The sequence below is a fragment of the Myodes glareolus genome, chromosome 3, assembly GCF_982192425.1.
Source record: "Myodes glareolus chromosome 3, mMyoGla1.1, whole genome shotgun sequence".
NCBI lineage: Eukaryota > Metazoa > Chordata > Mammalia > Rodentia > Cricetidae > Myodes > Myodes glareolus.
This window is the reverse complement of record NC_142028.1, coordinates 99,891,675-100,180,032: the sequence shown is the minus strand read 5'-3', so window position 1 is coordinate 100,180,032 and position 288,358 is coordinate 99,891,675. Positions and strand designations below refer to the sequence as shown.

The 288,358-nt window shown below is 41.1% G+C and overlaps 1 protein-coding gene across 8 annotated transcripts; it reads right to left on the bottom strand.

The window, feature by feature from the left end:
- Nucleotides 1-87,798: 87,798 nt before the first annotated feature.
- On the bottom strand, nt 87,799-220,401 carry Elavl2 (ELAV like RNA binding protein 2). 8 transcript variants are annotated; one of them, XM_048453064.3, is made up of 8 exons: nt 219,866-220,401; nt 154,795-154,885; nt 151,831-152,074; nt 124,956-125,059; nt 101,964-102,117; nt 97,922-98,147; nt 91,168-91,206; nt 87,799-90,601 (listed from the first exon to the last, which is right to left on the bottom strand). In XM_048453064.3, exons 2-8 carry the CDS (start codon nt 154,864-154,866, stop codon nt 90,271-90,273), a joined length of 1,170 nt encoding a protein of 389 aa, XP_048309021.1. In that variant the 5' UTR covers nt 154,867-154,885; nt 219,866-220,401; the 3' UTR covers nt 87,799-90,270. The 8 variants fall into 8 exon arrangements, with proteins under 8 accessions (XP_048309021.1, XP_085542374.1, XP_085542375.1 ...); XM_085686248.2 differs by having other exon boundaries at nt 151,831-152,071; XM_085686249.2 differs by having other exon boundaries at nt 87,799-90,598; nt 151,831-152,071.
- Nucleotides 220,402-288,358: the final 67,957 nt, after the last annotated feature.

The window sequence follows — 288,358 nt, the reverse complement described above, 5'->3', positions numbered from 1 at the left end:
GTCCGCTTATCAAGAATGCACCCATATCTTGGAGGGGGTGTTATGCATAAATTATGCAAACATAGAAAACACTTGTGGGGACTGCAAGACACTTGTGTGTGTATGTGCATATATGTTCATACATGTGAAGGCCAAAGGTTGATGTTGGGTTATTTTTTGAGATAAGGTCTCTCATTAAACCTGGAGCCAGCTGGAATTTTGTTTTTGCTGTTGTATTCTTTTGGTTTTTGAGATATGGTCTTTCAATGAACCTGGGGTTGGTTTATCTGCTGTTTCAGCTTGAACTACTTGCCAGCAAGCAAACCCCAGGAACCTTTGGTCTCCTCTTCCCCAGGACTTCCCATTCTCAGTTTTAGTATCCTGGGGATCTGAACTTAGATCTTCATGCTTGTACATAAAACATTTTGCCTACTGAGCCATCTCTATGCCCCAATCTTTAAATTTATAATAATAAATATAAATGTGACAAAGTTGTAATATTCTTGACTACCCAATCAGAGAAATTTTTCCCATTTGCAGATGGTTATAACAATACAAATACAGACCAGCAGGTATCAGGTGAGTCTAAAAGTAAAATTAGAGTCTTATTGGATGGTATCACCCTTACCAAAACAATTTAATGTGCCTGTATTCCAAAGAGACCAGAGCCACTTGCTGGCCAACACTCCCTGCCTGGGTGTGGAACCACAAGACACTACCAATGAACATCCAATGAACTAACTTCTCAGTTCCTCCAGGTCTAATGACTTTCTAACTACACCCGTTGCTTTTTCATATTCAACATATTAACTCCTGTTTTGTAAGTCTAGCATGTATCCAACTGTCTTAGAGATATAAAGTATTATAAAACCTTGCTATTCCAAACAGTTTTTCTAGTTGGGTTTACTATTTTATTCACACAGTAGTCCTTCAGGATCCATGAAGAATCTCTCTTTAGACCACAGTAGGTGCCTAAAACCATGGGTACTACCAAACTCTGCATAGATATTTATGTACATCTATAATAAATAAAGCATATTATAAAATAAACGCAGAGATATTTCTGTTCTGATCAGTTTCATAACAAACTTATAGTTATACTCCCTAGGAAAAAAATTCTTTCTCTTATACATAAATTCTTAGGATGAACTCTAGCATAATATAGTACTGTTAAAGTCTAGTAAAAATAGGTGAGTAAGGTTTGAGCTAGAGAAACTACAGCAATGCATAACATTACTTTATAGAAAAATTCATCCGAGTTCTAAGTAACTAACTTTACAAGCATAATTGACATTTGTGGTCACATGCCCATCTTTATTAGTAAATTAACATAGTAATTTCATCTTTAAGCTAAAATATTCTTAACTCTGACATCTTTCTTTGCAATGATCAGTGTAATTAAATGTGATCATTTTGGCACAAATGTGATTCCCCTTCCCCCCTCACAGACAAAATGATATTTACGCTACCCACATAATATGCAAACATAAGTTAGAAGGTGTTAATACAACAAGAGAAAGTCTTCAAAATTAGGGTAGAAATCAAGGTGATTAAAAGAATATTACTAACATAATTCTAACATAACTAACATAACTAACATAAACTAACAGCATTGCACAGTGTCACGCTCTGTTCTGGAAGCAACTCTCTGAGCCAGATGCTCTGCTCTGTTCTATCTGATAAAGTATGAATGGGACTGTTCTCTTCCCTTAGTTTCTTCCTTGTTGACATGGGAAGAATCCACCCAGTTTGTGTAGCAGTAAGAATTAAATAAAGGGCTGTCAAAATAGCTGAGTAGGTAAAAATATTTGCTGAATCTAGGATTTGGAATCTGGCGGCATCTCTGGCATGAGCTAGAAGCCTAGAGTAATGGAAACTCCCAGAAATCCATAAAGGCATTTCTAGTTAAGATTCCTAGTAATAGGAGATCTGGAGCCTGAACAAGCCATCTCCTGTAGCCAGGCAAGGCTTCCAGGGAAGACATTTGAACACCAACCCAATCACAAACCCTTCAACCTACAATCTGTCCTGCCTACAAGATGTTCTGTACCCTATAAAAGAGCTCACCTGAGGGTCAGGACCCAGAGGTAGAATACCCCCAGAGACCTAGGATAGAACCAATTATGAATTGCAAAATAAAAAGTCAATTAAATAATTCCTACTGCTATTCTGCCATATTCATATACTGATGGACTAGAGTCCAACTGTCATCAGAGATGCTTCACCCAGCAACTGACTGAAACAGATGCAGGGACCCACAGTCAAATGATGTGGGATGTCCTCTTGTATATGTGTTGCTTTTATTGGCAGATGAATAAAGCTGTTTCAGTCAATGGCTTAGCAGAGTAAAACTAAACGGGAAATACCAACAGGGATATGCAAGAGAGTAGGCAGAGTAAAGGAGATGTTGAAGTAGGTGTTGAAGGAGGCAGATGCCTTGTCACAGCCCAAGAAGCAAGAGGTAACAAACCACAAGTGTCATGGTAAAATAAAATAAGAGAAATGAGTAATTTAAGATGTAAGAGCTAGAAGGATGCCTGAAACATCGTCCAAACACTGCTGTAATTAATGTTGTTTCTGTGTGATTATTTGGGACTGGGAAGCCGGGAAGCAAACAAGCAGTCTCCATTTACAGCCAAACATTAGGTGGACCTCAGGGAATTCTGCAGAAGGGGGAGGAGGGATTGTAGGAGTCAGTGGGATCAAGGACAAGAAATCTCACAGAACCAACCAACCTAGACTCATAGGGGCTCACAGAGACTGAAGCAACAACCAGGAAGCCTGCATGGGACTGACCTAGGGCTCTGCACACACATGACAGGGGCTGTCTCTGACTCTGTTACCTGCTTCTGGGACTCGTTCCTCTTACTGAATTGCCTCACCCAGTCTTAATAAAAGAGAAGGTTCCTAGTCTCACTGAAACTTGATATACCATGGCCAGCTGATATCTGAGAGATATGTGAGACCAAGGCCTGCATTTATCTGAACAGAAACAGTAGAGAAGGAGTGGATGGGGGAGGTGGGCAGGACAGGGAAAATGAGGGGAGAGAAAACTTTGATGGGGATATAAAAACAAAAAATAAGTAAATAAATAAATACATAAATAAATAAATGAAAACTTTTCTATCACACACAAAAGGAAGTATTAATAATATAGGCAATAGCTTCATTAAGCTATTAAGCTATTAATAATGTCATAATCCATGCTCAGCTTTTATGTAGATTTCTCATTTAATTTAATTTATAGTTAATTTATATATGTGCATATAGTTATTATTGTTAAAATTTTCTCTGTGAAGAAACAAGAAGAATTAAGTAAGGAAATTGTAAGGTAGTTTATTAGGTAAAAATCTTTGCTGACTAAGTCTGATGACTGAAGTTCAAATTCCTGAAATCCATCACAAAAGGAAAGATGAACAAACCTCCCAATACACACACACACAGACACACACACACTGCAATTCTTTAATTCTCTTAAGAACAAATGGAGGAACTGGGAATGGGGCTCAGTTGTTCAAGTGCTTGGTGTGCAAGCAAGGGGTGATGAGTTCAGATACCACAGCAATGTATACCCAGTGAGGCAATGTATAACCAGTGAGTCAACATGTACCCAGTGTTGAGGAGGTGGTAAAGCAAGATCACCAGAGCTTGTGGTCCACTGGCCTTGCAAAATCAGTGAGCTCTGGCTTCAGTGAGAGAATCTGCCTCAAAAAATAAGGTTTGTAATGATTGAGGAAGATACCTAATACACATGTATGTGAGCTGGAACATCTGCACACAAACATTCTCATACATACATGAACATCTAAATACACACAAACACATACTATTTAAATTAGTAAAGTTATTAGAACAGCATCTAAAACCCTAAAGGTACGCAGTAACTTTTAGCACATTTTAAAAATATAAATTAAAAACTCAGGGAGAGTACATTCAAATAATGTTATCTGATTCTTTTCTTGTTAGTATTCAAGGTATCTAAGGCTTATTCCAAATTTTATGTAATTGTGATATGTAAATGTAGACTACACTTATGTGTCCTGGCCCAGACCTGAATAATAACTAGAAATTGTATTAATTACAACCTGTTTGACCAAGGTCTCAGGCATATTTCTAGCTAGCTCTTATATCTTAAATTAACCCATCTCTATTAATCTGTATATCACCACGAGGCTGTGGCTTACCAATAAGGTTCGGCATCTTTTTTCCTTTGGCAGCTACATGAAATCAGCCTGACTCTGCCTTTTTTCCTCCTCTATCTCTTCTTGGATTTTCCACCTTGCTATATTCTGCCCTGCCATAGGCCAAAACAGCTTCTTTCTTAAACAATTGTAATAAAACATATTCACAGTATACAGAGGGGAATCTCACCTAAGTTATATACTACTTAGATAATCAGATAAAGAAAATACTTAAATAAAAAAATGTGAGACCAGTTGCTAAGTTTTAGCCTGAAATAATGTTCATATAATATCTCACTGAAAAGAGGCCTTTTGAGTTGACAAGTGCATTACTTTCAGTAGTTTCCATAACAAACCACCACAAACTTAAGGACTTAAAACATAATAATGCCACTGTTCTGCACATCATCTGATCCAGGTCTTGGTGTACTGGAATCCAGATGTGGGTGAGACACATCTTTCTGAAGGTAGGAGACCAGAGATGATCTATATACACCAAGTCCAAAATGGCAGCTATTAGCCATACGTGGTGATTTAAATTAAAATTAAATAATGTTATGAAGTCTGATTCTCTCAAATATGCAGTAGCCACATGTGGATAGGGGCTTCTATGTTGGGCAATACAAACATAAAGCCATGCAGAGCCGTCCTCAGAGAGTATTCAGTCAGCCATGCTGAGCTGGGAGCAGGCCTCAGCTGGCCTTCACACTGGTGCCCTTGTCTCTTAGAGGCCAGCATTATCTTTTCAATACAGACTGGCTCACAGAGATCTTTTATTTTAATATTTTCTTTGGTCTCTGTGGCATCTCACAGATTTTTAAAGATCCTTTTAAAGGTAGAAACCCCTTTATTCAAATTAAACATTATATATAAACCTCAGCTGTCATTGCTCCAGTTTCGCTTCTGGTAGGGGATTTGAGACCTGCAGGAGCCCCTTCCCAAGCTGGTTAGCTCCTGGAGAGATGGCTTTGAAAAACACCTATGAAGCCAGATGGGAACTGTTTTTTATGGAAAATAAAACACACATCTAGCCCCAATCTTTTTGACATCCACCCTGAATCCCTTTCATCCTTTCACTATCTGTCTATGAGATCCCCTCTACTGCTGTGTTTCCCCTTTTTGTCTACCTCAGAAGTTCCCAGTCAGCTCTACAGTCAACCATGAAAGAAAGTCTCCTGCTGGGAAAGCAGTGCCAGGGGCCCCCAAGTCAGGCACTCTCCACCTACGTTGAGTCCATAAGGGGGAACTCTGGGGGGTGGTGACAGGAGGAAGGAGCAAGGCCAGAACCTGTAATACACAGCAGCCATTATAGGTCCAGGGAAGAAAGTCTAATATCTCCATGGCCCGATGGAGCTGGTAGTCAATTCCTAAGAGTATCAAGGTTTTGTAATAATCTGTACCTAACTGGTGAGCTCAGAAACTGAAATCAACTCATCAAGATGTTAACTGAATACCAGGCTTTCTGTTTGTTTGTGCTTTGTTTTTCACGTCCTGGTTATTCCTTCAGTTGGAACTGTTGGGGGTTCCCTTTCATCCCTATCCCAGCTCTAGCCCAAACCCCAACCTCACCCTTAAACCCAGGCTTTCTGGTTCCTGCATACTTTCACAAACCCACCCACCAATTAGTATTTCCACTTAGGTTCAAACTAGCCAATCAAGTTCATTGCAAGTCAATGCCTATTTTCCAGAACCTAAGCCCATAGGCTCATTTCCAGCACAACACAGCCATGCCAAGGGCTGAAGCAGCAACTGTTTATGGAGTCTCTTCCCACTGCTTGCTGGTTCTTTGATTATCTTCACACATCATGGTGTGTAAAATGGAGAATAAAATAGAAATGATTATTAATTTTAGTATTGTCTTGTCAGGACTAAGGAATGCCTAGATAACCAGACAAACACTCTATCTAGGATGTCTGAGGAAGTATTCTGAGAAGAGATTGGCATTTTAAATGGTAAAATGAGTAAAGGGAGATTATCATGCTAATTTGGATATGCAACACTGAGGGCTAAAAGATCCATAATGTGATCCAATTTCTATAATGTTTCCTCTTAGACAGACGGATGCATAGATAGGCAGAGGAAGACAGCCTGTTGAATTCATTTCTTCGAAAACCACAAACACCAAAGATAAATCTCTGAGATCCTCAGTACTTAGACCAGTGACTAAGTATATATTAGTATTTTTTGTTATGCTTTTTGGGGATGAAATCAGAGACATAAGAACTGGATGACTTCTTAAAGCCTCTTTAAGGGAACAAAGGTAGTGTATTGAGATAGACCACCTGCCCCTCTGCTTTTGTTCAAGGAGAAAATGAATCAAAGATAGGACTCTCCTTCACATGGAGGGATTGTATAGAAGAATGAGAAATGTGTTCTTTCCTAACTCTCTGGAGTTTCTGACATGCAATCAGATAGGATTATAAAAAGTTTATAAAATGGGGCTCAGTGGCTAGCTTTCCAGCCACTGCATCAGAATGATAACCAGTCTTGTTCCTGTAGCTGTCTCCAAGACGGAACCCACAGGATGCTATGAAAGATGAACTCTTATCCACTAGGAAATACTAACATTGTGTCTGATATAACCATATCTATCTTCCCCAAATCCTTCTTGACCCATAAAACTCTCCATTCTGGAACCAGGAATGGCAAGGTACAGTGACCAAGTGACAAATTAATTTCTGCCTTGTGGTTTGGGCTTCTTTTTAGTCTGTTTGTCTGTGATAACAGGAAATCGATGGGAATAGATATCAGCTCCTCACTGTGCTAAGGATTGGAAGTCTTAGATGAGGATATCACCATGGCTGGGTTCTTAACGAGGATCTTCTTCCTGATGTTCTAGCCATCTCCCCTTTCACAGTATCCTTCACAGTGGAGGTGGGGGGGTGAGAGCAAAAAAGGAGATGTAAAACAGAAACCATGTACCCTGTAGCAAGAGATGAAGAGAGCTTTCATCCCTCATCGAAGGCACTAGCCCTTCATGAACTCATTACCCCCAAGTTTCCACAAGCAAATACCGTTCCATTCATGACTTAGACTTCAGCATATGATTGAGGTGTGGGTGTGCAGACATCCGGGGCACGAGGCTAATAAGTGTTCTTATATTTTAATATGCAAAGAATTAAAGAGAACTTAATAAAGATGAACCACACAGGGTAACAGAAATATCAGTGCTTGCTTTGATGTATAAAATTAGCCCACAAAAGGTACTTCACAGCTGCCTTTGAGGTAACAGAGTCATTCTGAAACACTCGATGAAGAAATTTTCATTAGTCTACTTATGATTGAGAGTCTAAAACCACAAAACACATATTCCATCCTTCCACAATCTCATGTCTACTTATTTCTCAAGTAACATGATAAACAAATTCCTGCCTCCTAGTTAGCCCAGGCTGTGTTCTGTTTTCCACTCAAGATTCTTCTTGGGCTGGGCTGTGGTGGTGCATGCCTTTAATCCCAGCATTCAGGAGGCAGAGCCAGGTGGATCTCTCTGAGTTCAAGGCCAGCCTGGACTACAAGAGATAGTTCCAGGACAGGCTCCAAAGCTACAGAGAAGCCCTGTCTTGAAAAACAAAGCAAAAACAATAACAACAACAACAAAAGACTCTTCTCTTATCCAATCTTCATGTTTTCCCTAAGTTGTAGTATGTCCATGTGATTGTATAGGATGGATTATCTGAACAGACAGACGCTGATCCCACCAGCTGTCTGAGGATATGGGGTGACAAAGAACTTGGCCAGACTATAACATGAGCTATCCTTGGAAACAGACAAGGCTTCAAACCAAGAAGCCCCACTACCCAGTTGTGGTGATTTGAATGAGAAAGACCCAATAGGCTCATATATTTGAATGTCTGGTTAGCAGTTGGTGGATTATATAGTAAGGATTAGAAGGTGTCACTCTGTTGGAGGCGGTGTGGCCTTGTTGGAGAAGATGGATCACTGCAATGGGCTTTGAGATTTCATTAGCCCATGCTAGCTCCAGTCTCTGACTCTATCTCTCTCTCCTGCTTCCAACTTGCAGATCAGATACTGCTCTGGCACCACCTGCCTGCATATTAACATGCCTTCCTGACACCAGGCTTCCCACCATAATGTTCGTGGACAAGCCCTCTGAAATTGTAAGCAAGCCCCCTATTAAATGTTTTATTTTTTGAAGTTGCCTTGGTCATGGCATCTCTTTACAGCAAAAGAACACTAGCTAAGATAATAGTTAGGTCAGAAAGAAATGAGCTGGAGGTATATACACACTCTGGGTTACTGGGAAGTCAGCAGCTCATGAGAAGCCTGTCTTAACCTCTTTGGACCTAGCCAAACTGCTAATGATATACATGATCTGCCTTCTTCACAAAATGAACAAATCTTTTAATGTCCTTGTAGCTAGAGCTCTTTCAATATGTCACATCAATAGTATCTTTCTTCAAGTAGCATAAAGTGAGTCTTGAAGTGCTTTATTCTGATGATGTCCTTTGAGAGATATCCATTTGTTAAGTATCTCTCATGTAATTTTCAGTCTAAAGTCCATCATTTGTAGACAGAAATGAGGACAGCACAGTGGGAAAGAAGTCCAAAGCTGTGATTTTCAACAAACAGCCAGTCACAAGTGCTGGTGAGGGAGAGATTTGCCATTTGTCTTTTCATATACACACTAGTCTGTCACTGTAGCATTCGTGTCTCTAATCTGATTAGCTGGAGGGGTGTCCAGAAATCCCCTAGCTACAATAGCCACTTGCAAAATCCAAATACATCAAAACAATTATTAATAAAATATATCTATAAACGTGTTTACAGCCACAGGGGGTTAAGCGAAGAATGAAACAGCAGCTATTGCAGGCTCTTTCCCCCTGGAATTCATAATTTATTTACCTTGTCTGTCCCGCTCCCAGTGTGGCTACAATCAATTGCATTCAATGTCAGCTGCTAGTACAATGGGCTGCTGTGCCTGCATTTTAGCTCTACGGGCGAAAACATTCTACAAACGCTTTTAAGAAAACATCAGCATGGACGTATTAGCCATTCAGATGAACTATAATTGCTACTAAAAAGTATTTAGGGCCTTAGTCTCCCCCTACAGAGCATCATTACACACAGATACACTAGTCAGAGTAAGCCACCAACTGGAACAACCCTGAACATCAATGATTTAACATAATAAACATTCTTATTAATGCCATATTCAACCGTGGGATTACTAATCTAGGCAGGTCTCCTAGATCTTTCTCCCACACACAGACTCGACAATCTAACAAACTTCTAACCACACTGTTTATCTTGGCAACATGATCCACTATTCTTTTTCTGTACAAGGATCTGCGAGGATATGAGCATGGGCTACCAGAAATATAGCTACTTTTTCCATGTCTTGCGTGCTTGTATCCCACTAGTTGGAAACAGTTCCAAGGCTTAACCTAGAGACACGAGCAATGTGGACTATAAATCCCATTGAGTGGAATGTTAAACTCTACATTATGGAAGATGAGTGTCAACCTGGTGACCATTTGAAAAGTGCCGGATCCCTACCAAATCTCAGCCTCTAAGAATATGACAGCAGATATGATGCTATAGGTCCTACGGGCTCAGAGTTAGACAACATGAAATAGTAATTTGAAAGATAATTGTAGATGGGCACAGTAGTATTTACCTGTAATCCTTGTACCTGGCATGGTGAGGCATAAGGATAGGTAATCCAGGGCTAACCTGGACTACATAAAAAGATACAGGCCAATATAGGCTTTTTAATGAGACCTTGTATCAAAAAATAATAAAAATCAATTTGTTAAAAATAAAAACCAAGCTTCTTTTAGACAGTCTAGGGATAAAAGGCAAAGGTTTCTACACACTTGGGCAGTACTCTGCTGATGAGCTATGTCTCTAGCCCAAGAGAGTTGAAGCAAACAAATCTAGATTCACATTCTGACTCAACTCTTTGCAATGGGACAACCTGTACAGATGTACAAATGGAGCTAAACGGTGATATTCTATTGTTAAACGGTGATGTTCTATTCACATTGTGCTATGGATTGGACGGAATTATGAGATATGCACATAAAATGAAGACTCAGATTTTCCATACTTAGAGCTTTCTGTAAGTAGGAACTGGCCTCTGTCATTTGCACTTGGTAGAGACTCAAAGGGAATATATATATATATATATATATATATATATATATATATATATATATGTATATATATATATATATATATATACATATGGAAGCTGGAGGCAGTACTACCTTAAGTGAGTATCTTAACTGAGTACAGTTGACTCTATTTTACTTTCTCTGCTTGGTCCTGAATTACAACTGGGGGTCAAAAGTTAGGGTAGTAGTAGTCACGGACCAAGTCTTCTAGAAAGGGACTGATACCATTGAGGTTATGGCTTGGTTTTTTGTATTGATGGTTGAGGAAGACAGACATATGAGTTCTTTTGTCATACATGGTGTGGCATTTGTCACTTTGTAAGGTCAATCTCTCGTGAACTGCAATTATTTTAAATTGGATGGGTCTCTTCTTCTTTCACATCTACATACATGACTGTTCTAGGCTTATTTGCCTCTGATTAAAAAACAATTATTCAGAAGTTTCATTGTCTTAAGCCCTGAGCAATACTAGATGATGGTAACACAGCAGCTTCAAATTCTGTGCCAGTGGCAAAGCCAGATAGACCACAAAAGTACACTGCACCCAGAAACTCTTTGCAGCCATGGCCTAAAGAGTAATAATGTGCTCTACAATCCTGTGCATGATGGGGCTTCCCAGGATGCTAGACATGCTAGATGCTGGACGGCTAAGACAGAGGGAGGGGTTTGCCAATGCCTACACACCTCCTGTCTTGTTTCCTAGTTCAGAAGATATGCTGTGATATGAGTTTGGTTCAACAACCAGCAGAGGCTAAAGTTTGCAAACATTCTTTGAAAGGGAGGGATTGTTCATATAAGCAGGACTCTTAGGAACTCACAGAGACTGAAGCAGCAACCACAGAGCCCACATGTGTCTGCACCAGACCCTCTGCATTCATGCTGTGGTTCTTTAGCTTGGGTTTTTACTGGACAACTAAGAACGGGAGAGAATTGTGTCTCTGACTCTTTAGCCTGCCCTTGGGACCCTATTTCCTCCTACTGGGTTGCCTAGCCCAGCTTTGTGCCTAATCATTGCATCTTGTTGTGTCCAAGGAGGTAAGCAGCGGTTGGAAGGAGAGGAGGGAGGGAGGGGGAGGTTAGGATGTATTGTATGAGAGAGGAATTAACTAATTAATTAATCAGTAAAATAAAGAACTTGAAAATTTTGGTCATGTTTAAAATGTTTCTTCATTTACAAAATTTCAGACAAGAAAATATAGTGATTATTTTAGAAAAATATTGATGTGGTATAAATTGAAACTATAAAGAACATTTAGCTCCAGGTTTATTGTCTAGTGCTAGATTTATTATTTTCAAGTGAAGTAAAAAATAAAATGATTTAACACCTGAAAAAAAAACTTCAACTGAATATGTGGACTCTTGAAAGATTCAATATAAAGTGAATCTGGTTTAGCACAAATTTCAGCTTCTGGGAGCCTTTACTGTAGACAATATGACTGTGAGCCGCTAGCCCCTTTCTCACTCATTAGAGACAGGGCCATGAAAAACTTGCGGAAGGCATTCCGGGTCTGCCTCTGTCCTTTGCAATAAGACTGTTTCTGCCCCATTCCGAAATCCTTAATTAAAGAAATCTGACGCTGACGTGTGTGTGTGTGTGTGTGTGTGTGTGTGTGTGTGTGTGTTTTCATACATGTACAAATACAACCTCCAGGGTTCCAGAGTTTAGTTGAGTCGTTGTTGGTGTTGTTATCACTAAAAAATAGAACACTTGAAGTTTTCTGCAGGTGACACCCGGGTCAGACAACAGGTGGTGACCAGCAAAGTGATAAACCTTTGAAGAGACACAGAACATTCTAAGTAAGAGCCAGGACAGAAGAAAGACTTGAATGAACACAGCATGGGAATGAGCCGTTGATTTATAAAGGAGGGCACTGAGTTCATGAAAAGAGCATCATCCAATAACAGATGAATGATGAATGATAAAGGGTGGTACATCACCACCCTCCAGGGCAGGCCCCTCACCCAGGGGTAGTTGGACAGAAGAAAATAAACTCTATGTATATTTTGTGTGAGTTTTGTTTCATTTGTTGGTTGTTGTTTTGCCATTTTTTTTATCTTTTGGGGGTTTTTGTTGTTTTCACGTTTTAGGAGATAAGAGAGAGAACATAATGCTGCGTGGTGCTGGATAGGGTGATGGGAGGGATCTGTGAGAGGCTGGGGAAGGTGAAAACATGATCAAAATATATTGCCTGGAAACTGTAAAAGGAAAAACATATAATTAGTAAATAAGAAAGAAAATCCCCTTGCTTACACCTATACACAAGTAATTATTTTGTGGGCTTCTAAATTTTGTTTGAACCTGTATGATTGATATTCCTGTAAATATGTTATAAACTGAGTTTGTAGTGCTAGGCTAGAATTAATTCAAATAGTTTCATTAGAACTAATTTCTAAACACCCAGGAATTCTGAGAGGAGATGATGTGATGATGATGATGATGATGATGATGATGATTAAAATTTTAATTCTATAAAATCATTACATATTTTTAAAAGGTAATGAATACTCCAAATAGAATATTTACTGGCTATCTTTATGGCGTTTTATTATTATCTATGTTCCTAAGACGTGCCTGCTATATGTCTGTAGAGAAAATGCTACAAACCAAAGCAATGCTAAGTCTCTTTTTCAAAAAGGACTTTTTAAAATTCCATGGATATGTGTGTGTCTATGGGGTGTATGCGTGTGTGAGTGCAGGTACCCATGGAGCCCAGAGGTGGCACTGAATGTCCTGGCGCTAATGTTATAGGTGTCTGGAAGTCACCAGCGTTGGGTACTGGGAACTGAACTCACGTCCTCAGCGAGAGCAGCAAGTACTCTTTGCCAGCACGTCATCTCTTCAGCCCCAGCAACTCTTTGCAAATCCTTATTTGGTATTACATTGTCAGTTTGAAATAAGTTATGGTAGAAGAATGTGCCACAGAATCATCAAAATTTGAAAGTGATGACTCCCCAACAGGAACCAGCTTTTAAGCATTTAATAGAATACTACTGATGGTAACTTCCTCTGGTTTCAAACTGTTCCAATAGGTTCAATATCTCATTGGTTCTAAAAATGCTTTCTGTTTTTATTGTCTCTTGTATCTCCTGTGTTGTTCAATATGACATCACATATGCAACTGTATTAAACCCGTTGCCATTTGATAGAATTCTAGAGAGCGGCAACCAAGTCATAACTATGACTATGTTGAAACTATATACATGGGACTTGATGGATCTAAAAATACCCTCCTCCAAAAGAACCACATCCCTTGCTGCTTTGGTTGTAAACAAGGGGGGGGGAACAATAACCATGAAAACAGAATAAAACATTCTAGCAACGTGAATGCAGACTCACAGAACTATACTCTACAAAAGGGTTCAGATTCGTCAAGCCAGTGTCTGAGGAAAGGGAACTGGGAGAAAAGAAACACTGAGTGTGATTTGTCTTTAAGTTGTTGGAAAGTATTCACATGAAACAAAGACTGGATACCTTCTGTTCTGCAGCAAATGGAATCTTAAGGTTTTCCTTTTGCAAATGCTGTATACCAGAAAAAAAATGTCCATACCCTGTGCATATAGTTATATAACATAGGCATAGAATCAAACAGTTATTGATAATCACAAAGAAACTTATTTTAAAAACAATTATTTGATATACACATAACAGTAGCATTTAACTGTATTGTGTGTGTGTGATTTATGTAAGTGTGTACATTTTGGACATATGCACAGGTACATGCAAATACAGACTCCAGAGGAGGATGCCCTCCTCAATTACTTTCCACTTTATGTTTTGGGGTCACTGAACCTGGAGCCAGGCTGACAGCCTGCAAGCCCCAGGAATTCCACTGCCTTCATCCCCACTATATCCACACCCAGCACTGGGTTTTCAAGCACAGAGGGACACACATGCTTTTTTCATGGGAGCTAGGGGGCAATTTCACATCTCGTGTCTGCATACCAATATCTTTTATCCACTGAGTCACCTCTCCCAGTTTTATTTTCTTTTAATGGAATTTGTAATTTTCCGTGTTTTGCTGTGTAACAATTTCATACATATATGCATCTATACAATGGATTTTAGTCATTTCACCCTCCACTACCCTCTTGAATCCCCTTCCCTTTCTGTTAAAATCCCTCTTCTCCCTAACCCCAACTCCAATTTTAACATTCATTACAGAGTAAACGTCCTTGCTGATGAGGCCATCATGCCATTTATTTTTTCATGAAAAATTAAATCTGGGATTGATAATTGGATTTTGACTGCGAATACTGAAAACATGGCTTCATATAAATACATAGAACAAATGGAAGGAAGATGTTTAGTCATTTCAGGGTTGCTGGAAACTCTGTCCCAATCCCAAGCCAAAATTCAACTGATGATTTTTAATAAACTCATCAGCAACTCAAACAGCAATTTTTAAAATCAAACATTCTAAGATAATGGGATCCAAATATGTACTATTTTGATGCTGAGAAATGGTAAGAGGGGAAATATTAAAAGTTCTGTTTTCTGTAATTAAACCATTTTGCTTCTATTAGAGGAGAAAACTCTGTTTGTACAGTAAAAACACTAAAATTCAAAGCAAAAAGGAGTCTCAAGTCTGATCTGAGGTGTGTCGGGCGCCATTTGTTTGTGGCTCATGCTGGTGTGTGCAAAGCACACACGTTACATGTTCATTTGTGGCTCATGCTGGTGTATGCGAAGTACACATGTTACATGTTCAGAAGCAAGGCTATTGCAAAGTCAAGCGGTGAAATATGAGTTAGCACTACCAGAAACACTAGGAATTCATTATGCATTTGTTTTTATTTTTTTCCTTGAATGTTCAGAAATCCAGTACTATTTCTACAATTTTCTTCAACCTCCACATGTACTTCCTTGACTTGAACCTTAGACAATAGCTGAAGGATCATTATTTAGGTGTTGTAGAGAGATACATTTTTTTATTTATAATGAAGAAGTGACCGTTGCGTTAAAGATGATTTAAGACACATGGCCAACCCTGAGAAGGAGTGAATTCCTGTCCCAGTGTTTCTCAAATGTAGACCCACCACAAGACTGGCACATGGCAGCAATTCAAAAGTATTGGCACGAATAAATGAATTAATGTGCCAGTGGCGGTTCTCAATGGGAGCCTCCTAGGGGGTGTTTGGAAATGTCCCCATACAGTGTAGAACTCCACCACCCTAAATGACAATAAAATGAAGTTCCCTCTTCCAAGGGGCTCAAGGCTGATGGCAGCAGACAGTGAAGGAAGTGGGGAATTTCAGGATCGGTGAATAACTAATGTGGAGATTTAAACATTTGCTGGAGGAGCAAAGTGTTCCTCCAAATGTTGGCGTATGGAGCTATTTACAGGAAAAGGTAAGCGTCTCGGAGGCTCTGCAGAAAACACAGCATGTTCAGGAAAGTGTTATGAGAATGCTTGATGCTAGCATTCTGGGAAATCAAGTAGAGAAAACAAACCTCCAAGTAGAAAAAAAAAATGGGCAAAAGAAGCACATTTGGTCAACTGAATATAAAAAAAAATTCTACTTGGATGTTTTATAATCTAAGCACAGTCTGAATATCGGTATTATTAGTTGAATTATATAATATAATATATTATACTAATATAATATATGCTATACTAATATAATAATAATATACTAATATAATATATATTATATTAGTTGAATATCGGTAGTCTTTTCTTTTAAGGCTGGGAAGATAAATTTTCATTGTTATTACAAATACCTGACAAAGGGAACTTAAGGAAGAGTTTATTTTGACCCAAGGCGCATTTCTCATCACGACGGGGAAGCCACACTGGCAGGAACCGCTCCAGCTGAGATGACATGAACATCAAGAAGCTGGTTGCATTGTGACCACAGTCAGGAAGCAGAGAAAAATGAACACCAGTGCTCGACCCAATTTCTTCTTCTTCATTGAGACCCAGGCCCACACCCCATGGTCTGTGCTTTTGCCAACCACACTCAGGGTGGGTCTCCTCAGCTGAACACTGCCGAAATCATCCTCACAGACGCTCACAGACGCTTGCAGACTTCTGGGGGATTCCAAACCTAAAGGGCAATGAGATTGGATTAAACATCATAACCAAGAGATGTCCTCTACAAGTTGGAGCACCTTTGATTTTTGATCTTGGATTGCTTTCCAAGAGGCAGGAAGAGGGGGCTCAGATCTACCACACGATTAAGAAACCAACGTCCCCATCTTAATGCAGTCTCCTCGGAGTTTCCTTCGCTCTCCTCCCTGGCCTTTCCTGCCTGCTCCCTGGCATCAGCACAGCTAAGCAGGCTTCCACTTTAGCGTTTGAGCCCACGTTCTCGTCTCCAGCTCAGAGCTTTCTTTCCTAATACACACACAGCTGGTTCCCTCTCAGCCTCAAACCGCCTTCTCAGTGTCGCACCAGAGATTCCTCCGCTGTCCGCGCAACCCAGGAGATTGTTATCCGATATCGTCATATTCCTCAGCCTGATTCATCTTTAGCGCCAGAACGCACGTTCTCCGGGCAGCCCGTTTTCTGTCCTGTTACTTCTCCATTCCAGCTAGAGTGTCCAGCATGCCATCTAGTCCATCTGAGCCTTCCAACCTATCATAATGAACAAAAAGAAGTCCCAGCAGTGGAGGGCACCCAGGATAGCCCGGAGACTCGAAACTACATAATAGAAATGAGGAACTGGTAGGTGGTCCTAATAGGCTGGAGAGTATGAGAGTCGCATGGGAAACTGTCCTATGAGAGAAAATTGTAGATTTTGAGATATAAAAAAGTATCATTAGATGATGCATCTTCATGCGTGTCTGTGGGCCACCCTCTAGAAGAAGGACTGAAATTGCTCTGTATTTGTCCCCGAGGAGGAAACCTATAGAGTAGAGATCTCGTGAGTAAGGTATCTGCTGCCACACTAAAAGATTGTATAGAGAAAGCAATAGCCAAAGTTCAAGGGATCCTTTGGGGCAGCTGAAGTTCCCATACAAAGAATGATTTCAGCGGAAGCTAGCCAACAGATTCAACAGCAATGAAACACTCGGCTTAGCCAGGGCATCAGAGCAAATAACAGTATCTTTATGGCACCCACTATATGTCAGAAAGACTTTACCAGGTACACAACAAATATTAACTCGTCTCATCCTTAGGAAGACCTGAGGGGGCAAACACCACGGCCATCGTTGTACAGGACACCGCATCATGAAGCCAGACATCTGCGCACTGGACCAAGTTCACACCTTGCCGGTAAGAGGCAGAGCCAGCTTTGAAAATGACCTTTAATGTCTGCTCTGTATTTCACAGTAATTCTTTTTATGCCTCAACTGGAAATGAGTTGCCATCCTATTTTTATCATCTTCAGGGGGAAAAAAAAAAGCATTCCAAAATGTCCAAGTGAGATGAACCAGCTCCACAGGCTCGGATTGTGGGTGGTGCAAAACTCGGAGTTTAATGAACAGACACCCTGAAATCTGGCGCTGGATGAGGGGGCTCTGCCTCCTTCTGAGCATGCATTTCTTTCCTTTTCTGGTCTATTCCTCACTTCCTCAAATCCACGAGGGAGAGCACTTCCTTTTATTAACTGCTGTATTTTCCGTGCCAAGCTAATATTTATCTAAAACAGGAGAAAAAGAATAGAAGAAAAGAAGACAAGTATTGGAATCTTTGAGGCTTCTTTGTCCAGGACTCCATACAATGGGGCCTTCCCTGCTGGCTTTACTAAGAACCTAGCAAGAGAAGGAAGCCACTCAGTGCCCAGATCTCAAACTAAATACACTATCCCTGCGGCTTTCAGAAAGAATCCCTTGCAAACAGTTAGGTTCCTAGGTTAAAAGAAAAACAAAAACACAAATTTTGTTTTCCAGCAAGCTTGCTGTAGCATGAATAAAAGTTTAGAGTGTATCTCTGGATTGCTATGAAAAATCTCATTCTGATTAAATGTAATAAAATAGAGTCAATACTAAAATATTAATAAAATGTTGTTTTCCCTAGTCACTGGCATCTAATAAAGGTGTTTCGATTCTATTTATGAAATAAATTATATTACTTAGTACCCAAAGGTGCTATTTTGTCCGTGGGAGGTAATCATATTCTAATTTAATGACAGACGAAAAGAATCATGCCTGACTAAAGTAGCTGTAACCCAGGCTCTTCGCCTTCTAGAGGACGGCAGCCGCGTCAGGGCTGGTTAAAGGGTCCGGATTATCATTTACTATAGATCAGTTCGCCTTCTTCCAGATTCCACATGCCCACACTAGCTTTTCATGAATATTTAATCCCCCTCCTGTCCTCCACCCCTGCCAGAAGCCAACTCCGAAGGCACTCTTCCAGAACATCCCAAAGTCACCACCAAAGGAAACTGGAGGAACACTTATAAACCAGGAAGGGATGGATCCATTCTGGAGGCATTCAGAGGTCTAACACATTCTGCAAGTGGAGAGGTGGGTTCTATGCTGAGGCCGAGGGGGAAGCTTATGAATACTTTATAATGTTCGCATTAGACAGCTCCGTTGCAGCGGGAATAGGTTGTGTCCTTCGAGTGAGAAAGCCACTCCCTGGTCAGTGGTTAGAGATTTTCTGTCTTTCTTGACGCAGACTTCCTGGAGGCAGTTGAGTCACCAAACACCATGATTTATAGGCAGGCTGGAAATCTTCGGTGGAGGAATAATAAACTACTTCATTAGCATCCATTAGACCCAGGAGTATCGCTGGCCTCCTAGAACAGTCGAGCCGGAAACCATTAGTGCAGCCACCTTTTGGGTTGCTGGTAGATAATGGGAGAACAGCCTTGAGAGCAAATCCCCTCTTCCATCTTCATTAGTGTCTTCCTTAAGTTGGGAGTGGTGTACCTGGGGGGTTGGTGGATTTCAGTAGACGAGTTAGGGGTCAGCATGATTTCCTCAAATTCTAAAGGTTGAGTCCAAACTTCTGGGAAGCATGCTCTTGTCTAATACCCAGGAGACGATTACTCAGGTCACTTCACTGTCGACGAACATTTTCCTTTAAGAGAGTGTGGGAAGTACAGGGCCCAAGTCCTAGAGTCAGTAGAGTTACAGGAAGCCCTTGTTTTCCCTTAAGAAGAATAAAGGCTAACTAAATTTTACGCCTGATTAATTTCATTTAAATGGCATTTGGTCCAAAAAATATTTTATAGTTCAGCTTTCTATCAAAAACAGACCTAGAGCTGGATAGTGAAATGAAAACAAGAGGTGTTTAGGCGAGAGAGAGAGAGAGAGAGAGAGAGAGAGAGAGAGAGAGAGAGAGAATGAACTGTCAAGACAGTAATCCACACTGGGGGATATTGGGAAGCAACATAGAAAACATACTCAAAATGAACCCTTCTGAGAAGAGGGGCTAGTATAGTATATCAGACTCTAACTGTGGGCCGATGGGGTTAAGGGTAAGGTCTTGACTGTCCAGTCTGAAAATCTGCTTGTGCCTCTGTGGGACTGAGTGGGGGAATGGATGGGCTCCAGCAGCCAGAGACCACTCTCAAGAAAGAGGAAAGCAGTGTTTGCTGCGGAAACCAGTCCAGTGTGTGGTAACATTGCAGGGTCTAAGGCACATGGGCAGGACAGCATGGTGCTGCAGGTAAGAAAGGACAGGGACCACACAGGTGCCAGCATCCACAGGTAGACGAGAGTGAACCAGAAAGCATGGGCTTTAATTGTTCCACACATAGGTACTGACATTTACTGCTGGGCTCAATCAAAACCAAAAAAGAAGTTTGTTCTATGTCCTCTGCACCCCCACACAGTGTCTAGAATGCTTCAGTGTGACGTCAGACTGGGTTTTTCTGGTTAATGAAAAGGAGAAGGCCATAAAGGACCCTAGGAGAATCACAGGAAGTCTGGCAGGCACCTAGGAGCGTGAGTGTTCTGTCTGGGAGCTGGGAGCCACTGGATAGAGCAGATGGCTCACCAGTACCACTTCCCGTCATACTTCCTCCCCAGGTAGAGGGCTGTGACACAGATGCCAACATCTGCAGGTAGACGTTAAGTGAACTAGAAAGCATGGGCTTTTAGTTGTTGGACACAAAGGTACTGACTAAGGAATAGGTGATAGGAAATTGTATTATTTATATGCAATATAATATTTTTATTTTATTTATAGATAATCCTTTTATATCTTATATTCTTTTCAATGGACCATAAACATATGTACATATAACAAAATTTTCCTTTAAAATTGTTGTTGAACACTACATTATGCTCTAAAGGTTCGGTATGATTCAGAAAGCTGCTAAATTCTACATCTCTTTGAGGTGGAATTTAAGTGACACCCAAGCACATTACCATGGAGAGCACTTTTGCTTAAATATCAAAGTACTAAAACAAGTGACCTAGAGGTTAGTTCAATCTCTGACACAGATTTGTCATACATTCCAACTTCAATTTTTAATAAATATACCAAAAATTTTTATTATGTGTCTATGTGTATGGTGTGCATGTTAGTGCATGTTTGTATGTGCATGTGTATACATATATATGCATGGACATGTATGTGTGCATATATATGCATGTACGTGTATGTGTTCGTATGTGTGCATGGACGTGTGTGTGTGTGTGTATACATGTTTGTGTGTGTTTATGTGTAGCAACAGGTCAAGATAAAGATGGGCATTCGTAAGTATGATTTGTTTGTTAGCTGGGTGGTAGTCTCCCTGAAAGCCCAAAGAGTAAAACGTAAAAACAACCAACAATACCCAACCCTCTATGCCTGCAATCTGCAGCATATTCTTCCTTAGGCTTGTTCCTTTCCATTCCTGAAACCTTCTTTAGTGGACATTTCATTGTAGCAGGCTTTCTTGGACCACCAGCCCCAAATCATAACACAGAGACTTAATATTAGTTACAAATGCCCATCCTTAGTTTAACCTTGTTTCTAGCTAGCTTTTTAAATCTTGTTTCTTTTTATCTACGTTTTGCCTTGAGGCTTTTTTCCTCCCTCCCTCCCTCCCTCCCTCTCTTTCTCCCTCCCTCCCTCCCTCCCTTCCTTCCTTCCTTTTTTTCCTTCCTTCCATATGTCCTACTTCCTTGCTTCCTCTGTGTCTGGCTAGCTGGCTGGCCCCATGAGTCTCCTTCTCTTTCTCCTTTGTTCTCTTCTCTCTCAAGCCTAGATTTCTCCTCCTACTTATTCTCTGTGCCTGCCAGACCTTCCTATCCCTCTATTACCTAGCTATTGGCCATTTAACTTCTAATTAGACCAATCTTAGGCAGGCAAGGTAAAATAAATTCAACACATCTTTACATAGTTAAAGTAATCTTCCACAACATCCCATAATAGCATCTCCGCTGTCCTGAGCTGCCCATTTCAACTTATGCATCACCTTTGATAGCTTCACACAATGGTCTTTCAGCTTTCCTCTGAAGGGACTCTAACCACTCCACGCATTTCTAGAGCCACACACAGTGAATGGCATCATAGCCTTTCCACCCAAATCTTGCATCTTTCATACTTGTGAAATCAGTACCATATAGACAATGCTACCAAATTTTACTGCCAGCTAGAGATGGAACTTGGCCTTCTTTAAGACAGTTGCACCAGCTTCTGAATGCTAATCCTGGGGAAACAATTGCTTAGGTTGTTGTTTTTGAACAGCGAATTGTTAAGTTAGGGTTTCTTCTTTCAAAAGAGTTTGAATCTCTGCGAGATGAGACCTCTGGCTTGTCCTGTTGACATCTTTCCAATGGTCCCCATTCCGTTCAAGAAGTTTCTCTTCGGTGATGTTGATTGCTTTAACAATTACTGTTTAAGCACTAAGCAGAATGCTCTCCTGCCTTGAGATTTTACTTTTCAAAGAAAATTAGTTCATTATCTTTAAATTAAAGTTCACTCAGCTCTTAGGACACAAGCAGAATAAATTGAAATCCCTGAAAATAGTGCATAAAAGGCCCCCATTCCAGTTCTTGAGAGTCCTTATTTCCCTCCAGAACTGTGTGCACTAGACCTCCACGGTCCATGATTCTCTCAGTAGTCTTCTCTTTCAACACCCACCAGAATGGTCTATTTAGCTCTGCTCCAGATGCTAGAACTTTTTCGGCCCAAAGCACCAAACTCTTCTACATTTTGGCCACAAAACTGTTCCAGATTCCCCAGAACCACATGCTTCTCCAGAATCACAGCAACTTCTCCATTTCTCAGTACCAGTTCTCTGTCTTGCTTTCTTGCTTCTGTAATAAATACACTGAAAGGAGCAACTTAATGGAGAAAGGGCTTGTTTTGGCCCCAAGTTCCCAGTGGCAGTCCGTCATAGTTGGGATGCTACTGTGCCAGGAGCTTGAGGAAGGGAGGTCTCACTGAGTTTTCAGTGGAGGAAAAAACCAGTGACAAAGGCTTATGCTAAGCTCTGTTTCCCCTTTTATAGGACAGAATCCAAGCCTGGGAATAGTGCCACCCATTTCTGGTTTGCATCTTAATATCTCATTAACTTAATCAATACAACACCTCACAGGTGTGCTTGGAAGCTTGTCTACTAGGTGGTTCCAGAACCTTTCAAGTAGGCAACACAAATGATCACAAATAGTATTATTACTTAAACTATCCAGATTCCTATCACTACCCATTGTTTGCCAAACGCCACATTTGTACTGATTTTTTCCCTTTTTTTTTTCTTTACAAAAATAGAAAAACAAAACACAACAAAACCATATGGGCATGTTGACACATGCTTTTAGTTCTAGCCCTGAATCTTGAGTTCCAGGCTAGCATAGGATGCAAGGCAAAAGTCTGTCTCACACACAAACCAGAGGGGAAGGAAGGAAGGACAGATGGAAATAAGAAAGGAAGGAAGGAGGGGGAGAGGGAGGGAGGGAGGGAGGGAGGGAGGGAGGGAGGGAAAGGTGGAGGGAGGGAGGGAAGGAGGGAAGGAGGGAGGAAGGAAGGAAGGAGGATGGATTGAGATTATGATGACAGCAAAGAAGAGGTCAAGTTTCATCCAGTTTGCTGAATAATGAGAATAGTGAAGAATAAACATAAAGAGAGAGTAAATTCTTCTCCGCAGAAGGGAAGAACGATTTTACACGGAAGACAGCATGTGCTGTGCTTCGGGTTCTACAGTCCCTAAAGAGAACCTTTGTGCTCAGAAAAGATCAGGGTAATGGTAAATCTTTTAAATATTTTTTTCCATGGTACAAATTTGAAAACCTGGCTTTTCTTTAAGCTTCTCATTTCAGTTTACAAATTTAATTCTGTTTATGATGTAGGAATTTCCAGAAATTGCTTTTAAGGGTACTTAGAAAAATATCTAGTTCATTTACAAACAGTTAATTAAGCCTCTTCAAACAATTTAAAATTCACTTATAAATTTAATATATCTAATTTTCTTGAAGTGCCTCAATTGTCTGGCTTAAAACCTTCCCGAGTAATTAAATAAACCTTTTAAATCAAATGAATTAATTTATAAATACAGTGAATCAAAGACTTTTACATATTCCAACACTGTAGATAAATTTATTATTATTTCAACCTGAAACTACAATGCTAAATCAATTAGTCAATTATGCATTTTATATTGGAATTATGAGACTGATCTGTTCAATCTCAACCACTACAAAACTTTTAAATAACACACAAATAGATTCCTTTTAACACAAAAGCACTCAATGCTCTAAAATGCTGCCATATTTAATTTAAAACCATATTTGTTGGGAAAAAAAAGGTTTGTACTGTGTGAACAGCTGTGGCCTTTGACCATCTTACTGGATTCTTATTGACAAAACCAGCTGAAGATTGCAAGCCATATTCGTAGACTGCTTGGGAACCAAAGAGGATGCTCACACAGCAGGCTCTGGAAGCAGGGCCCATTATTAGAAACTTCAGAAGAGGATGGTGCATTGCTACTAAGGTGGGCTTATAGTTATAACCTTGGTTATAAGGTTTCCATGTGGGCAGTGTGTGTGTGTGTGTGTGTGTGTGTGTCCCTCTCTGTCTCTCTCTGTGTGTATCTCTGTCTAGCTGTCTCTCTTTCTCCATCTCTGTCTCTCCCTTTCTCTGTCTTTCGTTAAATCTAAAGACCTGGCATATAATAGAAGAACACTCATGCTTACGACACTCGTGGATTTTTGCTAGTCCAAGTACCTTGTGTCTATTGTGTTATGGAATTCAAAGTCCTTCTACTGACATTGTCTTGTGAAAAGGCCTCATTTGGGCCCTCCCTATTCATCTGCTCCTGGTAGGAACATACTGTAGCCACCTGCAGGACACATAATAAGAGATGGCAACATCAAAGGCTGCTAACGCTTGGGTTTCAAGTAAACTATACAAGCCTTTCTACGAGAGTAGAGACATGGCTTTCAGTAATTTTTAATGTGTTGTGGTTTCCAACATTTCAGAGACTCTGCAACAAACTTTCTCTACACATAAATTCTGTGAAAACATCGCAATTGGTGAGGTTCAATATTTTCTGTTTCCCTGACATTCACTGATAGATATCAAACTGAAAATAAAACAAAGCAGAATTTTGATCTAGATGGACATTTTATGAAAATTAAGGCAGAAAAAGATTCAGTGGAGGTTAGATTAAATAAAGCACTTTTCTTTCTAAAAAACAAAAGCAAAACAAAAAAAACTGCCCTCTGCCCTTTTCCGTGGAACATGTATCTGAGAAGTAGGCTACAGTGAAAAAGTAGTTCTCATGGCTCAATATTAATTTTATCCAACCTTGATAAGAAGCAGTGAAGAAAACATTTTATAATTAGACTTCCAAATATGTAAAGGACTCCTCTGTATTGGAAGTGTAAGCATATTCTCCATTGTTTTTGAAGGTAAAGTATGTGTTTGTGCTTGGGAGGCTGAGGCAGAAAGATCGCGAGATCAAACCAGCCTGGGCTATGTGTCTCAGGAGAGCTGTCTCAAAGCAAAACAACAACATAAAATATATTTTCAAAACATGGCCAGTTTCCTTTAGTTTGTTTGGTATTTTGGATGTGTTACTGTTGATAATGGAGACACATCTTTTCTGGATGTCGTGGCCTGGACTGAGCCTCATCTCTCTGTGGTAACTAAGGACCATTAAAAGCAAGAGAATCACAGTTATGAATAAACAGAAAGACATATGCATGACCTTTTAGCCCTCCTTAAAACCGCATGCAGCTGCATCTCATAGCGGACCCTGGTTTTCCATTAGCTGTCACACATTTTATATCACAATATTTACTAACCAGGAAGAAATCTCCACTGTATTTTTGAGCAGATCCCCTTTATCTAGTAATGTCAATTCTGTTGAGTTTGGATTCCCTACTGACAACACAGATTTAAAGGAAACGCTAGCCCAACTTTAGATTCATTCTGTCTTATTTGCGCTTAAAGCTAAAGGCAAACTTGTAATGTGATTTACCTCTGGAGTATTTTTGGATGTGTGGTGGGCTTTGAAATGATTTCATCTGCAGAGACCCTAGAGCCAGGTTCTGGCACTGAACACATTTAAGGCTTGGGCTGCAGTTGCCTGGCTCTTAGAGCAACAAACAGACAAACACAAGGAATCACAAAGCTCTTATACAAGAGGCTGTGCACAACGGCAACATGCTTCCTTAAAAGCCACAGTTCAGTGGCTGTTTCCCCTCCAGTAAAGGCCTCTTTGCTTTGTGAGGCTTTCACACAAAATCTCCCCTTTGCAATTATATGGGAGCTTTTCGGTTTTGGTTTTTTTTTTGTTTGTTTGTTTGTCTTTTTGCCTTTCTTCTTGGTGTTGCTAAGGACAAGAATCCCAAAGGTGCTCACAACAGAAACAAGAGTCTTGATTTTTGTGACTTTGGGGACTTCCCTAAACCTCTGTGGCGGAGGCATTTGGAGTGACATGTAAAATGGACAGAAGAGACGGGAAGTGCAGGTATCTTCAAGCACTGGGCAGCGTGCCTCCAAGTTGACATCATAAAAGGTATGTCTTGGGAGAGTGCGGGACTCCTTCACAAGCAATCAAACAATTTAAGTAATGCAGAAACAAAGACATTCATGCGGACGAATTAAGTTCAAAGATTAGACCGTAGCACTTCCTGTCCTCTCCCACAGTGGCAAGCCTGATCTGTACAGAAGTTTGCTAATCACATCGCCAATTATTTATTTAATTATTGAAAAAAACATTTTCATACAATATATTCTGATAATGTTTTCCCCTCCCCCAACTCCTCCCAGATCCTCCACAGCTCCCCATGCATTCAATTCCCAAGTCCTCTCTCTCTCTTTAAAAAAAAATGAACAGCAAAAATAAGAAGCGTACAAACAAAAAGCTAGCAATGCCAAAGTTCCCCAGCAAAGCAGTATGAGACAAAACGTCTACAAAAGTGCTATTGAGTTCTTGAGTTCCCTTTGTGCTGGCTAACCACTTGTGGATATGGAGCCTACCCTGAAGTGTGGTTAATAGACCCAGCGAGACTCCCCTGGAGATGACTAATTTTTCCTTTTCAGGTGAGAATCAACTGCAATGGGCCTGCACAGGTTCGTCCATCTTCTTACTGAAGTGGCAGAGAGGTAAATTTAAGTTCTACAAACTTCCTCCATGCTGTGGCAGTCAGACATGTCTTAGTCAGTGTTCCCATGTATCCCCTGACTTTCCTTAGGACCAGATCTCTTCTTTCAATACTTCATATTTTTCATAGGAGATTCCAATTAGCAATTTGAAAACTCACTTCATATTTATGTTAGGTTACAACACAATATGTAATGCAAGTCACTATGAACAAATTGATGAAAAGAAACTGACAAATAACAACACCAGATATGCTTAGTTCAATATTATAAAAAATCTAGGTATGAGGATAACCCAGTAACCACTGGAAACAAAGCAATTCAGTTCTTCAATCAGTTGTTCATGCATTCCTTCTGCGTTGAGCTCTTAGCACAGGCTAGGCACTGAGGATGGAAAGATGACGGAAATGCTACATTTAAGGAGACATTGGCTGGAATCTGACAGAATGAATGCTTATCACAAGAGGATGGAGAACATTGGTCCTCAGCTGGTGAGTCACGACCCCTACACGGGTGTCACAAATCAAATATCCTGTGAATCAGATACTTGTGTTATGATTTATAATAGTAGCAAAATTACAGATGTGAAATAACAATGAAAGTTAATTTGATGGTGTGGGGATGACCACAACACGAGGAAGTATATTGAAAGTGTATTGGGAATTGTAGCATTAGGAAGGTGAGAACCACTGATGTGGAGTATTTTATGTGATGTTCTGGCTGCAAAGAGAAAGATATCTTGTTCAGATAAGGAAGGTGATCAGAATGCTAAAACTTGTTTGAGAATAGGATAAACAAGAAATAACTGGATAAAAAAGAGAATTTCATTTTCAGGTTTGTAGGTTTCATTTTTTGCACAACAACAAAGCATATTTATAGCATGTGAGAGTTTTCCAAGTCTTTTATATCTGTAGAATACTATGATCTGATCAGAACATAGCCAACAGAATTATCTCTCCAAAGCTCATGGGATATTGGCATGACTTTTCCTCATACAGGCTCTACGAATTCCTCTGATAGCACAATAGATGTACAGTGCCACCTCTGTGAAATCTCAAACAAGTGTAGTTAATACACAAGACAGCAATTAAGTTACTTCTGCTTTCCTTTTAAAGACCTATCCTGATAAAGAGACATTCATGTCCATTTCCACTCATGAACTAATTTATAATGGGTAAGCGATCTTATGAAAATAGTTATAAATGCACTTAACAAATAATATGAATTTGTGAGATTTTGTGGCTGTTCTGAGTGAGCCAAAGGAGTTGTACCTTCATTCTCCTTCGCTGCTGAAATCCCTCGTTTTTGCTAACTGTACTTTTATCAGTATCAGACCATGCTTCCTGCCAGGGTTTCGCATTTGCAATTTTTTTTTATAGATACTGATTTAATGGCACTGACATTAAGGTTTCTATCCACTGGGTCACATAAAAGGCAACTGAAATGGGCTGCAAAAGAAAAGGACTGCTGAATACAAGGAGTGGGAGGGCAGAGAGAGACCTCACAATGAGCTCCCTCACCCTGTACTGACAGGACAGCTTGTGCTGGCTCCAATTATTAGCTCAGCATGCTGGAGGTCTGCTGAGGATTTCCACTCGGCCTCCTCCTGATGGGAAAAGCTTAGGGAGAAGGAGACGCCAACAGTCCATATCCTTTGATCTCAGACTCTGAACCGAGTATTACCGTTTTAGTAGACACAGGAGAGAAACAAGCTAGCCCCTACCTTGGTTCATTGAGCTTTTCCAATGAGCGTCACATCAATTTGGTTACCCTGATGGTAGTTGGGAGATTTTATATAAAATATATATAAAATCAAAGGAAGGCAACACTTTGAGGGGAGAGAAGAAAGGTGTGAGTTGATGATCAAGTACCTTGTCTTTCTGTGTCTACTCTGAACCATGCACCATCACAGTCTGAAGAGAGTCAGACAAGCATTTTAGGGGAAGCAAGGTGGCTATCACTAAAAAAGAGTGAGACAGACTCTCCAGAACCCATAAAGGGAAACGCAACTCTAGCCCAGAGTCTTATCATAATGACATGCAAGTAGAGAGTGGCCAATTATGTCAAGTGAAACAGAAATATAAAATTCAATGTGGCCGGGCCATGGTGGTGCATGCCTTTAATCCCAGCACTAGGGAAACAAAGGCAGGCAGATCTCTGTGAGTTTGAGGCCAGCCTGGTCTACAAGAGCTAGTTCCAGGACAGGCACCAAAACCTACAGAGAAATCCTGTCTTGAAAATAAATAAATAAAAATTTCAATGTGAATGGAGCTGGAGCTCAGCAGTTAGGTAAAAGTGCTTGCTATTCTTGCAGAGAAGCTGAGTTCAGTTCCCAGTAGTCATATCAGATGACTCACTGCTGCCTCTAACTCTAACTCCAGAAAATTCAACAGCCTCCTTGACCTCCGCCATACCTGCTTTCATGCATGCATGCGCACACACACAATTAAAAATAAAGTGAATCTGCAAACATGCTAATGTGAGGGCTGGGGGTATAGCACATTATGTAGAGTATTTGTTCAACCATGCCAAAGCCCTTGGTTTGATTCCTAGTACTTTATAAGCTGAATGTAGTGACAGATGAATGAAAAATAAAATTTCTTTTTCATTTCACCTTATAAACAGAATGCAGGGATAGGTACATGACTGCATTCCTAGCACTCAGAAGGTGGATGCAGAAGGATCAGAAGTTCAGGGTCATCATCTACTGCATAGCAAGACTGATGCCAACCTAAGCTACAACACCCTCTGTCTGTCTGTCTGTCCGTCTGCTGTCTCTCTGTCTCTCATACACACACACACACACACACACACACACACACACACGCACACTCATCCACTTCTCCAAATCTGAGATATTTACTATGATATAATACTCAGCCAAGTCTCGCAGAAATACATCTGATAACAAACAGCCTACACTCCAGCGGTTTGCACCATCCACTCAGAACATTAAAGCAAGAGCTTAGAGATCATGTCAGTATTGGAAGCATAAAATAGAAGTCCTTCTAAAGTTACTATGTGAACTGTGATGCTTTTTAGCCTGAGGGGATTTTATGCGCATACTCCTGCCAGCTTTGGGTATAAGTATTTCATGTTTCCTACCCTTTCTCTCAAAGAAATCATAACTATGTTCAAGATTTCAGCCATCCTAAGAGAAGAAAGAGCAATGAGCCAATAATTAACATGATAGAATAACAAGGCTGCTTTTCAAAAGTTTGCCTTTGGCTACAGAGAGCATTTCTTGGACAAAGGAAGAAGGCATGTCCATGGTTACGGTAATGCATTCATATCATATTTCACCATAGAGGAAAAATACACAGTATTTTGCAGTCCAACCACCGTGGGTGAAGCAATGTTCTCAAGACACTTAGACTTCCTGTATCTGAGACCGCTTGCCTGTGCAGCGAGGACACATGGGGCATCCAGTGCAAAGGGTTACAATGGGCTGAGCAGCGCAGAGAGCTTGGGGTTGACTCAGCATCCTTGCTGCTGCCAGCACCGCTCCAACTCCAGTCATGTGGCTCCTTCTTCCTGTCATCCTCAGCGTGATGGTGCAGTGTCTACCAACGAATTTGTTATTCAGAAGTCACTTGGCACAGCATACGATACTGAGCTAGGGCTCAAGGGAGCCAGGAACTCGTTCAGCACCAAGGAGAACTCAGTTGATGCTTCTTTCTACCCCACATTTATGGTGAGACTTTATACACAAAAAAGGAATTAGCGACTCTCTAAGTCATTGATAAACTATATAAATTTTAGCAATGATCATATGTATTATTTTTAAATTAGTGTTTATTAATTGTACAAAATACAGAGCTTCATAGTGGCATTTTCATATATGCATATAATGTATTTTGAGCATGGTCTTCCCCATTTGCCGTCTTTAGCACTTCCTACTCAAACCTCTTTCTGGTCCACTTATTATCTCAATGTGACTGGTGGACTGTATATTTCTTTCAAGCACTTTTTCATGATCGAAGTCAATACTTCCTGCTTCAATTAAAAATATGAAAAAACAACCCTACATTGTTAAATGGTGGTGTTTTTTTCCTTCTTTGAAGTGTTTTTGCTAGAATGGAACTTGACTTTGATTTATATAGGCTGATGACTGCCAAAAAGTTGAATACATTTTCCAATGCAAAAATAATAACTCTTGTGAAATGATAAAAATGTTCCAGATATACATTTGATGAATAAATTTGAACACTAGTGGCAGAATTACTGCCAATTTTTTTCAAAGGTTGTTGAAAATGAGTCCCTTTGGCAATGCAGGTGAGAGAAAAGAAACCAAATTGGTTTCAAATAAAATTCACAAACTTAGTCCCTGCTTTCTATAGTTGACCAAATATGGATTTAATAATTTTTTCTACTCACCCTTAAAAAGAGAGTGCGCACCATGTCTCTAAAAAAATGCTGCTAGGCGACCTATTTGAGAAGCAATAAATAGTAAACAACCATTAATTTATGAAGAACAATGTGTAGATGTCCTCACGCACAGCCTACAGTTTATTATCATATTTATTCCAGTCCTTTCAGATTAATGTATTGAATCAGAGGCTGAATAAATCACAATACATTATAAAAATTAACGCTTATTTCTAGACTTAACTATCGGTAGAGAAACCCTACCAGTTAATTTCCATGTAGTATCAGAGGCAGATGGAAACAAGACGGCAATGTCTTTGACTTCAGTAATGAACCTGCATTAACAAATCAGTTTTCACTCTTCAGCATAGAAATGGCATGTCAGCAGTGCTCTCAAGGAGTGAGTCCTGCCCTTAAATACATTCAGGAGTTCTATTCAAATGTTTAGAAATGTTCAGTTCAGGTCCGTGTAAACCTAATCCCAACCATCACTATATTTGATGAGAAAATGTACTCCTTATTCCAATTCTTGTTGCCCCATCCCTTAGACTCTTTTTACGCCCACAGCTCTTCTCTTCTGTGCACATATGTATAGATACGCAACCATACACTGCCAATGACGAAGTATAAGTAATAATTGTTCAAGACAATGACAGAGCTAAAGAATTCCTATCACTGTGTAATATCATTGTCTCCTTTACATTATAGCCCAAGGAATTTTATGCCAATTTGTGGCAATGTTAAAGCCAATGCACTTACTGTACTACCAGTTACAGATGTGGGTCACTAGGGGCAGATAGGCAGAGTGCTTGCCTGCTTTCAGTCTGTAATACCATACGGAAATACATGTGTAATTGGGTAAGGTATGATACACTAGATAACAGTAATAAATCTATTTCATTACTGGCTACATGGTAACCACATACCTTCTTTTATTTTAGTATGTGCATCCACTTATTTTAAAAAGTTAGGGGAAGGGCAATGGAGGATAGCTCAGTAGTTCAGAGTGCACACTGCACTTACAGAGTACCCAAGTGGGGTTCTCAGTAGTCACATGGGCAACTCACAGCTAGTTCTTAGAGCAGCTCCGGGGCATCTGACACCTTCTTCTGGTTTCTGTAAACACACACACACACACACACACACACACACACACATACATACACACACACACACACACACACACACGTCCAAATAACTTTTAAAAATAAAAATAAAATATTTCTTTCTGTGTGTGTGTGGTCTTTCAAGAAAGAGTTTCCCTGTGTATCTCTGGCTGTCCTGAAACACTGTAGACCAGGCTGGCCAAGAACTCAGAGATCTGCTTGCTTCTCCCTTGCTGGGACTAAAGACAGGCATACCACCACCTGGCAAAGAAAACCTTTTTCAAAGTGCACAGCAGAACAGTATGCTGTGCTTCCACAGCAGCTGTCTCATGTAACTTCCAATCACTGTGTCTCTTGAATACATTATTGTGATTGGTTTAATCTCATCTTGTTTCACTTATGATGGACCCTAAAGCAGACACAAGCCACTAGCAGTGTTGCCTGTAAGAACCACCGATGTGGGGACCAAATTTGCAATGATTAGGACTACAGAGGTGGAGTTAATGACGGTATCACTCAGCGGTCACGCATATTCCACTTCACTCGAGCTATGATCCTGAAGGGCAACGTGGTAGGAGCTGTTAAATGCCATAAGACTAATGAAGCCGTGAGAAGAGCTGTGTCTGATGGGGGAGATCTCTAACAATGAGGTTTAAAGACTATGCAGAGGAATGCCCCTTCTCAGCACCAGGATCATGACTAACAGAGAAGTGTATTTGAGAGGAATGTTGAGGGAAAGGGCTGGACTTGACTGTGATGTTGAACTCACCATGAGTTCTGATGGTTTTCAGCAGTTAAAGCATCATTAGTTACTCCATAGTGTGTGAGTAAATGCTTAACCTGTAAGGGCTGGCCTGAAGGCAGTTGGAGGGAGTTTGGTTGTTGGTTGGTTGGTTGCTTTTTGCCTTGTTTTAGAAACTTGAGACAATCTGAACGTGGAGAAAAACTGTTTATCAGAGCAAATCTTCCATCTTGATAATACTACACTGTTTGGTGGATGATGCTTGAAGGGAACTTTATCTGTAAGAACACAACATCAATGCCAAGTTTTGGAGCTTTTAAGGGTAGAATAACTCTAGCTTGAGACGGGGGAATATGGAGACTATATGCTGAACCAGGTTGCAAAGACATGGCATAGTGAGTGCCCCAGAACCCCAAACAAATCAGTAAACACACACTGCCCATGTCCTGAAGTAAGAAGAAGTCGTGGTCACCCAGCTCTTCTTCCAAGACACCTTCCTGAACTGCTAAGCTCGCAAAACTGAGAAGCAGTTTGGAGGAAAACATACCTTTCAAGATTGTATTTCTCTATATTTGTCTATGTACACTATCATATTAACACAATGATCACATTGCTTCATAATGCATTTCTCAAAACTTGGTTTGGTGATGTTCTTGCAATATCAAAACAATACCGAGAATAATTAGGCTTACCTCCTTCCTTCATTTCTTCCTTCCTTCCTTCCTTCCTTCCTTCCTTCCTTCCTTCCTTCCTTCCTCCTCCCATCTTTCTTCCTTCCTTCCTTCCTTTTTCTTCTTTCTTCCCTCCTCCTTCCTTCCTTCCTTCTTTTATTTCTTCTTTCTTGTTTGTTTGTTTTTTGAGTCAGGGTTTCTCTGTGTAGTTCTGCCTGTTTTGTGGAACTCTCTCTATATATAGATCAGACTAGCTTCGAACTCTCAGAGATCTGCCCGCCTTTGACTCCTAAAAGCTGGGATTAAAGGTATATGCCACCACGCCCTACTCACAGTAAGATTTTAATAAACACTAGTCTGAATAAATTTATATGCAAAAGAATGATATGGTTTGAACTTTTTTCTTTTGTTATTTTGGTAAATAAGTTTTTCCTCATATATATATTAATTTTTTGTAATTTATAAGGTCATATCTTCTCTACCAGGTGTTTTTAAAACAAGGAAGATGGAAAATAAAAGGTAGTATAATCATAAGGTTTGTGGATAGAGGAGGAAAGGTTCCCGGAAATGCCTCTCACAGCCCATCACCAGTGATCTCAGCAACAAAGCCGTGCCATCACAATAGCAGAACAAGTAACTGGCTTGTTATGCATTACAGCCTTTCACCTCAGAGAATTCACTTGGCCAGTCACAATGTCATCTTTCTTTACGGTCACCTCATTTTTTCTCCTTAAAAGCAAAATACTACAGCACTTAACTGAACACTTCCAAGTTTGAATATAAGTCCGCTGTACAATGCTCTCCTCCAGGCGAATACCCAAGTATTTCTTCTCTCTCGTTTGAAATCAATCAACCTATCAACCATTTTCCTAGTTTTTCCTAAAAAGTAAAAATCATACATAACAAACACGGCCCTCTGATCCGAGCCTTGGAATTTACCAGCTGCATGTCTTGGGCATGTTTGTTTTAGGACCTCAATTTGTTTATCTTTCAAACAGATTTAATGACATGCACAAGTGCAAGGTGTAGGGTTACTGGATGCAAAGTCTCAATCTGGGGTCCTAATTCACCTACTAAGGCAAAGATTTAAGCCTTATTCCCAGTTGTAAGGAACAAAATCCTGAGTAACAGTGTTCTGTTACAGCCCTGATTTTGTGCACAGCACTCTGGGGCCTTATTGGGCACTAACTGGGACAACAGGCAGTGAGGGGAGAAAGTAGGCTTAATGCCCTCTTACTCCCATTTGGTTTTGGAATGCAAGAGGAGAGATGACTTTGTTTAGGGGTTGGAAGGGTCAGCCTTCCTTCAGTGAGAATTTCTCAGGTTAGACTTCATGGTACCTGCACAGGGTGATGCAAGCTTACAGCCTTGACAAGTGTTTTCTGTGATCAACTTGCCTTTAAATGGACCATGCTGATTTAAACAATAACTTGTCAATCACAGCCAATGCTACCATGAACAAAAGACAAATCCCAGAACGTCCAAACTGTGCAAGGTCTCTGGGGCTCATGTAAATCTCCAGAAAGCACTATGGTCTGAATGTGAAATGTTCCCATAGGCTTGTGTATTTGAGCACGTGGTGATGCTGTTTTGGAAGGTTGTAGAAACTTTAGGATGCTGAATGAAGCATCACTGAGGGTGGGGCTTAGGTTTTTATGGCCATGCTCCACTTCTTTCCCGGTTTCTCATTCCTTCAGAAAGATAGGAGAGGAACAAGTTCCCCATTCATGTCACCCATGAATTACCTGTCACCATGTCTTCTTTCTCCTCCATGATGTACTGCATGCCTTCAAACTAAGTCAAAAGGCATCTTTCTCCCTTAAATTACTTCTTGTCAACCAGAAAAGTCCACTAATACAGGAAAGCACAGTGTATCTCTCTGCTGTGTCAAGCAGGGACTTTGTATCAGGTTTGAGCTTTGAATAGTGAGAGAGGATAACACTGCACCAAACCCTTATAAACTTATGTTCATCATCCCAATGGAGGATCGGCACTGATTTACTGGAGGGCTTTTCCCTTTGGGTGTGGGAGACTAATGTGTCCCCCTGTTGAGAAATCGTGGTGTCTTCTGCTTTCTGTCTCACCTCTGGGCCATTGCAAATCAACGTTGTGCCATTCTAAGTCATTGTAGATAGCTCTGCTTTGAGATTAAAACTAACTTCTGAAAGGTAAGTCTCTCATTTTCAGTCAACAATTTTCCCGCAGGTAGAAATGGAGGGAATAGTTTTGTATGCTTCAATACTGGAAGTATGGGCCATAAACCATGTTTCAGTGTCTTTCCCAATACAAGGCTTCCAGTAATGGCAGCTGCAGATGTTAAAAGGCAGTGACTACAGAAGGGGAAGCTTCATCCCCATCATTTTCACCATCACCATCTTCCCATCATTGTAGAAATAGAAAAGCCTAGGCTGATCGGGTACCTCGGTGGATGAAAGTGCTGTTTCTGCAAGCAAGAAGATCAGTCTTTCCCCACCCCATCCTAGAAGCCATATAACAAAGCAAGGCATGATGGTGCACACTTGTAACCCCAGCACTGGGGAAGTGGGGACAAACAGATCCCAGGAATTGCAGGCCAATAAGAGTCCTGTTTCAACAACAGAAAAATAGTAGATGGTCCCCGACGTCAACCAGTATAATTTTTAAGTGCAATCCAAATTCTTATCCTTATATCCACCAATAAGTGTAGGCATCAATCCTCACCTAAGAAGCTTCCTTTTGCATTAGAAGGAAAGCACGTAAGAAAGCCACAACTACTCAGAATGCAGAGAACAACTGACTATGAGATGCCCCACCCCTATGGATACAGCTATAGCACAGTTCCTGCCCCTAAGGCTCAGGGAACTTTGTGGAAAAGGGGTAGGAAAACTTTAAGAGGGAGAGGACCAGGATGTCAGCTGTGAGATTGTACTTTCTAGCTATGCTAGGGAAGTTAGACCCATGAAATCTCAATAACACGATTGCCCAAAAAGGACCTGAACACCTCCAACAAGGGTTGATAGACCAACATAAATGGGAGAAATCTCACAGGGCCCCACTCCAGATGAATAGCTATAAGCAATTAACAGCAGCTGAGAGAGGGAGAATTGGGTTTTCCCAGGAAGGAGTCTCCTTATTGGTTATTCAGTACCTAGAGGTCAGCCCTAGAAGCAAACACATGAGGGCAACACTGAACAGACTCGGCAGGTTATGTTTATATATTTATTCATTCATACACATATGTAATAAGAATGATTAAAGCAGAGGAGGCCCCATGAATTTAGGAGGAAGTGCAGAGGGATAGAAGGAGACAGAGAGGAGAATGAAAATTATATTTTAACTAAATGAAAAAATGGCAAAAAAGGTAGATTCTCCCTGCGATGTTGACCTCTTACTACACAGACAAGAATATAATGTGCATACATATGCACAAGGGGGGGAAATGTGAAAACCTTTATTACCGCTAAGTGTTTGTAAGCATGATCTCATTGAGTGAAAACCCACAAACCACTGGTGTGTGCTACTTTTCCAGATAAAGAAACTCAATTTTATAGAAGTTGAATAAACGGTTAAAAAAACACTTAATGAGTAGCTGAGTGGAGACTCCAGAACCCAAGTTCTCTGCTGTAGGCATCCTTCCCCAGCATCCTTGCTATGACATCTCTGGGCTCCTACTGCTATCAGGCCTATTACATCTGAACCTTTTGTGAGCTCATCCTGCCCTCTGATCTCAAACATCTTGCTAATTATGCTATGATTACTATCCTATACCAGTCCTGATCTTGGGAGGAAATAAAAAAATAAATCACACCAACTTCTTACAGGAGAGAATTTGATATATGAAATTAGATAGGTATTGTTGAATGGAGAGGTTATCAGAAAACACAGACCACACACACACAAAGAAATAATAATAGCCTTTAGTGGATATAAAAAGAGATATAGTAATTAGAATACACCAATCTGGAGAAGGAACCAGTGTTCCCGAGAGGAGACGCTGTCTAGGTGATAGCGAATGTCCTGTAACAAGAAAAACAGAGAACAAAAGCAACCAATAGACGGAGTGGGAATGGGAACAGAAAACATAGGAAGGGACAAACACTTTTGCATTCTTCCAGTCCTGCTCCAGTGCCTACAGAGGTGTAATCTAAACTATGAAGCCAGCTCAGGTATTCCCAGCTCCAACCCAGAGTCTGGCAGAGAGCTTGTCAGAAAGTGGACGACAAATGTACACACTACCTGGCACACACTGTTTGTGGGCACAGCGGAAAATGGAGTGACCGAGCCAGTTCAGGAGCTCTCCATTGATCACTGGTCCCTGTGTCCAGTGGGAAGTATGAGTCTTTATAAGACAAACAGAAAAACAAAACAAAACAAAAACAAAAACAAACAAAACCATTACCTCTAATCTGGTCCCCTACTGAGTGGCTGTGTTGATACCTAGAGTGTGTGACTCCTGACCAAAGAATTTGATCACACTTATCCTAACATTTAATCTTTAAATAACAGCTTTGTTATGCAGGACAACGGTCCTAAACATTACTATACTCCGCAAAAGCCCTAGGAAGCGTGGGAAAGTTTGGGGTAGCAGAATGGCACTCACAGTGCAGAGGAATGTAGGAGGAACGGCAGCACAATCTCACACGTATGACTTGATTAAGAAATACATAACAGGGGCTGGAGAGATGATGGCTCAGTGGTTAAGAGCACTAGCTGTTCTTCTGGAGGACCCGAGTTCAATTCCCAGCACCCACATGACAGTTCACAGATGTCTGTAACTTGAGTTCCAGGGTATCTGACACTTTCATACTAATGCACATAAAATAACATGAAATAAACTAAAAAAAAAAAAAAGAAATAGATAATGACTGCTGTTAACATCCGTGGAAATCACCTTGAAGAACACCAGATCTTGCTCACTAGGCAGGAGAGAGCTGGGCTGAAACCTTTGAGTAATTTATTAAAGAACACAGGGAAGATGGTTGGTTATTTGAAAACGGAGGACAGTTGTAATACTATGTCCCCTCATAGATTAATCAGACTGGAACTGGTTAATGATTTCAAAATATGGTTGAAAAGCTCATTATAGCCTCTTGCCAGGAAACATCACTACTTTTACACACAAGAAAACTAACTCAGAAAGACAAAGCGTCTTGTTCTAACTTGCCTAACAATAAAAAAAGAGGCTCACTCCCTTTGTTGGGCCAGCAGTGTATTTTCTCGTTTAAGGTACCTCATTTGACAGTGTGAGGTCAAAGCAGAACCTGAGGGCAGTTTTCTGCTTTACCAGTGACCTTTTCCAGGGGAGTGTAAGTGCCCTAGCATGAGATGACTGGTGATCTCGATCTTCTTCAGGTCAGTATTTAGGGCTGAGAGGCTGAGCAAAGGAATTCATGACCGTTTTGTACTTTCCATGAATGAACTCATAGGCCTGAGTCCCATTAATGCTCAAACGATGTTTGATAACACTTGAAAGCCTTAGAAATAAATGTCTCCACCTCTCCAGTCCAGAATAAAATATACCATAAAACCCTGGGTTCATTTGGGCAGTGACCTGCTACAGTGATCTTTCTACAATGCAGGAGTCAGGAATTTCATTCCTTTTTACCCATCAATGGCTTCCCAGTTTCTAAAAGAGAATATCAGACTCCTCAGAATAAAGGAGGGGTCCTGCTCACACATCTTGTGGCACCCACAGCTGAGCCCCCATCAGCTGACCTATTAGTTTCTCACACACAGGAAATGGGAACCGTGTAGATTTGTTTACACTTATTCTTTACCCGAAATGTGTGTGGCCTCAGAAGTTCATCATTGTTTCAAAAAGCTCTTCAAGGAGTAAGTTCCTCTTGATTCTTTCTGACGGCGGAATGAATCACTGCTTTGGGGTCCATTGAATGAATAGCCTTATTGGAGCTGTGGTCTTGTTGGAGGAAGTGCGTTGCTAGGGGCGGGCTTTGATATTTTAAATGCTAAACCTAGGCCCAGTGTTGCTCCCTCTTCCTGTTGCCTGCTGATACAGATGTAGAACTCCCAGGTCCTTCTTCAGCACCATTTCTACCTGCACGCTGCCATGCTTTCTAACACAGTGATAATGGACTAAATCTCTGAACTGTAAGTCAGTCCCAATTAAATGTTTTCCTTATTAAGAGTTGCCGTAACCATGGGGTCCCTTCACAGCGATAGAAACTTTAACTAAGATATCTGTGCTAACCCCTACCACATCATGTAGCACGGTTGCTTGAATGTAAACTCCTCCCCTGATTTTTTGCCTAAGCTACAAACAACTTGAGGGTACTGGACACATTGCCCAAATCTACTCATCCTTGGCACTTAGCTCATGGCACAGTAAAGTAAATGTGACATGAATATGTAAGAAATAAATGACTAGAATATTAATTGCAATAAACAGAGACTACGGTAATATGGTTCATTCTGGACGACTTCTTTCTCCTATGTGAAATCTAAAGAAAACCTTGATTTCCACAAAGTACATTCTAGATAGAGCAAGACCTACTGCTTGGTAAAGGCTACTCGACTAAAACACACATCAAAGGATTCGTTAAGATAAAGATGGTCTAGTTTCACAAAGATGGAAGGTTCTTGAAGACCAAAAATTCACAAATGCTGTGCCCCAAAGGCAATACTCGCTTCAATATATGCAGCTAGGAAGCAAACATTAGACTAGAAGGCGTGCTCCCCATGGTTGGATTATTAAGTGAGGCATCTGCATGCAAAACTATAAAGGAAGGCTGCTGTGGATAATAAACACTTCCTTACATAACTAGGGGGCTGAAGGAATCTCTCCCATAAAGCGTGAGGTTGATGAAGTCTCTTAAAGAAATAACAGTCAGTTATCCTGCTCCACATGAGGCCAATTTAAACAGAATATAAAAAGTGGGTAGCCACCAGATCTATAATGCTACATGTACCGCTCATTGCCTTGCTTGCCTTGCAAGCTTTCTGGATCCTTGTTCTTCCGGAGGTGGCTCAACTCTCCCCAGGCAGCGGTACCACAAGTGATCAGTAGGAGATGGTTTAAGTAGCAAGGGTCCCTAGGCATGCCTTTCTTGAAAAATGTACCTGCCAAAACTCCATCTGACAGACGCCCTTCCTGTGCACTCCAAGGCTGAGCATTTAGCAAGATGAAATGAAGAAAAGGCAAATCCCAAATGCACATACCAAAACTCCATCTGAAAGGAGCCCATTCCTGAGCCACTCCAAGGTTGAGTATTTATCAAGATGAAATGAAGAAAAGGCAAATCCCAAGATTCATCTTCTGCAGTTCAATGCCTAAATCAGAGACAGGAAAATTGAACCACGGGGTAGCCTGTCCTCCCTGGGGAAGATGGCCTTGCTGACTCTCTAAATTTGTTTCTTCAGGTGTCAGAGAAAGATTTCTCTGGTGTATTTCAGAGTGGTTCAAGGTGCTGAAGTCCAGAATCCCTTTCAATGAGCTGTTTCCCTGCAGCATCATTTCCTACAAGTTTATGATGGCTCACCTAGGTTCACTGGCTAAAAACTCTCAAATCGTTGGGCGGTGGTGACACATGCCTTTAATTCCTGCACTTAAGAGGCAGAGGCAGGCAGATCTTCATGAGTTCAAGGCCAGTCTTTCTACAAAGTGAGTTCCAGGACAGCCAGAGCTACACAGAGAGGCTCTTCTGTCTTGAAAAAAAAATCAAACAAACAAACAAAAAGTCTCAAATAATCACTCTCTATTCCTCTTTGCCTCTCATCAATCAAATCATATCTCCTCTTAAAATATTAGCAACAGAAACAAACCTTCACATTTTTCTTGCTCTGGAGTCAGAGTATTAGAGATTTGGCCAGTCACTCTCTAGAACTCATACCCCATTTCTAGAGCATAGACATGTTCCCAGGAAGCAATGGGCAAGCGACAGTTCTGGTCCACAGAACATGAGGAGCAGGGATGTGTGCTCCAGCTAGGACCAGCCCATGGAAATCTCCCTGACAAAACCCTCTTCTGTTTTTCCTTCTCTACTGTAGTCATAAAATTTGGGCAGTTAAATGATAGCGCTATAAGATGGAAGGATCCTGGATCCTGCAATACAGTGAGAAGCTGGAGTTCTCAACCTTGAATGGAACATCTGTATCACCCACTGCAAGGCTCAGGGAATACTGCAGAAAGCATGGTCAAAGGACTGTAAGTGCTATGGGTTGGGGAGGGGTGAAATAAAACAGTCACTGGGCACGACAAGATTACTGCACACATGGACTCGCTGGAGATGCGGTTACATGAACAAAAAGTGCACAAGACTCTCCAGACTTTTTATCATGTTTCGGTGAGGGGGTTTAGAAGTTCTACCCTTCACTGAGAGATTATGGGCAGTTAATAGATGCTGAAGGGGGTGGTACCATTTTCTTCCACATTGTAGCCACGGATAAGTTGTGCATGTTCCTCTAAATAACCTCCAACTGATGCTCATATAAGCAAAGCAAATTACACTTAGTAGGTCAAACAAAACAAAACAGAACAAACAAAAGAAGACATTTAAGTAGGAGGGAGCTGACTGAGAAGGACTGCAGCAGAAAGTGGCAGAAGAGATGGTAATGGAGAATCTTAAAAAGTACAAAAGTTAAGAAAACCAAACATTAAAATAAAAATAAGGAAAATCCTTTACCATACTACAGTATTTAAATATAGGAAATTTTTTATAATGCAAAAAGCAAGATGTCTAGAAACATTTGGGGTCATAATTAGATCAGTCTCTATGTGTATGGCAGTAAGATCTGTGGGCTCCCCCTTGGATATCTAAGCCAAACATTGTAGTCTTTGCCTTGGAAACTAATAGGTGTGTAATATATGTATGATAACTATTTTTTGACAGGGATTCCTATGTTTCCTGTGACTTTTCTCCTGTAAAAGTTCTGCAAGGCAGGTATTATAATTATGCTTCCTTTTAGGAATAAGAAAACTTATGGTTTACTAACATAGAGGCTGCACAGCTAGGAAACAACACTGAGTTTCCTCTCTCTATAGCTCTATCCTAGCCGTGTGCCACTGTTGCGGAGCACTTTCCTCCTAGACTGAAACTTCAGTCCTGTAGGAAGTCTCTAATAAGAAGGTAAACAACTCTAAACAGCTTCAGGAAGTTCCTGAAACTGACCAGATTGACTGGGTTTCTCCATCAGAGTAAGCAACAGATACTCAGAGGAGGAAGTTGAGAGACAAAGATGACAGACAAGATGTGCCACAAATAAGATTCTGGGAAGAAAAGCTGCAAAGACGACTCAGACCCAGACCGGCTGCCTTGAAGTAGAAACCTGGAAGACATTTAGCCCAACTGAGGCACCTGGAAAAGACACACTCCAAACTGTTGAGCTGCCTGTAGGCTGTTGCATGTGCTTCAGGTTCACAGTTTTGTGAGCTGTCAACCACGCTGGGGTGGACTTCGGTTATGCAACGGTCTTTGAGTCATTCCTGCTCTTGTAAGTAACCTCTCACCCCTATTTCTGTAAGTAACTCCAATAAAACTTATTAGTTTACCAAATTGGACTTTGGTGGTATTCGTGCTTTGGTCTGTCATGGATTCCCTATCTGGCATGAGTAGACGTGTGTGTTGCTGCTCGTCTCCCAGAGATAGTTTTGGCATACTGGAGCCATCCTGCCTTCCTTAAGAGAACTGAGCAGGCAGGTGAAGAGCGCTCTCACAATGGCTCTTACTCTCATGACTACGTGAAACTGTGTGCGTTATAACAAGGCAACTTCTTTTAGTTACCACTCTGAGCATCCAATATCTAGCTCCAGCGTCTCTGGCTGGGCAGCTGTACAACCAACGAGCTTTCCTTCTGCTCCTTTCTACCTTCTCCATGCTCCAAATTCTTTGCCCCAAAAGTCCCCCCAGAGGTGTCACCATTGCTGACGTCCTACCCCTGTGCCCGTCCTTTAATCATACCTTAATTAATTATCAGCTTCCAGATCAGTGTCCAGCTTAATTTTCTCAGGAGGAACCTTCCCCAAGAACATGACCCAAAGAGGAAAGTGTTAAAATGAACATTCTTTAAACCTTAATCTTCTTCATTTCTTCAAGAAAATTGGGTGACAGTTGTCCTACACTATGTCTTCTATCTTAAGAGACATATTAGAGCCTCCCATAAATCTATCATAAGTTTTAAGTTACTAATCTCTACATGACTGTCCTTATATGGAGGGCAGCTTTCCAGCAACCCATCAACTGTTCTTCCTATTCAGTGTCATGCCTTTCAGCAATGGTGCCTGACAAGGCATGTCCCAGAAGACACCTGGAGAGCCGATTTGTAAAATTTTCCAGAGAGGTTCTGCACATGTTTGTGTGTGTGTGTGTGTGTGTGTGTGTGTGCTAACCTTGGCATAAAACATAACCTGCGGAGTTAAAATGAAGACAAAGACAAATTAGGCACTTCCAAGAAAGCACTGATATTTTTCTATTGCTATGACAACAGTACTCCATTTTAGGGGGGTACATCTTAGAAATAAGCTATAAAGTTTGTCAGTGATGATTCCAAAAGGACTTTAAAGGTACTCCTTTTAATGTTGTCATGGGTAGCAACCTATCCAACAAAACTGCCAAGTGAGTAAGTATGTATGAGTTGCTTCTTCATGAGGGTCAAACAGAAAACATCTAAAGACTTGACACTGACTAAGTTTTGGCATAGTCACACGGGACTATGAGAATCTGGGATTCTCAGAGCATGAGAGAAACTGTTTACTCATCTCGCTGTTCATGCGCTATGTTCACCAGGTAACACTAAGTCAGCACCAGACTACAAGACAGAACAGCTTCCTTATAAAAATCTTCGGAGAAAACTATCTGAGAGCCATCAAAATGTTAGTATCAGCAACTATTTCTAGCGGGAGAAATGTTGAAGTAACTGGCAATGTTGCCATGTGTTTTTTTTAAAGTATTTTCTGTTTCTTTTCAGTATTTGTATAATGAAAAGAGAAAAATGCAAATGTGGCTGATTGTATTATTTATTCTAAAATTGTCTGCTGTCTATTCCTGGGAGTCTCCTTTTATGGGAAGGATATTATTCTTGTCCTGATAGATACCAGGGTTGATCAAGAAACATGCTTTGATTGATAAAAAAACAAAATGTGGACAGAAGGGACATATGTGACTCTCAACAAGAAGACTGAGAGCAACCCTGTGCTTTCACAAGTTCATTTCTCTTCCCGGAGAGGCATGTGCTGGAAGGAGCTGCCTCTCTTCCCTAGACAGCACCATGGAGATGACACAAAGCAGATTTTGTCCCTTCGGCCCCACCACCCTCCTTCTCTGTGCTCCAGGCTAGTTCTCGGCATGCCTGTCTTTGGTAACAATGGACAATGACACTGCATTCAATCTTCATTCTAAATTTAAGTTGACAAAAATTGCACATATATGTCTAGGATGTGTATAATGACATGGAGTGTCATGTGATGTTTCAATGTGCTAAATGTACACTGTAGACATGAAGCAATCCATTTGTCACTTCACATATGTTTTTGTCTGTGAAAACATTTAAAACCTACTCTGGGAACAAGAAAGATGGTTCATTGGCTAAGAGTGCATACTGCTCTTCCAGGGGTCCAGAGTTCAGTTCCCAGCACTCATGCTTACTGGCTTACAGCCACTTGCAATGTTAGTTCCAGGGGAATCTAATGCCTCTGGTCTCCTTGGGCAATGCACTCACATACACATACTCTCATAAAGGCACACACATACACAAAATTAAAAATAATCTTTAGGAAAACCTACTCCGGTACTTTATTTTGTTATTAGGAACTTTATTTAAAATAACAACAACAAAAATACCTAGAAATAATACAGAATAGGTGAATGGCTACACAAATTATAGTATATCCACACTGTGGAATACTACTTAGCAGAAAAAGAAAGACATTTGAATCTATAAAAATCTTGAGACAAAATACAAAGCAAAAATCCCACATTTTGGCTATGAATTATGTGATTCCATTTTACTTTATTAACATATTATGACATCTGCATACATGAACATATTTTGATCCTACACCCTCCATTACTCTCTTTCAGTAAACGTTAAGTATGGAATGAGTTCTTGTTCCCTGTGGTCATCAGTCAATTCTCTCTGTGCCCCATTGTAAGTTCCATCGTGATTAAACACAACTCCCATTCATCACCACTGGTTCAAGGCTGCCTGGCCCTTTAGTTTAGAATTCAGAGCGTTGCTTAATTCTTCCGTCATTCTTCTCCAGCCAGACTGCTTCACTCGTGGTATCTTCTGCACACCTCCCATCTTCCCAAAGGAAGGTCAAACTAGTCATGAGATGAAGGCGAATCAAGTATGGACTCTGATAGACTGCAGGTAACACAGCTTTAAAACACAGGTGATAGGGCAGAACTTAGGTAGGTGGAGAAAACAGAACTGAATTCGGGGAGGAAGAAAGGAGGGGAGGAGGGACAGAGAGAGAGAGAGAGAGAGAGAGAGAGAGAGAGAGAGAGAGAGAGAGAGAGCGAGAGCCAGAGAGCCGCCAGGTCAGACATGCTAAATCGTTCCCGGTAAGCCACGACCTCATGGTGATATTATTATCACCATATATTATTAGAAGTGGGTTAAATCAAGATGTGATAGTTAGCCAATAAGAGGCTAGAGATAATGGGCCAGGCAGTGATTTAATTAACACAATTTTTGTGTGATTATTTTGGGTGTAAGCTAGCCGGGCGGCCAAAACAAGGGGCCCCCGCTCCCTGTAACAATTAGCCCCCAACAAACAAAGACTGAGAAGAGCAAACTGCATTTTTATGGACTAATTCATTCCATAGCAAAGGTAAGAGACCACAGTGTTCTTACTACTCAAAGCAGCTAGCTCCATAGGGGAACCTGAGGGATGGATTCCTGGCACAGCAGGGGCACTGGCGTACTCTTGGGTGACCAAGCAGGCAGTGAATTTAATTCTTGGGGAAAGAGGTGTACATGAGAGCGAGGCCAACGATGACAGACACTATCTGGTGAGCTGGTTATCCTCTGGGATGTAAGGACTAGAAAACTGAGAGAAAAATTCCTGTTGAAGATGTCAAGAGCCAGGAAAACTATTTCTGTGACTCTGTTCCCACGAGCTAATAAGAATCACCAGTCAGATGACATCAACTACTACAGAATCTATTTCCACCCCTTAACTCTCACCATGCTTTGCACCAGACAGTGAGTACAATCACAGGCAGAAGCACAAACTGGCATTTGAGCCCCAGGTGGAATAGGGCACTAGATGATCACCAAACTCAGATCTTGTTCCTGGGCAGTGACAGCGCAGCATCCTTTCCACTCAGGTGTGCTGATGTGACTGACATTCAGGCCAGGCTACTGCAAACCTCCATGGGCTGCCCCTCTCACAGAAGCCATGGCAGTCATAGACCAGCAATGGGAAATCCTCCAGTTCAGATCCTGGGTCTCTCATGTCCTGCACCACTCAAAGCAGAACATCTGCTGTGGTGACTAAAACACTCATGTGCTTTGGAGTCTCGGGCATTAGCTTGTCTCTGAGATAGAGCCAGTCTGTGGTTTGGCTACATCGTACGTACTAACTTAGCTGGCATCGTTAAGCATCTGTCTATGGAAATGTCCTTTGGAGCAAAGATATCCAACAAGAGGTCTCCAAGATGCTTTGAAAAACCATAATAAATAATGAAAGACTTTAATTATATTCAATATTCAAAGTTTCAATAGTCAAAAAGGGGCCTGTCTGTTTTTATAGGTTAATTAAAACATCAGCTATCTCTCTACTTTTGACTTCCGATGTGTCACCTCAGCACAGAAGTACTGACAAGGGCAGAGCTCGGAGCTACAGTTACGGTAAAATAAATATTAATCTTATATTAGTCAATGTGATTTCTTCTTCGATAAAATAATAGAAGATATGACGCTAGTGCCAAGATTTGGAACCACATACAAACACATAATATAATTGTTTCAGGGATTTATTTTTTTGCTTAAGAAATTGGCATAATCAGTTCAAAAGTCACCAAGACACTACAGAATATTATTTCATTTATTTGAAAGCAACAAGAACGAGTCTAGACCACATTATTAATCAGCTGGCAAAAACTGTGTCTCCTTAGCTTCAAATGGGGCCTCTCCAACTCACTTGCAGTAGCTCTGGAGCTTTATTCAACATGAGGAGGTAGGGGTTTGTTCAAGCAGAGCTCCGGCATCATCTGGAGACCTGTATGCATGCTTTCATTAGGTCTGAGGTGGAGCCCCAGCTCTGTTTTTCTAGCAGATGCTCACAGTAAAAGGATTCTACTGAAAACAGAACTAAGTAGGCAAAGAGCGCGGAACAGAGAGCAAACATGAGGTTGAACTTCATGAATTTTAAGGCGCTCGCTTCCAGAAGACTGGGCCTGCCAAGTCTCAAGTGTGGAGGGCAGGCCGACAAGCTGGGAATTTCAGAGCGGTCAGTGTTGCAGACTTCAGTCTGAGGGAAGCCCAACACAGAACCATCCACCTCCTCTGAGGGTAGCCCAAGACAGAAACATCCTTCCCTCCTCCTCTGAGGGTAGCCCAAGACAGAACCCTCCTCCCCTGGAAAGCTTAGTCTGTCAGCTGAAGGAATGAGACCTCAGATTATGGACAAGGGTCTACTTCAGTCTTTCACCACAGTGACATCAAATCAGCTTTTACATAACTATCTGAGCACCACAGCCCAGCAAAACTGTCACCAAATGATCATGTAGAACGTTCTCAGTCCTGAGAGACACTGTCTTAACAGAGAGTGAAAACAAGTTAGCGAAGAGAAACAAAATCACCTAGTAACAAAGGGGCCTTCAGGTGTAAGTGGCTCTCCCCACCCCCCACACACAGGAAAGAGAGAGATGGGGGAAGAGAAAGAGAGAGAGGTCCTGAGGCAGCAACTCCCTACTATATAGTCCAAACTGGCTTTGAATTGGCAATCCTTTTGTCTCAGTCTTAGTGCTGGGATTACAGGCCTGGGTTACTAGACCCAGCTGACTTTGAAGTTTCAATCAATCATCTAAAACATTTACGGGGGACATCTTAGTATTTCAGGGCCAAAAACCATGTGCAGAGAATATATGTTCTCATGCCGTCCGTTAAGCATAAGTATCAAGTGTTTATGGCCCTAGATATGGCCCCAAAAGCACCATTCTCAAAAGCATTAGATACTGAAGCACATTAGCATGGTTTGCTATCCACCCCTAAGATGGATATAAATTTAGAATACGAAATTTCAAAGTTAATGTGTATATTCTAGCCTGGCATTTAATAATCACCTTACACAAACATGATGAATACTTTTGTATGTTGAAATGAAAGATGCTGGTATAAATGAGATGTTAATTATTCTCTTTTATAAAGAGAGCCTTTTCCTACAAGGATTACATTCTTGCCTTTTTGACACATCTTAAAAATCTGCATTTCACAGCCGTTAGGAAATAGCAGAATTGGGTTCTGATTTAATCGGATGAGAACTAATTCAGCTTCAGGCCAAAATGACACTCGGTGGGAGAGGTTGGGAGGATTTCACACTACATTTTAAAAACCACAAATCTTTTTCACTCTTCTCTTGAACTTTCACTCTGCTTGATACTATTATTTGATTTCAATTCCCCGTCCCCTCAAGGGAGAGGAAAGCCACTGAACGTATGAGAATGTGAGACATCTGGAACGAGGCCTTTTCTGACACCAGCATCAGCTGAACTCCTTTTCGGCTGCAGACCTGGGCACTGAAGTGCAGATGCGGATGCACGCGTGTCTTCCCGACCCAAGAAAGCCCTAAAATACTCCCAACCTTTGGAAGTTCCTGACCCATATTTATTAATACTGTCTTCCCATGAATTATGTTTCACAGAGTTTCTTGTAATAGGCGCGAAGGGGGGTTTCACAAACTCCTTGGTAGAAAGTCTGACACTCTGATAATACGCACGCACTGTGCCGTTTGAAACACATGCATGGGGGCAGTGAAGTGCCCAGAGGGTAAAAGTGCTTGCCTTGTAAGTCAGATGACCTGAATTCAAAGCCACAAAGATGTGATTCCTGGATGCTGGGGTCTGGCAATGTGGCATCTGTGGTATGCATGCATAGATACACGCACACACACACACACACACACACACACACAGACTATAACAAAAAATGCAGAGAGGAGGAGCATTAAGGAGTCATTAAGTCCCAAACTTTATTGTTCATGAATGACTTTAATGTCACTGGGAAATATCCCAGGTTCTGTGTTTTACCAAACATGTTAGAAAGTGCCCGACAGACGGACTCAGAAGGAGTGGATGCTCACAACTGATGGAACTCCCTTTAGGTCAGTGCTCATATGTACCAGGCTCTGTTTATACCTAACCAAATCCAGTCCAGTCAGGTCAGAGCTTAACTGAGGAAGAAAGCAGACGCCTCGCCTCAGTGATGGCTCTAATTCTTTGCTGTTTACTCGGTAATAGCAACGATGCTCCAATTCCACTGGACAAATGGTGGAAAAAGCGGCTCCACACTCTAGGGAGGAAGCTAATGCCACAAGATTAAAGAGCCAATCAGCAACAGTGGCCACTTCTATATGGTTAAGCACGACAGGGGTTTTTTCAGACTGTTCCCTGTTTTTATGCCTTTAAAAGAGACATAAATATATTTGCATTATATATATATATATATTATTGAAAATAGCTTTATTTTATTTTATTTTGTTTTTACATCCTAACCAAAGCTTTCCTTCCCTCCCCTCTTCCCAGGCTCCTTCCCCATCCAGTCCTCTATTGTTTCTCTTCAGATACAGACAGTCATCCCATGGAAATCAGTCAGTAAACAAGCCATAATTTTTCTAATCACAAAAGTAAATGGAAATTATTTTTAAAAGGTAGTCTGATGTACTTTTTCCCCCCAAGGAGAACTTTTTACCATGTACGAATACAAGGTTATCTTTATTTTCATTACAGGTCAGAATACAGAAACAGAAAGTCTATGTCAGAAAGCCAAGCCAACACATAAAGCTGACCAAGGGCTAAAATTGCCTTTGTTTTCTCTTTTCTTGTTATTTGAGCTACTGTTCACTAGCAAAGGAGCATGGGCAAGGGAGGCCTCACAAGGCTGCACCCCTCGCTGAGGAGGTATCAGGAGCTGATGGCTGCTAGGAAGGAGAGCTCCCTTTCTTTGTGGGTGTTGCCCCAGGTATGCTTGGGCGTGCGCCAGGGCCCACACTCATTTCTGTGAGTACACAGGAAACACGAAGTGGACTCAGTGGGTTTTTTTTTTAAAAAAAAGAGGACATGACACTGAGAGGGGGCTTGGTGTGCAGTGGGAGACAGAGGTGGGAAGCAGCATGAAATTCTCAAAGAATTTTTAAAAATTTGCCAATAATAATAATAGGTCAACTGGGGCTGGAGAGATGACTCAGTGGGTAAAAGCTCATTAAGCATATGGACCTAAGATGGGCTTTCCAGCACTCACTTTTGGCCAGGCATGGAGTGTACCTATAATCTCAGTGTAGGGGAGGTAGGTACGGGAGAATCCCCAGTGCTTGTCAACATCAATCAGCGAGCTCTAGGTTCAGCGAGAGATGTGGTGCTGTTCCCAGAAATAAGATGCTGCTGGGTGCGGTGGTGCGCACCTCTGATCACAGGATCTGGTCTACACACACACACACACACACACACACTGAATGAGCAAGAGACAGAGAGAGAAGAGACAGACAGACTGACAGAGACCTTAAGCTCTGGAGTCTATGAATGTTCTTTGCTTGGTACAAAGAGATTTTGCAGATGCGATTTATTTAAAGATCTTGAAGTGGAAAGATTATTTATGGCTATGCAGGGAGACCCTAAATCTAATTCTACGTAATTGTAGCTAAGAGACAATGAGAGATGTGTGATTACAGGTAGCAGGGAAGATGACTTTTGGCCACAGAGTAAGAAACTATCGATGTGGTCACACTCCAAGGACAGATGAGACCCTTGAGATATGAAAAAGACAGGAAGTGAATTCTCCCTTAGGAATTCCAGAAGGGAGGACAGCTCTGGGGATGCTTTGATTTCAGCACAATGACACTAATTTTGAACTCTGTCTTTCAGAATTGAGACAGCATTGAGAAAGCAAATTTCATTTGCTTTTCAGTCACAAAGGTGGTAGTGATTTGTGCAGGCACGGAAAATTAACCCAACTTCTAAGTTATGAGAGTGGGTCTCATGTGCCAGGTCACCGGTACAGCCTCTAAATACAACACCTCCAAGCTGCAATGTTGAAAAGTTAGCTCTACATGGGCACCATGAGCATATGAAAATGATCCAGAATAATGCCCCTTCACTGTTAGTGGCTAATTTTCTCAGATCGTTAGTTCATATAAAAAAAAACAGGTAATTATTTTAACATGCACCTGACATAATTATGGCAGATCTGGGCATCAGAGGGCATTATAAGTAGGGCAGATGGGAGGAGGAGACAGATCACTTACCTTAGGTATTGATTACACTCTTAAAGAACAGAACATACACTGTGGAAAACATCAGCAATGAGGAAGGAGTTGCAGTACTTGTAAATCAAATCCATTCCACTTAACAGCTCCATTATCTCCTGGTAATACCAGAATTGAAAAGAGGTCATTGCTTTTAAAGGTTTAATTTAAATGCAGGCCTTTCAGAGGCATGTTTGGTGATTTATCACTCCGACTTGAATTCTAATTCTCTTACTATGTGAAATCCCACAAATCCATTCCCTTTAAACATTAGTAACCCTGAGACACATGCTACACATGTATGGATGTCTTAACTCTCTAAGAAAGCATGCAGTGTACACATCATGTAATTGTATAAGGTGAGGGCATGCGGCTCTCACATGGCAGTACAAGAATGGGTAGCATCAGGCATAGCATTGGGGGAGGTAGCCTTCTGCAAAATCTGCCTTTGTAAAAATGATAAAGCACAGATAGATTAGCATGCGAAAAGACGGAAAGAATCATGTGTAAGTGCCAGAATATAGATTCGAAACAACTCACTTTCCACCAGGGATTTACCCTTCCAATCACTCCTTCCAACAGCATCCTCTGCATGAAAGCAGTTCGACATCCCAAGGGAAAGCAATGCAAACTCAAGTCTGAATATAAATTAGCGCCACAGAAAGGCAAGAGCAGAAAACTTAATAGATGGCGCATAAACTAATGTATTGTCCTCACAGACGCAGAGCTGGACTAGAGATTTCTGAGCCTCATCTACGGTTAGAGTTGAACATACAGCTAGGGTCACACATGTGCAAGTATATTGGTGTACATGCTTCCCATAAGGCCTACCAAGGAAATAGTCTTCCACATTTCTACCCGTGCGGTACCAGTCTTAGAATCCTCATTCTACAGAAGGCTGGTAAAGCTGCAGAATGGAAGGAGCCTGAAGGAATAGAAAGAAATTATTGACATTTATTTATTTATCGCAGCAGAAAACATGAGCTTTACTAACTCAGTGGTTCTGCGTGACTCGTTTACTTGCGTTCAGTTAAGGCAATGATGCATAGGGTACTCAACGTGAACCAGAAAAACGGAAGTAAAAGAAATCCTAGAAAGCTTTCCAAATCCAAGAAGCAAATCAAGTGACAAAGATTAAACAATATACAATCCCAAGTGCTGCAGGTAAAATGTATGCAGAGTTCTAGAAGTCTCTACGGAAGTAAGAATTCAAAGTGTCACTACAGACCCCTAAGTTGCTTACTGAGGCACAGGGACAGTAGAACAGGTTCCAAACACACACTCCCCAAATGTGTGCAAAAGCCGTTAGATTCCAGGGACTGTAGGTTTGAAGTGGGGCTTTGGGTCCAGGCAGCAGCGGGGGCACCACAGGCTCTGCATGATCAGCAATGACCATCACATTGGATTCATTGTGTGACGCCATTGAGATTGCTGCAAAGGAGGCTGTGCTGCATCTGAAAGGTAATGGTAGGTCACTGACAGTTTTGAAGTCACACACAGAGCTGAACTCTGAACTGGCAAAGTATTCCCACAAGAGAGGACAGGCTTCTGCTTTCAGACTTTGGAGGAGGCAAGGAAGCCAAGGACGGAGCAATAGGTAGACTTATAAGCAACTCAACTCCTCGCATCACAAATCAGAGGGTTAAATACCTTACTTTTAATCTACGTCCTAAAAACATATCCCTCTGAAAGGCGCATCTACTGAGGCAACTCACTCCTTTATAAAGCTAGCAGCAGTTTTACATTTTATTTATTTGCATTATATATTTATAAGGGAGTTCCCCAGTCTTTCTAGTACTACATTTACAGAGAGGAGGGAGGGAGAGTGGAGGAAACAGAGGAGGGGGAGGGTGAAGATGGAGAGGGGAGAGAGCCGAGGAGAGAGAGAGGATGGAGAATAAATACATAGTAACATAACATCTCTTCAGAGCTCAGCTGTCAAGCAATCATACCCATGAGAGCCATCAAAAAGTAAAAAGGCCTCTGAGAAGCAGAGAGAGATGTCACACTGATGACAGTGAGACATGGTACATTTCCCATAGGGAAGAATCTCAAAATATTATTTCTGCAGCTCAAGTTGTATGGAAGCAAAATTACACAGAAAAGGTAGCAAAGGAAAACTTTTTCAAAATTAGTAGACTTTTTCTTTTAGAGGATCTAAAGCTAAAGTCAGAATTTTAGGACTGTACAGCGCGTGTAGACTGTCCAAGCAGCTGCCTGCATATACTACATACATCAATGTGATGTATTCATTAGATTAATGGGCACTATGCATACATTGTTGCTAATACTGACAAAGTTCATGGTTTGCATTAGGGCTCAATCTGCGTTGTGCACGCTGTGGCTTTTGGCAAATACCCAATGCCATGTGTTTGCCTTCGTACCATCGCACGAAGAGTTGCAGCCCCAATCACCTGTCTCTCAGTTCCTCTATTGTGTTGAACAGCCGGCAGCCACTGACTGCTCGTTCTCTGTCTTCATAGTTGGCCTTTTCCAGAATGTCACATCAATTGTGCAGCCTTTCAGACACGCTTCCTTCACTTAGAAATATGTATTTAAGGTTCCCTGTGTCTTTTCATGGGTAAATAGCTCATTTCTCCTTATCACTGAACAATATCCCATTGGACGTATTTACCGGGTTGTTTACCCATTCAACTATTGAAAAGCATCTTGATTACTCCTAATCTTTTTTTTTTGCCAGTTATGAATAAAGTTGTTATAAACATACACAGTCTTCCTGGGTAGATGTTTAAGTTTTCAACTCATTTGAGCAAATAAGTAGAACAGTAATTGCTGGGCTTCATGGTTTGATTGTGCTTAGCATTGTAAAATCCACTGATCTGTCTCCAAAGTGGCTACACCACAGGTATTCCCATCAGTGAGACCTATGTTTTTTGCTCTATGTTCTCACCTGTATGATGTGACGAGGCCTTTGGCTTTTAGCCAGTCTAACAGGCGTGAACCAGTATCTCTTTGCTTTGCTTTTCAATTTCTGAATGACAATGAATGTTGAGCGTCGTCTCATATGCCCAGTTTTCATTTGTACCTGTTTTTTGTGAAGTTACTGTTTTACCTTTCTTGTCTACTTTTTAATCAATTTTTCTTTAAACTGTTAAGTATAAAGTTTGTATTGTGCTACACTCTCAGGACTGTAAAATGAGCATTCATATTCGTTATCCACATTTGGAGACATCAGACACACAGTAGTAAACAACTGAGTAGACCTCACCCTAGGGTGCGCTGCCCAGTTCCAGCCGCTGTGGTAAACATGCTCCGTGGAGCACAGCTAGGCCATTGCTCGCTCATGTGCTCCCTTGCCTAAGTCACTAGGGCAGAGAAGAAGGGTTGCAGTGGAGACCACAGCGTTTACAAAGGCTGAAGCATTGATCTGGCTCTTCACACAAGGGAATATTTGCTGACTCTGCCGTAGAGCATGGAGCCAGTCATCCAACAAGTGCTTCAGTGGTAAGGAGAGCCAAGTTTTCAAAAACACTTCTACTGTCTCTTTTCAAGACTCTATTCCATCTATTGACTAAGGTCCCTCCTATATAGGAACAGTGGAACATGAAGAGCTACCAACACTTGTTCTAAAGAGAGGTCCCTGGAGGTGTGACGAAGAGCATGTGTTCATTCCATTCTGTCTACACTGACTATTTTATTCAGAGTGAATGCTAAACTCAATTTTCCTCTGTGTCAGGATTCATGTAGATCCAGTTTTGAACTTGTTAATTAAAAGATGGTTGGTTCTAGGAACCAAATATATGTAAATTATAAGTTTATATGGGTTCATTTTCATTTGATTCAGCAACTATAATGGTAAAGAATCATAAGATGATTAAGTATTGAAAGGGTGCTTATCAGAAAAAAATAGAAACCACCTAAATATCGAGTTTCTCAATAAAAGAGAATGACTTATACAGACAGCAAATGTCATGTTGTTATTAATATACCAAATTAGGTGTGTGTATTTATGTATACACATACACATATTTACAGGGAAATGTTAATAATATACACATGTCTTCACAGAGAAACATGGTAAGAAAAGCTAGACACAGAACTATACATTTACAAATTCTGTTTCAGTTTTAAGAATATAATTTATGTGCACATAGAGGCATTGAGAACACTGAAAGAAGGTAAAATGTTAAAACACATGCATTATAAAAAGGAGTATGTTTTTCCCTTTTGCTTTTCTCTACTTTTAAATTTTTTAACAGCGAACATGGGCTCCTTTTCATTATTGAAAAGAAGGAAAAATTTAAAGGATTATAAAGTAGAAGTGGGACAGAGGGGAAGCTTTGGGGATGCTGGCCATGCTGTGTTCTTGATGTCAGCCTGAATACGGGACTGTCCAAAGTGTGAAACATAGTCGATGCACTTTTCTGGGACTATATATATTATGCCTCAACAAAACTTAAAAAAAGAATCCTATGCTCCAAAGTGAAAAGAAAGCATTTAACCATTTAACCACATTTCTTGTCGAACTTCATTCATTTATCAACTACCTCCCACAGATGAGACGACCTGCTAAGTATTAAAACACAGCATTAGCACGGAGACACTCAGAAGGCACTTGTACGGAGCTTGCCAGAGTACAAAGACAGCACCTACAAAAGCATACATATAAAGAAATACATGAATGTAAGCCACAGATTTAATTACAAGGCGTAAACATGCTACTAAAATAGCTTAGGCAAAACTCAGAAATACCAAAAGGCTAAAGAGGACGCTAAGGGCCGTGGACGGAGATGAGTTTACAGGTGACGTCTGAAGACAGGTGCAGCTGCCTCACTTCCAGAGTGCTAGGGGCATCTGAGAGTAAGCGCCAAGGATTCCCAAAGTCAATACATCTAAGGTTTACATTCTGGTCCTGCCTGTGTTGTTAATGGGAGGTCTGATGACTGACAGCTTTTGGTAGCTCCTAAAGGTAAGCCAGAGGTTTAGAATGTCAACCCACTCTAGTATTTAAATCAGAGCCGCGTAAGATCCCAGGCACCTCTAACACACACAAGAGTATTGCCAACAACCACATTCAGGCAGTGTCTCTGCCAGGGATGTTTCTCCTTCATGCCATCACTCCGTGTACTGAGGACTAGCTTCTGCCTTATGCAGGCAACCCAGGTGCTGGGGCTTCCTGAGTCTCACATGTGTGCCCCTTGTCCTTGCCTAGGAGAGACAATGACTCTCCCACCTTGGATGTTGAGCTTACTAATAATAGAAGGCCTTAGAGCCGCAAAGCAAATAGTAGTACCTTAAGAAACTTACAGGGATTTGGGAATCGTGGAAGTCCTCGATGAAAATTTAGGCTGATGTCTGAAAACACTTAGCAAGACAAATTAAAACATCTGCCAAATACTGTGTTCTACATAACTACCATGAGCTGGGGATGTGTTGAAGGATAGCGGAGTCCTCCTTTGGCCCTACAGGAGCTTGTTTTCTATAGAGCAGATGCAGATACACACACACACACACACACACACACACACACGCAGACAACTCCAATATAGGATGCTCACAGGGGAGGGAAGGGAGAAGAGGTTGGAAAAGAAAGAATGATGTGTTAGAACACCCAGGGCATAGGGAACAGGTATTTTGGGAAAGGATTCTCCAAATGAAGTGCACTTTGGACTTAGATCTAAAGGATAAGCAGTCACGGAAGCAAGCAGGAAGAATCAGCATCGTGCCGAGAGAACACTGAAAAGACCCGAAGGATGACCAGAGGGCTTCCTGGGTTCCAGTCTAGGAACGGGCTGTGGGGGAAGAAGAGATGCAGAGAGGGATCACAGTGTCACAGTGAAAGGAAGGGAGGGGGCTGAGATAGGTGACTGCTTACAAACTTAAGACTGACCTTCAGGCAGGAGACTGGAGTCACATGACCTAGGGTTGGCAGTGTTAGTGGGCTCAGGGCTCTGGCCACCTCAGTTTGGAGCTGGGATCCTCAGTCATGCATTAGATGAGTGACTTGTGGCTCTGTGGGAATCTCTGCAAGAGCTCTCCTGATTCATAGTTACAAACCTGGCTCGAAACTTCTTGGGAGTATACAATTGAACCAGTTCTGCAACCGAAACCAAGGACTCCATGCCTCCTAAGCCCAAGCTCTTCCACTCTACTGTGCAAAATGCACACAAGTACAACCTCTTATTGACGTGTTCTCCAAGCCCTGCAGACCTGACATGGAGATAGGAGATGGAACTAAATTAAATGGATCTGAATAATATTGCTTATTCTATGAACCAAAAGGCAGGAGGGGGAGGGCGAAGAGAAGGAGAGGTTTTATAAGGGTGGTGCTTAAACCAATGGAGTGCTCCTCTTTTCCCTTCTCATTTTCTAGTCTTCTACAACGAATATGTTATTTTCTTCCAAACACGGAAAACACTTATTTTGTAAAAAGAAAGCAAGCAGAAATAATCAGCCTCGCCCAGAGTGTCTATGCACTTTTTAAAGCTGGTACTATTTTGACAGCCAAAAAAAGACGCTTTGGAATACAGCATTACAAATTCAAGATCATGTCTATGAACTTGGCTTGAAAAAAAAAAGCCCTCCATAAAAATACAACCTACCATCTGTACAATGTATTCAAAAATGATTAGCATAGTATGAAAAAATAATGCTGGAGCAGCAGATTTTCTTTATGGTTAAAGAATACTTCCTGCTCAGGATTCTTTTCAGATTTTTCCAGGAGGCAAAAACCAATTGTGAAAGGAGACATTAGGTCAGAGAGATGGAAATAGTAAGTAAACAAAGATGGGAAAGGAACACTGAATGTTCTTCGCTGAAGACACGCTGCTGCTCTACAAAGCCACTAAGCCTAAGAGCGCTGTCCTGGACTGCTCCATTGTGGCTAGACATGTAAAGCATGGGTCCACCTTACTCCAGCTCAGCCATCCAACCTACCACACCATCCTTGGGGCACCGGACTCTTGCTTTCCCGTCACACAAGGTGAACCAACAGAGGTGGAGGTGCATGAGGTTACAGAGTCCCTCAGACACAAGTGAAAGCTAGGGACAGTGGAGCGCCCAGCAGCAGTCCGGAGCCTCGGGGAGGAGCCTTCTGGTCGGACTCTACTCTTTACAAAGAAGGACTCAGTCTTCTGGAAGGTCCTCAGTCTGCCTGGATCCCGGAGTAAACTCCTAAGTCAAAAGTTGTTCTACATTTTTACTCTTTACATCATGAAGTCTTGGACACATTTGTATAAACATAACCTAGCCACATAGGTTCCAAGAAAATGGAAGTTTTAGAAAATTATGACCCAATCAAAACCATTCAGGTGTTTTCCCCAATGGAAAAATGTTCCAGGTCTCAAATGCTTACTGGAGAATATTTACTATACCCACTTGCACAGTGTCTCAGGAGACTCTGAAATGCTCCTTTGCTTCTATGAAACAGGCTGGGCTTGCTTTGTTTTTGCACCATGGCTACTGGGCTTCTATCTGTGCAAAAATATGCCTGCGCCAAGAAATGACCTCCAGACCTGCATGGAGACCGAAGGCTAGATGCCTAACACAGAATATCACCTGTGAGACATTCCAGGGCCAGAAGAGGTGACCCAAATCAGCAGACAACCTCTGTAGAACACAGGTTTAAACAAGTTAGGTCCAAGCGGTAGTCAGTCGTTAGCTATTCTGTCCTTTCCTCTGCCATTGTGCTATCCCTCTTGCTTGGAGCGAAGGCCACCAACCCAGTCTGTTTCCCCTTCAGTGCTGCCCAACTGGCCCCTTCGATGTCAGAGAAAACATGCAAAAAAGCAAGCAGAACAAATGACTTTGCTCATCTTTGATGTCACCTCCCAGATCTCACTGGGTTCAGAAAGTGCTGACCTGGCTGTGGGAACAGGCTGAGGTTCCGATGCTGGCGAATAGTGTTCCCCTAAAGCTAGCTAACTTTAGTCCACAAACAGAGAGGAGAAATTTACAGTCCAAAGTGCGGCTGCCAATAGAGACTGAGATTTAGGTGACCTGGGCATTTCAGTACCAACATGCTTTTCCAAGGACAGAAGCCGGGGGGGTCTTTTCTGTAAAGGGCTAGATAATTAACATTTTAGGTTTAGTGGGTCATGAGGCATTCTTTTAAAAATGTTCTTTTAACTGTCAAAAAAAAAGGTCTTTTTTTTTTTTTGAAAGAGTCTCATTCAGCTAGAGCCCTGTACACAACATGAAAGGTCACCCTCTCCTGAGTAGGAACAGTCTTCCCTCCTAACTCCTCTGAAACAGGATCTTGAACTCCTGTTTTTGGTCTCAAATGGCAACATCAGTTTCTCCAGGGTCTTATGTCTGCCAGCCACTGGCCAGGAACTACATGCGGGTCTCTTGTACTTCTCAAGCATTTGAGTTCAGTTGGCACTACATGGTTGGCCCTCAAGACTGCTGACACATCTTCAGCCTTGGGATGTGCACATTTTCCTATATGTTGCAGGGATCCTTTCAAGAGATCTTTATGCACACACTCATAAACCAACACTCCCCTGACCAGTTCCACTTCTCAACCCGATTTGCACAGCTGTGAACTGTCACACTTGTGTAACTTAGGATACTCTCTCCACACTACAACTTCACAGTCTCCTTTCCATGACTTTATCTTCTCAACAACTATCAGCTTGAATTTCTACTACCCTTCTTTTAAAACTAGCTTCTTCTCACTCTCTGCCAGCCATTCTTTACCCTAGCCTTTTGTTTCTGTCCCTTTTAAAGCACTGGTTGGATGTAGAATTATTTTGAGTATTTACTTATTTGTGCCTATTTCCCTCAACTAGGAGAGCTTCGGGTAGGCTACACGCCAAATGTGTACAATGCCTGGGCTCAAGCCCTAAAGCGGTGTCTTTTATGATAGTCTGCCCATCAGTGATGTGGGGTAGGATGGCCCTGCTTCCTTCCTACCTTCTCCCTTCCATTCACTCTTTTGCAGAAGGTTTCTGTGGAAATAAGACGGTACCTGGGAGGTCCTGGCCTCTTTGTGCAGTTCTTGTTCTCTCTGCTCATCACCAAAGCAGGGACTTACTCTTTTCAAGCCATATCTACTTACTTGTGTTCACACTGGCAGGTTTGGGGCTGCTCCCCAGCAAGGCTAACATACAGTTTGGAGTAACTCTAGTTCCTAGGGGGCATGCTGGGTGCTTAAGGGTTGGCCAGATAAAGCTGTCAACTCCAATGCTTCGTTTATTCTCTGGTTCATCCTAGGTCAAAGATGCCAGGTAACAATGGTGGCTCAATGTTGGGGACTCAGGAATCAACTTAGAAAGGGCCCAGGTTACCATGGCGGCACAGTGTTGGGGACACAGGAATCAACTTTAACAAGTGTCTTTACTTAGATGAGCAGAATCTAATGGGAGCGTACCAGCTTAATGTCCATTTCCCACACAAAAATTAGCTTTTCTTTATAGTTAAGTCAGTCTTTCAAAGAGTACAAAGAGTGATTACTCCTTTCTGTGCCATTAAGGAGAGAGAGAGAGGCTCAGACTTTTACACGGTACAGGAAGCAAAGTGAAAATAGGGCAGGATTAACTCACTTGGCTGGGTGGCTCAGTGTGTGTTGGGAGGCTGCCTGGCTCCTTACCGTGCAGCCCTACTCCTGCTGAGCCTCTCCCCTGCTTCACAGACTGCAACGAGAGGAAGAACATCTTTAATCTAGGTAGAACAATCTGATCTTGGTGCACCTTGCTACAGCTTAATTGAAGATAAAATAACCTGTCAGCACTAGTTACAAGAGTTGGCCTCCCTATACCTCAGAGTCCCCAAATGAGGCCAGGCACAGTTATCCGAAACCCGCCAGCAAATTGAGAAACCAGTCCTGGGAACTCATCTGTGCCTAGAATGGCTCCATCTCCAGGAAAATCTGCTTCTAAAAGACCTCTGGGCTACACGCGGCTAGGTCAGGATTCTACTCACTTAGTTCTTAATGCATAGGCTGTCTGTGACAGGTTATGAAATATGCTTTTCATAGAACCATTTCTTCTAAGCATGTGAGAACAGTGCTTACACCTGTCTACTGTGAATTTCCTGCTGTAAGGGGCTAACCCTGGGAGAAACATGGTGTTCATTTTTATTCCTCCTGAGCTTTCTGTTCACACAGGTAAGCAGCATAATCGGTGCTGATGTCTCATGAAGATGCTATGAAGATGGTCCTTGATTTAACCTGTGCTGACATCTGTGCACACTCCCTTTCAATTCTTCCCAAAGTGGTACCTTGAGGCGTGGCCTTTAAACAGCAGCCTGAGTCAAACTGCAGCCACTGGTCTTTGGAACAGCACACAGCACTCGACAGGCTGTTTACTCTTTCAGCAATCACACAGAAAGTTGGGGTGGTGTGTCTGTCATATGCCAGTTAGAAAACCAAAACACCAACCACAGGGGCTATATTCTAACGTGATCAAATGTTGGCTGGTGAAGCCAACTCTTTTCTTGATTTATTATAGATACATTTTCTGGCCGTGAATTTCAGAAGACAATGAAGCTGAGTATGTATCAGTTTTTTTTTTAAATAAATACTTCATTATTGGACTCGAAGTCCCTACTTGTGAGTTACTGCTAACAGTCACAACGGGAGGACAGTAGGCATCCACCAGGCAGTTCCTAAGGCTTTGTTTCCATAATACACGGTGAGTGCGAGAACCCAAGAAACATCTTAGTGAGCCTGTCAGCCTCAGATACAACTTTCTTAATATGGCAGAAGGGGTAAAAGCTCCCTCAGCATTAAGTGACGACTTTCAAGGCTGCTAATATTAGGTTTCTAGCAGGAATTTCTGTTCCATCCTCTACCACGTGTGAAAAAACCATAAGGTCCAGCTTGACTCCTTCATTTGTTTTCTTTAGGACAAAGCCATGAAAAGTCAACCTCAGCAGTAAACGTGAGGATAACCCATGGACATTCTGCGGAAACTCCCTGCACTCTACCTAGACGGCTGGCCTCTTAAAGAATCGATGACCACGAATTCTGATATAGAATCAGTCTATCACTCAGACCAGCAAAGCATCATGCGAAGTGAAATTCACTGAGTGGAGGAGCTTTCTAGAAACAAATGAGGAAGGAAGCTGAGCATCAAAGAAATAAGATCAGTGGGTTGATCTTATTTTACTTTATTTTATTTTATTTTCCAGAACTTCTCGGAGTCTTCAACATTCTGATACATAGTGTGCATCTTTTAAAGCCTTTTCATTGAATTCTTTTTATAAAAATAGTGTTTAACATTTGATAAGGCAGGCATTCCACAGCATGAACTTTTAGAACCGCAGGAGTAGGCTTCCAAACTCTACCTTCCAAACACAAAGCTATGTTTGCATAATGCAGTGTATAGCACATCTTTATGTCACAGGGAAGAAGCAGGGCAGTTAGCATGCTCCCAGATGCTCTCTGGCATCATCACCCGTGTTTCCTATCTGGCTGGTATTTTGAGCAGTTCTGCTAAGGGTCTCTCCTCCAAAGGGCAGAGAGACGTTTGTTGAAAGCATGAATGAATAAGAACCGAGGGGCTGAGGGGAAGTGTGATTGCCACATCTGTTAGCGGTGCAATTGGTAAGTCTTCCCCTGTCACTATATATATATATTCAGAAATAATGACAAAGAAATGTACTTCCTCCAGGCAAATGAAATGGAGGTGCAAATTAGAATCACACCTCCGGTCTCATTTTGGTATCACTTCTTGTCTGGATAAACAACACTTACTCTCACTCCCCTCGTGGCAAGTAGCCGCTGTTAACACTTGCATTAGGGATCAGTCACAACAAATTACAGTTAAGTTTGGCACCGCACTGCAGGAGGCAGCCAGCCCCAGGGGAGCAGCGAGTTAAGTGGGGGCTGCACTACCAATTTTGAAATAACTAGCATCGGGCTGAAAAGGCCCCTGTGCCTCAGCCACATGAAGTGGTTAAAACTCTAATTCTCTAAGTGGTATCTTAATATTTCTGTGGATGGTAGTTTATTATTCTCTGCGGAGAGCAGCCGTGGGTAGCTGCTTGCAAAAGGGGTGATTTTAATCACCAATCATTTTCGAGAACACAAGAGATCAGTGGTACTCAACTGTGAAAGCTTTATATAATGGGAAACTGCCTGTGTGGATTAAAAACAAACAGACCTCACTTTGGAATAACTGGATTTGATTGATGCTAACCTTCCAGGATGTGGAATGTGTCTATAGACCACATCTATAGACCCTCCCCCAAAACAGAAGTCCACAGGAAAAATGAGAAAAAAAGACTAAGGTCACCATGAATCAGCCCCATCTAATAGGTGGGTTCTGTAGCCTAGATCTTAGGAAAGTCCCTTTTCTGGCTGCCTGGGCCAGAATCCACCTCTTTCAGGAAAATATATAGGAGAAATTTAGAGAGAAAAGGGTGGGAATGCATACAAGTAATCTCTTTGTAAAGAAACAAACCCGCCACAAATATAAGAAACCAAGTCAGTACAGACAAGTGTGAGTGTAAGACGTGGTAATGAGAAGCTGTATCTACACGAAACAATCACAGATGAACCCCATTGCCATCAGAATTACTGCTTTGCACATGCATTCCTTGGGTATGCCCTCCCCCGCAGTTCCCCAAGCTCCCTAGGTGAGCCTGGCATGTCAAGATGGGGAGGGAAGGCGTGAAGCACGCTGCGGTACAGAACCAGGTGATTCCCTGAGAGCTGCAAACAAGATGCAGTCTACAGTCGGGTAAGAAAGAGGCAAGCATTTCTGATATCCCTGGATATTAAGTCAAACATAGGTGAGTCTATAGTTCTCTTTTCCCACAAGGTGTCCTGTTAAGCTTTCACCAGTAGAGAAAATGTGTAAGAATCCACCATTTGAACATCTCTTCATTTTATGGTACATGTCATCCACTAGTGGAGTCGTCCTTAACAACTTACAAGCAATCACTCCGTGAAGCTCATGGTCTAGTATTTGTATGGCTCTTACAATACTCTCTTCTCCAGATGTGAAGCGCATGCATGTGAAAGGTGACCTGGTCAACCGTATGCGAGAACTATGCTGGAAATGACGTCTTCCACAGCACTGCTAAGTTCCAGCACTGTTGAGTCAGGCATCTTCTTGTACACACTTCCATCCCATTTCCATCGGGAGTTTCTCCTCTTTGCGCTTGGTGCACTGTAGTCACCCAGTACTCTTCTACCCCCCTTGAGTTCAAGCCCAGGTCACACTGTCAGCATTCCTCATCTGTAAACTCCATTGACCTCCACCATTTGACCCAAGCCTCAGTTCTTGTTCTAGGCATATTATACCCTAAATAAGCTCAATTTGGCCCCGGTAGAAAATAGCTGGAGGGGCATTGATAAGAAACTACTGCTGTCTTTCAAGGCACCACAGTTCAACAACTGAGTAGCCTGTGTGGCAAAGCTAAATCAGAAACCCTCTCCTCTCACTCCACCCGCAGCTTTGAGAAGATTGCTAACACGACAGAGTTTTAAAAATGGATCCCATCATTTCCCACTTACCTATGGCAACCACCCAACTGGTTCTCTGGACACCAACCTTAACGTTCTTACAGCCCATCCCCCATGATTTGCCCAGTTGATCAACTTTCATTATATCCTTACTCCATATTCAACTCTTCAAAGGATCCTACTGCTGGGGGCAGTGGGCCATCCTTTAAATATGTGCTATCTGATAGTTGAGCTAGTTAATAATGTTTATTTGGTGGGCTGGATGGAGAAGGACCTGCGTGTGTCTGTGAGGGGAAGCTCCATTTTCCCTAGACAGAACAGAGAGGGAAAAGAAGAAAGCCTCCAGACAGACATCCTGTCTTCCTGCTTTCGTGGCCGCCATACATTAACTGTATCACAGTCTGTGCTATGATGGGTTGAAACCTGAGAAATGGGAGTCAAAAACAAATCCTCCCTTCCTTCACTTGCTCACCTCAGGGATTTGTCACTCTGATAGCAGTCTGATGGACACAGTTTACAAGGTCCTCCAGGGACAGTCTGACCGACAGAATAAAGAGCCAGTCAGTGTCTGGTCTTTGTTCAGACCCACTGACTCCTATCTGACACCATTCCAGCCCTCTGCCCTGTACTGCGGTAAAAAGGAACTGCTGGAACATTTCTGAACTTCCGCATGTTCTTCCTTCACTCCCGCTGTCCGCAAATATCTGCGGCCCTTCTCTCAGCTCTGCAGATATGCCCTACTACGCCCCCTTCATCTGGGTCTCAATTTCCTATTTCTGTGAGGAAGGCTGGTCTCTCTCATCATGTCTAAGTTAGGAAAGACCTTTAAGCCTCCTCCAGTATCCCGACAGATGTGTCCTCATCCGTCCACATGAACAATTCCTTCCTGATTGGCTTTCTTGACATTCTAAAACACTAGGGAGGATGTATTAAATCTTACAAAAGGACTTTTCATGCCAAAGAATCATGAAAAGGTGACTATCTCCTTTAAGCAAAAAATTGCCATATTTCTATAGTTGCAAACAAATTTACTAATTTTTATTTTATATATACATTATTCTTAACTTTCTCTGCAATTCTGAAGAAGACTGTAGTGGAAAGAATCTTCAAATTCTGAAGACTAAAGAAAAAAATCTACTCAAATAACATTTTCTACTCTCTCCCTCCGTTCTTGGATAGTGGTCCTGGCTGCTGGTCCTTTGCGGGACTCCACACTCCTCTGTCAGTATGAAATATCTTTATTGAATAATATAATCCATCCTGACAGCATCAGAGACAATTACTCCAATTACTATTTTTCCTGAGATGCCTACACAATTCTCATTAATTATCAATTGCTGCCTAGAGGTCGGGCAGGGGAAGGATGGAGAAGGCAGCATTCACCCTCAACTCTCCTATATAGTTCTCTGTTTCATTCATTCTTCTCTTAGTTGCTGGACAGTGGTTTCTAGCAAGATCAGATTCTCTGGTGCACAAACGCACTGTTGACATTTGATGCGCCCAACTCTGAAACGTTTAAGTGTAGTGGTAACTGCTGGATCTTGACTCACTGACTCAAGGAAATGATGTAGAGATGTTAATCAACATTGTTTTTCAGTCACCTAGAAAAAAAGGGGAAAAAGCATCTCTCCCCATATTCCTGATGAGAAAGGGGTCGGTGGTAGACCTAACAAGCATTATCTGTTTAAATTGGCCAGTAAAAGCAGAACTGTCAGATGGGCACAATGACCACCCCTCCCCACAGAGAACAGAAAGGAATGAAATGGAGCAAAATCATGTAGAGCATTTGACTGATGATAGTCAGAATCTAACTTGTAAGCAAGCTTTAATGCACTTGCCGAGGCAGTTAACCATCAGTCTGGAGATTTAAGAAGAATTAAGCCCAACCAAGGAACAGGAAGCATTGGTTCTGTCCTAAGCGTGTTTATTTTGGTGGCTTCACATCTGCAGCTATTCCCTCTCAATGTGTCCTTTCAGAGCCAAAACAGGGAAGGAAACAAAGGTACTGGGCCTACATCCATCCCTGTGCCTGTGATATGCTAAGCCACCCACAGCATCTCGGGAAGGAAGTTGTTAGTCTCATGCTGAACAACTAACTCCAACCCACATACGGGCAGAGCCTAGAAGGAAAGAACAGTCTATTCAACACTGTTAACTCCTTCTTCACTCAGCACACTCAGCTTGTCCCAAGACTGAGCTAGTCACACTTGGTTTTAAGTACAAATGTGCTCTGATTGACATCCAAGGGTACCTGGTGCTACACTGGACATCACCTTGAGCTCTTCTCAATGTTATTCAGTGTTGATTTGAAACATTAATCTCAAACAAGCAGGATGGAGACTAAACAGAATATGGTATAGGAGGGCAGCCACTTAAACAGAATCTTTAAAAAAAGCAAACACAAAACAAAACAAACAAACAAACACACACAAGAGATGGGACGCGGAGGCATCTGAGCAGGTAAAGGTGACTGCCATTCAATGTAACGAACTGAGTTTGATCCTTGGCATCCACATGGTGGAAGAACAGAACTGACTCGGAAAGGTGTCCTCTGACCTCCACACTTAACATGCACAATTGCAAGCATTAACATTCACACTCACACACACACACACTCTAAATGCATGTTTAAAAAAATTAAGGGATATAAATTTGAGATCAGCTGATGTGTATTGTATGAATAATAATTTTTAGATGGGAAAAACCTCATACATATACAGAATACTTGTGGTCACGGCATCTACAAACCATGGCCTGCAGGCCAAATCCTGCTCATCATTACCATTATGTAAATACAGGTTTACTGGAATACAGCCATATCACTTAATTATATATTAATTATAGACGATTAATAAGAGAGATGTGCCTGTGTCACAACAGAAAAGCTAAGTAGTTGTGGCAGAAATCATATTGTCACGAGGTCTAAAATACAATCTTTATAGAAAATACTTTCTCTTTGGCTCTAGAGTAGTGGATCACATGCTTTGTTCTACAAAACCAAGCCCTTAAAGAATAATGTGTGTCTATGTATGTATGTATGTTCATGTATATGTTGGGGTGTGGTGGTGTCACATGCACACACATGAGGCTGATGCCTGGTATCATACTGGGCCTGGATCTCACTGACTTAACTGGAGTGGCTGGCCAGAAACTCACAGCGGTCACCCTCGCCCCATTTCTGCAGCCCTGCTCCCCCACATCATCACCACTGGGAGTACAAGGGCACACCACCGCAGGGCTTAGAGCCTAGGGCCTCACGTGTGCGTACCAAGTGCTTCACGCACTGAGCCCCCTTCGTGGCCCCCTCATACCCAAATTATTTTGTCTTGATTCTACAGCTCCTAACTGAAGACCCCAGTAATTTAAAATTTGGGGGTTGGTCCAAAGATAACCCAGTCATCTGCTTGGAAGCACTGTAGGAACACGTCCAGGTGCCAAGCCCACAAATCGGAACAGATGTCTATTTTTTCTTGTGCCCCTGAGACAGATGGTCCTCAGAGAGGGGGAGAAGAATGAGTCCACAAGAGACAATTCTCTGTGCAGCACTAATTTTGGAAATGCGTCCCTGATCCATATGGCCAATGAGGATTCCTCGGGAGTACCTTTGCCTAACATTCAGGATGGGAATCCTAGGACCCAGGGCCCAAACTTTGGGTATTTACTATGAACACATCAATATAGCGTTCCACCTTCATCATGGAGGCAAAAGCCTCAGATATTTACAAGGGCAGAGGTACTGAAGGATGAAGTCACTTGGGGACCCTATTTCAGAGAACTCCTTCACTTTCCTGACAGGGACTATTTCTCAGGGTGTAGGAAACAAGCCTGATAGTCCTTCGGGTACACAATAGGAGCAATCCCTTCCTGTCTGGCCTGCTAAATTGCAGCTTTCCTCCACTTGGGGCCACAGGGGCTCCTATCCTTAACCATCCTAGCTCATCTTTGGTATCCTGACCTTGTTATGCCAAAGGGAGTTTCTCCCTGAACAACAGGCCATAAATTTACAGTGTTAATTAGAACTCTGATCTGGGGTTTTCTTCTCTTCCATTCCTAATACTGCACAGCATGGAATACTGGCCCATAAGTAGGAAAGAGATAAAATTAAGATTATACATAGGGGAAAAGTTAGACAATCAGAAGCAGACACAGTAAGTGAAGCAACTACTGACAGATTCTTTTCATTTAGTCTCAAGCAATAGTCCTCCGAAGTCTGCTGGACTTGGTATGAAACCCGTTTCGCTATTTACTACACGGGTCATCTCAGAGTCCTTGTGTATAAAACAAAATAACCGACTTCCTTGTAACATCCCTGTGGGGATTGGATGACAGTGCGTGTGTCATTTAAGCATCTTTTAGGGTGATTTACAGTGGCTCCTGAACGTGAACCCAATAATCAATACTGAGCACAGTGCCCACCTAGAAAACAGCTGCCCTGAGAAGCAGATGCAAAGGTGTGCTGGAGAAGACACCACAAAGAAGGCTCTCTTTTAACTGCCTTTTGAGTCATATACTGGGAGACAAAGAAGTTTTAGTTTAGGAAGATTACATTCTACACCCACACTTTTTATCATTAGAGACACTAGAATTCCTAGCTGGGGCGTCAAATCTTGTATGAGGTCTGCTGAAACATAAGGCCATCTAGCAGTGCCTCTTCTAGCTCCCACATTACCTCCTCAGATAAAAGAAGGCCTCTACAGCTGGTGCTGTATCACACTAACCCACCAGGATCCAGTTACGCATCCATCATTAGTCTCTGGGCTTTTAACAGCCCCTGCTACAAAGACAGCATCAGTTGCTATAACGTTAGGAACTTGGTATCATATATTTTATTGAATTTAAAGTGGTAAGCCCCTAGCTCACATCCAGACTGACAACTAACAATTTGAAAACATCATCTTGCTTCTATATTTTCCTAAGATGGTAGCAATCTTCCATACACATAAGGACTTCACTTTTCTCACTGACATGATGGAACACTGGAAGGAAGGCAACTGCAGGGGGAAAGACAGTCTACAGTGGCAATGAAGACATGGCTGCAGGACAAGGCTGCCTGCTCATATCTAGGTAGGTCAGGAAGCAGACAGAGGTAGAGGCTGCACTCAGCTCAACTTGTACTCTCCTTTTTCTGCCTTTAATCAGATCGGGACCACTGCCCAGGGACAATGCCACCCATATTCAAGCCATGCCCTTTCCCTTTAGTTAAGACACTCCCAAAGATGTGCTTACTGGTGTCCCAGGTATATCTTAAGTTGGCAATCTAAACCAACCATCACAAGGACAATGAACACACTATACAGGAAGAACCAAGATTTGATTTTCATGAGAGCAGGCTGGGGACAAAAGGCTTTATCAATGGAAGCTAATACTTGGTTGCATTGTTCCTGGAAGCACATGGGTGGCCAGGGCAGAATACAGGCAGCAGCTGCAATGACTTCGCGCTGCTGTTAATCTCGTGAAGCTTACCTCTGGGGCCACCCCCCTGAAAGCAGAGCAAAACTGCCCTGCCTCCTCTGCCAGATGTTGCCTTCTCCAGACTCCCTGGGTTTAGATTACACTGAGCTCACTTTCACCCATGTCGTGAGCTAATTACAAAGAATCCAGAAATGCAGGGTCGAACTGGGAATACCGCAGGCTGCCTTAACAAAGCCCAGCACCATCTGCTGAAATATCAAGATGCTTGTTTAAGAAGTTGCCTGTCAGAGGAAGCCGCAGCAGGGATGGAGGGGGAGTTCTCTTAATAATTACTTTTTACTTCTCTCCTCTGCAAAGGAGCAGCAGGGTAGTGTGCGTGGTGAACAGTCCGGAGCTGAAAGGCCATCTCTGTGTACCTTCTCCTGGTTCTGGTGTGGCAGGGGAGAACCCAGAGAGTTTTGTTATCAAAGTAGAAAAGAGCTGGTGAAAAGACTGTGACATGCAGCTGGGTGCAGGCGCTCAGGCCCAAAATCTCCACACTTGGGAGGCCGAGGCAGAAAGGATAGTTAGATGTGTGAAGCCAACCTAAGCTACAGAGCTCGTCCAGGATCAGCATGGGTTATGGTGAGACTTTGTGGCATGCTCACTGTCTTTGGTCCTTATCAAGTCTTTGGTAAAATCCTTTTCTGTTTATAATTTGTTGGTAGCAGACAGTTAAAAAGCATATTCCTTAGGGAAATTATCAGACACGTGATTTATCATGGAATAACAATACTCCAGTAACTAGAGACTTCTGGGTATGGAACCCCTTTTGAAGAATGGATTCTTCACTCTCAAACAGGAATAACCACGGACAGCCTCGGGTTTGTAGATAATGACTAGGCCCACAGCAGAGCTCCAAGCAAAAGCAAGCCTTACGTCTTGCAATGACAATATTTAATGGACTCCAACACAACCTCCAGGGGTCAGGAGCAAGACAATGACAGTCATAGGACTATCATCTTATTTTATTCCTTCAGCAAAGTGACTTATTCATTTTCTTCTTTGTGTGGCAAGAGAAATAACAGTAACAAAAGAGCAGCTAGCATCATTTCTGATCTTTAAAAATATTTATGCATGTGGATGTTTTTCTTGCATGCGTAATTATGAACCATGTCTATACCTAGTGCCTAAGGGGACCAGAAGATGGCACTGGATCCCCTGGAACTTGAGTTAAGGAAAGGGAATGAGCCACCATGTGGGTGCTGGGAATCAAACCATGTCCTCTTGAGGAGCAGCTAGCACTCTTTAACCGCCATGCCCTATTTCATTCACACCGCTAACATCTTTTGAGTATGGACACCCAGTCCCAGGAATTATGCTGACAGATTCATCAACACTTTGAGGTAGGTTACTATTCTTACAGAAGAAAAAAATGGAAGCCTACAGAGATTATTAACCTGAATCAAATAACTCATGGGTTAGGCAAGATGGGTAGAGTAGAGATGGAAGCCAAGATGCCAGACCACAAATCAACTGTCTTTGTGATCAGAGTACAAATGGACTGACTCACCTTAGCCCACTTGAAGGAAGAAGTGTCCCCTTAAGGATGGGCACAATGGAGAAGATGGGTACTTTAAAAAGCCCCAATATCATGCTTCATAGAGACAGCATATCGAGTTGCAGTCAACAGAAAGACTCCAGTCACAGTGAACTTCATGCCAGTGCCACTACTGAGTTAACCTCTGCGTTTGCCAGCATGCTTCCCCTCTCCATAATGGGCTCACACAACTCACTGGATAACCTAGAAACTGAATGATGCTATTAACTACAGCCAGACACAAGAGCCTGGAAGCAAGGCTGACAAGTACCACAACATCCGCAAGTAATGAAGGAGACGGGCAAGATTGGACAGGGCTGTGTGGACAGTGAGCCTCAAGATGTTCATGTTCCACAGAGGGCAATTCTCCATCCTTCTGGGATCCTGCCACGCATTTCTGGCATTTACAGACATTTCTTATAACCCAAAGAACATAGGATACTTTCTAGGCTCAGCAGTCCAAGTCCAGTGTTCACCCAGGTGAGTACACATGAAGACCTTTAAGGCAGGCAGAGTGTTAACTTAGAAGAGGACCTCTTCCATTACTCTGGGTTGACTGCAAAGTCATTTACCAGAATTCAAAGTTGCATGGACCCTGATTTCCATTTACCAGGAGGCTGGTCATTTTTCATCATTATGAAGAGGGGTGGCTCCGAGCTTAGCCCGGCCATCTGTTGTCCCTCACAAGCCTGATTCACAGCAGGGCAGGAGAGTTTGCCAGCTCTCTCCAGCAGGCTCTCAGGGCAGGCCTGACAAATCACTTCCCAAGACTGGGTAGACCAGACAGGAAGAACAGTCCCCCATATAACCAGATAGAACCAGAAATTCAGGAACAACAGGTCACCTCAAAAGCAACTGTCACCCTCCAGAAAGAAAAGAACATGCCCACAGCAATCAGGCCATTGAATTCATACCTGACTCAACTTTTAGATTCCAAAGGTCTCCAGAGCCAAAGTCTAGAATCCCCATGGTAACTGGAACCTCCTGCTTCATGTAACCAAAAATTAATGATACGAACATGAAGCTTCAACATGAGCCAACAAATCTTTATAATGAACACAATCTATCCATCCATCTCCTGGGAAGAATATTTAACTTTGGACGAGGCAGGGAATTAAAATATTTATACCTTTAACAATTAAGCTCCCAAGATAGGGATTTGGAATATCATTAGGTTAGAGTCCAACTATTTGTAGGTGGTCCTCAGTTGCCATGTAGTTTCCTGCTGGTCATTTCCAAACAATGAGTGGGCAAGGAAGCAGAAGAAGAGCCAATGCTGGTCCACCACCCTTCTTTATGAGACATTACAAAATCCTGAAATAAGCTAAGCCTCTTTTCCAGCTTCTTTGAAACACACTTTAAACAATCGGTTTGGTCAGGCATGAGAAAGCACACTATGCTGTAGGGAACAAGGGCCAACAGAAGCAAATGCGACCACCCCATGCCCTGCCATGCCCTAGCTTTGAATATCTAGCAAGCCTTTCTGCCCAGGCTTTAGCTTGCTCACCTCCATCTCACCTACAAGTAAGCTGTTAGCAACCTGACCTACCTATCTCGTGTGGCATTCATGAATCTCTTTCTTTCATGGCCTTCCTTCTCCAATGGCTTTTCTCTCTATAGCTCAGGTTTGCCTCAACTCACCATTCTCTTGCCATAGCCTCCCAAGTACCAGCATTATAGGTATGTACCACTGTGCCCAGTCTTGGCATTTTCATGTTGAGAATGGTTTGGGCTGCCTATGTTTAAATCTCAATTTTCAACCACAGCTCTACAAATAAGTCTTGGGAATTGACCCTCTTGTTTCCTGAGCTACAGAGGATGGAATAACACACCTTGTTTTGTAGAACTGTGAGGTGCTGCACACAGGGCCAAGATAAAAGAAGCCCCTGGTAGCTTCTCCATGCTGTAGCAGTTGACTGCACATCCAAGACGATATGGGCAACACAAACAGGACTCAACAGAGTTTTCAAAAAAAAAGGACAAAAAGTTGAGTGGACATGGAAGTGGGGGTAGATCTGAGAGCAGATGGGGAAAATGTGATCCAAATAAAATTATGACATTTTCAATGAATACATTAAAAAAAATAAAGAGGATCCTCAGTGAAGAATTGACCTTCTTTCAGTCTGTAGATCCTTTAGAGCCAACATCCCCAGAATTATCTAGTGGCCTTTTGACAAAGTTATCCTATAGTATGGGCACATGCATGTAGACACACACCTCTAAAAGGAACAACAACAACAAAAAATCTGGAATTCCTAGGACATGCTTTCCAGAAAATATCCTTACAATTTTGACTATTATCCTAAAAAACACACTTATATAAACTGAAAAAATTTACTAGCAATAAAAAATAAACCTGCCCTTCATCTCCTAGCACATATTTTGCGTATCTATGAATAAGTTACTTTGTTCTTAAGCACTTAGATGAAAATTAAAGGCAAAATGAACCGGTTATATACATAAGCTTCTTTGTAGCATGAATAATAAAAACCCAGAGACAGAATTTGGGGTCAACCCGAAAGCCAGAAAAGCAAAGCAGTCAAACCACTAGGAAAGTTTTACCTCTACCAAGGCTTGGAGACCTAAGCCTCTCTCTCCTCCCAGTGCTGAGATTTTATGATCCCTCTAGTGCTGAGATTAAAGGTATGTGACTCTTTAGAATTTGGATTAAAGGTGTGAGTCATCACCACCTGGATTTGTTTCTGCATTGATCTTATGTAGCCCATGGTAGCCTTGAACACAGAGATCCATTTGACTCTGTCTCCCAAATTCTGGGATCAAAGGTGTGTGCCACCACTGCCTGACCTCTAGGGGCTTTAACTTTGCCTCTGTTCTTCAGGCAAGTTTTATTTATTAAAATACAAATACTATATTACTATACTTCTTGCCAAAATAATAATAATGATAATAATAATGATGATGATGATAATGATGATGCTAATTTTCCAGTGCTACTGTTGTTTAAAGTTTTGCAATACAAGCAAAAATGTATTTCAACCCAAAGAGTTTTCATATTGACATGAACATATATCAACTGCCGTTAAATATCCAGTCAGTATCCATACTCTGTGTAGTCTTAGTCGGGGGAAGAAGTGGGGGTCAGGGGGCCTGCATTTCCTAACCATGTTGATCAACAGACTTTTCAACAGCCTCAAAGGTAGCTCAATGGGTGGACACACAAAAAAGCCTAAAGGCAAAGCAGTAGGCAGGCAAGCCAGCTGCCAAAAAGTCTCTCTAAATCAACTTAAAAAGGGAAAGCAGGATGGCTGTGTCAGCTGCTGAGTTCTGGTCTGTGTTTGCTGTTCAGTGTTTGGCAGGGCGAGGGATGAGAAGTTATCTGAGTTCCTTCTTAGAAGGAAGTGGAATCTTAGAAAAGCTGAGGCATGCAATTTTTTTTTTTTTTTATAAAGAGGACAAAGGCTCTGGCCCAGAAATTAAACAGCTCACTGGAAACAGTTGAGATGTGATCACTTTGTTTTATTATCTTCTTATAGGTCGGCACTTATCCTAGCAACTACAGACACTTTCTATCACTGTCGTCTTTTGCAAGATTCCCAAGATCCAGCCTTAGACCTTGGTGAAAAGAACTAGATCTGCCCATTGAGATCTCAACTTCACTGGACTCAACCACCCAAATGATAGCTGAAATACCCTGGCTCAAGGGGCAGGCCAACCAATGCTACAAAATTTCCAGAGGAAGAACAGCTTCTAGCATGTGTGTCCCTCCCAAGCCTCAAAGCCAATAGCTGGGTCAAGGGGTCTTTGTTCTAGCAAGTTCTAGGTCAGTCCTTAAGCATATTCAAGCTTGAGAATCATTTACACTGTCTTTGAGTATTTCTCAAAATTTAGAGACACACGGTAACACCTAAAAAACTCAGAAAATGCAGAAAGACACATACAGTTGTGAACTGTCAAAGTAAGTACTTTTCAATAAGTTCTCGTGTGGCTTAAATGCTGTTGATCCAGAGATAATACTTAGGGTAACAGGGCCATAGGAAAAGAAACTAGTGTTTGTATTCTGTGTACTACCTTACTTTATTAGTAGTTGGATTTGGAGACTAAGTTCACATGATGCTGAAGGCCCTGTGGCAGTTGTAAATAATCAGAATGCTGCCCCAAATACTGTGCAGTTCATTTAAGAAAAAGCTTTATCCATGCACAGGTGTGCACCTCAATTTAGATAGTGAGAACTATTGGGAAATGTATTTGAGTTTTCACAGATGTCATTTCACATGCTACTGCTCAGTTTCAAAAATCACAGCAGCCTGGGACCTGGAGGTCTGCAGTTCTAATCACACCGAAGGCTCAAAATCTGCAAAGTTGGCTACTTCTGCTCTCCCTGGGTTCCTTACAGGCTGAACGGAGGTATCTACATTAGCAAGTCCACAGACGTGTGTACTCTACTGGACACCATGCCTGGCACCAGGAAGCCCTAAGCACAAGAACCACAAATGCAATGTATATAAGGATGTTATACACACAGAAAGCTACAAGATAATAGCTTATCTGGCCACCACAAGAACAAATACTTCTTGACAAAATAATTTATTCTGAATTCTCCCAGTAAAGCCTGCAAGTTTCCTGACCTCCAAAGTGCACACACCATAAGACAAAAATGGCATTACCAAGTTTTCAGTTCCAAATTCAGTTCCCTGGCCATAATATAGTGACAAATACAACACCTATCAATCGTTGTACCTACCTGAAAACAATCCTCTTTTCCACTTCATATAATAATAAATTACAATATTTATAATCCACCAGAAATTGCTTTGCTGTTCTAAACTCCAGGTTTTTCTCTATGTAAAGTAGATATAATTCGTGTCTTTTAGAGTTATGAAAATTAGCCCTGCCTAGTGACTTATAGTCAAAATTCAACAGAAACCTGTTATAGCTCCTACAAATGGTTAGAGATCCCTGCCCCAATGTGCACTAGAACTCCAAAGAGCACACATCATCCTGACAGTCCCGACTCCCTCCTCAGATCTCATTTGGTCAAGAAAAGATATACACCAGGCTATAAATTCTAAGCAGAGGATAGTACTCGATTTGAGCAATAGCAAAGCAGCTGGATTCCTCATGGCTGTCACCACAGCATCCCCAGTAAACAGTAAAGAGCCGAGGAGTCTTCCACTGATAACTGCATTATTCATTTGTGACCCCTAAGAAATGGTATCAAAGACAGGTCAACATTGCATCTCAGTTCCATTCTCACTTCATCATACATGTACAAAATCCTCACCGCCTTCCCGTGTGTGCACACATGGGCACACACAGAGACACATATACAATAGTCATAGAATAGGTTTATATGATGTCCAACAGAAAAATACATTATAACTAGCGCTTCGTGGGAAAGTTGGAAAGTTGAATACAGTGCTACGATTTAGACACAGGGCCTTGGAAGGTAGTCCTCACTGTGAGGTAGTAAAAGCTGCATGAACAATCTGAATGTGGCATTCAGGGGGTACCAGGTATCTTTAAGTTCAGAACCCTCAGAAGGTGATTGTGGTTAGAAAAATTAATTAGAAAGCCTGACCTTGGGAATATTTTTTTCCTTTTCTTTTTTTTTTTTTTTCAAGACAGGGTTTATCTGTATAACAACTCTGAATGTCCTGTATCTCACTCTGTAGACCAGGCTGGCCTTGAACTCAGAAATTCACCTGCTTCTGCTTCCCAAGTGCTAGGATTAAAGGAGTGTGACACTATGCCTGGTGACCGTGGGGGTTTTCATAGAGGGAAAGAGATCACACACATGTATATGTATTCCATTACTTGATGTCACACGCTGCTTTGGGGCTCCATTACAAACAGGGCAAATTCCAGGTGTGGCCACTTGATCTTGGATGAGAACTTTGAGATAAAATATACCTCTTTTCCTTGTAACTTCTGCAATTCATAATACTATGTGATATCAACAGAAAATGGATCCATAGGGATCTGATCAGATCTTACTACAGAGAAAATAAGGTTTAGGATGAGTCTGAAATATGAGTAAGACCAGCTCCCCAGATTTCACCTTTTCTTTTATAAAAATTTGAACAATATCCTTCAGGGAAGTCATGACACACAAGTCCCTGTGAAAGATAGAAACAGAAAGCTAAGGAGAAAGTCGAGACACTAAGAACATTCCATTATGGAAAGTTGAACCGTGAACAAGTATGTACCTATGCTACAGGTCAACAGGAAATGACCTCACTCAGCTCATGTGTTGAATATCTGAATATCTGGCTCTCCAGCTGGTGGTGCTGTGTGTGTGTGTGTGTGTGTGTGTGTGTGTGTGTGTGTAGGGGGGGGTCTTAAAAACTCTAGCACCTTAAGGGTTTTTTTTCCTGTGTAGAACAGGTAATAGATTGCGCAGCTTAGCACAGTGTCCAGTTTACACTATGCTATCATCAGTAAGCTTTCTCAGTGGTTACTGGAGCAGGAAACACCACAGGGTATGAACAACCTCAGCCTTCCTACACTCTTGTTGGCTAGTTCCATTTACTGATCAATGTGGCTCTGTCATGGATCTATCTGAATTCACTGTTGGGCCAGAACATTAGAACAAAAAAGAGGTGTGTCTAAAGTATCACAATTAGTGATTCCCAATGTCAACAGCACACAGTACATAAGCACAGAACCGCTGTGAATGTCACCATGCTTTGTTGTGCCTTACATGTGACCCCGATGAGGTCTATGCTCATTGAAGGGCTCACACGGTGGTGATCTACGGATCTACGGCTTTGCGTTCTGCAATTTCAATACCAATGGCCGGCACATTACCAGCAGACAAGAAAGTCAAGTGCAAGGTATTTTGATATTAACATAACCCCTTTTTAAAACCTTTCAAAATTGTTGTTTTATTACTATTTATTACCAATCGCTTCCCGCATCTAATTTATAAACTGTCACAGTTACGTATGTGTAAAGAAAAAGACAGCTTTTTTTTTTTTTTTACCATTATAATGGTGCAACGGTAATAACATTTGATGGAACTGTAGTCTGAGTTTTGACCCCTTTCCCAGGCTAGTGATATGAAGATACTGTCTCACACGCTTGTGCAGCGGCAGAGAGCACCTCTCCAGCCAGCCACACCTTCCACAATGATGAGTACTACAGTGGGCCTTGCTGTTAAGCCGCGAGGGTTGGCAGGCTAGGTATAGCAAATGCATTTCAGTTTATAATGTGCCCAGCTTACAATGGGGTTACCAGGATATAGCCCAATTACAGTTGTGGTTTCAGCCATTGACTTGGGGGTCTTAGAAAGTATTCAGGGAAAAAAGACGTTTGAGAATTAGCTATCTGAAAACCTCAGTCCTACTGTTCTAATTTCCATTCATAGGTCTTGGTAGCCCAGTTCCTTCTAATTCATCAGTATCGCTTGTCCCTCTTCATCCTATAGGAGGAGCAGCAAGAAAAAGATGTACTAGTGCCCTCTGGTTCAGACATCTGGCCCCTGGCCCCTGGCCCCTTCCCTCTGTCCTTGTTGTCATGGTTCCCTCATGGTCTCACCTTATTTATCTGCATCTCTGCTGGACCCCTGACTAATTTATTCAAGATGTTATCAACAACACCTCACTGTTTCTCATACTTACTATTTCTCATTCCCATCACACTAAATCTGAATATTTAAAATGACTGCCTAACACACATTCCTCCAGTCTAAGAAGGTCTGCCTCAGAAAACAAGGTAGAGAGTGACAAAGGAAAACATCCAACATCAACCTCTGGGCTCTAGATGTATGCACAGACACATGCATACACACCTGCACACATGTGCATATATACAGGCCACCCAACCCACAGTTCATGTCCCTCATTAATACCCAGAAGGGATAAGGGAAGAAAATTCTACATAGGATGGAACTTTGATATGGATAATTTTAAATATGAATACTGCAGGAGAACTATGATATAATTTAAGTGTAAAGTTATCTAAAAAGAGACCATTTACTGGAAAGAAAAACTTGATTAAAATAACCAGAAGAAATTTCCATTCACCAGTGTTCATACCTCCCCAATTATATGAACGGTATTATTGGAAAGGGTGTGATTAAAGAGCTACTCCACCTGACTCTGTAATGGATCCAACCCGGCTGATCAAAAAGATTGTCATTTGGTCAATCAATTGACATTTGAAAGGCTGTTCTAAAAATACCTTCATTTAAGTGTCTAAAATCTCATAAAAATCTGATGACTCTGAATTGATTTAGGTTAGCTAAATTTAGGAAATGAGGTTTCAATATTCACCTAAGATTCTCACTTGTAATACAATCAACAAAAGCTTTCAAAATTCCCCCAAGACTAACCCCACCAAAGGCAATCTACCTTGATTCTGCTATAACAATACACCATGAATTTTGAACCTGACAGCGGTTTCTACGAGCTTACAATATAAAGTGGAGTCCATCAAGACCCTTTAGCTTGCAGTGTTTGCAGTAAGATACACAGTATATGCACATCAGGTGGCTGTAAGACAGAAAGTAAGCAGGTGCCTGGCCATTCGTCAGCTCTACACTGGCCTACTCGCCTGTAAAGAGGGGGTTATACAAAATCCCTCCTTCCCAGGTGACCGTGAGAACCAGGAGAGAATGTGTACACTAAAAACATAGTATGAATCCTAAAGCGTTGTGATTATGGAGCAGGTAGACACTGCTCCCTCCAGATGATATTCAAAGGCAAACAATCCCTTCATTTGAGCTGCTGTTTTTAAAGTGTCAGGTACGAAATTAGAGCCAAGATTATCTAATAAGCTACTTGGAAAAAAAAAAAAAGACAAATTAGTGGGCACCGGACTGTATGAAAAATTTTTCTCATGATTGCTCTGACAAGTCAAGAAGTAAACATTCCCTTAAAGAACAGGATACTGTTCTGATGAATCACATCTGGGTTTGCATGGAGCGGATGCAGACAGGACTGGGACAGAGAGTAGGCCCAGCCATCCTGGCTTCCACACACCAGCAAGGTGCTGATGTAACTCTGATCAACACAGCTGATGATCCCATTGCACACTCAATTTGGCTCAGGATCGCCCAATCGAATTTGCTAACACAGTCAACTCCAGAAGAATCGCCCATTAAAAACAATCCAAATACAGACTCTAAATGTGCAGAAGGCCTTTGTGCTCTCCACTGGAGCTTATAGTACCTAACAGCTGCAACTGTGACTATTCTAGCTAATTGCTCTCAGCAACGAAAAATAAACAATCGCTCCAGGAAGAAGACTCTGCCCGCCAAATATTAATGAATTTTTTTTTAACAGTCAGAAATTTCAAATTTTGGTTTAGGAGCTTTGCTACTGGTGAGTCTCAAATCAAATAACAAGAACAGAATTGAGGAGGTGTCCCCCCCGCCCCGTAGTACATATCTTGTATTTAATCCTCTCCTCTACCCAGTCCAGCCCCCTCAAAATGAAAAAAGGAATGTGCCTTGCGTTTGGAGGAATTTAAGCAATCTGAGATATTTTAACTCATGTATAACTTTTTAACATATGGGGGAAAAGAGTCACACTGATTGGAGCTATTTTTAACGTGCAGCTCTATCGTAAAAATAGACATTTACTCATAAGGGTGCTTGAATAGAGAACAGGCCCAATCTATGTCTCATTGTTAAGAAAGAGGTGAAAAAAGGCTGCCATGCTGTCCAGAAAGCCGCTGATGGTCCGCCTGTGATGTCATGGCAGGATTCAGGTGCACTCTGACGAGTGTCTTTAAAGCTCATCAATCCCTTAAAAGTGCTCTTCTCCATCAGCTGCTTGTCTGAGCACATGCAATAAGGAGCCAGTATTTACCCAGGCCCTTGCAAGAACAAAGATCACTGCAATCAGAGACCTAGGGAAAGGGAGGGGGAAAAAACTACTCACCTACAATTGGCTTCCCAGACGTCCTCTTCCTGGCTTCCATCAGGGAAGAAAGCCTTTTCTCTCGCTAAGGAAATAAAGGAAAGGCGTAGTTGAACTCCCTGGTACTAAGATATCTACCTGCTCTCTAAGACTTCAGAGTCTTTCTCTTCTCACCCAGGACCCTGCTACACAGAACATTGCAATCAAACTGACAACGGAACACCGTGGCCCAAGCATTTAGACATTGCCACTCTAAGCTTTACTTAGAAGAGAGAACCCTAGTTTTGGGCTTTCAATTTGTCTTCAGCCCATTCACACAAATCTAGGGAAATACACCAATGCAAAAACATGCAGAATTCTTGATTTTTATTACTTTCTGAAATAATGAAAGCAGCAATCAACACAACACATACACACAGGAGAGAGAGAGAGCGCTTTCCTTAGATCTGCCTAAGTCAATCAACATGCATTGTTCCCCTATGCTAAAGCAGTCGTTCTCAACCTGTGGGTTGTGACCCCTTTGGGATGAAGGACTTATTCACAGGGTCACATTTTCAAATATGCTGCATATCATATATTTACATTATGACTCATAACACTAGGAAAATTACAGGTATGAAGTAGTAGCAATGAAAATGATGGTGGGGGATCACCACAACCTGAAGAACTGTATTAAAAGGCCACAGCATTAGGATGGTCAGAACCATTATGCTAAAGAATGGCAGTTTTAAAAGCAAAAACATTCTGTCAAATAAAAAAAAAAACCTAAATTTGAATGTTTGAAAAAGTACATGGAAAAAATTACACACACAATTGCAACTTACAATTTTGAAGTAAAATGTATTAAAAATGTAATAGAAGCATGTATACACACTCACCTTTGTACTACTTCTGGATGCCACGCCTAATTCAACATGTCAAAACTTTGATTCTGTAACAGCACATCAGCAGAGATCAATTCTGCTTTGTCCTAGTGCCTGGATGGTAATGAAGGGAAGTGACAGGAGCCGAAAGAGCTGGGGCCAAGGGCGGAGTCTCGAGTGAAACCCGGCTCACGTATCTGAAAAATAAGATACTAAAGGAGTTCGCTCAAGTGTCTTCCAGCTCAGAACAAGATGGAAAAATACAAATTAAACCTTCAGCCTAGAAACAGCTGTGACTGGTACGGAGTGGGCTCTTGATGTGCATTTACTAAAGAAAAAAAAGACAATTAAATATAAAGTATGCATTTTTAAGGTTCCCACCCTGTGTCACAGTATAATGCCGACTATGGACAGGGTATTGGTGTGCCAAAATATGGTTCCCTACAGGAAAGGCCAACAGAATGAAAAAAATCAGGAAAACAACTTTGAAAGTACACAACAACTAAAGTAAAAACAAAATTAAAAAAAAAATCTCCTGTGCTCAGGATAAACGTTTCAGAAAGTTTTCAACGCATTTGTTTTTGGGAAAGAAAGACTACTCATTGCCTATGGTCTAGTACTCAGGTCATGCATTCTTAGACAAAGAAACTAATTTACCTGGAAAAGTTTCCCTACTTTTCATACAACATCTCAAAGAATTTGAGAAACAGAATGATGATAACAGGCAGCTCACTGTTTGGGGAAACACACAGCAACAATCATTCTTGAGGAGGAATTGCAATAAAGAATATTATAGGAAAACTAATTTCTGGTTCAACTTTAAGACAACAGTTATGTATCCTTTCTGATAGCAACTTGGACATTGGAGTATGAACATCTGTATTATTCATTATTACTATCTATGTCTGCAAAACCTACCCTTTGAGAAAAGAAAGGATCTGTAAGACAGGTAAAGTGTGGGGCAAACTTCTGATGCAGTACCCTCGGCCCTTGCTGGCATTCTGGTATTAATTCAGAGTCCATGAAACCTAAGTTCTCTATCTATTGGATGCCTAAGTGACCTTCTCCCCATTCCTCACAGCCAGCAGCTACTCTTCTTCCACCCCTGCAACACAAAGCTTACACAGCTACCTTGCCTCCCGCACTTCATTCTAAAGGGGAAGTTACCTTGCAGCAGGCGTCAGCACAGCTTCCACGAGGTCCACAGAGAGGCAGGTTGCTTCTGAGACACACATTCAGCTACACAGGAAAGAACGAGAGGAAAACATCAGGAAATTAAGTGGTAGGGATTGAATGTGGCTACTAACCACTGGTAGATGCAAGAGGGCTACAAGACAAACAAAGTTGCTAGACTTGGTCAGGGAAGGGCTACGCAACTGACATTCAAGTCACTTGTTCTTGAGAGGAAAAGGCGTGGCTACGGGACAAACCCCCAAATAGCACAGGTGCTAAGAGGGAATCACATTGTCCAGTGTGAATGATGTACAGTTGGATGGGAATCAGCTTAGCAGTCTATGACCAGGGAAATGTTGGTTGTGTTTAGTGCCACTGTGGACACTTCACCACATGCTTCAAAAGCATACATCCTAAAGGAGGCAATGCCCCGGTAGTGTGTCTTTGATACAGTCTCCAAATTCATAAAACCTACCACACTGCACACTGTACAGGCCACAGTAGAAATAGATGAAAAAGGGAGAGGGGGGCAACAACTTTCAATGTTTAGGTACTTTTATGCCAAGGTGTCTATACTTAAGGACTTCCTGCTTCATCATGTTCTCAAATATTAGGCTAGTCTATATACAATGTTTCGAGAACTCAGAGGTCACACAGTTCATAAGCGAAGACTCTAACGCCGCAGGAACATGACAAGCAGGCAGAGGCTTCCCTTCCCATGGGGTTGTCTTCTTGAATTCTCTCTCCCCCAGCAGCTGTTCAATCCCATCTACTTTCAATGACCTGGTCAACTGTGACCACTTCTGTGTGGCTAAGTGTTCTGTCGTTCTATTCCTGAGGACCACACACACTGTAAACTAAATGACCTCTTTTTTATAATCACAGATTTTGTGCATGAGACTCCCCCCTTTCCTTTCATTGTACATTTGGGATGTGCAGCCCTTCTGATTTACAGATGGTGACCTCCGGACAGCAGTGAGCTAAGTCTGCTCCTCATGTCAGCACAAACATAGGCTCGTATTTATGTCTGGAATGTGGCTGAGTGTAAAAGGTACATGAAAAGCTAACACCCATGAGTGTTTCCAAAGGTCCTAACAGTTCAGACCTAAGCTGTATCTTTGGCTGTTTAAACTAAATATAACATTAATGCCAAATTTCAGGCCCAAGACTGTATTTTGTCCTACTTCAAAGTTGAATAAAAATAGCAAAACATCTTTTTAATAGCCAGGCAATTTTATCATGATTAGTGCTTTCTGAACTGTCATTCTATATGACACACATATGACACATTTATAGAAAAAAAATCCACTCAGATTTCTCAGGCAACCCAAGGATGAGGTTACGGAGTGGCTTATAGCTTTCAGTTTGCTTCACAAAGAACTTGGGCAACTGAAAGAGTCTGGGCTTCAGCGGAGTCCCCGAGTGAAAGGCATGTGCTGGGAACTGCAGAGACGGTGCACAGTGTGGTGCACAGGCTGTATAAGTCACCACACACTGGCTCAGGGACTGCATCTAACGGCACTACGGTCATGACCAGGTGGCTTACCTGTTCTCCCTTCTAGGTGTCGGCTCCTAGGAAGAATGGCACCTGCTCATTCTCACAGTGTAACAGGCAGTGGAAGCACACACGCTCTCTTTCTCTCTCACCTGCTAATTATATGAAATGCAATTTGGAACACTTAACGTCGGCAAGGTCCATCTGGCACCAGCCAGCTGACTGAATTAGCGGGGTACGTGCTCTAATCTCCCACTCCAAAGGGGAAAGAATCTGACAATTTGAGGTGACGAATGTAGAGAAACTATAGGTAGAAAAATTAGGGACCATTCACTGCAATGACAGACTACAAATACTTGTCCTTCAAATTGCTATGGTTTTGTCTGCATTGTTACTTGCTTCTACTGTTCAAGGTTCTAATATGGTAACAGAGATACGAGTATCAAAGCCTGTGCTTGTCATTTTTCCTATTCTACTTAGAAAGTGACATATGGAGACTGTACTAGAAAGTGCGTTAAGAAACCTGAGGATTTACAATGCCTACACACTTACTATTAAGAATTTTGCATTTCTGCTGTTTTGTAGGTAACATGACGAAAGAAAGAGTGGCTGTAAACTTACACTTCATTTTCTAACATCTTGTAAAGAATAGAATCTTCTAATTCATCTTTGTTTTTAAAAGGGAAGATTAAATTGCCAACATTTCTCTTTAAATCAGATTAATTTGAAATGATGTTAACAGCAATTGTCATCCACGGGAACAATTCAGATGATTTCCAGGCACACATGGCGAAGGAATCTGAAGGGGAAAATGCAAGTTCTACACAAGCAGAATGGCTCCTTCACAGCCCTCCCTCCGACAGGCTTCTTTTCTCCCGCTATCTGCTCAAAGGTGAAGGAACTACTGCCAGGAAAGCCAATCAAAACACTGATAAAGTGAGAGGAAAGAGGGGCTGGGAGGGTGTTCGAACATCACACAAATAAAGGAGGGAAATTCACAGCATTGGAAGAATGGGGAATTTGGTTTAATTGCAGGTTGGAAGGAGAGGAAGTGAAGTGGCGGCTCAGGCCCTCTTGGCTATTAGGTTGTGAATTCAGAACAAACGCCTTTAACATGGCTGTTACCAAAGCAAAATGCAAACAATTAAATCAATGCAACCAAAAAGCCATGAAGTACTTAAGAAATACCCAGTTTTCTAAAATTTCATAAAAGTAGAATTTTCACAGAAAAGAACAGCAAGAAGCCGAGCACACTGGTGCTCCTCTTTAATACCAACAATCAAGAGATTGGCAGATCTCTGTGTGTTCCAGGTTGGCCAGGACTACATAGTGGGACCCTGTCTCAGACAGGCAGACAGACAGACAGACAGACGGATGGACGATTTCCATCCATTTATCTGCCATGGATGTGTTGTGATTAAATTCATAAATGAAGCATGGACAGAGCTGGCAGAGTTCATAGTTTGCACATATGTGCTGCACACATGTTAACCTAACAGAAGGTGAGTTTTCTGTTTCAGAAAAACTCCCTTACTGAGACAGCAACTGCGCAACAAAAGGGTCATACACCAACACCTCTGGGGAATTCAGTCTTACTGATGGAAGCAGAAGAAAGCTGCCTTCCTTAGGGGCTCCTGCTCTAGCTAAAATAACTGTGTGACTCCTGCTTGTACAAATGGTTGAAGGTTAAATCAGTAACAGAGGAATTAGCAACTCAGTCCTCAAATTTTACAACTAGCTGATGAAAGGACTTGTCCCAGCAAGAGTCACCGAGTAATGCATTTGACAGCTAGCTAACCAGAATCTTCTTATTCAGTCACAGTTTTTGCTTTTAATTTTAGGGGTTTTGTTTTGTTCAAGTTTTCTGTTTGTTTTGCTTTTTTGTTTTTGTCTTTTCCCCCACATTCTCCTGTCAGTTAACTTGTCTTCTCGATTCCTTCAGATAGCATAGCTTTCAACTACAGCTCGAAGAACACCCCTTTTTAAACTGAAAACATGTTTTTAAACTAGACTGAGTAGAGATGCCCCACAACCCCGATGTGTTCAAAGATACGCCACAGTTCTTTCCCTTCAACTTTGTTTATTGATGTACCGAACATGAAAAAGCACAAAGAATCCAAACACAAAAGAAAACATGTACAGCCTCTTAAATACTCAACAGAATATATTTTCTATTCCAACAGATGTGAATTAAGTCATACTGTACAACTTCAAATAAATACCAGCCTTACATTTTATTAAGTGCTCTGATAAACACTGTAAAGTGAAGCACAATTTGCATGCCCTCTCGTCAATGCCTTGGTTTGCTACGGTAAGTAGTGCAGGACAGAAGCGTGTAGCTGCTGTTTTCCCACAAGGGAAACCTTAGTTTTTTTTTTAAGTATATACATGTATTTTATTTTTTATTTTTTTTAACGCAGGTTAACTCTGACAATCTAAATGCACCTAAGGATATGAGAAAGTGCTAAGCCAATTGAGTTCTGAGTAGCATTGAGTGGGTCAGCATGAAAACTCGCTTATTCACTTTAGCACGCGCCTCACAGTATATGTACTGTACTATACTGAAAAATTTTATAACTACAATTTTAAATAATAAAAAATAAAACTCAAAGCAACTGCAAAGATAATGTACAACTATGTTATGCATAGCACATTGCCTGTTCTAAGGGGAAGCATATGAGCATCTCAGTTTATACAAAACGCAGGACGTAACTATATAGTTCTCAGTGCATCCTGATGAAGGCAAAGGTTGCCTTCAGCTTTTTTGAAAATTTATTATAAGCTAGATGCTAATCAGAAAATATTTTGTATTTTTTAAAATTTCTTTCATACATGGTAAAGACTTATTTTATTATTTCCCCAAATAGTGGTTTAAGCATCATACAAAGTTAAATTTCAATAGCATACAGATATTTATGATTTTTGTATGAAAAATGTAAGGAAATTTGTTCAAAACCTATGGTTATACTCATTTTTCCTTTTTTTTACCACAAACATATTTATAAACGAAAATGTAGCATCACCATAAACAGCTGAAGCTAGACTATCTACAGACAGAATTAGCAACAAATCTGATGCACTGTAAATTCAAGTCCTCAGGACAACAGAAGTGAATAAGCAAGACCTCAAGGGACAATGTTAATGCCATTTACAAAGGAAAAAACTGATACAAAACATTCAAAACCTGAACATCACTTGATATGTAAGGGAAAAAAAACAAAATTAGCTGAAAGGTTCATAAACACAAGGTCTTATTTACATCACACAAAGCTCAGGTGTTAGCCTTAAACGTAACTCTCAAAATGCCTTCAAACATGTCCAACTCAGACCGCCTTTGCTGACTGGCTGCAGTACAGATCCTGTGCAACATCTCATTTCCTTAAGACAAAACAATTCTTCAAACGATACTGCAAGTACATCACTAAACACCATGAGCTCTATCTGAAGGGATTTCTTTAGGAAGAACAGATTTTCCCCCATCTCTTGGTAATTTAAATTTCTTGCCTGCTCTTATATATTCTTTTGTAAATTTTTTTTATTTGTTTCAAAATCACAAATCAATGTGAGCCATCTATCACATAGCAACCAGGATGATCAGACACCCCACTGGTGATTACGAAAATGAAACCAGCAGTGTTTCCTCACTGACTCAATTCCTCTCATACAAAGATCTCAAAAGTATTTTTCTACATCATAAATCTTTCTAAATTTTCCAACCGTTGCAAATTTCCTGGTAAATTTTAAAAGCTCACTAGGTGTCATATGAAGAGATTTCTCAAAGTATTCAAGTCAAAATATTTGTTCCAGGACCAGTAAAAAGTTTCTCCAAATTTTCTTTTTTATAAAAATAGATGCTTTTTTTAAACCCACATCAAAGAGGCTCTTATCTCTTTGGCAAGGTACTGCTTTACGAAAAGTTCTCCAGTATTCTTACAATAAGCGTTTATAATGTCGCCCCCCCTGCCCCAGCCCAAATCAGAATTACAAAATAAATACTGTTTGTAACTTCATAAATAAAAATGTAAACTTCAAAATACTTTTCTGAGACATAACAGCAATGCTTTAAATGTAAACCAAACACAAAGCTAATTAGAGAACAAAAAGGAAAAGGAAAAAGAAAAAGAAAGAAAAGAAAAGGAGGTGGGGAAAGACACAACCAACTGAAGAGTTACAACACAAAGCCTCAATATTTACTCACAGGTTCAAGGCAGTTATGTAAAAAGAAAAGAAATGTCTTCCCTTAGCTGAAACACTTTAAAAGGTCCACCTTCTTCAAAGAAGGCAATAGAATGCAATGTGACAGGTAAAAACCCTGTACCTCTTGTCCATATTCAAACATAAAAGATATTTAAGAAGTTTTAATTCAAATACTAGCAATAAAAAATCTCACATATTTCTTAGGATGCTAAGTAGTCATTTTTATCCCCATCTCAACACTGACTTACAAAGACATTTACTAATGTATAAAGTTTCTCTTAACTTGCTTTTGTTGTATAGTTTTCATATATAAATGGACTGAGTACAGGAGCTCATTAGGCTTTGTGCGTTTTGTTTGTCTTAAAGGAGACCTGCAGTACTCTGTCTCCCAGACGGTATCCATTGAGGCTAGCTATCGCCATGGCGGCCTCATCATAGTTTGTCATAGTCACAAATCCAAAACCTTTGCATTTATTGGTGTTAAAGTCACGGATGACCTTCACGTTGGTGACAGCTCCGAAAGGCCCAAACATTTGCCACAGGATACTTTCATCCGCGTCAGGGGCCAGGTTGTACACAAATATGCACCAGCCCGTTCCGGGGTGCCCAGGAATGTTAATTCCAGCAAGACTGGTCATTCCATCAATCGTCATTGGTGAAAACCTACTAAACAAAATGGGAAACAGACACACACACAGAGAGAGGATGAACACAGATTAGTTACAGCAATAGGTTTAAGTTCCTTTCCCTTTTTTCATTTCCCCAAATTTAGCAATTTCCCTCTCCCAACAGAGGCATACAGCTACTTGATGTGTCAACCGAGGCTCTATCTGTGGCTTGCAGTGACAGACAATTCAGGTGTTGATACGTTATGAAATGACCATTATCTGCTGTACTGAATAACAATTAACACGTTGGCAAAGAAATCTAAAAACTGGCTTCATGAGTTAAACAGGACGGGGTGAGGAGAAAAACCAACACATAACATACACATGCTATAATGGCACAATGCAATCTGAAACAAATGACTTTTTAAAAGACTAAGAGGCATACAGTGGTATAAAATAGTCCACGGGTCAAATGCACTTCAGAAGCACTTTTACAGAAGGCTGTATGTACATGCAAAAGAAAACCCAACACAAACTTATGAAGGTGGAAATATTGCTCCCCAAATCAAAGAAATTAATCAATTGTGGGAAGGGATTATGAGTATCATGAACCTGTGTCATTACCTCTTCACTCCATAAGCCATATTGAGCAGATTGTCCAACCTGCAAAACACACATTTAGCAAACTTCAGTGTTTCGTTTTCCCCCTTGAAGTTCATGAAAGCTAGGCTCATTACCGCCACCTTCCAAGGGGGATAATTGTGCACAAAATATATGTGATGTCTCAAGACACTGGGCCTTTTAGCATTCACGAGAGAATGGGCACCCACTGTTGTAGAATATTGGCTATCGCTACAGGGTCAGTGCAGCAAAGAAAAAAGAAGTGGTCATCTGAGGAAAGAGCCAGAAACAAAATGCGAAGGCACTAGAACAACTAACATCTGACTTCTCACCAGGCAAGCCACCATTTTGTGGGTTCCTGAGGATGCTGAAGCACACAAAGCTTTACAAGCCTAAGCTCACAAGGCTAGTGACGTCAGAGCAGTTTGATCTTTAAAAATCAAAGATGTAGAATTACAAGTGCACTGGATTTTATGGACAAACTTGGCTTTACAGAATATGTTCCATCTTGCTTTACCAATGTCAAGTCTACTGAGGGTGTCTCAGGGTTTCTAGAATTTACCAATAAATTACATGTGAGGAGCAAGTATGCCTAATGCATATTTAACCACCCAACTGTGAGAGTGTTCCCCACTCCCCAAAGAGAACCCCAGGTCAGAGGTGGGGCACAATTATTTTGTCTTTGGCACCTGTGAAAGGCAGGTGGGGTGGGGATCAGCCTTTCTGTCAAGCCCATGCACATAGCAGAGCACATTAAAAAAAGCTACTCCGCGCAGTTTTATAAAAGTCAATGTATTCATTCCTTCTGGCCTTTGAGATAGGGAAGAATGTTGTCCTTGCACCTCCTAATCTCTATCTCCACTGGGCATTTGCGTGTTTTGAAAAGAATAATGAAAAGGAAGTGTTGAGTTGCTCTAATGCAAATTGTAAGACGAGAACAAATCACAGTGGCACGAGAGCTTCCTTCATCTATTTGGGTCTGCCATGCTCCTGACCCTCTCACATGTACCTCTTAGCACAGACCACGAGCCTGGGCTCCGCATACCTGCTAATTATGTATAAGAGCAAAGGTTACCAAAAGTATCATCCAATACTTAATGTAGGATGTAAACTACCCAGAAGGCAGACTGGGTGAAAATATTTGCACACACAAAGGTTGGAGCAGGTATGAAGAGTACAGACTGTCAGAGGACTTTGTGTTCTGCAGACTGAAGATGAGTAAAGATGCCATGCCTTTATATACAAAAAAACCAATACAAACACTAGGAAAAATGAATGCAAATCCGCAACACCAATCACAAAGCGGTCGGATACGAAAGTTCATCAAATTGCTGGAATGATAGATATGGGATGCATTTGACAAACGGCACCTCTGGGACAGATGAACATATTGAGGTTGCTGTTAAAAGTGACTAACGGATGAAATTCAGAAGCTCCATTTCCCCTCCACCCTCTTAGGACAGAGCAACCAACTCCCAACATAGAAATTCCTTTAAATGTGTCTGTTTATAAGACAGGATGGAAACCAAACCTGAAACTTTTATAATTTAATAAAATTTACTAAAAAAAAAATTTAAAAAAAAACCATAAAAAAAAATAAAAATAAATGGAAAGCCTGAAAAAAAAAAAAAATGGGAGCGAGTTATGCGCACTGAGGGATAGACATCTCAGTTCCCAGCTCTATCCCATCCCGCAACTCTAGGGCCCCTAGGACTTTTGTAAAGAGGCTTATGCAAACTCTAGATGGGCCTAACAGCTGCCCAACCCGTGGGGTCTTATATGATCCCTTGGTCTTCATTCATCTCCCAATTGTAGAGGAAATTAAGTCCTTGCGTATTTAAACCAAGTTGTCTATTCTCATTCGTTCTCATTCTCCTTCTCCCTCTCCCTCCCTCCCTCCCTCTCCTCATCAGCAGAGGAGTGGATACTGCTCCAAGAAACAGCCTTGGCACAGCAGCTGGCTGACTTCATGCAGTCAAAACCCATTTCCCTTGTCCCCACTGCCCTACGTCTATGTGTCCCATTTGAACCTAGAGCAGGCGGTGGGCACGTCATATGGACATCGAGCAGCTCAAGGACAACTCTCCTATAAGGATAACCTAAAACTGGAACCGGAGCCCAGTCTAGCAGTCTCTGCAATAATTTAGGACACACACAGATGATGTCTACGCCATGAGAGTAGATGTTAAAGAGTCAATTGCGTGTATATTTTGCTACTTAAAACCAGAACACTCTTAAATCATATTTAACACATAGACTGCACCCGTATGGGCATCTACTCTCCAGGGTATCATATGCTCCCCAAGGAAGTCCAAGTCTCTCTGAGAGGGGTGACCAATGTCACCCCTACCGAATCGTGAGCTGGGATATAATCCAATTAACAAATAACACATTATTTGGAAGACTAGATAGAAAAACCTAGCTTCCCCTAAGACATTCTTTACTTAAAAAAAGATTCCCAGGAGCAGGGAAATTAGGTTGAGGATGATTCAGTGAGGAAAACTAAAAGAAACAAACGAAACCAGTTATTTTCCTTACTTTTCTCAGAAACCACATCAAGAGGTTTAGACACAAGTCATTTCAACATCTCTTACACGCAGTCAGAAAAGTCAAGGTGATAAATATTAACACTTTATTAATCTCACTTAAAGATCTTATTAAGATACTTTAGGTAAATATACCAGTATAACAATTATCAGTATATTAATATATTTGATAGAATATCTATTTCATCTTTATCCTATACCTTTTAAAAATGTATTTATAACGTACAGCGTTCTGCTTGCAGCCCAGATGAGGGCGCAGACTTCATTGTAGATGGCTGTGAACCACCATGTGGTTGCTGGGACTTGAACTCAGGACCTCTGAAAAAGCAGCCAGTGCTCTTAACCGCCGAGCCATTTCTCCAGCCCCTTTATCCTATCTTTGTATGTTTGATTAGAATTCACAGTTTCAAGTTCACTGACTATACAGGCACAAGCCACATGCACATTTTATGCGCACAGCGAAGACATTGGTAACATTGTCCTATCACCAGGATAATGGAATTCAGATTATTTCTAGGCAATACTTTTAATAGAATTTTCTATCAGTGAGAGCATCTTCATTTCAAATCTGGGTATATAGAAATGCAGCATAAAATTAAGGTATCTGCCTAATTTTCAAGCTATTCAGCTGGTAGGTTAAGGAAAGACCATATTGAAAGAAAAATTAAAAAAAATCAATTAAAGCCAGATATAATATGTGAAAAAGACAGTGAGTAAGAAAACACAATTCTGGACACTAAAATTATCAAACCTCTCCAAAGCATGGAGCATCAGTTAGCTTGAAGTTAACCAACACAAGCTCATCAACATGTTTCCTTATGCAATCGCATGGCATCATGACATCTAAAAATGAGGAAAATTACTCAAGACGCTTGATGTCTGTGTCTTCCAACATGAAGACAAATTAATGGAACCAGCAACATGCCTGAAGCTCAATCCAGTGGCTGACTCCAGAAGTTCTTCGAAAGTGCACAAAGACTTCAGAACACAGGCCACTGTATCTCAATAAAGATAAATCTACCTCACAAGAATGAAGGAGGAAATTTTGTGTGCAGTTTAATTCGGATACACTGTACTAAAAATATTCTTAATGGACTAAAATTAAATTATGTGGCCAAATAAATAGTCTGTCTTATTTTGAAAACTATAAACACTTCTACAATCCCATCAGATTAGCAGTGTTCATGTTTAAATAATTCTATTTATCAATACAGATTGAGCCATAAACCTCTTAAGTCCACTTTTAAAGTTAATCCTTATTACTTGAAATTTTATTTTTTTCATCTTCATGAGTACTGAAAAGCTTTTCACTGCTAATGTAACTTGTATTCGCCAGCTTCTCTCAGCTGTCAAGGTACCAAGATAACAAAAATATACAATGAGTTTTCTAAAATTCATACTGGGCAGTGGCAAACTCAAAGCAAAGGCATTAGAACAACAAATATTATAAAGAAATAATTGTGTAAGGAATTAGACCTCAGCTACAGAAAAGATCAAGGTACCAACAAAACTGCAAGCCCTTAATTCAAGTGTCTCAAAAGCTCAAAGAAGATCGACTTTCATTCGATAAAACATGGGGAAATTCAAGTTAATGACAGCCAAATTAAAGATACCTTTAAAGAGCACCAATTACACATCAGGATAAATTTGGATTGTAGAAATGAAGACTCAGCTTCTCCCAAAGCATAGTCTAGATCAACACATCCTCTAGCACACTGGTAGCTCATATTTTTACCACTCGGACAGAGGCGATGGCATAGGTATGAACAGTGAGGTGAGAGGGAGGACAGGATCTGAGGAAAGAAAATCTGTCCTAATTCCTGATGGCTCCCCCTTTTGCCCTCACTGGGTAACCTGGTGGCAGCTACTCCTCTGCAGCTACCCAGCTGATGTCAATCTTAGTACCATAAGAGCACTGCACAATCCAGTCCACAGCTCCCAGTGAGTGATCTTCCTGCCTCAGCCTCTGGAACAGCTGGGACTCCAAGCTCAAACCTTCACTTACTGTAATCTTCCTCACTACTGCCAGGTTTTCCTGTCAACTAATGCCCCTTATGCCCTTTTTCTACAATGTCTTTCTGTAAGGGCCAAAGAATCTCAGAAGTAATGGTAATGTATACAATTAAAAGACTTTTTGTAATGTAAGATGGACAGAAGCTAAAAGTTTTAAATTTAATCATGAGGACAACCTTGGAAAACTTTACCCCATCAAAAATAAAAGGCACGTGGCACGTACAGAGGGGCAGGAAGATTTAGATGCTGTGGTGTCCAACGTCCAGCAGATGCTGCCCACATATGTCCTAGCCAGTGTATCAGGCGTCTCAACGCTATCTATGGGTCCTCTGGCCTAGTCTCAAGAGTCTAAGAGGGTTCCTCTAACAAACAGTAACAAAACAAAATTACAGCTTTAATCGAAAACATAAAACAACAATCTAGGGCAGTACAGCTTTCTTCTAACAGCAAACTAAAGCTAACTGGGAAGGACAACTAGAAAACACTGCTAAAGCTCACTGGACTCTAACTGTACTACATTTAAAGACACCAACAAGTGAAATGGTCAAGAAAGATGCCAGAGAGGGCATGCAGCAGGCACTGAAGGGCGTGGGGGGGGCGCTATGAGAGTTCTTTCTGCAGAAGAATTGCCAGATGGTACACCTGCCTTTCCTCTCCTTCAGGTGACACTACTTGTAACCAAGGTCAAAGGTGATACATATTTTGTTTTTCTCACTGCTTCCATGAACTAGGGAGCTGGTAGCCTTCGTCAACACAACCTTTGACAATGCCATCACCATTCTCCCAGAGAGAATGGTAACTTAAGTAGGTATTCAACCTGGCATTTAGAGAAAATTTCTTTTCACACCTAAGTAATATACTAATATTAATAAACTATATGTATATATATATATAATACTAATATTTTTAGGAGATTTCTTTTCTTTTCAACACTCCAATACACCAATGGAGAAAATCTATGAGACTGGGGCTAGAAAACATGTAAGTTAAGGTCTCTATCTTACAAAGTTTGTGACTATGTGCTTCATTAATTAACTATTTCATCTCAGGAAGAAAAGAATAAAGATTTACATGTAGCTATTACAAAACACTACCTTAGGTGTTAGATGTAATGTGGCTATACCATACCGTGTGGTCAAATAGTATTTACAACATCCTGGGAAATAAAACTGGGTGACTTGTTCATAAAAATCACAAGCTCACTGTTCCTAATTGAACGTCACATCATTCTTCTGTCACATGCAGTCGATATGCTCAGAATGACTCATGGTCTGGTTGTTTGCTCAATGACCAGCTAACTTGAGAACCGGGGGTATATACCCATCAGTAACTCGGTGAATAAGCACACAGAGGCAGGATCCAGACCACCACTACTTTCTGTATGGTGCAGAAAATGACTTAGATTTTTAAAGAGCTGAAAATAAAGAATATGAGAAAGAGAAAAAGAAAGGGGGGATGGTAAGGAGAAGGGAAAGAAAGAGGAGGCATAGTCGCAAAAACCATGACTCAGAAAATTTAATATATTGTTTTTCTAAACTGTTACAGCTAAAGTTTGTCAGCCCCTAAACTTTAACAAAAGGAGATGGGGGCCCACTTTTAGATTCTTGGCTTTTACATAGGTCAATATCTTTAACAATGTCTATATTACGAAACAAAGCTAACAGTTCAAACACAAAAATTCTTCTCAAGAAAACAGTTAACAAAAGGAGAACAGCACATCAGACTTCACGGTCTTTGGGTCAGGTTTTCTTAAGCTGGGCTTTGGGTCCAGGCACCTGTGGCTGCTGGGTATTCTGTACGCTGCAGGATGCTTAGCAGCATCTCTGGACTCTACCCACTAGATGTGAGTCACATCTCCACCCAAATTATGCCATCAAGAATGAGTCTACACTTTGTCAAATATCTCTTGGAGGGAGGAGAACAGCTCTTACAGTTAATCGCCCTCACCTTCAAAAGTTCTTAATACCCAAAGTATGTTTTCTCCGTGCGCATTAATGAGAGAGACAGAGAGACAGAGAGACAGAGAGAGAGAGAGAGAGAGAGAGAGAGAGAGAGAGAGAGAGAGAGAGAGAGAGAGAAAGAAAACAATAGTAATGACAAACTCAAAGCAGAGATCTTGTTGATACAATTACTTGACAGTAAACCTGCACATTCTCCTCCAGTTTAGTAGCTGGGCACGAGAACTGGACCAGACTTACCTAAAACGCTGTGCCTGCTGAGCTAGCGGTCCTGGGTACCTTCTGTTTGGAGACTGGTACAGCTGGGAAAGGATGGCCTGATTGGTTTTTTGGCTTGGATTATTAGCAAACTTTACAGTGATTGGCTCTGTGGCACCAGGAGGTTTCTGGCCATTTAGGCCTTTGATAGCTTCTTCTGCCTCAATCCGCTTGTCAAATCGAATAAACCCTACACCCCTTGATATGCCTAAGGTAGATTTAAGTAAAGATTTGGGAAAGAGGGAGCAGGAGAGGGAAAGAAGAGAAGAAAGGATAAATTAATTTTTCCTTCTCACGAACATCTTTTCACCCACATATAACATTTGCCACAAAAATCACATCAGGAAGAAAATTTTACCTCAGCAATTCAACTTCGAATCTCAATTTTCCACCTTTTATAAATGCACGAAATGACCTATACAATGTGAGTTCTCACTATCGATCACGTGCTTGTCAAGAAGCCAAGAAAGCACAAAAGGACATAAACCCATGCTTTTTTCCCCTGCATTCCTTCCTGCCTCCTGTGCTTTCTGTAGTACAGCAACTGCTGCCTGAGTTCTGGTTCTCAGAGCATGCTATCAGACAGGCAGCCTCTTCCCTCGAAATAAAAACCAAACCAAGCATTTGCTAAAGACACTCGAGAGCAGATAGAGCTCAGCTAAAATTCTAAGCAATACATTCATCTTAAACACATCATTTAGCATGAAGGTCTCTCAAGGAAACAAAACCTGGACAGGTGGTGGTGGTGTACACCTTTAATCCTAGCACTCGGGCGACAGAGGCAGGAGGATCTCTGAGGTCACCCTCGTCTACAGAGCAAATTCCAGGACCGTCAAGGTACACAGAGAAACCCTCTCTTGAAAAACAAAAAAGAAATGAAAAAAAAAAAACCTGAAGCAGGTGTTCACATCCTTTGAGCTCCGCCGTGCTTCTCTTTGGCTATACATTACAGAAGTGATGTTGCACAGAGGAAAAGGTAAAAGAGGATCTGGATTTTCCAAGTTAAATCAGTAGAACCGCATGCTTCCTGGCACCTCCAGCATTCCTCTTAACCGTGGAGAGCCATTCCCTGTCTGACAACAATGGCAAAGCAGGGCACGAACAAGTCTTATCCGGTTTACGAGAAACAACAGCGTGTGACTCTCAGCTCATCCCATTTAATTGTCACAGGCAGGTGAGCAGGTAATCACAGCTGGTCAACACAACATAAACAGCTGCAGAGAAATGCCTTCTTGGCAACTAACCAGATGCTCACAGGGCCGGGTTTTAGACTAGCAGGTAGGAAAGTGTAGATAATTCCAAGTGGGCCAGGGAAGAAAGGAAGGGCTACTGAGAAAACCTGGACCATCTTGACTTAGAGCAACCTCAAAAATAAAGGAGGTTTGTTTGGCTTACAACTAAACCTGGAGAAGGCTCAGAATTTTCTAAGGTAAATAAGGCATTTTCTACATGTATGCTTGATCCGATACCCTCTGTCACTTTGCCTTATTCTGTGTAAACGATGTGCAGTGTCCACGGTAAACATATGAATAACAAGCTGCTGGGCTTCATTGCCCCTCCCCCCACTTCAGGGATGGTGTAGGTTTTTTCTTGAAAGTTCTATGTATGAAGAAGATATAATTATAAATATATCCTCTCATGCACCTATTGGCTCCTATTAAGAACTATCATCCCGGCTAGGATATTTCCAGCTCTCAGCAGGCTGAAGCAGGTGGTTTGCTACCGTGTGAGATGGCAGGTTGGTCAGAGAGAGAAAAAGAGAGAGATCTTGAATTTCCAAAAAAGAAAAAAATAGGGGGGAAAAGGAAAAAAGAAAGGGCAAAAAAAATAACACATACACACACAGAGAAAAGTAAAATAAAATACTAAGATTTTTGGCTGCTCCATTAGGAAAGCACAGATTCAAAAATGGCATTCTTACTGGTGGTACTACTTAAAGTGTGTATGTGTAGGGGAGTGCTTATCCTCAGGAGTGTGTGTGTGTGTGTGTGGGTGGGTGGGTGGGTGGGTGCCTATCCTCAGGAGTGTGTGTGTGGGGGGTGCCTATCCTCAGGAGTGTGTGTGAGGGGGTGCCTAACCTCAGGAGTGTGTGTGAGGGGGTGCTTAACCTCAGGAGTGTGTGTGAGGGGTGCCTATTCTCAGGAGTGTGTGTGAGGGGGTGCCTATCCTCAGGAGTGTGTGTGGGGGGTGCCTACCCTCAGGAGTGTGAGTGTGTGTGGGGGTGCCTATCCTCAGGAGTGTGTGGCGGGTGCTTATTCTCAGGAATGTGTGTGGGGATGCCTACCCTCAGGAGTGTGTGTGGAGTGCCTATCCTCAGGAGTGTGTGTGTGCCTATCCTCAGGAGTGTGAGTGTGTGTGTGGGTGCCTATCCTCAGGAGTGTGAGTGTGTGGGTGGGTGCCTATCCTCAGGAGTGTGAGTGTGGGGGGAAGTGCCTATATCCTCAGGAGTGTGAGTGTGTGTGCCTACCCTCAGGAGTGTGTGTGTGGGGGGGTGCCTATCCTCAAGAGTGTGTGTGGGGTGCCTACCCTCAAGAGTCTGAGTGTGTGTGTGTGGGGGGGGTGCCTATCATCAGGAGTGAGAGTGTGTGTAAGTGGGTGCCTTTCCTCAGGATTGAGTACATTTGGAGTAGGACCCCAGAATTTGTAGTTCTAGCAACATTCCAGCAGGCTGCTGGTGCCGGAGGCATGGTCCACACTCAGGACACACTCAGTATGTCCACCTATCATCCTTCATACTCCGGAAGGTGCATCGGTTAAGAGAAGAGACACAATTTTCATGTCACAGATGAAGCCTACTCTAAGTCCACCAACTTCTTGTTGACTACAAAATTCTGTTTAAAAAAAAAAATGCTATGAACAAAAAGGTATTTCTTCTGCTTGGAATAAATCTTGTTTGATTTGCTATGCTTGGATTTTTATTTAGCCCCATTAACAAACTGTGTGCAATACAGCACAGTGTGACAGAATGAGTCGGGATAACAGAAGAGCTACTGCAGCAAGCCCCAAGTCTTGCGACTTTCAGACTTTCTCATGGCAGCACAGGCTACAGGCCATTCTCCCAGGCAAGGGTACACACTCTTGATTACCCAGAAGTCTATGAACAGAACAGCACTTCCTGTGAAGCCAATTAACAACACAGAATGGAAGAGCAGAGCACTCCAGCCAGATTCACAACAGAAGATGAAAACTGTGGCCTGATTTTATTCTGGGGTTAATCTGCACCTTTCTTACAATAACAACCCGCACATTGGGATGTACGATACTACAATATGGCTGGCGTGGAAATAAGGCACTGCAGGTGACTTCCTGCCCCCTCCTTTTCATATTTCTCTATTTTTATACGGTCTTGGAAAGGACAAGTGTTACTTTTATATAGAAAACTATATGTGTACCTTGTTCTAAAAATCTGTAATGCAATCCATATCAGCAGCTTTTTGAATGCTAGCAGTGTTGGCAGAAGTGTTCCTTATGTATAAAGTCCTAATGAACATCTTATTCTCATTTCATTTGGTCAAAAGTTGCATTAGGCATAAAACAAATTGCTACCACTCAAAATTCCGTGCTCTTCCGTAGGCCTCTGTGGCACAGCAGAGTCTGGAAAAACTGCCTCCACAGCAATTACCAGTGTGGATTCCGCCTCATCCTTACTCAGAGTACCAGCTGCATCCTGCTGCAGTGAATTTTGCTTTTCACAAAAATAAGATTGTTTATAAGGAGGATAGGGGCTTCTTTCACACAGAGGCTTGAAAATGAAGATTATAGCATCTATAAATTTATTACAAGCCATGAAACAGGCTTCAAACCTGCACCTTCAGGGTGGAAATGACTCAAGCTTGCTCACTCCACTCCACAATCTATTTCTGTCCATGCATATTTATGAACAATTCCAGCAGAAAATTGCATTTTCTGGCCCACATACACCTTTGATGTGTTCTAGAGGCAAGACTGCTGTGTGAGGAGACAGAATATTTCACAATCTGCCCGTCAGAGAGCACAAGACTATCCAGAACCACTGCCCACTTACCAGTGACCTGGTCGACAAGAATGCGGGAAGTAATGATGCGTCCGTACTGTGAGAACAGCTGCTCCAGCTCCTTCTGGGTCATTGTTTTCGGAAGCCCACTGACATATAAGTTTGCATCTCTGATAGAAGCTGAGCTTGGGCGAGCATAGGAAACCTGAAAAGGGGAATACGGTTAAGCATACTGATATACTCATTTTCAGAAACTCAATGCCTACCTTGATAACTGCTCCATAAGGGGCAGAGAGCAAACACTGGCCTTAATGTAAGTAGATGTTTATTCATGGGGGCAGCGGCACATTGCACACAAGAAGGCAATGCCATTTCTCTGTGTGAAGAAGAGAAGATCTACTCCAAGCGCATCTGTGAGGTCTCGAACGAGACCAGTATCACACACAGCATGGCACACCAATGGGAGCAGGCCAGTATCACACACAGCATGGTACACCAATGGGAGCAGGCCAGTATCACACACAGCACAGCACACCAATGGGAGCCAGTATCATACACAGCACAGCACACAATTTGGGGAAGGCCAACAGGAAGTAAGAGATGTGGGAGCAATCACTCCTAGTTAACATACTTTGAAGTCACCAGATGCATTTTTATGGCTTGTTTTCCACACGCTACCGACTCTGGAGATGGTAGCATACATTTAAAAACACTTAGTCATTATTCATGAAGGTTTTCTTATAATTTCTGTCAATGCCACTTATGCAAACTCCCAGAGACTTGAATACATTAAGGAGTCATAACCTTCTTGATCCATTGTCTTCTCATTCACAAGTTTTCATAACCTTCATTTTTAGACCAAGCGTTTTCAATGACTTTATCTGCTATTTAACGTTCTCTCAAAAACTCCTCTTAAAAGTTTTTTTTTAGTTTTTCATACAATATAATTTCATCATATTCTTTCCCCTTCTCTAATTCTTCCCAGGTCCACCCTCTCTACTCATTCAACTTCACGTTCCTTCTCTGTCTCAAAACAGTGAACAAAACCCACCATCCTGAAGACAGAAGCACCCACGAATATAAGCAGGGAGTCCCTTCAATGTTGGCCAATCCTCCTGAGCATAAGGCCTGCTCTGGAGTGGTTAATACACCCAGTGTCGCTCCACTGGATAAAGCTGATATTCCCTCTCCCAGCAGGTACCAATTACACGGGCTTATTTCCCGTTTCTGCATTGGGATTTGTCTAGCTTGAACTTGTAAGGGTCTTGTGCATCTCTGTGGTCTGTGGGTTCTTACATATATCAGCCCTGTGGTGTTTCCTTGGCTTTTACAGTCTTTCTGCCTTCCTTATACTTAAAATCTTTTAATGAAAGAATTCCAAATCCGTACAAGATGGAAGACAAAAAGCCAGTATTAGTTTATAATCATCACTATTCAGGTCTTGTTCATCACTGATTCATAATGTTTAGAAATAACCAGCATGTGGCCCATGTAAAAATACGTGCTGATCCCTCATGGGTCATGTGAGTCCACAACACTACATGCACTTATGGCGCAGTCCATCTTCTCATCCAGATTCTGTCCATGCTGAAATCCACACCTGCTCTGCCCATCACATAAGCATTACTTAGCTACATGTCCTGTCCCCTAAGTGATTCCCCATCACACTCCCTTCAGTTTGCCTGTGGTTTCTTCAGGACTGGCCAACTACACGGACAGAAATTTTGTAACGTGGCTTGTCTTCTGTATCATTCATTAAGAAGAGCCAATACATCTAACTCTGGGACTGACTTGCTAGACTAACACAATATGATTACTTCTGTCTGATTATGTTACCTAGTAGTGCCCACCTTTAATCATGCTGATTACTCTAATAGAGAATCTTTTATCGAAACTAATATTTTAATAACTAAAGCATCAAACATTTTCTTCCTGGTTTACACCTGTAGTTCTTTGTTACTTTTAAAAAGAACTTTCTAGGAAATAAAACAAAAGAAGAAAACATAGGCCGTGTTTTATATTAATTTATGAAGTTCATGGTGCCTTTTACCCTTGTCCCAACAGGGCTTACATTTAATACCGCTATTCATATCAGTTTGCTCACCAACTACAGATGCTGTTCCAAGGTCTAATTTGAAAGTCACATTACAGTGTCCTGTCCTACACAAAGGAATCTGGGACAAGAACGAAAGGAAAATATTCACATGCACTCTTTCCCTCTGCATCTAGCTACTTAGTAATGAACACTCGTAAGAAAGGGGGAAAATGGAAGAAAACTTCAAGTGATCAAAATAATATTAGCAAAAATCCATCCTTGGGGCTTCTGTAGCTATGGTCCCACAGCCACTCAAGTATGTTTGAATTTGTGAGAACACACTAATATCAAAGCTCTCTTCTAGACTGCTTTGTCATCATCCGAGGATGCTACACAATCCGGCGCTTGCCCCACCTCTAGATTGAGGATTTCATGGCTTTATTTCTGCAGCAGGGAGCCAGTCAGCAGTCACTCTGCTCTGGACCATGTGGCTGAAATGCTCTCTCTGTGAAAGAGCCACTCACCATGGGCTACAGGGTGGTCACAAGCATTTATGCACTGTCAATGAGCCGAGAGGGTAACGGAGAAGCAGCCAGGAGGCCCAAGCTTAGGATACATAGGGAGAGTCACAGCGGTGAAAAGTGACAATTTTCCCATCAGTGAGCCTAGTTCAAAGCTAGGTTCAATTCCTTAAAGACCCTGTTAACTTAGGACAAACTCCTTAGTCCTAATACATCACATAAACCGCAGAATTTTACTTTCAAAAGTAGTTCTTAAGAATAACTAAGTACTTTTTAGTTTGCATGGCATTAAGAGTCGAACAACTAGGGTGACTGTGCTATGAATACGATTCACCTCTTCATGCATCTGAGCACATCAAGAAAGGCATGCATAATTAAGTTCAGAGTAACTGAGTCCATCAGGGCTTTCCAGAGTCCTTCACTCCTGCAACGACATGCACTGCTTTGTACATCTCAGACATGTGTGGGTGAGGGGCTTTAAGTTACCCTGAGATATATTTAGGATAAAGGGCTTATATTTAGCGATTCTATAAAAACTGAAAGCATACTGGATCAGTTGCCCTGCCTTCCATGTCCATCCTTTTGTTTGCTTGCTTTTGTCTTTGTTTGATTTGGCTTTTGAGATAGGACTTCATTCTTTAGCCCAGGCTGGCCTCAGAATTAGGTCAAGTATTCCGCCTCAGCGTTGTGGGTGCTTGGTTTGAGAGGTGTGAACATCCATAGCAGGCTTCATATACACATTTAAACTCACATTATTTAATTTCAAACCATGTTTAAAAAGCTCTAAGACAAATCTTAAAACAGCGTTTCCCTATAACGTTGTCAGAGAACTGGTTTCCATTACTATATGAAGAACAGAGACAATGAGTTACACTGAAACCCATGATGGTAACACCGCTTAACAGTGTAATCATGTGCACACTTAGGTTTTTGCCAGATATAAAGCATGATCAAATAGTTTTCTTTCTGTGCCTTCAACTATCTTCTGAGGCAGGCAGGGCACAGGAAAAGAAATTAAGGCTGGCGGGAGAGGTAAAGATAATTCAAATCCCATGCCTGAGGTCATACACAGCTGCTACCGGGTTCTGGGCTCACCAACTAATCTTCTCGGCTCCGTGCCTTCTTCTCCTGCCCCAGCTCTCTCTCCACAGTGCCATACTACTGAAGCTAGCGTGGCAGCTCACTTGTTGTAAGAGTTCAGAATTTTTAAGCAACTCTAGACTGCTTCTTAAAACACATACATAAACTAAGCAAAGATAGCAGAGAAGATGTCACTAAGCCAGTTATTTTTATGTCATATGCATTAATGTATTTCAAAGTAGCTTCTCTTTAAAAATAGTGGTCACCAGTTGAGATTAAATGTAGAAATTGTACATCATAATTAAAATTAGCTTTATTTCACACTCTAAGCCACAAAAATAAAAAAACATTACCCCCAGGAATTTCCAAGAAGAAAGGCTGTGTTGACCCTTCTCCCATAATGCACCAGGTAAGTTTCTCAGAAATAAAGCAGCCCCCTTTGTTCTGTCAGGAATATCACTGTCAACAACATTCTGCCTTCCAAGAAAAGGAAAACAGTTCCTCAATCTCAGAGGATTATAAATACAAAGTACACTTCAGATCCTTGGAGAAGGACAAAGATGCTCATTGTGGAGATTTAAATCAGTTACCAGCCCAACCTACCTAGTAATCATCAGCAATGGTCAGCACTTAGATTTTGCTGTGAATCTGGAGCCTTGCCTGTGCACCAACCCACACGGGGCTGTCTCTCTCTTCAAAGTGCCAAATACCCTTGTGGGTCTTTAAAACTAAATTCCCTCAGAGATGACTCAAGTGGGTTTTCTTTTCCAGTTGAATTCTGTACTAGAAATACTTCAATATAATGAATCTCTAGCATATGTCCTAGAAGGGGCCAATAGCTTCTTCCTTCAGCAAATGTGAGCTGATCTCCAATCTAAGTCACTGGATTAATATATGGGTTTGTATTTTAAATTTTCAGTGCCATTTAAACAGGTGAATATTTAATGCCTGAGGAGCAAGGTTATGAAATGTCAAAACTACTAAGTGAAGGATCTAATTTAAGGCAGCCAGAGTGTCTGCAATTTAAATATTTAAAGATGATACAAGGAGTACAAAAACTGAACACCAATCTGCTTCCAAGATAGCAATTTAAAACTCAGGTTTATTCTGGAATTTCTCACAAGCCTACAAGTGATATAATAAACCAAGACAAGCAATGCTGAGGCTACTTGAGGGAAGTAGGAGGGAGGGAGAAGCAGCAGGCAAAGAGACCCTCTAGCCAATGGCTTCCCAAGGTGGTCGTCACAAATGAGACTATGTCGGACAAACAGGAAAAAAAAAAACCTTACCAAAGTAATAAGATCTCAAAAGCAGAGTACTCTGAAGCACACTATATTCTTTGTAATTAAAAACCCATTCCTTCATTACCAGCTAAAAGTAATTACACATTAAACATGCAAATATGAGTAGCACATATACTAAGAATGAGCTATTGAAACACGTCAATCAAAATACACAGAACTAAAGGGAACAAAAATATCCTTGGGTAAGAACTGGTACTTCATTAAACGTGAAGCCTAGTATCTTAGACCATTATTGCAGTCTACAGAAGCTCATCTGAAACAATTCTGTCCAAAAGCACTACTGCCCTGTCTCTGACTCATCAATAGGAACATCAGAAACAGTGATGCTGATACTGGCAGATTAAAGTGGTATGATCCACAGAAGAACAAAGCAATCCATTCCTTTTAACACCATGCACATCTGAAAAAAATCACCCACCGACAAGATCATCAATGAACAACTTTTATCATTTGTCAACTACTGACCCAAAACTACAAACATTAAACTTGAAAATTAAATGCTTGCCACTTTAGACATTTTTTAAAAAGCCTTATTCATTTTCTTCTAACTGAAAAGAGTAGGGAAGGTCATAATTATGCCCATTTACTCTCCAAGTGATTTGGCTCTTCATATCGTAACGTAAAAGCCTGACTGGGACTATCTACAAAAGTGCCTATCACTACATTCACGTTGGCTCTTGCTGGAGTAAGTGGAAGTCATGACAGCATCATGGCTAAACAGTTGGTTGCTGTGTGGCTTCTTCCTGAGAGACGTAGAACACATACTGAGGGATTCAGCCTCAGAACACAATTCAGGCCACAGACTTTAAAGGTAGCCAAAGGGAAGAGGTGGGCTTTGATCAGCTTCCAAATGCAAAACGCTACCACGGAACACCCCTCAACACACATCAAGCATATGTGTATGGCAATCCTAAACTGCGCTTTTCAGGAAGGGCATGCTTTCCCACAGACGGCAAATGAGAGAGGCTGACAGAGCGGAGTAAGACTGACTTCAGCAAATACGTTGGGGCTAAAGAAAAAAATTACTTCTAGCAAAAGGCTTAAAAAAGCCTTACACATTAGTGTAGTTACCTTAGATATTCCATGATACAGAAGTTAGAAAACACCACTAGTGGAAAAAATACAGAATTTCAAGTTTGATTTAAAATAAGACTTGTTCAATGATTAATAATGATTGCTTCAACTCAACTGAGGTCAGAGATATCAGAGAATACTTTTGATGGTGTTATTCTCTGTTTAAAATGCCTGGAGCACTTTCAGTTGCTTTTAGAGTAACTTAAAATTTCTTGGACCTTTACACTTAGGGCAGTGCCTAGCTTTTCTATATAAATTCAAATTACAGTTTCCCTAGATTCCTGTTTTGCTGTTTCCCGTGTTGAACATAAGCTGCTCTAACTCACCTAAAATTCAGTCCATTCCAACTTCCTGCAGACACCATCTACTCTGCTACTACATAAAAGCCAATGCTTGCCAGTCCCATGCACTGTAGTCCAAATCCCATGCCTCATTACCTGTACCTACAGTGAACTGATTGTGCTCATATACTGACTGAGCCTGGTGGTGGTGGCTCACATCCAAAATCCTAGCACTTGGGAGACAGAGACAGGTGGATCTCTGTGAGTCTGAGGCCAGCCTGGTCTACACAGCGAGTTCCAGGAGAGGCTCCAAAGCCACAGAGTAATCCTCTCTCTAAAAACCAAAACCTACTGACTGAAATAGGACAAGCCTACTATTATCCTGTCTTATTAGTGGCATGATTCTTTGAAAAAAGGAAATGACCATTATACTACTTTGCATGCATTGGTATCGACCACACATCTACTGGGATGAAGACAGTATGCCATGATCATGTACTAACTTGGAGAGTTTATTAAACTTTGTTTAAAAGAAGTTAAGACAAGCCACAAATCTGAAAAGGGAGCGCCAAAAGTTCAAAGGAAGTGTTACCAACAGAAGGGACTGACAATTCTATTAAACATGATTAATGGGAAGTTTTTAGCTCCTAAATTGAGGATTTAAATCCCCAAAAGAAACAATTTTCATCAGAGTCATAAGGTGCTAGTAGGGTGGGAGTGGGGCTTAATGTCGGACTAAAAAGAAAACAGCTATCATTGAATTCCACTTCTTTACACTTAGAAAAGACAGCAATGACACAGAAGGGCAAGTAGCTTGTGCAAAGACACAGAGGGGAATCGGGTGTTCCATTCAGAGGTGACTCCTATGTCCCTGCATTTTTTTTTCATTATGCCATTTGTTGAAACACAGCCTTTGTACTCACAAATAACTGGTAAAATGCCAGTCAATAAGAAGATGAGCAGTCGTTGCCAAGGAGATACCTGAAGAGATTCCGTAAGAAGTTATGAAACTTTGCTTCGATAAATGAAATATTCTCTTATGTACATATAAGAACTACAAAACACAGATGGCGAGGGCTCAGTGTATAAAGCACTTGCCATGCAAGCCTGAAGACCCGAGTGCAGTCCCTGTAATCCACATAATGGTGGAAGAGAACCCACCCCCAGAGCTATCCCCTGACCTCCACGTGTGTGCACATATACACAATAATGATAACAATACATATTTTAAAAATATGAAACACATTAAAGGGAGTGACTTGGTAAGCAGAAGTACAGAATTTCTTCTGTTACTAATGCCCAAGATAAACTTAGGTTATGTGTGAAAAAAAATTAATTTTTGGAGGCAGGCCAGCAAAATAAAAAGAGAAAAACTAGAAATCTTAACATTTCACCAATTTGCAGCAATTGAAATATACCTATAATACAAGTTCTCTTATACTAAGTACTTCTGCCTCTTTGAAAATCTTACAACATTTAAAAGAAAGACACAACTGGTTGTTAACACTATGGAGGCTTCCCAGCGTCGTAGCAGTTTAAATTTCATTAAGAAAAAGTCAAGGCAATTGACCTTAGCCAACATAAAGACGTAGCTAAGTGTAAGAATAACTGAAAGATAATAACTGAGAACATTGAATGGACAAAAGAAAACAAAAGCATACTTGTTGTAAGGGTTGTGCCGAGCAAGCTAGCAACTGCGGAATTGACAAATGTGGGGTAGAGAGATGGCTCAGCTGTTAAGAACACTTGTTGCTCTTCCAGAGGAACTGCATTCAATTCCCAGTTCCCACATGGTAGCTCACAATGGTCTGGAATTCCAGTTCCAGGAGATGTAGCATGCTCTTTCGGCCTCTGTGGGCATCACATGCCAATGTGCAAAATAATACATGCAGGAGAAGCACCAACACACATAAAAGGAAAAATAAATGTTTAAAAAAAAAACAATTTACAAATGTACTTCCTATTACATATGGTATAACCTCGGCCTCTGAATGGGACAGCAAACAAGATTAAGTGGAGCCAATTCCACTCAAGCATACAAGCTATAATGCTGTGGTGAGGGACATGCATAAATATGCTATGGCCATGTTCACGGCATTTAAAGGGAGACCTAGGTACTTAGTGTCAGGATTTAGGTGTGAGGTGTCCGCAATGCTACCCAATGCCAGCTGCTGCAGAGCTTCCCACACAGCGTGACAGCACTACTGCCCAGAGCTTCTCTACTGCCCAGAGCTTCTCTACTGCCCAGAGCTTCTCTACTGCCCAGAGCTTCTCTACTGCCCAGAGCTTCTCTACTGCTCAGAGCTTCTATACAAGTTTCAAGCTCCTATGGGGCTGAACCGATTCTGAACTGCATGCCTGTTTCACAGGTCAGCCACCAAGGAGACACTCTAGTATATGAAGAGGGGACAGAACTCAGGGACTTGTGAAGGAGTTAGTTGTAAAGTACCTCTCCAAGATGATGTTGAGAAGTTGTGATATCAGGGACTGACCCTTCATACAACCAGGGAGCCTGCATAGGACTGACATAGACTCTCTACATATATGTGACACTTGCATAGCTTGGTCTATTTCTGGGTCTCCTAAAAACGGGAAAAGGGGCTGTCCCTAATGCTCTGACTGGCTCTTAGGAACCTATTCCTCATACTGGATTGCCTTGCCCAGCCTAAATACAAGGGGAGGAGCTTAGTCGTATGACAACTTGATGCAGCATGGTTTGTTAATACCCATGGGAGACCTGCCCCTTTCTGAACAGAAACAGAGGAGGAGTGGATGGGGAAGGCAAGGAGAGTGGGGAGGGAATGGGAGGAAAAGAGGGAGGAGAACTGTGATCAGGATGTAAAACAAATAAGTAAAAACAAGTTGTGATATTTGCCAAAAAAAAAAAAAAAGCCCAACTGGCATTTATGCTTCCTGAGAAAACACGAGTTAAACTGTCTTGTAGAAATTAAGATATCTTCATCCACTTCATAGTAAGTCATTTTCCAATAATGGCTTCTTAAGGGCTCTTTCAAGATACTGAAACGTGGACAGAGGACATCTCTAACTGCTGCAATACATCTCCTAAAACATCTTAGGCCATATGTACGTAGTAGTACATGAATGTTAGCATGTCTCTAATACAGTGTCAACATATTACCACGGTGGCTTGGAAAGGAGAAGACTTTGCGCTTGTTTTAAGTAACCTTGGCTGTTTAAACAGAGTCATCTTTGTTGGGGACAACATACACAAAAGCAAGAGGAGCTCAGCACGCCAGCTTTGGTACAGAGCTTTCGTAATCTCTCTCCCTAAGGCCTGAGAAGAGAGGAAGCTATGCAAGAGTCATGGGCAAACAGGCAGAGATGGGCTGATAGGACCCACAGGGAAAATCTCACTTGAAAAAAAAGTTCAGCTAAATCTTAAGAAAAGGATAAGTCCTTCAGACATCCATTGTGGGACCGTATCTTCAATGTATTATGATGCCTGTAAGGTACGGAGCTTTGCACCACCCACCCAACATTAGGGATTTTTTTTTTTAAAGTAAGTACCCAGAAATGTCATTTTTAGTTGTACTTGAGTTGTGGGGTTCTCCACGTTTCAGCATGAGAATGTGTCTCCTAACAAGGATCCTCACAGGGCAAACCACTAGCAGGAGACAAGGATAATGTTGGTTTAATAAATAAATAAGCCAAACAAGTGCTTCTGTGACCAAATAAAACTGATAAATGAAGGCAGAGGTATGTGTTGGTATTAAGTGGAGGACAGAAGACTTGGAGATGGGAGTGAGCTCTGCACTGTGAAGGGTAAGGAGCCCAGCCCAGACAGAATACAGACGCTGGTACCACTGAAACTGTGAGCTGAGGTCAGACTCCAGGGCCTTAAGTATCAGTGTGCAGCTCATGAAAGCAAAGGAGGGATGTCAGGAATAAGATGACAAGGGGCATTTTCCAATGGTGACCTAGACAAAAAGAGTGACTGACATAAGTGTGCCAAAGTCTAACTTAATCCTATCGACACAAGTTTCTTTTTGTTCTATAACTACCAGACACACTTCTTTAGACATTAGTTCAGGTACTCAGGTCTTCTCTGACCTATTTACACATACAGTAACAAGAGTAAACGGGTCCTGTCTCTGTGCTCAGGAAAACCTGCAGAGAAACCTCACCATGGTGTGGGTCTGTGAACAGCTTAGAATGTCCCTCAGGTCACCAAGGACCTTGGGAGAACAAGCCAAGCCTGTTTCTTCTTGTTCCTCCAATGATCAGGTCTTGTCTAAAGGGGCTTAGATGCAGAACATACAGCTAAATTTGGGAGAATTTCCCTATGAATCTATTCGGTCAAAGGTGACTACTTAACAGAATACGTACGCCTCTGTAATTTTCAGATTTAAGTTTCTTGCAAAAGGGGTGTCATATCAAAGCTTCCGTGTCCTGGATACTACTGTGTGATTCTGTCTTTTCTTCACTGAATGAAACCATTCTGTAGAAGGCTATTACCTCAGCAGTCAACTGCAGAACCCTCTAGAAAGCCAGGGATACAACCATGTCCATTGCTCTCTGCATTCACTTAACTAACATCCAAATAATGGCCATATAAAAGTAAGTGCTATCCTCCCTACTAAGTAACCATGTCAAAGTCAGGCTGCCTCTTCTTATTCTAAAAGTTGTTCCAACGTTCAGCAAAGCTAACTGGAACACACTCTCTACTCAAAAGACTGACAAAATTAACACTTAATTACTGAGATATTCCCTGCCTAAGACTGCATAGCCATGAGAATATGATCAATTACTTTTCAACTTTTAGAGTTTTACATTTGTTTATCCTTGTCCTTTTGCTGAGGGTGAGTGAGAAGCACAGGTGTGATAGAAAAGGGAAACATTTAAAAGCTACTAACCTCGGCTAAAGAGAGATATTGGTAGAGGTAGTTGGTAGAATGGTTGCCTAGCATGCACGAGGCCCTACCATGGATGCACAGCGCCCCAGTATCATATAAACTGGATATTGTGGTGCATTCCTGAAGTCTCAGTGCAGATCAGAAACTCAAGTCATCCTCGTCTATAAGGGAAATTCAAAGCTAATCTGAGTCACGCAAGACCCTGTTTTAATGCTGATGATGGTGCTCATAATAATAATAATAATAATGATGATGATGTCAGTAAACTTTACTATTCACTCAGAGACTACTCTTTGAAGCACAATTAATAAAATCTCAGAGACAATTATTGGGGTTCAAATTGAAGATCAGAAAAGCAAAGCAGCCAGCCACTGGCTCTTTCTCAATTTAAAAATGGTGATCCTGTCTCCAGAAAACTTTAGAATGAGACTAAGAGAAGTCTTCTGTGTTTTCTCTAATTTTGAGATTAAGGGCATGCACCACTACTGCCTGGTTCCTATGGCAAGCTAGTGTGGTTACTCGGATTAAATGTGTGTATCATTGCTGTCTGGTCTGTAAGGCTGGCCAGTGTGGCTACTTTACTTTTCAGGCAAGCTTTATTTATTAAAATACAAATGAAATGCTATTATAACTCTTGGTCTGGTCCCCTACAGTACATAAGGCTTAAAAAGAATAGGATTCTTGAACATATTCTAATAATTTCTACCAACACTCTGAAGTCAGGGGTAGGAGGATATTTGACATTCAATGCCAATTTAGCAGCTTAATCGGCAGTTTTCAGGCCAACCAGGGCTTCATGAGACCTGTAAAAGCACTGCCACGATCTACTTGTAAATAGTTATCCCATACATCCAAAGACAATTTCCTAACAAATTATTTTCCTCACTCAAACACACGACAAGTTTTCCCAACAATTTCCCTTCAGATACCTATTTCAAAACCTGCTACCCAGAACAGTGAGATGCCTCAGCAGGTAAAGCACTTGTGTTAAAAGCCTGAGTGCAGCCCCCAGAATGCATATGGTGAATGGTAATAAACCAGCTCCTACAAGTTGTCCCCAGAGCACCACATGCATGCTGTGACATGTGCATGCCCCCTTTCCAATACATATACTAAAAGTTTTTAAAAAGTATCTGCATTTACAAAACTAATAAGTAAAATTTAAAAAATAAATATAACTTCAGCACCTTCTCTTTTATTGTAAGTAAATGTACGATATCCAAGACAATGTTTGGGGATCTGAGGTAACTCAATTTATTGAGTACATGTATACACATTTTCAAGTAAACAGTTACGAAACTATTTTCTTTCCAGGGTAGCCTGTCTATAGTAGCCTCAATCAGTACAAACTGTGCAACCATTTAAAACAATAATAAACATTTTAAAAAGAGGGTTGCCAGAACTCCTGTAGTTTCTCAAGATCTGTAGGGTAGAGAGGCTAAGAAAACACAGATTTAGAGCCAACCTCCCAGTTGTAGGGGACTTGCCGGACTTGTCTACAACACTTAGCCTTTAAATGAGAAAGTGAGGAAGACATTCATGTGCACGACAAAGGGGGTTATATAAAATATGAATGCTTTCCCCAGAGCTAAAGGACTTTTCCCCAGCCTGGCTTTTGTAGACGTGATTCAAGTTATATGACTGCGAGAAATTTATTCAGAACCAATGGGGATAACACGAAACAATGTTAAGTTTTTGATGACTTAAGTCTACAAAGACAGCTCTCTCTCTAACCCTCTCTCAACATGATCAGACATTGGAGCATAACCATGGGAAAGCTTTCTTTAAATGAACTGATTTGCAAGACTAATGTTCTCATTCAAAGATGAGATGCTTCATTCTCCAAATTCTCCATTCTCTATTAGACACCTGAGCTGTAAATTCCCCAAAACTGCTTTAATAAAAAATAATTACTGTACTCCTAACGCTTTTCCTGTGTCTGTTGTAAAGATTTTACAAGAGAGCTTTTATAGAATACATGGCAACCTTCACAGCACAAAAGAGCGGTATCACAGCCATTTCTAGAACATCTCCAGAAGCTTAAGAAAGGGGCAGTGAAAGGGGAGTGAGCCACCTTCGCCTTTGTTCTGAGACAAAGAGTCTTCAGACCTGCTTCACCTTCAGAATCCCATCCTGTGGTATTTAATTACACAGAATAATCTGGCACCAGGTCCTCTCCTTGAGTCTCACTGATTGATAGCATCAATAACACTCACTAGCTGTAATTAACCTTCCAAATAGTATCCTCTTTGCTGCTGGTCGATCAATGTTCCTTGATCGCAAAGAACAGTGTACAAAGGTGAGAGGTGGTTTTAGCCTTCACCTTCACAGTTCACTTGACTTTGTGGGCCTGGGTGGTTTGCAGACAATGCACACACTGCGTAGTGAAGAACACACAGAAAAAAATTCTTCAGTTGTGACAATTTCTTACAAATCTATGTTTTTGAAAATCTGGGCATGTTTTTGGGAAACCTACAAAATGCTTTCATGTAGTTATGGGGAAATATTCAGTTTACAGGTCGAAAGATCCTAAAGTTGCTGACAGCAAATGCTTTCTTTGAAAACTATTTACGGTTCTGAGGATAATGAAACAAATTGATATTTGTGGAGAGGCCCTAGGCAAAAAATTTTTAAAAATCAAGATATTAAGGAAAGGTGAAAGGAGAGGTGTGGAGTGGGGGGGGGGGAGAATATGAACTTAGGATGAATTACAAAATCAACTTTTAAAACATGAGCATCTAAAGAGACCACCATGGAGACACATCTTAAGTGCAGGGGCTCTAAACAACAACAATGGATACATAGGCAGCAAATGGTGCTACTCTCCTTGTGAAGTACCTGATAAGTATCTTGAAAAGGAGCTCGCTCTCTCTCTCTCTCTCTCTCTCTCTCTCTCTCTCTCTCTCTCTCTGTGTGTGTGTGTGTGTGCAATGAAACATCCATTGTTTCTCCAGTAAATCCAAATCCAAAACTGAATTCATTGAACATACATTGCTCTGCCGTGAAGATCATTTAATACAACACATAATGAAGACCTTGGTTCTTTGTATCCACATTTATTTGGAAATAAGCATGAGTACACCCAAATGTAAATTATAAAGGCTCACTAAGCCAGGCTTTTTAGGTGAGGTCACTGCCTAAGAGCTATTTGTGGCAGCTGTTGGAGTAACATTCTCCTTGGCCCAGATCTGCTGATCAGTCAGTGACCCTAGTGGCTCTAAATCTGTGTTTTATCAACCACTCTATCCTACTGATCCTGAGGAACAACAGAAATTCTGGAAACCCCTCATCAGAAAGATTTAAAATCCATAATGTTCCAACTCTGGATCTCAACCGTTAGGCTTCCTGGAGAGCTCATAAAAACCAGAGCCACCAGTCCCTACTTACTGTCCTCGAATGTTAGCGTCTGAATGAGGCAATTCCCACATCGCAACGTAAAAACATTTATAGGCATATAAACTGCCAACAAATGCAAAACTGCATAAGTCAAAGTAAGTCCATAGAATCCTAAGGATTTCCAGGATCTCAGACTGCCTGAATGTGGCTCCTCTGAGCCAGGAGCCCTGTAGCCTGGGCAGGCCTTGGGGAACTCTGAAATCATAAAATGACTGTGGTACTCAACCTCACAAAGTGTGTGGGGGGGGCACCTCTCCATGTCTCCAAAACCTTTCTAGGAAAGAAAGAAGGCCTGTAAGAATAAAACAGGCAGGATAAATCAAATGTCTAAATATAGATAAGTAAACAAACATGTAGACAATGATTTTTCTGAGTTGTCAGTTTCCAGGACCCGGGACAGTTTGTTTCTTGTCCCTCACTGCAGGGTTCCTTGAGACTCATTAGCCACCCCCAGAGCCTGAGCAGGAAGGATTAAACTCCCCATTCCTGTGGGAGGAAGGAGCTTTCACTAATGACAGAAAAATGGGAGGGGGGCATGTTAGCAAGATCTAAGACTTATTGTCTTAAAAATTAACTTAGTCTCCAATCTATCAGTGAAAGACAATAAGCATCTGCCTCTCAGAGACAGCTACTGCTCATTCACAAATCCAAACAAAGTTATTTTTTTGAGAGTCCTATGACATTACTTTGAAAAGCAGGCCTAGCAAAGAAGAAAGCACAGACTCCTTAAAGTTAGCACCTAACACTGCCTAACTAGCTACAAAGAACAAGGCAAACAGACCAAGCTCCAGCTTTCCTGGCTATAAATTAATAAAAGGAATGACCCAATCGTGGCCATAAGCAGTAAGAACTCAGAGCAGCCAGCAGCTAGGAAGTCCTTACAGACACCTCTACAGAGGCACACTTCCACAACAGCATGGAGGGTGGACCAGGTCAGGATGGCATCTTCTGGCCATGTGAATCAGATTCAGATTTTGCTCTCTGTTAGCTTAAAAGCCAAACCCAAATAGATCTATAGGACTAACATTCCATTGCTTAGGTAGCAGAACCTTCTCTAGGTAGTTAAAAGATTCTGGTTGAATGATTTAGAGTTCAGGTCAACTCGGACGGATGAAGTTCCCAAACAAACTCCCCATCACAAAACAACCAAGCAAATGGCAGCAATTCCCTAAACTCACGCCAGTGTTTAAAAGTATTACTTCCATGTCCTTCCCCTCACTTCCAGATAGGTGTACTCAAAAAGTTGTAAACCGTTTTACTCCAATGAAGGTAGCTATAAAAGCTTTAAGTTCTCCAGACTGGCTGAGGAGAGAGAACTGCCAGCATTCTCTAGGCTAGCGCCATCTTTCAGGGCCATAATGTTCCTCCTGGAGAGCCTGCTTGGGCAACACAATGAAAGACCCAGCAACTTCCTCCTGAGAAAGACAAATTCAGTCCTCTGCCGAGACTTCTACAACAGCCACACTCTGTGACCCCCTGGATGGCAGGTGTCCTGACAGCAATAGAGCTGGGGATACTGCCCACCCCACCTTCTCTATGAGCTCAGCTTCTGCTCCAGCATCTAGAAGATGATATTCAAAGAATATCTGTTCAAAGAATAGAAAATTACTGGGAATTATCAAATGTCCACCTAACTCTTAGGTGGATATAAAAGGCCAGAGGGTGACACCCAGGTCTGGACCCTCTGGCTATGTGTCCACAGCTGGACAAAATGGTAGACAAAAAAGAAATCACACATAGACTTGGATGAAGCAGTGTAGGAAATACATGCAGGAGATCTCATATTAATAACTCATTAATAAAGTCACCTATTATTTTGCCTCAAGTAAAGACTATGTAAAATGGATTAATATAGATGTAAGAATTTTACAATGAGATATAGCAAATAGCCCATTAAAACCTGAACCATGGCTCTACACTAGTGCATTCTATGACCATAACCAAAATTAGGAAAGTACATACTAAGTCTATGTGTATATTTTAAGAAGTAAAGTAATCGTTGCTCAGTTTTCATAGCTACTCCATTTCTAGAATGCGCTCTTTCTCCCACCTTTTGTCTTTCCTATTGTTTAGTTGACTTTGGCACTGGACAAAGATCTGAAGGAATGAAATAAATAGTTTATTAGGCTCGAAGTCATCGGTGGTCAGCAAATTTAAGACCTGTACTTCAAATAAGATTTCCAAGGTTTGAAATCTTTTCAAGGACAGAGAAATCATGGTCGATAGGTAAGTTGTGAAATGATGGAACACTGTATAATGTGATTCATAAAATCTACACTTTGGCTATCACTAAAGTTAAATAATACTCCAGTCAGAAAATTACTGGGTGGATTGAAATGCTCAGACATATATGGAGTCTAAAGACAAACGCTCTCTTGGAATAAAGATCGAAGTCTATCCTCACCACTGCTGTGCCCCAACTCTGGCAGGTCCCCCTCACCTGGTGAGAACGAACCCCTCACATCGTCCTCTTGCCTTTCAGCTGCTGTCATTTCAGTCTACGTGCACATTGCACCAGCAAATTCTATGACGCGCCTCTCACATCCACTTTCAAATTCCCACGCCCCGCACATTTGTCAACAGGTAACATTACAGCATTTGTGCTAAACCTCCCAGAATTATGCTGCCAGCCACTCTATCAGAGCACTTGCCAACTGGCAAGTCCTTAGCACAGCTTCCAAGTCCTCTCCTCCTACTCTATAGTAAAATCAGATATTGTAATATATAGGGAATATTTTCCAATAGTCAGAATTTCATAGACCAATTTATGATAAGTGAAACCCAACCCCACCCCAATCATCTTGCAGCAAAAAGAGGCTGCACAAGCAAAGAGTTTCCTAACACAGGTGGTGAAGGAGAAGTCAAACCTGTCAAGCTTCCAGAAAGGAATGCTGATTTCCACAATCAAATCATCCCACAGCAAAGCATTAGTGTCCCAAAAACTGGACTGGAAGGCAGAGGCATGAATATTCTGACCTCGAGGGAATTTGACAGTCACATAAGTATAAATTAAACATTGGTATGAATTACTAATATAAGTTTATCAATTGCACGTTGAATATCTACTACCTAAAATGTTTCAAATCTGAAAGTGTTTGGGGGACTGGGGAGCGGTAGTGACAAGTACTGGCTACACAAGTATAAGGACTTAAGTTTGGAGCACCTAAAATCCAGATAAAAGGCCGGGTAGGCACAGAGGCTGCCTGTAATTGCAGTACTTAAGAGACACATTAGCTAGCGATATTAACCAAATTGTCAAGCTCTGGGTTCAACAAGAGACAATGACTCAAAAAATAAAGGGAGGAGTGGACTGAAGATGACATCTCACATCAACTTCAAGCTTACGTATGTGTTCTCTCTCTCTCTCTCTCTCTCTCTCTCTCTCTCTCTCTCACACACACACACACACACACACACACACACACACACAGAGTGATTTGGATGTCAGTTTTTAATGTTTTCATATACACAATAAGGTATCTTGGAACTAGGGTCCATACACATTTTATATACACCATATATCAAACAACCTGAAGGGCATGCACATGACAGACAGGTTATTTCTAAGAACTTAATGGTGCCATGTGGTGGACTCATCAGGACAACATTCTAATGTCTCAAAATTTGGACTACTTTACACTTTCCAGCTTGAGGAGTCAAGCTTCAAGTCATTCACAGATACACATAGAAGTTAAACAGTAGAAAGACTTGTCTTGGATGACACAGCCAGGTGAGCTCAGAAAAGATTTCACAAACAGAGGCTTCTGGTTCCATGTTAAAATTCCAACTCAAGGCTAAAAAGGTAGGAAAAATGAAATGTGACATTTTCTAATTTTTCAATGGAGAAGCAGTAAAAAATATAAATGTTTAAGAAAAAATTAAAAAGCAATATAGGGGGCTCAGAATAAAGGTTTATTAGATTACCTTAATCACTGCCAAACTGAACACTTTAAGGAATAGATATTATTAATATTTAATGCTCTAATCTTTATAATAGAATTCTCCATATGTACTTAAATAGTAGTTTAATTATTTTAATAAAGGTATATTATATTTCTAGATGGTAGTTAATAATTTTTAGGAAAAAGAAAATTTTAGTCTGCTAAATGCTTGAATAATTATGAGGGGGAAAAATACAAAGGGGACACTTTCCCAGCCTTGCCATACTTCCACAGATTTCTCAGGGGGTAAAGACTGGTTTTCTGGAGTGGTACCTAACAATAACAAAAGATTATTTTCCAGTGAGAGAGCTCACGTTCTAGAAAACAGAGCTCCGTACGCCCTGCTACCCCAGAGAACTAATCCAGAAGAGAGACAAGAAGACAGGATGAATCAGGTGTTCAGATCACTCTGCACCATCACCCGTCCTGCACATGTGTCAAGGGAATATACAGGCACTTCAGAAATGAGTAACTTTACTTGTAAACTAATCATTTTTCTTCTATCCATGAGTTAAAGTCTGATGCTTTCTTTCAGAAGGACGAATGTACTGGCTTTAAACTGTGCATTTTATACACTATTCAGATCTTATCAATGCATATGGCTCCCTAAAAACAAGTCAGGAGAGGGATTGTGACTGACAGTCAACAGCACTGAGCTCCTGAGCAGTCCACAGATGGGTTCTCGTGGACAATGGAGAGTTACTGGTCCAAGACACTACCTTGAATATGATTTTGGATACTGCCCTTAGAATTTGTTGGGCCTCTGTCAGAGCTGTACAGAAACTACACTTTTTTCTTATCCTCCCTACCATAAGACATTAACATCTGGGAACAGTCACACTTTACCTACTGTGTCAATACAAAGGGCTATACGGGCAAGGTTTAGCCCACAGTGGCTACCTCCATGCTGCTAACAGGTCCATCACTTGTTACTAGCAAGAGGTATCATAAGCACAATTCCCCAGCAGGTACAAATCTAGAAAAAGTGATTAATCACACCGAAGGTTAAGCATTATTAGTGCTGCTCAAAATAAAAAGATACCAGTCTCAGGACTTTCTGATTCTAAGATGCTCTTTCTGAAGGTGAAGAATGAACCATAAGCTCACCACTTATCCAACATATTCAAGAAGACACAGGTACTTTACTCTGGGTAAAAGAATTAACCACAAAGGCTGATCAAAGTAGAAGCTATTAGAAAAACAGGACTGTGTGTCCAAAGCATCAACTGTGCAGAAAACCCACCCATTCAAAAACAAGTTTCAAAACCCATTTAAAAACAAGATCTGAGAGGCAGAGGCAGCCCGAACTTTGGGTTGGAGGCCAGCCTACTCTACAAAGTTAGTGTCAGAATGGCCAGCGCTACACAGAAAAACTCTTTCCCCAAACAAACAAAAAGAAAAACACAGACGCTCACTGAAAGGTAGATTGCTGAATCTCACCAGATGACACTAAGCCATACATCTCTAGTTCTGGAATGTGTGCATCTAAGTCATTCCTCACATGACTTCCATGCAACAGTAACATGAGATTCTCATGGGACCTGGGGGGCCTGCACTCACTGAAGAGTGAATATGTATCACTTGACACACCAGTTACCACACGAAGCCCTAGTGGGCTGATACTATCAGAAAACCCTGGGAGAACTCCTAAGTAAGCCACCTTCCCAGCACTTCAGTCACTGCTTCAATATTTAAAAAACCAGGCATTTACCAGTGTCATACTGATATGGTGAGTACCTTAGAAAACAGAACAGAAATTGAAATCCAAGAAACCTCAACTTTAAATACAAACACCTGGATACAAAAGAGATGCTTTCCTCTAAAGAAAAGCATGGTATAATAGCACATTTTGGTGGCTTTCTTCAACATTACAATCTTGGCTAAGCTGCATGAGCACCACGGTCTCCACACCTTTGAGAGTCGGAGAGTAGCATGTGAGTCTGAACTATGACTGGATCATGCTGATCCCAAAACTTCTGTGGTTACTTGAGGGTAAAAAGCATGGAGTTCAAATAGAGGAGAACCCAACATGAATTAGAACAACCCAACAAGGCAGCAACTAAAGGCAGGGTTTCAGAGGAGCTCTGAGAAGTGAGAATTGGTAAAAACCAGCCTGAGAGCCACCGTCAGGATGGACTGAAATAAGGAAATGGGAATGGTGAAGAGCATTCCAGGGAATGGGAAGACTTAAGAGTGGCTTCCAGATCGCACAGAAAATAGTGAGCACATGAAAAAACACACTCGAGAGTTCATGTTAAAAATGCAAAACCTATCTAATTGAAAAAAAGAAAAAATAGAAATACGAATAGAGGCAAAAATTGTGCAGTCTACTTCTGGAAAATGGTCTGCTTTGCCTCTTGGAGAAATCTGGGCCAAATTGAGGATACCAGCTGTTATCTGATATTTTTGCAAGAACCAAATGGGGGCAGGGGAAGAAGTAGCCTACTGCCTGCCCATCATCCCTCCCGAACTTCAGAAAGTTACAAGTAGCAGATGTCACAGTATAAAAGCCACAAAGTATTACTGTCCTCTCTTGTACACTCAGTCCAAGCAGTCGAGCCCTGAGGAGAGAAGTCAGGACCATGGGCAGTGGAGAAGCAGCTGTCATCAATGGTTTCTGGTAAAGACTGAGTCCATTTGCCTTGTGACCTGCTTTCTCTACATTTCTACCTTTTTCTGGACCTTAGAGCACACAGGATGTATAGCAAAAGAAGTGACTCACTAGGAATGAAATAAGGGTGATTATTTCTGGAATGAGGAAAATGATCATTTGCTGAGATGAGCCATCCCAATCATGTTTCATTTTCTTTTTAACAACAACTTGGGCTCTTAGCACTAAGAGCAATTGATTTCCAGGATTGCTGGTCATTTAAGTTAAGGAAGAGAAAGCCTACAAAAATCCATAGGACACAGAACACATAAAACAGCCTGGAGTTAGCCAGATAGTGGGCAGGCACCATTGCTAAGGGCATTGCATTATCACTATCAGGAGACTGAGCATTTGACACAAAGAAAGATTAAGCAGGCAAGTGTGAAGAGAATTGGGGGGGGGGGAGCAATTCAGTTTTTTCTTTTAAAAAAGGACCAAAACCAACTTTTTATCATCTTAAATTTCTCTAAGATTTTTCTTAGAATTTTGGCAACATGATGACCAGTGCCTTTAGTCCCCACAGGGTGCACCTTCTCCCGTTTTCTTTATTAGAAACGCCCAGCATTCTTGGACATCTTACATCAAGTATATTTGGAGACCATCATATAGTTTCATTTAGATGGGAAGTGCTGACAGGAATTTTTTCCTATGGGCCAATATATCTAAAGAATGAGGTGTCAAAAACGGCCCCAGGCTAACAAATCACCTTAGCTGATCATCCGAAGAGAAGTCACTTTAAGCACCAAGATGACACTGCGCTTCAAGATACCTCAAAAGAAAAGAGCAAAACTCTTCTAGACAAGTCTCTAAACAAGAAGGATGGCGCAGTCAGCCTCGAGCAACCTCTCCTCACCTCTTAGGCTCCAGTTTGGGCTGGCTTCTTATATCACGGCAGAAAATAGGTTCCAACTTGAGCCAATTGACAGAGATTGTCTGGAACACTATTTTAAAATATATTTGGGAGTCACCCCTGGCTTCATCAAGAAAATGTATCAAGATTGATATGAGAGGTTCACACTGGGCAAGAGGGAATACACTGATGATCCAAGAGCCAATGATCCACTGTAGGCAACGCCACTCTTATTTGCTAAAGAAAAAAAAAATCTATGCTGGAACTGGATCAACGTCTTACCTGGATAATTCCGGTAAGGATTTCAAAATGTAAAGCTGCAGAAAAGTATCCATAAAATAATACTGTCCCTCTTCAAAGGCAAAATGACCTGTGTGCCATGGGAGCTGCTGCTTTAGGGCCTGTCTTCTCAGAAATCTGCTAGGATGGAGTCAAGCAAAAGCACCACTACCAGATCTAGCTTGCTTAACCACTAATGGTTTTACATTCTAAACGAGAAAAAATAATACTTATTATTCACAAGGGTCGCAAGAAACTATAGTGTCGGTGTGCACAAAAAAAAAAAAAGGCTGTATTCGATCAAACTACAAACCACAGTCACATTCTTGTGTCAGGAGCAGAGGTGAGAGCCCTGGGTGAATTTTACTGGCTTGCAAAACCTCATGCATTTACTGGTTTACAAAACAAGTCCAACAACTACTGTCTAGACAATTTCAAGAATCCCTTGAGCAATAGGACAAGGATTCTCTCTATGAGAAGTACTCAATGTAGGGGGCTTCATGCAGTATTTATCCAAGAGCACTGCTTCTGTCTGGTAATATGTGTCAACACAGAATACTTACAATCATAGTTGCCACTTTTGTGCAATAACCCCCAAAATATTATGCTGTGTCTCCCAGAGCCCCCAAAATATTATGCTGTGTCTCCCAGAGAAGTGTTTGTGGGGCTCAAACGTAGAAAGAATTACAAATAAACCCTTAAAAAAAAAAAAGAACACCTTTTTCTACAATTAGATTTAAGAAAAAACGCAAACATACTTTTATTGTTTTGGTTTGAAGTCTCAATCCATTTAGAGTGTTGATAGCTTTCTCTGCATCCTTGGGGTCAATGTAGTTCACAAAGCCGTAACCCAAGCTCTGTCCTAAGGAGAGGAAAGGGAAAAAAACATGTTAGTTCAACCTACTGGTAGGAGCAGACTGGTTTGGACACAGTTTCCTGTCATTCACATCCAAATACGTTCTCAATAGAAAAGGAAACTCTTAATTCTTTCAAAGATAAAGACGTAGTCTTGTTTTTTTTTTTTTCTTTTCATCTCCTGTCCAGTCCAGTCTCTTTGCAAACTTCCACATCAGTTAGAACGGAGAAAGAGGTGCTGCTAAAGAAACTACACAGGCCCAGAGTCTCCCATCACACACCACATGCCTAATTCAGGGTGTGACAGCAGCCCCCCCCCCAAACTGGGTGCGCCTCTCCACTGAGCTCCAGAAGGAACAGACAAAACCATGAGCTTCACTGTCAAAGCCGGCAACAGCAGCGAAGAAGCCACCAGTGTTGTTTCACTGTGTGGACACATTTCCAGCAGGACTGTGCAGCTACAGGTAACACACAGTGAAGTGGTGAAGGTGGTGTGTACATGCGGGAATGGGCCACATAATGAATTCTGGTCAGTAACGTGCTGCACCCACAATGGTGCTCCCAGGAGAGTCTAATAAAACTAAAACATTCCTGTCATATAGTGACATCATGACTACAGGGGCCTCATAGCACAGTTCACAGTCATGTGCTTCTGACAGTGCTGATGTAAACAAATGTAACTGTCAAATGAGGATGCAGCACACAGAGTTTGTACAGTGATGACTTGATAATGGCTATTACTGATTAATGTATTTCCATTACACATTTAACAATAAGCATTTAAAAGGTATGCTATACAAAACTACATTGCCATTTTTATATATAGCCCCTCAAACACATCATCTGATTATATCAATATTTACATTAGATAACTGACCTGTCTCATCTCAGCTTGTATAAGAGTACCACCTGCAATGTCCATAGATGACAAAATGGACAAGCAATACATCTCAGAATGAACTGCCATTAAACAATGCATGACCACACTTATTTGAGAGGGGTATTTCTTCAAATAAATGCAACAAAACTTCTATAGGTATTGCCCTAATCTAAAAAGGATTCTAGGAAAACAAAGGGATTTACACAGAGAACAGTATACATATGACAAGAAAAGGCTTAAGGAAATAACAAAGCACAGAAAGGGTTGCACAAGAATAACTTCCAAACAATTCTCTCTTGTTGCGTTGTGGTGTGCCCATCAGCTGGCCTCTCAGCGCTCATTCAGTGGCACCCTATTAGGAACCAGACAGGCACCATGCAGGGGGAAGCAGAACACAGCCCTGTGTCAGGCAGCTCCGTTTGAGAAGACAGAGGTGACATGAATGAAAAAGTGTTTAGACAATGACACTGCCTGGAAAGTACAAATGCTTGACTAAGACCCTGGCTCTCTAGCAAGTTCATATTTGTGCGACCCTGGCTCTCTAGCAAGTTCATATTTGTGCCTGATGGGTCCCCCAACTGCTACATGTTGGTATTAAAGATAGCCTCTCTGGTCACTCTAATGTGTGACTTCTTTTTTAATGAACAGATAAACACAGTAGGCCAAACACAACCTAGTAAGTATGAGAACTTGTGAACAGAATTTGGGAAAACAGGAGCGAACATAGTCTCTCTTGCCAAGAAGTGTTTTTCCTGTATGCAAAAACAACAACAAACGAAGAGGTGGGTTTGGGGTACAGGGCAGTAGTGGAGAGCTTGCCTAAGATGTGCAAGGCCCTGGGTTAGAAGATCTAGAAAACAAAGAATTTAAAGGGGGAGCAAAGAATGAAGTAGGCTCATTTGTTTCCTCAGCCTCTATTCATTTTTTTAAATACATGCACCAGATACACATGTGCATACTCTGATGCAGTCAAAACACTCTCACACACGAAATAAACCTTCAGAAAAAGATCACATGTCAAACCACTATAACTTCAAGCCTTCGGCTTTTTCCCAAACTGAGAAGCATTTCTCACATGTCTACTGTGTATGTGTGGAGTGCCCTCTTGGGAGGCGTGCTGCAACTCTCCTGTCACTGAGCAGAATTCAAGTTGGCAGACACAAAAAGAATCTGCACAAGAGAACAGCTTACGATGGAAAGAATATGAGGTTTGAAGACCGGCAGGTGAGATCCAGTCTCCTCTCTGCCATCCACCAACATGTGACTTTGAAGAGGTTACTGAACCTTTCCCTACACAACTAGAACGTTAACACAATGATGATGACGATACTCAGTATGGATGATGAAAGTGGACATCCCCGTCAGAAGATAACAGAAGGGGAAAGAGAACACGCACACTGTACACTAATGACATTAAGAGTATTTAGGGTTATATCAGGAAGGTACTAAAATAGGGTGGAAAAGAAAAGGCCGACAAGCATCATACTGCGTAGCTCTGCCGCTCTACTACGCCATGACAAAACTAAGCAGTAACCACCATCAAGAAGAATGAATGAATGAAGCTCTCTTTTCTACAGGCAGTTTTTCCACCAGCAGCTTCTAATCACCTCACTGTTTCAACATCAGTTGCATGGTAGAATCTCTCAGAGATCTTGGGAAGCCTGAACCCCACACTCCAAAATCCTAACTTACTAGTTTGCTTTGAAGCACGGATTTCAACTTTCCCAAAGGGTAGTGATTTAGGGTACAGACAGGCTGAGAAACATGTTTATGGCTTTTTTTTAAAAAGCATTTATTTGTGTGTATGCACAGCATAGAGGACTGAGTCAGTCTCCTCCTCCCACCACACATGTGCTCCAGGGACTGAACTCAGGCCAGTGATTTGGCAGCAACCTCCTTTACTTGCTGAGTTGAGTCATCCTACTGACCAAAGAAAACAAGATTAAAGGTGAGTCTTGAGGTACACAGAACATCTGGGAAGCTACGAGGAGGCCTGAGTATATGAAATGTCCCCACAGGGAAGACACCATTTTACAGATGTAGTTGAAGAGATTTATGATGGTCTTCTTTTATGCTGTCACATTGCCTACTATTTCAAGAAGCCATTCACTGCCTCCTGAGGTGGGTCTTGGGCAGTCATGTTTCTAAGCTCAATGCTGCACATGGAGAAGACTGGTCCACTTGTTCAGGCTAACCTGTTCCCAGGCTGCCTGCAGTCCTGACTCCTAGCATGCTGTACGCAATGGAAGGTTCGCAAAATAAAACCTGAAGAACTTTAAATGGTGCCATTTATTTCACCAAAGATATAAAGGCCACCATTAGAGAGTACATTCTTTGAATCTGACCTGACACCCAACGCAATCTGGCCAGCTACCATGGTGAATAAAATTCTCACTACTATTGACTATATTGAAACACACATTTATCTCCAAATAACCTCTTCCCCTTGTAAAAAAGTTTCTGACCTGGCATTACTGAGAGGAGTGCTATCTGCCAAGTAAAATGTGTCCAAGGTAAGTGGATTTTCCTATTAGAACTAAAACATGTGAAGCTTATCTGCTACTAAAAGGTACATTCGTAAGTCCACTATTTAGCGCAGCAAACTAAAATATTGGGGTGCTAATACAGGAGACAGCTCTTATCTGAGAAGCTTCTATTTTCAGCAGACAGTGATTAACACAGAAACCCACGATTGGTAAAGGTGTAGACAACAAGGGACTGCCGAATTCTCTGCTCTAAATGGGACATCTATAACATACCCTCCCCTCTTCCAAGGCTCAGGGGTTATTATGGAAGAGAGGGAACAAAGAATGTAAGAGCCAGCGACGGTAGATAGCCACAAGGAAACTGTTTTCCAAACACAGCAGGACAGCTGCACATATGAAATCACAGTGTTTGTTGAAGGGCACACAAGAGCCATGCAAGCTGAGGTCAGACAGCCTCCCAGCACGGAGCGGCGTGGCAGGCATGAAGTCCTCCAGGGAAAGATTCACTGACAAATGACAGCGGCTAGAAGATGGGGAGTTGATTTCCTTCAAGAGTGTTGTCTTGGTAGGTCTCCCAAGCTCCAGGCGAAAGCTACACATCCAAGAACAGGTGGGCAGCACAAACTGAACTTAAGCTCTTTTAAAAAAAAATGACACAAAGTTGGGTGGATAGAGAAGTGAGTGGTCACTTAGGGATCAAAACATATTGCATGAAATTAGAGTGCTAGGCACCTTACAGATTTCCAATATGGAGTGCATGAATTATCCAGGTCAGCAAATACTTACTGAGCCTAAGGTAAACAAAGGCATCACAGACATGGACAGTGACTTCCCATTGTTCCCGGGCAGTTATGTGATAATTTACTGCTCGGTTATAAACTCAGTTTTCGCACAAAGGCAAGAATAGAATCCAAAGCTTGGCAATCAGCCTCTACAACACAAGAAGCATAGGATAAAGCTATGAGGCTAGGCACTGCATGTGGGACAAAGAGGCTGTGGTCTTTCTCTCAGCTACATAGGCTGTCTTCAGCACTAGATATTTTCTGATAGGCTTCATACACATATGTGCATTATTAATAATTTATTGGTTGCCTACTGTCTCCTTCCTGTCGATTCTGGCAAATAACAGTTTATTCTTTGTGTCTATGCTGTTTTTAAAAATTATTTATATTGTATTTCTGGTTACAAGTTTCTATTAAAAAAAAAAATAGCAAACCAAACACCAAGGAAAGAAAACAACTAAAAACCCACTGAGTCAGGACCTACTCCCCAGTCACCCACCAGCAGGGGCCACAGTGATGAACTCAGTCTCTCATTCCTGTACTCCCCAGTCATCCACCCACAGGAGCTACAATGGATGGCTTGGAAGCCAAGCACCTTTCCCTGTATCATCCAAAGTCCCAAGTGACCCTTAATTTAGAATATGTGCACTGTTTATCCCCAAACCAAAAATTAGTCTTTGAAAAACTCTTACAAAGCTACATGTTTAAATTTGAAGTATGATGAATTATGGAAGTCAACACAATTAAGAAAAAAGTTTCTTAAAAAAACAAAAAAACAAATAGTACTAGCATCACTTGTCCCCAGCTATCCTCTGACGCTACCTGTGTCCGTATTCTCTCAAGAGTTTAGAAACCACTAATCCAAGTTTTGGATCTAAGAGCGTGGCAAGGATTCTAGAATTATGCTATGGGAACGGCTTGGATGGACAGTTACACAGCCACTCAGAGGAGTACTAAACTCTCTGGACACATACCACACCCCAGCGAAATTGTGCATTTCTTTTTAGTTGCATTCTTTTTAAATTGAGCATACACATTATAGAAAAGGATCCCTTCCTTCACAAGACGGGGGGAAAATGTGTCTAAAATGCAACTAGTACATGAACAAGTTACTAGAAACATGGTTAATGACCTGAAGCATGGAGCTGAAACACTCCAGCAGGCCCTGACAGGGACAGAGGACCACACCATCAGGGTGGGGGTGGGGGATGTCACAGAAAGAAGAGCTAAACATGAAGAGAATCTGTTTAGTGTTAAAGTGGTATTGAGGGAAACACAGCAAATGCCAGCTTCTTCCAAATTGTGTATAATTCAAAGCAGCAGCCACTCCCTAGTCACCGACTTTGCTTTTAACAGCATACTCTAATTAAAAACTTAATTGCATATTTTAATTAAAAATACACAATCTTCTGGACCCGTTGCATTCAAAGGTCACTTTATTTACTTTTTTATTCTATTTCAAATTACTACCAGTGTTCAAAATATCAAATTACCCCCTTAGGTCTAAAACTAAAGGCAATAGACTACCATAATTCTTGATTAAAAACCTGGCACGTTAATTTTATCCAACCAATATTAAATGAGACCTTTCTCAACAAGAACTTGTGGAGAAGAGTTACGTGTAAGTATTTCTCACCTAAACTAAGCATCCATTCATTCACTATCAAAACCTCCATTTTGCTAGGCCCTGGAGTAGGCCAAGGTGAGGCAGCGTTCCTCCTCTCTTGCCTCCACTCTGAGACAATGAGCACAAGTCAAGTAAGAATAAGGAGAAGCAGCACATGGGGTGAAGAGTGGGGAACAGAGGGTTGGCACTGCTGTTTAAACACAGCAGAGTGGGCCCTATCCTGATGGCAGGGTGTGAAGCCAGACCACTAGACCAAGATCTGAGAGCTGACGTCCATCCACATGCTGCCCACTTGTTCAGCTAAATAGTTTCTGCCTCTTTCCTCGCTCGGACATCCTTTGTTATTAATTTTCTGACTTAGTTTACTGCTTCTCCACTCTTCCTGATTAATCACCCTGTCCCTGGGCTCTGGAATCTAAGATAGCAGCCATCGTCCACTACAGTTAGATAGATGGTCTTTCTAAAAATCAATCTGACCATGCCCTGTTTTCCAAGGGTGTCCCTGGCTTTGCTTCCGCTGGTGCTACAGATATGCCCTACTGTGCACTCAGGTGTCAGTGCTGGAGCACACTTACAGAACTGGGTTACTCACGGAAACCTGATACTATCTGTAACAGCATTTCCTGCTACCCCGTGCCTGGATCCTAATATGTGGTGTCCATCACTCCCCTCCCTAGTAGCTCTCCAACAGTCCCCACACTATGGCCTGATTTTACTGTTTGTGCATGTGTGTGGGTGCATGTGTGTGTACATACACCAGTCAATTTGGATGGGCACTGGGATAATTTGAATATAGGCAGATTGTTCCACTCTGGGACTGAGCAAGGTAGGGCAAGTTGACCTCAGTTCCTGACAAAGCCCCACCACATACTATTTAGTAAATAAATGTTCAGTGACCAAAGCAGTGAGCGAACCACAGGCAGATGAAGTAATCAAGGGCAGTATCTGCATTCCAGGATCATGTGGGTTAGGGTGGAGCTGCCCTGACGAGCACGTTCCCCTGCCCCTGTCGGGTACCAGATGGATCCCAGAACATGGAGATGAGATGCTCAAATGCTACAGTGTTCTGTCTTCAGAAGGGAATCATATGAGCTATTTTTTAAAATAGTTCATGTAAAATTTCTCATATGAAAATTTTCTATAAATACCATTAAAATGAAATCTCAATTTAAAAAATAATGTTATATAGAGTAATTTGATAGATTTACATAAATCTGTTTCACAAATCTGTAAGTATGAATTATGGGATGTCAGCATATAATTTTGTTGAAAGTGCTTTTTCACTAATATAATTAAGTCTGCCGAGACTATTCATGAACGAGTCAAATAAAATGCAGAGTGAATTCTGTAAAAACCTGGTAGTTGAATCAACAATAAAAGGTGACTACACTGATTGATGTGTATCTATTATTTCATTTAGAGCAGTAGTAATGTTTTATGAAATAACAGAATAAAAGAGACATGGATCTTTTTTAAATCCCACAGTTACCAGAAACAGGTTGCTGATGGTTCTCTACTAAGCTTACACCCCGAAGTCTAACAATGAAACATTTCGGGAGAAAAAAGAAAAAGAAATATTTGTGATCTCTGAGTAGCGTCTGTATAAAATTGAATATCTTAACTTAAAAAAAAGAGTAGGAGAGAAAAAATAAGATTTAAAATTGATTTGTAAGGGGAATTTCTTTCTTTTTAATATAAAAAACCAGTTCTCTCACTGTGCCACCCTTCCCCCTTCCTCCTCCCAGTACACAACCGAGTTGCAAATATGTTGTCTTTCCTCAGATGGACTTTCTGTTCCTGGGCACCCAGCATGTGTGTCTGTTCCGACAGGCTGTGCACTACAACTCTGGCACCACAGTGGCACAATCCAGACTTCATCGGCTTTCTTAATAGCTGACTGCTTGGTGGCACACAGAAGGGGAAAGGGGAGAGAGAACCTTGGGAGCAGAGGGATGCAAGCCTTCCTGGTCACATTTCTCTCCAAATGTCCAGTCCCTTCTTAGCTTTAATCTCCTCCAGACACAGTTATTACATCTGAACAACTCACTAAGTTGGGTCAGCTCCTCCTTGCTGCCCTCTAATGAATAAGATGAGTGGAGAGGAGACACTGGCAGGATCCTGTTACTACAGTCCAAGCCAGATATCAACATGAGGAGCAATTTGACCAACTCCCCGAAGAACATTACCAGGATAGAAAATTCAACCTAGATGCTCACACAATGCAGAAAACAGATGGGTCGCTCCGAAACTCATATTCTCCGCAAATGCTAATTAATAAAGCTGGCCCGGGACTCAAAGGACCTAATACTTTAAATGGCTTTGGAATTTCAGATATATGGAGATCATAAGGAAAGAGTTTAAACTGAAACTTTTCTGCTGAAATCAAAGTTGTAAGTAGTGATTATTTGGTAAATAGTACCTAAACAGCCTAATTCTATGGGGAGCGTCTAATGTCTTCTGCACCAAGGCATTTTCTCTGTGAGCTAATTTTAATGGCCATATCTGTCCTGATTATACAACTAGTAAAGCTCTATTTTCTACAGTCCCAGTACCAGTAATTATGAATTTGCTGGCAATGCAGTGTAACCTTGCTTAAGTTGGCTAAAGTGTGGGTTCCTAATACATCATCCTTGCAGACAGCATTAAGGACTCCCACACAATTCAATCTTAGGTTATCGAGAACAGAGAGAGCATATTAAATCCTCTAACTTTTCAAGTGCTCCACCAGGTACAACGACTGTCTTGCATCCAATACAAGAAATATTGGGGCAATTCGGCTTAATCTAAAGAGAGACAGTAAGTGGATTCCTCCCACTCCACACCTTAAGAAACTCATGGAGCAGGTTCTCCAATGTGAAAGAAAGTAAGACGGTAGAGCAGCTGGGCAGTGAGGACCAAAGTCAGCACTCGTCTCTTACTAGTTCAGGTAACTGCTCAGAAGGAGCATCAGCAGCCCTACCTTCAAATAGTGCGGCTGCTGTGATGTGAGCAAAAGCCAAACACTGGCTGGGAACCAAAAGCTCAGCCCCTATAGTTCAAAGTTAGGACCTTAACAACTCTGAACCAGTGCCAGATCTACTTCTAGTTAAAGGCCTGGGTCTCCTGCAATAGTCTCTCCATTATAATCAACATAGGTGGGCCTCCATTCACAGACACTGATGGGCTCTGCTTTGCCTTGAGCCTGCTTAAAAAAGCAGTGGGGTTGTTCAAGTAAATACCATTTGAGACGAGGGCAGAGGAGCTCTGTTCCTCCAAATAGTGTTGTGGTAAACCAGGAAACCAGTTGACAACTGTGGTAGTAAAAAGGGCATCTGCTGCTGCTTGCACTGCCAGCTGGTGCCAATCTTCACACGGGCGCATGCACACACTCACACAAAGACACCCGTAAGCAGTCCGCCGAGAAGCAATGCCACTTTTTTAATAATGTGGCTTTTACTCGCTGCAAGACAGCATTTTCATTAGATATTGCACTTTAAAAAACCAGAGCCCCTCAACACTATACCTAGTTGAGCAGCCTTTCGGACATTATGTCAGTCTTGCAATCTATTAGGAAGCATGTTTTGTCCAAAATTTCAAGTAGAAACATTTGATATACAAACTATGGAAGAAACAGTAGATGATGAAACTCTACCAGGTCTATATGATAAGATTCTTGTAAAGATAAATTTTCTTCTTGCACACATACTTTTTAAGGATATCTTCTTCTTACTCAAAAACTTCAACATCCTAAATTTCCCACTGTGGAAAGGTCAGTAAGTTTGAAGGTCAAAGTCCATTCCCAATAGCCTGTAAGCATGTCTACCTACCTGGAAGCAAAGAATACTATACTACTTAACAATACTCTTGAGGGACTAACGGGCCTTATGTTACATAGAGTCATCATATTTAATTCTACGGATACATATTTACAGACATTTTACAGACACAAGTATGGAGATTCAGAGGTGGTAATTAACTTGTTCAGGGATAAATAGTAAATCAGTCTGATTTCAGAGCCAGGGCTGGTCTTCCCAATCCCAGCTCCTACAAGTTCACTGCCGTCGGTGGAGTTTGGGATTGACTATGAAGCAGGGTCCTGTGCATCCAAACGTCACAACTTTCTAGCCAGAAAACTTATCTCCAAATACACCTGCATTTGATTTCTTGTACTTTGTTGTATATTCAGCTAGCTGAAACTTCATTCTTTCTTGATCCATCCAAAAGATCACATATAAAAGGGAGATGGGTTTTAAAAAAAAAAAAAAACTGAAAGGAACAGCATCTTGCAGGTGCAGAAACCACTTTGCCCTCAAAACAAATCCATCATTATAACGCAGATAGATCAGAGATATCTGCATTATCACAAGATTCATCTTAAATGAAGCTTCATTTACATACTCCTCTTCCAGAAGCTCAGAAAGCAATTCTTATAACTAAAGCCAAACATGCTTTTTACTGCCAAAACTGTCTCCCACACAAGATACTTCTCTCCTCAGCAGATTGCTTGAAATGCTTTCATACCCAGAGTATGGTTTTCTAGCTGTAGGAAAGAAAGTGGAATCAATACCACATGGTCTCTAACCCCTAAAATGCTTTAAAATGTGCAGCCCCACTGCAGGTGGAAGAGAAGCAGGTACCAGAAATGAACTGGAAATAGTATGGTCAATCACTGGAGTTTCATGCTTAACCAATAATTAACATGAAAAGCTGAAGTCTAGTGTTTCAAGACAGATGAAATTTGGGGTTTTCATATCAAAATAAACAAACAAATAAATGGGGGGGGGCTACACCCAGAGGAAGATGAACAATTTGTAGAGAAGTGTGTAAAGGATCTGATCAGGACAAAAGTACAACACAAACTAAAGCCACAGAGGCAAGAGAACTGCCTGACCTGGGAGAGGTTTAACTCCACAACACAGGGCTGACCTCTCACAGAGGCACCCTGAGGAAAAACACCTGGGAACAGCCTGCCTGCAGCAGTCACGGGGAAAAGCCAACTAAGATACAAGATCCCTAAGAACCCACTCTTCTTCCACAGTCTTCATGAGCTTCCCAGGCATGCATGAGAGCCTCTCATTCATCTCGATGAAACACAGGTTCCAGAAGCTTCCTTCCACCCAGTATTCAACTTCTGGACCCGGTGCCCTGCCCTGCAGCAACGCCCTCAAAGCAAGGCCAGGATAGCTCCCCCCCCCACCAGTCTTTCTCAGGGGGTCTGCAGCTCCGTGCATGGTAACATAACAGGGAAACTGCTGACCTACGCGGGCATGGAGATTAACACTGCATCGACGCTGCGCTGCTGTTCTCACCGCACAGCCAACATCTCCTTCCTATCGACGTGAAAGTACACGGATGTGAATGTGGAGATGCCATTCTGAGTGGGAAGGAAGTGGGAAGAAATTTACCACAGGAAAATTGATTTTGATATTGCATATAGGAGTCATAAGATTATATTTAACCCATGCCTGAGTTTATCACAGCTAACAAAGTTAACAAAAGTTAGAGAAGGAAAGAGCCTGTGTCACTGTGGAAGGAATAATCGGTAATATCAAACAACAGGGAAAAGTTCTATACAGTGACCTCTACAAAGAGTCATGTACCTGGGGATAAGTGCCCACTTTAGTTCCTTTTATTTCAAAAAGAGCAGAATTCAATTAGTGATATTTTTAGCAAAGACAGAGATTAAGTTTCCCAAGGACTGCCATTGTCCTTACTCAAAGATCTAGGTAGGCATAAATAATAAGATTTTCCTTCTTGTATGGAACATTCTGCTTAGTTTATATTTGATCAACAAAGACAGTTAACATTTTCAAATGTATAAAAAACATTTTTCCTCCCTTAAATTTAAAACAGTCACACAAAAGCACTGAACTTTATATCTAGTAGAAATCCCCCAACGGACTATTGTGTTTTGTCAGGCCAGGGTATAAATACTGAGTACAAGAAACCGATTTAAATATTGCAGACATGGCCTTTAGGACCTCAAAAAAGCTGTTTCTGCAGCTGTAGAGGGGAACAACCCCAGTGGATCACAACTAGCTGGAAAGCCTGTGGGTCAGATGGACTCACGGCCACAAGTTCAGTCAACAAAGTACCCCGATGGAAATAAATACACATTCTGTTTTTGCTGAGGGGCAGCTTAAGCTATTGCGAACCACTCAGACCACATGGCGGTATGCCCATCAATTAACAGATGGCTTCTGAGGAGAAACCCCAAATGGTGCAGCTCCTACCAGGGCACTCACATCAGTCATTGTGCATTTCCACCAAATCACCAACTTAAAAGTTGGGAAGAGGAGGTACTGTCAGCCTCAAAGAAACCGAAAATTCACGCAGATACTGTAATAAAGAAACAAATACTCAGAAAACCATGACTCATTAGGTCACAGAGCAGTGTGGCTCTGTCTGCAGCAGCATCAAAGTAAATCACCCTCACTGAACTGGAAAAGCAGAAGCTTGCTTGCCTTTTAGTCATATGGTGACAGTGAAATATTTAATCTCACGCCCAGAAATGTAGTGTACGCAACCACTGCTGGCAATTCCAGTCACATCTTCCCAGCGAAGCAGGAAAATTCTGAACACAAAAGTAATCTTTCCTACTGCCGTGTTATCATTTCACATACGGCCATGAATCTACAAGAGGGTAGAAATTAAAAGGGGCTTATTCATGATCACTTACATTTTAAGCCATCTTAGGTCATGAAATATAGTGTTTCTGTTCACCTGACACTAGAGAAGACATGTGGTTTATTTATTCTCAGTGCGATGTTTTGATGAAATCAGATGAAATATTAAGACCATCTGAAATAAGACGATTTCTGTGCCAGCTATTTGGACCACATCATATGCCTACTCTGCAAAAATATCTCAAGACTAGAACAAAGACAGGGGTTTTCTAGGGCGAGGAGCTTAAGGCTATCTGCTAAACAGCCTTATGAACTTGATACCTAAACTGCTTAGCACATCTCACCAATGAACAAAAGCCAAGCCAACAGTGTCTCTATTGCTTGTGACCACAATGTCCCCACCTGTCTTACCCTCATCAAATTATCTTCCAAAAATACTTTTAGCCCTATGTGCTAGAGTGAAGCTTGTTAAAGAATTTTCTTACATGTAGCATCACAGAGCATTAGTTGTTCAATCACTCAAGGAAAACTCAAAGTAAACCTAAAGAAATTAAGTTTCCACTAAATGCCAACTCTTCCCTAACTCAACATAACCTTGGTGTCAAGCAACTTTCTAGTTTTGTTACTGACAAATTCTTGCTTGCTACCTATGAAGGAGCAGGAAAAATGGTAAAATGGCCTTTTTTATTTAGGGGTAACAGAATTATTTTGTGACACTACCTGATCACTTATTAATTCAGCCTATTCTCAAATACAATACAGACTGTGAAGTATTTATTCTAGGTTCCTTAGTTGACAACATTAAAATATTTCATTTACCTTCCAGACTATTGAATTTTTCTCAAGCAAGATACTATCTAGCAAACAAAAAATAAACATATACACTGTCAAGGATCCGAACGCAAAACCCACTTAAATCCTATTAGGGTTCTTTATCTACACCCACCCCCAAATTGCATCCAATATAAGCACAAAGATGAAGAACTGTATCATGCTTAAAAGTTGTCTGGCACATCTATAGATGTGACTTATTCGTGCATTCAAATTTTCAGATACTTCTCAAATTATTTGAGATGAAAATATTGTTGATAGCCACCAATGTTTTATCTATTTTTGATTTTGAAACGGTGTCTCACTATATAGTCAAGGTTGGCCTTGAATTCAAGATCATCTCTCCTCTGCTTCCTAAGCTGAGGATCCCAGGAGGGAGCTCCCATGGCCAGCAGCAACATTCTTTGTAAGGGAGATATTTTAACTCTACAGAATATAACAAATTAAATCTTTATTCAATTCAACTATGCCATAACAATTTGAATGTAATTTCTTCCACTCATTACAACATGAATATTAACCCAAAGTTTCTTCTCTTTCTTAGTCTTCAGAAGTTCAGCTAAACAGAGAAACAAAAGAACTAAAAGTAATCTCAGTCATCAAAATTTATCCAAAGATTGTCCTAAATTGAATGTAGAATCTTACCATCAGAAAACAATCACTTTTTAGTACTGATTGTTACCCCCAAACACTTGAGTAAAGTATTAAAAAAAAAATCAAATGACTAAGAACCGTGCTCATTAAGTGACTAGGAGCTAAGACAAGTCCACCATCTTCTCCCCACCTGACCCCAGAGACAGTCTCTCTATATAACAGTCCTGCCTGTCCTGCAACTTGCTCTGTAGACCAGACTGGCCTTGGACTCAACAGAGATGCACCATTCTCTGCGTCCAAAGTATCAGCATTAAAGGAATACGGGAGTTTTATCTTTTAAGTGAAGAATTTATCACCTAATTAAGGCTTTCAGCAAGATTCTTTTCACTACCTCCCAAAGTTTGATGTCATCTTTGCCAGGCTTCCGATGCTCCAACCCTCACTGTATTTTCAGGTAAAGCCAGGGCAGATATCTAATTCCTTTAAGCTTCCACAAACCGCAAGTTATCAGCATAACACTGACTGAATTTACTTTTAAAGAAAACACTTAGCATTCTGCAGCAGAAACTTAGAAGGAATAAGCACACTGCAAGTAAAGACAAAAAAAAAGACAAATCTTTTCCAAGAGAACTCAAGCCTGAGACAAAGAAGGGGACAACTGTGGTGAGCTGAGCTGAAGACAATTATATCACCTGCAGAGACACGAAATTACGCCAATGTCAGAAGACAGGAATTTTAGGCTTCTCTTGCTTGTAGGTTCTAGATTTCACACAGTCACATAAAATCATACATATGTATATGCTATGAACATATAAACTCATCTAGTGGAATGAAGGAACTAAGGAGCGAAAGTAGTGAGGAAAAACAAGAGAGGTGGAACATGGGTGGAATATGCAGTTACATTATATAATTGTATGCAAATGTCCCTATGAAACCTAGTGCAATGTACCATGAACACATGCCAACTAAAAATGACATGTACCACAGAACCCGAAAGGCATGGAATGCCTGAGAGTACACATGGCCACAGAAAGGCTTTCATTAAATGAGGAATAAATAGGCAAACGGAATAAATGAAGGTAATTCACAAGTGAGTCTCTTTTACTACCAATTGCTTATAAGCAACAGAAACTGTAAAACTTGACTGACTTCTGAGGGAAAAAAAAAAAAAACACTCTAAGTGTCCTGCAAGTCTGAGGACACTGCTGCTGGTCTTCTCTGTCATTCCTCCGGCTATTTTGCTCATTTTCAAGGATGACAGGCATGATGAAGACACAGTCACGTGGGGATGAGGGCATTCCATGAGGTGACCTGGAAGGCACTACTACTGTACCTCTCTGCTTTGGCATCCTTCTATCAGAATGTGGTTTCTTACAACACTGCGAACTTGAAGCCAGTGCAAGGTGACTGAACACATCATAGTGGAGGAGTTCACGGGAGGTGAGCACACTGAGTTTGGGTATCAAATACGCAAGCGACACAGTTACAAGAGTTACTCTCAAGATAAGATGACGCAGTATAAATAACCTTCCTTTTGGGTGAATTCAAAAGCGAACAGAAAGAAACATGTGCATTACACAAGCACGTTTCATTACAGTGTAAATCAGGAGAACTACAAATCGACTCTGGCTAATTAGCAAAAAGGAATTTACTGGAATAGATACAGGGGTGTTTGGAAGGAAGAGGAGGCAGCTATAAACCAGCCTCCGGAGTTAATGAGAAGTAAAAACCATCATTTCAGACCAGACAGAGTATGTCTCCATCACAATCTCCTCCTTCCACTGACTCTTCAAATGCCTACACCAGTTGGGCCTGGGGGGCTCTTGCATGCAATCTCAGCGTTCACTAGAGCTGGAGAGGAGAACTGCTCAATATCGAGCCTCAGGCCTGCCAGACTGAGATAATGTCTTTAAAAGCAAAGTAAGAAAAAGAAGCTGGGTCCTGGGGTAAACTGCTAAGTGATCTTAGTCCTTTACTGGCTTTGCTTTCGGTAGCTGACTCAGGGAGGAAATGCCCATTTTCTGGCCTCACACCCACTAAGCACAAAGAGACAAAGAGAATTTACGTAAGAGTGGTCCTAATAAGAGAATGAGACAACTTCCCCTTGAGCACACAAGGGTCCTCAAAAATCTTTCCATTTAAACCAAAAGGAATACTCCTGCTGCTGTTTACATAAAGGACTACAGCAAAACAACTACCAGGTGGTATAATCAACAAGTCATTAGCAAACAAACTACATTAGACTGCTGCTACAGTCCAGTATATTCTGAGCACTCATTACATGACCATTGTCTGCTATCTACCATACCCTAACCATGACCTTCCTTCTCTCTTCAACACATGGTCACATCAGCCCATGAAGAACGAAGGCAACAAAACAGACGTTGCCAACCACGGCAAACTTCTCCCACAGGTTCCTGGAGCCAGCAGCAACCACTATCACCAGATGTGTATAGATATAGATGATATAGATAGAGATATAGATTAGACATAGATTAGATATAGATATAGGTGATAGTCTCAGCCATGGGACATCTTCCTCCCTGCTCAAGGTTAACATCTGCAAGACCCTGGTTTCAATCTCCAGCATGGGGGGAAATTAGCTTTAAAAAGGAGAGAGACTTTAACCATGAGAAACATTACATTTTTATTATTTTAACTTCATACAATGGGGTGGAAGTGTTCTGTTAAGCCCCAACACATGCAATTGCTTTGAACTGTCACTAGCCAATTTCCGAGTACAAGACCAGTCAGGCACTGGGAGTGGACTGATGTTTTGGCAGCAGCAGGCACGCATGCTGCTGATGACAAATGGGAAGGCAGGAGTCTAAAGTATAGACCCGAGATATAAAAGGAAGAGGTGCGAGTCACCATGATGCAAAACACAGAAAACAGCCATTCGCCACGTTTTCCTAAGGTCACATAGGTCAGCATCTGACTACCAAAGTGGCTTCTCGAGGACACTGAATTCCTAACTACAGGAATTGTTCCTACTGTCTGGGGGTTAGGGGAAATGGCTCCACTCATGCATGGCTTGAGAGAGACTTCTTGAAAGGTGAATAGAAGGGTACTTGAAAAGGGGGATAGTAAAAGGGAAAACCAAGTCACAGAAGGAAATTTTCACTCTTATTTGTCCCCTCCTATTTGGGAAAACAGAAGAGAGGACTCTCTGGAAGACAGCTGTCTGGCTCAAGGCCAGGGAAAGAACACGAGGTACCCCTCACTTGACAACCAGGTTCAGATACACTGGTTTCCACACTCAGAGGACTAAAACTTCACCTGCATAAGGAAGCTAAGCTCAGATGACTCTGAATCTACCTTTTCGAAGATTTATTTATTTTTATTTTATATGTATAGGTATTATGTCTGTGTATTAGATGCTTGCCTTGGAGGCCAGAAGAGGGTGTGAGACCCTCCGGAGCTGGAGTAATTGGCAGTTGTGATGCCTCATGTAGGTTATCAGGAATCTGAACCAGGTCCTCTTGGAGAGCAGCAAGTACTCTTAATTGCTGAATCATCCTTCTAGCCCCTTTCTATGGACTTTTAACACCAGGTCTAGATAAGGTTGTTCTAAAACCTGAAAGTGGGGTTACTACCTTGTCTTTCTGTCAAAGTTTTTGGCTTCTAGCATTTAAAAAGAAGAAACATATTTTGAAAAATTACAAATCAGTATTGTCAATTATTTTCATCTTTTCTAACACTTATGAACTTATCCCACAAATAAGCTTTTATTATCATAGAAACACCAGCAACTTAAAAGTTTAAAATAAATCTGGCCTAAAACCTTGAGATATTAACACATTAAATCCCAATTCATAGGGCTGGAGAGATGGATCAGCAGTTGGGAGCACTGGCTGACTTCCAGAGGTCCAGAGTTCAATTCCCAGCAACCACATGGTGATGCACAACCATCTAAAATGAGATCTGATGTCCTCTTCTGGAATAAAGGTGTACATGGAAATGGATCATTCATACATAAAAAAATACAAAAAAATCTTAAAAAATGTTTAATAAAAAAAAAAAATCCCAATCCATCATGTTTGAAAAGGTGAATGCTATGGGACTCAATAGAGCAAAAGCATTCGGCACTGTGTTTAAGGAGAGCTGCCTCAGTCCTAGGATCACAAGGGAAAAGTCAGAAGTCCAAGGAATTAAACTGTGATGTCATTAGGAATCTTCCTTCACAAAGAGGTGGCCACTGATTTGACACCACAAGCAGCCTGTTTGGATGCTGTGAAAGCAGAGCAGCTACCATTCTTTTTTTTTTTTTGAGTAAATTTTATTAAATTATAAAAGTTTCCATTTCCGCCCCTCTTCCCAACACCCTCCCACTCCCCCCACTCCCTCTCCTCCTCCCTCTTCGTCCCTTAGGGCAGTCAGGGTTTCCTGCCCTGTGGGAAGTTCAAGTTCCTCCCCCCTCCCTCCAGGTCCAGGCAGGTGAGCATCCAAACAGACTGGATCCCCAAAATCCAGAATATGTAGCTACCATTCTTACAGCTGTGTTAGGAAAATCTCTCAGACTGGTACCAAGGTCAGGAAGACTTCAGAGGACAGTAGCTTGCAAACCCCTATGTTAATGTCCTCCTTAAGAGGACTTTAAAACGTGTGTGGAAATAAACCTTCCAGTGACCTTGAAGACTAACAGTAATTCTGGTTTACAGTTTACCTGCTTCTACACCCCCCTAAAACTTTCTCTTAAAAGGAAGATTTGACTTCCTGAAGATAAGAGTCCAAGGTCAAACAGGCTAGGGGAGATTAAGGGCGAGTACAAAGTAATAAGTCTCTCATCCTACACCAAGAAACATAAAATTTTAATTGAGCTGGAGGATGGTGTGAATACAAAATTGGTAAGTCATACACAGGCTCCCTTTAAAATGAAAACACTATGTTGAATTCCAACAAAAAGTACAATGAGAAAAGGACTCATTAAGAACTAAAAATAAACTCTAATTCACAACATGCATAAGGATTGAACAGAAAAGGAAAACAAGATGTAAAACTGCATCTGCTAAGTTAACCATGTCCTCACAGAAACTGCCCTCATCCCCACACAGACCGAAATCTGTAAAAATCTGAGTGAAGGAAGCAACACTTTAAATGTTTTCAATGATGTTTCAACAGAAAAGAAAACAGAGGCAGCATTTTTTTTTCCTCCTTCAAGTACTGTGATCTGCTAACACTGCAGAAATACTGGGCTGCTTCACATCGAAGCCTATGCTCTCCGTACTTCTCTATGAATGCCTTAGTTGACGAAATCAGAATTTTAGCAAGGGTATTGTGATTTACATTAAAGGGATAGTCTTCATAAGGAAGAGAGCATCCATAAAAGGACAAGCAGGCACTCTTGATACTTTTCAGCTAATACCTTATGGCTAAATGTAACAACCTGCTCAGGTCCATAATACCCTACTTAGGAGTCTAACCTTCATGTTGTTATCAGATGGAGTCACTCTAGTGTACACCTATGCAAACATGCACATGTGCGCACGCACGTGTGCGCGCGCGCGCGCACACACACACACACACACACACACACAAAGAGAGCAGGTCCTATACACCAGAGGTCTAGCTCACCAACACTGACATATTAGCATCAATCAACTTTCTGGTCTCCTTTAACTTCCTATTCTGACTTTGTCCTACCTCCTAGTGATGATGATCACATATAGGCTAGAAAAGAAGCTTTACATTCCTCCCAGATCATGGGACACTAAGAATTCTCAGAAAAGAGATCTATTTGGAGATGTTTTCCCAAAACCAAATTGAAGTTCAGAGTCGAGCAATTCCAATAAGGCTACAAAACAAGTCAAATGGTGAGAATGGGCATCAACCTATGTGTAAAAAATATGGTGTGTGTGTGCACGTGCTCGCACACATGTGTATTTAGTTGACCAGTGCATGCTTGGAAGCCAGGAGATGCCTAGTGTCCCCTTGTATCACTTTCTACCTGACTCGTTGAGCCTGGATATTGCTGTTTGTAGCTAGACTGAGTGGCCAGTGAACCCCTGGGATCCTGAGGTTTATGTTAGGGCACTACACTGGGGTTACAGGCGTCGACAGCCACACTGAGCTTTTCACATACATATTGAGGGTCCAGACTGAACTCATGTCCCCATGCTTGCTCAGTCCATGCTATTACCAATTAAACCATCTTCCCTAGCTCCTAAGAATGGACTTTAAATGCTAAAACCTTCAAAACTAGTGTTAATAAAACCACCTTCTCTATCAAGAAGAGACATTATTTAGTACTAATCACAAGTTTTGGTAAATCTTCATCACACCCATTTAATATGAGAATAGAGAACAGATACACAGCTTAAATTAACTCCATCTTGCAAAATGTTTTCTTCAAAGAGGTATAAAGTACAAAGTAAGAAAATTAATTGAAGTTAGAATCATGGTTAAGTCTTCAAATAAAAACTGAAATGAAGGTGGTATACTGCCTAAGAGATCCCTGTGCAGTTATGGACTCAATATATCCTTTTAGCTGAGAATCTCTTTCTTCATGATACTGGGAAGGGCTACCAGTGCTTAGGGCCCTCAAATGATATTTGATTACAAAGCTGGATATTGTAGTGCACATCTTTGTCACCAGGACGCAGAAGCTGCTGCAGGAGGATTAAGTGGTTGAGGCTGGCCTTGGCTTCACAGTGAGTTCAAGACCAGTTATACAGTTAGACCTTGCCTCAAAACTTAATTAAAACGGTGTGTGTGTTTCTGTGTGTGTGTTTCTGCATGTGTGTGTCTGTGCGATAAAGAGGGCCCCTAATGATGTCAAATGTCACATTCTAAAACTTTTTTTAAAAAAAGAAAAAAGGCAAGAAGTAAAAAATAGAAATTAAGTCACGGTATACAGAACTAACAAGTCAAATGACATTCGCAAATAAAATGCCAGGAAATATTTGTTCAAGCTGACCTTTTCACAGAAGGGTTTCCACAACAGAATGCAGCGGCATGCAGCGTGCTCAGGTGAAAGTCAATTAGCTCTAAAGGAGCTCAAATGAAACTGACAAGCTCTGGGGCACAGCTCCGAGTTCAGTGATCAAGTCTCCGGTTCAGGAATATTCAAGGGAAATAGTCCAACAGTCATGACAAAAGGCCCAGCCAATTCACATTTTAACAACGTTTAAGAAAATAAAGGCTTATGGCACAATTAATAAAAAAAACCCAGAGACAGAAACTGGGGTTCAACTTGAAGGCCAGAAAAGCAAAACAGCCAGACTCTGGCTCTTACCTCTATCTCAGTCCGAAATGGTGATCCTGCCTCCAGGATTCTCAGAATGAGACTGAGACTGAGAGCTGTCTCTTTCTGTCTTATATTCTGCTTGGATTAAAGGTGCCCGACTACCACTCTGCTGCACTAGTGTGGCTACTGGGATTAAAGGTGCTTGTCACGACTGCCTGGTCTGGAAGGCTGAGTTTTATTTTAAGTGAGGCCATTTTATTCTCTGAACTTCAGGCAAGCTTTATTTATTAAAATACAAATGAAACAAAACTACAAAGGCTAGTGCTATGATAGTCAAGTCTATAAGGCAGTGGATGAGAAAACATCAAAGGTGGTAGGCTTATTTTGGACCACATTATAAAGATGAGGGAGGTAGGTGTGGTTTAGATGAGAAAACCAGACTTTTTTTTAACACTGGTCCCCAGTTGGTAGAATTGGGACGTTATTAATTTTTAGGACGTGGAGCTTTGCACACATTGAAAGTTTATAAGCTTGTCCCACTTCAGGTGTTACTCTGCTTCCTGCTTACAGGTAAGATGTGGTAGCCAGCTTCCTGCGGCAACACTGTCCTTGCTAGCCAGCACGGACTCTCCCTCTGGAACCATAAGCCAAAATAAACTCTTCCTTCTATAAGTTACCTTCAGTCATGGTAGTTTATCTCACTAATAACTAATGGAGTAAATAATTCTGCTTCATGTCTGAGGGGAAAGGCCAGCAAATATCAGCCTAAAACAGTCCACTCTTACACAAGGACTATTCGAGCTGAGGATGGTTAAGAAACAACAAATGCAAAAGGGGATCTCCTCCCCTCTCCTGTTCTTCCTAACCATATACCCCTTATCCTACACCAGCTAAAGGAATGATCTCTATCATTACAGACGGCATGCATGAGACAAGATCACACAAGCAGACCTTGCTAATACAGCTCTTCTTTCATTTTGTTTCCCCCTACCCAGACACTGCCCTGTAATTTATCATCCTACAATGACAGAACTGTTCCTTGTTAAAAATACTGTGCTCCCTTGTCTACCGACTACTTCGAATCTCATGTATTTCCTGTATTCACAAATTAAACAACAGATTAGAAGATTTCCTGACACTGGTATAATAGTGCAACGAGAGAGAGAGAGAGAGAGAGAGAGAGAGAGAGAGAGAGAGAGAGAGAGAAAGAAAGAGAGAGAGAAATTCAAAACCAGTATTTTAAAACTGGCTGGAGAGGTAGTTCAATGGGCAAGAGTACCTGTTCTTCAAGATTTGGACTTGAGTTCAAATTCCCCAGCACCCATGTTAAAACAAAAACAAAAAAGTCTAAACAAAACAACAACAAAAACCTGGCATTGCCAAACCCCATTAAATGACAGGTAGATCCTAAGAGTTCCATATTTAGTCCACCAAGGCTGAAGGACAAGTTTCCAGTCTAATGAGACCCAATCTCAAGGTAACAACGTAAAAAACAATTTGGATGTACTGCTCTGACCTTCACACATATTCAAGAGCCTGCGCGTGCAAGCATATGTGTGTGCATATATTTGCCCTCCCCCATGCACATAAATACCCAATTTGAGTAACACAACAAAAACAAGTCTGGAATAAACTCATAAGCCTTTACCAAAACCTTTGGAACAAGTTTTTATAATGTTAATATCATACTTTCAGATGACTGACTAGTCATAATCTTTAGAAAGGAAAAACACATGTAGAAAATAATGTCTAATGAAAAATCCATAAGTTTCTATGGTATATTTTACTAGTTAGAGGTGCTTCAAATTTTCATCCTAGTTCCATAAACTTGATACTCATGTTATTTTACAAATTTAGCCTTTAAATATATATATATATATATATATATATATACATATATATGCGCAGAATAGATAGGTACCTACAAAGTGCTTATCCCAGGCTTCAGACCTGGGAAGACATGCAGTCTTGCCTACCCTTATGACTAAATAGCACAAGAGCTCAAAATGGATGCTTTGGATTTTTTTTTTTTAATTTACCACCCACCCACCTGCCTGGCCACCCTGCTGTTGTCAACTACTTGTTTCTGAATTCTTGATCACTTACCACTCTATGGGTCCCAAATAATAACTGACATACAGAGCTGTATTATCAAATTAATCTTCATTAAAACATCCCGTGTCTGCCATGACTGACTTCATCCCAGCAAACAAATACTATTAAATTCGAAGGTATTTATTAGACTAATAAAATAATACCATTTATCTATTTCAATCCTGAAGAGTTAAGATTTCATTTACTTTTAAAGGAAGGGAGAATCTCGTGATAAAAATGTTTGAAAATCACAGTGTTCTGGTAGAATAGACAGTTTTAAAGTTCTCAGGCAGTTAAGAAAGAATTGGGCTATTCTCCCTAAAGGGGAGGAAACAACCTTTGGTTACCACTCAAGGGGTTATACCTAACAGTTGATATTCCTACCTAGCAGCACCTGCAAAGTCTCTGGGCCCCTGGGGGTTTTGTATGCTTGCTTTACAGCTAGTCTTTCCAGGCACTGGTTTGTTAACTTACACTTCCCTATCACTGTGCTCATCATAGGAACACACACATCATCACCGATCAAACCCCAAGGGGCAAGAACGTCAGACTACACTGTCTGATACGTGCTTAAATAATTCTGAGAGCTTTTGTAGCTTTAAAGTCATTATCTGCACCACATACCTGTAATCCCCAGCACTGGGAAGCTGAGGCAGGATGATGGTCAGTTCCTGAACAGCCTAGGCTCCGTAGCAAGAAACAAAGGAAAGGAAAGGGAAAAGTACAGTGTGACTATGTCGCCCACTGTGGGAGTCCCTGGGCCTGCTACTTGCTGTCTGAATAACTATTTTCCTTATCTTCTCAGTGACTTTATTAGAAAAACTTCCAATGGAAATTTAAAATTCAAATGTAAAGAGTGATGTCTATGTCTGCCTACAAATGTTAATTTTATCCAATACTAAAATATTTTAGGCCTTCTGATTTAATTTTTTTATTATATTTGGGGAGGGGGAAGTTTGAGACAGGGATTCCTCTGTATAGATCTGGCTGTCCTGGAATTCATTCTGTACACCAGGCTGATGTTCAACTCAGAGATCTGCCTGCCTCTGCATCCTAAGTGCTGGGATTAAAGGAGTGAGCACCACACCTGGTTCCTATGCTATGTTTTTATTAGTTCTTTAAGAGTTTCAAGCTTCATACACTACATTTCCAATATCGTCACTCCACTAAGTCTTCCCAGATCCACCCCCTGCCTTTTCTATTCACCCAATTTTGTACCCTTTATTTTTTCTTTTCTTAAACCCTTTAAGACCAATAAGTTTTGCCCAAAATATTCTTACATGCATGGTCTTCTTCTGGTGTATAGTCGACTTACCAGGGACTACACTCTTAGGGGAAACTGACCCTTATTTTCTCAGTAGCTAAGCTAACAATTTCTAATCACTCCACAGTTTGGGGTGGGACTGTGTACCCAGCTCCCTCCTCCAAGCTGGATTTGCTCTAGCCTGGGAGTGCACTGGTTGTGTGCACCATGAGTTCATGTGCTTACTTGACATTTTATAGAATTATACTACCCTGGAAATCTCCGTAACTGTAAAGATGGTGAAGCAAAGGGACATCAAGAATCACTTTCATTTCAACATCTAACTGCGTGCTTGAAGTAAGTCGTGTTTCTGTCACCACTACCCCCACACTGAAGCCAAAGAGCAAACAGATATGAAGACTGAAAACTCAAATTTACCCCATTTCACCCTGCAAAGGTTAGATGGAAGAATAAGATGATTCAAGTCTGCCCAAGGATGAGGCGTGGAAAATCCCCTAAGATGCTTTCTGTGGCAAATGTCTAATAGGAAAGATGGATGAGTTATCTGATATTTTCACTTACCGCTCCCAGTATCATAAAAAAAGAAATGTGATTTTACACACTATTCAACCATCTTGATCCTATAATAGTAGGGTTGCCACTGAGCAATCCAACAGGAAACCACAGAAATTGATGTTATAGCCTGCAGGCCATTTATCATACTTTACTACTTATTTCTAGTCGCCTAAAAAAAATCCACAAGCAAAAAAAAAAAAAAAGTTTTACTAAAAACATTAAAGATAAAATCTATAGGGAACAGAATTGTTTTCTACTTTTCCCAAGTTCTCAAACTCTCTATTAATTTGATAGACTGCTCGTCCTCAGTTTGCAAATGAAACTTGAAAATGGCCAGGAATGTAGCTCAGTGTCAGAAAGCTGTCTACAGTGTGTGTGGAGACCTTGGCTCAATCCCCACTAAGCACTCCTCCCAACACATAGACAAAGGACTGAAGGTAAATGAGATCTGTCTGAGTTTTCAACAAGGAGGAATCCTGACAATATGGTGGATACAGAGGCAACATAATTAACTTAGGACAGAATCTTGCAGTATGTATTGGAGGCAATGGGAACAGCTCTTAGGCCTTCAATCTGTAGCCTTAGGAAACAGAGCAGTGAGGCTCAAACACGGACATTGGCTCCACGTACTCGCGAGATCTTTAAAAAGTGAGTGCCAGGGCCTTAATTACAGAGTCGCTCAAAGCATCATCGCAACCAGTCCTAAGTGACCCAGTATGGTCGCTTCCTTCAACTTCAGTTAGCCAGAGGTGAAGCCAGGAACTAACTTGTCCACAGTTATGTGACCATTTGAGCAGTCAGACTCTGGCCCCATTCTTAACACCTCTTTTAAGAAACATTTATTCCTTTCAAATACTTAGTTCGGCCAGGAAGTGATGGGACACACCTTTAATCCCAACACCCCAGAGGCAGAGGCAGGTGGAACTCTCTGAGTTCAAGGTCAGTCTGGCAGCCCGGTCTACAGTGCAAGTTCTAGGACAAGCAAGGTCTATCAAATGGTTTTAGCATTTAAGAGAATTCTAGTAGGAAACACTAACTCTTGTCCTTAGAACATGCTTATTAAATAGGCTTGAGCTTAAACAAAAATTTACTCTTTTTTTAAAAAAAAAAAAAGCATACTAAGATTTTTCAAATACCTAGTACTCAAATTCGGCCAAACGGGCCATTACTTTGGCCCAATTTCTCACCCTTTTCTCTTTATCTTTATAATAAAATAAATGTGTCACATATTCTTTCCTTACTAAGGAATATAACAAAGTTCCATTATTCTCTAATTCTATCAGTACAATTGTTTAGACAGTACTTTATCATACATATTGTAAGGATAAAACCAATGCAACTTAATGAAAGACTACTGCAAGCCCTCTCCCCTTCTAAAACAAAATATTCTCCTTACAGCTCGCTGTTGAAATGCTGTTATACAAGCTCAGGGGACTGAAGAAGCAAAGGTTAACCTGAACGTTGCTATCACACACACATTTTTCCAAAAGCACTGTCCTTTATCTCAGAATATATTCAAAGTCCAATAAACACATAATGCTCTCTGGGCGTGGTGGCTCACACTTGCGGTCTCAGCACTCAGTGGGTTAAAGTGGCACTGCCAGGAATTCAAAGCCAGCATGGACTACACAGTGCGCTGCAGGCCCACCTGTACTGTAGAGCGAGGCCTTGTCTTTAAAAATAAAGTCAGAGACAGTCCCCAAAAGCATTTTATGATTTAAAAGACACTCTTCAAACTAGTTTCAAATTGCAAATACGGTAACAGAATATCTAGCTTTGGAAAGGTTCAGCGCGGAATGATTAATACAAAGGTATTTTCTCGTATCCTGACCCATGGTTCTTTAAATGTCAATCGTCTCCATGAAATTGCATACCTGTTATTTTGTCTCTTACAAGCTTACAGGACTCTATCTCACCAATGCTCCCGAAAAGACTCTTGAGTTCCTCCTGGGTCATGTTCTGAGGAAGGTAGTTGACTATTAGGTTGGTCTTGCTGTCCTCCGTGTTCCCGGAGTCGACTGGTGAGGAGCAGTTGTTGTTTACCGTGGTTGGACCATTGGCTGTGTTATTGCAAGTTGGCCCATTAGACAGTTGTGTTTCCATGGCAGCAATTACCTGCTAAAAACAGAGAAAATAAGAAATGTCAGAACTCATATTTCACAAGCTATTAGAGATTCCACCCAAGAGTTAAACACTTGTCACTAAACACAAGTCGTTCTGCTGAGATTACAATAAAGCTTCAACAAAAAGTGCAACACCTACGCTAATTGTATTTCATATTAAGCTATTCAATTTAAGACTATAATTATACTTCCACATACATATTCCATACATGCACATAAGCACAATTTAAATTTTAAACATCTTCTAGACTCATATCGTGGGTCTCGTCATATACCCTCAACTCACCTGCGGTGTCCACAGAGGAAGCAATTTAATACCAAAGGGCGCAGAACTGCGTCCTAACTAAAAGTCATTCTAAACAATAAAAATGCTTAACATGCTGCCAAAACAAATGAAAAAAATGACATAGTAACTCTGAAGAGGAGTCTTCAGTTCGTAAGAGTCAATTATCTAAGATTGACAGGCATCCATTAACAAAAATCAAGGAGAAAGGTACTTTCAAAAATAAAATTTGTCAACATGTACTGTTTTGGTTACATACTGAAATGCTTTTTTTGATTAACATTATTTTGTTATCTCTATCATTGGTAAGAAAGAAAAAAATAGATGTTATATGTTCAGGAGTGAAAGGGTAAGGGTTAACTTGGGAGTAAAACTATGAATATTTTGTCCATACTTGCAGACTATTCACCATTGTCAATTTGGCAGCTGAGAACCACCAACAAGTAACTGATCTACAGCATCAAAACAGAATCCACAAACAATTCAGAATAATGTTTTACCTTGACTCTAATTTTAAGACCAAAAATGCATATCCAGCTCACCAAATCAACAATATAAATGCACCAACTCCTCCAAACAGGCCAGCCCAAGGCTGTGGAAAATGCAAGGATTAAGGTGGCCATAAACCAACCAGCAGATGAACAGCAGGGTAGGGGGGAAATTTCCTCAAAAGTTCCAACTTCTCTAAAAACCATTTATTATATAATTTTAGAAGTAGTTTCCTAAAACCAATCTGATAGTCTTTGAATAAAGGAGTCACAAATCACAACCCCCAAATTTTCCAAAAGCATGTTCTAGTAACTGTCCAACTCTGGACAGCCAAAACTATGGGGGAGGAGGGGGCGGGGAGACCAAATCTCAAAGCATCAATGAAAAGGTTATACTCTGTCTCATCCAATACACCTCAGCTCCCCAGAGAACTGCTCCAACCTGGCAACTGGGTGAGTGCACACAAGCTTTAGCAGGCTTTCACATAGGAAAGGCAAAGAATTTGATAAAAGGGGAAAAAAAGCAAAGTAGAAGGGAAAGATGGCTGATAATAAGGAAACAGGGAAAACGTCTTTTCAAATTCAAATTGCCTAAGAAAAATAAAAGGGTACATCTACAGATATAAAATCTCTACTGCAAAGAGATGTTTACATAAGAAAGCAGCACCAGACAGACAGGCCAACTGACCAGATCCAGAATGGTGAGGGACAGGAATCAGCACTGTCAGGATAAAAACAGACTCAGCCAGAGGAGTTAGGAAATAGACAAACAATCTGTAACCTTTCAATAACTTCTTTTCCAAAAAAAGCAAACTTCCCCCCCTCAAGATTTAAATTACTTTTCTCAGGTAAGTATTCTGAGTGAATACTTAAGAAAGTAAAGGGTAATAAATAAATCTTTAGATTTCTGTAAGGAAAAAAAAATCAAAAATATTTCAAGATATTAATATTGACAAATTACTTGAAAATGAGAAGGGAAGCTCCAGATTTTCTAGTAAAAGTGTGACTGCTCCAGTTCCTGGGTGAGTTGTGAATTACTCTTTCACAGCCAAATTCTCATAGAGCTACCTCTGCCCAGCAACTATAAAAACAATGAACTACAGGAGGAAAGTAGCCAAGGCCTATTAAAATAAACCACCACTCAAAAGTAAGGGTACGTGCACAAAGTACAAGAACCCCAAATGTGAGATTCGGACTAGAGCTCATTGGGATGTCGTGTGAGGTATCAATGTTCGTTGACTGAAATTAGCAGGGTTTAATAAGGACAACAAACACTTTCACTTAATTGCACATTTATTTCCATGTTCAGGTGGCAAGAATGAGCTCCTAAGCCAGCATTCAAGTGAACAGCTGCGGTAGGCTGTGTGCACTGAAAATCACAGCATCTCTCAGCTATAGGACCATCTGCTCTGAATAAAATGATACTAATGTGCTATATTTTCCAAATAATGCATATTCCATTGATAGGCTCAACACAACTGTTCACAGAATGCAGCCTTTCAGCAGTCACTGGGCAAATAATTTTCAGCCATATTTACAATTTCAAAATTTTTTTTGCATCAAGAATTGTAAATAACTTCAAAATGTAGTAACCAAAAAAATACATAGTAAACAGGATGTAAAGAATTACGGTAACTTAGTTTTCAGACCATACCAAAACTTTTGTTTTTGTTTTTGTTTTTAAAAAGCATGTCACTCTTTTGAGTCTGCACTAAATCCTAATTTTGATTATTTCAGTTACATATAACAGCACGGTTCTGATCTACATATACCACCACGGTTAAAAATTGCAATGTGCTTTTAAATTCTTAATGATGGCCATACCATTGTAGGTAAGAATGATTAGTATGCCAAATTAAAGGTTCAAGTGTTTGGTATGGCCTCGGCACTTCTGCAACATGCTAAAAAAAGTAGCCTACAGAATTTAAGAAAAATCCCACAGACCCCGGTCCAAGGCTCTGCTGCCCACGAACCGCTTCTAAGCAGAGAAGCCACATCACACAGTCTGACTGCCATGTTAGTTTGGAGTTGCCGTCTGCAATATGGACACAAAAAGTACCATACGTTAGAGTCGAGCAAGGTAATTCAACACGTCAGCTTGCGCAAATTTACAGTGATTGTCTTCATATTCCCAGCACGTCCATGCAGTGGGGCTTAATTGAATTTGAGGCAATTCCAATCTAATCTTTCCAAATTTAACATGTCGGGGTTTTTTGCATAAATGTAAGTATTTGTAATTAAAAGCCTGATTTTAAAACAATATTACCTAGCTATCTTGGCATCAATCTTCAAAAACTACCTGAAATTCCATCTCAAAAAATGGTTTTAAATGAAATAAAATGAAAATACTAGATGCAGGCCTCTCTCATGGGTGTGGGAGAAGGGAGGAAAGGGAATGGAAGTTCAGTTGAGAAGAGCAGTCACGCGATTCGTAACTGATTGCTGTGTATAAAAGCACTCTCTCCCCTAAATATCAAAGGGGCGTTAAGTGAAGCTGTATTTGCCCACAGTTATATCATACTACAAATGATCCTTAATCCTGGGGCTTCAAATTAAAAGGGAACCAAAACCCCCTGTGAGTACCCTGCCACTAGAGTGAAGCCAGTCTCTACCAGCGTCACCAAAAACAGCTCACATAAACTAACAGGAGTGAAGCAGCATCAATTGCAATGACTGAACCAATAAATAGTATATTTTTTTAAGAGTAATGATTGCATAGGATGTCAGCTTTGTCCCTGAACGAAATCAAGTGAACATTTTATGACATATAAATTGGGAACCCAGCATGCTTCAGAATGAGTGCTGCCACGAGGCCCCAGCATCACTGAACTGCTTGTCCCTTATGTCAACTGGCCCGAGAACTAACCAGAGCTGTGATAGTAGCCCAAAAGCCAAAGTCTACTTTTTAGTTATAGAAATGACCAACATATCAATCAGAAAACTCAGGCTCAGAAACAATAAGGAACAAAAGGAAGGCTGAAAAACAATCCTCCTTACATTTTGGTCAATTCCAGTTTTCAACTTCAGAGGTAAAAACCTGGCTTTACATGAGCCACAGGAAATCTAAGCATGGAGTGGAGTCTGGCATCTACAAAAGGACTTAAAGACTCCTCTGCAGATGCATGAAAACGCTTTGCTGTCCTTCCTTTCTCCCACTGTAGCCAGAAAATTCAGTCTGACCCTGTGTTCTTAATTTTACAGTTCAACTTATATATAGTTAACATGAGATAAAGTATTTTATATACATGAAATAGTTTGACAGGAGCCCAGCTATGGAGCTGGACGACCACACCAAACAGGTTAAAACAAGACAAAATGTATGTCCAGGATACAGTCAGGATTTAATATCCAAATATTCCTACTTGTCTAAAATCACGCATAAAATCAGACTTGATGGCCTTATCCCCTATATTCCATAGGCGACTACACTAACCAGCTGATCTATTGACACCCCTCCTTTGCAAGGCCCCAGGGATGGCAAACAGTCTCTACTGAAGCGACTAAGCTGGGAAGGATGCTGATGGAAAATGATTCCACTGCACTTTTACATCCCCAGCACCCAGACAGTCTCTCCGCTTGAAGCAGACACACACCTTTATGGGAAGTTATAAATAAGCTGCTCACATGGCCCTTACCTTTATGCTGGCCAACAATTCAGTTACTAAAAATGTAAAGCTACTTCCCCTTCACTTAAGGACAGGTGATTCTGCTCCACTCAATCTACCACAGACAACCCGGCTGTGCACTATTTATAGAGCCCACTGGCTCTGAGGCTTGTTGGGAAGGAAAAAAAGGCCACATTCCAGTGAAACGGAGACATTAATTTTAAGGCTTAGAAAAATAATGTTTCATGTATGTTCACCTCTTAATTTAGACATCAGTTGCGCCAATCCAAGACTGCTTTTCATCCTGTTATTCTCAGCACAATAACTTACGAAAAGACACTTTCATAAATGAATCTAGAATATTCTATACCTGCACTGAGCTACAAGAGATAATGGTGGGAAACAGTTCGATGGGAGCATGGCTCTCATAGGGGAAGGGAAGAAGGTAGCCTTTCTTTCCATGGTTGTATGATTTACTTACAACAGACAGTAAAGCTCTCCACATGTTTGATCGCCCCTTCCCTTTGTTTGTTTCAATTACATATACTTCATGCTAACATTACTGTGTACCTCAGCATCTCCAGGTTTTTATAATGGCGAAAATCTGAAATCAAAACTATTTATTTCTCCTATCATGCAACAGTAAGAATACGCGAAACTGGCCCAAGAGTTTCCCGACCACATATGAAAACTTGAAAAGTCTCCATTTTCTAAACTCCCTAGTATAAAAACAGAACAACAAAAACATTCTGAAAACTGAGGTAATCAGCTTCTTTGCTATTTTAAAACCTCTTCCAGACAGTCACCATGTAGGACAGACTCTAGTCAAAAATACCTTTAAAGTATCCTGAGAATTCTCATTAAGTTCACCTGGTGTTATGACCAAGCTAGAAAAAAGGATTCCAAATCCTGAATGCTACCCAATACAGAGACCAGCCATGCACATGTCAGAGTCATAGCAGTGTGCCAAGACCACCATTCCAAAGCTCCCAGTGAGGCTGGCTCAGTCTGCCCTAACAGTCCACTCCATTACTATGTTTATCATCCTGAGACCAGTTCCCAGGCTGGGAATTTGCTTCAGTGGTACAGCACTAGTCTATCATGAGCTGAGTCCCGGGGTTTGATAACTACCACCGTATTAAGTGGGAGGGGAGCGAATCAAACCAGATGTGGGCTCATACTTCCTCTGCAGAGCCTAAGTTATTCACAGCCTCTGCAAAGGCCCTTCCTCATGCTAATTCATACTAACTTCTCCAGGAAGCTTTTCCTAAGCCACCAACAGCCGCCTTCTGCCTGTCAAACCAAGCACTAGGTATTTGATGTAAACACTCTGCATCCTTTCCTTCTGCCAGCCTTAGAAATCTGAGCCCTCCTTGTGCCTCAGACAAGCCCCGTGCCTTCATCTCTCGCTTTGCTGATGATTATCCTCTAAAATCACCACCCTCCCTCTCTCTAGGGATCTGTACAAGGGACAAGAGCATGAGCAATTTCTTCAAATATCGGGGACCGAAAGGGTGAAGCACGCTGTCCGTAATATGTGAAAACTCAGTAGCTTGTTTCTCTGTCCCATCTAACGTATTTCACACTAAACACCACAACTAAACACATACTTTCCATTTGGGGTACATTCCACCCAGCCACCCTCACCCACTGAAATCGAAATTCCTGTTATATGGTTCAGTAAATTTGGTACAGTTATGGAGACAAACCTTGTGAGGTTTAAGGATCACTTAAGAAAATGGTTAAAAGGCAAGAGTAAACGCAAACAGGAAATAGGTTTTGATGCAGAGGAATACAGAAAGCATTATTCTTAAGTCATGGATCTTAAATGGCTCTAATTTGATACTGATAAGAACGTCGGGCAAATACTAATGATGTAAGAAGAGTCATGGCTAGAGGCAAGAGTAAGCAACTCTTAGACTAAAGCAGTCAGTTTGGATACAATGACCTTGGATGCCACACTCACTTGGGACTAGAAGTTGAATACCCCCAAGTGCACACCACCAAGGCAAAATCAGTGTAGTGTCTTCCCTCTACATAAGACTTCCCCTAAACACCAAGTCCAAGTTACAAGGTGAAAGGAAGGCATCTGTCTCTAAAGTTTAAAAAAAATAAAGCTAGGGGGCAGTAGAATCCTGACCAAACACCCTTCTCTAGTGAACTCAGGGTAACAAGCTGGAGCTCAAGGCGGTGACATCCATACAGGACGGGAGCAGAATAGGCAACCTGAGGGCAGCCAGGGTCACCACGCCCGCAGTGAATGTTTAGCACCCCCCATTGAAACCATTATAATGACATGCTCATGATACCTTGCTGGGTTTACTGAGGTAAACGGTAATATTCAACCAAGCTTTGAAATCAGAGATAACCCAGGAGTTACAAGAATGAACAGTTAGTGCGTTCTCTGTAAAGCTTTGTGTTTCACAGAATCCTCAGGATCATAGACCTTTCACCAACTCCCTCCCCAGCCCCATGCCACCTTCTCTCATCAGCTCCATGAAGTCTTCCACCTCAGACTCACAGATTTGGCCTTGAGGTTAACAAAAGACCAGCGAGCTGCAGGAAGTCCACAAGAAGCTTTCCTTAGGTCTCTTGGCCTCTCCAGCATCTACACATGAACAAGTCTCTCTTGATGTCAGTCTGTAAGTGTGAGGTTCCAGAGCAGGCAGGATTAAAGGCTTTGAGGTTTGTGGATTAGGATCAGGACAGGGCCCCAAATCCTTCCCTTTGTTCTAAGCTTATTACAGTCAATCATGTTAGTCAATGGGAAAATAACGACCCAATTAAAAAGATCTGCTCACCATTCCCATCCTGCTCGTCCATTCAACAAACGTCTTCACGTGCCTCCTAGGATCTGAGGGAAGCTTTACGTACTTGAACTGACTGCAAAAAGGAAGTACCAGGGTACACATACGTGGGAGATGTGGACAGCAGAACAAGAAGAAACACATATAGGAAAGTGATATATTAGACAGAAAATGCATGCGTTGAAATTACTAAAAATGCAGAGCAGAGGAAGCAGACTAAGAATGTGGAGATAACGGTGCTAGTCTCCAGTAACAATCAGCAGGTCTCACTAAAAACAAGGCTAAAAAGAGAAGTGGCCTGGTCACTGCATGGGGAGAATAATGTCTCCCCAGAAGTTCACATCCTTCTCTCCCCTTAGCCTGTAACTATGTCATGTTACACAACAAACTGGAATGAAGGTGGCTAACCAAGTGATCTTACAAACACAGATGTTTCTAAGATCCACATCATCCAGGTGGGAGCAGAGAATTAGCAATGATTCTTACAAGTCAGAGCAGGGCATGGGAAAGACACACTGTCCAGAAGTCACAGCATCCCAAGGACCTCACAGTCAGCCTCTAGCAAGAGGAGCAGATGAGGAGACATTTTCCCCAAAAGCCTCCAGAGGGCACTTCACCTTGACTGTCTCAGATCTACTTTGAAGGGACCTCCCCCTTACAGGGCTGTCCAACAGTGATGTGGGTCATGCCCCGCCGCCTGTCATGTCACCGCAGTTCAGGATGTAACAGAAATCACTGCCGTCCCCACTAGACTACCAAGAAAAACAGTCCGGGCACGTCAACGTTAGGCTGCTGTGTAGGACAGGAAGAAGGGGTCTACGCGAGAGTGAGAGACCAGTCAAAGAGGCGATGAGGCCAGACTACACAGGGTCTGGAAGGGTATTAGAAGAAAAGAAACCACAAAAAGGTTTCGAGCCCAAGAGAAGCATGAGGCTCCTGTGAAAATAACTGTGTGGGAGAAGAGGAGGACTCAGCAAGTCTGGAAGCAGTTAGGTCAGGCAAGGAGCTGCCACAATAACCCAGGCACATACTGATGACAGTGACTCTGACCAAGGTGCTGTCAGTGGAGAACCATCAGACCTCAGATCCTGGAGATGCTTAGGAGAAAGTATATCGCTCAAGGGCTACACTTGAATTATATCAGCCAACTGTTTAAATGCGCCATCAAAAAAAATCAAAATAAAACATTTGTTACATGTTAGGGCCGAAGAATACAAGAAGAATAAGCAAAAGAAAGGTTTCTATATAGAGAACAGGACCTTAAAGAGAAAAGAGTCTCAAGGAACCCAGCATAAAAACTGTGTATTAAATCAAGCTATTCTCTGCAAGGATTCTTCACAGTGAATTCTTCAAAAAAATAATTCAGCATTCAATTCATTTAATAGCAAATGTAAAAGCAACAATCATTTAATTTTAAAGGTTTAACTAAAGCCACAGCATGGTTGCACACACCTGCAACCTCAGCTCTCGCGGCTAGGCATAAGGACCAGGATGGGTGCGAAAGCATCCTGGGCTACCTTTGTGAGGCCTGATTTTAAAGCACCACCATTCCCCAACCCCCACCAAAAAAAAAAAAGTTGATTTGTATTATAAGCCCATTTTAATCAATCAAAAATGAAAAACAAGAAAAATCTCAGCTTTCCCCCACAAGTTTAAAAACTAAAACTGCCATTTTCTGACGTTGAAGCACACTCTTCAACAGGGCCATTTGCCCTGCTGTGGGATAGTGAACTGAAGTCAAGGCTTAACTGTGCCATGGTTAAAGCGTGGAATATACTAAACCATTAACTTCTGGTGATGAATCATTGCCACATCGTTCTTTCATCCCAACCTCAGTGGGCCTAATTAATTGCCAAGCCATTATTTGGCTGCAGAACCTAAAAGCGAACACGAGTATAATGAGAATAAAGTCAATTTCGTCTTCCATTTCTGTAGCAGACTTGTTTCATATAGGCAGATAGATGTGAACTGCTAAATTAAGACAGTTCACATAGTAATCAGCACAGAAATTGGATTAACTTCACATTCTTCGACAGAAATCACAGCTATCAGGAACTCCCTCAGGGTAGAACACATTGTAAAAGGCTGATTGGAAATCCTCAAATTAATCCCAGTAGTTGAGTGTTTTCATAAGGTAGGCTAAAAACATAGTTCGTCTGTATGATAGAGACACTGAAATGCTCTGTCATAATTGAGCTCCAGAACAGGAGGAATACTTAATCTTAAAGGGAACATAAAAGACAAGGAAGGCTTATGGACAGAAATACCACTTTTTAGTTCAGCTGTTAGAAGGGACCACAGTTCTCCAGCTGGCCACTTGAGGTGACGTTTTACTTTCCACTATCGTTTTAAAAAGACTTAGGGGGAAAAGGCTATAGTTAGTGTGTAACCCACCCCAAACAGTTTATAACAAAATAAAAGCATCTGGAATGTCAACTGATTGAACAAGGTATATGTTATTTTCTTAGTAGTGCTGCAAGGTTACAAATACTTCTGTAGGACTTTAAAGAAACTGAAAACTGAGAGATATTATCCTAGGGCACATAAAGCCTTACAATGCATTAAGGCATCATGGCAAGCAGAGCAATGTCCTCCTCTTCCTTGCCCATGGCGATCCATGGCCTTTAACTCTGAATAGTGGACCACCTCACTTACTGATATTTACCAATAGAACACTTTGCTTTTAAATTGTGTGAAGTCCCAAGGGGTAAATGCATTCAGTTTAGACACACAGCTAGGAATAACTTAGTAAGGTAAGTTGGGGCATCTTCAAAAACAAGATTTACACCTAGAAAGCTATTTATTTCCTTTGGCCCAGCTCTGTTGCACTCTCCCTAATGACAGATTTCTGTAAAACCTACTTCCCAGCTGGGGGCGGGGGGAGTACATCTGTGACTTGTTATGGTTCTTAAACGTTCAGCTATTTACTACATTTCAAGAATTTGCATTCAATTAACATGGTATTTTTATTTGTAATTCCAATGAGAGGAGAATATGGAGGAAGAGCATCTCAAAGACATTTCTAGTTAATCTTCTGCCTAAGAATGCACACAAGCGTTAAAGCTCAAAAGAGGCTAAGGTTACACACCACAGAACAGAAGGACACTTCTTTGCCTCACACTTTACTGATTCCACCACTCACATGGGTCCAGACAGCCTCTTAACAGGCAAACAGACAAGGTGCTTCAGCGACCAGTCAATATCCCCTGCCATCTAATGGAGCAGTGATTCTCAACCTTCCTAATGCTGCAACCCTTGAATACCATTCTTTATGTTGTAGTGACCCCCAGTCATAAAATCATTTTCATTGCTACTTCATAACTGCTGTGTTGCTACTGTTATAAACTGTAATGTAAATATGCTTTTCGATGTTCTTTTGGGGGTCACATCACACAGGTGTCATAGAGCAAAGCTTCTCCACTTAACTTCTGTGGACCTTTTACTTCCCAGGCCATATTCACATCCGTGGGTCTCTACACGTTCACAGTGGGGCAAAGGCCTACGTCTCCATGTGCATATCACCTGTATAATTATATACAAACATAGTTCCAAAAGGTACTGAGAACAGGACCTATCTCCTGGTGAGTCCAAGGAGTGAAAGAAGGTAGAGACGTAGTCGAAGGCTCCTTGAACCTAAGAAAATTTTCCAGAGACTCAAGCCGTGAACACATTTAGCCCTTGAGTCATCTGTATTCTGGGAAGAAGGGGGATAAACAGGGACCAACTTTCTTTAAAAGCTTTTTTATGTACAAATATTAAGCAGATAATACGTCAGAGCACTTTACAAACTAAAGTGCTTAATGAGTATGAGGTTGTTATCATTATCATTAGACAAAGGAAAATATTTCTCTCAAATGCTATCGTAGAAAATTTGTCAGTCTTTCAGGTAAAGGCTTGGGTAATCCCTCCCGGACCGCCCAACATCTATATGGACAATAAGATTGCAGAATTTTAGAAGAATCTCCTGCAAAATAGGAGCACTGTGGACAGAAAGTACTTTTCCTAATTCTGACTGTCATCTCCTGTCCTGGGCCTCTGAAGCAGATGCTATGTTAAACTACATTTAGCACAGTCACAAACGGTGACTAAGAAAGATGGGAGTTTTTACTGAAATTGCTGCAATTTTTAACCCCAGATCTCCAAACATTATATTTAAAAATATAGGGTGCCAATAGTCCAAGCGTTTCACATCTGAATTACGGCCCTTATATATTTTAATTTACCTTACTTTTAAAGCTACATGCCCCTCTTCCCCCCTTTAAAAAAAGAGGAAGAAGAAAGCACACTTGGCTTCCCTCCTTCCCACCTTGGTCTTTTCACCCTCAACTGCTCAGCCACTTAGAACTTGAGCACTCAGAATCTACCACCCAGTCTGCTTGTTTCACAATAAGGGCTTCAAGGATGAGCCAACCACCCTCCAATTCTACTGGGAAGTAGAGACATAGTAAGGAAGTCCCTCCAACCATCAAAGCACTCTACAATCTAGACTGAATGTGCACCTCCTATGACACTGGAGGGGTGGCAATTCATAGGGAAATGGACCAGGCACACAAAGTCACTCTTCCATCATGACTGTCAAACCAATGTAAACTTAAACATGATTTTTATAAGCCTGCATTAACTGTGGGTTTGAGATGTTTAATTAAAAGGAAAACAAGGTATTCCGAGTTCTCCACAGAATTTGCATAATTTTGGTACAAAAAGAGGTTGTTAGAATAATGGGGCTGCCTTTTGTAGAATTAAATGAATCTTTTGACTAAAATAGGGAAAAGTGGGAGAAAAGTTATCATGTATTGACTACTTACCCTACACCAGATAATTTAAATATAAAATTTCATTAATATTCATGTGTGCTATGATACATACATACACACACACACACACACACACTCACACTTCAATTTACAAATGATGGTGGTGGGAGACGTCATATAGAGGGAAGCTAGGCCTATTGCTTGCTGGGAATGTGTTGTACTGAGTGAGCTGTATCCCCAGCCCTCTTCCTCCATTTTATTTTGAGACAAGGTCTATTTTAAGTTGCACAGGCTGCCCTTAAACTCACACTATAGCTTAGGCAACCCTTGAACTCATAATCCTCTTGTCTCAGCCTCCCAAAGAACTAGGATTGCAGGCATGTAATACCAAGCCCAGCTATAAGTGAGGATTGCACGTACAGAGGTATAAAGCAGGAAAACTGAGACTGGAAACCGGGGTCAGGAGTTCATCGAAAGCTCCTAACAACTCTGCTTCCACACTTGTCCCATCTGCAATCACCTTCCAATCCCCAGCTACACAGAGCTTCCCCCAAAATAGCCAGTATCCCACAAACATCCCTTCGCAAGGCTTTTGCTGACTCTGTGCTGCCTACAAAGCAACATCTCAGCTCCCCAGCGAGGCATCCAACTAGACCTGTTCCCACCTACCTCTGCATCACATGCCCACCGCTCCCAGGATACACAATAAACTCTTAACAAATCCCCAGTAGTTCCGCCCACTCCCAGTCTGTTTGCCATTGTTACTCAATCTCTCTTTTTCCTCTGCAACATCCTCACTATCTTTCTTTTGACTAAAACATCAGTCTAAGAAGGGGAATACACTGCCTCCAGCAAGTATTCTGAGAAGCACTGAACTAGGCCAGATAATTAGTATCCAGTGCTTCTAGACACCCATACCTATATAGCAAACACCTTACATGAATTTGTCTTCTGGTCAGAAGCACAAAGAGTCCCACAAGGCAGATAAATGGTCATGAAGGTAAGTCAAGGCAGCAAGTAAACATTCACCTACCTAACCAAGTAGGCTTACAGTCCTTGCCAAGAGGAAGATTTTTCCATCGTAGCCTGCATGAGTCAAAGTCATCTTAGGTTGCCTATAAAGGAAAGCCTTCCATTGGACCATCACACATCTTTTTTCAGGATAGAATTACTAGTCGGTATAAGCACAAGGTTCTAGTTGAACCAACATTAACAGCACACATTTAGCTGTAAGGTTTCACTAGAACAATGCAGACCTCAGTAACCAAGGGGAAAGACAAGTGTAGGTATGTCATATTGTCACCAAATCACAGTTTAAGATGAGCAGATCTCACAAAACCACATGTGTGGTTTATACCCCAATACTTCCCCTAAGGTCTGCTGAATAAAAGACTAGAAAAGGTACTTAAAAGTCAGAAAGCAATTTCCCTGACCCACTGGAAATCAGGCACTGTGCCAGATGGGAATAACAGAGAAGCACAAAATATGAACATTTCAATTCCACCTCCCACCCTCCCCTACCCCCACCCCCACCACACCCGATGCCAGCTTTCTCAGTAACCTTGAGCTCCAAGAAGTCAAAGGCCTACAAGGAAACCTTCCAGAACTCACAGCCATTCCGGCTGACCTATGCTAAATGCTTCAGGGGCTAAGGGGCAAAGTCACCTGCTGCTATGGAAACTACTTCTAACTTAAACAACAGAGTTTAGACATGCACGTGAACAAAAAGAAATGAGGCATCTGCTTCCCAGTGGTTAAAGCGCTAGGGAATAGCCGGAAAGTGTGGTGGCTCTCACAGAGCAGTCAGTGTTAAACTACATTTCTGCCTCTTTATCAAAGTTTGAAATTAAAAAGAAACAGAGGCCGAAAGCTTTCTGACTCAGTTTCTGAGTCTCCATTCCCAGCTAATACAAATTACATAAAGGGAAGGTTTAAGAGAATTCCGGCGGAACAGTAGATTGAAGACACAAATCCCTGGTAGGAAGCAGTCCTTTGCTGTTGACAAGACTTCCCGAAGGACCCACTGCACACCAGGTGACACACGGTGCACAGTGACTGTGCAGTCATCTCTTCCAAGCCAGGCTTCAAGGAAAATTCCCACCATCTCCTACTCCTTTAATCTGGGATGGTTTAACAATAAGGAGCCTAACCATTCTTCTGAAGAGAACTCCCCAAAATGCTCACTTTCTTTGTAAACACAGCAGAGACACACTCCTTGGAAAGACTTGATGGTGATTGACAACCTCTGGTTAAAAATCAGTGTTGGGAATATATCATTTTTGTAATCTATTGCTCTACCTACTCAGGCTTGGGTTTGAACCCATCTTTGTCAAGCACATACACAGGATTCACTCCAAAAGCGTGGGAGATGCACTGGTTGGAATTCAGCCGAAAGTGACTCTGTACTCACTACTTGGGCCAGAATATGGAGGGCAGACAAAGGATGGTGGAGAAGGAAGCAAGATTCGTGACTGGAGATGGGTGAAACTGTCAACTGCATAGAAGCTCAGACCTTTACCAACATCAGATGAAGAACAAGTTTCCGGCACCACCAAGCCAAACTCAGCAGTCTGTCTCCAGTACACCTTCTTGTCGTCCTGACAATGTCCCACATCTTCATCTGCTGGAATCAAAGAAAAGTCGCCTCCTACATTAAGAGCTGAACTACATCCCAGTGCTAGGAATGGGTTGCATCTTGTTGAGTCACTGGCCAAAAGGGGTTTCATAGACCTGATTCTAAACATCACAGGCTTTGCCAGGGCTACTGATGGTAAGGTCCTACTGCTGAAGATGAAACTTATGTCACTAAACGTGGACAAACTGAGCTGGTACCCAACTAGAACTGGACCCCTACTGACTGGAACTCATTGTATAGTGAGTTACTCTGCACATTACTGGAGACAACAAGTAACTGTCAATATCACCCAGCTACAACCCTGCCACCCATAACAGCAGCTGGCCTAGCCTACAAGATACAAGTCCAGGGCTGGAGAGATGGCTCAGCAGTTAAGAGCATTGTCTGCTCTTCCAAAGGTCCTGAGTTCAATTCCCAGCAACCACATGGTGGCTCACAACCATCTGTAATGAGGTCTGGTGCCCTCTTCCGGCCTACAGGCATACACACAGACAGAATATTGTATACATAATAAATAAATAAATAAGATACAAGTCCAATAGTGGCACCAATGTTTATAAGAGTAAAACCACATTTTTTTTTATTATATTAAGGCACACTCCACGAGATGGAATCCATACTTGATGCTGCTCAAGTGGCCAAGGACCTGTGACTAGATAGGTCATGGGCCCTAGGAGAAAATCTAGTACTATATTTTACCAAAGCAGAGGTTTTCAACCTGTGGGTTTTGTCTCCTTTGGGGGTTGAACAACCCTTTCACGGGGGTCACCTAAAACCACTGGAAAACAGATATTTACATTAAGACTTACAACAGTAGCAAAATTACAGACATGAAGTAGAGACGAAAATAATTGTTATGTTTGGGGTCACCAGAACATGAGGAACTGTTGAAAGGAAGACAGCACTTGGAAAGCTGCTAAAGGAATATGGCAGCTGACATGCTGCTTTACCTAGAGATCACTCAGTCCCCATCACAGAAGCTACTTTTCACAGTAGATGGCAACTTTCATGGACTCATAACTGGACAATGAGCAGACCGAGAGGGACTGTGGAGCATGTAGCCCCAGATGGGGTGTCTTCATCAGACCCCTCGTCTCAAGGCTCAGAGATGGAGAGGTAGACACAAGGTTCCACTACTAACCAAGAAATACTTAGCAAGTGATACCTTGAGGGAAAGGAAAAGTCACATTCTCCACAGTGACACTGGAATATCAGACTCTAAGCTAAGTCGCAGGCCCGGCCCGGGATCAGTTGTCTAACACAAAACAAACTCTGTGTGCTTTTTGTTTTGTTTTGCTTTTTATCTTACTGGGTTTTGGTTTGTTTGTTTTGAGCTTTAAAGTCGAGGGTTGTTATTTGTTTGTTTTGAGAAAGGGAAAAGAACATAAAGTTGAGTGGGTAGGGAGGTGGGAAAGGTCTGGGAGAAGTTGACGGAGGGGGAAGAATATGATCAAAGTATTTAAAAAAATTAATAAAAATTGCCAAAACAAAAAGGATTTAAATACAAATCACTGCATCCTATTTATCCATTAACATGTCTAAACATTAGCGGAGACCTGACAAACAGTACCAACAAAAACTACAGTGGACAGTAGAAAGCTCATCACACATCTAACAGCCACAGTAAACAAGACCCAAGTATGACCCTAGCAAGCATTAGAAAAGAGTGGGACTCACACAGAGGGAGGGGTATCAACAGTCTTAATATATTATGAAGTAATGTATTTTACATTCAGATAAATGGCAGTTTGGATGGTCAGTCAGAGAAATCAAAAATAAAAATAGCCCCTTAAAATAATTCATGCACAAAGTTTACAAGGCACAGCAAAATCTGCAAAGGCAGCAAAGGGAAATAAGCAAAATATTAAAAAAAGCCACAGGTAACCACCTATGATCAAACATATGTATCCCGAGAAAAAGCCAAGAGGATAGATGGAAAGAGAGATTCAAACAGACCCATAATTCTCTCCAAGACCTGTAGGCCAAAGAAGCCAGATAGGAGATTTGGCATGCAAACTTATTGCTTGGTCTTTTTATTAATTAGTCTTTTATAACATTTACAACATTACCAATGTACACTTAAAATAGATGCTCTCTTTTTTGAATATTTATTGATTGATTGATTGTACTTTATGTACGAACAGTTACACTGAAGTTGGTTCTCTCCTTCCACCATTTGAGTTCCTGGAATCAATCAACTTAGGTCTTCAGGCTTGCCCACAAGTAGCTTTTACCTTCTGAGCCATCTCAGTCTCACTGGCCCCTCACCATTCTTCAAATGCACAGATGCTTTAAAAAAATGTATATTGTGTGTGTGCCTGTGCACATGCACCTTCAGAGCACAACTTTGGGAACAGTGCTACAAGCACATTTCCTCACTGAGCTCTCTCGCTGGCCTGGTGTCAGTCTCTCTTCCTTCCCACTTCTAACAAGGAGAAGGAAGAGAGATTAGGACTAGGGACTTGAACAAGAATGCCCCCCTTAGGCTCATATATTTCAGTGCTGGTCATTAGGGAGTGCCAGTGACTTGAGAGGCATTGGGAGGTGCTACCTTGTTGGAGGATGTGAGTCCCTGCTTTTGGATCCAGAGGAAGCACTCTCAGCTACCTCTCATGTCTGTCTGTGTGTTGCTATGTTCCCCAACGTGACTATAATGGACTAAACCTCTAAAACTGTAAGCAGGCCCCAATTAAAGGCTTTCTTTTTATAAGGCTGTAGTCATGGTGTCTCTTCATAGCAATAAAGCACTGACTAACACAGGGAGGGTCTGTAACAGAATCCACATTCCCACAGAGCTACTAGACACCATTAGCCTTTATGAACGGGAGATGCTCTCTTCAATTTTCCCAAGACTGTCATGTCACCCTGGTTCTTGCTAAGGCTGGGTGCCCGGTAGAATGACACCATGGTCTAGAAGCAAGCCATCCTAAAGTGTGCATAGCTTTTCTCCTATGCATGATGGACACAGGTCCAGAGGACTAAAGAATTGAAAGTAAGGGTATCCCTAGCATAAAAGGCCTGGGAAGGCACTGTAGACATAGCACAGAGATACACCAACAGTGACATAGGAAAAGGGTATATTAATACAAATACTTCAGACATATCCTGATCACCTAAACAGAGGATTTTTAATTTCAGATTTAATATTCTGCAAAATACTCTATAGCATAAGCAAAATAGAAGCAACAATTGTGTATTACAAACATCCTAATATGACCACAACACATTAAATGCACTTGAAAATAAGACCCACTTTGACATACTGATACTTCCCTGAATTTTAAGAGAAGGTTATCTTGCACGTACATGTTAGGAATGTCTTTTCCCTTATAGGGAACTTTGGTGGTTTGAATTAGAAAGGCCCCCACAGGCTCATATATCTGAATGCTTGTTTCACAGTTGGTGAACTGCTTAGGTAAGATTATGAGGTGCAGCCTTGTTGAGGGAGGTGTGACACTAAGAAGGGGTTTTGAGGTTTCAAAAGCCCATATGGATGGTTCCTAGTTAGTGTCTCTCTCTCTCTCTCTCTCTCTCTCTCTCTCTCTCTCTCTCTCTCTCTGTAACTAAGAAAAGTAAGTAACTAAGATGGGGGGGGCTAAGAAAAAAGTTAATTCGGAGCGAACTGAGTATTTTAATACTAGAAAGAGGGGCACATGAAATGCCTTATCATAAGCATGGAAGGTAGGAAGAGAAGAGAAACCGTCCCCCTACTCATGGTCCCTCCCCAACAAACTGATAATCATCTCACATATACCAGAAGCTGTGGAATTAACATTAAATAAACTCACAACTGGGCATTGTGGCTCATGGCTATAACCTCAGCACTAAGGAGGCTGAGGCAGAAAGCTTGGGCTTTCGGGCCAACCTGTGGCACACAGTGTGACCCAGTCTCAAGTCCAAAGCTGCCCATGGCATACCACAAATTATATTTCAAGATGCAGAAAAGGGTACTAAGGATAAAGCAGAAGTGTAAAGAAGTTTAAGTAATATTTTTCTTTATTTTTCCTTTTCTTCTTTTTGCTGCCTTTAGTTTACCCACATAGATTACCATGAAAACCTGCTTCAAAACAGCAAAGTGGGCAAGCCACAGAAGCAAGGTGGCACAGAGGTAACGCCCTGCCTAAAGACTGCTGTACAGCAAAATAAATGGACAATTCAGGAGGTGGATATATTTTTCTGTGCCCCCCAAATTTGCTATTATCTCATATACAAGTTTCAAAACGTTATAGCAAGGTTGTCCCTAAATTCATTTGGAAATATAAGAGTGCAATTTGTGTAAAGTTCTGAGGTAATAACTCTGTTATTTACCATTTTCTAGAAATAGAAATTTCTAGAAATAGGGATTTGAACAAAAAAGAGAGAACACCACCACGCAATAAGTAGTGATGGTCTCCAAGTTCTCTTAAATTTGTACAGCATTGACAGTCTCCGTAATCCCAGGTGGGGACAAGAGAAACGTATACTTTTCACTGCCTCTCATTAAGTAAGAAGCCACAGCTAAAAATAAAAGCTGAAGAAACTCCAAATTGAAGTTTTTATGGGGCACATTAAATTATTCTCTATCAACTGCAAAGCTTTAAAGTTGCAGAATATTACTTTAAAGCTACTGAATCCCCCCCTTCCCCACAGAGTACATAGTAATTTTCCTTAAAGGGGGAGGGGCTTGTGCTTTCAATCCAATCTACATGAAGAAAGGAAAAGCCTCGCTCCCACTATAGAAAGCAAGGCCCCACTCCTACAAAACCACGTACATAATGGATATACACTTTCTCTTCTTCCTAGGCCAATTATAAACTGAGAAAGGACCAGAGTGTTAAATACTGGTATGTGCCAATCATTTTACAGTTGTTCACTAACCCGGCATGTGAGAGTCAAACACAGATCTGAAGACTACAGTAGGAAATGTACTAAAAAGAACTTGCTTGCTGTGTTCAATGTTCACTTAAATGCAGGCACACATGCATGGCTGTCTCTTGGCACAGGACTGCCATTAACATTCTAGTAAATGTAATCTAGTAAATATGGATCTAGCTTTCCACAAAGAAATACTTCCAACTTGATATTTATCAATATTATGTACTTATGTACTTACCAAGTTTATCAATATTATGTACTTATATGTCTCAGTACAATCACCTTCTCTTGCTATCTTGGTCAACTTAATGTGCCCTTTTGTGTTAAATTCTGCAATATGCACATGACAGAGGAACAACTTTTGATTCACATTCATAGCTATGTTGTCCACGTAATGATTCTTATTACTTTCTTCATTAAGCATCAAGGTTACAGAAGTAAATACACTGTATATCAACCTAAAGCCAAAATAGTCACATATAACACAGGACAGTTTCCAAATATGGCCAGTACTTGCAATGTTGTAAATATTTACAATATTTGCAATATTTCAAACCTAAGATGTTGAAGTTAGAGAGATGGCTCAATAGTTAGGAGCAGTTACTGCTCCTGCAGTTGCAAGCATCCACGCAAAGATGCTAACTGGTCTCTTCAAGCACCTGTACTCTCCTGCATGCACCCACACAGACACAAAGCTGAAAATTTAAATATTAAAGAATTAGATCCATTTATATTAAAACAAAAGCTTCAAGGCTAGAACGTATAGCTCAATGCTAGAGAGACCGTGTACCTAACATATGCAAGGCTCTCGTTTCAATCACTGGTACCAAAAATAAATACTAAAATAAACTGAAGAAGTCAGTTCAGTTCTTCAGAGTTAAGATTTTCAGATTAGACGGTGAGATGGCTCAGTAGGCACTTGCTACAGAATCTGACAGTCTGAGGCCCAAGGACAACTGTAGACAGTTCCAAATCTATTTCTTAGAGTTTTGGTGACCTCTGATGAATTTTAACCTTGGTAATTTCTCCTACAGTATAATTCATTGTTTTTTTTTAAAAAAAATCATATTTTTAAAGAAGTTAAGCAATGGATAAAAAGAACAGCTCATAAAACTGTCAGGCTGGGTGTGGTGGTGCAGGACTATATATAAGCCTGGCTCTCTGAAGTATGGCAGGAAAACGAAACCTTCAAGGGCAATCTAAACTACAAAACAAGCCTGAGCTACATGGTTAGATCCTAATTGGAGGGAAAAAGAAAAGAAAGAAAGAAAGAAAGAAGGAAGGAAGGAAGGAAGGAAGGAAGGAAGGAAGGAAGGAAGGAAGGAAGGAAGGAAGGCAGTCAGTCAGTTACTACATGAAACAAGGTATTGCTATGGGGGGGGAGGTATACCCACACAAGTGCATACACACAAGTATATGAACTGTGCCTACAAATTAGGATGTATTTCCTTCACTTACTCAAAAGAATATTTTTACTGGGCTGGAGAGATGGCTCAAGGGTTAAGAGCACTGACTGCTCTTCCAGAGGTCCTGAGTTCAATTCCCAGCAACCACATGGTGGCTCACAGTCATCTGTAATGAGATCTGGTGCCCTCTTCTGGCCAGCAAGCAGACAGACAGACAAAACACTGTATACATAATAAATAAATAAATAAATAAATAAATATTTTTTTTAAAAAAAAAGAACATTTTTACTTACTAGCAAGCAGACCATTTACTATCTATCAAATGCCATGTTCCAAGTACAAAATATTTAAGCCACTATAGCACACACCATCAATCACTTGAGGAAAAAAAATCCTTTAACATAAAAATATTCACATAGGTAGCCAAATCAGAACACTTTATACTAAACAGCTAACAGTGAGAGCCGGATGGTTTCTTAAGAAGCAGACCCAACAGACGCTATGTAAGAATGAAAAACCACAGTACCTAGTGAACATTTTTGCTCAACTTAGCATAGTACTTAACAGGGGGTCTCAGAAGGGTCAGCAAATTGTCAGTAAGCTGTGATTAATACTACATGCCTGGTACTCTTAAAGTCACTCAGGAGATTAGGCCGTTTTAGAGAGCTAAACCAAGAATTAAGATTAACTCTCGAGATAAACTAGTTTGAACCATCCCACGCTGAGGAAATGACTTCACACAGTTTGATGAAACAACTATCTACCAGGCTGTCTAACGAACAAGATTTGGGAGACGAGCCTGGGCACAATACGAATGCACACAAAGATGGAGATGCCAAGGCAACAGGGAGGCTGGGCCAGGTAGCTAGGGAGAAACATAGAGGGAAGGCTAACTGTCCTGACGCTTTTGAATATCGGGCTCTTCCCTCTTTTTCTACCTCAAGTGTCCACTGAACTCTCTCATGGCCTTTCTTACCTGAGAACTCAGCTGAGTTCCCAGATATACTAAAATACTAATCGAGTCAAAGAAGGAAAGCGCCCCTCATCTAGGCAATCAAACTCAAAACCTCATAGTCGGAAAATACAGAGAAAGCGTTCCACAGCTGTCAAAGGTAGCTGACCTTTGTTCTCTCAGGAGACAGACTTGCCCTTCTTCTAGTTGATTCATCGGGCATAATTACTTTTCTTTCATCTCTTAAACTATAGTTCAATAAAACAGAAATAGCTGATAAACATGACACGAGATGCTCAAAGTGCCGAGAAGAGAAAAAAAGCAAGCTCTTCGTTCCCAATATGGGACCTCTTAGAGTAACTACGTGCCATGACTATGGACCCTAAGCTGAAGAAATACAGAGCACCCTGATTCATCCTTAAATGACAGATCACAGACCCTGGGAGATGCAGCTTCCAAATGGGCTTTAGTCACAGAAAAATTAGATTGCTTCAAATATCAAGATATTTGAAGAATAGACATCCTCATTTGAGCCAGTAGGCAAATCTCCTAAGACAGAGGGCAACATGCTGTGTAGTCAAGATGACTCAGACAAGGAGTCCCTACTTACTTTCTAGCAAAGAACAGAACACATAAATAGAACGACAACACAGGATGCAAGCTGGAGTGTGAAAGGGATGATGTCGGGGTGACATGGGGAAACCCATGACGACAGCTCCCAACAGACAGAAGCAGTGCATGTGCAGAAGGCTATGCGTATGCAGACACGGAGAGACACAATAAATGGAACCTCCTGAAACTGAGAAGCTTCTGTAAAGCAAAGGACACAGTCAACAAGACAAAACAGCAGCCTACAGAATGGGAAAAAATCTTCACCAACCCCACATCAGACAGAGGGCTGATCTCCAAAATATACAAAGAACTCAAGAAATTGGTCATCAAAAGAACAAATAATCCAATTAAAAAAAAAATGGAGTACAAACCTAAACAGAGAACTCTCAACAGAGGAATCTAAATGGCTGAAAGACACTTAGGAAATGCTCAACATCCTTAGTCATCAGAGAAATGCAAATGAAAGCAACTCTGAGATTCCATCTCACACCTGTAAGAATGACCAAGATCAAAAACATTGAAGACAACTTACGCTGTAGAGGTCGTGGGGTAAAGGGAACACTTCTGCATTGCTGGTGGAAATGCAAGCTGGTACAGCCACTTTGGATATTAGCATAGTAATTTCTCAGAAAATTAGAAAACAACCTACCTCAAGATCCAGCAATACTACTTTGGAGTATATACCCAAAGGATGCTCAATTGTACCACAAAGACATGTGCTCAGCTATGTTCATAGCAGCACTGTTTGTCATAGCCAGAACCTGGAAACAACCTAAATGCCCCTCAACTGAAGAATAGATAAGGAAAATATGGTATATTACAAAATTGAGTACTACACAGCAGAAAAAATAATGGTATCTTGCAATTTGCAGGCAAATGGATAGATCTAGAAAACATCATATTGAGTGAGGTAACCCATACCCAGAAAGATAAATATCATATGTACTCACCCATAAGTGGATTTTAGACATAAAGCAAAGACAAGCCAATCTATAATTCACAATCCCAGAAAACCTAGATAACAAAGAGGACCCTAACCTAAGAGAGACAGACATGGCTCTAATGTACATGGGAAGTAGAAAAAGACAAGATCTACTGAGTAAATTGGGAGCATGGGAGAAGGCAGAAGGGGAGGGGAGAGAAAAGGAATAGAGAGGAAAAAAATATGTAGCTCAATAAAAACAATAAAATAAATTAAAAAGGAAAAAAAACTATGTGTTATGCAATGTTCAAACAGGGTGGAGTCCACATGGATTCATTCATTAAATAATTGCCTACCATGTTTCAGGCACTGGGTTGCACAGAGTGCAAATATAAACAAGACAGGAGTGCAGGGAATGTACTGGGTGACACGGGTATTAAACAAGCCAAAGGTCAATTTCTGTCTCCACTACGTTCCACGGCCATGAGGAAAACCAGGATGCTACAGAAATAGTCACAAGAAGAAAGCCTCTCTGGAGAAGTGACATTTAAACTGAGACCTAACAATGAGAAAAATCTTAGCTATACTTAGTCTCTGGGGACACAGCATGGTACCACCATGGGAAGGGGCGAGATGAACCATGAGCCCTGAGCAATCTGTTCCAAGATTGGCCACATGCAGTGTGTTAGTTCTATAGACAGAACTGTTACGATTACAGAAAGCTAAACTAGGAAGCCTGAATACTATCCATGCCTGGCCACTCCTTTGCTCAAATGAAGGAAAGAAGCCTAGAGGCTGGATCAGTGGCACTTAAGTAGGTGTAGGCAGAGGATGGCCCCAGCCTGTCATGCCTATTACATCCAGCTGTCAATTAGCTTTTTAATCAGATAATTCACTTGAAAAGTTGGAGCTCAGGAAATAGGTAAAGAATAAGTAGCACTTAATATCTTCCGGTTAAATAAGCAGATTAGGTGCCAAGCGCTTTACTAGACTGCACAAAAAACAATTTCCGCACCATTGAGGTAAAGTAAGAAATGTAGTATGTTTTTTCACAAAAGAAAATACATTCAGCTTCTCTTCTGACGTTGCACACACCCTTTTGGGTGTCTCACTAGCTGGGAAATCATGGTGAAAGTAGAGAGTGTGTCAAATTATTTTAAATGCTTTTCCTGGGAGAAACAGAATTGGCATACCTCCCCCAATGCCACTGTGGACAGACACACTTTTGTGTCTTACTGTACCTGCCTGAGAGACAAGAGCATGGGCAACTGTTAATAAGGGCTGGGAATGAAGAAAGCCAGCAATGGGGTTTGCAGATACACTGTACCAAAAAGCAGAACACTAAACACAGAAGACAGGAATATGCTCCTATCTAACTGAACAACCACAAAATAAGAAGGCCCATGCATAGAACAAAGTAGGCTATAAATTTTTCATAAATTCTGTCCTGGGGGACCAGAAAACAGACTTAGGATCTTTAAATTACAATTGCCCTTAAAAATCAAATATTGTCAAAACCAAACATTAATTTTTAATTGCATGTTTTCGCAAACACTACATTGTATTTTGCAGGAATAGTCAAAACAAGAGAAAAATTTCATGAAGCCAAGGCCACTGGCCCCCAGTGCTTCTTCTCCCCCAACTCCTATTCCCAGATACCAATCAGGTACAACACAGAGCACTGGAACTATTGAGGCAATGGCAAGCTCCTGAAGCCCTGGGTCAGCCTGTATATATGCATTTCGGAAGCACTGACCACCTCCAGCTGAACAATGGGTCCAAACGGAAAAGGCTACAGAGAAGAGAGAAGCAAACAGTCCCAGAGTTTATGACGTCCTCGGAACAGGTGAGGAGACTGGGTCCCACTCCCTGAGGAGTAAGAATTCCAGACTTTAGTATGCCCTTGATGGCCACAGATGAGGTCACCCAAGATGCTGATTGATCAACTGGAAGCCCAACTGGCTGGTCCTCACTGATGCTGCACTCTATTTTAGACACCTACTGTCGCAAGCTCCTTGTTCTTGAGAGATTTCTAAACCTTTCCAAGGACATCAGAAACTGTGTCTGTACCTGAGCATTTATCTCTGTTACCGAAGAAAAGTCACCTTCCTAAAGAACACAGTCAAAGTCCATATCGCATGTACTTTGAGAAAAGAAAAGTAGTTTAACAACAAAATTGTATTATACATCAAGAAAGTCAAGGGGACTATGAGAAAATTAAAATCTTGATACCTCATTCTATCAAAATGATATAATCAGTCAAGACTTAACTTACACTGAGAGAAGCAATATAGTTCAGACTACTCCAGGCAAAAACCTCAGGTGAATACTGATTTCTTATAAGACATGAATGACTTCTAAATGCACATAGCCCCTGAGCTTTGGATGATGACAACAACCCAAAACTGGACTATCAAAAGAATAACAATGGAAATTTTGAGAGACAATCTCTTTTACTGTTTAAAAAAAAAAAAGAAAAAACAACAACCCACACTTCTGTCAGGCACTGGTGGTGCACGCCTTGAATCCCAGCACTTGGGAGGCAGAGGTAGGTGAATCTCAGTGAGTTCGAGACCAGTTTGGTCTAGAGTGAGTTCCAGGACTGTTATACAGAGAAACCCACTCTTGAAAAACAAAAACAAATAAAATATATATTAAAAACATCTATAACGATCCACCTTCTAAAAATCAAAAGACAAGTGTTTGAACTCAAGTTAATGAACACAAATGTACATCATTTGGAAGGTGACCCTGAATCCGTAAGTGGGGAGGAAAAGAATTAGCCTGCAAAATAAACACAGGGCTAGATACTAAGAAAAAAATCAAAAATAAAACAACAAAACCCTTAAGATGTTAACTCTTAGAAAGGTGTATAAGAGACAAATGGGGAGACATTAACTGTTAGAAGAGTGTATAAGAAGACATGTGTAGAGTTTTCACAACAGAGACTCTAGTGGGTGAAGACGGGAAACAGAGAGGGAAAGAGGCAAGAAGTTCAGGGGTACGTATTTTAGAAATCTAAGCCACTGAAATTCCAAGATAACACCCACATAACTCCTTCACCTTCCCATTCAAAAATGGTTTGAAGCGATTTCTCTTCAGAAGCTTTCTTTCTATGTCTGGTAGACTTTAAGAGATAAATTACGTTTTTACTTCAGTATACAACAGACGAAACACCACTAAGGCCCTTGAATCTGTAAATAAATTTTAATGGGAAAGAAAAGTATTCAAATGTGGGTAAAGGATGATAGCTGGGAAATATCAGAACACAAGGACATTTGGAAATGGAGACAATACTGGATGGGGCAAGGCTCTTAGCGGTTTAAGCCAGGATGTATCAAGCAGTGTGCTAAGCCCCTTTAGAAAGCATTAGCCTCATTGGCACTACTAACAAGTGAATGAGATGGATTGCTTTAACCCTATTTTACAAATGAAGAAATGGGCTTACAAAAGATTGGCTTGCTCAGAACTGCAAAAGATTGCTTATTCAAACCTATCAGACCCCAAGTTATATGTTCATTGTGCTATTATCAGCAAAGCAGTTATAATAAGCAGTGCCTATTTTATCCCAGAAAAAATAAGTTAAAATGTCTTTACAGGACAGGACACTGTTACAAATATTCAACTGAATTGCATGCAGTCAAGGATGAGAGCCACTGGGAAAAGCCTTCATGGGTCATGTGAACCAGATTCAAACTAAGGACTGTGCAAAGCATCTGGCTCTGAAGACTACGCAAGATTGCAAGTGCATCACCAAGCCTAAGTGTAGTGACACATGCCTGGAACGCCACTGTGGCATAGTATTTTACTCTGTTGGCTTTTTGAGGGGTCCACCACCAGCTCCCAAATAAATCACATGAAGGCTTAGTCTAGGTTATGAATGCCTGGCCTTAGTTTCGCTTGTTTCTTGTCAGCTTTTAACTTAAATTAATGCCCACCACCTTTTGCCTCGGGGCTTTTTTCTTTCTTACTTCTGTAGGTCTTATTTTCCTTCTTACTCCGTGGCTGCCTGGCTGGGCTGGTCCCTAGTTTACTCCTCTCCTTGTTCTCTTGCTCCTTGTTCTCTGTTCTCCCAGATTTCTCCTTGTTTATACTCTCTGCCTGCTAGCCTGGCCTGTCCTTGCTCCTGCCTTGCTATTGGCCGTTCAACTCTTTATTAGGACCACCAAGTGTTTTAGAGGCACAGTAACACAGCTTTACAGAGTTAACCAAATACAGCGTAAACAAAAGTCACACACCTGAAAATAATATTCCATCCCTCCAGCGTTCAGCTCCTTACAGAAGGAGTAAATGTACGATACCAGCACGGGTGCCATACAGCAAGACTCTGTCTCAAATATACAAACAAGCTCAACAAAACAAGAAGTTGCAACAGAATCGAGAGCAAATGCAACACACGTTTGACTACAAAGCTTGATTCAAAGCACTAATTAGGAACTGGTAAGATGGCTCAGTGAGTAAAACACTGTCATTGAAGCCTAATGGAGTTTGGGCCCCAGAACTGATTTCGTAAAGGTTGTCCTCTGACCTCCACATAAATGATGTGGTACACATGTTGAGTATGCACACAAATAAAAAGGCAGGAATTACAAAGGCAGCAAAAGTAGACTGGAATCGGCCCACTGGAGAGCAGAGTACAGGCTAGCGAACCTGCACTTTAAAGAGCACGATATAGTATGTACTGTAGGGACAAAGAGAGCATAAAATGGTCGTTAACTGATGTGACAAGTGGTATATAAATTATAGGGGGAATAGGAAAAATTAACAGCTGACTACTCTAAAGCCAGCGGGTGGTGATGCAAACCAAAGAGAGGGGAGAAGCCACGCAGGCCTTGAGGAGCAATCAAATGCGGAACAGCGGTCACAACCACGGCTCAGGTGTGCGGCGGTGCTGTCATCTTATTTAGCAACCAGAAGGGGGAAAGAAAAATGAAACAATCCACATAAAACATTCAAAGAGCTTCTATATTATAACAGAGCACAATATAAGAAAATAGCCCCCTAACATTTTTCAGCTTACAATTCGAGCCCTGGTGGGTCTATGGGTTCAGCAACTGTAGAAGCGCAGCCTGGTTTCGATTGGTTTCTGTGTGCAGCAGTTTAGTCCAGTGTCAGATGCAAGATGCAGCCATATGAAATAGAAAGGCTCTCTAAAAGGTCACTTGGAACGTGCTTTACCACAACCAAAACCATCATCTCATAAACACTTTCTCTGCAGAGCTCTTGAACTTGCTATACTGACCTGGCTAGCCTTGACCTCACAGAGACCTGTGTCTTCTACTGGGATAAAGGGCATACACCCCCATGCCCGGCTGGAAGTTGTTCCTTTAACCTGCTTTTGGGCACACAGAGGCTTGTACTCTGAGGTCAAAGGTACAACATTACTAGAGCATATGTTCTAATGCCAGAAAACAGAGAACATCTATAACACCATAACACATCGACAGCCCATTAACAGGCACAAATGGCAGCTGCACATCGAGGTTTTCCCAAGTCTTTGTGCAAAGGACACACTTTCCCCTGACAACATTCTTTGGCTAGAGAAGTGCTCTGAATGATGTCATGGATCCAGTTCCTGCTTACTTGTTTGGGACAGGAAACAAAATAGATCTAACAGCAATAAGGAATGCCAGCCCAAGATCACTGAGGGGTTCTTTAAATACGCTTTTGAGGCTCTAAAGGGGTAAAGTAAGAGACGGACACAAAAATACCCAGAAAGACGAGCTTGGATAAAAGGACAGGGGTATTTTTGCCAAGCCGTCTGAACCATTCTCAGGGACCCACACACGTCTATATGCCTAGCAGGTAAAATAAGAATACTTCTGCACTTTGGAAAGAATTTTCTGCTTAGGATTAATTAAAGGCACATCAGCTGCTCTGGGAATTCACTTTGAACCAAAAGGAGGTCACACTAAAACATGACTGACGGAACTAGAATGAAATATGCTATCTCACCTCACAAACCACCTATGGACTCGTTTTTTATTTAAAAAAAAAAAAAAAAGTAAGAAAAGGGGGGAAAAGGGCTACCAGTCCCACTGCTATACCTCAGAAGAAAGGACGTTCTTAAAGGAGCAGGCAAGCAGCCATTAACTAGGTTGGGACCAATAACCATAAACTAATTAGCTATCAAAAGAGGATGGGAGCCAGAGGTATGGTTTTGTGTTTTAAATATGGGTGTTTTGATACAAGGATCCTACTGCTGGCTTTCCCTTCAATTTGAAAACCAGAGCCCTTATTAATGGAGTCATGTTTTCAGATACATGATCCAGGTAAGTACACTGAGCAAAATAAAACAAAACACTCCACCCTTACATGTCAGCATTTCCAACATAAACACCACAGGTTTCATGCCCAGCCCCTCAGCAAGGCTGACACCTGAAGACATTCTGTAAAATCACTGCCAAGCCCCTCTCCCCACCTGTGACAAAGCATGGTGCCTTTTAACAGTGTGTTCTGTTTAAGTGGCTGTTAAAGTGTGGGTACGCTGACTTTCAAAGCAGTTTCTAGCAAAGAGGTCACACTATAAAATTGAGAGAGTTAAAGAAATCAATTGTATATCAACTGCCAAAACCCAATTCTAAATGGCAGAGTTCGTCAGAAACTGTCTTACACACTGAAAAACAAACCAACAAACAAACAAAAAACACCTGAGGGTTGGAAATACCCAACTGTTGGGTGGAAGTGAAAAGCCCTGAGCAACTGTGAACATTCAAAAGCATTTGTCTTTGAGCCTGAAAGATCAGAGACCAAAAGCAGGGGAAACAGGCTCATTTCTCTTCATTTCTAGAAGAATTAAAATATCCGTATTTAGATGAACTGTAGTTTGCAAAATTCCTATGCAGAAGCCTTGGGCTCCAAGTTGATTATATATGTTCTTTAAAAAGAACAGGGTAATTATGTTAGGTCACACAAAATAGGAAAGAGGAGACCCCAGACGCCGTCTCTCTCTCTCTCTCTCTCTCTCTCTCTCTCTCTCACACACACACACACACACACACACACACACACACACACACACACGACACAGTGAGAAGACAGCCTCCACTCACTATCAGTGCCCAGCACTTGATTTTGGACTTCCACCCTCTACAGCTATAATACAATGAACTTCTTATGGTTTAACCAACCTAACCACTGGTTTTCTGTTATGGAAGCCCAAGCTGACCAATAGATCCCCCAAACCAATCCTCTCTCAGTTGCCTTTTGCGTTCTGCTGATCCAGATTGAGAAGATATTACTCTGCTATACCCCTAGCCACTCTGCCCTTTACCCACTCCTCATTCCAGTGTACATGTACTACCTACCTTTCAATATCTCCACAAATGTCTCATGTTATCACTACTTAAAAGCACTAAAGGTACACATGTGCATATACATTCAAGGGCTTTAATATTTTAAAGATTTCTTAAATGTGTATGTTTGTGCATATGCATGTGTACCACATGAATGCCTGGCACCTGTGGAGGCCAAAAGAGGTCATTGGATCACCTGGAATTTGAGTTACAGATGATTGTGAGCCATCATGTGGGTACTGGGAACCAAAGTAGCCGAACCATCTTTCCAGTCACAAGGGGCTTTTCTATTCTATCTTACCTACCCTAGTATTTCCCTCCCAAGGTCTCATGCACAAACCCTAAACAGGTCAAAATGGCCCATAGCAATCCTATTGACATCCTTGGATTTTCTTCCTCCCTTGCTCCTATTCTCCTTGGCACATGATTTAGAATGACCACTGGTACAGGAGAATTGTCTGTAATCTGTCAATCATGTTTTAAATAAATGTTGATTGGTCAGGCAGGAAGTATAGGCGGGAAAACCAAACAGGAAGTAGAAATGATGCAAGGAGAACAGGAGAATTCTGGGAAGGAGGAAGCTGATTCCTCCTCTCCTGCCCAGATCACCGAAGAAGCAGAATGTAATCTACCAGCTGGAAAATGTACTGAGCCAAATGGCTAAAATAGATCAGAATAATAGGTTAATATAAGTTACAAGAACTAATAAGAAGCCTGACCTAATGGGCCAATCAGCTTTATAACTTATGGAGATCTCTGTGTGATTTTCTTTGGGGCTTGCCAGCTGTGGGGTACCGGGCGGGACAGAAACCCCAACGAGCATTCCTCTCATGTTACAGACCACTCTGCTTACTTCCTTCATGTGTGGTGGATAAAAAGTGGCGTTTCTGGGGAGTGTTAAGCTATGACAAGAGGCCATGGCAAACTGCCCAAGTGCTTCTCTGTGCACTGGTACCTTTATTCAAATAAGCTCTGCTCCACCCAAATCATATTGCCCTACACTTACAGACGAGCAGAAACCATGAGTCATTTGGTATAAAAGAACTTATACAATACCTTAGAGGTCATGGCATATCCATGAGTTCTAAGAGGAGGGAGGAGAAAAGCCACGAGGGTTTGGCTGAATTTTGAAAAAAGACCATGTGCTATACCTTATACCTTAGGGCAAAGAATGTCAACTTAAATCAGCACAGAAAATTTTCAGCTCCATGTTTCACAGAAAACTGGAGAGATGTGACCTTAATCAAATACAAAGGACTTCACAGGCTTTTGTCATCCCCTAAGCCCATCCTAAGTTCTGCATAGGGTTTGGAGGCCATGAGAGGAGCCCACAGCTTTGCTCCCCAAACTCTGCTATCTTTTCAAACCTATCACCTCAATCCCAGCAATAAAACTTTCAAGTGACAGAGTCACTGATTTTCCCAGTGCCCAACTATTCCTTCCCCATCAGTCCTACAAAGAATGAAACAGCAAGCCTCTCCTACCCTCCTTTTACGAGACAGTAACTGAGTTCATAACCTACACTGAGTTCCTCTTGACTTCCATCACATGTCAGCAAGACACAGTAAGACACTACTGCTTCCAGCAAGCAACACCTGGCTCTCAGTTTTACACGCTGACAAAACAGCCTAAACCTACCCTCCGGACTTTGCTTCAAACTTTTATAAATGCTTTCTCCAGCTGACATCTCCCTATTAGTTCCCATGCACACTTACACCCACCATTCAAACAAGTACTCCAAGATGTCTTTCCATGCACGGTGGCAACTGGACACCTGTAAGATACTGCCAATGACTTCACTTCCGTGACGGTGTCTACGTAGAGACACAGCCAGGTATACAGGGTTGAATTCTAGAAGAGCCTTAATTCCGACCAAAATAAAAACGTACTCTCATCAGTAGCACCCAGAGGTAGCACAAGGTACACAGAGAATAGCCAAAAGCAAGCAAGTTGTCTGATGTATGTATCTCATCTACTGGCAATATGACAGGATAGAGGATGATGGCTAGCAGATCTACATCAGGGCCCAGAATCTGGCACAAACCGATAGATAACATTCAGAGACTTCAGTGACTATTTCCTAGAACATTAAGTGCCCAAGAGGGCTGGGCCATCAGCTTCCCATCAAGAGGGGGAAAGAACCACCCACTTCTATGACAGATTGATTGCTAAACACATGTACAGCAGGCCTTGCGGGAGAAAAGGCAAGCTGTCCTGCCAGAGTTCCTAAAAGCTTCTGAGGACCGTGATTTTTAAGGGGTAAAAAGATGGATTCTAATGCACACTAGATAGCCCTTTTCCCTCAAACTTAAGGCTGAATAATGTGCTTTCAGTCTGAAAATTTCCTAGAATTCTAAAATATCAGCCACCTTTAAATAAGAACATTAGTCATAAAAGAGTAATTACTAAAATTGCAAAAAGCGTGTACGGGCAAAGTCTACTGTTCAAGAAAATAATTTTTAAATCAATGCAGTTAAACACAATGTAATCTTGTCAGAGCTGATACACCACACCACCTACTCACTCCCTCAAGTCTAGGTAACAGCCCTGACCAATGGAATACAAACACGCCAAAGGAGGCTTTAACCTCCTTTGCTGTATTTGGTCAGTGTACATAGCTCCAAGGAACTAAAAAGCTCCAAAGATTAATACTTTTCTTAACCACATTTACATAGAAATACACAAACAACTATGCATGCCTGTTACAAAATCAAGTATCAAACTGTTGGAATAAAATTGGTATGTTTAGATTATAAAACATTTCTAAGCAGTATGTTGAAAGCCAACAATGAAACCCACCATCCCTGTGGTCATCATAGACATGTACTAAGTGGGTCATTTCTTTATGTTTTATAGAAATGTTTTCTAAGAGCACAGATCTTGACAATTATAGGAACAGTGTTTTAAGAACTGGAAATAAAACAAGCAGAATCATTAATTATCACATAAAATTGCCCTAAAAAGGCCGAGAGAGAGTCCAAAAGAGACCAAAGACAGTACAGCTTGCAGCCAAGATGAAACTAAGTTTTTGGATTAAACAAAATTTAAAATCCCTAGATTCCTCCTGCTGAAGAATATTCCTTTGTTCATTACAAACCTGAGACAAAAACAAGGCATTTAATAGCAATGTGTTTTTTCCCAGAAAGTTGATTTATTGCTATTTAGTGTTTCCAAGAAAGTGTTTCCAAGAGTTAAGTGATCGTTTCAGTATCGACTCCTCTTCACAGCCTGCTCTGTGGTGCTACCACCTCCTTACAAACTGGGGAAACACCAAGAAGGACGCATAAATGACTTCCTTCATCTCAACATGCCCACCCCCCCCCCCACACACACACACCAGACTTTGGAGTATCACAGAAAAGCAAAGTACCTATTTAGTTCTCGGATTCTCTACTGTGCCTCATTTTAAAGAGCACCAAAACTGAAGAGTAAATCAACCCAGCTAACTAAGGAAGGAGATACCCAAAAGCCAAACATCAAATGATTAATGTCCTGCGTTCTACTCTTACACACAGGATTACAGTGTTGATCGAGACCATCACATGACCATGCTTCCACCCAGGGCTTTCACTAGCTTATTTCAGTTCCTGCTATTTACAAACATGGATGATATTCCATATAAAAGCTCTTAGTTCCAACAAGCTCTGGGTAACTTGCTACCTCCATTTGAAAGGCCTCTTCCTCACAATTACCATCCATTTGAAGAGTGATTTGACCCACACTCCATCCTTTGAGACATTACATAAAAGGACTCTCACCTACTCAAAAATCAATCTTTTCAATTAGATGAAAACTTAATGAAAGCTGAGATCATCCTGATGAAAGCAAAGTACTGCCAAAAAGCAAAAGCAGCTTCACACTCTAACGGTAAACCCACAAAGTTGCCAGATTACGATTCTGCTGCTCAGTCACTGTGGCTTACAGATGTGTGACTACTACAGGCAGGCAGTGGCTCGCCATAAGGGACCCAGGATGCCCCAATACTGACACTATCAAATAAATACCAACAGAATTGGTTACCTGCACAGAAGCTATTTATCTTAGCCCTGTAACTGAGCCTCTCCACAACAGAGTCCTATCCCAAGCACACAAGGGAGAGTCTAGCACACATGCCTGGGCCTTTAGTATAGAGTACACAACAGACTCACACAGTACCCGTGATCATGTGATTCAAAAATGAATTTTGGCTTACTTATCTCACATTCACTTTAACAGCAATTGCCACATGGTCAATGGTACGAAGTCGCTGGAGAGGTGGCTGGTGATAACCAAGGAGAACAGGGACAAAAGTCTGTGAAGCTGGTTGATGTCCAGTCCAACCCACAAATAGGACAGGGTAGCCAATTTAGCCAAGTGTAGATGGACTGAATTACCCTCACCTTTACCCTTCAATATTCTGATATGTACAACAGCTTCCATCCGCCTAGACAAGTCCTGAGCAGCTAACAACAAAAGAACTAAGAATATTCAACAAAAATGAACCAAAATCCATACTGGAATTTACTTTTCATGTAATGCCGAAAAGTAAACTTAAATCTGTTAGGAAAACAAATCATAAGTGTTTTCCAGAAATAGCAACAAGAAAGTATTAATAAAAGAACTATTTTTGCCAGGTGGTGGTGTCACAAACCACACGCCTGTAGTCCCAGTACTCGGGAGGCGGAAGCAGGGGATCTCTGTGAGTTTGAGGCCAGCCTGGTCTACAAATCAAGTTCTAGGACAGCCAGAGCTGTTACACAAAAAAATCCTATCTCGCAAAAACAACAAAAATAACAATTTTCTAAAACTTTATGATTTAGGTCATAAACCATAATCATCCCATAAATAAATGCATGCTCACTAGGAGCAATAAAATAAACACAGCCACACACAGCAATGTCAATGATTACAAAACACATACAACACACACTTATATGACCCTCAAAAACTACTGGGAATTTAAAATGTGAGGCTGGAAAGACAGCTTAGGTATTAAAAACAATTGCTGTTCTTCCAGAGGACCTGAATTCCTAGCACCCACAACTACCTATGCCTCCAGTCCTAAGGGATCCGATTCCCTCTTCTGGCCTCCACAAGTACCGGACTCACGTATTCAGACTCACACATGATCACAATTTTAAAAAGTATTCTAAATGAAAACAGGGTGCTGGAGTGAGGAGAGCTTAATAATGACAAGATAAGAAGTAGAGACAGAGAAGACAGGAAAAAAAATCACAAGTTAGGGCTGGCAGAACAAAAAACTAGACTGATCACAAAGCATGAGGTAAAAACTGATTGGCTTACTAAAGAGAAATTATTTAGCTAGTTCATAAACTATTGTGTCTAATCAAAAATTGGGGAACTGTGAATGCCTGCAAGTGCTCAAAATTGCTCTGCAGGCAACAGGGAGCCGCTGAAAGCTTCAGGCAAGGAGGGTGAGCAAGCAGCCTGTGTCTCCTGTAATTACTGCAAGGTCGTATTTGTCTTAGGAGATAACTCATAAGTCTAGTGCCCAAAGCTACAAAGGCACAATAGTACTAATTAATCTACAATTAAACTACAGTACTGGGGCAGAGGAAATTCTAGACAAGTGCCAAGCTGGTACACCAGAACTAAACAGGACTCATGCATCCTGGCTCTAGCTCCACCATGACTGCACCTTTAAACTTGTAATGCAGGCTCCCATGCTGCAGGCAGCAGCTCATCTGCACATGGGAAAATATCTGTAAGGCAGGGAGTATATGCAGGCAGGTTGCTTAGGATGAAAATATTAGGACAGACTTTGACTCCATTCTCAAGCTCTCCGGCACAATGAAAAGGCCTTCAAATAATGCTGACGCCAGCACTTTCACCCCATAGCACTGACAGCAAGGGAATGGCTCTGGGGTATTTTGAATAAAACGAATTCCGTTGGTTCAGGGGTCTCTGTAAGGAAGGCCTGTGTAAGAAGCAAGGTGAGGAGTCGCATTTTCCTGCTTCTACCCTTCCCCAACCATAAGCTGAAAGCTATCCACCTAGATGAGCACTTTCTCATTCAGCCTTGCCCATTTTTCCTCCCTCGATGGCTTAAAATGGTTCCCAGGCACACATATAATTAAAATTCATTATCTTAAAATGCTGCTTTAGGAAACCCGGCAATCAAATCTAATATCACCCGTTTTTATAGATAGATATAATTACAACCTAATAGGCGTCATTTAATCAAGATTTAACAATTAGATTCTTAATCCAAGACTTGATCATTTTCTTCCTTATCAGTGCACAAAATTTTCTCCCAGGTGGTGGTCATATAAAGTGAAGAGCAGGAAAACTAATAAATCCTTATCATAATAGCCTTCCTAAAGTGCTAATTATTACCCAATTATGACAGGCATAACCTGAGCATGCAGAGCCTAACAAAACCTAATGTGATCTTATTCACAACACTTTTTTTATTATACTACTCAACCTGGGTCTCCATACAACTATCCATCACTGAAACAAAAGACTTGGAGGGTGGGATCTCCCACAGCCGGCTTCCAAACAAGAACGTAAGATGTGTATATCATCACCTCAGGCTCTATCATCAAAGTCAGACCCTTAAGCTGGAAATGCAGCCCTGAGGGTTATCTTCGGTTCCAACCAGAGAGAAAAGCACCCTAAGAAGTGAGTAGCCTCCAAGACAATGGGGGGTCAACATCACATCTGGAGCCCAAGCATCCTGTACACATAGACACAGCAAGCAGTTCCACCCATGGGTGAGGAGACCTGGAAGAATTTTCACGGCCTGGATTTTCAAGTCTGATTTACTACATCTCCCCTCTCACATCTAATTACGATATCTATCCCCACTTGCAGCTAAATAAGATTAATTCTTAGTCACTGATCCTTAATAGGAAGGCTGGCTACTCCCAGCAGCCAACACTCTTCTTTGGAAGAGATGAGGCTCACTAATTAGTGCAGCCTTTGAGAGCCTTTAAATTGCCTTACCACACCCAAGTCCCTTCCGGCCAAGACCAAGATTCCTTACAGGCCTAAAACACCAAACAAGATGCACACAGCTGGGGGTAGAAGAGCTATTAACCAGAAAGCCCTGAAACATCTCTTACCCTTGAAAATAAAAGAGTTCAGCCTTGTTATTTTTCTCAATCTGTTTTTCCTTCCCTGAAAGTTATGAGACGTCTCCTAGCAAGTGGAAACTAAGTCCTCGCGTTTAAAACGTAATTGTCCCAGGGCTCTGTGGATGCAGAAGCAGACATATTACATAAATTAAGTTCTTGAAGCTAATGATGTCTCCTGATATAACTAATCTCATTTAAGAACTGTATGTTCAGTCTTCTAGAACATTCTAATTCAGGAGCGAGGAAAGGTAGCACTGCCTCTGAGAGTCTCTGCCCAGTGGTTCTCAATCTTCCTGATGCCGTGGCCCTTAATACAGTTCCTCCTGTATCCGCAACCATAAAACAGTTTTCACTGCTATTTCGTAACAGAATTTTGCTGTTATGAATCATAATGTAAATATCTGATATGTGACCCCTGTGAAAGAGTCCTTTGACCCCTGAGGGGTCACGACCTGCAGGTGGAGACCTGCTGCTGCACAGCCTATTCATCTTCAAGGCAGTGTCCTCAATAGACCCTCAGGCTTGGCAGGGCTGAGACACAAGGGCTCACACTATAGCCCAAAGTGGCCTCAAATTCAAAATCTTCCTGTCGGTATCATCAGAGTACGAGGATTATAGGAAGTGTGACACCATGTCCATACCCACAAGTCTCTGGTTTACTTTGATTAGAGTTAAAATAAAAAAATTTAAAAAGCCCTTCTAACGGCATGGATCATTCATTGTTGCCAACGTTCAGCTTCGGTATCAGAGCTAACAACTACTTCAGAACGTTTGATTTCAGTGAAGGAACTATTGGTATGGAATCATCCTCAGCAATAAAATTCTAAAAAGTTAGAGCAGTCAGATTTCACACTAAACATTTAAAACTAAATCTACTTTGGGGAAGGTTAGGAGGTTTGAAATTTTTATTCAAATACTCACTTTCCATCTTTCTTTGTTCAATATGGTGCCTTCCGGGACAATAAAAACAGTCTGTAAATCTCAGGTACTTCCGCTATCGTTCATTAAACAGACGCCACGTGAAGGCACTGTTGTCACCCTCTTCCTGCTCTCCTGAAGAGCCCTGCATTCGGCCTTTTCCTACCAAAAGCACTCTTAGTAACAGTGACCCTCACAGAGGACACAGTAGAGAACTACAAGTCCACCCTAAACACTGGGAACTCCTTCCTCCAGTCTCTCCTTCTCTCAGTTTAGAGCTATATGGTGCAGCTTCAACAGCTCTCCAGACTTCATTTCTCAAAACAGCTCTTTGCCTTTAAAACTCAACTCAGGAACACCTTAAGTGTTAAACAAATAGAAAATTCCAGAAATGGGTGCTGGGGAGATGGTGCAGTCAAAAAAATGCCTGCAATACAAATATGAGGACCTGAGTTTAACCCGCAGCACCCCTGAAAAAAGCTGGCAGTAGTGGCACACACCTGCAATCCCAGCTCTGGTGAGGACCCTGGTGCTCCTTGGCCAGCCTGGGGTAGTCAGAGAGCCAGCGTACAGTGAGATATCTTGTTTCAAAAGACAAGCTGAACCACTTCTGAGGAATCACAGCTAAGACTGACTGCAGGGTTCTGCATATATATGCATACATGCACACAAAACCAAAGAAATGCAAAATAGAGCCAAGGAAGATGAGGCCAGAGGTAAAATGCATTTGCCATGCAAGTCTGGAAACCCCAAGTTCAATCCCGAACAAATGTGAGTGGGTGGGTGGGTGAGGAGGGAAGAGACAGAGAACTGACTCCACACATGTCATAGCAAAAACATATCACACACACACACACACACACACAAGCACTCACGGAAATAGTCTCAAATTTATTATTTGTAAAAAATAACAACTCAGATGTCTCATTTGTTTTAGACATTTTCAGTTTAAAGATTTCATTTTCACAGCTATAGGAAAAATACAAGTAGGAATATTTGTTATCATGAATTTTATATTTTGAAGAAAGTTTTACTGCCATGCATTCCATACGTATTAAGAAACTATCTGAATATAAAAATCTATCTTTGCCTTCAGAGTTCTAAAAGTGGTAAACAATCAACAATCTGTAATTCTGGGCTGTGGGTAATTCTCCCCGCCACCAACCTGCCTAGCAAAGGTATCCTCACTAAGAGTCGTCAGTTTTAAATAGAAATCAACATTATTAGGAGTTCTGGAAGCTACTGTGACTGATACTTCCTGATCTGGTTCCCACACATAACGGTGTTAACACTTAACACAATGTTTAGACTGTTAGCCAAATCAAATCCAGAAAATGTCTACACCAGTACATTTGTGACAAGTGAAAGAAATTAATTCAATCAGAACATTAAAAATTGAAGCCCAGACAGAGAAGCAAGGACCGGGCATCCGTGGCCACCAGCCCTCTCTGCTTTAAGAGAAAGAGATTTGCAGGGATATTTTCTTCTCCCCACAATCAAGAATCAGCATCTGACAACAGAGTTCTGATGATTGACACTTCACTCCCCTCTTCCTTTCCCACCCAATCCCATGACTAATGGGGGGGGGGGGTGAGTGGGGCCTTTTTTCAAAGTGCAGGCCTGCTCAACAACTGACAAAGGAGATCCGGATTCTATACACACCCACGTACCATTTAGTCAATTTCTATTTAAGAAACAAAATAGGACAATGAAACCAATATAGGAAAAAAGAAAACGCTTAGGTGAACTACTCCAAGGTGCATTTTTAGCTCATGTGACCTTCCAGCGTGCTCCTTGTATGTGTAAGCCAATGTGTGGGCATGTGTGTATTTATAGAAAGAAAGTGTTAAGAGCGCTATAAAAAATGTGCATAAATCGCAGAACGTTCACACTTTAAGATTAGCCCACAGCCTCAATGTTTAGGTAAGGAAGGAAATACCTAAGATTTGGACCAATGTAAAACCTGCCAGTGGCAGAGCCAAACCACAGTGCTCTCACCTGCAGTCGCCACTCCAATTCCATGCTGACACACACACTCCAGCCCCTGCTGGAGAGCCACTCGGAGCCTTGGGGATGCCCAGCAAGCATTCCACACAGCTCCATCTCCAACCCATGCCATAGTCCTAAACTTCCTCCTCGGAGAGATGACTTGGACCTTTACAGTCCTGACTCTAGGTTTTCCTTTGAGGGTCAGGTGAGTCTGGCCTTACTTCTTCCAAGAAGCTATTAGTCTAACCCAATCGTGTTCCAACTATAGTCCAGAAACCCCTCCTTGGAATTCCCAAGTTTAGAGTTTTGAGGGATAAGGGGCAAGTAGTGGTGGCAGTTTTTGAAAGACAATCTCACTATGTGAATCTGGCTGACCTCAAACTCAGCAAAAATCATCCAACAGCCTCTTCTTCCCAAGCGTTGTGACTGGGACTAAGGTGTACACCACCGAGTCCAGCCCGCCTGTCATTTTTCTCCAGGCGTTGGGACTAAGGTGTACACCACCGAGCCCAGTCTGCCTGTGTCATTTGTAATAGATCCGGGAAACAGAACAAAGTCTTCTTCCCTCATAAATGTGAAGCGGAGCTTCCTGAAGGTTCTAGATGTGTGACCTTTGCTTCGGCACTCAGTCTGCTGCCAGGGGAGGATTAAAGTTGAATTCTAATAAGTCCAAAGTTAAATGGGTTTAAAAAATGCAAATTTGTGTTATCCTTATCACTTGTCTTAGGAAAGAAAAAATATACATATGTCTCTTATTTTAAAAATCTTTGTCAATACCTACTGAACTTATTTCTTTCCCTAGGTAAATATTTTTTAAACTTTCTCTTCTTAATTACTAATATAGTATTTGCTAATATAACCTGCATAAGCAGAAGGTCCGTAAAGGTCCTACATAAATTAAGTATATTAAAAGAGCCTGTGGCTTGTCAATCTTTGCCTAACTTGTCACCAAATACTTTGTCGTGAATTCCTTTAACACACATAAACGTTAGACTGCTAACTGTTGCTTTCCTGAGCAGCTAATTAACTTACAAGCAAAAAATAAAAAATAAAACCCAGCCTAATCGCATCAATTTCTTTGATCAAGAAAAGCAAGACATTATAAAAAAACATCACAAATGTTTCATGCTATAACAAGGGTTACAGGAAATGCCAGGGTGTTGCGCAGGTCTCTTCTAAATGCAAACTGCCAAGCATTTCGTGTTCATTTGGTGGCTCCCACGGTCACACTCGGTCGCCTTCCGCTGCTACTCTGTGCAGAGACTTCCAGTCTATTTTCTTTCCTTCTGCTTTCCTCAACCCAGCCACCCTACAGAACTCTCTCCAGTGTGGGTCCCTCAAGCAAGAAATCCATCGGGATTACAAGGCCTTCTAGAACAACACATGTAAGAATCAAAAGTGTGTGGTGGTGTAGGCCTTTAACCCCAGAAAGGAGGGCGATCTCTGTGCACTCAAAGCCATTCTGATCTACACAGTGAGTTCCAGGTCGGCTAGGACTGCACAGTGAGATCCTGACTTAAAAATAGGTGAGAATCAGGACTATGGATGGCTCAGTAATTAGCAGCATTGGCTGCTCTTCACGAGGAACCAGGTTGGATTCTCAGCACCTACAAGGTGGCTCACACAAGGGGCTGTAACTTCAGTCCAAGGGGATCTGACATCCTCTACTGGCCTCCTTGGACACTACACGCCTGTGGTGCACAGACACATTCAGGCGAACACTCACATACATAAGACTAAAAATAAAATCTTAAAAGAATTTTTTTTTAAAAAAAATCAAAATGTTTAAGTATGTCAGAGGTTCATCATGCTTAATCTTTACAACTCCATTTACATAAATATGCCTCCCAGACGCACAACTCCCATCCGCCTGTTCCCAACTATTTTAGTAGCTATCTTTAAAGCCCCACCCATCATCACTCCCTGTCTAGACTCAGTAACATCCACACCGTACTTCTTCTGCACTTCCAAACCTGGACCAACACCAGATCAACAGTTTTTGGAACAATTTGAACATTTCAAAGTAAATATAAGCATATGTCAGAAAAAAATAAACACTTGAACATGTAGACATTGATCTTCCTCAAAGCCTGAACCCCTGATTTTTACAATATTACTTCAGAATACAACAAAGTTAAGTCCTAATTAACTCGACTCTAAAACTGTGTTTTGTTATCCCAAATAATTCTCATGATAAAAATATCTTATACAAGAGAATAAAAATATACAAACAAGTTATCATTGTTTCAGTCAGTAATGATGCTTTTTGCTGTTGTCTTGTTTGGAGGGTTTTTTTTCTTTTTGCTGTTTCTTTGTTTAGATTTCTTTGCTGTTGTTTTTTGTTTTGTTTTGTTTCTTGAGACAGGGTCTCACTTTCTAGCCCTGGCAACTCACTAGAAAGGCCTCAAACTAAGGGCGATTCACCAGGATTAGCTTTGGAGTAGTGGGACTGAAGGCATCACACACAGCTTGGTGAATTTTTAAAGTATAGGGATTGCTACCAAAACGTTAAAAAGTTATCAATAAACAATCAAGCATCAACCCACATTTTGAAAAATAAAGTCATACAGGAAGACCAAGGAAAGGGAGTTCTGACTAAGGAAGGGCAAGTCAGTAAGCAGCCGCTTCCCTGAGGCCACACTGGCTATTCCTAAGTCATTAGGTAACATGAGACACTCAGCATCGGTTGTGAAGGTGTGAAGCGGTCAACATTGTGGGTATGGGCCCAGCTAGCTGTGACAATCTCTCTCTCATGGCCTTGAACTTTCTGAAGTAAGACTTGCACTTTAAGTATGAAGAAGATAGAATGAGCATTCTGCTGGGCTCCCCCAGGTGGGGAATAAACAAATGCTAAGAAAGTTGAACTGCTGTCCTATGGAGTCAAGGCTCTGAGAAAAATGAAAAAATCTCCACTTGGATTTTAAAATGGAAGTTAAAATGAGGCAGGAGATGATCACATAATTGGAAAACTGTTTTGTTAAAAAAAAAAGTTTTCTGGGCATTCGGAGACTTCCTGGGTTTAAGACAAACCATGTATGAATAGAAAAAAAATCTAGCTAAATCTCTACAAGCAAGGGCCAAAACGCCCTGGTGGCTACTAATTAATAGAAAGTCACAAACATCTCTTTCAAGTTTGCAGTTTGCGAGCGTGGATGTTAACAGGAGATATGATTTGCTAAGCTAAATAAAAGCCTTCATTAACAGGAAGTGACAAGATCACAACCCTGCAGCTGATAAACAGCCAACATACCAGAGGTATTGGAGAAAGGGCTGCCCATGTAACAGATTACAGCTCTAAAACAAACTGCCATAGAACACACTGTTCTATGACAGGGCAGTCGTACAACATACCAGATGGCGCTGCTGCTATGTGGACAGTGTATGTGCACACGTGTGTGCCTAAGTGTACGCCACAATACAGCCTGGCCCGCCACCTCAGACCTTGACTCCATGCAGACTCGGTGCTGTTCAGAAAACAGCCCTTCTTCCGACAGCCAGAGAAGTTCACAGGGCTATATTAAATGATTGGCCTAGGGGTCGCCCCTGGAGCCTGCTCTACATTCCTGCCAAACACAGCCTCTCCGGTCCAACCCTGAAGCAGCTGATCTTTTTTAACACAGCATAGTTGGAAGCTGGATAAGCCAGTCATGGATTCCCGTAAAAGGGCAAAGTTCCGAAGCACACACAGAAGCATCACGGGAGCTCTCTCCCTGGTGGGTCAAGGTAAATTGTTAACGCTGGCTAGGAGACTACAAATGGAGAGAGGGTAGCTTTAATTATTCCCAGGGATGGAGGAGACGAACAATGCTGCGAACACAAAAGTCATCTTAAAATATTAGCCTACACGGAAACTAGCATTTAATTATTATCATACGGTAACAAATGGCATTCCTTTAAAATATAGAAATGCTCAGTAGTTTAAATATCAAGGACTTTATTAACTGTAATTAATCAAATGTGTATATTGTAATGCCAGCTTTACAATAAACAGAATAAGGTCGAATATGCCTGTTTTTAAAATTACATGACATATTTACCTTTATGTAACTTTACGGCTTTAATGTATTTAAGAAACAGGAACTGGGGCTGACGGTAGCTCAGCGGTTAAGAGCCCTAGCAGCTCTCCCAGAGGACCTGGATTCAACTCACAGCACCTACATGGTAGCTGCTAAGAGTCTGTAAAACTCCACTTCCAGATCTAGCTTTTTCTGGCCTCTGCAGACACTACATACATGAGGTACAGACATATGTACATGCAGGCAAAAAACCCATACACATAAAATAAAATAACAGTATTACTGAAGTATAATAGGTTCTATGTCCAAAAAACAAGACTGAGCAAAACTCAATGGTACAGAACCAGAATCCTGCCAGGGTCCACAAATGTGAGTCCTGTTCCACCTTGACTAATGGTCAGAGTGTCTGAGCTTATTCTTGCTCTCTCAAAGTTGTTGACAGGTGTGGCTACAAACAAGCGATCCTGACCTAGAATGTGGTTAATTAGTATTTTGAGTATAGAGGTGGATCCTCTCCGCTTTCACCAAAAGTCAGAGAATTCAAGTCTATTCTTGCTCCTTCAAAAGAGATCTGCAGGAGGTTCCAGAGAAAGGCTGCCAGAAGGACACCTGGTCTATTGCGTATATCATGTTAATGAAGTCTATTGCTCCCCCCTCCACTTTTGGAGTGAAGTATATTAAGCATGTGGAAAATAAATACAACAAACACGGGCGGATTCGGTATTCAGTATTCATTGAGTTGCCCTCCTAGTGCTGTTCTGTTTCTGTCTTTTATTTCTCTCATATTTCTGTTCCTCCTACCTAATATTTCTAATCCACGCACCCCTACCCTGGAACGTAGGAACCTGTCAACCTGCCAGAAACCTAGCTATTTCAGGGGCCAAGGCAAGAAGCTCAGACTTCAAGCAAAAAGTCAGCCTGAGCTACCTAGCCTAGATAACTGGATAAGACTATCTCCAAAGAGAAAGGTTAACAGCAAAGAGATGGGGATGTGGCTCAGAGGTGAAGCACTTGTCTAGCATGAGCAAAGCCACAGGTTCAATCGTCAGCAGCAAAAGGGGAATTAAATAGGTATAATGCAGAATTAACAAGAAAACTTTCAATAGTGGTGAAGTGGCTGCCCAGGATGTGAGAAGTGTCCTATAAATTCAAACCAATTTAGTCAGTCATTAAAAACAGTACAGACATCCAAGGCAACTAAAGCTTGCTGCCCCAAGACACTTCCTATGGACTCCCCAGTTCCCACCTCTGCCTCTCAGGCCACAATCAGAACAACAGATCATTCCTGTCTCTAAAAAACTGCAGCACAATACAGGTCAGTGTGCACAATTTCAACAGCTTCTTTCTGCACACCTAAGGAAAACAAGCCTGGAATGGAAAAGCTATGATGAAATAAGAGCCAACTAAAAGAATGTCATATCCATGTTATATCAAACACAGACGGCATATACTAAAGAAATCCAAAGTTTTTACCTCCTTCCCAAAGAAACAGGCAATATTTAAAACAAAAGAAACTGATTTTTAACTTCTCCAAGGAAACTAAAAGCATTTCAGGTAAATATAATGCTGTAATAAGCAGACCAGAAAACCACTTTAAGATACCATGCTATACACCTTGCTGTACTGCTCACTCCTAATCTCTAGGGATAAAGGAAGTCAGGAGGAGATTTACTGCCTGGCCCTACTCCTTTGTCATTTCTGAATGATCAGAAAATCTCCTACAAATATACAGAACCCTTTAAGATTCATGAAGTGGACAGACGTCAATCTAGTCGTTTTAAGGCAAATGTGCCTTTGGGGCTGTGAGAGAGTGGTAAAGAATGTCCTTAATACGTATGAGTCCTGGATTCAATATCCAACACACACACACTGATTGGGGGAGAAGACAGAGAATAAGAATGCTGGGTTCATACATTCCAGAGTAGGGGCATGTGGATTAGAAATATTGGCAGACAAAACAGACACACAAAAGAAATAGAGACACAGAAGAAAGTCGGGAGGACAACTCAGTGAGTCCTGAATTGCCCACATTTATTTTCCATATATTTATCTACCCCAATCCAAAAGGGGGGAAGAAGGCAAAAGCTTTATCATGATACAAAGAGCAAACAGAGCAATCCCAGGTCTCCAATACGTGGAAAATCAAGTAACTATATCCTGAGTTAAGTATTGTTATTTATACAGAACATGCAATGAACCCACACCTTAGGTCAAGCATCCTGTAGGCAGCCTCTCCCTGGGTCCTATCTTTTGTCATAACCTTGAAACAGCAAGAAAAAGGTTGAATTCTCTGACCTTTGGTCAAGGTCGAATGGATCCACATCCATGGGCTCCAATATATAGTTATAAGAATTGTACTTTGGTAAATTGTGTTTATTGTTAATTTCCATACAAGAATTATGGTATTGACCTTTTAATGTTTGTAACTACTTTGGTTCACTATGGAAATGTTACTGGTTAGAAAAAGGTTAGAAGTCGCCTGAGAAAAATTTGACATGATGCCAATGAGTCCTTATATTTGATATGTTTAATAAGACAAATTTAGATTTTGATACAACTAAAAACTGCTAAAGATCAATTTAAATAGGCCATCCCATCTTGGTCATCCTCTATTCCTTTATTAGGAGATACTGTGACCATAGAATCATGTGTATCGCAAAACATTATCTGTCTGCTTATGATTATTTAGTTATTTGTAAATTCTCTTGGTGGAAAGTTGGCTCAGCGGTGAGTGTCTAGCTACTCTCCCTTAACCCTTTATTAACAAAGGCTAATACAATGACTGGTAAGATCTTTTTCCCTCTAGGCAACCTGACACAGGACATGCATGACAGAAGGTATGTACCAATGATGGGCAAGTCTGCAAGGTGGAAGAAAACAACATAAGCCAGGCACAGATATCTGTCCTAAAGTAGAAACACGGGCTTTAATAAATAAATTATAAAGGGGGGGACTATCTCTGACTCTATAATGTGGATCCATTCTACCTTAACCAAAGATCAGAGAGTTCAGGCTTATTCTTGCTGCTTCAAGGTTGTGGCAGGAGGTTAGACCCAGAAGTGGCCTGCCTACTGGATGCTTAGACTAAGATATAGTTTCTGCATGTCCTGCTTAAACAATAGAATACTTAACTCAGGATATAGTTACTCAATGCTTCACACATTGAAGATGCAATTGCTCTGTTTGTTCTTTATGTCATGGTAAAGCAGTCTTTTGCCTTCTCCCTCCCTCTTTTAGAGTGGGGTAGATAAAAATATGGAAAATAAATGTAGGTGAATTCAGTATTCACTAGGCTGCCCTCCTGACTCTATTCTGTGTCTGTCTATTTCTTTTGTATGTCTGTTATGTCTGCATAAAATTTCTAATTCACATGCCTCTACCTTGAACCATATGAACCGGTCGAGGCTGAACCCTGACAGAAGGCATCCAATGTGGGGCCCCTGACAGATGTAACCCTGACATGGGGTCATGACAAGAAAATGTGTGTGTTTTATATGATTCCTACAAACAAAACTTCCTGAGTCTCTCCACTACAAGAATAGCTTTAAAGACAATTAGAAATTATTACAGTAAGTCATTTTAAAGTTAAATAAATGCAGGGAGGGACACAGTACTTTATGTTTTTTATTATTGAAAACAGATTTTTTCATACAATATATTCTGATTACAGTTTCCTCTCCCACACTCCTCCCAGATCCTCTCTGTTTCCCCATTCATTCAAATCTACACCCTTTCTTTCTCTCTCACTAGCAAACAAGTAGGCACATAATAATCACATAATAATAACAATAAAAGATAAAACAAAACAAACCAGAATAGGACAAAATAAAGCAGAAAAGAGAGCACCAAGGTACAAGAAATACATACAGATGCTGAGACACACACATTCACAAACAGAAAATCCATAAAACAAAATCAAAAATCATAATATAGAAGTGAAAGATTTGCAAAGAGGAAAAGAAAAAAAAAAAGCCCAGGCAAAGCATTGTGAGACAAAAACACTATTGAGTCCCTTCTGTGATGGCCGTCTTCTGGCAGGCTTGGGCCTGTCCTTAGTGTGGTTTGTATATTCGGTGAGACTCCATTGGAGAAAACTAAGTTTTTCTTTGTGAGACATTACCAACTGGAGACAGTTTCTGGGCTAGATATGGGGGTTCTGTCTATTTCCCTTCTCAGCACCAGAACCTCACCTGGCCCAGACCTTAGGAACAGGAGGCAGAAAGATGAGTGGGAATGAAGCAGTGAACTCACAGGGACTATGGCGGCATGCACAGGGGCACAATATTTTAAAGACATAAAGTGGCTTTCTAAGCAAAATCTGGCAAAGAGAGGGATTGTAAAAAGTTTTTTCATAAGTCAATGGCAGTTAAAATTTTGGATTATTTGGTAAGTCCTTTAAGCTAAGCAAAAATAGCAACAGGCATAGTTACATTCTACTGCCTGCACACAATGTCCTGAACAAGCAACCATTAAAAAGCACTGGCAGTGGTGCATATGCCTTTAGCCCCAGCACTCGGGAGGTAGAGAGGAGAGGAGCTCTGTGAGTTCAAGGTCAAGCTTGTCTACAGAGATAATTCCAGGCTAGCTAAAACTACTCAAAGCAACCCTGTCTCAAAAAAAAAAGAAAAAAACAAAAACAAAAACAACAAAAAGCGGCTGCACAGGTAGAGCCGCAGCCACGTGACAGATGACATAAGCTTTTACTTCCAGTACTCCTGAAGCAGAGGCAGGCAAATCTCTTGGGAGTTTGAGGCACGTCTGGTCTATATATAAGGAAGTTCTAAGCCAGCCAGGGATACATGTGAGACTCTATCTCAAAAGAAGAAGAAAACAACAACAAAAGGCATTTATTTTACTTCAAAATCAGACAGAGTTCATTTTCAAAGCCATGCATAAAGGCAAGATTGGTACAGGAACACAGGTCTGCCTGCTAGGTTTGCCATTCGCTGTATAGTTCAGAGCAAATGCTGCCTAGTTGTGCTGTCTTTAAAGGAATACTACCTTCGCTGTTAAAGATTTCAAGGTCTGGATACAGCAGATACACAAACATGGTGTTAAAATCAGACCTAGGCTTCAAAGTTCACCAGTTTACCAATCAAATAAAAATTATAGGGCCTTTATCAGCCCTGAAACCCTACTACACAGAAAATTTTCAGCTAGAAGTCCGCCTTTGTGTACAGCCAGAAGATAGTAGCTATCAGGGGAGAAAAAAAGTATACAAATAGACCCTCCCTGAGTACCACCTATCAGGTAGAGCCCCACATGCTCTTTTCATTCACAACACAAATCATAATTATAAAATACATTATAGGTCTTTTTACATATATGTCCTTTCCAATAAATCCTGAGTTCTATGTCATCTGAGACCTGCTCAGAAATAAACCTGGCAGACAGCACTCCGTACAAATACAGGTGTTTACTACACAGATTACCTTTACACAGAAAACAAAAGACTTGATACATACAGAATAGTAATGTAATCATTTTAAAACTAATGCAAAGCAAAACAACATTGGAACAATAAAAAGGATGATCAATCAAAAAGAAAGCAAAAAAAATCTTAAAAGTCATGAAGCCAAAAGAAAACCATAAATTTAAAAATACAAAATAGAGCCCTAAAGGAAATTTTTAAATTTATTTTCTATGTGGATGTGCATAAACAAACTCATGTATGTGGTCCTAGCAATTGAATTCAAGGCATCAGACTTGATGGCAAATACTTTTACCTGCTGAGCCACCTTGCCAACCCAAGAGAAAAGATATTTTTTTTAAAGTTCTATCTAAAATAAAAAGTTTTAAAAGCTACCAGTAAAATCTTTATTTGCCCAAAAGGCATAGTGGATATTATTGCAAATGTTCACAAGCTATATAAAAAAGAGTCAATTTGCCTCGTTCTTTAAACCAATAGTAAATACTAAGCATGTGGAACACAAAAGAACGACTGGCTGCTGTGGCTTGAATGAGAGCCCAAGGTGGCTATGCATTAAAGACTTGCTTCTTCAAGGGGTGCAGCTAAGAGGTTGGCTTTTAGATGTGAGACCTTGGGGGACCCTTAGGTCACAGGTGACATGTCTCTCTTCTTTCTGCTGGTTTCAGGGTCTTCTTTCAATGGCTTTGGCCACTTTATCATAGTGACAGAAAGCTAAAAAATATACCAGCCAAAATAAAAAGTAAAATTCCTTAGAAATAAACGTTTCCTTAAGGATGGCAACTAGGTGTAGTTACTTGAGCAGCCTTTAATCCCAGCAGTTAGAAGGCAAAGGCAGAGGCAGAGGCAGGAGGCTCTCTGTGAGTTCAAGGCTATCCTGATCTACATAAGTGAGTTGCAGGGCAGTCAAGGACCACATAGAGAGACCTGTCTAAAAAATCAAAACAACAAAAAATAGAAACAGACTTTTTTTTTCTTAATAAAATCTGTGGTAGTCTATGCTAATACCCCACAGAGAAAGAGAAAGGAAGTAAAGCTGCCATGTCCTGTAACATAGAAAGAAATCCCACCCATCTTTAAATTCTCAACCGTTTTAACTTCTGCTTCACCTTGCACTGTTCTAGGTTACTGTTGAGCAGTGTCAAGCATCCTGAGCAGGGACCCCATCTTCTGGCTCTGCTCCACTGTGCCTTCATACATTGCCTGTCGGACCAATTTTATGCCAACTGAGTCACTCTGTTGAATCTGATGACCTTATTTACTTAGGGTTATACTAGTTTCTACATAGCACACACAGGCAACAGGTATATTCTAGAAGGTATATATTCTAAATAAAATAACAGGTATATTCTAATAAAATATACACAGAACTAGAAAATCAAAAAGCATGTCAGCATGCATCTACTTCAGTTTCCCAATTCTAAAGATGAACTAAAAGCTTCACAGCTTTGGGGGATGTAAAATCAAATTAATGGACATTTTTGACATTCAAAAATGATGTAAACCTACAGCAATAAAAGTAATACTTTTGTTAAAATTCTCCTATAGGGAATCAAATTCTCATATAAATGCAACTGAAACATTTTTGATGTAAGACTCAAGAATTGTATCATCTTTGTCTCTATATTATCTACATTCTTAACTTGGAGTTTACTCAAGTTTGGCAAATGTATCGTGAACTTTTATGATATGTATATAGAGGGGTGAAAACAGATTGTTGAATCTGCATTTTTTTTCCAGTCTCCATCATCAATGTCTCTGCCCCTGAAGTGGAGGAGATGCAGAGGTGATCTTGTTACTTCTTGGAAAGAAGAGAATCAAGGAGTCTCTTACCTCAGAGATATTTTTTCTTGGTTTGTGTTTGGACATCCTGTATCGTATCGAACATCCAACCTGATTTATTGTTCTATTTCTTAAAATCAAAACAGTGATATTTTTAAAAGCCCACCATATTTAGAACACATTTGTTTCACAAAAGTAGCAGGTTTAAAAGACCAGGCCCCACAGAATCTGTACTCCAAGGACCAGGCGTTAGAGGAACATGCTCTCATTGGGAATACAACATACAGAATCTCAATCTTCTTTCTTGATCTTAACAGCATCCAAAAATAAGTCTGCAGATGATGTCTTCATTCCCTCACTTATAGAAAACAAGCCACATCCTTATTTCACACAGTTCCAAAAAGTAATTTTGCAAGTCAAGATTGTCGGCTGGCACCAGGAAGAGAGCAGCCTGCGAAGGAATGGCTTCCAGCAGTCACCTAGTCTCAGACCTAACATGATCCCAGGTAGAATCCTGGCCCGAAGGTACAAGTTGTGGTCATTCTCCTTTGAAATGCTGCAGACACCAGAATGATACTTCACAGAAACATACGCTTGGTACAGCTGGCCCCAGCACTGAAGAACCAAGCAATTAGGGTGAAGATGAGATCCAACTGCTGCTGGGTGACCCATTTTATCACAACCCTCCCAGCAGAAGTGAACAATCTCCAGGCTTTAAAGCTGCCTGCGGATGACACTGGCCTGAGGCACCAGAGCCAGCAGGAAAACCAGAGGGAGAGCAACTTCACTGGGGGCAGGGAGAGGAAAAGGCAGAGAATGTGGAAGTCAGTGGGAGCCTTCCTTTCTGACTCTCGCACTGACTGCTTTCTTAGGGTCTCACACTTGTCACTTATAAGGTGAGGGCCCATGGAGCAGTGACAAGGCTCCACCCCACATCAACACTGCCTGGAAGCAAGCATTCCCTCATCCCCAGACTCCAACACTTTCAATGGTTTACTATCTTTTAATGGCTGATTGCAGAGTGTTCTGTCTTTCCTGTTTTTGTTTTTTTTTAATCTAGAATAAGTAATTTTGTTTCTCTTGTTCCAGTGCTGGTGACTGAACTGGGGAGCCTCTACATTCTAGCCACAGGCACAGCTTCTGAGCTATGGCAGGTGCTCTGTCTTGCTAAGAGTCATGGAGCATTCAGGAAAAGTCATCTACTGCCCAACTCTCAGCACCCTGACAATTTGACTAAGTGTTCTCTGTTCTCTAAGAGGCAGGCGCCAAAGTAACCCTATAAGGCAAAAAACAAAGCAGGTATCTTTGCTGTCTCCAGACCCTAAAAACTATGTTGTTTGTGAAGTTGAACACCCCTCTATTGTTCACAAAACAGTGTTTCGAAGTCAAGCAAATAAATTCAGGTGAGGGTGCCAGAAAACAGGAAGCGAGAATACACAGTATTCCCTCAAAAGCCATTTCCAACCGAGGGAATGAACCTTCCCGGCAAAGCAAGGTGATCAACCAGCTTTCGGAATGAAATATGCATATATAAATGCTATTACGACAGAAAGGCCACATATGCAGACTGGAGGATGCCAAGCAATGACACAAGGCAGCTGTAGGCAGCTGACCCAAGGACACTTTCTCCTAGAAGATGGAGCCTGAGAAAGACTTGAGGACATGCAAATCCCTCCTCCATAAAACAGGTGAGCATTTAACCTATTGTTTGTCTCTTGACCTTGAAACTGAAGGCCTTAAAAAAAATAATCAAAGAAATGCAAGCTTTAGGAGAGTTTTAGAGAAACAAGTATGGGTCAGTGCGAAGGCTCAGCAAGCAGAGGAACCAGTCACCTAATGATGCAAGCCCAGTGACTTGAACTCCATCTGGAAAACCCATGTAACAGTGGAAAGGAGACCAGACTCCACAAAGTCGTCCTGTGGCTTATACTAATGCTGAGTTACACATACACACACACTGTGAGAGAAAGGAGCCAGTTTTATTTACAAAGAAAAGAAAAATAAGCTTATTTAGCAAAGGAAGTTGTGGTACATAATGCTACTGAGAGACTGAAACTGGAGAAAGGTTGGGCTTTGGACCCATTCTTCTAATGTAGAGCAGGATCAGACATTCTCAGCATCTCTCTGCAGCCACAACTTAAAAGGTGGCAGGTCTTGCACAAATATTTTTCACCTATGACAGGGTACTTGGCAAATCAGAAACATTTACACATACCACAAGAGAGAATCAAAAGGAACAAAAACATAGGAAAGGAGGAAAAGAGGGGACCCCAAATTAGTAAATACATAAACTAAACTGACTGGGAAAAGCCATACTGCTGTCCCCAGAGAAGTGTGCAAGAATTTGACCTGTTTACTGATGCCCAGAACACAAAGACAAATCTCTTCTCCCAATTTCTCAAGCAATCAGTTCCTACTCTAAAGTCTGAAGGCCTGGGGTAGTGCTTGTGGGGTTTAGTATTAATTAGCATTCTCTGTCTAGTTTCCTTAAGCAGCTGACTAAGAAACACTGTATGAGTTTCTGCCAAGCTCTCAGGAGCTAAGTGCTTGGTAATGTGATGGTACAAAATATTACACAACCTTCCTGGCATCTGCGTATTCTACAGATACAAAAACAAAGACACGAACTTCAGATGCACTTTGTAAAGGTACAGAGCTAACCAACCACCAACTCCAATTCATTTCACTGCAGTGAGAGTCACTCCCAACCTTCCTTTGAAGAGATAAAGCACCCTCTGTGGTTTTTGTTTTTCTCTGGGAAAAAGAGGTGCTAAATCTATTCTCAATTCTTCACCAGCACCTAGTGGCCAAGACGCCCTGCAGGCATCTCAAACTATACACTGTAGAGTAGATCAAGCACAAGCAATATTTTCATCTCTGGAATCAGATCATCATGGAATATGGCTAACTGAGACTTAAATGCCTCTCATATGTGAGTGTATACATACTATATGAAAAACAATAGAATTAATGCAAAAGTTATTTTGAAAATAAAGATATGCTTTTGTTCACACTCAAAATAACATCAAAAAATTAGCTGGGCCATGTAGGCTGTGCCAGTTTTTAAAACTGCCAGCATTAAGCTCCTATTATTCTGAAGAGTTTTTCTAAGATGTTCAACACTGGGACACATTCTGATTCATCATTATAACTGGCCTAGCTCAAGTGGCTGCCAGGAGAGCAGGGCTTTGTGGGCATTGTTCATCCTCAGGAGCTGCATTAATGCTGGCTTGATAGAATAAGTCTTCATATCTGTTTGCCAGGCTGAACAAAAAGTTAACTAGAAATATAAGTGCGTAAAGTCGCCGAGAGGAAGGCTCTACACTGACATTTTCTACCTACTTAGCATTCATCTGCATTCATCTCACTAGACATTAACACACACCAAAGTTGCTCTCCGCTATTCAAATCGTGCTATTATGTTCAGGAGTAGATTAATAATACCCACCTTCTTTATTGTAAAATAAAATTACAGCATTGGTCCAAACATGACATGTGGTGCCTCTTCCTACTTCTGCTGGCACATCAGCTTGCTCTGCTGAACACATGGGAGAGAGTGCACTAAAGGTGCCCTGCTGTTTCTAAAGAGGAGGGAGAAAGGGCCGAAGGCTGAGAGAATGAGGGGAGGAAGGGAGAGGAACACATAAACCGCACACCTGGTAGCCTGTCCAATCAGCTCTTTTTGAAGCCATCTGAGAGGAGAATGTCTTTTCTAAGCTGACACCATCAGCAACGAGACTAGCAGGAGGCCAGGAGCCTCTTTTAAATGGCTCATAACAGCCTATTAGTTTTCCCAACACCAGGAATCTTTTGCTGACCCCAAAGTATCTTTAAAAATAGAGAGAGGCGAGCATCAGGCAAGAGGGTTCCAAGTTCTAAAAGCAATGGAGGAAAGAAGGAAACTGTGACAAAGAAACATACCTATTAAAAGAGAAGCTGCTTTTCAACCAAAGGCTAGCCAGAGAGACTAAAACAGGATTTCTCTAACTGAAGAAAAGGTAAGATTTAAATGTGTAATGGATCTAGTAGAATTCAAAGATTATTTTCAAACATACACAAAAGAATAACTCAAAAGAACTGAAAATCTTTCTATGTGAGTCAACTTTCCTAAATCCAATGGCTCTGGGAGCTGGAGTGTCTGTCAGTCGCAACCCCGAACATCTGCAGAGAGCAGACAATGACGTACCCCCAAATCAACAGAATCATGTGTAATCTTCCAGGCATAGCTGACAGCTGGGGGCCCTTGCACTGGGTCCCTTCAATTTTCCATGAGTCAATAAGTATGGCTTATGAGTCTGCATATATTTCCAAGCTCAGATAATAATAATGACGATGACGATGATGACGATGATGATGATGATGACTCATAAGTTTTACAGTTCATGGCCTGGAGATGCAACTCAGTTGGCAACGTCTATCCAGCATGTACATCCCCTGAGGCTGGAGCCCCAGCACCACAGAAACTACATTTCCACCATTTCAGAAGTAAAGGTGGGAGGACCAAGACACTCAAGGTCATCCTTGGCTACCCAGAAAGCGTGACGCCTGCCTGGCATACATGAGATCTTATTTAAAAAATCAAATAGTGGGGCAGCGGTGTTGCAGGCCCTTTAGTCACAGCACTCATGGGGCAGAGGCAGGAGCAGGTCTGAAATCAAGACGAGCCTGGCCTACAAAACAGGAGTTCCAGCACAGCCAGGGATACACAGAGAAACCCTGTCTCAAAAAACAAAAATAAAAATACAAAAAATAGAGTTCAGGCAAAATTAAATAGCGGTAGGTCATACCTGCCTGTGAGCCACTGTGTGGAACAAGTATCCACACACACTTCGCTCTGTCACAGCAAAGATGCCTTTAGTCACAGAAGATACTCTGCAATGACTGAAATGTAGGAACGCCCATCAGGAGAAGACAATAAAGAATCAAATAATAAGTGTCACCTGACTCTGGCTGATATTTAGGAGTTCAAAGAAAACTAGCGTAAGGCTCCAATGTATACATGAGGGACAGGTGCTAATAGACAGGGGTCAAAGAGCACAGAACAGGTGTGACTGGTTCAGGTTCATTTCACACTTTGGAAAGGATGGTAGAAGTCAAAAAAAAATCCTGACGACCTGGGATTTGGGAGCAATTCATGGGGGTCCTTCATAACAACTACGGGCCTATAAGAACACCCAGATTCTAAGCAAATAGATAGATAGATAGATGGATGGATGGATGGATGGATGGATGGATGGAAGGAAGGAAGGAAGGAAGGAAGGAAGGAAGGAAGGAAGGAAAGAAAGAAAGAAAGAAAGAAAGAAAGAAAGAAAGAAAGAAAGAAAGAAAGAAAGCAAGCCAACAAGAGAAGAAAGCAAAGCAGATTGAGTAAATTCATATGGAATGTACCCTCCATGGATGATAAAATATGTTCGTCTCATAAGGAATTAAGTATGCTATACATTCTGGTCTGCTCTACAATAAAAGTAGGTAACTCTCCCACACTGTGTCACCAGGGGCCCCAACAGTAAAGCCGCCAGGGAAACAGTAAAGTCACACTTTCTATTTTGGAGGTAGCTTGAAGGAAACACAATGAAGTGTGATCAGTTCCAGGAATATTTTCCCTATCTTACCCAATCTGATGACTTTATTTTCGAATGCACTGTGATTTATTTGCTTTGAGAAATACCTCTTATACTTCTGATATATATAAATGACACCCAAAGGATAAAAAAAAAAGTTTTAAAAATCCTTTAAAAACAGAGCTAGTGAGCGAATTCCAATAACTTACTTAGCAGAGCATCCATCAATGGCTTGTCACTTGGGTGGGGCCAGGAACCAAAAGAAATGGAGCAAATGCACCCCATAAATTCTACTTTGTGATTTAGAAAACAGATCCACAGTAACAAAGCAGGTTAAATTCAAACCAGAAAAAAAAATTCACTGATTACTTTAATAAAAATGCTCGTTCAACTATTTGATTTCTCACTGAAACACGGGACATTTAAATTTTGAAATATAAATTTATAGGATATTAGCTGGCTAAATTCTCATGAAAACATTTCATCTTTTTGCAGTATTTTATCTTTTCAAGGAAAAAACATTTGAAGCTTCCCTTCCATGCTCACGAGCAATATATTTATATTCCATACTGAAATATTCAAGGCATAAATAAGCTGCTGGAGCTTTAGATTTGTCTTATCTTCCAGGCTTCCGGAGGGAAGAACAACTACAGTGGTGTGTTACACGGCTATGGATGGAGTGGGTGGAACAAGCACTATGAAAACAGCAAACCTATGCTTGACCCCAGGTACCAGAGACACCCGATCATTTAAAGAGGGTTCATAAACAACATAATGCCAGCCCAAATATGTAAAACTAACCTGGAGTGATCGCCTGTTACCACTTTCCTGTACTTCATCTTTACTGGGTCCTTGAGATGAGGAAAGCGAGGCTGGGCAGAGGGGGAGGTGTTTAAAAGAACCAGGACAAGCAGCGAAGCTTAAATCAGACACTGGAACATCTGCATTCAAGCCTAGAATTTTCCACCTGCCTCTGCTAAATTAAGAATTTGAACCTAAGTGACAACACCTACTGGGGCAAAGCAACTCAGCAGAAAGCTGGCAGCATTGTGCCAAGGAGGCCTTGTATGTGGGGTATTTACTTACAAAAACAGGGCGGGGCCCTAAGACAAACTAGGAGGAAACAGTCAGGCTTGGAGCCATTCTTCCAAGAAAGCTACAGGCCCACAGGGTAACTCCACTAAAGACAACTCTTACACTTGTGAGAGAACTGCAACTTCAATTTCTAAAATCCTGTCTTCCAAATTTTAATAATCTAATTTCAATCATCTCTGTTCCAACGGGAAGGAAGATAAAAATGTCACGCAATTGTCCCTGTGTGTGTATTTCTCTAATAAGACAGGCCTACAAGCTTTGATCAAATGTTCCCAGATGCTCAGATCCAAAAAAAAAAAAAAAAAACATCATTTTTATTTTGTTTTCTTGTGCTTGTTTTGTGAATCCAGGTTTCTCCGTGTAGTCTTGGCTAGAACTCACTGCCTGTTTCTGCCTCCTGAGGGCTGGAATTAAAGGTGTATTTATTGTATACACTCCACAATAAGGAGATACAGAAAGTCAAAACATTAAAAACGGCCAGTACCTTTTGCTCTAAGTAAAATCAGTCAAGAAAGTGTCTAATGAAACTTTAAAGTGACTTTGACCATGGTTCAAAGAAAGTAAAATAAAACCGAATAAAATACCATCCTGGATAAACAGTTTACCTGCCTGATGTTTTCATAAATACAGAGGGGTGATATTCTACTAATACAGTTTTTAAAGTTGTTAAAATAATGAACATCCCACAGCAACAGAACTATGGAGAAAAAGAACAATTAATTAAATATAAATTTCCTTTTCTATATAACAGAGACTTTCTTTTCCACAATTTAAAAAAAAATGTATTTAAAAAAAATATAAAGAGGACCGGTAGAGGTGGTGCACTTAAAAGGCAGAGACAGGTAGATCTGTGAGTTGTAGGCTAACATGGTCTAGATCATGTTCCAGGATAGCCAGGGTTACACAGAGAAACCCTAGCTCAAAAAAACAAAACAAAACAAAGCAAAACAAAACAAAAAGAGAGTTATCCAATCTGTTTCAACTTCCTTTTCTTCAATTTTTTTTAAATTAATTTTTTGAGACAAACTTTTTAAGTTAGAGAAGAGACTAGTATTAATCTATCACTATTAAATTGGACTAGAAAAAGATGCAGATACCTCCACCTAGGAGTTTAAATTGTACACGAAGACAGAATTTTCAAGGTTTTGTTTCTTTAAAATAAAAATCATTTACCCTTTAAATATAAATAGGTTTACTGAAAAAAAATTGTAATTTTTTTAAACTAAGAATTTCTGTCAAATTTGCTCTTAAACTGTCAGAAAATAACATCATATTGGTAATATAGATATATAACAGGAAACTTTACATTTTGAAATACTTTTTTTAAACACCAATTAATTTGTTATAAATGAGACAAACAAACTGATGTCATTTTTAACAGCACGACACTTACTCTTATGACCTTCTTGGCTGTTTCCCATGTCGCATTCCTTCCCAAAGCCCTTATCCTTCTAGGTATGAAGATGTCTCACAGGGAAACCTGTCATTCCACAAACTATTCAGTAACCAGTCAAAAAGGAAACACGGAGTTAAGAGCATCGGTAAAGTGGATGCGTTCAGAGCATCACATGTTGTTTGAGAAGACACCATCCTGTCCAAAAGCAGATTCTTTCTATAAATACCAATGTCTAGAAACTTAGAATCCACACTATCATTCACTTGTACTGGTCGATTGAGAATACCACACAGAACTAACTGCCTTTGGTTTTGTCTCACAGGCTCAAAAGATAGGATAAAGACACAGGGAATTTTCCCTTGAAATAGAAATTTTCCTAGTGACCTCACGACAGTGAAAGTTATAAAATACATGACCAAGCTGAACAGCAGGTCTGTTCATTTTTTACTAAAAATTTTCCTAAACACTTAGTCAAGACTTGGGATTTTACAATATATAATTTCTACTATTGATTCTGCAAGTTGTCATTTAAACCGACATTAAAACATGTTTTCATGTGCATAAAACATTGTTTTTGAAGCTTATACATGTCCCCATTTCTGCTTGAATTTATATTGCTTAAAATCCAAAAATAATCATCATCTAGCCGGCTAGCATCTTGAAGAAAGTTAAATACACAGCCGTTGCATATTAGAACATGCAATAGCAGATTTGGCATTAAACCACAACACATGGATTCAGCGAGGACCATCAGAAAATGACACTGGCCCAACTAATTGAACATCCGATATATTTTCTGTCCTCGGCAGCAGGGTGTGGCATCCCAATAAGTACAGAGCCTGCATATAGTTATTCATCAGCAGAATAACCACACAAATGAGAACGTACCTAACCAGGATAAGCTAGTCTGTAGGTACCAACACAAATTAAAAACAGAGTGCCCTTGTTCAAAAATTCTTCAAGATGTCTAAGTCAAGTAGGGAAAGTTACAAAACTGTTCCAAGCCCAGACTCTAGAAAAGTACCATGTTAAATTAAAAACCAAACCATCAGAAAAAAATGTGGGATGTGGTCGGTCCAGTTGAAGACCCAAGGCAACAGGAAGAACTGAGGTAGACTACTGGCATGTTTTTCCCTGAAGGGCAGTAGAAAATTTAGGCCCAAGGTCACCCCACCTATACAGAGGCAACCTGTCCCACTCGACGCTAACAGAAGGGTAAGCTGGTCAGGTTAGCAGCTCTCCAGTTTCTCTCTCTTCCAAATAAGAATCACAGCAATAAAGGTGTTAATAAGAATGTGACAATGTGGAAGGCTTAGTAAGATCTCAGATGAGAGCAAAAGAACTGATACTATCAGTCCGGCAAACAATGAAAAATAACCGGGGTATTTCAGAGTACACGGTCCTTCAGAGGGGGAAAGGGGGCCTAAGGACGATTCACCACTATGGTGCTGGTGCTCTTGTATCATGCAAATAATACCAGAAAAATGTCACTGGTTTAAAAAAAAAATTCCAAGTAGAGAGAAACATGTGATTGTAACTTAGCAGTCAGAGTATTCTGGATGGCTCTGATGTGTCCTTTAAGAGAACTTGGGACTTGCTTCTAGAAGAGAAAACGGGAAAGAAAACAATTTATTATATATATATATATATATATTTATGTTAACAAGAAAAGCACCAACAGCTGAGGGTAGTTTCCATGGTTCGACCAAAACCATCTGGCCGTGCAGAAAACAGAGACTAGAGCAAGGAATAAGGCAAAGGGATTGTGGCTTCCGGCACAGTTCTCACATCACCTACTAAGCCTGGAGTCTTAATTAAAATTAAAAAAAAAAAAAAAAAAAAAAAAACGGAACTTTGTGATGAGAAACTACAACCAACTAACCAAAACTCAGAACCAATTCAGACTTCCAATGACTGGCACCTCTTAGGCCTAGGTAAGTAAAACAGGCACCATGGTGAACAGGTGGGCTGGTGGACACTGACCAGTACTAGGAATTAGGCACAAGTGGTGTGAGCAGCGTCAGCAATGGCCGGGCTTCATTCCCAACACCATGGGCCACACTGTGGAGGACACACTTAGACCTGGGAACACTTAAAAAAAAAAATTCCTTCATACTTTGTAAATGACAACATAGTCACTCAAATAGGCAACAAGGAGCCAAATAGGGGAAGGGATGGAAGGAATGTGTTTCTTTATGGATTTTTCTACCCCGCACCACACAAGAGCCGGAAAAGAAATACAGGAATACTCAGAGCCATCCATCAAATTGTCTGTATTTGCATACCTAAAGCGCCAGATTAAGAAAGAAGATACAGAGCCAGGAGAGTTTTACACACCTGTTCGCCAAAATGGAGACTCCAGGTCAGCTTCTAACAAAAAAAAAAAAAAAAAACAAAAAAAAAAAAACAAAAAACAAAAAACCCTACCAATACCACAAATATGAAACTCAAGGAATCTGGACAAACGGTTCTAGGCAAGGCTGCGTTCTGACGCAACTAAACAATTTCAAACAATCAGGTTTCAATTAGGAGAATGGGAAAACCACCCCCAACTGGCACTCAAGTCAATGACTTTTTGCCTTAAGTTTTGACACTAGGCTACATTTTTTGTGAAGACAGAATTATTAAGGATAAGATGGAAAGAAAAACTGCTTCTTAAGGCTCTTTTGTCCTTTCGGAAGGTATTGTATCTCGGCAGTGCTAAGCACTGATCTTTGGGGAAAGGAATTAAAAGAAAGCACATAACTGGTAGCAATTCCTCCTTTTTCCACAATTTAAGAAAATGTAAAGAGGAGACAGAAGATGGAAATTTTCATCGTAAAGATAGAAGTAGGAAATATGCATACAACTGTAAATGACGGTCTGAACAGGTAAAACTCCAGGCTCAGCTCACACCTAGAAGCATGGTGGTTTTTGCGCTCTGGCCCTGTATTAAGTGGTTGGCTTTTCCATGGAATGACTGCTGGTCATTGTCACCACCACCGCCGCACCTGCTGGTAAACCCAGTTTGGTTCGTCCGCCTGGCTCCTTCAGTCTCCCCAGTGCGCTCTCTAGTCTTGCACTAAGGCCTCGGGAGATTTTAGCCGGGTAAAGGCAGGAGCAAACGCAGGAATCACGGGGAGCTACCTAAACCCGGTAAGCTAGCTAAAAACCCCTGAAGCCTGCGGAGAGCACAGCAGAGCATCCGCGCTTCGCGCCAGTAGCGCGCAGCCCCGGGGATGCGATCGCCGGCTGCAACCTCGCACCGCTGCGCCTCACACGCAAAAAGGGGATCACTACCGCTCCCGCCCCGAGCGCCCACGGCCTCACGCTACCCCGGCACACCGCGCGTGGCCTCTCCAAGTCTCTAGACGCCGTCCCAGGTGGGCACACGCCAGACACCACCGCCGCGCTCCCGCACGAAGAGCAGCTGCGTGTCCTCCCACAAGGCGGCCGCAGGCGCCACAGGAAGCGGGCGCTGGGGCGGGAAGCCCCCTCCCCCACGCTCCCTCCAATGCACTCACCTGCGTCTGGGCGCAGTTTTCCCCGGTGGCGCTACACGCCGCGGTGCAGAGTACGTCCACGCCCGTGCACGCGGCTGGCGCCACCAGCCCCGCTCCGCTCCCAGGCCCACTCTGCTCCCACCGTCCCCCCAGCCGACCCGGGCCCACGGGAGGGGCGGTGCCGGGCTCCCCGGTCCCCTGCAGGAACTTCGAGGGCGCTACCTCCCGCTGTCGCCAGCGGCGTGGTCGCCCCGACCGGCCAGCGCTCGCTCGGGCGGAGGCGAGCCGGACGCTGCCTAGCGCTGCGGCGGACACCCGAGTCCAGGGGGCACCGGGAGTCTGGGCTGGAGCCAGCGGAGGAGCGGCCGTCCCCGCCCCCACCCACGCCCCCCACACTTGCCTGCTGCGGCTCGGCTGCAGCTCCCACGGCTCGCGCCGCCGGCCGTCAGCACCGCTCACAGGAGTCACGCTGGCGGCGGCGGGAAGGCGGACTGGAACCCGGCGGAACCCCGCCCTACCGGCCGGCTGCTGCCTCAGTGACGCTGGGGCGCCGCGGTCCCGCCGTTTGTAGCTGGGCGGGGAGGCGGGGCTTGCCTGGCAGCGCGCCAGGAGGCGGGGCCGAGGCGAGCTCGCCACGCCGCCAGCCGGCCCGTGTGTGTGCCCAGTTCCGCCACCCTCGGGGGCAGAAGCTCCCGCCAGGCGTCCTCCTTTGGGCTCCCCGGGGCCGCCCGAATAAGTTTGCACACACACCGAGAGGTTCGAGCAGTGACCCCGGAGACCCCGGCTTGTGCAAGGGGTCACTTTGGACATATGTACATGCGCCAAGTGTAGGTCTAGAGACACACAGAGAATACATGTTTTTCAAGAATTTTTAAAGGCTCTTTTTTCCCCTCGTCCAAAGCCCAAAGGTACTGTGCCTCGACGGGAAACTAAAAGCTTAGCCCCCGCTGTGCATTTCCACCTCCCTAGACAGAATCTGAGGTCTAAATAAACCCTGAGTATCTATCTGAGCGGGGTGCTATGCTCTGTTTAAGATGTGAAGTAGGAAATCCTGCACTCAACCATGCTTGCACCTGCCGTGAACCACATTCTCCTAGGACCCCCACGCCAGCCAGGAAAAGGCCCAACTCCGAGGGGGCGTCCGAATGCTGACTATCCCCTGCCTGCTTCCTTCACCTGGCTCAACGCCCGCGCCCCCCTTACCCCGAAAAACCTGAGTCGGCCCTGGACCCAGACCCGAGACTGGGAGACAGAGCCGCGCACGTTTTTTACACCTGCTTGGCGACTTAATTACCAGAGCACCTGTCGTACTGGGATTTTTTTTCTATTATTGAAAAGGTTTCGGCTTTAACCCTTCCCTCTAGAAAACTACATTTAAAAACATCACCTGTCATACCTACCTGAAATTGCGGGAGGCAGGAGGAAAGAACTGAACAGTGGGCGATTGAGTCACCGCAAGAACGTGATGGAGGTTACAGCTTCAAGGACATGATGCGGGTTTGATGCAGCAAGGTTTGCTAAGGGCGCCCAGCGCTCCCCGCCCCCATGCGACGGGCGGGGAGGAAAGACTCCTCTAACCCAGGGATGGGTGGGGGAGGCCAATTTACCCTCTAAAGGGAAGTGAAATCAGGCATAGTAAATTAGGGAACACAATCATGGTCAAAATGGAGACAGGCCATCCTCAATTTGGAAGACCCAGGTTGGGGACACCAGAAATAGCTAATTGATTCAACATCAGCATTTCTGTGTCACCCCAAATCAGATTCAGAATTAAATGACCTTAGCTGACTTTGTGCGGATTCCTGAGAAATCCGCTCAAAGCGCCTGTGCCTCTTTGACCTCCCGCTAAACAGTTAATTACAATAGTCCTGTCTCAGGCATGCATTATTGCTAAGAATGCCGGTTTTGAAATGTTGGGGAGAAATGGGCCTACCCATTTTGCTCCTCTAGACCTGAACCCTTCCAATACCCTTCACTCTACTTTCTGAAGATGTCTGCTTGAAGTTAGGCGACCTCTCTCAACAGACACTTTCCAAGTCTACTAAACCACTTCTGTCTACAATCTTCATTCTCCTAGAGAACTCCAAAACCGGTTAGCTTTATAAAGAAAATGCCCCAACCCTTGGTGAAAAGATGGAAGCGGGGAGACTCAAGAGTCTGTTAAGATGGGTTCAGGGAATGGCAGTGGTAGCAGGCGGAAACAGCTTTTTAATTAATCTCTGAAATGATGACACTGAAACCCTCAACATTTTTCTTTTCCGTGGACTTGTTTGCTCAATTTTGACAAATCTTTCAGATGTCCCATTTAAAAAGCCATTTTACAAAGATTATCTTCCGGGCACAAACATCCCTAACCTTCCTTTCCCCACAAAACACAAACATCCTTTTCATGACCTTTAGGAAGTGATTATCAATTAGGAAGATAATTTATTAGGTTACTACTGTCTGTATTGTACCTTCCCAACCCCCTTCATTTTAAGCCTACCTTTTTAGGTGGCAGTTAATAGTAGGCCCAGAAAATAAAACATATGTATCTCCCACCCCCACTACTCAGGCAATAGCTATAATAAACAGAGGTGTAGAGGAAGGTTGAAGGTTTAGAGTCTTAACCAAATAGAATGTCTGTACATGGATGGGGTAAAGGGCAGAACCCGTGCACTTCAGGGAAGAAGGACATGGACATTCATCCCCGTCCAGCAGTGTGAAGAGTAAACATTAAATGGCTGATTATTTTTCTCACCCTCGACACAATAAAGCCAGACCTGAAGCTGTAATTAGGAGAGAAAATAACCAATCCCAAGGTCAGTTTCGATAACGGATACTTACAAATAGAAAATGGGGAACGTGGCCACCCTCCAATCTGCCACAGTTATACAGCTCTCCTATTAATTCTTTATAGACGTGACATAGGTGGGTACGTAGCAACGTGCTGGGCATAAATTAAGCAACAATGGCCACGAGAAGTCCTGTCTGCCACGGGGCGCCAGGGTGGACATTGCCACCTTACCATCCCTAGCCCCCACGCCCTTGACAGAGTCGAGTTAGAAGAGGGGCGCTGGCAGAGGGCTGGATTTTCGAACCAGCGTGTGGGTGGGGTGGGGAGCAGCGAGAGATGAACCACCCAGGCCAGCTTTGTACCTTGCCCCCATACTTTGCGTCTTGAGCACCACTCGGCGCTCGCACGCACACACTCACCCACACCCCCTTGTGCCAATAATTTAAACTTCTCCGAGGCAAAGCCACCACCTCGGTCTGCCACCACCTCCCCCGCCCTCCTCGCCCGGCGAGCATCCTCCCCCTTTCCCACGTCTACCCGGATTCGCTCTTTCGCAGTAGAACGCCGACTGGTTTCCCCTGCACCCGGAGAAATCACAAAAGTTAAAATGAAGCGTGTGCCTGTCTGCCCAGTGTCTGGTCCCCAACCAGCTTTCTCCCGGCATCAGTTTTAACAATAGCTACTCGAGGAAGGGGAGCTGCGAGGAGGGGCTGAGGGCTATGCAGCCGACTCAGCTCCCAGGGTAGCTGCGATGCCTCGCGGCTGCCAGCAGGTCCCTCTCTCCCGGAAGGCGGGCTCCGCTGCGTAGGACCAAGGACAGGGCTTGGAATCCACTGCCCAGCGCCCAGCACCGCGAGGCTCCCAAGCAGCCGCCACTTTTCTCACACAGCTCCAAGGATCTTATTTACGTTTTTCTGAACAAAGGGAATCTCATATCCGGTACAGGCTCAAAGATTCGGCCCCAAATTGGCAATCTTGCTTTAAATCTGAATTACTATCATTGGAATCCGTGAATCAGAGACCTCGTAGCTGGCAATGATGAGTTTTGACAGCTTCTAGCCACCCCAGCCCCAGCCCAGCCCCAGCCCTCAGGCTGTATGTACTTTTTTCAGTCAACTACAACTCGCTGCCTGGTGCAGCATCTAAATTCCATCTGGCCATCCCATCTCCCCAGCACACGCTATCTGGTTAATGCAATTAAGCTGAGGGGTTTTTCCCCTGGTCTAATCTGCAAGCAAGTTTAGGCTTCCAATTTCCCCAGTTCTCCGATTCCTTTGCGAAAGTAGAGGCATGCATTGCCCCCAACATTCAAGTTATCCCTCTCTTCCCACGAAATGAACTTCCCACCTCAACCCCAAGGCTCACTCAGCCTCTAGCCTCCCATTGTAACCCTGCCGTAGCCTGACCACATTTACCACTTAAGTTTCTGCCAGTGACATTTTCGAAAATTCCGTACGTTAAGCATGCGTCCACTGTCTTTTAGCCTGACTCTAGAATTGAAAAAAAAAAAAAAAAAGCAAAGCAGTCGCTTTGAAATGAGGCAAACATGTGCAATTAACTTCACATTCTGTATTCCGCTCACTTACAGGTTTTCTGGGTTTGCCAGCGCATCGCTGCAACTAATGATTAAAGAAACCAAACCGAAACTTACCTTTCTCCCTTAAGGTTTTTGTGTATGTGTGTTTTTAAAGTAACGGTGCAGTTCTCCCAATAAGGATGAGCAAGAAGCTGCTGGATAGTTCTCTTAAGACAGCACGAAACCTAAACTGTGCTCGGCTTAAAAGAAACAAATAAAAAGAAATGCTTTCGACCCCAAAGTCCAATGCTAAAAGAAATGATGAAAAAATATGAAAGGGGAGGGGAAACTTAAAAAAAGAGAGTTTAAAAAGACGGAGAGACTACCCTCCTATTGCCGTTCAACTAAACAAAAAGGGGCAAGAAAAACAAACCAAGGAACAAAGAAAAGAGACGAAAGAACGTTTTTTCAAAAAGACGATGTCTTTCTCCTTGTTGCTTTTTAGTAGGTCGCTACAGGAGTAAGCTGCTGCATCTCTAAGTGAGAACAGAAATAAGGGGGGAGGACGTCTTAAAAGGGAGGTGGACTGGACCACAGATTTATAGCACCGTATCACCAACCCCTTCTCTGCCTCCGCACTGCCGTGTGTGCAGCTGCTCTGCCAGAGTCCTATCCCGGGCAGCACGCGCGGAAGTATACGCCGAGTCGTGCCACAACGCAACTTGCTCATCGCCCCAGGTTCCTGATTGGGCCAGACGCTTCCATTGAGGCCGCCCAGGCGAAGTTCTGCTAGACGATTGGCTAGGGCCCTGTGTCACTCTCGAGAACTCAATGGAGTCCCGTTTCAAGGTAAGTTGTGCGGAGAGGTACACACTTAACACTGGCGGCGAAGGGAAATGCAAGAAGCAAAAGGAGATGGGAGAGAGCAACGTGGGAGGGTGGAACTGTACTATGAGAGTTTGCGATATGGCACCATCTATTTTCCTCTTAAGTCTTTCTGCTTCCGAAAGATTGGTTTTATTTTCCCTCACGACTGCATCTTTGGCATATTTCTTTATAATAGTAAACTGTCCGGTATGTATGAGTCATTGAGAGCCCCTCTCTTTGATCTGAGAGGGATGAACGTACACCCATTACTTGTCCGCATGCCTTTTTCGGTTTGTGTTCCAGTAATCTGTAAATCTATATTAGATATTAGGTAGCTGTGTGTTGCTGTTTTAATGTGTGCACATTGATCTCTCTCTCTCTCTCTCTCTCTCTCTCTCTCTCTCTCTCTCTCTCTCTCTGGAATTTTAAAAAAGAAAGTGTCTTAAATTAAAGCTGTACAGTTTAAATTAGCTTTCAGTTCATGGCAGAATAGGAAAGGGGTAACATAAACGTCCTGTACAGAAAAACAGGTACTGAGTAGAGATAAGGTCCTTCACTTGAAGGTAAAAAGAGCAGCTGTATATAAACTAGACAAGCCACTCCTCTGCATTTGCTGGCAATACAGTTCTGGGACCACACATGGATTGCTGACAGTAAAGACAGCTCAGCCTTTACCAGGGTTTGTTGAGTATTCAAAAGTTTAACCAGTAGACCCAGTGTTGTTTTTGCTTTATGGATGAAGGCTTCTTTATTCCAACCGCATATTTGATTAATATTCAGAAAGCTGAAATACAGGCTTACTCATTTATTTCTCCCTTTGACTGAAAGTGGGGTTACTCGCTTGCCTCAAGTTATAAGGAGAAACAATATCTCCCTAGTTCATTTCCAGATGGAATTTTCAGTTTTGACAGCTAGCATCAACTTCCTAGAGAGTACATCTATTTCTTACATAATCTCTCCTCTCTCAAAGATCATTTTGCCTGTTTATTTGTTGCTGGTCACTGTTTTTGACAATGCAAAGGAGGGAAGGCACTGGTGAGAAGTGCAGACTGCAGGGAGGTGGGCTGTCAGAAGGGAGAGAAAGATGGTCTGAGTAAAATGACTTGGAAGTGGGAAGTAAATCATTGTTCCTTCAGAGTGTCCTTGAGTTTGATAAATGATTAATGACGAAGAACTGGGGACCTGTTTAGCTCCTATTTAACCTGTGTAACAGTTTCTAAGTCATATTACTTTGCATAACAATAACAGGGGTTATTAAAACTGGCCTGAGCCTATATGTATGATTACCATTTATAATTATAATTTCCTAGTTCCCTACTTTGTATATAACAATAGCTCTTGGGGGTTAATTTCAACTTAAAACTATTATATAGTCTCAAGTGAGACTACAAGCAAAAATTAAGAAAAAAAAACAGTAGCTTGAAGAAATGAAGGCAGAAGGCTAAACATAAGAAAGAGTGCATCCCTGTTTACAATAGAAGCGAGACTAACAGAAGCCTGGGTCTCCTCTTGTAACCCTTCGTACCACCTCTCACCTGCCAGTTCAGTGCAAGGAAAGAAGGATCATTTAGGCAAAAGTATGCTATTGTCTTGTTTATTCAGAGTTTATAGGAAATGAACTAGATTTTCTCCTTATAACCATGTTCACACTTTGATATTGTATTATTTTTGTAAGTTCATATAATTGTAGCACTTTGAAGAAAATTCTTACCTCTGTAAATACATAAATACTTTTATGGTTGGAAAAGCACTCATAAAGCAATTACATGAAAATAGTAACGCTGTTCATTCAAATGAAAAAGTACTAAATTCTATGGACTCAGTATATATGCATTTTGATGGAGGAGGAAAATTCTCAAACTGTTGTTTTATTCAACATGTTGTCTATTCTCTGTAGATAACACAGACTTATATTACTAAGGAAGTTGAAAATATCTGAAACAGGAGTTTACTCCTTAAATAAGACCATTGTTAAATTTCAAAACTTTTAAATAGATAAGCAACATTTACCTTTCCAACTTTTAAAAATAAAACGAAATGACAACTGTTTTAATACAAATGTTATCCTGATGTAGACTTCATTCTGAAATTCACGTCATACCCTGGAACATTTATGGTACACAGCACTTCTAGTAATTAATGAAGACTATGTGCAAACATCCTACCTAAATGAAGCACAAATTTTAATCAATCTCTCTTGATTCATAGTGAAGAAAAAGAATTATCCTCAGCACCTGAACTTGCATTAGATAAACAGTTTTTTCAAGAGATTCAAATTCTGATCAAGTCACGAGAGCTCCAACAGTCTCTCCAAAGCCTTCGGCACTGTCTGGGCTTGAGGGAAGAAGGAGAGAGTTTGGGGGGCTGCTGGGGGTGTGGAGAAATTTGAATATTAATAAAAATTGCCAAGTAATGCTTTGCAGAGCTGAAAATTAAAGGATTCAACTGCTTCGCTGAGGCTTTCTCAGGAAAGAACATGTCCCTCACAGGAATACTTAAAGCTATTGTGGACAGTGTTGTTTAAGATAGATAACTTCCTCTCACGAGCCCTTCCTCAGGAGGAGAAAGGGTGACTTGAGCAGAATTAGAGGCTCTGCAAACTCTTTGTAACTTTTTCAAACAGAAAATAAAGCAGCTCGGCTGTGTGTGTGAATTGACATTTGATTTGTCTCAGAAATTCTAAATAATTTACCCTCTCACATGAGTTAAAATATTATTTTCTGACTGTTGGGCTTTGGAGAGGTTTTATGTTCATAATGGAAATAATGCTACTTAAATCCTTCATAAGAAATGTTATTATATAACCTGCCCACTGCCCTTTTTTACTTTTCTTTCTTAAAAGAATATTTAAGCTTTCTTTTTACTGTTTCAAAAACAGAAAACTTTGTGGAACTATTGGACACGTCTGTGCGTTTAGGTCCTTAGAGTCTATAGGAAAATGAGGCAGGAATTAGCACCATGGACAGAGACCAGCTTAACGTGCAGGGTAAAGCTTGGAAGATTGGTACAGTATTTTCTGTTTCTCCCTCTGAGACTCGGTAAGAACACTTTGGGGGAACCTTTTATACCACCGATTTGAGGCGGAGACTGCCGGGCATAGAAACAGGTTTGTTTGGAATTAAGCTTGGGTTACTGTGACAAACCCCAGAGTTAGAGTCTGGTTGTCTGGCGTCTTCCTCAACCACCCCCAACCCCGGCCCGGAGGAGCATTCCTTTCTTTAAAGTGTTCTTGCAAAACAAATGCAAATCCCGGTAATCTCGGAAAGTCTGGCAAACCTACTCCAGAGTTTTTCATTCTGAAATTTTCCAGTGGGAATGGCAATAAGAACTCATCCCTGGCTCCCCTAGTTCTTTTCTGGGGTGCTTTCACTCCCTGGCAAAGGGGGGTGTCTTTCACCCTTTAAGGTGAGTACCTCAAGACTGTTCTGCAGAGGACCCTTTATACTGCAAACGCTCCTGCAGGGACAATGTCTAGGAAGGCAGTAAGCAAGATCACAGCCTTTTCTTACCTTCAAGCTCCTCTTCCAGGGGAAGGGCTACAGAATACAATATACTCGAGGGGAATTCCTCCTATTTTACCTGAAGAGACATGTGAATTATGTTATTCAAATGTATACATGTGTATACATATGTGTGTGTATACAGAACTACATACACACACAACTATATATAACTAGTTTCCAGTAAATCTTGGGAGATGACCCTATATTGTCACCCCACCTGTCTCCCTCTGCCCTAGAGAAAATTTGTGAGTCACTTTCTTGTTTAAGCCCTGTGCCTGTCGATTTCAGACCAAGATCTGTCGCACGTGCCCCACTGTGTTTCAGCCTGCGATCAAAGATCATTTACGGAAGCGCTCTCACAAACAGCCTCCGATTTCCTTGCGTCGGTTGCTCAGGAGGAACTTTTAGGAGGATAAACTCGCATCTCTGCTAACATGAAGGGGAACATCCAGGCAATCAGACGAGTGGGGGAAAACAACAACCTGGAGGTGCATACCGGGCAAATCAGAGCCTCGTGTCCGTTTCTTTCAGTGATGCTAACAGCCTTCTCAAAGCTTCCTCCTGCAGCCAATACAGCTCATGCAAAATTAATACAAGTAATTAAAAATAGCAGTTTCCAAAGTTAAAGGAAACCATCTGTCTCAGATGGTAGCAATCAGTCTTTTCGCCCGCCCCTTTACCCGGACCTGAGAAGAAACGGTTTCTCTGCTTCCGATGCTCAGAGGCTCTTTCTTATATTGAAGATTTATGTTTCCACTTGTGTGCGATCCACGTCTAATTTGAAATAATAAAGCCGGGCTGACCAACCAGTCAATCACAGCCATCAACTGTGCCCGGCGAGCTCCCTGCCCCCCAGCTCCCTCAGGTGTCCAACTCTTTTCCTCCCCCTTCAGACCCCCCCTCCCACTCCCTTTTCTCCTTCCTCCTCTCTCACGCACACTCACATTTTCCCCCCACGTGTGTTAAGATCAACCCTTGCCCCACAGTGCAAGCGACAGCACCGGGGCACGGTGACAAAGGCGGGGTTTATATCTGAAGACTGAGGCCCGGGGAGACCGCGGCTAGTGAAACAGCTAGCTGTCTTATCAGCCCGCTGCAGAGATGGAGATGGCTGGAGAGGTCCTCAACAGATAATCGCTTGAATAGGTTTGCAAAGCGCCAAACTTCACGCTTGATAAGCCCATCCCAATGTAGAGGGCAGCCCGGATCCTGCTCCTTTCTGTTTCATCTGGGCTGTGAATTAAGAAATTGAAATTCAGGTGGCAGAAGCAGCCGGCTGCTGATAGACTCCGAAAGCAAACTGACATTAGAATGCTTTTGGCAGGCAGAGAGGGGGCGCCTGCAGTGGGACTTTGTGTCTGGTTTTGTTTATAAGGTATAGGGGGCAAAGGAAGGGAAAAGCCCAACAGGTTTTAAATTTATCTGGGAAAGGGATGCGGCGAGCCGTGGGAAAGGGATTCAGTGTGAGGGCATGAAGTTGGTGAGAAAAAACATAAGTAACAACTGGATCCAACCTGCTGTGAAAGGGGACTCTAGCTCAGAGCAGGGGACAGAGGGCAGAGGAACGACTTTCAAATAGTCTCCAAAGTTTTCCTTCCTCTGTAAGAAAAGCACATCAACCCGGATATAGGACTTTCTGAAGCCAGGCGACTATAACCTGGCCTTTAGTCTCTAAGTGAAAGGGCCTCCTCACTGCCCACCGTTTAGAATAGATTGAGAAGTCATCGACTACTGTAAAGAATCCTCTTAGTTAACTGTACGAATAACAGTTGTATTTCAACTCCCTCCCCCTTGACACAGCTCACTACAATAGGATAATTGAGAAAACTCGGTCAAGGTTTGTAGCAGATTCCAGCTTTCCATATGACACATTTCAGTTCTACACTCCTCTGCCTGCTTATGAGGTTTGAAACTTGATATTTGAATGGATGCTACCCCACAGTTTAACAGGAAGACCAACGTATAAGCCCTGATGTGTTGTCTTGACTCTAACAGCCTGGCACTGGACCTTGTACTCCGTTTCTTAAGTGTCTTAAATGTAAGTCCACCATGGGTGTCAAGTCATGATGTTTACAAGCAGGTATACGTCCTACAGTATTTATACTCTGCATTAGACACATCATAAAAGTACCTTCAAGCGACATCACATAGCTGATCCAGACTCAGAAAAATCAATCTGCTTTTGTTTTGCTTAACCCTCAAATGTAGATCAATGCCAGAGTGCACATGACTAAAAGCATAAAGCATGCTCCAATCCCTTTGACGTGAGGAAAAACAGGTAAATTTGTTAGAAAGGAGGATAAGAAAACACTTAGGATTCTAGCACATGTTTTGGTAATTATTAAACTCTTTTCCCATAAGAAAAAGAACTCTTTAAACTTTGAAGTGACCAGATTACTCACTGTTAGTGATAAACAAAAATATATTATCAGCCAGGAGATCTCAAAGACATTTCTGTTGAATAACTTTATGAAAATCCTTTGTCATAAACACAGAAAAGAGATGTCTGGGTTTCCTTTTTTAAAAAAGTCAAGTATGCACATGAATGATGAAAGGATTTGAGTATCCTACCTATAGTGAGACAGAAATGTATGGTTATATAAGTAATGCTTCTTTTCCATATTATCTTTTTTTATAAACTTATAAAAGTTTAAATAATGGCTATGGTATAAACATGTTAAGAATCTTTTTATAAATTCCTGCACTTCCACACTATAGTATTATTGCCAGTATCCATATAAATAATACCTATTTGTCACAAAAAGATAATTTTGAATTACCAGTTCAATAAACATTTAAGCTATGGGTTCTACTTTGTTTTTCTTAAGCAAATTAAAAATATATACACAGAAGATGATTTAAACTATTGTTTATTGACATAGGTAGAACTTCTTAAAGATACAAATTTACGCCAAAGCTAAAAGATGCACTCCAAATTTGTGAGGCGAAAGAGACAGTTAATGGATTTAAATTATAACATTTCAAAACTGAAAGAAAACTGTAATTTTCTTCACTGAATAGAAACTGTTTTGGTTTTGAAATTAATATGAAAACAATTCCTATCTCCATTTTGCCACTAATTCATAATATAAACATGTGTCGGTATTGTTTCCAAAGGGCTATCAAGGGTAAAAACTAGCAAAGTAGTCAAGAGTATAAAATGTGTTTTTAAGGATGTTCTAGAATCAGTTCTCTGTGGGAAATACAACAATGTATAGTAAAGGGAGAGTTTGTAACTCCAGAGGCAGAGCTACCGATGCTTTTAAAATGCCCCAATGTTGTAATACTTTTGTTTATAACTGATCACGAATCTGTTACCAAAAATATCAGACAGAGCAATTACAGTTTTCCAGTTCCAGCATTTGTCATCAGGTAAGTGCCAAATAAGTGACAATCCAGCCAGTTCCTAAATATTTATCCCTCCTCTTTGACAAAAGGCTTGCTTTAATTTGAGTCGAGCATCTTTTGAGTGCCCATCGTGTGCCAGAATAACAAAACAGGGTTACAGACTGTAAGTGTTTAATGGAAATCAGATTAAGCTTTTAGAAAACCCCAGTAAAAGAGAAAACTAGGAAATCTAAATAGCTCGGTAAATGTGTCATATAAAACATACTCACTGTATGCCTGCCTGTGCTGTGTTATTGCTGTGTAGTCTTCTAAATGTTTGTGCACCGTAATTTTCTTATTATATGATTGTCAACATTTTTCTCCTTGAAATAGATAACATAATATAATAGTGCTTTTTTAGAACCTATAGTTTTGCAAGCTATTAAGAACTTGAGTCTTGACTTCTGTACATGTTGACTTGTACCTGACTCTGCTTCTACTTACCGCCTTTAAACCTTGGTTTCCTGATCTATAAAGCAATGATAGTGATGATCAATTTAGTATCACTATGAGGTTAAATATAATCATGAATATTGAACAATCAAAGTTCCTGCATAGAAGAAGTGGTCAATATACAGTAACTACAATTTTGGGCATTTTATTTTTGTAAAGCCAGAATTAGAATTCCTGCCTTGCGTATGGTCTCTTAAATATTTTTCATTTGCTCTCATTAATGTCTTACCTGATATATTCTATGATAAATATCTTCTCATATTTCTAATTGTAACCAAGTTTTACAGGCCCCAGAAGGCATAAAATTCTTCTGTCTGCCCTGCTATGTGACTCCAATATATTTCCCTATACAATTTCATGATTCTCCCATAAAAAGTTGTAGGTCTTCAAAAAGGAACTGAGTCTGAGATCCCATTTGACTGATATAATAATAAAAACACCTTAGATTTTTATAGTACCTTTTATCACAAAAAGCTCAATGCACTTTTACATATTTATCATGGTAACCCTGTGAGGTGAGAGCGACATAAATTATGTCTCATATTCAGGAGCCCAGCAGAGGAAAGAGGAATTTAGGTAACATTTCTAAGGTTAATAGAAACAGAGAGCAGGGTCCCCGAATGCTGATGTTCCTACCACCTGTTCTCTCTTCGGCATTAATTATGGCTATTGTTACTTTAGTTAGGCTCCAATGTTAATGTTTGGCATTCCGTATAGCTTATAATTCAGCTAATTACTTGATGGAATCATATTTAATCAAATATAGAACACTGAAGTTTAACCAAATTAAGAGATTTTGATTTAATGTAGAAACACACACACACACGCACACACGCGCGCGCGCACACACACACACACACACACACACACACACCTATGCGCATTTTCTAACCTTTGTTATTTATAAAAGATGATTTGAAAAGTCACCAGGTATTTGTGGCATGGAAAGAAATCGGTTCCAGTGTCCTTGCCCTAGACTGTCTGTAGACTCATTCTCCCTTTCCACGTGCATTTTTATATGCTGTTATATTTTTCCATTTCCATGCACTAAAAGGAATTTCTACTCTAGTATACAATTCCCTAGGTTGCCTGTGCTTGAGAAACAATCTATCAAATAAATATCTAAAGAAATATAAAGACAGACTGTATAAGAGCTTTTAATAATACGGTTTTGTTTTGTTTGTTTTGAATAAAACAAGGTGGAGAATTAATACCAAGTTGACATCAGCAAGCAGACTTTCAGAAGAACAACACAGCTAGCTGACGGTTTATAGCTTTTTGCAATTTCCTCCAGGCTTCCTTTGCTATGGACCGATAAAGATACAGCTACAGATGTGGACTCTGAGTCATTAATTAGAAGGAAATAAAATTTTGCAGTTCGATAAGAAGAATGGATATAAACTTTTGGAGGTCTCACTTCACTGTGAGTCACAGTGGGAAGCAGATGAGACGGTTTTATTTTAACTTCAGGGGCTATTTGGTCTCTTATGATTTGATAGGGCTGACCCCACTCAAGGGCAAGTCTGGTCATGTGACTATCAGACTTCCTGAGGAAGTGTAATTAGCACCAGGAAGAAATGCATATGCATAGACGCAGAGTAGCTAAAACTTTTGTTTATTGTTCTTCCACCCCAATGCCTCATAACTATTAAGGTTGCTATGATTAAATCAAAAACTTGCTTTCTTGATCAACCAACATTTTGGGGCCAGGGATTCTGTTGTAGTAGGAAGAAAATCCCATCCCTTTGGTCACTGTCATCCTAGCATTAGAAATTAAGACGATGGTTGTTTAAAATACCAGATTTTATACACACAAGTTGGAAACTATAACATAAATAAATGAGGTACAGATTGTTTAAGCTGATTGAAGTAACAAATAGACGCTTCCTTGAATCATTTTGACTCAATTTACTGTGAGATTTTTTATTTTTTTGGTCTCTTGCTGGTATTTATGGATTCCTCGTGCAGACAATAAAAAGAAAAGCCTTTCTTCTATGTCAGTGCTCATTATTTAACTCATAGAACACTGGTGTTTTCTGGAATACTAATAATTCCTAGATGCAAAATGAATACCTAAAGAGGCATGTTTCTGTTTTAATCACATCAAAAGAATTCATGAAGGTTTTGTGTCTCTTGATAAGGTCTGTATAAAGAGGGCAATATTAATACATATTACTATAGCATTCAGCTTCGGTCTGAAGGATCTTTCTACAAATCTACTCTTGCGTGTGCAGCGGTAGGGAGTGTTGTTCAGGACAAACAGAAGATGCTTCAGGGGTAACAGTTAAAGCAGCACTGTGGTAAAGACCAGGCAACTAGCTACTGAGTGCAGTGGGCTGGAAGGTGCAGCTGTAAGGTGCTTTAGCATGCTTAAGTCACCATGCTGGCTTTGAAAAATCAACTAAGGGAAGTACAGACACAAAAGTACCAAGTAAAATACATATTACCGACTAATGTCAACTTGGGAACAGCTGAGCAGAATGGAACTGGAAAGTCCACGAAAGAGAACCACAACATAAATTGAGGTTTTCTGAAATTTGAAACTTCTTCCAAGGAAATGACAGGATGACAGAATAGCGGAGAGCAAAGAGGGCAAGGAGAGAGCAGTATGGCACTAATCGAAATCCATGTATTCTGATGATCAAAATAGGTCTACGTAGCACTGGGAAAGGGGCAGGATTCTGAACATAGAATATGTTTGCAACAAGGGGGCCAAAGGTGGGTGTATGAAAGAGAAATGGAGCCAGGGCCTGTGCTGCTGATAACCCCCTTCGCTTTGGATGCCCCCCAAACACCTTTGTGCCTATGGAGGGCATGAAAAACCCTGCTAGAAAGGTACAAATTGTGGGAAAAGCCCTCGACTTAGAGCAAGGAGACATGAGCCCTAGCTTGTTTTTCCCACTAACTGGCTGTTCCAGTCAGCAAGTCCTTCCATTTAAGCCTCGTGACTCCCACACTAACCTGCTAATGAGAAAGATAACACAAGCTCTGTGTTAGGTGGCATCCAAACTCAGGTGTCGTCACAACACTCTAAAGTTAAACCGTTTGCCCAAGATATACAAGTGGAAACCGAGTGTCTGAGTCTAAGTCCCTCCCCACTGCTTGGCACAACACCCCACTGTACCTTTTAATATGAAATCCAACCTCTTTAAAAATAGCACAAGTTGCAGGTGCCATAACCCTTTGAATAAGAACAAATGATAAGGAATAAATAATTAAGATGGATGGACAAAACTATTTCATATCAAAAGTAATTAGGCTCACATGTCTTACATTCATGATAATTTGTCTATTGCTAATAAACAAATGAGAAACAAATTGATAACTGCTTTTGTAAAGCAATTTGGAGAAAAATACAAGAATTTTTGAAACTAAGTTACCCTAGGATATTCTCAATCTTAGGTAATACTGTCTCAGAATTTGAAGAATGTGATTTAGTTTTTGTGTATTTTCAGGAGTCTTCTTCCTAACTGTAAATAAAGCCATTGGAAGAATGGTATATATTTACCATTTAATTATATATGAGGAGTTTCTTACATTTATTACATTTTATATGGAGGATGTTCACTGAAACCTTAAACAGAAGCTAATTTGAGCAGAAAGGTACTAGATTTACAGTTAATTGTCTCAGTACATTTTCTGCATTGTTGCCTTGGTGAAAATTCTAAGTAGGTATTATCTTTTACAGAAAAGACAGACAGCTTGGAGTTCCGACAGAAAAGAAAAAAGTCTATAGCTCAGGCTTCTGCCCTTCCAACCACCAGGTGGGGGCAGCTGCTATATGCGAGTGGTCAGGTCCAGTAACATCCTTTAGGCCTTGGATTCGGAGACAAGTCAGACCTGCATCCCTGATCTTTATAAGCAAAATACCTTTCACTGACCAAATCAAACATTTAAAGTTAATGCAGATGAGAAACAAATCCGACAGAGCAGCAGAACCACAATATAAGAACGTGCTCTCCCAGTTTCTTAAGGCTACCTCACACACAATTGTCCTGTTACAATTTACTGCTACTAACTGGGGAAAGAAAATTAACTATTTCCTTCACTTACTACCTATCTAAATTACGATCAAGGGAAATTTCTCTTCTCATTACTTAAGCATTTCTTTTATCCACTATACCCTTTCCTACCACAAGTAAAGAATTTCATAAAACAAACCTTTGCCAACCAATTAAAAAAAAACCTTAAAATGACTTGCTTATATTTCTGTGCCACATAAGTAAATGAAAATCATAATACAGTAAGTAATTAGAATGAGATTGAACAAAAACTGGCTTGCTGACAGGTACCATTTAGTGAATTGCTATTCCAATGCCCTAAACAGCCACCCAAGTTAATTCAATTTTCATACTGTTTAATTTTTTTTGCCTTTAAAATCACTCTTCAGAGAACAGAAAAGTGGCTCACAGTCTATCTCTGTGGGATGATGCAGGTCTCTGCTTTATCTCTCATTTCCCTGCACCACTTAGAAGCATTCTGAAACCATGGCAGGGTTCTGAACAAGAGCGACAGGCAGGCTCTATGGATCTTAAAGGAATTTCAACTATACGTGTAGTATTGTTAAGATGGGGGAGAAAGGTATCCAAAACCAATTCCTAACTAGAGAAACATTTTTGTAATATGATCTATTTTAAAGTGCTCTGTTTCTATACTTTTAAGTTTTATAAACTACACCTATATTAATTTTTAGATGAAGATTATAACTGTTTTTAGAGCCTTGTTTGTCGTAGCGGAGCACAGAAAGTGCCCTGCCTTCACTCATGCACTCATTTGACTCAAAGCACAGTCTTGAATAATTCTAAACCAAACAGGACTGCAGCAATCAATTCTCATCCAATTTATTGGGCATGAGTTAAAGCCAATTAAAAAACCATTTTTGGTGCAATTCAAGGGGAAAAAGTGTACAAACTCATGAAAAACAAATTTCAGCCCTAGACATGAGTCATCACTATTTAAAATATTGCTGTCATCCCTAAATCAGAAAGAAAAAGATCCTAAAGTTGTGCAGGCCTCTCTGAGAACTGCATCTCCCAGGAATGATTTTAGGTAACTGTTAATATCTTCATGAGGAAGTGACCTGGAAGAAAACTCATGCAGTTCTAGTCTTGCCTTACGTTTGCATAAAGTCTGCAGTGAAATTACAGCAGTTTCTTGAAGTTGTGCATTAAGAACAAAGAAGTGACCTTTATACAAAGAAAGCAAAACATTTTACCTATAATTTTAAAGTATGCTTTAGCCATTAGACCATGTTGCCTTCCACACGACTACAGTGGCTTTCTTTCCAGGCGATAAAATGAAACAATTCCCGTACAATCTGGACAGTCTTAGGGTAATCAAAACAGCAAAATTGAAGCTCCTGGGTGGGAAATTGCAGCTATAAAACAGGGCCATACATTTTCCATCTGTATATTAGAAAGGCTTTTCAAGTTCAGGCAGTTAAGTCTTCAAGCAGACCTGAATTCTGGTCCTGCATTTTCCTACATCCTCAATTTATGAGTTTAGGCAAGCCACTCAAACGTTCTAAGCCTCAGCTTTGCCGTTAGTAAAATGGGCACTGAAATTAAGAGCAACTATTTTCCACATGCAATGAGCATCCGAGATGAAAAGGGTCCTTGTTCCCTAGCCAGGTGTGGAGGCACATGCTTTTAATCCCAGCACCTGGGAGGCAGAACCAGGTGGATCTCTCCATTGGAGGCCAGACTGATCTATACAGTAAGTGAGTTCCAGAATACCCAGGGCTACACAGAGAAACCCTGTCTCAAAGAAGAGAAAAAAGAAAAAATTCTTTGTCTTGTGAGAATACCTGCCATAGGGTGCATCTTTCCACCTGAGGGGGGGTTTTTTCTTTTTCCTGGTCTTGACTCTAGGGAATGCCACTTGATAATTGTGAAGTGAGTTCTAAGCACACCTGTTTATTTAAAAAACAAAAACAAACAAACAAACAAAAAACTTCATCAAGGATTTGGATTAAAAAAACCACTGGTTTAGAGCAAACAACAGAATTTTAAAAATCAGTAAATTTCACATCCTTGGTTCCTTACTGTGCAGTTTGTAAACTGTTACTTGAACCATGTTGGCTCTCTGTGATGCTGTTACTGATGTGGAAGGATATTTAGTTGGTATATATTAGAGTCTTATTTATGTCATGCGGCTATTTGGAATAAGCACCATTTACTGCTAGTAAAATGAAAGCACAGACATGAGGGATGTCCTTGGGAAATGACAGAACCATTCCCGGCAAAGACATCCTTTAGTGTCAGCTCTGTTTGTAGCTTTCTTTTTATTTAATAAACATAAGCAAATGAGTCAACCCTACCAATTTATTATTTTCAGGGTCATATTTTTCCACTCAGTTATGTTTTGTTGTTGTTGTTCATTTTTAAGCATTCTCCTTCAAGATAAATTCTTTCCGGTGTAGCGGTAAAGATGGTACACAATTAAGAAGAGTAACCACGAAAGAAATGTGTGCATGTACACACACACATACACACACACAAGGGACGCGAGCCTGACACGTACATTGTACAAGTTACTTTGGCTCACAGTAACTTTTTCTTAACTACAGCAAGACTATTCTTAACACTTTTTCATTAGTTTAGAAATTAATTTATTAGACAAGCAACTTGTCTGTCACCTTGGAAGGAATAGAAATAATTTCCTAGTAGAATTTGAGTTTTAACAATGTTAATAAGGGAGGGGGAGGAACAGAGTGGAGGGAGAAAGATGGATTCTCAGGTCCTAGAAGAGACAAGGTGGAGAGGAAGTGAGAAAACCTATTATTGTCAGGGCTCCTCTGGGTACACTGGAACATTGGATCGTTCTCAGGCTCAAACCCTCTAAAGCCGAGTGGTACATATCTTGGCACACCTGTGCATAGGCATTCGGGAAGGTTCCAGGGTGGTCACGCTACCAAACAGAGGTTTCAATGCAGAATTACTAGAGAGCAGGCCATTGATATACCATCCCTGGATTTAAGAATGCAAATTGCATAGATTACCTAGGAGCTCACTATGAAAACGCTTATTCCCTGAGGGCAATCTACCTTTCAGGCTTTAGAAATGACTCTGCAGTCTGGATATAATTTAGCATCATGCATTGACAAGCCGTTGTAGATCAAGGAGACGCTGATTAAGTTGTAGATGAGAGGGGCTGATAGGCCCATATTCCAGTGCCTATATATAAAGTGGGAGTTTCCGTGTTGCAAGCGGCAAGTTGTTTTCTCGCATAGAGAAGCTTGAACAGCTGTCGACTCTGGCACTCTGATGTTCCTGGCTTAGAGTTCAGGACACTATACCACTGGTGGAGCAGCTAGTCAAATATGTAGTCAGAAGCACTGTCCAGTGCAATCCAACTCCTAGCTATCCTAGCACTGCAAAGCAGGCAGTTCGTAGCCACTATGGCTCCCTACTAAGGGAACCACCCCCCCAAACAACAGCCTTTTCTGGCCTATTATCAGATCTAGAAGGATTCCTTGCAAGACAGGACTCAGCATCCTCTTAGAGTCTGTCAAACTTACTTTTTTTCACATTCTATAGGATATTTTCCTATTATTTAGAATGCATTGTATGTCTTTCTTACTGGGTAGGACATAGGTAACTCCATTTGGAACAGACTGGCCAAAGTGTGTTTCCGAAAAGCTGCCATCACCATCCTCTTTAAGATGTACACTAGAGGACTCCTGTCGCTCTCCGTGGCCTCTGGCATTGGATGCTTAACTAATGCTTGAGTTGAGCCACTGGCTACATATCAGTATTGGAACGAAAACATTCCCCCTACTTTCAACACCTCCTGCTAGTTCAATAAAGTGATGTTTAAATAACTGAACTGGCTTCAATGAACTGTACTTGCCATTTTTTTCCTGCTTCTTAGCTAGATAAAATGGAGATAATTATGAAGTGGATGAGCAGGTTTAATGAAAGCCAGTTTCTTTTGGTACACTCCTGAAGCCGCAATCATCATCTGTTTGGCTTTTGAAGAGCAACAATTATAATCACTTAAACCCCCAAGGGGAACAAAAATAGAATTTACATTAGCATATAAAATATACAGCTGGATTGGGCAAGCCTACAAAATTCTGGGGAAATCATTCTAATCTGAATGCTATTCAGGCTCACAAGTAAAATGAGTTCAAGAGTATTTTACATACTTCCTTCCTATAGAATAATACATAGAACAATGGTGAGAGGAGTTTCCTAAAAATGAACACAGGGAAATAAATAAATAAATACATACATAAATAAATAAATTTTGTCCGGGAGAGAATCCCACAAGGGTCACTCTGTGGTATGGGAGTATCAAGAGAACATCTAACTGTACGTGCTACACGCACACCAAGTCCTGGTCTGAAGGGATGGTTTCCATAGTGAAAACTGCACACTGCAGGCTGCAGAAAGAAACAGGACGGTTTGAACTTGACGAGCAGTGAAAATTAATGACAAATAAGGAAGCTTTCGCATTAGCACTGCTTCCTTCCTCTCAGGCAAATCTGCAGCAATCCAAAGAGACTGAAACCACCTCAAAACACTTTTAGAGCAATCGTTCTCATAGAACCTCTTTATTGCATCCCCTTTCTCACCATAGCGAGCTCACAGTCTCCCTCAGCACTTATGTTATTTAATTACCTAGGCTTGTGAAAACCTTGTTCAGTTTGCAAGATTTTTTTTTTCTTTTTAGCACAGAAGAGTAAAAATGGAGCTTGTGCCAGATACATTATGCCACCAGCAACAAAACACTAACATAATCAATATATTAAAGGCCTTCCTGGCTGTGCACATTTGTCAAAGGCAGTGTGTCTGAGGAATTACGCTAATGAATCTTGGACCAGTCAGCATCCTATGCAGGAAGCTCACTCTCCCTCGTCATAAGTGCGTATCTATGTAAATACAAATGTATACTTTCATCTTTCTGCACGTCATTTCAAAATCCATTACTCTACTTTTTTAATGAAAAAAAAAAAGCACAGAGTCCATTTGTGAAAAATGCCTTCACAAATGACAAGGTAGTGCCTAGTACAGGCACACCAGTGAGCCCACCCTACATCTCCTTAAGGGAACTTTGTACATACTTCTGACACTGTTGGGCTTATTAAATTTAACCATTAGGTGACACATCTACCTTTGCCATGGAATGTACAATGTTTGGCAACATGGTTCTAGTTTCCGGCAGGGCATTCCCATGGGTGCTCCAGAATTGCACTTAACTAGACAACACACAGTGAAGACTTTGTAAAGCCTTTCGTTCATTTGTAATATCAGATACAGTGGCCTTGGCAGTAACAATCAAACATATCTTGAATGCAATCAGTGCCACGCAATCAGATTCGATGCTGGTGGATTAAGCCCTGAGAAATTAGAAACAAATACAAGCCTATACTTCTACAGACATCTTAGCTCCCATTGTCTTTAACAAAGGATAATGGTGATCTTTAAGATTGCATGAAATGTTTATGATATTAATTAGCTCTGGGAACATTCAAAAGGTTGGATTCTCTCTTCTTAATAGACACAATCTCCAGTCTTATATCTTTATAACCTCTATCTTAAGGAATTTAAACCATTGCTACTGCCCTCTCACGCTTTCCCAGTGTCCGTCAAGGGTGGTGGCATCTAGTTCGCATTATTTTGTGAGGTCCTGGGAAAACGTTCACATTCTCAGAGGTACTAAAAGTCCACATTATATAACTCCTCTAACACAACATGTCTTGGCTTCATCTTCAGAGAATTTACAGGGATAATTGAAGAGCTGGAAGATCCCAGGACTGAGACAGAACTTGAAGGTGCTTTTGGCTTTTTTCCCTTTAAAGATACTTGCTATTTTTCCCATTAACGTTTTAAAGACATTCTAACTTTGTACGAAGCTGTGAGACTGTAGTAGTGAGATGTTTAAAAAGCAAGAGTCTCCATAGAGTAACACTAAATAGTCCTGGGCTTTAGTTAATAGTAAGTATAGTAAATAATCTTATTATTTAGTAAAATTTATTTTCATGGTATCTGCTGTCCCTTAAGTTTAAAGTTGAAAAAAGTTTTAATAACTTAATTTTCCTCTTTTGTTACACATTGCTATAATCACAGCCTTTTAAATCTACAGCTATATGTATTTATTATTTCTATAGATAGATTTTGCATTTTGATGAATTTGTGTGGAAAGAAAATCTGTCTAGACACAGTGTTTTTATTTTAGTACATTATAATGTAAATTTTCAAATTACAGATATAATGGAAAAGTCAGGAAAACATTTTAATTTTAAAAATAAAGACTAAACCTCATTGAAATTTTTTAATATGTGCAAACAACCAAATTGAATTTCTTGTGGGTAAAATTTGACCAGTATTTCAAGATATGTGCTCTAGGGCCAAAATGTAACAGAATTGAATCTTTGATGCTCTCCACATTAGAGCTTCATGAGTCTCCTCGTTATGGTATGCTTTCTTAACATTCAAAATTATCTGACGTAAAAAACATCGACTGATATTTTCATGGTAATATAATTTATATATGGTAAATCCAAACAATTATATTTTAAAAGAGTTGGAAATTCTTTAAGAAGTTTTGCACTTAACAAGACTATTAATATAGACTCTGTATGTATGCGTATAATTTCAAACATTTTTGTTTTTTAGACATAGTATCGCTATGTCATCCAGGTTGGCCTTGAACCTATGATCCTTCTGCCTCTACCTTCAAAATGCTTGGGATTACAAGTACATGCCAGTACACAAAGTTTCACCTGCTTTAAAAACTTGTTTATTTATTTATGTACTTATGATTGTGTGTGTATGTGCACACATGAAGGTCAGCGGACGGTTGTGGAGTCTGTTCGCTCCCTCAACCTTCACATGAATTCCAGGGCTCAAACTCAAGTCTCTAGGCACTCACTACTAGCGCCTTCACTAGAGGAGCCATTTTGCTGACCCTCTCATGCTTGATTTTATATTTTTGTTTTGTTTAAGGCAGGGTTTCACTATGTAGCCTTGGCTATCCTGGAACTTGCACTATAGATCCTACTGGTCTCAAACTCATAAAGATTCACCTGTCTCTGCCTCCTGAGTGCTGGGATTAAAGGCATGTGCCACCACTACCTGGCTTAAGAAACACAATTTTAAAAAGAGTAAGTATTTACACAGACAAGCCAGGATCCTGCTTACTGCATAAAGTCACCAGACTTACTCTGGGTGCTTTACTTCTTCCTCAAGTAAAATTGAAGTACTGAGCAGCTTCCTGTTGGCTGTAATGATATACTTAAATATATTTAAATATGGGCAATATGAAAATTTGGGCAACCTGCCTTAATTATTTTGATAATATTTAAACAGATTAATTTTAGAAATAGATTTCACAGATAAAATCGTATAAACAACAAATCAAAGCAGATGGAATATATATGGATCAAAGACTAATTTTAAAAGAGCACTTACAATGTACAGGCTGTTCTCTCAGTGACAGTTGGAGAATCTGCCATCATGGAGGGTCCGTGGGGAGGGACACTGAGGCAGGATGATACGCTGTAGCTCAGGCTGGCTTGAACTCACGGCGGTTCTACTTCAGTTGCCTAAATGCCTACCGTTTGGAAAGCCATCGGGTCTGACTAAGAATCTATCATCTTTTAATGTTTAAAAAGGAATTATAGACTAGTGTTCCATTTGAAACTTCTAACCTTCTGGGTAACTTTTAACTTTTCAGGTTCTTTTGGTTCACCAAATGAGGTCTGTTTATAGAATGGAGATCCCCGATTCACTGGAGAGTTAAGGCTGAGACCGCCAATGCCATGGCAAATGCTAATGTAGGAAGTATGCCCCGGGAAGGAGCAGCATTAACCTACTACTGAGAAAACTGTATAGGAGTTTATTACTTTAGAAAATACTATTATAATCTGAGTGTCAGGTCGTTTAAAATAAAAATCAGATCCTGTCTGAGTTGCTGGCAAAAGAAAACACCTTACTTACTTAGCTTTGGGTTTTAGTTGAAGAAAGGTTTTCAGTTCCATTTTCTTTTTATTTAAAAGTAGGAATGGTGAAAATTTATTTTAAAATGCCTCACCGCTGCAATTGAGTTTTTGTTTTCCGGTCTGTTTGTTTGTTTGGGGGGGAACAGGACAAAGAATACAACAAATTCTCCATAACTAATGGCCCTGAGAAGAAATAACCAATCAAACCAGGTTACTGAACCTAAAACCAAGTGGAAGAGTAGTTGGAAATATTTCAAAGCTTATTTTTTTTATTTTTTTCTGAAAAAAGTTCTTGTCATGAAAACAACAAAAAATTATCAGGTAATGAGAATTTATGGAGATAGGGTGGGTTTTATTTATGTCTTTGAAGTCTAGTAGACTATTTCAAATTTTTCCTCTTAGTTGATTTGAAATTTGCTTCCTTTTGGACCTAAGTTTAGAGTGTGACAGATTTTTGTTCATGTCCTCTCATGCTTTATGATCTATCTAACCCTAAATACTCAAGTTTCTGGGCCACATAAGCCTACTCCTCAGTGTTTTGGACACTAACTGAGATCGTATATACAAGGCACTCACCCATATGACTAGATCCTGCCTGCTAAACTGATTGATAATGCTGACTAGTAAATTCTCAGCTATTTTTGACTACATAGTGGGTATATAAGATACACATTAAATTTAATGCTAATAAAATAAATAAAGATTGCTTTTGTACCTTAAAAAATGTTAACATTGGAGTCCAAGAGATGGCTCAGTGGTGACAGGTGCCTGCAGCCAAACCTGACTCGGTGAGTTCAATCCCAAGAGCCCACAGAGTGGAAGGAATGAGCTGACTCCTGAGAGCTGTCCTTCCACATCCACATGTGTACCATATCATTTTCCTATGAGCCCATATCCGCATATGCACACACCAATAAATAAATGCTTACAAATGTTGGTATTGCTGGAGGAATAATTTAGTGGTGGAGCTATTGTCTAGCATGCATGAGTTCTTAGGTTCAATCTCAAACACGGGGACAAAGATAGCGTCACTTCAGTGAGTCCTATCTTACTTCCTTGCTCGTAGGTACATTTCAAAGGCCCTACGTATCACCCAAGAACTCAGATCTTCAAGGTATTTGACATACCATGAGGTGGTCTGGCTGCCTACCCCCAACTCTAATTTCCTACATCTTATCTACTTCACATGTGAACGATCACACAAAATAACCATTTTCTAGGAAGCAATGACGATTTGTCAGATTTTAAAAACACTTAGGAATTGTCTTCTTGGGGCTAAAGAGGGGGTTCCGCAGTGAAGAGCACCTGTGGCTCTTGCAGAGGACTGGGGTTCAGATACCAGCGCCCCCATGATGGTTCACAACCATCCATAACCACTTCCAGGAGATCCAACACCCTCTTCTGACCTCTGCTGGAACCAGTCACAAATGTGGGATGTGTACATGTGTGCAGGGAAAACATTCACATACATAAACAAATCTTAAAAAGGGAGAAAAGAATTTTGTACTTATGAGCATGATAAAGTTTCTGCTACCTTAAAATGTATTTGAATAGACTAAGGTTGAGGGAAAATATCAGAATATGGTCTCGATGTACCTACTATGCTAATATTGCCTAAGAAGAACGTTTACATTTTATGCTTAAAATGTTTCATTATTTTGATATTTTAGAAAAAATAAGTTCCAATATTACATTCTGCTATGAAGAAATTTCCATATATGCCTAGCAGTCTTACCATTGGCAGAGAACTACAAAATTCTTGAGGGAAAATATCAGAAATTATTTGTTCCCCAACTTTTTAAAATAATGTTTCTTTTGAGTGTCTTCAGCTGAACCAGTATTTTCAATGTGTAGGTGGAAAGTTAAGTAAAATCAGCCTTCAGCTGATTTGAGATGTAATGTGGTTAAAAGAACGCTTAATTATAGATATTTTTCTAAATTAAAGTGTCAAACTAATCTATTTTATTATGTACAGGAGACACACTTAATTACAATTATCTATACAGTAGAAAAATAATATTCTCACTTTAATATTTTATATATACATACAGTTCAATATACTTATGTAAAATCCCCAGTTGATGCTAATATAGTTTGAGATTAATCACATAGTTAAATAGCTAAGGAAGTGGAGTAGTAAGGTCCAAAATTAATTATGTCTGTAGAATAATACTAGCTGGCTGTCTAAAGTCTAAGAACTCTGAAAGTTGGCTGTTCATAGTCCAAGAACACTACTAGCTGGCTGTCTATCTCTAAGAATACTGCTAGCTGTCTGTCTGTCTGTCTGTCTCTAAGAACACTGCTAGCTGACTGTCTCTAAGAACACTGCTGTCTGTCTGTTTGTCTCTAAGAACACTGCTAGCTGTCTGTCTGTCTGTCTCTAAGAACACTGCTAGCTGGCTATGGCCCAGCACCAACTGCATAGAAAAGCAAGCTTCCCTATTGAGGTTCTGCTACTCCAAACATAAAATACTGAATTCTAAACTTCTGAGACTTATTCTCTACATATTTTACAGAACTGAACTGATTTGTTTTTTTTAATTGACACAGGAAGTACTCTAATTGGCTACTGGGTTTGGAAGCTCTAACGAAAACAGCACTGATGACTTGGAAAGCTGAATTTGGAGCTCTTTCCTATGAAAGGTACTGGGAAGTTACAGGAACTTTATAAAGAATAGGCAAAAAGTCATTTGTTAAAATAGTTATTAAAGACATGTACAAAATATTCAACTGTACCATAAAACACTTTAAAAGTATTTTTTCAAGTTTCTAGGTTCACAGGGAGTTTATAATTACTGAAAAAAATTAGACTACATCATGAGAATCATAGGAATGCAATCATGTCAACACACATAGAAATTAAAGTTAAGAGGCTCAACAAAACAAGAACTAATTCCTTTCAAGGGACATTTTTGGTTTCTAACACATCATTCAGATTTGAAAACTCAGATGACCTTCCCTTATCAGACTGTGTGCAGGTCCATTGCAGTGTATGACATCTTAGTCATTTCCATGGCAAAAGCCCTAAATAAGTAAAACAGCAACTGACTCCGCAAAATAAAACAATAGTAAGTCAAGACTGCTGCACACTAACGCTTCTTTACCATAAGAGAAGATTCAGCCAGAGTTTAGAATTCTTCAGAACTCTTCACCGGACTTTGTTAACTTTTTTTTTTTTTTGTTATTTAACACCACAAATACCAAATAGGATAGCCAGTCTCAGAAAATGAATGAGATAGAAAAGTAAAACTAAAGAATCCTTCCCTGGAATATACTTCCAATTTACAATAAATGAAAGCGACTCAGAGGGTGTTGAAAGGATTCTTACATTTACCCCTTAAAGGGGGCGGGGCAGGAAACGCTGCTATGGCAAGAAAGGGATAAGGAAGGCCTCCGGAACCTTTTAAGTCCATAGCTCTTCATATGCATTTTGTGGTTCTCAATTCAGGATGCAAAATCTGTCTAAGAATGAAGACCTCTAAAGTTGCTACCGGAGGGAGAGCGAGGGGGTGCACTCTTGGGAAGAGACAGGGTAGCCTCAGGGGCTGAGTAGGACGCTATTGTTCTTTTTCTGTTAGTTATAGGGAAGGCCCCAGAGAATTCTGGTAAGTTCAGGAAGTCAGAGTTTCAGGGTTCTTTGGAAAACAGACAATATCCTAGTTCCGGAGGGTGGGGATCCCATCCCCTACTGACAGGCAACTTTCACCCACTTTAAATGCATCAAGGCTATTGCCAACCCAATACTATCAAATAAAGAGCAGAACTTGTCTGTTGACCATTGTCAGAAGAGAGAGAAAAAGAGAAAAATACCTAGTAAACAAATAAATCAGAAATAGTGGGTTTTGTCTGTCCGTTTAATCACCCCCTCTATCCAGCCCCCAACCCTTTGTGTGTGAATCCTTTTACGCCACCCACAGACAGAGCATATCAGAAGAATGATAATTTTTGGTTTAAAAGTTCACTTACCACAGCAATCTCATATTGCTTTGTCATGTTTTTTTGCACTTAATTTTTCAAAACTGCTTTTGCTGGGCGCAGAACTGGGAAGGCAGGACTAAGGTAATCTCTAGTAGTCACAACAACAACAACAAAAAGAGAGCATTCACCAATCAGAATTACATTTCAATGAACAATCAAACCCCTGAGCAAAATGCAGGGTTCAGACCAGACCAGGGAGGAGGAGCAGGGGGTGGGAAAGCCAAGCTAACAAAAGGTAAGAGGGAGAGTTGAGTGGTTGGAGGGGAAATTGATCCTAGCCGCCTTTTGACCGACTGGCTTTAAACCGCCAGTACCACCCCAGCCCCCAACACTCCCGCGATTACCCGAGCGACGGCATTGCTTCCAGCCAGTTCAAGTGCACCACAGGAAAGCCCCATCTAAGTTCACTAACCCTGCCACAGTCTTCCAAAGCCTGGCGGGTTCCTTCAGGAAAACACTTCCAGAGTCATCCATCCACTTGAGGTCTGGGCTTAGCGGCTGCTGCAGCCACGGCTGCTTGGAGCAGCTGCTAGGATCCTTGTAGTCTCGCTCCTGTCTCGATCGCGCTGCACAATAGCTCCGACTGGGTGCACCTCATTAAGCCAGCCTGAGAGCCCCAGGAACAGGGCAAGCTGTGAGACAACGCGGCCCCTTTGTAATGACTGTGATGGATGCAACCGAAGGGTGGGGTCTGGGTGGGTCAAAACTGTTAATGACAGTATGGATCATTCTGTCTGTCCTGAAGATAGAAGCCCCCTGCGCTCTCGCTCTCTCTCTCTCTCTCTCTCTCTCTCTCTCTCTCTCTCTCTCTCTCATACACACACACACACACACACACACACACACACACACACACACACACCCTCCTCCCTCTTAATCCAACTCCCTATAAGGCATTTTATGCAGTCAGCGTTCAAATAAGTAGGGAAACCATCGAGTCATTTTCGGCGCAACGCATAACGAAAAGCGAACGGATCCAAACACTAAGAAGACCCTAAACGGAAAGGAGCGAGGACAAGAGAGGGTTGCTGCGGCTAGCGGAGACAGCGGGAGTTAGCGAGCCCGTCTTTGCACCTGTCCTCGCAGCGCACGGCCGACACGGTGCGCCTCCGGGAGGCGCCGGCCCGCGCTGGCTGTGCTCGGCGGAATTCGGGCGCCCAGGCCCCCTGGAGGCGAGCGGCTGCTCAGAAGCTGCTCCATCCAGCACTTCTGTGCCCCTCCAGCCGATCACCCCCCCACCCCATGGAGGAACCCAGACCCCTGCTGGAGGTAGGGGGTGGGGTGTGCGTCCCGGGGCACTGCCCCGCCCCGCAGGTGTGCTTCGGGCACTCTTGCCAGGTGCGGACGCGGCGCCGCAAGCCAGTCTGGGGCCAACCACCTGCCCCCCCTCCCTCCCCGCCAAGAGGAAAACATCCCCAGCAGCTATTTTTCTCTTCTTTCAATTTTGTGAATGGTCCCAAAGACCCAATTTGCAGACCCCGGTTGTCACTTACTGGAAAGTCGTGGGTACTTTGATTTTCCTTGGCTGAACAAATAGACTTCTGTTTTGCACTCAACTTTCCATGTCTAACTTACTGTGAAGCTGCATGCTCTTGATGAGGCGTCAAATCACCTTGTAAACACCCTGAGCACCTTCTGCAGAAGCGCATAGAGAGAATCTATTCCTGGTTATTAGAGTTTAGGGAACCGCTACTTCTCTGTCTCTCAGTAAACGACCTCCTTGTTTTGATCACGGATGCCTTAACAGTAGCCAAGAGAAGGCGAGAAGCTGAGAGAAACAACACGTACAGCTAATGAAGCGGCTCCCCTTTTCTTTATGTCAGCCCTTTAACTTAATAATCACTTAAATTTTGTACATAGGAGTTTTTCGGTTGATCCCAGTCCACAGGAAAATTATTGAAAATTCTATGCCACTCTTCAAAAATCTTCTGCTCCACGCAGAAAGAGAAAGAATAAAAGTCAAACGTTTCCAACATAAACTTAAAAACAAACTTTGTTTGAAACAAGAACTCCCTATGGAATTTAAGCTAGTCTCAAACTCAACCTGTAGCCCAGGGTGGCCTCAATCTCACCTGAATTTTCTGCCTCTCAAATTCTGGCATACAGGCATGCATCCAATTCCAAAACCCAGCCCCTCCTCCATTTGGATACCAGAGGGTTTTGCCCCCCTCTGCCCCATCCCCCTTCATCATTTGCTTTGAAACTAGTGCCAGACTTCGGCATTTCCAATAATTACACAGGGTGGCAAGAATAGAGAAGTGGTGGGCTGGGGAGAGACAAGATCAGTGGTAATTATTGGGAAATAAAAATAAGTTGTCCAATTAATTTATTGGCTAACAGTAGCACAAACTTAAAGTTTGCCTAGATGAAATCCTTAGAGATATACTTTAGTGAATAAGAATTACATTAAATTAATAAAATAATTATTTTTATGCAAATTGCTCTTTTCTCTATCTCATGGAGCCCAAACTGGTCTTGAACCCCGGATCATCTTGCCTCTACCTTCCAAGTGCTTAGACTTCAGGTTTGCACCACCAGTCCTAACTAAATTGCCCATTAAAAAGAAAGATAGATTTAACCTATATTTGTGAGTGTTCTCGCCCCTGTGTGCTCATTTGCATTTGCCCATGCATGGGGTGTATTCAGCCAGGTGAACTGATCCCCTAGACTTGGAGCTACTGGTGGTTGTGAGTGCCCCCACCACAAATGCTGGGAAACAGAACTCAGGTCCTCTACAAAAAGAGCTAGTACTCTTAACTTCAAAACCATCTCTCAGGGCTGTAGAGATGGCTTCGAGGTTAAGAGCTCTGATTACTCTTCCAAATAGGACCCGGGTTCGATTCCCAGAACCCACATGACAGCTCACAACTGTCTGTAACTCCATTTCCAGGGGACCCGACACCCTCACACAAACATACATGCAGGTGAAAAACTATGTTCAGAAAATAAAAATAAATTTAAATAAATAAAAAAATCTAGCCCTAACTTGCCTAACTTGCTTCTTTTAAGGGCATATGCAATTCTTGTTTTCATACATTTCTTCTTGCTTTGTTATAGAGTTTATTTACGTCTATTTATAAAATAGTTGGGAGTGAAGCTAGGAAATGGATGTATAGTATTACTTGCAAGCATAAGAATAGCAGAGGAGGCCAGGTAGTGGTGACGCTCTAGGGAGGCAGAGACAGGAGAATCTCTGTGAGTTTGAGGCCAGTCTGGTCTACAGAGCAAGTTCCAGGACATGCTTCAAAGCTACAGAGAAACTCTCAAAAAAAAAAAAAACAAACAACCAACAAACAAACAAATGCAAAGAATAGCAGAGGAGGTGGGGGATTGTAGGAGCCAGGGGTCAAGCACACCACAAGAACACAGCTCACAGAATCAACTAAGCTGTGCTCATCGTGGATCACAGAGACTGAAGCTGCAGACTGGGACTGAGCTAAATCCTTTACACATACATTATGGTTGTGTAACTGGGTGTTCTTGTGGGACTCCTATAGAATGGCTGTGTCTCTGACTCTTTGCTTGCTCTTGGGATCCTTTTCTTTCTACTGGGTCACCTCATCCAGTCTTGATATGAGGGTGTGTGCCTAGTCTTAATATAACGTATTATAGAATGTTCAGTTGATATCCCTTGGAAGCCTGTCTTTTTATTTTATTTTTTTTTATAAGGGAAATGGAGGAAGTGTAGCTTTGGGAGGAGGGGGAAGGAGGACTGAGAGGAGAGAAGGGAGGGGAATTGCACTAGGGATGAATAGATGAGAGAAGAATCAAAGAAAAAATAAACAAAAAGGTTCATTATTAGCAAAAATCTCCATTTCCTTCTTGAAACCTACTTAGGCAGATGTTAATTTTTTTTTCTCACAGTCTCTTAAAAAAAAAAACTACAGGGACATTTTTGGAACACTGATGCAGCAAATGGTTTTTGTTGTTCGTTTTGCAACTGCCTTTTCAACAGTTTTGAAGACCTTCTGGAAACTGCTCTCTTTGGTAAGTTAGTTCATTTGATTTCCCAGCCCTTAAAGTCTAGAACCTTGGTTACTGAGAGAAATTAGCCAGGTATGGTAGCACATGCCTTTAATCTCAGCACTCAAGAGACAGAGGCAGGTGGACCTCTGTGAGGATGAGGCCAGCTTGCTTTACATAGTGCGTTCCAGGCCAGCCAGGGCCATATAGGGAGACCTTGTCTCAAAAAGCCTAGGGGAGGAGGCAAAGGGAGAGTGGGAGACACACACACACACACACACACACACACACACACACACACACTCAGAGAGAGAGAGAGAGAGAGAGAGGGAGGGAAAGACTGTAAAAGGAAGGCATGCAGATGACTGGGAGAATGGTGATTTTTTTTTTATTTGCTTTGACTGGTAGACAATAGAGATGAACAATGAATTAAAAAAAAGAAACCCCACTAAATCTAATACCAGTAAATACATACTAAATGTATTAACTTTGTGAAATTTAAGGTTGCACCTGGGAAGGTTAACCTAGTTGGAGAGTACTAAGGTATTTGAACTCACTCCACAAATGATGAGCGTAGTTGTACTAAATTTGCAAGAATTTTACAACTGAATGTAAACTGAATTTTTCCCAGGCCATAAAAGTGATATCGAGCTCAAAGCCAGATACCTTAAAACAGACAATAGTAATTAAAAAAAACAAACGTCTACAGTCCTGTGCAAATGTTTACCCTAGCAAAAGCATTGGGCTTATTCTATAATATCTGTATGGTGATATTACAGCTTTGAAAAGAAGCTACTTGATATCTGAACAAGGCCATGAGCTTCATTTTCCGTTTTTCCTAACATGATTAGTGTGATTTATTTAAGGCTCTTCTCTGTCTATGGCAGGGAAAAACAGAGGGCAAACTAGTTTCTTTGGCAGACATCAAGGGCTACATTATGATCAATAAAAGCAAATCAAGTCTGGAGCACATATAGGCTAGGTATTGAGTAATTCACTGTCCATAAATCTCTCCCCAAGAGGGGCATGTTGGGAGTCATGAGAGAGCATAGTCGGTGGCTAATGGAATAGAAGGTGAGTCCCAAGTGACCTTGTTTGTCTCCAAGTAAGCACAGGACCAGCGCGTGAGGAGAGAAGCCAGGCCCGCGTGCTGTCTCTGGGGGGCTCGAAGCTGGGCCCTTGGGAAAGCTCTTGTTGGCATGCTGTTATGGTTCCTCTACCCACGTGAGCACTGTTTCTTGAGTCCTGTAGAAATTGAAGCCGGTGCCTGTGAGCCGGGTTCCCTGAGCAATTTTCTTAACCACTCTAGATTACACTTGCCACTTTAATAAAATTAAAAGAACAAAGACCAGCTCCCACAGTTGTGATGGTTTAATGATATGAAGTGTGAAAACACACTGCCTAGTAAAATGTCAGCCCGTTGAGACAGACATTATAATTTGGCTAACTCAACGTGAATTCTCAACTTTCTCCTCCCTCGTTGTAACTCTCATTCAGTGACTGGAAAATTGAATATTTAATTTCCCAGTTTTCTTTGCAGCGTGTAAGGGCTGTTTAGCAGAGTCTGACACATTAAGTCCATATTTGCTGGGGGTCATCTGGAAATATTTTTGCCTTCCTAATGAAAGAATGTGCATAATGCCTACTGCATCCTCTCTGTTTACCCAATTCCCATCTTCCTGCCTGGATTGGTATGTGATGTCTGGATGGGGAGCAGCTATCTTGCAATTAAGAAACACTAGTAGAAAAGGAAAGCCAGCCAGGTGGTGGTGGCAAATGCCTTTAATCACAGCACTCAGAAGGCAGAGGCAGATAGATCGTTGTGAGTTCAAGGCCAGTCTGGTCTACTGAGTGAGTTCCTGGACAAGCCAGAAGCTGTTACATAGAGAAACCTGTCTTGAAAAACCAATGAATAAATAAATGGAAATTCAATCTCTATAAGATGGTGAAGAAAGAGACGAACTGTCTGTGCGTCTTGATGTCTCTGAGGGCATATAGGGTCCGGACTTGTCCTTAGACTTTTTGTTATATGTAAAGAAAAAAAGGCATTTCTTTTTACTTTTGACATATTTAGCTGCATATTCTGTAGCTTGAAACTTAAACAGAGATCTCTGCTGCTGTTGCAGGTTTTCTGCTTGTAAATGCAACCTGCCCGGACTGTTTGTGTGACCTGGAATGTCAGCCACTTTAGAAAATTCTGGGTGAAAGACCCTGAAAGCACACCTATGGCCAGGGGACTAGTTGGGGTGACAGCCCACCGACAGTCAGAGGACTAGTGGGTTCCACCGACAGTCAGGGGACTAGTGGGCTTAGAGGACCTGCTGAAGTGAGTGGATTGGGAAATAAATGTATATTGACTAATTTTCCTAAAATATAACCAAAATGTGAATCCACATACCTTTCCCCTTTCTTTTTCTTTCCTCTATAACCCAGGCTGGCCTTGAACTTTTGATCTTCCTACCCCAAAGTCCAGAATGTTACAAGTGTGGGTCTGGACCACCAGGCTTAACTTTTCTTTTATTCTTGAGTGAGCAGACTGAGGGCAGAGTTGTATTCACTTTGAGGTGTATTCATATTGGAATATTAAAGTGATTTACAATGAAAGACTATCAGTGCTTGTTTAGGTCATTGATTACTCCTGTTTACTGCCATAGTGCCAAACAAATTTTAACATTCTCTTTAATAATTGTGTTCGGAGCCTGAATCAGAATTTTAGGGAGATTTTTTTTTTGTTTATTTGTTCGTTTGTTTTTTAACAGCAATGTTTACAAATCGGTCTTCTAAAATTAAATTTGACATAGGGAGATGTCCAAACATTGACCAGAGTCTAATCTAGTAAGATACGTGAGTAATGACAAAAAATAGATGAAATATTTTTTATTTGTAGGTTTTCTAAAATAAAGCACTTGCCCGTGTACACAGAATGATCAGACATGGAGCAGATCTGAGGATGTGCTGTAGCGACAATGATGTCACTCAGATGAGCACAGGGACAACTAGCATGGCCCAACATTCCTTCACAGGTGTTGGCCAAACAGGGCTGTCTTGTAGCTACTGTCCATTGTAATGTCTTTGAATAAACCAGATGTCCGTTTTCACCTCTTCCTTGCCATTGTCCTAATGTTCTCAGTCTGTAATACACTGAGTATTTAATTGGTCTAAGCCATTTTTTCAGTCTTGTCACTTTATACCAGGTGATTATCATATATACCAGGTATATACTACTATACCTGTGTCATAAAGAGGGAAGTAATCTTTTGAATCAATTGTAATTTTATTTGGGCTTCAGCCTTACTACTAACTAGCCGAGTGATCTGAATAGTTATTTAATCACTTAAGTCTTTTAAGGGTTTTATTTGAAGCTTGGAAACAAACACTTAAAAATAGCACTAAGTTGGGTTTTTTTATTTTTATTCTGTTTTTACTTATTTTTTACTTATATGTGTGTGGTAGATCACTACAACTCCTGGTAGTTATGTATGCATTCTGTTTGCTTCCGTTCCTCTCCTCTCCTCTCCTCTTCTGTGTTTATCTAATGCACTCTTTCTTGTATTCTCAAGGATGAAACTGTTATATTCTTCTTCTGTGTACAGTATTCCTTTAAGTATTTTCTATGTGCTGGCCTAGATGTCATGGGTGCCTTATTGTATTACTCAGAGTGCTTTAAAGGAATAGAACTTACAGCGAATATAATATATAACACACACACACACACACACAAACACACACACACAAACACACACACACACACATTGTTGTCCAGCTAGTTCCATAATAGCTGTCTTTGAATGGAAAGAACAAGACCTGCTCACTGTTTGGTCCATGAGGCTGAATGTCTCAATTGCTCTTCAGTCTACAGTATTGGAAATTCCAAACAGCAGGTTCTAATACCAGCAAAGAAATGCCTCAGCAGCAGGATAGATGAACATATTAGCAAGACTGAGGGCAAGCAGCCAAAAAGCATAAGCTTCCTTTTTCCATGACCTTGTAGGTGGACTCCCACCAGGTGTGGCCCAGATATAGAGTGAGTCATCTCATTTCAAATGATCCAATCAAGAAAATTCTTCACAGGAGAGACTAGCTACTTTGTTTGGTTTTAGTTGATCACAGATATAGTCAAGTTGACAATCGAGATGATCCATCACACTTGTGAGTGTCTGAAATGATCTTATGTCTCCATCCATCTTAACAGATAACTGCTGGGTGGAATGATTTTGTTGGATTGTTTCACACTTTCAGGGTTTTTAATCTGTGATCCCAAGATTTCTGGGCTATTAGGGTTGCTGATGGCAGAGCTAATGTTATTCTGATGCTTCTGCCTCTGTAAATGTATTAGTCAGGAGCCTTTAGAATAATAAAACTAAGACAATATGGCCCATAGAATTAGTTAGCATGTTTTCTCTTATAGCTTGTATTATTGTTTCTGGGCTTTTTATATGTGCATATGTGTGATTTTTTAAATTTTTATTTTATATGTGTAAATATTTTGGCTGTATGTTTGCATGTGTGTGCACTATGTGTGTGTCTGGTGCCCTCAGAGGCCAGAAGTGAGTACTAGAACCCTTGAACTAGACTTACAGATGACTGTAAACTACCAAGCTGAGAATTAAATCTGAGTCATTTGCAAAAGCAGCCAGTGCTCTTAACCACTGAGTCATCTCTCTAGCTCTTTATATTTTTGAGATTTTTAAAGATTTTTTTAAGATTTTATTTTATTTATATGGATGTTACGTGTGTGTATCTGTGTGTGTATGTTCCATATGCATGAGTGCCTATGCAGGCCAGAAGAGAGAGTCAGAGTCTCTGGAACTGGAATTGAGGGTAGTTGCGTCATTTAGGCACTGGGAAATGAACTCCTGCCATTTGGGAAATCACCAAATACTCTTAACTTCATGTGGGGCCATTCCTTTGGGCCCTGTTTTTGATACCTTGACTATGATACATTGTGGAAATGTTCTTTTCTGGTCAGGTCTATTTAGGGCATGAAATACTTTCTGTGCTTCTGTGTCTATTTCTGTAGGTGGGACATACTGCCAATCTATAGACTTCTAGAATTTTATTGAAAAGATTAAGTCATTTGATTTTATCTCAGTTCCTACAAACCCAAATGCTTGAAAACTGAGCCAAAATAGGTTCCATTTTTTTTCTAGCATGTCAATTTCACTGCTGACTCTTCCCCAGTACATTTTATTTATCTATTTTTCTGTAATTTACTGTCTTTCACCCACTTTGATCACTTTCTTGTCTAAGGTACTGAATTAAGTAATTTATTTGAATTTTCTCTTTGATACTTTTTTTTAAAAGAAAAAGATTTATTTACTTATAATGTATACAGTGTTCTATTTGCATGTATGCCTGCAAGCCAGAGGAGAGCACCAGATCTCATTATGGATGGTTATGAGCCACCATGTGGTTGCTGGGAATTGAACTTAGGACCTCTGGAAGAGCAGTCAGTGCTTTTAACCATTGAACTATCTTTTTGATGCTTTTTAAATATAGGTCTTGGAAACATCCCCTCCCAATCATTTATCTTTGTTTTATTATGATGAGACACTTAAAACTTGTGGGGATGTCATAGCCGAATGCTGTCTCATTGTGTGTGTATGTGTGTTTCCTATATAAGTTTTGTGCATCTGTTGAAGCATTATGTGTATTTTTGCTTGTATTTTCCCCCTTTCTCACTTTATTTTGCACATTTTATCTCATGTCAGCCTTTCTGGTGGGTTGTCTTCAATTGGATGCATATTCAGAAGAATATCTGGGGCTGTAATAACTATGATGATTTGTCAGCATTCCCAGCAATAGCTGAAAGAACAGATACTTGCACGCATCCCTTATGTCCTCCATAAGCTTGACACACAGAGGAGTGCACCAATTTCCATCACAAACTTTCTGTCATCCAGATACCTATGAGCGGGTCAGGGATTGTGCTGGCAATTTAGAGTCCTTTAACAGATTTCTGCTGCTATCTCCACAGCTGGTTCTGCTTGGGATCTGTATGGTGTACCACTTTCCATACTCCACTCAGTTCTTCCTGGGGTCCTTTGCTCCATGGAGTGAAGGCAGAGGTGGGTGATGATGAGCATCCCATAGTTTTTAACTTCCGGGTCCTGCGTTCCTTCTCTGGAACTGTGTCCATAGGCTGAGCGGCTTCTCTGTAATGGTGTGTGCTGGATTTAACTTTTGCAGCACTCTTCCCAGGGTTTCCTTGCTTGCTTTGCCAGGTGGTGGTGTGGCAGGGAGGTGGTGGGTGCTGAACATTGCTCATTACAGATTCTGTTCTCAATTTCCAACACATGTGCTTTGTTATGGTCTCTTCCTTTCTGGGTGGTGAGTTCAAACTCTGGGTTTGGTTTCCTGCAGCATGTACTATCTTTCTGTGGTTACCGCCATGCTGAGTACGCAGACTTCTTTCTATGTAGGTGTTTTCAATGAGAAAGATAGATGCATTCCTTCTGGTGGTACAATGTGGGCAGGAGGTAGCATGCGACAGAGTCACCTAACAAGCCACACCTTCAAGACAAATCCTTTCCACAATGGTTGCAGACAGGAACACTTGCTAGACTAAAACATTGTGGCTTTAAGGTTCATGGCATCTTGTCCAGTCTTCTTATACAGGTGTTAAAAACAACAAAACTAAAACAGCAGTGGATTTGGACATGTAGTGGATGCTTGTAATCCCAGTACTTTAGAAGCTGAAGCAGGAGGATTACACATTTGAAACTAGCTTGGGCTACATAATGGAGATGCTGTATCAAAAACAACAGATGAAGAGCAACCTAAATTCACCAGCAATGAAGGCTAAGAAACGTATCTGTAATGTGTTAATGCTGCCTCACACGTTTATCTGCTTAAATTCCTTCTCACCCAGGAAAATCTACTGAATAAAGCTCAGAGGAATTTATCACTAAGTATATAGTGATGAGTCTCATATTACCAGATCTGAATTATAGACAGAAGGTTCTGTCCCACTCAGTACTAAAGCTGTTCAGTTCCAAAGAAACACACAGAAGGTTTATAGTAATTATAAACTATTTGGCCTCTTAACTCAGGCTTACTATTAACTAATGCTTGCAACATAAATTAACCCATAATTCTTTTCTGTGTTTAGCCATGTGGCTTGGTACCTTTTCTCCGAAAACATTGTCTTGGTTGCTCTGTGTTCGGCTGGCAACTGACTCTCTGCCTTTCCTTAACAGAATTCTTTTACTATATACTTTCTGCCTGGCTACTGGCTAATCAGTGTTTTATTAAACTAATATGAGTGACAAATCTTTACAGTGTACAAGAGCACTATCCCACAGCACTGAGACTTTGGTGGGCACATTCAACTCTATCTTATTTCCAAGACCCCCATCTCTGGGTAAGAGGCATCTGGGGATTAATTTAGCTTCAAATTAGGCTAAATGATTTTTTTACTTTGGTCATAATTGGCTAGCAGATAATCTCCTTCCTAGGTACTTTTTCTTTGCTAAATAGATCCTTTTACAACTATTTGGTATGCCCACGCGTGGTCCTTACTCATCCCCTGTTCTGGTGCTTGAGACTTGCCTTTCAACTTTCCTGACACTAAGCAGCCATGTATCTGTTTAAAGAATCCTCTTCCCCTTTATTCCCCTGTTGCATTTACTTGCTATGACAGCTAATCCTGACTGTCAGTTTGATTGGATTGAGAAAGACCAGGGAAATTAGCATAGTGCACACCTCTGGGTATGTCTTTGAGAGCATTTCCATAAAAACATTAGACAAGGGGGGTAATGACTTGATTGTCTTTATTGTCTTGTTGTCAAGTTGACTACATCTGGAATCAACTAAAACCTAATCATCCGAGTGCAGATATGAATGATTTTTTGATTGGCTCATGTGATGTGAGAAAGTCTACCTTAAATTTGGGCTATACCTTCTGGTGACAGTCCATTTAAAAAGACATGGAAGAAGGAAGCTTTTGCTTTTTTCCTGCTTGTCCTCATTCTTGTTTGCAAGTTCATCCATCTTGCTGCTGAGGCATTCCTTGGTTGGCATTTGAACTTACTTCTTGGACCTCCAAAGAACACTGAAGACTGGAAGCTCTCTGGGATTTCCCTGGGACTATAGCATCAGATTGGGACTTCTGAGACATCCAGTCTCCTGGACTGAACAATGCCTGAATCTCCAGACTTTCCGTCAGGAGACAGCTGTAGTTGGACCACTCAGACCATGCCCTATGATTCATTTGACTAAACCCCATTTTAATATATATTCTGTTACTTTTGAATGCTGTGAAGAAACACTAGGATTAAAGTAACTTTTTGAAGAAAGAGTTTATTGGGGGCTTCCTTACACTTTCCGGAGCTTAATTCAAGATCATCACGGTGAGGAGCATGGCGGTGGGCAGGTATGTTGTGGGAGCAGCAGCTAAAAGCTACTCCAGAGGTTTAGTCCGCTGTCATCGTGGCAAGAAGCCTGGCAGCATGCAGGAAGACATGGGAAGTGCTTGAGAAGGAGCTGAGAGTTCTACCTCTTGATTTGTAGGCAGCAGAAAGTGAACTGCCACACTAGGCATGACTTGAGCATATATGAGACCCCCAAAGCCCGCCTCCACAGTGACACACTTCCTCCAGTAAGGCCACACCTCCTAATGGTGGCATTCCCTATGGGCCAAGCATTCAAACACATGAGTCTATGAGGGTCATACCTATTCAAACTATCACAGAGCTTATATGTTGAGACATGCACAAGAGACAGAGAGAACCAACTGTATTATCACAGGTTTTTGAAACCCGAATGTTCACCCCAGGTGATACACCTCTTCCAATCAGGCCACACCTCCTGATTCTTCCCAAATTATGTTGATGGGGACCAAACATTCAAATGTGTGAGCCTATGGTACCCTGGCTCATTCAAACCACCATACTCTCAATAGGGATAAAATCCTGCTAATGTCCTTTTTCGCCTTCTAGAAATGGGCATCTTAGCTAGTACCCATTTCCTTCTTCAAAACTAGAAGTAAAGGTCTGAGTTTCTTTCATTACATCATTATGACACTGCCTTTAGTCCTCCTCTTCTGCTTAGAGGACCCTTATAATAGCATTGACCCCACCCAGGTAATCAACAGTGCTATCTGTATCACAAGATTGCCTCATCAACAACTTTAATTCCACCTGAGACTCAAATTACTCTGACAATTGTAATACATCTACAAGATTTTGAGATTAGAGGTGGCCATTGCGGCGAGGGAGATTATTTTGCTTTTCACATTTGCATAGCAATTTTATGCTAAGGGAGAATGTATAAAAATGTTGATTTCCTATGAGTCTTAAGGCAAAATACCCATCAAAATGTGCCTGCTTTTGTGCCTTTTGAAAAATCTATATACTGTGCTAACGGTTCTGAGGAGCTTGAGGGAGAATTGCTATGCAATCGTCTGTATGATCATGTCATTTTTAAAGGTTCAGTAGCCAGTGTTCTATAGGTACTGCCTTTTACCTACAGGCATTAGCTTACATCCATGCATAGAGAATCCATTGGCTCACTGTTAGTCTACCTATCACCTCCAAAAGAAATAGGAACCAACTCAAACACAATGGGTGTGGGACTGAGAGAAGAAACAGGAGAAAAGATGACTTTATGAAAGTTAAAGCTGTTCCTTTTTTTTTTAATAACACAATAATGCTCAGTCTTAAACCTTCATTATTTTCTCTGGCTCCAACCCTGGATCCCATCTATGTTGTTGACTTAGCAGTCAAATCAGTGATTTAAAATGTTGAGACTTACTCTGCATGCTAAATTCTGCTTACAGAATCAAAGGATTTTCAAATGGAGGTGCTTGTCTGGAGCTTGGAGGTGAGATCTATCCAAATGCAGAGAAAATCTTAAGTCTGAGATCTAATTAAATTATAATACTTTGCTTTTTAGGCTCAAAATCAGTTTGTTGAATAACTTAAATATCTCTCTGTTTTTATCTTTCCTATTAATTTTTAAACAAAAATTACTTTATTGATCTTCTAAGTGTAATGCTTGCTCATTATGATGATTTCAAGTCATGGAGAAAAGTAAAGAAGAGGTTATAAAAAATCAACCCCAAACATTTTTAATTATTCTCAATATGTGCTATTTTTAAAGTAAGTATCGAAGGAGAAAGAAGAAAAATGAAGTTGACATGATTGCTAAACTTCAAGTAAATATTTTTTCAGAATGGGTATATAGTTTCCTAATAGACTCATCTACAGTTAAGAGTTAAGAAAAAATATTAAAAATAATAAGCTATTGAGATCATAGTTTGAGTCTTGAAGTCTTTTGATATTACATCAGTAATATCCCAATCCCAATAAAGACCCTAGCCTTCTCCTTGTCCTTTCTCCCACCTCTTTCTTATATTTTGTAGTATTTCTATATCACCAACGTATCTTTTTTTTTTTTTTTTTGGTTTTTCAAGACAGGGTTTCTCTGTAGCTTTGGAACCTGTCCTGGAACTAGCTCTTATAGACAAAGCTGGCCTTAAACTCACAGAGATCCACCTGCCTCTGCCTCCCATGCACCACTACCGCCTGGCCAATGCATCTTTTATAGTTACTAAATAGACTTAAAGTGAATTTAATTGTCCACCCAAGAGCTTTTTACACAGTCTTCCTACTGGACTTATTGACCAACAGGCAGTATGTGTCTGCTGGTTAGTAGGATGTGACCTGCCACGCTGAGAAAGAAACCGAGCCATTCGGCTAACATAGATAAGAATAATGGGTTAATATAAGCTACGGGAGCTAATAAGAAGCCTGAGTTAATGGGCCAATCAGTTTACAATCTTATGGAGACCTCTGTGTGATTTTCTTTGGGGCTTGCTGGCTGTGGGGTACTGGGTGGGACAGAAACCCCAACAAGCCTGGCCCCTCATGTTATACTGATTTGAGTTTGGTTTCATTTAGTTTGACTGCAGTGAAGGAGGAACACAAACATGGTGTGGTCTTCACCTTCTGAGTGTGAAGACAGCTGCCTGTTCCACTCAGGTCATAGCCTGGTGTGCTCTGATACTTTGCATATTCTTTGAGGTTATGATATGAGATTGTATTTCCTTGTCTTTAATACTGTTTAGATGCTTTCCAGTGGCTTCTACCACTTCACATTACTGAGGATGGAGGCCCAGCAAGGACCAATCTCGGTTGATGTTTGCAACCAAATGACCTTGAACTGGACACTCTCTTTCAATATGAAGATTAAATTAGCTTTCAATCAGAGAAAGTTCCTTTATTTAAGAGGAATTTCTTTGAACACATTTCTGTGTTCCTCTGGGTTTTCCACCTAAAGACACTGCTATGCTGCATAGAATTTTTTTCATTCTTCAATTCTGAATTTCTTCTTTTTTCTAAATCGGTTCTTGCTCTGGTTATCTCAAGGGGTTCTCGCATTTGAAGTTTATTATTAGTTCTTTAATGATATTCAGCCAGTCCTCTAGTTCCTTCACTCCATAATCCCTCTTTTATCCATTTTCAGCTTTTTAACTCATCTTTGAATTTTTGTCTTATTCTTCTTAAATTACTTTAAATGGTGAAACACTTGTAGAGAATTAATTCACTTCCTCATAGTATGCTACTTCTAAGTTTGGGTCAAAGTTGTTTAAATTTTTGAAGGGTGTGTGTGTGTGTGTGTTGTTCACAAGCATGTACATGTGAGTTCAGAGTTCAGGTGGCCCCAGAGGCCAGAAGCAAGCTCTGGATCCCCTGAAGTCAGTAGTATAGGTGGTTATGAGTCATCTGGCATGGGTAATGGAATAATGCTTTTCCCCTTTTTTTCCCTTCAGAACATAGGACTGTCATCATTTTGCACCTTTCATTAAAACTCTTCTACCGGGATTGAGGAATCCTACTCAGTCAGTATAGGAGTGCACAGCTCATTTTTACTGGGGTCACTTTTGGAATTAGGTTGATGAGCTCCCAGTATAGGCCTCCCTTTTCTCAGAGAGTGAAGCCTGTGGCTCAGGTTCCCTGTGTCACTTTCTGGTGACCTTTTCCCTCACTAACCATTCAGAAGAAAGAAACAGTAGAGTTGTCTACTTTTGATATTTATTTTTATGTATGAAATAGATTAGAAGGGCCTAGGTATTTAGTGGGACATTCTTTTCTGTGTGTCCCAGTGTTTGTAGGTGAGATTAGTGTATAAATCACTAGACAGAGTAAAGTGGATTGTTCTTCTCCATGTGATGGGGCAGTATCCAGCCTGTTAAGATCTAAATACAGCTGGAAGTAGAATGGGGAAGACTCACTCCCTGTCTGACTACTGGGACTGAACCCTGACCTTTTCCTCCTTTGGACTGAGATCGTTGGCCTTCCGTTCACCTTTGAGCTCAGATTGGATTATGTCCCTGGTTTCTCTTGAGCTATTGCATGCAGACGCATGTCACACTGCTTCTCGGGCTCCAGGATTGCTTAAGCTAGTTTTTCATAATAGATTATATATGAGGGAGAGAAGGAGTGGGTATTCTGTTTATCTGGAGAAACTCAACCAATACCACGAAAGGACATTCATTAGCACTTTACTGTAGTGTTCTTTTGCTTCTTTTGTTTTTGTTTTGTTTTTTGAGACAGGTTTCTCTGTTGTAACTGCCCTGAAACTCACTCTGTAGACCAGACTGGCCTCGAACTCACAGAGATCCACCTGCCTCTACCTCCCAAGTGCTGGGATTAAAGGTGTGAGTCACCACTGCCCAGATAGTACCCTTCTCTTAACTCTCCATGCTACTGATGATGGGGTGGCTTCTCCAGTGGATAACGTTGCCTCTGATGTGGTTGTAGACCTACCCAATAAGGATATCAGTTGGTGGCCATTCTGCTTTAACCTTGAGTTATAGTTCCATCTTTTATTGATAAATATAATCTCTATGTATCATACATATTTGAATGTAGTGCTTTTTCCTCGTTGTTTCCCCTTCAGTACATAGGAAGGCTAAAAAGAACCCTACAGGGAACATCAAAGAAGTAATTTGGGTAGAGGGGGATTGGACAGAAGGTTAAGATTGGGGCATTCATGTTGTTTCTAGATTTCTCTTTATCACCATAGCTCATCTCAGCATGGGTGACAGCTCACAATATCTGGGAACCTGGACCATACTGTGCAACCTGCAGGAAGTTCAGAAGGTTGGAGCTTGTTCTTTCCAGGTACCTCAGTTGGTCTAAACATCCTCCAGGCAGCTTGGTTGGTTCCTGCCTCTTCCAGGCATCTGCTCTAAAGAGTCTTCTGTACAGTTCTCTGTGGTTCTTTGCAGTGCAGTTTCTTTGAGAAGTATGCTGAGCATCTGCTGTTTACTTTGGAGGGAGGAGCCTAGTGAATTTTGTCAGTTTCAGGAACTTCCTAAAGTTGTCTTGAGTTGTTTACTTCATGCTTAAGGAGCTTCTTTGTTTACACAACAGGGTCTTCCTCTGAACCTGAAACTGATCAGTTAACCGGCTAGCCAATGAACACTGGGGACATTCCTATCTCAGTCTCCCAAGCCATATAATGACAGGCACATGCTGGCATATCTTTCCTTTGGATCTGTGATCTGGCAAAGGGAACTCAGGTCCTGAAACTCAAGGCTTCTAGGATCTTTAAATAGCTTTTTTTCCAGTCCACTTTCCCCCACATGTGATTTGGGGGGCAGGGTTGTTTTCCTTTTTCATTGTTATGTCTTTATTTTCATTAGATCATCTTTACATGTAGAGATAAACTCATTTTTATTCATTTAGTTGATTAAAATTATTTTATTTTGTGTGTATGTGCACATGTATGCCAAGGCATGTATGTGCGGAGGTCAAAAGTTAAGTTGTAAGAGTCCATTCTTTCCATCATGTGAGTTTCAAAAGACTGAACTCAGGCCAAGCAGTGGGGGGCACAAACCTTTAATCCCAGCACTCGAAGACAGTGGTAGGTGGGTCACTGTGAGTTCAATTCCAGCCTGTTCTACAAAGACCTCAGGGCAGCCAAGGGTATACAGTGAAACCCTGTCTGAGAAAACAGGACAAAACAAAATAAACAAAAACAAAAAAGGAAAACACCCAAACATAAACAAGCAAAAAACTCAGGTCTCTAGGTTTGGTGCAAAGAGCCTTTACCTGCTGAGCCATAGTTTATTTTTTTTGTAGAGTCAGTGCACAGTAGAAAATACAAGATACCACTGTATAGGCACTGAAAATCAAGTATCTCAGTGCCTAGAAGTAAACCTACTTCTGTTTATCATTCGTACATTCTCTCAGAAAATGGTTGTGTGTGTGTGTGTGTGTGTGTGCGTGTGTGTGTGTGAGAGAGAGAGAGAGAGACAGAGACAGAGAGAGACAGAGAGAGACAGAGACAGAGAGATACAGAGAGAGAGAGAGAGAGCAAGCACACTTTTTCTGAGCCGGGGGATGAGGAGCCCTTCATCTTTGCTCATGCTGGACAAACCCGACCGCTGAACTGTAGGTCACATTTTAGTTTTAATATAAATTGTATTATCACTATATATATATATATATATATATATATATATATATATATATAGTCTTATAATCTTAGGATTTTTAAAATACTGATTGTGTTTGAATGTGATTTCATATACATACTCAACTGCTACATTTTAAAAATTGTGTTTAATATGTAATTTTATATCTGGCCATTTGTGGAACCTAGAGAATACCTCTGAGACTATTCTAGGCGCTCTAAGGAAGAAAGTGTCAATAGTCACTTTGTCATCAACACAGACTCAATTCAGAAATCAGAATTTTTATGCCACAGAGTGTTCACCACTTGGACAATAACCATACGAAGTGGACTTAACACACCATCTTATCTTCTCTCCAACTAACCTGGCAATCTGCGGAGGGAAATGAAAACGTTCAGTGGTCAAGTCCCTCTTCCCTGTGCAGTTGCTGCCCAGCCACCACCGGCACCCCCTAATATTTGTTCATTTTGAAGCCCTCCAGTGTCATAGTTGGTAAGGATGACTGAAAACAGACATTTGGGCTAGTATTTCCTTGCCTACCTTGCCCCACCCATTTTGAGACATGGTCTCACTATATAGCTCATGCTGGCTTCAAACTTGTGATCTTCCTGCTTCAGCCTCCTGAGTGCTGAAATAAGTGTGTATCACTGTATCTGGATTGGATTTATCCCTTTTCAGAGTCATGCCTCCCTGTACTGGAGAGCTGATATGTTTAAAGTGGACTCCCCTTAGTGGGTTTCATAGGGAAGCCTCCCAGGGTTCCATCAAACACCACCACCACCCAGGTTCCTTCCCTTATATCTCGCCAGCAATGGATTCTAGAGAGAGGCTCAGTGGTGAATCCCTTCATCCTTTGCCTGGTCCTCTTAACTCTCTTAAACCAAACGAGAGATCTACTTGGGTCTTTCTATGCTGTCTGCGTTGTTCTGGGCATTCCAATCATTTACCGGGCAATCTTTAGAATGCTGGCCTCTCTCTCAACACCAAAGAATTACCATATTTTCACTATTCAAGTCTTTACTCTTTTTCTACTCTCCAAACTTAGCAGCATCCAGGGTGTAGTTGCAATTCAGAAAACAGTTCAAACTCCTCAGGGTTCACGGTGAAGACTCCTTCTTAGTGCCCTGATGAGCAACATTGACACCCCAGGGAGAAGGAAAATATGCACACCTGCACATGCTTGCAAAAACACAAAGACCCGCAAACAAAATGCAAACCAGTTTCCCTTATTTTGAACTATATAGATAGAAATCAAAACATCCCAACACACACACATATATATGTATATACACACACACACATATATGTATATATATATACATATATATCTATATATAAAGTAACTATACACAAAGGCACACTGTCAATCCCTTTACATGGTTTTGTCAATCCGCATAAATGAACTGTAGGAAAGATACATCCATCATGCTTTGCCTAGGCAGTTTGCCCAAGACTCGTGTACTGAGAGCTGGTTGCCTGCTGGTGGGCTTTTGGGTAAATGACCAGAACATGGGGGCTCTAAGAACATCAATGCCCAGATTCATCGGTAGTCATAATTTGATGGCATTCTTGAGTAAGCGGAAGTCAGGGACTGGCTGTGGAAAGTGGGTCACTGAGGAATGACACTGAAGCTCTCGTGTTGTCCCTAGACTTTTACTCCTCCCTGTCTCTCCGGCTGTCAGGAGGTGGGAAACTCGCTTGTATCCCATCCTTCTGCCATGATGGACCAAGCAGTCTGAAAGCACAAGCTAAACAATTCTTTCCTCCCAACACGTTTTCATCAGGTGTCGGGCACCGTGACAAAATGTTGACTAGTGTGCTGTGGCTGCCCTGAAAACAGGGCTGTATGGGAATGATTTTTTTTTTAATTGTTCAGCAAGGCAGGTAAAATTCAAAATTCAAACAAAAGCTAGCCTGTTTTTATTTAAGCTTCTGCTATTTTGTTCAACACAGATTATTTTTTACAATACTTTTTTATTTTCACAATTTTTTGCGTGACACTATTATTTGTCTTGATTGCTATGTTTGGGATACCTTCTTAAATTTTTATAATTACTGCTTTCTTTCCTGGGATATAATTCAAACATCATTGAATTCACCTATTAAAATTGCACAATTAAATGGCTGTTAGTACAGTTTGAGAATTTTCAACCACAGAATTTTATTACAGCTATCTATCTGTCTGTCTATCTATCTATCTATCTATCTATCATCATCATCATCATCATCTATCATGTATTTGTGTGAGCATGCAGCAACATGTATGTAAATGTCAGAGGACAACTCAGGAAGGTCAGTTCTCTCCTTACACCATGTTGATCCCAAGGATGAAACCGGGATCTTTAACCAGTGAGCTCTTCCACCAACCATTAAGGATATATTCCCTTCTTTTTCTTTTAAATTTCTTCATTTATTTGTTTGCGTATGTGTTTGTGCACAAGTGTGTGTAGCTCAGAGGACACCTTGAAGGACTCTGTGTCTTCCTTTTAGTTTGGGTTCTGAGGATCAAACCCAGGTTGTCAAAACCAGGCATGTTTACCTCCTGAGCCATCATGTTGGCTCAACAGTCAGAATTCTAGAACATTTAAATAACCCTATAGAGAATACATTTGCAGGGGAGGAGAGATGGTTCAGGGGTTGAGAGTACTTATTGCTCTTCCCCAAGGCCCAGGCTTGGTCACTAACAACCATATGACCCCTCACAGATCTAGGAGATAGAACTGTAACTCCAGTTTTAGCAGATCTGAGCCTCTCTTTGGCGTCCATGAGCATTGAATTTCATGCGTATGATGCACAAACATACATGCAGACAAATAGAACCAGTAAGTCTCAAAAACCGCACATAAGTAAATATGCCTCCCCTTCCAAGTTTCTAGGCCTGCATAAGCATTCAATAATGACTTTACAGTTGCCATTGAAATATGCAATAAAAATGATGACACATATCCACACAGAAATGCCCACACAAATGTACATGGCCATGATATTCCTGTCCATCAAACATGGCATGTGACATTTCATCTGTACCGGGTTCTTCTTGGGTTCAGAGGAGGTACATCCTTCAAGCCCCCTTTCCTCCAGTGAATCATGTCTCTCCAAGAAAACTGCTTCACAAAGCCCTGCTTCTTCCCCAGTGCTCAGCTACTTCAATGGCCTTGATCTGCTTGAAACATCCATTTATCCTTAGACTGCTTTTGAATAGACAGAGAAAGAGTCTTTATCTTGCATTTTGAGAAACAGATTCTAGAAATCAGCTAGGCGACACTTTATAAGTCAACCAGCTAGTTGGTAGTTGGTAGTTAAACTTTCTGAATGTTAGTTCTTTTTTTCTGTAAAATTGAGATAATAGCATTAGTTGTATTTGAATTTATTCTAAGTAATATTTTTTGTTTATTGGCCTATTTTTAAATAATATTTTTATCCTTCAAAAATTCCATACAAATCTAATCTACAAGGGAAATAAAAAAGACAAGATCTCCTGAGTAAATTGAGAGCATGGGACTCATAGGAGAGGGCAGAAGGGGATGGGGAAAGAAGGAAAAGGAGCAGAGAAAAATATATAGCTTAATAAAAACAATAAAGAAAGAAAAAAAGAAAATTCCATACAACTATACAATGTATATATTGGTCTTATCCATACACGATGACCTTCTTCAGTTTCCTCTACTGACCCATTCTCTCTCCCTCCCAGCCTCCTGTCCTTGTTTTATTTTATTTTATTTTATTTGTTATTCATACCCCCAGTCCAGTTAGCGCTACCTCTATGTACATGGGAGTGTGTCTATCCAATAGGAGATGAGCAGTCTGTCAGTGGCCACATCCTGAGAATGACTCTTCTTCCCTCAGTCTCTACCAACTGCCGGTAACTTCTCCAGGAGGGGTGGGGCCTTAGGAGCCCGCTCCCTTGCAAGCTGGACTTTGGACTGGCTTGGTCGTTTGCAGGTAGCTACAGCGGCTATGAGCTAATGTTAGTAACAGCCATATCAGGTTCAAGAACATTTCATGGCGCTCCTCCCCCTCTCCCAGTTCCTAACACACTAGTCCCTGTGTCTTTCTCAAACTGTGAGAGGACCCATCCACAGCTGAACACTCACAGTTGCTTATGCAACTTTGACAAGTTAGGAGTCTGTGCTTTAATGCACAGAGAGACCCACTGCAGAGAGAAACCGCCCTAGGTCCTCAACTTCCCTGGGAGGAAGTTTTGTAAAGTTTAAATTAACCTATTCAGACAAAATGTCTAGAATAATTCCAAATACTCACAAAAGTTTTAGTTACTTGTTTTGAATGTTTTGCTGTAAAAACACATAAATAAATGTTGCCATGTTAAGCACTTTAAGTGTACAATTTGAAGTATCGAATGTATTTATCTTGTTCACAAAATTCTAGAACTCCTTCATACTGTATAAATGAAATCCTAGATCCATTAAACAGCTCCACATTGCTTCCCCCCCCCCTCCCGGCTTCTAGTAACCACCATTCTTGTTATTTCTATGAATTTAAAGCTTCGGTACTGACTGGAATGGAGCAGTGGGGAATAAAGGAATAACAGACACATGTACTCACTAAGCTGTGATTAGGTGAGCTATGCACTCTGATGAGCCACGCGCTCTGGTGGAGATGCACCTGCAGCTCAGAAACTCTGCAGTTATTATATACAAGTATGCTTTATATACAGCTGAACAAGCAGGTGGGCTGGCTCGCTAATTACAGCACGGGCCTTTCTGCAGGGGGTCAGTCTCCTGTTTCATTCATCTGGGAGGAGGAAGCTGTGGTTGGTACTTTGTTCACACACCACTGTTTTCGTCTGTATTTGGACCAGGGGAAGGTCTCACTATTCCGAATACGCAGGTCTAAGGTATTGGGGTACTATGTCAACACGCATTCACTCAGGACTTCATGCACTCACCATGGTTTTTATTTTGAGACATTTATTATCTGCCCTCTTATCCAATTCCAAGTGTAGGAAACAGTATTAAGTGCAGCCACCATATTGCAAATCTGATATCCAGGGCTCATTCATCTTGTGTATCTGAAACTACTTATCCTTTGCCCCTCTGTGTTTCTGTATGAATTTTGAGATTGTTTTCTTATCACTGAAAAATATTATTGGAAATTTGATAGGGATCACATTTAGGCTGTAGAATGCTCTGGACACTTTGTACATTTTAACAATATTAATTCTTCCAATGGATGAGCAAAAGCTATCTCTCCAGATACCCACGTCTTCTTTTAATTTTCTTCTTCAATGCTTTATAATTTTCATTGTCCAAGTCCTTTGCCTCTTTGCTCCAGTTTACCCCCGTGCGTTTTGTATTTTGCTATTATAACAGAGATTATGTAGTTATTTTCTTTCCTGATAACTCACTGTTAGGCCACAGAAATGCTGCTAGGCTTTTTATTCCGTGATTGTGTATGCTGAGTCCTTAGTGAATTCATTTATTAGTTCTAATACTTTTTGTTGTAATTTAAGCTCCCTTGTTTTCTTCAGATATTATTTTGCTCTCTTCAGAGATAAATTTGCCTCTTCCTTTTCACTTTGGTGCATTTGCCCTTTTAATTTCTCTGGCTAAGATTTCCACTGTTGTGGTGAGTAGCGGTAAGAGGGGAGACAATTTTGTGTTTACCCAACCTTTCATTATTACTTTTAAAAATAGATTCTTCTCTCCTACAACACATTCCAATCACAGTTTCCCCTCAATCCACTCCTCCCAGCTCCCTCCACCTCCCTTCTCCCCAAGATCCACTACCCCTCCATTTCCCTCCCTAAACTCCTTTTGGATATCCGCTGCTGTCCCCAGTCATGGGGATCCTTAGTTTATCATTCAGCAGAACCAGTACCTTCAAGCACTCTGGTAGGTCATAAATGGGATACATGTTAGGGTAGGACAACCCCAGGCCCAGGATGTGGGTCTGGATGGTAGCTCAGCTGGTCAGGCTCCTCTGACTGCCTGCATCAGGTGAGGGGCAGAGCCAGGTCTACTAGGCCCATGCCATAAGGACCAGCGCTCCCTCCTACATCCATGGTGAGTGGTGGGGTCATCTCTCCCAAATGTAGGGAACCAGATCTCCCATGAGAGGCAGGAACAGTGCCACAGTGCCCCAGGAGGGGCAGTGCCAACTATCCCAGGACTAGTGAAGGGCGGGGCCAGCTCAGCAGGGTTCCCAGATTTCAAAACTCATGGTTCCCATGGCACTCCATCAGCAACATAGGCCAGGGACATCAACACAGACCTCAGCTGCAGTGGGACCACAGAATAGCCCAGGACCCAGAAAACATCATGGCTCCATGTGGCAGTGCAGGCCACTGAGACCGGCATGGCACCAGCAGCGGCACAGCCTTTGGACAACAGCATGGCCACAGGTTGCAGCCTAGACCATGGGCATCTGTGTGGCCTTTTATGGCAACATGGATGTTGGACATCAACACAGGCCATGGATGGTAGGTTCATGGAGCAAGACATGGTCCTTGGCAGCAGCCCAGGCCAGACATCACCCTGCTTTGGTGATAAGCAGGCCACCCCCATCAGCCGGTTCCCTGCCGCCTTCAATTCTTTCAGTTCTGCCTCTTTCCACAATGAATTGGCCATTCTGCTTCTCTTTCTCTCCCACTTCTCCACCATATATTTTCTTATCATAATGGCAGCTAGGCCTGTCAGGACTTAGACTGGCCCATGGTGGTCCTTGGGAGTTTCATCTGTGTTGTCAAAAATTATTGTTGGTTTTTTCCTTCTTGGCTGTCTGCATATTACTTCTGGTGTAATCATTTTTATTCCTAGTGCAAAACTTTGGAATTTAGTTTCTTCTCCTTTGATGATAACATCCACAGCCATACCACTGTGAATACCACTCAATTTTGTCTAAATATGTTTTGTGGATGTTGTTATTGTTGGTTTTGAAAGACAGGGTTCTCTGTGCAACAACCCTGACTGTCCTGGAACTCACTTTTTAGATGTGGCTGGCCTCAAACTCACAGAGGTCCACCTGCCTCTGCCTCCTGAGTGCTGGGATTAAAAGCATGTTCCACCATCCCTGGCCAAGATTAAATTGCTTATCAGGGGATATTTCACCACTTTAAATGTTTATGAAAATATTTTAGATTTGCAACCGTGTTTCTATGACTCTGAGAGATTTGACTCAGCATCACAGAGCACCGTTCTTCTGAGTTCTCAGTGTGTTCACCGAAGACATTTAGTTAAAATGCTTTTCATGTTGTAGGAGAATTAGTGCAATTTAGAAAACAGCTGTACTTTATGTATACAATGTAATTATATTTAAAGAGCCTCCTGTAACTTGGATTGTTCATTGATGAACTATCTTTATTATCGTTCATCAAAATTTGAACAGTTCTAATAGGGTCAAGCTGTTTTTTTAAAAAACATTAGCTTCAACGAGTCTCCTAATTTTTTAATTTTTATTTTTATCACACTTTTGTTTAGATTTATTTTATGTGTCTGAGTGCTTTGCCTGCATGCGTGTCAGTGTACCCTAAGTATGACAGGTACCTGTGAGGGTCAGAAGAGGGTATCCCATCTCCTGGAACTAGGTGCTGGAACACCTAGTTCACGTGGGTGCTGGAAACAAACCCGGGCCATCTGCAATCATATCTCCCAGTCCCTCACAAAGTTTTGGATGGTTTTTAGTATTTCTGCCTTGTTTAAACATGAATAATTAAAAATTTAAATATCAATATATTTTCCATAACAAATATCTTAACTAGGTATTTGTTCTACCAAGATTGTACTCTTTTGTTTAAAATGTACAATAAAACGGAAAAGTGTGGAATCACATGTAGATAGAACGATTGATAGATGTGGTTGCTTCCAGGTTTTGAAATAATTTAACGAAATGTGTTCTTCATTTACCTACTGTACAGTGAATGCCTTCCATTACCTCAAATGAGCAGAGACCCGAAAATCAGTTCTGCCTTATTATCAAATGGCGCTCTATCTCTGTAGCAGCATTTAAGTTCTGCTATGTGAGTGTGAAGTGTATTTCAGAAGCAGTCGCTCTCCGTCCTCATAGCTGAAGACTTCTCAGAAGCACACGAGACAGCAGTCTTTTATTGTAATATAGACTTTGAAATTTGTTGGGGAATATTACTTTAAGGTGTGTGACTTTTGTTTATGCTGCATTTGTTTAACTCTGTGAAGCTGTGATTCTTTGCCTGTCTAAAACACCTGATGGTCTAATAAAGAGCTGAATGGCCAATAGCGAGGCCGGAGCAAGGACAGGCAGGACTGGCAGGCAGAGGTATAAGTAGAAGAAGAGGAGCAAGAGAACAAGGAAAGGAGGAGATCAGGGCCCAGCTACACAGCAAGCCATGGAGAAAGTAGTAAAGAAAGGTGTACAGAAATAGAGAAAGATAAAAGCCCAGAGGCAAAAGGGAGAATTTAAGTTAAGAAAAGCTGGCGAGAAACAAGCCAAACTAAGACCGGGCATTCATAACTAAGACCAAGCCTCTGTGTGTGATTTGTTAGGGAGCTGGGTTGTGGGTCCCCCCAAAGCCAAAAGAGTAAAATATCACACGACAGAAATTAGTGCCAGCAAGATCGCTCAGCAGATAAAGACAGCTGGTGGCAAGGCTGGTATCTTAGTTAGGATGTCTATTGCTGTGAAGAGACACCATGACCACAGCAATTCTTATAAAGGAAAACGTTTAAATGGGGATGACTTACAGCTTCCGAGGTTTCCTCCACCATCATCCCGGCAAGAAGTATGGTGGCACGCAGGCAGACGTGGTGGTGCTCGAGAGCCAGCTGAGAGCTCCACATCTGGATCCTCAGGTAACGGGAAGAGAATGGCAAGTGAGCATACTTTGAGCATCTGGCACCTCAAACCCCGCCCCCAGTGACGCACTTCCTCTGAAAAGGCCGCACCCACTAAAACAAGCCCATAGGCCCTAATAGTGCCACTCCCTATGGGCCTATGGGGACCATTTCTAGTCAGTCCACCACAGCTGGTGACCTGAGTTCGAGCTCCAGGATTCACATGGTGGAAGGAGAGGATCAACGGCCACAAGCTGTCCTCTGACCTCCACACTCATCCTACGGCACGTGCGTACCTCCCCTATGCCCCCCCACTTCTTTTTTTCTCACTCTCACTCTCTCACACACACAAATAAGTAAGGAAATAAATGCAAATTAAAAAAATGATATATCAACTAACCTGCTTTTAAGGAAAGTCTCAGCTATCACTGCTATTAGCTGACTTATTTTGATATGACAATACAAGTAATATATGGCATTAATTAATTTATCCTTGAAACACAGAATGAATCTACAAACTAAATTGTTTTCTATAAAATAGAGATGCAATGGAATTATTGTTTAAAAGTTCTGGACAAAGGGCTAGTTTTCCTTCTACTTGTTTTCAGAAGGCAAGACAAACCCGCTCTCTGTAGCAGACTGTACCATGACTGCATATGAGTCTATGCTTATATGCAAATATGGCTTATGTAAAATTGAGCATTTTATGGGGAAACTGGTTGTGAAGTATTTAATGAGAAATATGTACTTTGCAGATTCTAGTTAAACCTCTAGAGCGTGCATAAATCACAAGAGACACTTCTTGAGAGAGCGATAAAGGTGAAATATTTTGAAAAGCTCCCAATTAAAATTTTCCATGAAAATATACTTGTGTCTATGTCCGTTCTCTTTCCAAAGATTGCATCACAGCCGTAGTAAAGGAGCTAAAGGAAGATTAAAAAATTTATAAGGACTAAAAGGAGAGAGACGATGCCTTGTTTATTGATGTAATTGTTATTCTGACCAATTTTTGTCTTGAATTCTAACCACCTAACTCAGACTGTGAGTTAAATACCAATGTTTGAGGAACTCAGGCATTTAGAACTGTCTTCCTACCAGGAAATGGATAAAGCTTCTTTATGGTATTTTCTCTTTTTGGTTGGTTCCCTTAAAGTCTCTGTGCAGGGCTGCTCAGTTCTCAGCATGGGGATGTTGCCTTTCACAGGTGAGGCCTGGTTGCAGGCAGTTAGGTCGTGAGAGCTTGAATCTCATTAGTGGATTAATGCTTGTCAGAAAGGATGCTCCATATGTGGCCCCTCAGCTGCTGCTTCCTTGTCTGCTTCTCTCCCGCCCTAGCAAAGCCTTCGGACCCTCACTAAGATGCCAAGCTGTTTAGATATTCCAGGGACAAACACTGCTGCCACATAATTCCTTCTAGAAACAAAGTAGGCTCAGATATTTTGTTCTAAAAACATACAGCAGCCTGAGACAATGAGCAATTAACCAAATATTGTCCACGTAGAGGAACCCTGCTGAGGTTACAGAAGCATGTGATGGGTGTGCATGTGTCTGAGTTATAGAGAGTGGACTCTGAGGTGGGTTACAGACACAGAAAGGGACCAGATGATTCCTATAGATTTTTACCCCATAAATGTGTCTCTGATTCAGATATCATGTTTGTTTAAATATATATATATATGTGTGTGTGTGTATGTATATATACATATGTATAATTTTTAATGTATGAGCCATTTTTAAATAATTGATAGTAGCTAAGAAGTTGAATTTAAGCACCGTTTTGAGTACTGCTAAATTTTGTTTGGTGTTTATTTAAAAAAAAAATGTTATTGGTTCTTCGAGAATTTCAAACAGCTTATTTTCCCCTCAACTTCTAGATCCGAGGATCCCCTGACTCCACCACCTCCCCCACAGAAACACAAGCATTTCCTTGTCCTGGTCCTTTGGTGTTTTCAAGCTTTTCCTAGGTTTTCCCCACTCTGGAGGTCATGTGTTTTAATGTGAGTGGGGCACCCATGGTGAGCTGATCCCTGCATTCTGACCAGTTGTGCCTTCCTGTAATGGTCCCCATCTGCTGCAAAAAGAAACGGCGCTGATGAGGGCTGAGAGCTACACTTATTGGTGGATACAAACGTTAAGAATTGGGAATGCAGTTAGGAATTACACTGGCTTAGTTTTAGCGCCTACCACTATCGGTTTTGTCAATGGATGCTGCACGATTGGATGATTGTTTCAAATATAAAAAAATTAGACTACTTACAAATAGCTTGCACATATATGTACGTGAATTGTGATGAAGACAGTCCATGACAAAGCTTTTGCTGCATCAGAAAATGCCTAGGTTTTAGAGAAAAGCAAAAAGTATAAGAAAAACCAAGCCAGCTTTTAAAACTAGAAAAATGGCTAGTGTCATTTTCTGTCAAAACGTAGTTTGAATCTCCAGTTTACAATATTTTAGCGGTGTAACTATTGCATATTGCATGTGATTTTTTTTCTGAGTCTCAATTTTTATACCTGCAAAATGGGGACTTAAAGTTTATTTGTGTAGGCCTGGTAGGCAATGGCACTTGCCACCAAGCTTGATAACCTGAGTTTGATCCTTGGAACCACAATGCAGAAGGAAAGAACCAACTCCTGCCAGCTGTCCTCTGAGCTCCACAGCACAGGCAAAGCATGACATGCATGAAGACCCTTCCCCAAAATAAATAAAAGTCAGACTTAAATAACACAATTTTTGTGTTTAGTGAAATTAAGCATATACAAATTTTAACACATTACCTTGTGTGTGGTTAGTAAACCCTAGCTATTGATGGCAGAGTTATGCTAATATTTTAGGATTTTCCTTCTGTGCATAGCAGGCATAATTTAGGATAAGTCATATGACTCCTTGATGAAGCTCGAGGGAGCTAAGTACATTCTTGGCCCAGTTCCCCTTAGAAGACTTCCTAGGGAAGTCTGCAAAGATGTGGATTATAATTTCTGACTCCCCCGAAGAATGCTAAGAAAACTTGACATCTAAAATAATAATTGCTATTTTGACTTTTTGTTAGACAAGAGGCAGCATCTGTGCTGGGAAGTATTGCTTCTGTATCCATTTGGTTACATAAATAGCTATTGTTAGGTTACATCACGGTGTAGGGGTTCAGCTGGCATAACAAGATGCTGAAGTGTTTTAAATGTATGAGCCTGGTATTCCTCTGTGACTAAATGTATTGTTTACTAATGACATTAAGTGTAGGGTAGCTCATTTAAAAATTGGTCTATTGTACAATATGAGCCTGATTTAAAATAAGACCATGTATTTTATTTAATCCGAAAATTAATGCTCCTGAAGCAAATGCAAACCCATTTTCATGGTTACCATGTAATTCTAATAAAAATATCTGGCAAAAATGATCAGCAATTACTCACTGTTAAGCCTATTTTACTTGCACTGAATGGAGTGGGATTTTTTTTAAATTTTAATTTAAGGAATATATAATGGTAGAAAAATCATAATGTTCACAGAGAGTAATGGTTTATTAACCACAATGCATATCCTGGTGACTAGGTGTGAAATCCTTTTGAGCTTTAACATTAAAATAAAAAGAAACAAGCAGAACTGGTTTGCTTGAGAAGAAACCGACTTAGTTATAACTGGTTGCCATAAATTATTTTTTTTTCAAGCTAAGCACAAAAAGTAGGAATAATCTAACAAACAGTTTCAAGATGAAGAAGAAGAAGAAGAAGAAGAAGAAGAAGAAGAAGAAGAAGAAAAAGAAAAATCAATCAATGCTTAGAGCTGTTACCTTTCAGCTTTGCCCCAGAACTTGTTTTCTGATTATATATAAAATGAAAAGCATATTCATAGAAATAAAACAAAGAATGGGGAAAATAATTTCTTTCTTCATGTGTCATGCTAATACCTTTCAAAGCTCCTAAACTTAACTAATAACACTCAGAGAGAACAATCTTAACAGTGGACATAAAAATGGCCTAATTTGGGTCTGGCATGAATATCCAGGAGTTTCTGCTTGGCCAGCTTTGAGATTTCACGTTACCAGCATGAAATACATCCCTGTTTTTCCCAGAGTGAAGTTTTCTTTACCTCCTCAATTAATTAATGGTATTTTCCCAAACTCTGCATCTAAATTTCAATCTTGGTTTGCTGACAGTTGTAGGTGGATGGCCCTGATGAGATTCACCTTCTCTTGCACTTCTTTTCCATGCAGAACTTTCGGAGTTAATCTTCCGGGCGCACACAGCAGACATTAGAATCACAGAGGTACAGCAGTGGATTCAGGTGCCAGAGAAGATACCCATCTGTGACAATTAATCTTGATTGTCAACTTGATTGGATTGAGCGATGCCTAAGGGATTAATACATGTCTGGGTGAGTCTAGATTGGTGTTTCCAGCGAGGATTAATTGAGGGGGAAGGGAGACTCACCATGAATGTGGGTAACCTCATCCAAAGGGCAGGAAGCCATGCTAGAACCAGAAAGGAGAGGAGGAAGCTTGCAGGCTGAAGTAGGCTGTTTCTCACTGTTTCCTGGCCACCACGGTGCACACAGTCCGGGCACCAGTGTTTTGACTCACCTCAGACCCCAGATCATGAATCCAACAGGCCTAGGAATGAATTCTCTGAAACTGTGAACTGAAATAAGGGCTCCTTCCTTTAAGTTATTTTTCTTTTTTCCTAGAGACAAAAAAATGTAACACTGCATCTCTGACACAGTGTTTGCAGTTGTTTACTTTCTTCAGACACGTGAATGAGAAAACACTGGAATCCAACGTGATCATGTATGTGTTAGCCTGGTCACCTCTTAAGTTTATAATAAGCATTTATGTGCAGGGCGTGGTGGCAAATGCCTTTAATCTCAGCACTTAGGAAGCAGTGTCCAGTGTATCTCTGTGAGTTCAAGCCCAGCCTGGTCTATATTTTGGGTTCTAGGGAAGTCAGGGCTGCATAGTGAGACCCTGTTTTTAAAAAGAAAGAAAGAAAGGAAATAAAGAAAGAGGAAAGAAAAAGAAAAACAAACAAAAACTAATAAATTTTTTTTGTGTGTAGAAGGAGCAGAAGCTTGCTTATTTTTAATATTCAGTGTAATACACACCTATAATAAATAAATATATGCCTTTACATAAACTTTAAATTATTATATGTATCTTAAATTCTTTTTTTCTTCTGAGACAGGTGTGTGTGTGCGTGTGTGCGTGTGCACACGTGTGTGTATGTAGTTATATTACATAAATATAAACATGGTTGTATAAAAATGATTGTCTATTAATCATACATACTAATATAGAAAAATTATACATTAATCTTAAGCAATGAATAATGAAAACATTTGAGAGGATGTCCGGACAGATAGATCCTGCATTTGATGTCCTTGTTTTGTGGACGGAGTACCAATTAAGACTCTACATGATGGAAGGAAAGAAGTGACTCCGGACAGCTGTGCTCTGACCACCATACGCAGGCCAAAGGACACGCAAATGTGCATACACATATACACGTAAGTAAATAAATACATGTAAAAAACAGTATCTGTTATAGAAACATTCTTGGAAACTTCAAATAATTTTAAGAATTTTATATCTGATTAAATTAAATCTGTACTACTCCTGCACTTTTAAACTGAGTGGTTAATAGAACTGCATAGCAACTAACAAGTCCTTCCTGTCTTCCTCCCCCACTTCCTCTTCTTTCTCTCTTTCTTTTGGGAACTTCAGGTTCTTGCACATACTAGGCAAGCGCGCTGTCACTGAGCCTTACCCTCTAGCTTAGATAATATTTCTACTTTTTCTGAACATTTTTTATGCATTTTTATAAAAACACTCCTAAAGACAGCAATATCATTACTTACCTAGCTTCATGTGTACCAATCATGTTTATTATATGACCTAAACAATTTCTGTCTATAATAATAGAATAAGATAGTTTGATACTATTGGTGACTAGTAATAATGACTTGTTACAATGAAAAGGGAGAGGCTCAGAGAAACTAGCTTTTTGTCTTTACAAAGCTGATCACTAGTGTACGTAAAGCAGAAAGTCGCGTTTCTTTCCTTAGGCTGGGTTAAGATTTCTTTTTATACAAAGTGAATCTACTTTTCATTATTGTAGATTCTGTGAAGATGGGATTATGAGCTTTATGCTGTGGTTGTGCTAAATTTCCGTAAAAACTTCGAGATGTTAGTAAATAATGCAGTAGTAAAAACATCACGGATGTAAGGCTAGAAGAATAGAACATGTTTTCTATTAAAGTTTGTAAAAACAGTAGGATGGTAGTAGTGCATGCCTTTAATCCTAGTACTTGGGAGGCAGAGGCAGGAGGATCACTGAGTTTGAGGCAGCCTGGTCTACAGAGTGAATTCCAGGATGACAACCAGGGCTACACAGAGAAATCCTGTCTTGAAAACCAACCAACCAACCAACAACAACAACAAAAAAAGATTGCAAAAATAGTAAATACCCCTAAACAATCTGGGAAATTTTTGTTACTTAAAAACCTCATACATTTCTAGGAATCATAGTTTTATAAGTAAGTAACCTTAAAATACGGGTACAAAAACCTAAAAAAATAATGTCAAACTTTATTTAGTCTTGCTCAGCTATTGTGATATTTGGGGGGGTTAGTTGTATGGGAAGTGCCTAAAAACCTTGACTAATTGCTAGGTCACATTTTATATAGTAATGAAATGTAGAGGATCAGACTATTAATTTTAAATAATGAAAAATTGAAAGGTTCGACTGTAAATTCTTTCCTTTTGCAATAAGTAGCTATGAAACTGGGCTGCCATCCCTCACATCCATCCATCTTATTCTAATGAGAAATTGAATTTTTCCTTCCCACTTTCTGTGGGTGCCTTCAATATAGATGATGAAGGAAAAACACGTGTATTATATGTGTGCATGTGTGTGTATATGTCTATGATGAAGAATAATGTGTGTATTATATATGTACACCTGTATGTGGGTGCATAGTTATGCACTTGTCATAGTGTGTGTGTATGTAAAGATCAGGGTTGGTGTCCACCATTGCCTTTCAACTTGTTTGAGACACGTTCTCCTTATTGTTCAAAGTTGCATAGGGCATTCTAGCTGGCCTGTGAGCTTTCAGGGATTCCCTTGTCACGGCTGTCCATCATACTGGTAGGATCATTAGAATTCCAGATGTGTGCCCCCCAGCCTGGATTTACTGGTAGGAGCATTAGGATTACAAATGTGTGCTCCCAAGCCTGGCTTTACCTGGTTGCTTTACTCAGTTCTTGCTTGCACAGCAAATAAAGCAAAAATATATTTTAATGTATTTGAGTATTTTCAATTGCGTGTATGAGTGCAGGTCTCTGTGTGAGTATGTACACATGAGTGTTGGTGTCTGAGGAGGCCAGACTTGAGTTATCCTCTGGAAGCTGGAGTTACAGGCAGCTGTGAGCCACCTGATGGGGTGCTGGGAATAGAACTCTGGTCTTCTGCAAGAGCAGCACATGTTCTCCATCTCCTTTAGAGGGAATAATTCATAATACTTGAAAACATATTCCTTATGCAGTTTCAACTCTACTTCTTCCTCCCTCTCTCCCTGTTCTTTCTGCCTTTCTTCTTTCCTTTTTTTCTTCCTTCTTTTTTCTTTTTCTGTTTTTGTTATTATTTGAGATAAGAACCTAGACTGGCTTCTAACTTTTTTTAATCTTCCCTTCTCAGTCTCCTTAGTGCTGGAAGTACAGGTGTGTTCCATCACACCTATCCATTGATCCAGTCTCTTCTTCTTAGAGATTGGAATTACAAATACTCTATAGGTGTATTGCTTTCTATGTGGTAAATATAATATTGTTCTAAACTTAGCAAACATGTGTGTATTTGTGTGCATGGAACTGACTATGTCTTCTTGTGGGGAGGTAAGGGACAAAATGGAGTGGGGGTGAGAATTATCTTGGGAAAGTAGAGGGAGGATCATAGGATCTATCAAAAGGAAGGATGTTCACATAAACATTTCCAAGTGAACAAGAGTTTTGAGGCCACTGTTTCCCATCATTCAAACTTTTAAAGTACGGGCTGGCAGATATTTGATCAGTTCATTGATAAAGAACAAGCAAATTTGATATCAAAGCCACTGACAAAGAGACGATTCTAGAAATCTATGATTTTAAATGATAAGAAACTGGGTGGAGGTTCTTGGAAGGCAATTATTAAACAGATGACATTTCAAAGGAAAACGATTTAGTTTTTTCTCCTCGTGTTGCTAAATGAGCGGTTTTAAGCACATGGCAGCAGCAATCCTTTGGCTTGTTCTCTAAGATGAAGGTTTGATTCTCTTCTCCACCATCAAAGTTATTTCCTTAAAGTTTTGCTCCAAGCTCCTCTGTTTTATCAGAAGCTCTGTGTTTGGTATGCTTGCATTCTGATACCATACTCCATATAAGGCATTCAAACTCGTGAGCCTATCATTTGCTAAGAAGAAAAGAATGTAGCCCCCCCCCCCAACAGTGCTTTGGAAAAGTGGGTTCAGAGAACAAACTGTTCACTTAGCGTTGCAGTTACTTTGTTCTGTTTCTCTGTGATATGCTCCAATTTCATTAACAGAAACAACTGAAAGAAAGCACGGGGATAGGAAGTGGGTGCGAGCCATATCCTGAATTGGCTTTCAATGGTCATTTGTTCTGATTCCATTTGTATGCTCAGAGATAGCTATTCTCAAATTAAATTTGCTTGGCACATCTAGGCTATCATTTCGCTTTGTTTTAGGATGCTTATCTCCATGCTGCCGGGTGACATAGTTCAGGTTTAGCTGGTCACTCTGTCACTTCAGTGAGAGAAGCTTGTCCTCTCAGATTGTGTTGTGTTTAGGAATCCATATTTTTTTTCAGCTGAGTGTCTATCACTTGCTTCAGCTTCTTTTCAGTTGTCATGATGTGACCTGCATGATTATTAGCCTCACCTGGAATGATGGTTCAGATGCAGATTTCTTCACAGAGAGAGTGAGCAAGGCAGTGATCTGCATTTTAAACACATTTCCTAGGTGATTTAATTGAATTTAGCATTTAAAAGCCATATTCCCAACTTTTTCTGTGTTGGCACGCTTGAATTTCCAGCTTGCCAAACTAGTCTACAGATTTCAAATTTCAAACTTGTTAGCACCTACTTTGCAGTAAGGGAGTTTCTTCATTAGCCAGTCCAGACCCTTTGCCCCAAAACCTGACTGTAAAAGTACTCTCGAATGTCCATGTGACCACATTTTCAACTGACATTCTTGGACTCTTTGCAGTTCCCTGACTTAGGTATATGTCTTCAAGGCAGCTAACACCTGCCTAGAAATGTGTATTATTGGTTGTGTCTCCTTGGCTTGCCTTATATAAAATATTGAACCTTTCTACCATCTCATTCTTATTCCTAACTACATTTGCTTCCATATGCCTTATATCTTGGTTTTGATCTCCACTGAACAGGCCGAGCATATCAAAAATATTCAGATAGAGCACAACATTATTTTCATCCTTCCCCATTTGCAGCCAATGTGAATTTCCTGGGATCCAATTTGTTTTAAGATGCACATATCGTTTTGAGGCAGGATAGAAAGACAGGATAAGTCTTGAGGATGTGAAGAAGGGAAAAGAGCCCAGTCCCCTGGAATTCAGTTAAAGCTTATTGCCAGAAGGAGACCAAGAATTCCAGCACAATGAGCAAGGCTTAGAGCATTTCTCCCTTCCCAGATGTGAAGTGGTCGTTTTCTGGGAGTCCTACTGGAAACCCCATTCACAGAGACACAACATGCTCTAAACTCCTTGTGTTAATCCCAATTCCTTCATCAGATTATAATTCCATCCAAGTCACCTCAAATACAAGAGAGAGACAGAGACAAAGAGACAGACAGACAGAGAGTGACAGAGGCAGAGAAAAGGTTTTCTGGCAACCCTGAGATGTAAACTGATGTTTGCCTCTTGGCTCGGTTTGTTAGTGAGATTATTTGGTGGCTGAGATGTACCCTAAGAGTAGTCTAAATGGTACATATGGCTAATTCTAAACCAATTGCTTGATTGTCCTCGCTCAATGAGCCTGTATTCACACTTCAGGACTTCTTACTTTCCCCTACTCTCCCTTGGAAAGCCCACACTCCATAGGATCTCACTGTCTTCTGAGAGTCTCTCTTAACCCTCATGCGTATGCCTATATTAAAGCATCTTGGACAAAAATCCTGGGGTTGGAGAGATGGTTCAGCAGTTAAGAGCACTTATCTTGGAGAGGCCTTAACCATCTATAACTAGAGTCTCAGCAGATTTGATGCCTGTTCTAACCCCTGCAGATATCAGGCATGCATATGGTGCACATATATACATGCAGGTAAAATACTCAAACACACTACTCCAGCCAGGAAAGCTAGTAGGCTAACTGCAGATCTGTACCTCTCCCTCGGCTCTTCCAAATCCAATGTTCCAGTATTATTCCCAGTTCTGTAGCAGGTTACCTGGGGTGACCTCATTTTCATTTCTGCCCCCATCTCCAGTGGATCACATAGATCTTCCCCCTCCAACTGTCCTCACTCCGTAATCATTGCTTTATCCCTTCTACCAACCACATCAGGCATTCTCTAAGAACCTGTAGTCCACTCTGACCCACTAAGTTGATAGGCTAGCTATAGTTCTTCAACGCTCTTCTCCTCTGAGTCCAGCCTCGAACTTACACTCTGACCCCATTCCCAGGGGACTAAGCAGATTTGGGTGCAACACTCTACTTCCCTCCATCCTATGGATACCCACAGCCCACCCATAGCTCCTCCCTATTCCTAAATGTCAGCCCCCAATACCCAGAAATTTATTTTACCTGGAAACCCCAGCAACCACACCAATCAAGATCCCAGAAGAATTTCCTACCAGGCAACATATAGCCAGCTCACTCTTCTAAGAACTAGAGAGCATAACCAAGGAACAAAACACCCACGCAACAAAGACAACACCAAATATCACCACCTAGAATTACAATCTTCCCAACCCCAGATGCAGAGACACCATTGTAAAAGCACAGTCAATAACAACCAGGGCAGTATGCTTCCACCAGAGTCCAGCAACCAGACCACAGTGGGCTCTGAGTCTTAAAACATGGCTGAGACACAAGACAAAGAACTTAAAATTGTCTTTATGAATACCATAGAGGTCCTTAAGGAGGAAATGAATAAATCCCTTAAATAATAAAAGAAATCCATGGAAAGACAAATAGTAAAACAAAAGAAAGAGAGAAAGAAAAGAAAGCTCAAGACCCCAAAGTGTAAAGAAAACCCAAACTAAGTGAAATCTGGAATGAACAGTTTAGGAACTAGCACCAGAACCTCACCAACAGAATACAAGAAAGAGATGACAGAATCCCAGGCACTGAAGACATGAAGAAGAAATGGATCCCTTGATCAAAGAAAAGTATCTTAAATATAAAAAAAGAATCCTGACATAAAAAACAGAAAATTTAGGACACTATGAAAGACCAAATATAAGAATAATAGGAATACAGGAAGAAGAAAAAAAAACCCAAGTCAAAAATACAGAAAAAATTTCTTTTTCCTTGCTTTCTTTCTTTCCTTTTCTTTTGAGACACAGCCCCGTTTGTCCTGAACCTCACTGTGTAGACCAGGTTGGGCTCAAACTCACAAGGATTTGCTTGCCTCTGTCTCCTAAGTGCTGGAACTAAAGATGTGCACCACCATGCCAGACCAATAAAATATTTTCAACAGAATCATAGAAGAAAATTTTCTTAACCTAAAGAAGAGATACCTATCAAGGTACAAGAAGTTTATGGAACACGGAATAAACTGGATCAGAAAAGGTAGTGCCCTTGGCACATAATAATCAAAAGACTAAACATACAGTAAAAAGAAAGAATATTAAAAGCTACAGGGGAAAAATACCAAGTAACATATAAAGACAGACTTGTTAGGATAACAGATGACTTCTCAATGGAGACTCTAAAAGCCAGAAAGCCTGGACAGGTGTTATACAGACACTAAGAGACCATAGATGCTAACACAGACTATTATACTTTGCCAAAATTTCCATCACAATAGATGGAGAAAATAAGATAGTCCATGATAAAAACAAATTTAAACAACATCTACCTACAAATCCATTCCTACTGAAGGTTCTAGAAGAAAAACTCTGACCTAAAGAGCTTAAACACTCCCAAGAGAACACAAAAAATAAATAATCCCAGACCAGCAAATCAAAAGAGGAAAAACACACATGATTCTGTATATAAAAGAAAATATCAGCATTTCTAATGACTTCCACTCCCATTCATTTTCTGAATCAACAAGACTGATAAACCAATAAAACATGGAGGGGGAGTATCCAAATCAACAATACCAGAAAATAAATAGAGGAAAATAACAACAGACACCAGGGGAATCCAGAGAATCATAAGGACATAATTGTAAAAACCATCTCTCTACCAAATTGGAAAATCTAAAAGAAATGGGTAATTTTCTTGTCTGGTAGCACTTGCAAAACTTACATCAAGAGCAGGTAAACAATTTAGACCTATAACCTCTACTGAAATAGAAGCAGTGACTAATATCTATCAATTAAAAAATGCCCAGGGACCGTATTAGCACAGAATTATATCAGACTTTCAAGGAAGCGTTAATGCCAATACTCTTCAAATTATTCCACAAGGCACAAACAGAAGGAACATTGCCCAATTTGTCTTATGAAGCCACAGTTACTCTGATACCCAAATCACATAAAGAACGAATAAAGAAAATTACCAATTTTTATTATGACCATAAATGCAAAAATTCTCAATAAAATACTCAATAAAATAGAAAATTGAATCTAAGAACACATCAAAAAGATCATCCACCATGATCAAGCAGGCTTCATCTGAGAGATATAGAAATGGTTCAACATATGTGAATAAATAAATATAATTCACCGTATAAACAAACTGAAAGACAAAAATGATATGATCATCTCATTAGATGCAGAAAAGGCCTCTGACAAAATCCAACACCCATTCTTGATAAAAAGTACTGAAGAGATTAGGGATAAAAGAACTATACCTTAACATAAAAATGGCAATTTACAGTAATCCCATAGCCAACATCACCTTAAACGGAGAAATTTAAAATTCCACTAAAATCAGGAGCAAGGTAAGATTACTCACTCTTTCAGTTTGACCTCTTAGTTGACCAGTAAGACAAGGAGATCAAACAGATACAATTTGTAAAGAAGAGGTCAAAGTACGTTTAGTTGCAGATGCCATGATCGTATAAATAGGTGTTGGAGGAGACCGCTTGTTGGTTCCTGGCTGCTCAGCCCCAAAATAATCACACAAAAACTGTATTATTTAAATCACTGCTTGGCCCTTTAGCTCTAGCTTCTTATTGGCTAACTCTTACATACTAATTTAACCCATCTCCATTAATCTGTGTATCGCCATGTGACTGTGGCTTACCAGGTAAAGTTCTGGCTGTGTCCAGCATGGCTATGTGGCTTCTCTCTGTCTCTACCTCCTTTCTTTCAGCATTCAGTTTAGTTTTCCCTGCCTAGCTCTGTTCCTCTATAGCTCTGCTATAAGCCCAAAGTATTTCCTTTATTAACTAATGATATTCACAGCATACAGAGGGGAGTCGCACATCACATAGGTGACCCTAAAAATTTCACTGAGAAGCTCCATAGCTGATAAACACATTCAGCACAGAAGTTGGACACAAAATTAACTCACAAAAATTAGTAGCCCTCTTGTATATAAACGACAAATAGTCTATGAAAGAAATCAGAGAAACAACACCTTTTACAATAGCCTCAAAAATGGAAAATATCTTGGAATAACTCTAACCAACTAAGTGAAAGTTATATGATGATAACTTTAAGATACTAAGGAAAGAAATTGAAGAGGCTATTAGAAGATAGAAAGATCTTCCATATTCAGGTGTCAGTGTGGTTAATCTAGTGAAAATGAGCACCCTACCAAAAACCCCATCAAAATTCCAGCACAATTCTTTACAGATCTTGAAAGGATAATTTTCAACTTCATATGAACACACACACACACACACACACACACACACACACACACACACACACAAGCAAGGATAACTAGCACAATCCTGAATAATTAAGGAAGTGTTGGAGCTATCGCCAAGCCTGATTTCAAGTTGTAGTACAGAGCTAAAGTAGTAAAGTCAGCATGACAGCAGAACAAACACACACAGATTGATCAATGAACTTGATTAAAGAACAGGATATAAATCCATACTTCTATGGGTACTTGGTTTTTTTTTTTAATGAAGAATCCAGAAATACATACTGGAAAAAAGACAGCATCTTCAAGTGGTGCTTATTAGACTGGATGACTGAATGTAGAAGAATTCAGAGATTCATACTTAACCCTGTACAAAATATAACTTCAAATTAATCAAAGAAATATTACCAGATATACTGAACCTAACAGAGAAGAATGTGAAGAATAGCTTTGAACTCATTGGTTCAGAAGGAAAAGACATTCTGAACAGAACACCGTAAGCATAAGCACTAAGATCAACAACTAGTAAATGGGACCTCTTGAAACCGAAAAGCCTCAATAAACCAAAAATCTCCGTCACTTGGACAAAGTGTCAGCCTACAGAATGGGAGAAGATTTTAGCCAACTACACATCTGGTAAATGGCTAATATCTAAAACATATAAAGAACTTAAAAAACTAGATATTAAATAAATAAATAACCCAATCAAAAATGGAGTACAGATCTAAACAAAGAAGTCTCAATAAAGGAAACTCAAATATCCAAGAAATAAATGTTCAACGTCCAAGCTATTAGGGAAACGCACGTTAAATCTACTTTGTAATTTTCTCTTACATATATCAGAACGGCTAAGACCAATAAAACAAGTGACATATCATGCTGGTGAGGGTTTATAGTAGGGGAACATTCCTCCATTGTTTATAGGAGTGCAAGCTTGTATACCCACCTTGAAAATCAGTGTGGTAGTTCCTCAGGAAGATGGGCATCAGTCTACTTGACAGTTCAGGCATACCACTCTTGACATTTACCCAAAAGATGCTTCATCTCACAGAGATATTTCCTCAACTATGTGCATTGCTACTCTATTGATAGTAGCCAGAAATTGGAAACAATCTAGATGTCCCTCAACAGAAGAATGGATTTTAAATGTGACACATTTAAATAATGCAGTATATTACTAGCTATTAAAAAAATGAAACCATGAAATTTTTAGGTATTGGATGCAACTAGAAAACAAGACCATGAGGTATGCCAAACCCAGAAAGACAAATACGGCATATATTCACTTACACATAGGTATTAACTCTTAAGTTAATGATAACCAAACTACAGTCCATAGAACTACATAATTTAGGTGTAAAGGATTGGAGGGACAGATAGATCTTTAGGAAAGGTAAATAGAATAGGTAGTTATGGATGGATATAGGGGTGGGACGGGGAGATCAAGTTAGGAGCAAGAAGAGAGAAGGTGATGAGAAAGGCAATATGGGGAGGGATGGTTAACATTAAAAGTCATTTCAGGGGTAGTATGGAAACCTAATATAGTCAAAGATTCCTAAAATATATACAGATATAAAGATGATACAAATGGTATCACCGATAATTGGGGGACACATAGCCCCAAGTGGCCATCTCTTGTCACCAAATGAAGCTTCCAGTACCCAGATTGTCTTATAGTTTATTGAGTTGTTGGCCAAAGAAAACCCATTGGAATCCCCAAACAACCCAGACTATTGCTGAAACTATAGGCTGCTTGCCACAAACTGACAGCAAGGCCCCATTGTTGAAGACAAAACCTACATATTGACCACAGAGAAGTCAAGCTGGTGATTATTTAGAGCCTTCACCCCTATGTGCTAGTGTTTTTAGTACAGGAGGTACTCTGTATGCTACCAGGGAGAAAGGTAAGCATCAGCCCAGCCGCAGATCCTTTCTTTGATCTCCAATGGTCTCCTGCCTGCAAGATCTGCTAGGGCAATGGTGGCACAAAGCATGTATGAGTAGACAACTAATATCTCATTTGACTTAGGCCCACTTCATGAGATGGGACCCATACCCAACACTGAGACTAGATAGCCCAGAGACCTAGAGTAAAACCGAATATTACTGTTCTTTAAAAAAAAAAAGACTAAAAAACTACTAATGACATTTTACTCTACTCATAGATCCATGCCTCATTCAGCCAGCATCAGATAATCTTCCTTCTGCAACAGAAGGGAGCAAATACAGAAACTTATAGCCAGACATTATGCAAAGAATGAGAGACTTTGGAACATGCAGCCCTACATAGGATCAAATCCATCTCATCAGGGCTCAGGGAACACTGCAGAAGAGGAGGCAGGAAGAATGTAAGAACCAGAGGGGATGGAGGACACCGAGAAAACAAGGTCCTCTACATCAATATGATCAAAGCACATATGAGCTCACAGAGGCTGAGGCAGCATGCACTAGTCTGCACATAGCCTCTATTTATAAACTATCACTTCCAGTTTAGCATTTTTATCAGATCCTTGATTGTATGAGTAAGTGTGTCCATTTCTTGTGCCTTCTCTTGGACTCTATTTCCTTTACTTGGTTGCTTTGTCCAAGTCTCATATGTTAATTTTGTTTTATCTTACATTTTATTTCATTATATTTTATCTCATTTCACTAATAAATAATAATAAAAGCCTGTTTGTTTTCTTTCTAATGAGAAGCAGAAGAGAAGTAGATTTGGATGGGAGAGGAGGTCGGTAGAACTTGGAGGAGTATAGGGAGGAGAAACCATAATCAGGCTCTGCTATGTGTCTTAGTCAAGGTTTGAATTGCAGTGAAGAGACACCATGACCACAGCAACTCTTATCAAAGAAAATATTTAATTGAAGTGGCAGCTCACAATTCAAAGGTTTAGTCCATTATCATCAAGGTGCAATGTAGCAGTGAACATGGTTCTGGAGAGGAAGCTGCTACATCTGAATTCTGCAACAGGAAGTGATCTATCTCACCAGGTTTGACTTGATCATATATGAGACCTCAAAGTCTGCCTCCAGAGTGACATACTTCCTCTCACATGGCCACACCCACTCCAACAAGCCACACCTCCTGATTGCCACTCCCTTTGGGGGCCATTTTATTCCAAATCACCATAGTAAATGAAGAAAAAACGTATATTCAATAAAGGGAAAAACTATGTTATGAATTTATATGTACATTTGTACATATAATTATATTTGTATAGCTATGTTTTATGTATATTTTGATCATGCATATGCACCTTCCAACAATCTGTACTATTGAATTATGTACTATTGAATTGTACTATTCAATTATGGTTGTGTGTGTATCCTCTGACATGTATCTTTTTATCCAAATTTTATA

Coding starts and splice junctions, on each gene's coding strand:
- Elavl2 (XM_048453064.3), bottom strand. CDS start 154,866: ATGGCAGTCAGACTGTGTGATGTGGCTTCTCTGCTTAGAAGCGGTTCG. Junction 102,118..124,955: donor TTCAAACCAAAACAATAAAA/GTATGTTTGCGT, acceptor TCCCCTTTTCAG/GTTTCCTATGCTCGCCCAAG. Junction 91,207..97,921: donor CAGCAGGCACAGCGTTTTAG/GTAAGTCTGGTC, acceptor TGTGTTTTGCAG/GTTGGACAATCTGCTCAATA.